Below are 229,572 nucleotides of genomic sequence, written 5' to 3'. Positions count from 1 at the left end.
CAATTCACATAAACTTAACCCTTTAGCTGTCACTCCCCTTTTTGAGAATGGACATTAAAATGCACTATTCAAGCTAAAATGGTTGTAATTCAAGAATGCTTTGGAGTATAGACCTAAGTTTGGTCTTGTTTTAAAGGGAAAAAATTACAGATTATTGCTGATGTGAAAGCACTTCAAAAAATTAAAGTATAAAAAAGTTATGGAAGTTTAAATTTACATTAAATCCAATATAATTTATTTAATATTTTTATTTTATATAAAATATATATTTTACAAAATAGTTTTTACTATAAAATTACTATAAAATCAAAGCCAAAAATCTAACCAAGGTGTGTTCCAAATTTGAAGTTGATATCATAAAAATTGAAGTTCCCATGAGATTTTGTTTAGGCGTATTACCAAAAGTAGCCTCCGGGTGTCATTAAATTCCATTGAATTTAACTGTATGCATTCTGCCATAATAAATGTATCAATTTCTGTCCAAATATCACTTCTGTCACAAAATATGGAACATTGAGACTCAGACCTTTCTGACAATATGTGTTTTGTCAAGATTAGAAAATATTTTGATCATAAATTATGAAACATAATGATGCCCAAAAGGGGAGGAGCCTGATACAATTATTTAGAGTAATGTTTCTATGGTAACACAATGTCCAATTTCAAAACAGTTTTCACAGGATGAATTCTGAGATCGTAAGCTTTCAAATGATACCTAATTTATGATAACTACTAAAATATGTAATGTAATAAAAAAAGGCGATAAAAAAGATAATATCATATTTTAGAGGATAATATATATATATTATAATTTTTAGAAGATAATATAATTTTATAATTTTTTTATTGACAAATACTAGATTATATGTTTTCTTATGAAATTTTAGCATGAAAACCAACATTTTAATGACTAAAAGTGTGTGCGTCGACTTTTTTGTGACAAAGGTCAGAACTCCTGTTATGATGTAGATTTTTTTGAGGTGCGCTCTTGTCATAAATTCATCTATTACTGTTCCTGCATAATGTGTAACAAAAAACAGTGCTGAAATATCTATTAAGGAGTCTTAGACTTTTCCAACAATATATAGTTTGTCATGATTAATTTAGGATTTAATTGTAATATAGTGAGGTAAACGTAGGTGTCCCGTATACGGGACAGTGACAGTTAAAGGGTTAAAAAATTTATGTATAAATGAAATGTACGTTTTAGATGTGAATTTCTATTATACCTCAACCATTTTAGTCACTTTAAGCAGATTTAAAATGATAATATGTAGGCTATGTTCCTGTAGCTCAAATGGTAAAAACAACAAAATAATAGATTTAATTTCCAAAGAACACACAGGCCTTCTGCGCTGTAACTCGCTTTAGGATTAGGACATACATAAATGTAAAACCCATGGCTTTCAATACTTCGCACACTGAAGAATATCAGGCTTGTTAATGTCCATCCATCAGGTTTTAAGATGAATGGGGATTCCGGAGTCCTCCTGGTGTGGGAGACGGGACAAGAGGAGGATTATGATTCAGCAAATCACATGAAGTTACATGGAGACAAAATGGAGAAATGTCTGCGCTGCCTTGCGTCGATCAACGCAGTGGGAGATCAACAAAGCTCATTGTGAAATAACACGGCATTCAGTATACATACAGACAACAGACTCCACTCCATCACACATTTTTTGGGTGAACAGAATTATCTCTATAATCTTATACATAATTAAAACTGGATTAATGCTTTTTATGCCACGGTTTGTTGAATGCTTGTTTCTGATTGGTTGTAGGCCTACTGACGTTAAAATATTTACACTGCGTCAAGTCCAAGACAAGTAAAATCAAAATGTGAGTGAAAGTAAAAAGTTAGCGTTTTAAATTTAAGTTTTAAACAAGAGATAGGAATAATGATTTTTTTTTACAGTGGTTTAACAGTTGAATATGATTTTTAGACTAATAATCTATCCATTATTATAAAAACGCATACAGTTCAAAATCAGTCTGAAAGGGATACTTCACTAAATAAAATGAACATTCTGTCGTCATTTACACACCTTCATCTTTCAAAACATGAATGACTTACTTCCATGGGACACAAAGGGAGTCTACAGCAGAATGTCCAAACTGCTTGAATGCTGTCAAGCTAGATTTAAAGTGAATAAACAACATAGTCTACAGGAGAAACTAGAACATTTATAATATCGTGCAAAAGTTCATTTCAGTAATTCAACTTAAAAGGTGAAACTAATATATTATATAGACTCATTACATGCAAAGTGAGATATTTGTTAGCCTTTATTTGTCATAATCTTGATGATTATGGCTTACAGCTTATGGAAACCCCAAATTCAAAATTAGAATATTGTAAAAAGGTCTTCATAGCTTTCAATTGACTGTTGATTTAAAGAATCACACCACCATAAATTATACCTGTCTCATTGTATGCATTAATGTTAATTAATGCATTGTGAACAATAAAAAAATATACAGATTAATACATGTTGTAAATATTGTTAATTGAAGTAACCTTACTAATGTAAAAGCTTACAATCTTATTAGTGCTACCAAAGTATGTTTTATTGATAAAAGTTTACCTGTACATTTCAACAACAGGTTATGTTTTGGCTTTTACATACTGTACAAAATTCTTCTTTCTTTGCAATTGCATTTCTCATAACAAATTCAAACAAATCACTGTATAATTACAAACATCCTGTTTGTAATACTATAGATATTCGATTCGTGAATCTTTCTGAAACTACAGCAGTTTTTCTTCTTTCTTAGTCTTTAAATGCCTCTGTCTGAGACAAGCAGCCATAACTTAGACCAAGTCTTTTATGAATATGCCGGCCGTCCTGCTGCTGGAAGTTCATTATTTGGTCCTGGTGCCTCCAGATGCTGTCACTGCTTCATTCGGGCCGTGAATATGTTCACTTGCGGAAGCGTTTAAACAGTGGATGGATATTCTTGATTCCCGAACCCTTGCTACCGCGGGACGCCTGGTATTCCATGTAGACTGCATCGTCTGCACCAGACATGGAGCTCATAGTTCCCATACGGCGAGAAAACTACAAAAAAAAAACCCAGTTCTTAATTAAAATAAACTTCACTGGCACGTTAAGCAGGTTAACATAAAGCATCTTAACGCATTTACAGATTAACACAATCCTTATGATGCTTAAATGTGCATCAGTGCTATAAACCTGTTCTCAGATGACCTAAACATTTAATTCACTCACTCTTAAGCCATTTTAAAGCTTAGGACAAAAAAAAAGGCACAGTTTGGAAGAAAGTTGTTTTCTATACCAAATATATAGAGCTGCACGATTAATCGTTAAAAGATCGCAATCTCGATTCAAACCATTAAGACCAGCGTGTGCCGTTTCTGTGGTTAATGATCAAGATCAGCAGTGTTTTTCCGGGCTCAGCGACAGCGACACACACTGAGCAAACAAATGAGGCAGCAGAAAGAAACAAAAACGAGTGGAGATACCTGCAGTTTCCCTCCCACTTCTCCTATCACCACTTCCTCTTCAGCGTCAAGATCAGATGCTGCCAGAACCTTGTGCAAGAGCTGCTGCTGTTCATCACGAGAGGAAAACATCAAGTCTTCCTCCTCCATCCCAGGCAACTTTGTGATCACCTAAAAAGAGACGAAAAGATTATGTGACAGACCGAGACCCAATTGAACTTCCTGTTTGGCTAGCATTCCCGATCAGAATAATCAAATTGAGGTGTTTGCAGTTCACGCATAGCCTTGAAACCTTGAAACTGTATCCCTGGTCCACCAGGAAGCGCTGTCTCTTGGTGGAATAAGCCATTTCCTGTGTGTCCTGAGAGACGAGCGAGTAGAAGAAAGCATTGTATTCCTCCGCAACCATACCTGTAAAAAAAAGGAGTTTTATATTCAGCTTTTGTTTGACTTTTTTTTTTTGATTGGTTACAGGAATAATTCATTCTAAAATATTTCAGTGCAATTCCTTCACTATAAATTCTAAAAGATCTCAGAAAACATGTACTAAAATATACAACATCTAACAATTTAGAACTAGACAGTCTAAATAGTCAATCCAGACATCCCATAATGATGATGGAGGTGTTGCTACCTTTCTTGGCTCGCAGGACTCTGCCCAGTCTCTGAGCTTCCTGACGACGGGAACCGCCGTGAGAGGAGATCTGGATGAGCACGTTTGCCTCCGGCAGGTCAAATGAAGTATCTCCTACCTGACAGAAGAAGAGAAGAAGAGACGACAGAATAAGGGTCCATTCACACAGAGTGCAATTTTCCATTCCACTACGCTTCTGTCCCGTTGTTTTTCAAACTAAATACGCTAGATGGACGTGTTTGACCGCTGCGCATCGCGTCTTTTAAGCTGTTCGTGTCCCTAGACCTTGGTTTTTGTTTTGTTTTTCGGTCCACTGACCAGCGTCACACGTTTTTAACCGCAAAATAGAAAGACAAACAATCAAACCTGCCAAAAAGATATGAAAAATCAAAATGGCTAAATCTTTAACGTGAAACCAGATAAAGGGAACAAATGAGAAAACATACTTGATCTAGCTACACAAGTTCAACTTGCTGTGTTGTTGCGTTTCAAAGCTTTTTAGTTAGTTCAGTAAATACACTAGTAAATCCATTTCCTGGAGCTAAAACTAAAAAGCATTTTTATCACTAAATGTCGTGATAAATGTTATTCTGTGATATGAACAAAGTCAACACAGTTTCTTGATCATTTTGTTGGTGTTGTCTACAAGATAGAATGCTTTACCATAATTAAACAAGCTTATACTTTATTGCAGAACAAGTCAACGGTATTTAATGGGGATAAAAAAATTTATAAACAAAATAAATAAATATGGTGTTCTTCATAATTGAGCTTTTGGTTAATCGTAGGCCAAGGACATCCATAAAAATGTACTTTTGTTTTTGCGGTAGCTCTTTATATTTCTATGGCATCATTGTCGAAGAGTAATTAGCTGGTGAAGTGGATTTACTTATTGTGGAGTCAACCAAAGTTATCATGAGCATTGTAATGTTTGAAGCAGATGTCATAAATATAAGTAGAATGGGAATATATCTAAATTAGTAGTTCATCCATAAATCTGTAAGATCTTACCTTCATGCGGTGGATATACAAACAAAAGTGCAACGCTGAAAAGAGGCGGGGCTATTATAACGTCTATTACATACCTTCTTTAAACGCCTTGCCTACAGCCCTTTCCCATGCAGATACTCTTATCTTATTTGAATAGCCTGACTTTTAAGGACAATCATATCAGCACATGAGCATCCCTTTTCCCACTAAATCATTTCCAATCATTTGCATTAAAGTAGAATGTAAAACAGCATCCCAGCATTCCCAAAATCAGTCTCTCAATTAACATACATGCATGTTTCTGACAATCCTTTTTTTTTATGCCCATCATTTTGTTGGATGTTTGATCTCTTGGTATTTGCTCAAAGTTGAAGTGTGTAATTTCTGCAACATTAGCATCCCCCTCCAAAATGACAGGTTATTTACTGCTTGATTTACTTTACCATGACTTGTGGACACAAGGGTTTAATCTTGACAACATTCAGCAATGAAATACAAGTTTAAAGACATTTAGATTCATGATGTTTTGGAAATCAGTTTATTGGCTGATTTAGATAGAAGTATGATTTTTTTTTTAAAAACAGCTTGTCCAGTACTGAGATTTGTCAGGTCATCGTGATTCGTGACAAATGATCTTAGACACAAGAATGTTATTAGCGTTTCTAAATCACCTAAACTGCAGAAATGTGCTTTTCTTGTAAATGGGTGGAACGTCAAGATCTGAAAGGAATTAAAGGGTCACAACACTGCCGGCCACCTCTGCTGAACTCTCCTTTACAGCAACATCTGACTGTGTAAAAGGGCTGTTGATATTTCATTAGATGCCATTTAAATTGAATAGCATTACTGATTGTCATCGGTTGCAGACTTTCTTACTTGCGTAAAAGAGGCTGAGAATAACACCTCAAAAATGAAAAGAAAAATACTTATCCACAGTTTCACAAGGAAATGGACAGAGAAAAGCAGTTTACCTTGGAGATGAAGATGGTATTGATTTTGGGATTGTGTTTAAAGTTTTGAAGGATCTGCATACGTTCTCCTTGAGATGTGGGTCCATAAATATACGGTCTGAAAAGAGAGTGTAAGAGAGAATGAACCGTATGTTTACACACAAATCAAAAAACCATACATACCATATTTTTCTGCTTTGAAGGACACTTTGACCCTTCATACACCATTATAAAATAAAGGTTATTTGGTGACGGTTCCATGAAGAACCTTTAATATTCAGGGAACCTTTCCATTGCGCAACAGATTCTTTATAGTGAAAAATGGTTCTTCAGATTTTTTAAAATGTTCTTCACACAAAGAAAAAAAAAAAGGTTATTCAATGGCATCACTTTTAAAAAATATTTTTTTTTTATCTTTATTTTTAAGAGTGTACAAAGGGGGTTCACATGCTAACAAATTTGTTTTAATTTGATTAGTGACCAATTCAATGGAATAGCACTCCACAGCATATTTCTAGCAGAATTACACTGTATATACATACACATGTATCATATACTATATAAACAATACAATTCTAAAATTTGCAAACAAAAGTTTGCATATTTCACCTCACAAACCCTCAGGCTCGTGCTGAGTCCCTGAACAACCTCTCGGTAGAGTAAGAGATTTAGAGTGTAGCCTTTCAATTTCTTTGAAAGATCATTCTTTGCACACTTTACAAGGAAAAGCCCATTCATTTGGCAAAGTTAAAGTGATTAACAGTAAAGTAAAGCTGATTACAAGTTGCGCCGGGGACAGTCTAATAGAACTTTCTCTGCTTTCTAGAGCACCCAGACACAAACACAAAGGATTGGTCTAACTCTTTTTGTCAGGTTTGCATCATGGCCTTACAACATACATTCAAAATCCTTTCGAAATGTGGTTAAGAGATTTTTTGGAACATTTGAGTTCATGCAGTGTGTGGATCTCTTTTGTAAAAGCTGTTCCTTTCCAGGCTTTTAGTAAGCTATGTCCTCTTTTACTAGTCCTCAAAAGACCCTAAAGAAGAGCCCAGAAAAAAAATCCCATTCATTTTCTACATAGAGATTTCATTTAGCAATATTGCCAAAATGGAAATAGCATGACCTCTGAGGTTGTTGGGTGATGGTAAATGCTTCTGTAGAAGAGTGATTCAAAATCATGTTGAATTCTCAAAGAAAAACTGCACCACCTAAAAGCTCCACCAATAAGAGAAACCACAACAACAAAAAAGCGGTTCCTTGGGTGAACAGCAGATTTTCAATCTGGCAATTTCACAGTCATTTACCAGTGAAAACCAATAACGAGTAGTTAATTCATGCATAAATTAATTGAAATACATGTAGTATTTTTGTCTTGATTTTCAATAAACTGTTGCATTGAATCTAGGTCTGGGTGATATTTCTACTTGTATCTATTTGGATAAAAAAAAATCTGTATTTATTTCTTTAAAGAAAATTATATTTCACATCCTGCCCAGTGATATCCTACAAACAATGTTCATATTGAAGCTATGAAAACAAATATAGTGAATGTAACCATGTAGGCTATACTATATATTATGTTTAAAAAAAAAGGGTTAAAATCACAATACATTCTAACATTGTAACAACTACATTACAATCCAAAAACAAAGAGAATATCGCACGATCACGCGAATTTGATCGTGGGAAGCCAAAATCGTAATCGTGGTTAAAATTCGATTAATTGTGCAGCCCTATTGGATTATGCACTTTCCCCGCAGCAGCCCTCAGCTAATTTTCAATGCGCTCGTAATATATCAAAACGGTACTGCCTCATCCTATATTGTTTATAAGATATACAAACTAGATATACAAACCCTAATTGAATCTAAGTTTTGTTATGTTATGATTCATAGAGCAGGTTGGTTTGGTTAATGGCTTATAATAAAAAGAAAATTCAAGCCTATAGAGCAAATAAATGGGGAAAATACATATTAATATAAGAGGCCATTAAAATAGTTGAGCTCTATTACAAACTTTGTAAAAAATAAAATAAAAAAAATGAATTGGCAAGCACAATGTTGGGGTAAACGCGCTGGTGTATGCACGAGTGTGCGACCGTGTACAACTAAAATAAGGCATTACTTGTTCAGACGGATGGCGTATTCTTTCAGAGCGAAGACGTTGTCGGCAAAGACGATGATCTTGTCGTTTCTCCGCTCGTGGTAGCGGATCAGGAACTGACATGCACGGAACTTGTTGGGATTCATGGTGTAGAACAGAATTCTCTTCTTCGTCTTTATGGCCACATATTCACGATAAAACTCAGGAGACATGGGACACCATACCTAGAGACACAGGGACTGTGAACACTCAAGGGAAATGTAGGTTTAAAGCACACACAGGAAAGCCCCATTCAAAAAACTAATACATACAACACCCAAAAAGTCTTCTGAAAGGACACACATTCACATAGCATAAAACTGCATAGTAATACTCAGGGATGGAAATTAACTTTTTTGTTCACCTGCCACTGTGGCTGGTGGATTCCAAAATCTACCAGCCACCCACTCAAAGTTTTTACCAGCCACTTTTTTGTTTTTAACCGACAATGTGTAACTGCATGTGAAAATTAATACTACAAGATCTACAATGCTTAAGCCATTTATTCCATAGGGTAAAATCTCAAGATGTGCCTCCTCTAAAAGTGTCAGGGTGAAACCGCATGCTACTTTTATTTACCCGCCACAGTGGCTGGTAGGTGAAGCGAGTTTACCAGCCACAACACAAAATCACCAGCATTTGGCTGGTGGCTGGTGCTAATTTCCATCCCTGGTAATACTTAACTTTACTAGAATAAAAAAAGAGTAACAAGGAAAATTTACAATGAATATAGATAGACATTTCCATGAAAATACAATTTTTGAAAGTCTGTAGGTACTTTGTATATTTTTAGGCTATACATCTAATTTATATATTTGCCTCACTGACTGACTTGACTGCTAAATGTATTCTTTTAGTTAAACAAAATACTAAAAGATTTACCAAAAATGTTATAAATAGTCTGATTTGCATTGGAAATTGTACCATTTAAAGAACCTCTTTGTGTTCAGATTCAGAACACAGCAAACAGTGAACAATGCATAGGTCAGTACAAGTGTTTTTCTGCTCATGTGGCTAAAGAGTGTGCTGGGCTTTGATTAGTAAGATCAAAAATTACAAAGCAATATTGAATAACAGTATTGTATTTTCTTTGTGCACCAGGCTCCAAAGCCTCTAAATGCAATGTTTCATAAGTTCATACACCCTGTTGACCCCCGGACACGATTCAGAGATCAATCTAACAATTCACATTGTGAAATATACACATGAAAAGATCATTTGTTGTATATTTTGTATTATGGGGAGAAATGTTCGATTCATTTACTGGATCACAATGGTTTTAGTAAGAAATGTATATTTTCGCCAGCTCACCTCAGCACACTGGACTTTAGCAATGTAACCATTGTTCTGTAGTTCCATCCAGTTTGCCTCAAAGAGCTTCGGCCCGATCAGGAAGTTAAGATCGACAATCTTATCGTCCTCTCTCACTAGTGTGGCAGTGAGACCCAGTTTACAATGAGCCTGGACAATCGTCAGAACACGACGGAACATCTTTGCTGCAAGACAAGCACAAAAAGGTCAAGAATCTGTATGCTTTTCATTTACATTCCATTTGTGTTTCAAATAATTTCTCTGTCCTCGTTGAAAGAATGCTGAGCAAAATACTTATCCACAGTTTCACAAGGAAATGGACAGAGAAAAGCAGTTTACCTTGGAGATGAAGATGGTATTGATTTTGGGATTGTGTTTAAAGTTTTGAAGGATCTGCATACGTTCTTGAAATTTAGCTTGAAGATACAGACATAAAAATTTTGTTTTGCTGTAAATTTGAAATTAGGTGGCTGCTTTTTTTCTATTTCAATTTGCATTGATCTTTTGACATATAAGAGGTATTTGTACCAAGTTTCATAGCTTAAAACATCCAACTCCTTATAAACAAAGCATTTATTTAATCAAGCTTGAAAAACAGCTTGTTTTGATTTTGGGTGACCTGTGACGTCACATTAATTTGCATATGCCTGCCTCCAGAGCAAGACATTGACAATAGTTATACATCATAGGCTCCACCCACTGGCATTCAGTCTTTTAACGGCAGACATTTGTCTTCACAGGACGCGAGCGTTGCGTCAAAGGCAATAGAATCCATTATAATCCCTGACGCTGTCTACACTGGATACGGTATACAGATGCCAGTTCAGTTTCTGACACACTCCATGTGCTTGAGTCGGTCGACAACAGGACAAATGGAAGAGTGAAAGAGCGATCGCTTTGACGCGTCCAGTTTAAACAGCTCATTAGCGTCTCTGTACAAACTTCAGAAGGATCCCAGCGTCGGAAACAAGTGGATGGTTTATTTTAATGGCATCCCGGATCACGTCTGAGGATTATATGTTTGTCTTCGGAGCATTTTGTTCTGTCAGCGAGGCACAGTGTAATGGAGAGTTTGCAAAGAAACTTTTGTAGAAAGATGAAGCAGTCAACTGTACTGGATCTGACAGCAGCTGCACCACAAACCTTATGTAAATGACGTGTCTATATGAATAATGTTTTTAAAACACTTACTGGCATGCAATTGCGAGTGGGCGTTAATACGGTTTGTATGCAGCGATGGTATAACAGTGGCCTTTTACTGACAAGCCTTAAAGGTCAAAACCCATTTAAAATTCATAATTTCAGACAGAGGGTCAGAACGAAGGTTAAAAAAAAACTTTTTTCTACATATCTTTTTTGCAAAGTTTATTAATATTATAAGTTAACCTCAAGGAACATGTTAAAATAATAAAAAATAATAATATCATGACCCCTTTAAATGGTTAGTTTACCCAAACATTAAAACTCTGTATTTGTTTATTCATTCGCAAAGTCTAAGTAATCAACTGCTTCAAAAAGTTCATAAAGACATCAGACACGCAATCAATTTGAATCAAGCAGTTTAATCTAAGTCTTCTAATTGACACGAATGTACATAGAACACATCAAATAACGGAAGCTCAAATTAAGGATAAGAACAAACCTTACTGGTCCACACATATTTCTGCTGTTTACTTTTGATGTGCTCTATATTTGAGAATAAAAGCAGAAATAAAACCCATTCATAATTACAGTAAAGCGATCACGTCTTTTCAGAACACTTAGAATAAACCGCTGGATTCATGCTTTTATTAATTTTTTGAAGTTTGAACATGTTGATTAATGTCTTCTTGTAGCTCAAACAGAAGATCTTTGATAATGCATGGCGCTAAAAACTTTTGATTCCCAGGGAAAGAAAGAACTGATAAAATGTGTATCCAAGTTTCTTTGGTTAAAACCATCTGCCAAATGCAGAAATGTAAATGGTTACCTAGACTCTCAATGGATGGACAGAAATAATTAGAACATTAGAAATATCTTAATTATTTGAATTTTTTTTTTTTTTTAAGCAACATGAGGATAAGTCAATGATGACAGATTTTTTGGGTAAACTAACCATTTTAGACTCCAAATTTCCCATTGACTTAAATTCTTAAAAATATTCGCCATTGAAAATCTAACCAACAGCAGTGATGACTGAATTACGGATTGTTTTTAGTCTTGAAATTTCACTGTGGGTGGAGCTAACTATTGCGAAGTGAGGAAAACAAAAACAAAAAAAGTGACCAAAAAAATGAGCAAGGAAGATGTGATTTATTGCATGACATTTTGTCAAGTTGCAATCCCAAACACAGCCTACCTGGGATTGTGTGCACCTCATCCAGAATAATGAGCCCCCACTCTTGACTTTTCATCCACTCCATGACCCTCTCAGCTTCCCATGAGCGTTTGGTGGTGTGGCCCAGCATAGAGTAGGTGCTGATGGCCACTGAGCAGCCGATGGGTTTATCTTTAGCATCTGAAGTGAAACGGCAGATCTGGGAGTCATCAATGGTGGACCACATCTTAAACTGAGCCTTCCACTGTTCCACTGACACAGAGGAGTTTCCCAACACCAGGCAGCGCTTGCGCACTGTGCAGGCAGCAGTGACGCCTACCAGTGACTTACCAGCACCTGTGGGAAAGAAGAGTAGAATAACAAAAGACCTCAATGTAGATTCAATTTATTTTAACTCAATAATACCATTCAAATAGCTTCTAACCCCGAGTTGCTCTAGTAACTTAATCGTAAATTCTTTGAGTTTTTCATTGCTACTTAAGTACACTGTAAAGTTTCTGTTACTGACAACAGTATATTATCGCGCTATTGAATTGGAAACTGATGTAGGGGTGGGCGAATCAGCGCGATATGACTAAAATCTTATTTCACGATATGGGTACTTTTAATATAACGATATATATCACAATATATATTTGCTTTAAATAAGGTTATGATATCAAACATTTTTATGCCAGTATCATTTACTAGCCTAAAAACAAATCTCTCAAGCTAACTGAAGACTCATTAAAAAAAGAGCAAAGAAAACAAACTACAATCAAACAAAGACACAAATTAAATAGACCTAACTGAAAAACTTCAAGCACTAGAAATGCTACATAGCCTAAAATGTATAAAGTAATCAAATGTATAAAAAAAACAATGCATAGTCTTTACTGTGTAAATGAAATATACAGGTGAAACTCGAAAAATTTGAATATCGTGCAAAAGTTCATTTCAGTCATTCAACTTAAAAGGTGAAACTAATATATTATATAGACTCATTACATGCAAAGTGAGATATTTCAAGACTTTATTTGTTATCATTTTGATGATTATGGCTTACAGCTATGAAAACATTTTCACAATATTCTAATTTTGAATTTGGGGTTTTCATAAGCTTTAAGTCATAATCATCAAAATTATATCATATTATATCAGACAGTGCTGAGAAACCGTCTCTCAGAGAGAGCGCACATATACTGAAATGAAAATCTTTCCCTGCTAATTGCTCTTCAACGGTTTAAAATCAAATGTTTTTAAACCGCAATGATTAAAAACGTATGCAAACAAGAAGCTTTCGTGACCATGCAGCACAGCAACGTCACATGAGCGCAACCGCGATAAGAGACGCGATAGTCCAAAATCTCTACCGGTTACTTGTGTGTACTGGTACATTGCCAACCCCTACTGTGATAACCAATGGAAGAGACCAAACGTGACGACAAGTACTTAATTCAACAGTTTTTATATGTATACTGTATACATGACATTGATGAAGGGTTGAACCCGAAAACGTTTTGCACTCTTGCCCTTTATTTGTGGCCTCTGGACAATAAAATCCCGTGGGCGGATCTCTTTTTTCCTTTTGGATCTACGCACCGCAAGAAGATCTCACTCATCAGTTTGGGACTAATGTTTGGCGCTACACCTTTCCATCCTCTAGCCTAGTTATTAATAAATATTACAAATCTCCATCCAGGCTGTGGCAGAACTCCTGAATATCCATGCATTTATCATAAGATACATAAGAGAAAATTATAGCAAATAGTCTGAAATTGATAATTTCATATTTATTTTGGCCAAATAATATCATTTAATTTTGTAATGACATATTCCAAAGCCTAGTCTGTTTAGTTAGCTGTGGGTGCAGAGCCCCACTCTGCTATAGTACAGGACTTGGCATCACCTGCTTCTGGGAAGAAATAATTCAAACACTGAGCAGATATTCAGAGATGGTTTACCGCAAGGCAGGACGATGACTCCAGATCGAGCTCTACCGTTCCCAAACATCTTCCTCAGACTCTTTTCCTGATATGGTCTCAGCACAGCGGTGGGCTTCAGGTCCATGTTAATGTCAGGGTTCACCGTGTCATTACGGAAGTCGTATTCCGCCAGGAGGGGATACTCCATCTGAATGCAGCGCTTCTGAATTTCCTCAATCATTTCCTACAAAGGTTCAGCAGAAACAGGAAGGAGGAATTAGATTATTGTGCGTGAAATTGAATGCTCTAATCTAACGATTGGACAGCTAATACACATTCTTTACAGTCAGGGGTGAAGGAGGGACTTATTTAGAAGGAGGGGCTTATTCCAACATATTGCGCATTGCACTTTCTCCCATTCATAGTGATATGAGTGCACTGTCTTTGTATATCTAAAGTCAATGGAGGAACTGTCAAGGTAAACAAACTATAAATTCACAATGAAGTAACATCTCATTCAAGCAGACACACACCTGACGGATCTCAAATGACACTGTTTGCGTCTCTTCCTCCTCCTCCTCCTCTTTATCCATCTGTTCGTAGTAACTGAAGATGTCCTCTGGTACCTGAGGTCCTGAGCGCTGCTCATCTGCAGGCTGGGAGGTGGATGGACCACCATTGTCCTGCTGAGACTTTAAGATCTGGACAGGGTGACACGACAGGTTTTGGTACTAAAAATTAGCTTTCTGCTTCGTTATAAGTGTCTTTATGTCAACATGTTTTTGTGCTGTACGCAAAATTGAGACTGTGTATGCATTCATACTCACTGCTGATTTGCTAGAGATGACCTCAGTGATGAGCTCAGTCTCCTCACCATCAGCAGACCGAAGACGACAGTCCCGAATCACAGGGTCCTGTAACAGCCTCTGAATGACATCAGGGAACGCACTCTCCACAAAGTACCTGTTCTCAACACACACACAGGTTCTCATTCACTAACTGTGTATACGCGGACATGATTTGTGTGTTTTATGCAAGTGAGTTAAATTGGGCACGCTGTTGTTCATTTAGAATACTCCAAATTCATTAACGTTAGAACGACATCAAGAACAAACTAGGTAAATTAGGCATTGGAAGTTGTTAGAAGTTCTACTGTGTGTATAAAATTAGTGAATGAGACCCAATGTCTTAACCTACTCGTCTGCACTATTAATGCCCTGTGGTTGTTGCACAGTCTAGTTTACTTATAGGTGGCAAGCAACTACGGTAAGTGCATACACTACCATTCAAAAGTTTTTTAATACTAGAAATTAATACTTTAATTCAGCAAAGATGCATTAAATTAATCGAAACTGAGAGTAACGAGATTTCTATTTTAAATAAATGCTGTTTTTTAACTTTCCATTCATCAAAGCATACTGAAAAAATTACGGTTTCCACAAAAATGTTAAAAAGAGAAACCGTTTTCAACATTGTAGTACAAAAGAAGCGTTTAATGAGCACAAAATCAGCATATTAGAATGATTTCTGAAGATCATGTGACACTGAAGACCTTGCCATTAGAGGAATACATTACATTTTAAAATATATTAAAATAGAAAATAGTTATTTCAAATTGTAATAATATTTTCGATCCTATGCTTTTGAGTAATAGTCGACAATAAAGTTATCTTTCACCATTAAAGGAACTATTAAGTTTCAGAATCAAGTACATCCAATCTCAAGATTCAAAACTAAAAATTTTCATTCAAGGTCAAGTAAATCCAAAGAGTTTATGGTCAAAAAAATGATTTACAATTCACTAACTTCCACTTAACTACTACCAGCTGCTCAAAATGCCACCCATTATCCAATGAAATGACAGCAAATCATTCAATAGGCTATATATTCAATAAACAGAGTTTTCAACGACATAACTTACTTTAGTGAGAATTAATGAACAATGTGTAAAAAACAAACTGACCTGTTGTGTTTCAGGACCATTTTGACTTTACCGTAGCTTACTGTGCACAGCTGCAGAAGAACAAAAAGAGAGAGAAAATGAGTGGCTTTGGTATATACCGGTATATAGAAATTGTAAAATTCAGACAGACTTGACTGCCAGCTCACACACACCTTAATAAACTGCACTATGCCATCTGGCACAGAGGTCTTGCTGAGTTTCTGCAGGTACTCAATGATGTCAGAGGTCTGCAGGCCGACGCTCACGGCGGCGTAGAGAGAATAGGCCGTCAGCTTGTACTCGTGCGCATGAATGGGTCTGCACACTGGCTCTGATATGGCCACCAGGAAGTCCTGAGCGTATTTATACACAGGAGAGAACGCCTCTAGGAAGATGTGACCATCAGGAGCCTAGAAGAGTCAGGCACACAGATAAAGGGATAGGGACCCTCTTAATGGCGGTGGCTTCTGTTGTGAATGGCTAATCGATCAAGGATCTTTAGTCTTACCACCCAAAGGGGTCGTGAAGTATGGTCGTTCTTGAGAAGCATCTGTAGTCTGTAGTCTTTGGCTCCATATTCATCCAGTCTAGTGCTGGATTCCTCCACCTGCTTCCCAGCAGCTGCTGGAATGGCCTCCTGAGACTCACTGCCTACCAGCTCTTCGTCCTCCTCTTCCTCATCATAATAACGCTTCTTGGACTTCTTATCTAAAGTGAATAAACAACTACTTCAGCAATTTAAACAGGTGATGATCAATCCTGCTATTGAAGATCTAATTTCGGTTCAAACCTTGCTGTTCAGGTGTCCTTGGTAATAGTTTAAAAGGATTGTTAAAGTTATTCCAAACCTGTATGAGGTTCTTTCTTTTGTTGAACACATTCTTCAAAATATCTTCTTTTGTGTACAACAGAGGAAAGAAATTCATGCAGGTTTGGAACAACTTGAAGGTAAGTAAATATTGACAGAATATACATTTGGGTGAACTATCCCTTTAATAGTGTTTAGAAGCAATATATACACTGTAACCTTTGTGAAAAAAGTAACGTTACACGGAAATAATATAACGCTACTTTGTCTTTGAAATACGGTTCAAGTGTAACGTTACTGCATATCGGCTAAATAAAATACACTCTGATGTAATTTCTATTGAACTTGAATGTCATGTATTTAAACATTTGTTTATACATTACTTATGAACAAAAATAAGTTCATGGTTATCTTTAAACAATCATGACACCGTAATGTTCTCAGCTAGATCCGTTAAAAACTGGTAGATATCAATAACAGCACACCTTGCATTGCTCCATTAAACTGTATTGATTAAATTCATGTGTTTATTTCTTAAGAATGGCGTCTATCTTACCTCGGTCACTCTTATCTTTCTTTCCCATGGTGTCAGCCCTAGAAAACACTAACCTATAGTGAATTGAGTGATGGTTTTAACACATTTTAATAGCAAAACTGCAAGAGGATTCATTAAGACGTCACTGCTTTAGCGGCCATGTCCAGGACGCTCTTTCTCTACGGAAAAAAAAGACCCATGTAAACCAACCACGAACACCTACCGCCACCTGCAGGCTGCACGTGTAAGTGCGCAAACTTTACAAAAGCTACAACTTAAATATAAATCATTCAAACTGCAGTGAAATAAAACACCGTTGGCGTTTTAACTTAGAATTTATTTCACTACAATACAGTCCAAAGTTCAACATTGTCTGGAAAGGTATAACATTTAATGACAGGACGTCATGTGTGGAAGAACTCACATTCAAAACATATAACTTCTGAAGTAAATAAAACTACAGAACACTTCACAATTTACCAATCTTAAACAACTTAACTAAAGTCATTTAATATTTGTTTTATATGAAAAGGCAACAGAGTAAAAACAGACAAATGACTAGTTTCAGACACTGTATTGAGCATCATAGGATTAAACAATGAATATCAAAGCAAACAAAAACATAAGACAATGCCTTACATATAAAACATGAGCAGCACATATGTGTAGATCATTGGTAAACCCACTCTTATGTAAATTGTTGCACTGAATTGAATTAGATAATTTACTCAAGAACCGAATGAGACAATAGGCCTTATTCGTGAAACAGAACAAATTTGTGCAATTCATTCTTAAAACTATTCATACATAAATCGACACATTGAATCAGATGCGACACCGTGCATAAGAATGGTTTTACACATAAATAACACAGATGTGTTTGTCTCTCTAAGGCTGTAAGGTCTTCTGGTCTGTTTGTAGCTGGTTTCCAGAATACAATTTCTGTTATACAGCAAAGGAGACGCTGCTTATGTTCCCATGGCGATCCTAAAGTAAAATGACGGATGCGCTGTGGTCTTGGCGAGAGAGAAGACAGTTCTATGCCCCGGCATCCGAGACGCAGGCGGAGTATCTGTATGTGTAGAGTTTGTTATCTGCTCCTCCACTCAAGATCAACTAGAGAGAAAAGCAGACAAATAAAAGAGATTGAGATCCACACATAGAAATATCCTCCAAGTTTAATCACTGTTAACCCTTTCCCTGCCAGCATTTTTGATACACAAAAATGTCATGGCCCTCATAATATTTTGTAGTACGATTATATGAACATGCACTATATCAAAAGAAAGAACAGAGCCTCTGCTTTCAAACAAAAAACATTTTATTCTAGCTTCATGCATTCTTTATTATCAACACTTGAATGTGGGTAAGTTTCATAAAATAAAGGAACATTTTAAACAAAAAGAGAAAATCACGTTTTTTTCCCCCCCTCAAAGACTACAATGTGCATAAGCAATGCCTTTATCGCTTGTTTTTGCTACTTTTTTGCCCGTAGGGGAATACTTAAATTGATCACCGATCAAAGTTAGCCATCTCAAAGCACATCTTAATTCTCTAAATGCTCCACGAGGAGGCGAGGAACGAGGAGTGAGGAAGCTTCCAGAGGAGCTATGAGCGGGGATGCACTGTCTGGTGTATCCTACGAGGAAGTCTTTCTTGTCGAGAAACCTGATGCACATATACATTCTCCACCCTGTTCACATCTGTCACAATAACGTTAATTTATGCTTTACCTTTGCAGTTTAAATAAACCATACATCTGACACATATTTCAACACGGCATCTTGCCTTATTATTATTATTGTGCATGAATTTCTTAAACAAACAAACTTTAACAACATACGGGCAGATCCTTTGAGCGCAGCTGATGACGCTTTGAAGACGCTCGAGTGATCAAGAATATTCTAATATACAAATAAGCTTTCCTTCGACTTCATTTCCTTGCATCCTACAGGGGGTGGAACTGAGACGCGAGGAAAGGAAGCGAGGATGCAAAAATAAGGAACCCTGTGTTTTGATCCAGAGATTCTGTACTCTTTCAGAAGATGCTTAAAGCTCCCTCTACCACATAACAATGAAAGGGTTTTGTCAATGCATTTAAACCATTTTCCATGTTCCCATCTTCTGCTATAAGCTGATGTACCTCTGGTGCTTTCGTTGTTACAAAAACACTCAAAAAATATGTCAGTTTAAAGTAGATCTTTATTTTTAGAGTTTCAAATATTTGAATGGTTTGACGTACCCCATTCTCTGTCCAATCAGCACACAGTACTTTGTCTTCATGGGCAGCAAGATCATACAGAGGAGCTTTACAGCTGTAAAGAAGAAACCAAGACTGTTAGGGACACACATAAAGGAGCAGGACGGTGATGTGGTACAAAGTATCTGAGTCACACACCTCCTGATATCCCACAGTTTGACCACATTATCTAGAGATCCTGACACCAGCTGATGCTCATGAGATGGAGACCACCTGACCACCGTCACCCAACCATTATGGGACGTCAGTGACAAGAGAACTATAGAGCCATCTGGAAAATGAAAATTGACATGAGTTATGAAAATAGCAGTCAGATTGAGAGGGCATCATTATACAGAAAATCTCTGATAGTCACCTTTAGACCTTGGGTCCCATAGACGCACATGTCTGTCGGTGCTGCCCGAGGCCAGACGGCGACACAGAGGAGAGTATGAGATACAGTTGAAAACCTTACTGCCCATCTGCAATGCAAGAACATCAGTCTCTAAATCCAGCAGCCCTTAAAGATTACACTAGTGGTGCAAAATCCAACTCTATCGATTACTACTCTTTTATGAAGTACTGATGTCACTCACTAGCGTACTCTTCTGCCCGCCAGTCTCGGCATCCCACAGACGGATGGTGTGATCCCATGATGCACTGCACAGTTCCTCTGCATCCATCCAGAGCACTGAGGACACTGCCTCATTATGGCCAGAAAGAGTCATGAGGGGAGTCTAGAGCAGAACAAGAATTTATGAAACCGCAAACCATGAACTGATAGCAAGAGCCTTTGAGTCAAGAACATGTACAGATACTCACCCGTGTGAGCCCCATCTGCTCCGTTTTCTGTTTTTTGCGTGGCCTGTTGGGTTCCTCCATTTCATCCTCTTCCTCTGTTGGCACTGAGGACAACAATACAAGTATTACTATACATCCTTTCATTGTTTTCCTTTTTTGATTGGTAGACGGTTTTCCTCGTGTAATTCAAAAGGATTTTCACAGAAAAAAGGTTTCTAAAAACGTACCTGCTGACCATATCTTTAGCATTTTGTCCCATGAGCCACTGCAAAACTGAAGAGGAAAAAACATGACATAAAATATTAATATACAGTATATATTTATATCTTTTTTATATATTGTTTTATACAAATTAAAAAAGCAGAAATATACATAAACTACTGTTCATATTTTGGGGATAGTAAGATTTTATTTTATTTTTTTATAAAAATGCAGATACAGTAAAAACAGTAATACTGTGAAAAGTCTTTAAAAATTACAATAACTTGTTTTTTATTTTAACATATTATAAAATGTAATTTATTCCTGTGATGGCAAAGCTGAATTTTCAGCATCATTATTCCAGTCTTCAGTGTCACATGATCCTTCAGGAAATTATTCTAATATGCTGATTTGCTGCTCAAGAAACAATTCTGATTATCAATGTTGAAAACAGTTGTGCTGCTTAATATTTTTTGTAGAAACCAATTTATTTGAAATTGAAATCTTTTGTAACATTATAAAATGTCTTTAATGTCACTTTTGATTAATTTAATGCATCCTTGGTGAATAAAAGTACTTATTTATAAATAAATAAAATGAGTACATCATACATTTAAGTCAAACAGACAGAAAGACTAACGAACACACACAAACCTTTGTCCTAGTAGGGTCAACGGCAACTGCGTCTACACTTCCTGCGTGTCCTCGGCAACAGTGTCGGGCCTTCACTTTATTCCGTTCAGAATTCCACTCCCACAACATGATTGTTTGATCAAGAGATGCCGTCAGGAGCAAAGAGCTCAGACCATCTAAAAGCCACAGGACCATCAAATGGGCAAATTCAGAAACCTCATGCATCATTAGTTCTCTTAAACGTCAATACATAAATACACTTAGATTCACACATAAACGCATATTAGGCATCTCATACTGGTTATCTATCAAATAAACACTTGTACGTTTCTTACCTCTCTTCACCCAGGCTACATCCTTCACAACATCAGTGTGTCCAGCCACAGTCATCACAGCCTTCCCTTCCATAGACCAAATCCGTGCAGTCTTATCATAAGAGCCTGTGAGGATCCTGGGCACAAAGCAGAGAAACGACTTGAATAGATCAGCCACAAAACATTTTTGACTTCTGTTTAGAATGTTTTGCATGAAGCGCACCATTCAGAATCTGCCTCCACCGAGCTGATCCAGTCATCATGCATGATACACTCCTCTGGCTGTGGGGCTGTGAACTTCTCCACATATTCTATTTCCACCACTTCTTCCTGTAAACACACACGAGCATGTAATCATATTTGTTTTTGCATGTTGAACAGATTAGCTGTTGCACTTTTATAGCAGTTTAACTGTTAAACACAGCTTGAAAAAGCTAAACGCCACACCAATTCATATGGATTACTTTTACAATGCATTTGTGCTTTTTAAAGCATGAATTTTTTAGTTGCATGGATAAAAATAATGAGAGAATATATATATATATATATATATATTAAAAAAAAGAAGCTTCATTTGAGTTTAAGACAAACAGAAGAGGTATGGGTTTGAATGGCATGAGGGCAAATAAATAAAATAAAGGGCAGAATTTAAATTTTTAGGTGAACTACTAAGCTTAGTCTCACATAGGCTGAGTCCGAAATCGCAGAGTAGGTAGTTCTTTTGAATAAGTAATTACTTCGTGACCATTAAAAAAAAAGTATGTTCTATATAGTATGAATGTCTATATTATGAAGGTACCCCAGATATATTTGTCATGTTGTCATTGGCCTACCATTGATCACTGGTGGCCTGTGGCCTCATGGGAGAGTAAAAGTGTCCATTGTATGCACACTTCAGAATCTTGCCGGAAGTAGCATGTCATTCGGGTATATTTTGTCTACCGTTTTATGTATACTATGAATTTGGACTCTTTTCTCAAAGGCTGCATCTGAAATCGCATACTTCCCAACTATATAGTAGGTGAAAAACAGTATGTGACAAAAGTAGTATGTCCAAATTCACAGTACTCATAAAAGAGTAGGCAAAAGTACAACTGTCATGTCAAAGTCAGATGTATTGGCAAAAAAACAGTCTGAACATAGTCAAAAGGTCAGTGAACAAACTGTAGGTGGTCTATAGATATGTGTTGGTGAGAGTACATTAAATGCAATGCCATACCGTTGAGATGTTCTCTGTCTCCATGTGATTGGCCAGCGAAGTGCGGAGAAACTGTCCCCGAACCAGAAAATCAAACTCAACATGTTTGTGTCCAGCTGGAAAAAGAGACATAAATGATGTGAATTTATATTATAAAATACAAGAAAAATATATCCAAGCGCTCCAGCTTCAAATGTTCCGACATTTGAGAATCAGTAACACTTTACAATAAGGTTAACATGGACTAAGAATGAACAATACTTCTACAGCATTTATTAATCTTAGTTAATGTTAATGTCAACATTTTCTAATACATTATTAAAATTAAATGGTGTATTTGTTAACATTGTGAACTAACATGAACAAGAATGGTGAAAAGAAATGGTGAACATGAAAAGATGAATAAATACTGTAACTAAGCTCATTGTTAGTTCATGTACTTACATTAGCTAATGTTAACAATCAACAAATGAGACACTATTGTAAAGTGTGACCAGATATTATAATTAGATTACGGTACACACAATTTTTGGGAAATTATTTTTAATAAGTCGTATAGTGGGCAAGTATGCTGCACCATAACAAGATAAAAACACGTGTAAATGAATGACTGGTAATAAACAAGCTCACCATTCTTCGCTTCCAGCAGTTTGTTGATGACACCACTGAGATCCGCCACCTCAGAGGCAGCAGGGATGGAGAACGGAACATCATCTATCAGATACCTACAGAGAAGAGCATTTTATATCTGATACATACACAGCCTACATCTACCATCATATGAACACTGTAAATACTACTAAGCAAATTCATCTGGATATCTCTTATCTAGCTAACGTTACAGCTAAACGTTTCAGCTATTTGTGTTAAGCATACTCACTTTTTGTTTTCGGTGAAGAACCGGGCCTGTACCTGCGACATTTTATCTTATTAGACGGCAAAACTATATCGAAAACACATCTGAATACAGGCGAACTTCACTCTGTGTGGAGACACTTTCCCACCATGTGGTTCCCAATGCGTGCGAGTGGAAGACATGACAGTCGTTCGCAGAGCAATCGATGACTGACAAATGTGCTCGCAACTAGTTACGTCTGAGTTGAGCTCCAGCCCAAATTGACTGAAGTTTCTTTCTTCGGATTTCCAGTGAGGAAAAGATGGTAAAAGGTTTTTTCAAAGTGAGTTTCTTACAGTCCAAACCCATTTAAACAACATTTTTTTGTAGATATTTTTAATATTTGAGTTGTTCCATCAACACATGAGATGCAGCACAATAACAAAAATTCCTGCTCTCTCAGATCTTTTTTTTCCTAAAAAGCACCAATAATCTCACATGTCTAGAGTTACAGAAGAGATCTCAACAATGTATCGCATTGTACCATCTGTGATCAAAAATCAGAATTTAAATTTGATTTCTCATCAAATTCTTCTTAAACCAAATTTTATGGCGAAACACTTTCACCTATAAAAACAACTATCTATTTTACTCATTTTTATCATAAGAGATAAGTAGTACAATCATACCCCGAATATAAACATTGCATTTATGTATATATATAATATGTATATATACATATATATTATGTATATATATTGTTGAAATATGACCTACTCATTGCCAAGTTGTGTGATTTCTCTCATGCTTTTACTAGGCATATGTTGACATTTTTTCTTATTTCATTCTATTGCTATTATTTACCCTAAAGAAAAATGAAAGTATAAAAATATGTGTTTATGTCGTGAGCTATGAACATTTCCTTTTGGGAAATAGCCTACTATTTCGAACATTAGATTAGATGGAACTAGTATTTTTTACTTCTGTGACTAGAAACACCAAATCCATAGTTCAAGAAATTGTGCAAGTACAAAAGAACTTTGTTTTCCTGCATTCTTTTCAAATACGTGATGTCTTGTCAGCCAGTAGCAGTTAGACAGCAGATGTGATAATATCCATGTCCTTATCACTGGTAACAGCAATATCTCATGTTTAAATGTATCATCACGTCTCTTTATCCAGATATCCTTGACATACTAGTCCCATGCAGTCTGATCAACACCCATCACGTTGACAGCCGACACAGTAACTTTTCATTGTTTTAGGTCACGTCGCCCCAGCAGGCCGAGGGGTCAAGGTTGCGTCTGCTGTGGGTCCGCAGCTGCAAAAGGTCTCTCTGTTTTTCCCAAGACCCTCCGCTGCTGCCGACCTGACTGGGGACACCATGCAACTCTCCTGAGTCTGCTCCCTTGGCAGTGAGCACCCGTGGGAGGCAGGGCGAGAGATAACGTACCGCTTGAAGATCCCCACATTACCTCACCAGATAAGACAGAGGGAGGGGATGGAGCCGAGCGCAGTGGACATTGGGCCTTTGGGTGGAAGAGAGGGCCGAGCCCCTTCACGCAGCTCGAGGGAGACACTAAAGTGCTGTCATTTAGAGACTGGTTCGGTGGCCTCGCCGTTGGTTCCTATGGCTGAGCGAGCGGTACGAGAGGATGTGGCACAGGAGCGGGGAGAGATGGGAGGAAAGAGTGTGAGGATGCACAGATGGACACAACCATGCGTAAAACAGGCAACACATCAAGAGCCAAAGAAGTGGGTGAGTGAACAAAGTAGCGGATGGTTTGCACTTAAAGGGATTTAAAATCATTTGGTTATAAAGAGTAATGAGAAATCATCAGTTTGTTTGTGTGTATGAGCATCAAAAGTGAATATCATGACTTTTCTCATAGTGTGACTTTTCAAAATTAGCCCCAAAATAATGCGTTAGATTTTTAAAAATGAAATGTATAAATAAACATTAATAATTAAATTAATATAAAAAACAATAATATTATAAATTATAAATAAAATGAACAAATAAATATTCACTTTAATATTATAAAAAAAATAAAAAAAATATTCATATTATTCTAGTTTTTAATGTGCTAACAATATAATCTGTGATGAAAAAATCTGAATAGACGCATTTTTGTTAGTGGTTTCTTTTTGGACCCTGTATAACATATTTCAGACCCACTTTATGTTATCTTCAACTACTAACATTTCATTTAATAATTAGAAACAATGCACTTATTGTGTATATATATATATATATATATATAGGTACAAAAAGCTTTTTGCAATACCACATGAAAACAATAAATACATTGTACCTAACAATTTTTTATTTATTTATTTATTTTTTAATGTAGATATAAGTTAAAGACACCTAATATAAAGTGAGACCTATACCTCTAAAGACTCCCCTCATTCCTTTGGATTGTCTTAGGCAAAGTCTGGGCCGACAACTCCATCCAGAGCATATAAGAGCCAGAACTCTCCTGAGAATGCAGCGAGAGAGAGGAGTCGTGTTCGAAACCTCAGGCAAGCCTTCCACAGCCTGCAGGCGGCTTTACCCTCCGTCCCTCCCGACACAAAACTCTCCAAGCTGGACGTGCTGGTCCTGGCCACCAACTACATCGCCCACTTGACCGAAACCCTGGACCAGGGTGGGATGTTGGGGGACCATCCAATCCTGCAGAGAGCAGAGTACCTGCATCCAGTGAAGGTGAAAGACTCTTCACTAAATTCTCTATCTATCTATCTATCTATCTATCTATCTATCTATCTATCTATCTATCTATCTATCTATCTATCTATCTATCTATCTATCTATCTATCTATCTATCTATCTATCTATCTATCTATCTATCTATCTATCTATCTATCTATCTATCTAGAGCAGGGCGCTGGGGTTTGAGGGGACGGCCTCAACAAACTTCTAAGGAGCCTCATGATGACCTAAAATCATTTAAATTAAGGCAAAACAAGCTTGAAATTATGAAAAATGCTAAAACCGCTAAATATTAAGGCATTTCTTTTTACAGTTTTTCTCAGTCGCTTTGGTACATTTCTTGAATCATCCTTAAGATTGGCAAACCAGTAAGCGCATTTCTCAAAACAATTAATTCAAGCAGCATCACACAATGGATTACCTGCAAAAGCCTGTAACTTGCTCAAAATCCTTAGTTCATCTCTCTACAGTAAGTATTTATGTCAATGTATCAGTGCCATTAGAATGACAAGTACTTGAGTCATTGTTTACAATCAAGGTAGTCAAAATGGTTAGTCATGTTGTCAATATAACAGTGCTTTCTGTCGGTATTTTCAGATGAAAACTATGGCTATGATTTTGATGACAATGATTTTAAAAAAAAGACTTTACAGCTGTATGGCATATATAAATTTCAACAATAGAAATGTACATATTACTCGTGGGATATTGACTGGACAGGACAGATATTATTTTGTGGTTGTGTGTTACATTATGTCTCTATAAAGTATATTTACTGTATAATGTAAAATGCAAGTGGACTACAGTAATATAGCATTACAGTAAGTATACAGTATTAGTGAACATTGTCTGATTACATAATGAATGATTGAGGACACGGTTGTTCTCCCAACATTTGGCTGTATACTTTTCGACCCACCTCGGACATAAGGTCGTGATTGAGAACATGGTTCACTAGCGGCCCTTATTTCATCAGAAACATCTCTATAATCTTGGCCTCTTCTACCTCTTCCACTGTTTTTCCTCCGTCCCACCACTCATCCGTACTCCTCTTCTTCTTCCCAGCTGTTGACCCTGTTTGTTTCCTTGTTGTTCTTACATTGTCAGAATTTGTAACACTGTGTTGTGCTCTGTCTACATATGCTTGCTTGCCAAATGAAGCTTCATGAGATGCACATCTAATGCGTTACATTCCCCTTCGTTAGTGAAATTCAAAACCCACCTTCGTAATTCATCAATTCAGGTTTCAAATGTATAGAAAATATGCTTGACAGTTTATGACAACTCAACCATTTTGCATTTAATGACTTATGCAAGGAACTAATGCCTAGATGTTTTGAGGAGTAAGACTCAACAGGAAAACATACAGACATACAACATTCTATTATTCATAAAAGTATAATATATTTTGATCAACAGGACATTAGCCATTGATAATAGGTAACAGCAGACATTTGTACATAATCAATTGCATGAATGTACCAAAGCATTTTCAATTTGTCCAAAAGAATGAGAAATTGCTTTTATGATGTCCACAATATGATGTGGAGGTTGAACAAGTCGTTTTGAGAATTTCCGTTTTGATCTGAGAAATGCACCTGAGAAAAGCGAATTAGAAAAACTGTATTTGGTTATTTTTATAATGAAAATACATCCTTCTAGTTATGCCAGGCTCCAAAATATCTGATTGGGTAGAAATTGTGAGTGAGGGGAGGCCTTCAAATATTGTTATGGACAATGGGTGGGCCTTGAAGACAAAAGGGGTTGAGATCCACTGATCTAGAGATTATTATTCTTTTTTAAGGATTTATTTGGATATTTTTATTATAACTAAGCCTATCTATAAGCATTCTGAAGGTATCCAAATATACTTGTATCCTCTTCAACAGAAATGGCCCATGCGTTCTCTTCTCTACTGTGGGAACATTGGAGAGCGGCTGGCAGGAGCACAGATCAACCAGGAGGCATCTTGTCCACCTAAGGTCAAAGCAGACTAATGGACTGAGAAAATGTCTGAGAACTGTTGGACAGTTCCATTTTTTTGTGAATGGAAAATATAGATTTGAGCACAATTTTTTATCTCTTTTATCAGTTGTTTCCACATTTTTTTTTACCTTTTATTTTGATAAATCACTATATAATTGTTTACACCACGTATATACTGTATAGTCAGTTGTTCACTTGTCCTAGTCTTAGTAAGTGCATAACTGTCAACTAATTTGTATTTGTTTGTACAAACTGAGAGAAATTATTATCTGTGGTAATATCACATCAGTTTTATTTTGTCATTTTTAGGAATTCCTCGATTAGGGTGTCTTTAATTATGTAGAATATTTTTAACTGTTTGTTGGCAATTAAAAAAAATATATATATATATAAAAAGGAAAATTAGAAGTATTAATAATAGGAATACAAAATATTATAACAAGTATTTTACAAGAATACAAAGAATTTGGAAACTCATATTTTGAAAAGTTAACATTATTAAAAATGTTAAGAGATAAAGTAAATCATTTAGGTCATCGGATAATATCCCATTATTTTGAACGACTTATATTGATTGTAGGGAAGAAAAGTTAGATAACTCAGAATACATTCCCATTCAAAGCTTAACTAAAAGTTAACAAATCGCTTTATCTCTGCTGGCTGTCCGTATCCTGAATGTTTGGGTTTAATACGCATGTTTTTGCACTTGATAGTAATAAAATGAATGTCTTGATTAGTGGGAAGGGAGGATTGTTATAGGGAACATTTGGTAACCACACATGAGTGGACAACCCCCATGTCCTCTTAATCATGGGTAGCTCAGCAGATCGTTTCAAATTATTACAGGCAGTAAAACCCATTCAAGAATATTTTTCCCCTTCAAAAGTTACAGTGTTCTCTTACGGTATTTGCTCGGAAAACAAAACATTTACTGAGCGCTTACTCTTAGGAATGAGGATGCACTGCCATGTTTGGTATTGTGAAATATAGCATTCTATAAAGCATGCATGTCTTTCAAGATAATATTCAGCCAGGTTTGGACCTCTACGCTCTGCAGGTATAGTCATCATTACGTCATCCTGTACCTTTATGTGGGACACTGATCTGTATGACAGTATTAGACTCTATGATTGTTAACTTTGAGAACCTTAAGTCCACTGCTTTACCCTCTTTTCTTGATGAACAAGAAAACTAGTGACATGGTCTAAATTCTTTATGAGGGAAATGAACACTTCCAGTCAAATGTTCGCAGTCCGCACACACTGAATTTATGTCTCTCGTTATCTTAAAAACATTTTGGTCTAAGCTAATTCTTAAATGCTTGAAGTTTATTTGGGACCTTCTTCAATACTGTTTAACCCATGCATGGATAAAAACATCTTCATGTTTCCTTTTATTTCAAAACATGAATAAAAATAATCAAAAAATGTTCTTCTTTTATCAAAATAATGTGTTTCGAGGAGTTTGTTGCAATAGGCCTATAGATTTTAGAAAATGTACTTCACTTTCATCCGTCACGTTGAATTTATGTTGTCATAAATAAAAAACACAATGACATAGAGAAGACAGACATGCAGAGTTATGGGTAGGGGTCAAAGGTCAGCACATGGTGGTTTGCATGTAACTTCAGAACCTGAATGGTTACAGTAAACATGCATCAGGATTTTTGTGGGTAACACATTACAAGTTACGTAATCAGATTACTTCTTTCAAGTAACTAAAGTAATGCTAACTGAGTTACTTTTTCAAATATTGAAATTTTACTGACTGACCCATTGACTGACTTTGCATTTCCCTTATTAATTTCACTTTTTGTGCCAAAAATTTAACTTTTGTTATTAAAAAACAAACAAGCAAGCCCAGCCCAGGTGAAAAAAGTAACACAAAAGTAACAGAACTTTCTATAAGAAGTAACTAAAAGTTAGTTACTTTTTTTGGGAGTAATGAAATATTGCAACACATTACTTTAAAACAACAACACTGCAATTTGTTTTTTATTGGTCAACATAATTCCAGTTGTGTTATTTAATAGTTTTGATGACTGTACTAAAATGTGGGGAAAAAATTGAATTGTAATGTGCAATATAATAATAATGTGGAAATTTAACAAACTAATTCTTTGTTATGAAATTCCCACATTATTATTACAGGTATTATTTTATGTAGTTAGTGTTTTAAAAAAAAGCCTGATTTAACAGTCACAGATGTAAAGTATCATGAAATGTATTCTATCTAATCTTGTATTTTATTTGTAATATCCTTTGCTACAAGCATTAGTTATTTTTACAAAATGAATGCCATTTCTGGGAAGACACTGGTTAAAACATGTCAACCATATACGTGGCTGAATGTGTGTTGTATTTTTGTGGTGTGGGACATACATGCCTATCCTCAATTATTCATATCCAGAGCTCCAGGTCTTTGGGCTCCCATCCATATGAAATGGTCAAGGCTAACTCTATAAATCTGTCCATGTTCCTGATAAAACCTTTTTCTCATGTTAATAGCCAAAATGGACCAGAGAGAACTGCGCTACTAAGGCAAGGGTTACGGAGTCAGAGAACGAGGGCAAACGTTTGCTGCGGTCGAATCTCTGCCACCGCAACTCGTTCTCACCATTTAAGGAGCGATCTCAGCAAGAAACATTGAGGACATTCTGGGATCTATGGGGAAAACATGTCAACACTTAAAATGAAAGGCTCCAATTAGAGCCAAACAGGTTTTACAGCCTGATATTAGCTCTTTTTTAAGTTACATTTAAACATTATTTTCTTGGATGTTCATACATCTTTAATATCCAAAGAAACATGTAAACTCAGCAAAAAAAAGAAATGTGCCTTTTTCAGGATACTGTGTTTTAAAGATAATTTTGTAAAACCCAAATAAGATTTACAGATCTTTATTAGAAAGGGCTTAAACAATGTTTTCATGCTTCTTCAATGAACCATGAACAATTATTGCACTTGCACCCGTGGAACAGTCCTTAAGACACTAAGGCCTGGTTTCACCGACAGGGTTTAGATTAAGCCACGATTAGGCCTTAGTTCAATAGGACATTTCAGTAACTTTTACAAACATGCTTTAGAAAAAAACATCTGGTGTGCATTTTGAGACAAAACAATGGCACTGACATGTTTTAAGATTGGTCTTATTTTAAGGTGTTGCTTAAACATGCATTTTAGTCTGGGACTAGGCTTAAGCCTGGTCTGTGAAACCGGGGGTAACAGTCTACAGGCGGTATACAATTAAAGTCATATAGAAGTGATTAGAGCCACGAGGACCGCACATGGTAACACAGCAATAAACTGCAATGTCTGTAATGCAAGACACCCAAGACAGTGCTACAGGGAGATGGGAAGGACAGCTGATCGTCCTTGCAGTGCCAAACCGTCTCCCAGACATATTCGAGAACTTGAAAAGTGCCTTGGTGGAAGAGTGGAGTACAATACATCTCACATGCAAGAACTGGTGAATCTGTGAGTTTATGAGGACGATACGCACTGCAATTTTTTTTTATCTTATATATATACACACATATATAATTTATTTAGCCAAGTTCCAATCAGCGGTTCTGTCAGGGGGCCTCAAAACGACTTAAACGTTGTTTTTGTTTTTTTAAACAAGACAAAACTATTAAAATACACCAAAACAAATTTCACTCCACACTCAAAAATATAGGGGCACAATGTACCGTTTTAATTTTAAGTAACTTTCCATATTTATTTTTGACAGGTGTTTTACCTGTATTTTGAGTTTTACTCTGCATTGTCCATAAAAAATAACAGATAATGTCCAGGTAATGAGCTGCCAGTAATTTTTCTGTTAATTTACAGATTTCCTACAGTGCATACATTTTCCATTGTTTATAATAATGTAGCAGTATAAAATTAGAGTAAAATATTTATACGCAGCTTTATCCTTATCCAGTAAATCATGAACTAGAAAAGTCATGGTGACTTTGGACAATGTGTGGCCCATGAATCAAAAGGTTGAGAACCACTGATCTAAATCTTGAGAGCCATAATGTTCTTTAGCTTTTTGCCTACGAATATAAAAAAATGCACTGCTTTCTCCTTAAGAACTGTGATTTACTGTATCTTGGCTCAGTGATATCCAGATTCTGTCACTTCCTCTCATGTTAGACAGATAATCAAAATAGCTGCTCTATCTCCTGCTCATTAGACCTAGTGTATGCTGATGGCTGGCTAAATTTATGCTGTATTTTGGCCAAGTTTCTTGACTTGGCCTGATCTTACTGGAACAAGGAAAGAGGAGGAACCACAGTGGAATGTAAAACACACACACAATAAAACATGAAATACTCCATCCTAAGATTTGGCTAAATGTCCTCATTGTCCAGTTTCATCTCCACTAAATTTGTAATCAACATCTTTTTTCCTCTTTGGGAAGGAGATCATTCTGGAATTAAATACAATCTAAATATTTTTACATAAAAAAAAGGTTAAGTGCAGCATTACAGATTTTTAAAAGCATTCCTCTGGGCAATGTTCAATGGCCAATATCTTTCTAAAACTTAAAATTTCAATTCAACAACAAAAAAATGAGTCCACATGCTAGAAACACAGTATTTAATAATCCTGAGACACAAATTACTCAGTTTTACATGACAAAACTGACTCCTCGCAGAAATTTCTTTTATGTGACCCCACTCACTTTAAACTAAAAACATTCACTTATAAAGAGAAACTGAATGATCCAGTACTATTCAAACAAGGAGCATTAAATCATAAATCTTATGAACTTTTCTCAATCAAGCTATATGGAGAGAAAATGTCCTATAATTAAAAAATAAAATAAAAAAATCAATTGCTTTAAAAAAAAAAAAAAAAGGAAAAAGACAACAGTCCGTTTGAACTGTTGAATGTGAGCTGGGCCAGGCACAAAAAAGGGACGCGACCATCATATGATGGCCAAAACTCTATAAAAGTAATTTTATATACAACAAAGTTCATGGAAAAGAAGTCCCATTCATCTATGCATCCTCTTCTTTAACCTTTTTCTTCTTTTTCTTCTTTTCTGTTGTCTGTAAATGGAAAAATTTGTTTTAAGACTCACAAAACTATCAAATATAACATGATTGTATTTGCCATCACGGCTCTTACCTCTTCTACCGGACTGACTGCTGCTTCTTCCAACTCTTCCTTCGGCTCCTCTTCCGCTGCTCGTTTCTTTTTCTTTTCTTTTTTTGTCATCTATAAAGTAAATGCTGCAATAAGAAACTGCAAGATCTACTTAACACACATCATAAGAAAAATTCAGTCCGTAGATAAGCTGAACTTGAATTAAAAAAAAATTCCATGTGGGAATATTAATGATTCAGAGAATTAAATGCACCATCAACCAGAGATGAATTTATCATTCCACCCCCTCACCTCTGCTGGGCCGGCTGCAGCCGTCTCCTCCGCTTTCTTCTCCTTTTTCTTCTTCTTCTTTGGTGTCTCTGTTTCTGCTTCTCCTGTGATTAATATTCATTTTATGTTTATCTGCATTTAACAAGTGTCTGCAACACCAGTTAACTCAGTGTTCTGCTGTATGGATGTTTACCTTCTGCGGGGGCTTCCCGCTTCACTTTCTTGGCTTTAGCCTCTATGGGCTTCTCCTCCTCATCACCCTCCTCTACCTCTTCAATCTTCCTCTTCTTCGAGGTGGTGGGGAGTGTTGAGTCACCAGATGGGTCGTATACCTTTACATCACTGGCAGGAAGTAAAAAGAAGAGACTTAAATCCAGGGCTGTCACAATTTAAGCTTGGCTGGTGATTAAATGTCATACAAAAAAAATAGCAATTATTTTGTCTTTGAGTATCAGTTACAGACGGTTAAAGCAGAATGATAATGAATAAACTATTTTATAATAATAGTATAAATATAAGTTTAAAAACTATAAAATATTAACTATCAAAAAAGTACTCTTAAATCTTTGTAAACAGATAAAATTGTTCGGTGAGTGAATATACAAAACCATGCCGGTGACTAAAAAGCAAACTATTTAGAGGTAACAGGGATTTAAAATAATGACAAGCCAAGCCTGTATAAATTCCTTGCAGAAATTTACAGAATTTATTTATAGCCATTCCAGTCTTCAGTCAATTGATCCTTGAGAAATCATTCTAATACGCTGATTTGGTGCTCAAGAAACATTTATTTTTCTTAATGTTAATTCTTAAGTGGAAACGGAGATCATTTTTTTAGGATTCTTTAATGAAAGGGGAAAAACAGCATCTATTTAATATATGCTAATTTTATTAGCAACGTAAACTCTTTAAAGCAACTCAATTTATTGCATTCATACTGAAAAAAATTTTTTTCTTACTGACCCAAAACAATGTGGATGAAGAAAAACTCACCTCTTGTGTTGATATTTATCAGCCCTTGCCAGAGCCTTGCCTGACCCGCTGATGCGTCTGATCTAGGTCAGAAAATAGACAACCATTTATCATTCTGACTACAAATATTCACTTTAGCAGAGTGCTATATAAAATATCTACATATAAAGAGCAAACAAAACCAAGCTCAGAAGAGATAGTGACTTAATGACCCACATGGTATTTTCAGGACTGTGACATAAAGTCATCCTCATCACTGCTTGTGACATAATCAAAGATAAATATATCCCATGTCAACTAACCCCTTTCTCCTCCAGGTAGCGTAATCGGACTTCCAGCTTGGCTCTGTTTTCGATTCCCATCTCTGAATTTGTGTCTTCACCCAGGGCGTCGTAACGGATGGCAAGGGACGTTTTAGCGGCCAGCATTCTGGAGATTTTACCCTTATTCTTGGCTGTGGTCTGCCCCACCAGAGAGGCGTGGTAGATGAGACCGTATTTGGGCGTATCCCGACGGGTTTTCAGAGCACGGAACAGAGCTTTCTCTGCCCCTAGAATCTGTACGGTGGACGCGGGGTGCTTGGCCAAGTTCAGCAGTGATCCTGATGAAATCAAGTTTAAAAAGAAACATGTAATATTAGACACTGTGTAGAGCTTTATTCACAAGTAACTTAACCTTTTAACTGTCAAGTTAAGAGTCAAAAGGTTTACTTCAGCATTTCATCTTGTGTGACCAGCGGCATCATGTTACAGACCAAATAGTGCTCACCTGCATGGGATATGAGACGGGCTCCCACTAATTCTCCCACCATGACTGTCAGGTTGGGTGCAATTGCCATCATACGATTCTTCAGATAATCATATAGCTGTGTGCGATACTCTGATATTTCTATCACCTAGAGGTTGAGGGGGGAAAGAGGTGACGAGTTTCCGTAAAGAATGAGAATTAATTTAAAGTTTACAACAGAACTAATCATGTAAAACATTTTAAGGCAACAAGGTGACAAACTATTTATTCTAAACTTGTTTTTTGTTCAACTAACCTGGTCGCACAGGTGCATGATGTTGGCAATGTCCTCCTCCGACACTTCCGTTCCCATGGAGATCTCTGCAGCTAGTTTGACCTCTGCCTCAATCTCCTCTGGAATAACCTCAGACAAGTCTGTTGTTGCCACATTTGTGCGATCACCTACACAGTGGAAATATGAATAATACATAGTATATCAAAATCGAAAATTCTTGTTGCTTTTTAGGGAATAGGGCAGTATTTATTATAAAGGACTTTCTCAGCCACATCATTTTTAAATTCATGTTTTTTTTAAATATATATATATTATTCAAAATAACTTCCGCTCCCTCTGCAGTGACATCTCTACATAATAGAGCGACATTTCTCTACTCGACATATGTATATATATATATATATTAGGGATGGCCCGATACCACTTTTTCCAGGCCGAGTCCGATACCGATACTTTCATTTTTGGTACTCGCCGATACCGATACCGTAACCGATACCTGTATTTTTATTTTCAATTAATTTAATTCATGCATTTGTCATTTTTAAATGTATTGGTAGAGAAACCAAAAGAATGTCAAATCATATTTGTTTATTAAATGTAAACTTAATTTATTCATCAAATATATTTAATGCACTGCATATTCATTACTGTATAAATTAAATATAGATGGATCTTTTTGTGAAGTTACAAAAAAAGGTAGCCTATTTAGTCAAGAGTTAATCCTTTGTCTGGTTAACATTAAAACACAGCAGCAGATTAATTCAACTGCTGCCCCTTTAAGACCGAACGCACGGACCCCATTTGAATTATACTGTCTACGTTCACTTGACATATAATATACTTTGTTTACTAGGATACTCGCCAAGACGGGCGTTTTTACATAGTTTTGTGTGAATTCATCCGTACAAGCGCAATAGTGACATAATTCCACTCAGTGTTCGCGCGCTGTCTGAGGCGATGGTTTTCGGGGCGCGCGCTTTGGATGTTTGAAGTTCATGTAACTTCTTGACCTGCAAATGTCCTGTAATAATGTCGTTAAACATAAATAAGGTAACAGTTCATGTTTTACTTACATATACGATTTAGTTTTAATCCAAATATACGTGCCGTGAACGATCAGCAATCCAGAGCATTCAACAGAAGTGCGCGCTCTCTCTCTCTCTCTCTCTCTGGTCAGTTAATGTTAATAATAAGCTACATGCCTCGTTTTACTTTCTTTGCCATTGACATCCGACTGAACTACAAACTTTCCACTGACGTCTGATGCGCTCGACCAGCTCGCGCTTCGGTGCCGCGGCGCGCTCAATCCACTGCGCGTTTTTCTCTTATCAGCTCGCGCACCACAGCTATATAGGCGTTACTATATTTTGTTTAATATTTCACTAATATGATACATTTATTTCATAGACAGCCTTCTTTTTTATCCCCATTATACTTTTCTGTTGTCAGTGCTTCTTTGTCTGGACACAAACACTGTACACACGCTGTCTGGTATCGGTTGTTGGTATCGGGGCGCTTTTACGAGTACGAGTACGAGTACATGAGCTCAGTATCGGGCCGATACCCGATACTGGTATCGGTATCGGGCCATCCCTAATATATATATATATATATATATATACAAGTGTCAAAATAGGGAAGAAAAGACTATCAAAAGACTCCGTTTCATGCCGACTTTAAACATTTAAAATATTTATTTTATTCATAAAATTGAATTATACCTCCCACAAAAAAGTGAAAAAAAATATATATCCTAAACCATTTCATTTGAATCTTAACTTATTCGTATTATAGGTTTATATAAGCCGTTTATTTCCAAGTTATTTTACATTTATTTTATGACTTTTAAACCTCAGTGTGCATCACTGTTCATAAGGAAAACTGAAATTACGTTTTTCTTTCCAACAAAAGAGAAAGATGTAATCTAGAAGTCTTCATCAAATGCTTTCGAGTGTGTACTAACCAATCGTGCGGACAGTCTTGCAGTACGCCAGGTTATCTGTGACGATCTTGCCAATCTCTGGGAAGTGCCAGCCGTACCATTCCCTGCAGCGCATGATGTAGTTATTGAGCTCCTTATCCAGATCATCCAGCAGAGCTGCAGAATATGGCAAGGTAAGAGTGAACCAGGGGTACAGCTGTTTAAAGCACTGCCAGCTATATATGCGCTTAAGTATGTGCAAATATATAAACAACTATTACTTACAAATGGCTTGAACAATCATGGTGTCCACCTTGTCTGGGCTGAACTTCAGCTTGTAACGTGAGAGGCTGAGGAAAGATCAAACAAAAAAGTTAATTGCTGTACAAAAGCATGCATGTTGAGTTTGATGTTAATATCTGCTCAGAAAGTCTCAGTGGTAGTGACGAATGCTGAATAATATCCTCACAGAAGTCGGTCAGCAAAAATAATCATTGACGTGAACAAAGAATGGTTTAAATTAAGATTTATCATTGATTTTCAAATGCAAACTAACCTGTGGGCCAAACCAAGAGACATGGCACTGATCTCTCTGGCAGGAAGACCTGTGATAAGCCCCTCCATCTGGTTTCTGATGCCCCTCATGAGCTCAGCCACAGCAGGGCTGTGCACACAGCTCAGGTTCAGCTTCTCCTGCAGGGGGCAGCAGAGAGTCTCAGCTATTTTGTTCTAATGAAGCTTTAAGTGCACCTCAATATTGAAATTCCTGGAATGAAACCTACAATCTTTGCATTACCAGACCTGATGCTTAACCATAAACCTAGCAAATTATTTTTCCAGGTATAAAACAAGCTCAGATGAGGTAGTGAAATGCCTCATGATTTTTCAGCAACATGACAATGGTCATCATCATCACAGCTTGTAGTGTTTCATAGGGCAAATATCAGTAACATGATTTCATTTGGAATGCATATAGCAGAGCCGATTTAAAATGGCACTGGAAATCTTTAGAAAATGTTGGAAAACCCGCCATTTACCTTAATGACTCCTCCTAGTTTAGCATCCGTGATTGCCAGCTGCTCGTGAGCCTCTTTGGCCACAACTTTCTTGAGAACTTTTTTCAGACTTTTCCCCAATTTCCCCTCCACCATCGCCGTGGCCGCTGATATTGACATGAGAAAATAATTTTGAATGAGTTTTTCCTATTTTTATGATGCCTTTAATTTTCATTCTTATATTTAGATTAAGATAAATAAAAGGAAATCTGTGGTCTCAGTGGTAGTGACGAAACTACTGTTTGACGACCTCATGCTTGAGTCAGATATACAGATACATCATAGACACACAGCTGATGGACATTTAAACTGCTTTGCATATATAAATAAAGCTTAAGGACGACTGGTGTCAATGATTCAATTTAGCAGTTACCTGCAAGAGCTTCTGTTGTATCCTGGAACTTCTCAAAGTGCTTCAGTTTTACACTGAAAAACAAAACAAAAACAAAAGTTGTTACTGAATACACACTCAAAGACTGGGATACAGTAAGATAACCGATTCCCCCCACCCCCCTTTCAACCAAGGAAATGCAGTGAGATTCAAAATTTGTGGTTAATAAGGATTTTTAATACATTTATAATTAACTGTCCAATAAAATATCTTAATCTAAACGCAACAAAAACATTCACTACAAAAATTTATTTGACTAACATTTCTATCAAGGAATAGTTCACCCAAAAATTAAAATTGTCATCATCCTATTGAACACAAAAGATGATATTTTGAAGAATGTTGGTAATCAGACAGTTAACGGCACCCATTGACTTCCATAGTATGGGGAAAACAAATTATGGAAGTCAAAGGGTGCCATCAAATGTCTAGTTCTTCAAAATATTTCAAAAACATTCTTCAAAATATCTTTTGTGTTCAACAGAAGAAATAAACTCATACAGGTTTGGAACAACTTGAGTCAGTAAATGATGACAATTTTCACTTTTGGGTGAACTATCCCTTTAATGCCCAATACTTTCCCAGTCCTTTTTACCATTTTAGAGATTCCTGATGACAGTGGGAATGGTTAAGACATGTAGTTCTGCCATAAATAAATACTTTATCATCACAGGCATTTCAATTACAAAACAACGTCGGAAAATTACATATTCTCAAAAATACTCACACTTTGTTAGCTTTTTCTGGTGTTTCAAACTCCTTCCACAGGCTGTCCACCTGCTGGAGTTTCTGTTCATCCAGGACCTGCACAACAAAAGAGTGTTTTTTTCTCACGATTGAAATGTACTTGCACAATCACTCAGTCACGATCGAGATGCTTAAATTTATTCAAACCCTAAAGGTCTCGACACGAGAGACCATGTGGACCCTTGCCCCAGTAATGGCATGCCGCACTTAAAGTCTAAATAGCTTCTTAAAGTCCTTTATGCATGTACAACAGTATTCTTCGGTTATTTATAATGTTGTGCAGCACGTTTTGCACTACTGGTTGATTTGAAAATCGTCTAAACGCGACGAACAGCCAGTGAGCGAGTCCTGAGGACACAACGTGGCTATTCAGCGGTGCAGGCCACATGACACACGCTGAACCGTAACTTACTGGCTTCGCTTTACAAATTGGTTATGTATATAGAGTTACAAAGAAAGATAGCACATGTATTCACGAAAATAGTTAGATATTTAACTTAAGACTTTCCGAAACTCTGATAGCATTGCTAAGTACGCCGTCTAGCTAACAGAAACCATAAAACCTATGACTACTAATGAAAAAAATCACGATATCAATTTTTTCAACATAATAAATATGCTTACCTTGAATATGGCAAAGCCAGCGGCAGTTTCAAATAACACTAACATTATGAAATATTTTTTCTTGCTCTAAATCAAGTTTATGGCTGCGCTCCCCAAATTGAGAGCCTTCCGCTACAAGGAGTCGCTCTCCAGTCTCCACCACGAGGTGCACATGGGGACAGTGTGAGCATGCGCAGTACCACCATAGAAATTTGCGCATGTGCATTACCGTCTGACCTGGAGGGATCTTTCTCATGTTCTTTTCATTGTAATTTACAGGACCACGTGTACATGTTATGCACTTAAAACTAACTCCTTAATGTTCATTTTTAAGATTTCGAGCTCCATGTGCTTATATTGTGTATTCATTATTTTTGGTTAATGTTGAATATCCACAGTCTAACATAAAATTGGTTGTCCAGTGGATTAACAGTGTTTATATGTTTTCTAATCTTTTTGTAAAAATGTAATGGATAAGATCTCTCTGCTTTGGCACAGTACATGCCTTCCCCACGTTTCCCCCACTCTATGGTTTCCCCGAAGTATCCAACAAGATTCTATTCGAGGGCGAATTGAACCAATCAGAAAGAGCGCGATGAGAAAAACAACACTGTTTGGGTCAACGATCCACAGGAAGTCCCGCCCCTTTCCAATGACGTAAACGGCGCTGTGTTGTGAGTCTGCTGGTAGCAAAACCTCACATTACTGCACATTTTACTTCATTATTTATATCAAGCCGTGTTGATCCAAAGAAGGGCTGCGCATTGCGGAATATCATGTCAGATACGGTGAGTTTAAACATATGTTGTTGAATCGAACTTGTTTGGGAGAGCAGAAGAGAAAGACGGACTTGTAGAAAATGAAAATAAGAGGGCCCATCTTTTAGCCTGTTTGTTTCCATAGCTAGCTAACTGACTGTGGATGGGAAAGTCTTGCTGAATAAACCGCTAAAGTGTTTTAACCCCTATATTGTCTTTGGTTCCGGAATTTTGTACATTAGTCACGTTTACTCTGTTTGTAAACTTGAAAAAGAGGCGAATTTCTTTCTCAAATCTTTCACTTAGCCTGGGTGCTATAGTTAGCTGCTCTGGGCCCTGAAAGCAAAGTTCATATAGACTTGAGCTGATGGACCATGCTGAACATATGAGTCATTGTTTATTCATTCATTTAATACATGTTAATTAGGAAAAGTTGTGAAACATTTGGACATGTTGTTTTTTGTTATGTGGGCGCATTATCAGTCCGTGATGCTTTACTGTAGTAGGGCTAGTTGTGTGTTTACTGTTAAAACACTGCTTATTACAGTTTCTTTGCTCCATATATTAATGAGATGCTGAGCAAACAAACTACATCAGACTGACAATGTTGTCCTGCACTAATACAACCTATTAAAATCACATCTATCTTGTAGTATAATATATCCAAGGAATGTTTTACTGAACTCACTCCATGAATAATTATTAAATTCATATGATACAAAACAACATGTCATGCAAAATCTAATGACTCTCATTTTGCTTAAATAGGAGACCAAGCCCTCAAGTGATGGAGGCGAGAAGAAGGATGGAGAATATATTAAACTGAAAGTGATTGGTCAGGTAAATAGAGGTGCTTTCTAGTTCAGTCAATTCAGGTTACCAGATCACTGTTTGGTAATATCAAGTCATCTAAACCCAGCACTGTCCAAGCTGACATGGGCTGCCAATACAGCTGCAAATTAGTAAGCCGATTTTATTTCATTTCGATTTGCAGGACAACAGTGAAATTCACTTCAAAGTGAAGATGACAACACATTTAAAGAAGCTGAAGGAATCCTATAGTCAGAGACAGGTGAGTGATCACTAGCACACATTTGCTAAAAAATAATTTTCCAAATCAGGGATTTATAAAGTCTATCTGCACCACTGTTCAAATGTTTGAGATTTTAAAATAAGTCCCTTTTGCTAACCAAGGCTACATTTATTTGATCAAAAAAATAGAGTGAAATAGCAATATTGTGAAATAACATTTTAAAGTAACTATTTTTTATTTGAATATATTTTATAATGTAATTCCTATGATGATAAAGCTGAATTTCAGTCTTCAGTGTCACATGATCCTTCTAATATTGTGCACAAAAAACATTTCATAATATTGTCAATCTTGAAAACAGGTGTGCTGTATTCTTTTAAAGATTCTTTGATGAATAGAACGTTTCAAACAACAGCATTTATTTGAAATAGAAATCTTTTGTAACATTGTAAAAGTCTTTACTGTTACTTTTGATAAATTTAATGCATCCTTGCTGGATTAAAGTATTAACTTATTTTTAAATAAATCTTACTGACTTCAACTTTTTAGCGCTAGTGTATGTCGATATCAGAGCTGCACTGCAGTAGACAGGAACATATGCTGCAGCTATACATGGCTAGTGTCTGTTTTTGCTGGTATATATTTAGATAAAAACGTGTAATGTCCTGTTTTGACATGGTTTGTTTTGCATTTTTTTGCAGGGTGTACCCATGAACTCTCTAAGGTTTCTTTTTGAGGGACAGAGAATTGCAGACAACCAGACCCCCAAAGAGGTACAATATATGAGTAAAACTGCAACAAGTTAAAGAGATCCAATCAAACATAAATCATCCAACACTTAGTCACTGTAGAAGCTAGCCAAATTATGCAGATGCCAACATGGACAGGGTTCATGATATATAAGGGGTTCAATAAATAAGGGTTTATTTTCAATGAGGATAAACTTGGTATGCTGTGTTGGGTCGCCACATGGTGTCCGATATAAAATCTGGGTTTTTCCCCACTGCGGTGTTTACATAAAGCCTTTCTGATCCTAGTTTTGTTTTGCAGGTTTCCTACAATAGGTTTACATGCATCCAAGGTCAATTTTTTTTTTACATTTTCTCATAATATACATTGCAGCATCCCCTCTTTTCACTTAGTGTCTGAACCGGTCTCTCTTAACCCCTCCTTTTTGAGAGTCTACTCTGCTCTGATTGGTCAGATGGCCCAGTCTATGGTGATTGGTTGACCGCTTAGAAGCATGTGTGAGAAACACAACAAAAAGTGCTTGCAAAATGGATTTGCTTTTGCAGCGCGGAAAACAGCGTCTTCTCGACATGTAATGAAGACCTTATGCTGGCATTATGTAAATTTGTTAGGTTTGAGAAGGAAGTTAGACTGGAAGTTAGACTGGAACTCGTTTGAGGCAGTTCAGAACCGGTTCTTTCTTTTGGGAGACAATAACTTTATTTGTTGTGCACTTTGATCTGTGAAACTTTGCAAAACTTTTACACTCACAAACAGCTCTATTACACACTGCATGAAAGGTTCTGAAAAAGCGTAATAGGGGACTTTAAAAGCAGCTAATTTCTATTCTGTGACTGTGACTGAATGAAAACACACAAAATAGTTTGACAGATGATGTATTACAACAGTATTGACCAGCTTGGTGGCCATAACCACAACTGCTGTAAGCTTCCTTTCAGCCACACACGAGGAATCAGTCATGATCCCGCTCACCATGTTTGTCTCTGTCTGTCTTTCAGCTGGGAATGGAAGATGAGGACGTGATCGAGGTGTATCAGGAACAGACCGGTGGCTGTCGGAATGACTAGACCTCTATTTTTCATGCTCTTTATTTTTATCATAATTTTGTATGTATGACATGTATTTCATCTGTTTCCTTTTGCTGTCACCTCAAAGGGAAGCAGAAAAAAACCATCTGGATCAAATAGATAAACTGGTAGGACTGCTGAGTTTGAAAGAGTCGGGGTGGAAAATGTTCTTCCCCTCTGTCTGTGTTTGCGCTAACCAATCCCTGCCTTCATGCGCCTCTTTTAAAGGATTCTGGTCACGGTTTGCATTGACACATGTTATCATGTTGTGTTGTGCCCTGAGTTGATTGAAAACAGTCTTGCTTATCCATAAAGCAATGCTAAAAACCTTTACATTATGCTGTTAAATCCAATCATCAAATCAAGACCAATTTTTGATGGCAGCTTTGGTGTTCCTGTTGCTCACTTCTGTTAGTGTATTTGGCCATCGTTAAGAGTTCTGTTCCATTGTTTTTGAATATTTCCAAAACTGACTCGTTTAATGCTAGTGAACATACATGCCATTAGGAAAAGAAAAAATCATTCTGAGATGTTCAGAGGTGGTTTGTTTGTGCAATTGTCGTCCGATGTTAGAAAAGTAAAATGTTTCTTCCCTTTTCTTGCATGTGTCTTACGGGATATTGCAAGAGGGAGGTCACTGTGTTGTTGTAAATGACAGGTAGGGCTTTGTTTTGCATGGTTTTGTCTATTGTATAAGAATGTGTGCTGCCCCTGTTTGAATCTGTGTTGTCACCTTCTATTCGGCTGTGTCTTGAATATTTGGCTCCCCTTTAACCTCAATAATGGATTTCAAATCCTGGAAATAATGGGTAAACATGTTGTTTGATTAGTACTCAGGGGCATCATTTACATGCACACAATAAATACGGCCACAGTGTCACTGTACTCGTTTCGTTTCCTACAATTTTATATTTTTTTTATGCTATGCGAGAGGCGAGGGAGTTTGATCCAGATGGTTTTGTGGATATAGAAGAATTATGACTTTGCTTTTGTCTTGTTTTTTTTTTTAAATAAATAAAATGTGTCATAAAACAGTTTGTGTTCACATGTAAATCTTATGGGGAATGTGCCATTTATGAACACTAGATGGCAGCAACACCTTTCAAGTCTTAGCTGGGTTACTTATTTTAAAATACATAAATACCAGTTGGGAAATACAGGAGATAACAACACACAGATAATATATAAAAAGGAATGTCATATTGAAATGAAAATGCACTTACAGCACCTTGGTATTTATATATCAGACCAGTCTGAGGATGGAATCCGAACAGAGTTAGTAATAAAAAAAAAATATTTTAAATGAATAAATATCTTCAATGATTTCTGAAGGATCATGTGACACTGAAGACTGGATTAAGGAGGCTGAAAATTCAGCTTGAATCACAGAAGTAAATTACATTTTATAATATATTTAAATAGAAAGTTATTTCAAAATGTAATAATATTTCACAATATTACTTTTATTTTTTTATCTGATTATTTTAGCCTTGGTGAACAGAAGAAACTTCTTTTTAAAAACATGAATCTTAATAACTAAAAACTTTTGAACACCAGTGTATAATGTAAATGTGTTTACCTTTATATACAACATAAAATATAATTTAATTACACTTCACCTTAGAAAAAGTGACGTTGTTTTGAATGTTCTTTTTGGTACTTTTTGTCAGTACAAAGAAAAAATAATAAAGTGGCCTTACAATGTAAAACTAAGCTTAACTTATTTTGATACACAACTTAAAATGCCAAAATCCAAATTTTTCTATTTATCAAAATATGACATGTTGCTCTTTGTTTGTGAATATGTCTATGAATATGTGAAATATTTTGAGATCCACACCCGTAGCACAATGTTATTATCTAAAGCAATTACTTTGAGGATCTCAGTGTTATTATGGGATTGATCCACTCTGACCGGACCTGGACACAGATGAACAACCGGAACAACTCAATAGTGTGTGTGATCATTCTAATGTTAATTCTATACATAATGTTTGAAATGTTCCTTAGACTGCAGCTCTAAAAAGATGAGTTTTCATGCAAAAGTAACATTATTCCCTATGATTCAGTGTGTTTCCAGTTACAGTGTTGATGATCCTGGTCTGCTGAATGTCAGTGTGGAGTGAGAGAGGGCCTTACTGTGCTGTACGGAGAGATTGTTTATTTTAAGTGTTTGATTCCAGGAAGGGCCAGATATTAAGGCAGGAGGAAAAGTGTGTGTGTGTGTGTGTGTGTGTGTGTGTGGTGGTGGTGGTGGGGGTCTGGTAGTGAAACATGGTGTTGGAAAAACAGCAAAGGGTGGATAAAGTTATGAGAATGAGAGAGAGAGATGAGATACAAAAAAAGAGGGATGGAATGAGGTTCTTGGAAAGAAAGGGAACACTCAGAAACGGTGTCCATTTGAAGCTACACGAGCCATACAAATGCCTAAGGGGTCTTTTTAAAACAAGGTTGTGTTTTACCCTTTAAGATTACGTTTTTTTTTTTTCAAAGTTCCAGCTTCAGATCAAAGACATTCAGAGTCATCATTGTTACCTTGAGGACTAGAGAAGGCCGCCTTGTTTGTGGTTTATGTGTCGGTGTATAAAAAAGTATCATAGCAAGGCGTTGTGTCCTACTACAGTGTTCTAACATAATGCGTATAATTAACATGAATAATGTGTATGCTGGTTGTTAGGCACAAAGTGTTGCTGTGGGGGCCTCTGCTATAGCCGAACCCCAACGGGATGATCCAATTTCTGTGCCTGGGATACAGCACCTCCGAAAGACTAAACACTACCAGATGAGCCCTCGCAAAAAAATGGGCTGGTGTGTGTTTATTCAGGGGGGAAGGGTGCAGATCATACATTTTCATTAAAGTTTAGCATGCATTAGAACAAAGCATATGTTACATAATATGAACATTTTGTTAAAATTATCATATCAAGAGTTGTACTAAAACATACTGTAACTTTTAGAGCTCCTCCCATGTCCATAAACATCATAAAGGCTAGGCTACATTTCAGCTAAACTGCAAAAACAAAACTTGTTTTGTATCTCCGCAATGACTGATGAGTAGTTTTTGTGAATGTTTACATAATGCCTATTTTAGTTAAGAAACTTGGTCCAATTAGTCATGAAAAGAATAATATTAAGAGAAATTAGGGTTATTTATGCTATAAAAAATATTGCTAATTGTAAAGCCTAAGGAATCTCGTGACTCAAGCTCAAGCAGGTTTGTTTTTCCTTTACGGTTTTCGCATACAGACGACAACGTTGTCAAAATGATCCCCATTCACATGGATCCGTGAAAACAACTAAAAACCCTGTGTTTTGCATGTCAGGCCAGTAGTTAGTGAAGTCACTTTGTAAAGAAACACAACACGTCTAGACTGAACACGTAATACGCATGTGCATGACGTCACCTTTTTCACAAATTAACGTTTTTGTAGTTTACACGCAGACAAAAGCTGTATCATTTTCAAAAACGTGCACTTTTAAACCCGTTTTCAAAACCTTGCGTTTTTAGGCCCCCAAAACACTGCTGTCGTGTAGATGATGGCCAAAACGCATAAAAAAGTTGTTAGTTTATAGTTGAAAACGGTGAGGGAAACTAAAATGAAAGCTGAGATAGTCTTTGACATACCAATATAACAAAGTAAAACGGCTTCTTGAATAAGAAAAAAAATAAGGCGGGATTTGATTTTGTCCAATGGGCATTGATTGGATTGTTGTGATGTGCTATGGACCCTTTTTTATTATTTTTATGTATAGCCTACATTTATAACACTATACTTTGTATTATATTACCTTAGCATCAAATTACAAGAAACTACTCAACGATGCATGGAGGGTGTTTCTAATACTGGGACTGACGGTAAAATTGACCTTTCTCTCAGTCTCTCCTGACTGCCGTACACACCTCTTGTGTGTTTTTTCCTCTTTTTAAAATGTATTTAGCTATTTGAGCAAATGGGAACACAAAAAAATAAATAATGTAGTCTCTCATTCACCGCTATAAAAGTTTACCCAACTATGACGACTTCCGCTTCTGAGTAACTGGAAATGTGAAAAAGGTCCATAGCTGTGATCTCTTGTGGGTGACAGGCCACGCCCTCGCGACGGTAACACGCAAGAGGGAGAGGAAGTTATTTTGAATAAAATTACAGCACAACTTGTATTTAAAAAGCGTATTTTATGTACAGCTAATAATGTGCTGTGCGTAGCAACATTAAATCTTCTTTGGGTTAACGCAGACAACGCGTAAAACCACTCATGAATGCCGGACGTGTTTTGCGCAATGCGCATGCGCACTATTATTGCAATTCTCCACCTGGCCTGCAGAGAGCAGCCCTGCGAAAATAATGAGTGAAAATAATCTGACTGTTTGGTGCAGCACCTTGACTAACAGTGTAATTGGACCTCAAGGAAGAAAATAAAATACTAAAAATACGAGATCTTTAAGGGTGAATATAATATACCTGATACACAGAAGAAGAAGAAAAGAAGTAGGAGAAAATGTAGCAACTCAATCCAATATTTTTTGGCACAAATACTCCCCGATCTGTTCTGTGGGAAACTTAACTGAACTGGGGGGAAATATAATGTATCAAGAAGGAATGTTTCCCTGGGCAACCCCACCGTCAATTTCCTTTTCATAGTTCTATCAAGGTGAGAGAACAGAATAGGCATCAGATACCTAAATAATCAGGGTGATCTGCTGAGACAGCTCTTTACACAGGTAAACATTGTTAACACCTTGAAAAACACAAGTTAAAGCTTTGTTTGTGTGCTGAGTATCGATACAAATTCAGGTAATTTTATCTCAAGGGGCTGAAAGTCTGTTCCTGTAATGGGTGTGCAGTTACCTGGGAAAACATGTTTCTTTCAGGGGGTTGAAGGCACCTGGGACACACAGTAGGTAACAGATTCCCACAAAAATGTGCTGAAAATGCTCAACACAGATACCTATTAACCAAAACAAATTGACTGGGTGACCATAAATTGTAAAGGTGTGGCCATATTTATTGAACCTGAGGGGTTCTTTTGTTAAAGTCACCATGAAATCAAAATGGACAATTATTATTTTTTATGGAACTTTGCAGTATTTATTATAAATTATTTATCTGTGCACATCTTTATATATTTAAATTCACGTGCCCTCATAATCTTTAATCAAAACAACTTCCCCTCTTTCTTGCAGCGATATCTCTTCTCTGATGACGTGTTTACTGGCGTGAGGGCGGGATATCCTGTCAATCACATGAGATCACAGCAATAGCAAACATGATCCTATCAATTCCCAAAATCCCGCCCTACATTTTTTCTTGTTCAAGACATCGTTTCATTCAGATATACGTCACAATAGGGAAGAAAAGACTATCACAACTTCCGTTTCATGCCGACTTTAAATGCTGTACAAACAGAGCTGTTTAACGTCTTGTTATTTCTGTACAATATATATTCTTGAGCCTAAAACAGGCATTCTTCTTGTATTGTATTGCAAAACATTCACAGACAACATGTAGTAATGACAAATACATCGGACTTTTGTCCTAAGCATGACTTTTCCACTAATATATGGGTAATTCTCAGGAGATTTGGCATTTGTGGCTTTGTTGTTACTTTGAAATTAAAAGAAACCATTTTTCCCATCTTGTGGCCCAAACTATCACTGCCCTAACTAGCAATAAACAATGCAATACGGATATTCATTCAATAAGGACATTCAAGTTTCATAACTTTTTTAAGTTTCATTGAAATGGAAGTAGAGACCGATCTTTTTTTCTGTATTGGGGTATGTATCTGAGTGAAACGACTTGGCTTTATACATCGGTTGTGGACTGAATTTTGAGATTGTGCAAGGCAGATCTGAATGCGAGTTTGCAGTCAATTGTAAGAAAAGGGCAGGGTTTAAGAGGACTGAAGGATTGGAGAAGTCTAATATGTCACAAGAGAGATGTCTGCCGTTTAACCGGAAAACCGAGTTACCATATTTTTTAATAAAAATTATGAGGTAAAAAAAAAGTCAACATATGCACTGATGAATAAATCACAGTAAAATTAAAGCAGCACTAGGTTACTTTTCTTTTTTTTGCTCTCGGGGTCCCCCTACAGTTGGGAAACAGTATTGTCCTCTACTACTGTCGTAAACTCTGTCATCCTACATGCACGTGCATTTGTTGACAACCATGATAGCCCTGAACACTGTAGGAGTTCACATGCAGGTGTTCTGCTTGCGTCGCGTGTGAAATGTCTTCATCCAGGTACAGTGGCATATATTTCAGCATGTCATGATATGAATATAATTTCATGGGTTTTATTTTTTTTTCAAACGACAAATGATCGCGATGCTCACGTTTACAAGCCAGCGTCATTATAGTAGCCTAGTCTATTGGTTACCGTTTTACTGAATCTATATGATACTTCAATGCAATGTTTGTAGATATAATAACCATATATCGTCAATATTATAATATCAAGCTACCATAGATGATTCTGCAAATTTTACAAATCGATTTGCAAATAAACAAATATCACAGACATGTTAGGTATCCTAAAATATTATTTTGTACATCTTATATATTTACTTGCAAGAATGTAGCCCCTATCAAACTTGTACACGCCGTTTAGACATAGGCTTTCATTTGATATTTGAAAGTCCGCATCGGCATCGGCCACCTTTGATTTGTGAAAAACCGGGACATTCAGATTATTATTATTTTTTGGGGTCTGTAGTATTTTCTTTGACACTGGTGGCTCATCCGACTTTGTTGTGTTATCCTCATAGACAGTGGTTATCCTCCTCGTCCGTCTCTCTCCCCATTTCACACAATAGATGTAAATAGACAGTTTTTAAAAAGCTAGCTAGCAACTAAACTCACACTGTATCATCTTGGATGTGTGTTGATGCGCGCGCGCGACCGACCGACAGCACAGGCAGTTGCTAGGCGATAAGTTGAGCTTCTAATCAAATAAAAGTAAACGCCTGGCATTGGCCAATCCACTGTTTTACCCGTTTTTACCATGGTTTTTACCCGTTTACGGACACAGGATTGGATGTACTGTACACAACTATGAAGAAAACACAGTAGCGGTAGACGGAAACAGTTTAATTTGAAACCAGGAAATTCTACTTTAGAAGTAACGTATATTTTCACAAAAAAACGGGACAATTCGTGTCCCGGCGAAAGAATATGAATTTTCTGGGACTGTCGCTCAAAAAAGAGAATAATCCCTGGAAAACATCGGGCACCCCTCCTCCTCCTCCTCCTCCAGCTCACGCCAGCGAGGAAACGCTAGCCCAATGTTGATCCTCGTTCTGCCTTTAATGCGACCACTTTCTCGTTTCCTCTTGTTGCTTTCCTCCGACAAAACCTTTGCTTTCTTGCTTTTCTGTGCTGCTTCGGCCATAACTATAACATTTGGCAAACAAACGCTAGTTTGGCTCGCACGTCCGATTTTAAGGAAGTGGGGGTGGTGGTGGAAGTGACGTATATGCCGTAAAGCAGTCGAATTTTGTAGTTCTCTTTGTTCGCCGGTTACTACCCGAAACCCGAAGTTTAAAAGTACGATTAAAAACGCTACAGACCCCGTCAGGCTATGGCAGACGTGTCATTCAACCTATTGTAAGTCGATGTACCATCACAAGAGACTTGGAAATATATTATTAAGGTTGAAAAGTTACCTGGTGCTGCTTTAATAACAAGCATTTCGAAAAAAGGGTGAATTTTCCTCGGGATTCGATCCGAGGCCTCCGGCGCACTAACAAGGGCGCTAAAGACCTCAGCCTCTTGCGTCAGTTGTTTGCGTGCCTATTAAGGCCAGAGGAGTGAGATTTACACACAGAGCTCTTACTGGCCTGACACTCCCCTAAACCTTACTCCTATCTGGGTCACGGCACCAAATGTAACCGGTCCTACTCGACCTGCTCCGAGCGGAATTTCGAACCGTAGTGAGGTTTACTATCACAGGCACAGCTCTTACTGGCCAACGTTTGTTACACCAGGGCAAAGTAAAAGGACAATTTTGACCTTTTCTTTTAATTAAATGTATTTAATAGTGTGACTTATGCTGCCATGTTATCAGAATTATCGTAAATACGAGTTTCCTAGTTGGAAATTGGACATGAATGCCTTGGAAACTTGGAGATCATTTTAATGCACACTAAGTCCGAAATTCTCATCCGAAATTTTCGCACATTAAAAAAATAAATACGACCTCATGTTGTGTCAATCACATTTACACACTGCCTCTGAAACATAAATAAACCTGGGGCCTATACCATGAAGCCGGTTTAGGTGGCTAGCCAGGTATGTGTCAGTTTAGTTTCCGCCAACCCTGGGTTTTAGGCACCATGAAAGTGGTTTGGCTTTTAGCAGTGTTCATCGCCATAGTAACTTACGCTCCACAGCTAACCTGCAGGTTATGTTCCAGGTAAGAGGTTGCAAAATGAACTTGGATCAATCAGCTGTGAGCAAAGTGACACATGTCTGATCCGATAAAGTCACTCCACCTGTTTCTACTCCAAATTAAAGTTCACTTCATAGCAAATGATTTTTAAAGACATAATTGTCTGGCTTTTAGTAATGCTTATTTAGAATAATACATTTGTATGATTTAGATATGTAATTATTATACCCTTAATCGATCAGATAAGTACAATTTAAGTTCATCAATTATAATTACGCAGAGTTTAAATGAATAAATATATAAAGGTAATAGAAATACACTTTAGAATCAATAGATAAAGCTATAAAATGACTACATGTGAGCTTAAATGTTCAATTCTATACCTTTATCAACTGTATTAACTAACTTCACAACTTTTACTTGCACTGATATATAGTAGCGAGACTTTTTCTTTTCGTTGTCCTCTTTCAGACAGCTATTTCCTTCTCACTGTGTAAACTTGTTTAATTCTTAATATTTTAATACTTTTATTTAATAAGTGAATTGTGCTGCGTCTCTCGCAAGAAATACATTTCAATGAGTTTTGAATGAGTTTCACTCTTTCTCAGCATGTGATTGCCTGTTCGCTACTGATGTCACCTAAACTCCTAAACTCAGGATCAAAGCCTGAGTTGACCGAGAAAGTTGATGATCAGCATGGTACCAACAAAGCCTGGTTGGATTGGTTTGGTTTTGTCAACTCAAAACTAATCCTGCAACCCTGAGTTTGCTCAACTACCATCATGGTATAGGCCCCTGGTGTCCTCCATGGTTCCTGTTTTTTGTGCTAACAAAGCACTTGAACGCAATGAGCTCGATATCAAGACTCTGAAGTGGGAAGTAAGAAACCTCCGATAGCATGTGAAGGCAACATAAGTTCAGCATTTTAGGGACACATATAACACATAAAAGGCAGTGTTGCCTGAAAATGCCTACCGTAATTTTTCACCTTATAAACATGTATGAGTGTTTATGTGTTGGCAACAAATCAGACGGTTACAGATTATGCTGTTGAAAAAATAATAATCATTAACCCAACCGTCAATCCAAGAGATGGACGTTTCTTGGCTGCACACGCTGTGAATTTTACACACTTCACGTCCCCAGAGGCAATGAGTGCCAACACCCAATCAGACACTGGGGTGCATGTACTCCACACAAATAATCATATTATACTGGAAAAACAACTGCAATCTAATGTTGGTGTGAAGTTTTTTGATTGTTTTATGAACATTATCATTTAAAACTGTTTTACAGAGGAAGTTTTGTAGCATTATGACTATTTGCCATTTTAATGTCATTAGTGCAGTATCTACTGTATTCTTACAGATACTGTAACCCACCCCCATCACCTTCCAAATGCCCTTACTGTAGAAACATCCCCCCAACCCCCTGGAAAAAAAAAACAGGAGAAGGGGATGTGGGCTGGGGCGTTTCCCCCACCCTAAAGAATGAAGCGGTATCTAGTTTCATCTAGAGAAGGGAGGAGATCTTATGTTTTGGTGCATCTCAGGGCTTCCTGTTGTCCCAGAGGCAAGGTGACAAACTTCACACCATCTGTGATTATATCCTGTTTTTGTAAGCCACTTTAGGTTTTTTCTTTCTTAAGAGAAATGTTTACTCTTTCCCCATCAAAGACCCCCTTGATTCTTTTCTTCACCCATTTTCCTTGATTCAAGGCAAGCTACACGCTGAAACCATTAATGGACTCGAGACACATGGAGGGCTACTCACTTGAGGCCTGTTATTGTAGTAAATTATGCTTCTATCAGTTTCAACTACTTGTTAACAACTGTTTTCAGAGAAAAATCAAAGTGTCATCAGGGCAACGACAAGTCACCATTTGTGCAAACAAATTCAAGCCAGTGAAGGCAGCTTTTAAAAATCTAATCACTTTATTAAGTGAAATTGAAAAAGGCCTTAAACAAAAGTAATCTGCTTAAATACACCATACATCTTTTGACAGAAATGTGATATTTACAAATAATGAAATATGGTAACATTTGCTCCTGTACATACCTCTTAGCTAAACATTTTGAATCCTGTCAGTCACTTTCACTCCGCTTGCTAAGGCCTTTAAAATGCCGGAATATTAAATTACTTCATGAGACCTGACTTAATATGGCAACATGGGTGAATAAGCAACTCATGACCATAGAACATTAAATTTAACTAGTTCTAAAATCTAAATAAATGGCCATGTGCAACCAGATACTAAAATATGTAATCTATGAGCAAATGAACAAAAATGTGGTAAAAACAAAACAAAAAACAAGAGAGACATTCATTCAACAACAACAGGAATTGATCAGTCTGCAAGGCACAAGACTAAACTGCAGACATTTCTGGCGGCCGTCGGGTGAAGAAATCACGGCGTAAACTGATAAGTCAGCATTTAAGTTCCCACATCAGTATACAAGATAAGAGTTATGCCATCTTTTCCATAAAAATCATTAGTAGGGTTTCCAAGGCTTAAGGTTTTAAAAACATTTAGAAATTTAGTCCATTGGAGAAATGCATGTTCTTTGGAGTTGTGCTTTAGCAAAGTCTGGGCACTTTATACATGTCGCTTTAAATGAGAAAAGAATCATGCTGGGCTCACACAACAGTGTCTTTTTACCATCAGCATGGTTCAACGTACTATGTGTGACCTGATCGCAGTTCACGTTTCCTTACAATATTGACCTGTATTTCTCACATGCAGTCCACAAAGTTCAGTTCACACTGTTGTCTCCCCTTGGTTGTTGCCCAGCCTTTTGTAAAACCTTCGCCACGACTGTAAAGTTTTTCCAGACCATATCCAGAATCCTGATGTGATTCCTACAATCATAGTCATGAGGTACTTGATCATGAACACAGTGAAATCGGGAGTCATGGGCGCAAAGTTGTTGACCGGGCACGGCACGGCAAAGCGCTTGCACGTCTGCATGTGCCAGGTTTTTTCCCACTGCTCACGGAACGCCTGTTCGTAGAAGTAACATGCAATGACGATGGTAGCCGGAACGGTGTAGAGGACGCTGAAAACGCCAATGCGTACCATCAGCTTCTCCAGTTTTTCAGTCTTGGTGCCGTCGTGCTTCATAATGGTACGGATGCGGAACAACGAGACAAATCCAGCTAGAAGGAAAGATGTTCCAATGAAGAGGTAAACAAAGAGGGGGGCGAGGACGAATCCACGTAGGGCGTCAACGTTGTAGATGCCCACGTAACATACGCCGGTCAGCAGGTCACCGTCCACTTGTCCCAAGGCGAGGATAGTGATGGTCTTCACAGCGGGGACGGCCCATGCTGCCAGGTGGAAATATTGAGAGTTGGCTTCGATAGCTTCATGGCCCCATTTCATTCCAGCAGAAAGGAACCAGGTGAGAGACAGGATCACCCACCAGATGGAACTGGCCATGCCAAAGAAATACAGGATCATGAAGAGAATGGTGCAGCCCTCCTTTTTAGTTCCTTGTGCCACAGTCCTATAAGCATCATCCTTGAACTTGTCAATGCAGACCACCTTGTCCTCCAGCAAAAACCCAGCTGCATAAGCCACTGCCACCATAAAGTAACACCCAGAGAGGAAGATGATGGGGCGTTCCGGGTAACGGAACCGGCGCATATCCACAAGGTAAGTGAGGACCGTGAACAGGGTACTCACACAGCACAGGATAGACCAGATTCCCACCCAGAGCCGACCGAATCGGACCTCTTCCTCCCTGAAGTACATCAGCCCATGGGGCTGTTTGTGCTCGCAAGGGGCGCCACAGTTTTTCGCCCCCAAAAACTGGTAATTGAGGTAGGTAGGGACTGTGAGTTGAAGAGGGCAAGAGAAAGCCTGACTTTGGCGTGGCGGATGCACACGTAGAGTGAAGGGTTCTGGTATATGTGGCGTGGGGTCTGTCGTCGGGATGTCTGGGTTTGATTTGTTCTGTCCCACACAGATCTCTCCGGCTCCATGCACAGGAAAGTTCTCACAGCGGAGTCGTTCGGGCCACTGGAAGCCGAATTTGTTCATGAGGGCCTCGCACCCTTGTCTTGCACGCTCACATAAGGAACGGCAGGGTGGAATCGCCTGTTCTAGAACTGTACACACTGGCGCGTACATGGAACAGAGGAAAAACTTCAAATCTTGAGAACATTGAACTTTGACAAGGGGGTAGAACTGGTGCACCTCCAGTCCTGCGTCCTCCTGGTTGGTGTGTCCCAGGAGATTTGGCATGATAGTTTGGTTATACTGAATGTCTGTGCACAGGGGGATAGATATGGGCTGGCAGAACCCGTGATCTGGGGTGGATATACCCTTCTCTCCGTGATACTGGGCTGAACACAGTCCAAGCAGAAGTGTTGTGATGAACATGTAGCATACCGCCATGGTTGTCGTCTGGAAAACACAGAAACATGGAAAACCATTTTAACATTTATTCCTCGCAAATAACTAGTACTTATTTGTAAGTTTCTAGTACATATTTTAACTACTATTAAGATATCCAATAGTGACTACTATCTTTAACAATTTCACTACTCACAAGTAACAAATCATTGAATATGCATACTTTTCTAAATTATCTATTCATTTCATCGTTATCCAAATAGCAGAAACTACTCTACATTGTTACTGGAAGCAAGTGGATTGGAAATTCTGAGAGGTTTACTTTACATTGCAACTATTCCCTTCTGACTACAATGCATTATATTTGTTGCTAGTACCCATTTTAACTTTACTATTAACCATTCATTAGGTTCTATTAGTACTTCATCTTTGATGCTCAACTATTTAAATTTACTAGTATCTAGTCTGTTTTCTCAGAGTACTAAGTTAACACCATAAATAACAACCATCTTACTACTAACATTTTTTATTGTAAATATAAAAAAGTAGCCATTCTGACTAGTCATTACATATTAAACAACTAACTACTGAGCTAGTGTAACTAATGAGAAAAGAAAGTTAGGCTACTAGTTACATTAAAGACCATCCCCTAGAATTCAGTAGCAAAATCTGCAATTTGTTACCAGTAACAATGGAAAAGTTACAACATCAGAATGGGGTTTGTGACTAGTAGCAAATTAAAAACTACTAGTATGCCGTGATTATTAGTGAATAATTAGATAAACACTATTCAATACTGGAATAAGTGTCTCTAACGAACTATTAATATTAACCATTTAAAAAGTCACTATTGGATTTCTTAGTAGCAATAAAATAATACCAAACATAAAACGTAGAGTAGTAATAAGTTTAATGAAAGAGTGTGAAAACAATTTTTTTGGGAAACTTTTAAACAAAGGAATGTTTCACTGACTAAGTCGTAAGATATATATCTACACAGATAAAGCCCTAAAAAGAGACTCAAACTTAATCTATTATCGCATGGAAACCGAAGACAAACAAATGTAAACTTACTGGAATTTAGGTGTTCCGCGAAACTTGTGCAACAATGTGATATTCCTCCAGACGTGACCGATCACTCGTACAAGGCGAGTCACAAACTATCCTCCAATCTTGCGTTCAGGTATTCATGACCCCTTTTTCGAGACTCGTCCACATATTTCATCATCAGAATTCCCAAATATCTGCCTCCTTTTACGCTCGGACCTCCTCTCCCTTAAAACAATGTAAGAAACTTTCTCCGCCACTCCTGTTGAATCTGCAGCTCTATCTCTGTAAAGTTGATACGCTGACTCCACATTGCTCCACACCGTAATGATAAAACGGTTTCAAGCGGCCCTTCATTCAAGGCCCCTAGCGCCTCTCCGCGGGGCGCCTTGAAACCTCATACCTTCCGACCAATGGGAAGATGTGTTTTTCTTGACGAAACGTTCCTTATTGGATCTCAGAAAAAAGGTTGGATACTGGGATTACAGTGTCTTCCTCACCTAAATTAATTTCCTTTCATTTATTTGCATTTATTTTTAAATGTATGAATATAGGCATGTCTCTGGAATATAAGAGACGAACTGAATGAGTGTTAATGCTTCGGTTCAAAGTCAAAACTTTTTTGCTGAGGTGATTTAAAATGTCTTCAAAAAGTGGTCACATTTAAATGGACAGTTTTTTTTTTTTAGCGATCTGTGATTCTGGTGCAAGAAATTTAGAAATAGATGCTTGTGTTGTTAAACTAATAGATTTATAGCAGTGACTCCTCAACTGAATGTGATTTCTGCCACATACATCATAAAGCCATTTGGTGATGAAGTGGGAGCCGGACTGAATTATTAATCTCAAACAAATATAAGAGGACATTCAACTTGTGAAAATGTTAAGTCTGGTGATTTGTAACCAGAAAATGGGCAGAAAGCCTGTGCATGTGTATTTATGATAAAAGAGAAATCTGTTATGAGAAAACGCAGGCCAAGGACGGGTTGAAAGCCATAGGCCAAAGCAATGACATGCTCCTGCTGTAATGGCCGTATTTATGGGGATGTTTATAGCTCAGAGTTGTTGATAAATCTCGGTGGTATGTGAGCTTTGGAGATTTATACAGCCAGAAACATGACGATGAAACCAGGACAAAACTCACAAAAGCATGGTGACACACTACAATATTCCCCTATATGTCTAGGCCAAAAGCAAGGCATATAGCAGATGCTATTGAGACAGTATTATTCAAAGCATTTTTCAGACATGCTTCAAATAGCTTTTCCATTTTTTCCATGAATATGTGCCTGACGAATCTGATAGCAATCATCCTTTATCAGAGTTTAAATAAACCTGATCAATGATTCTAAAGTTTATCATTATGTCCTTTTTTGCTAATCAACATTTCTGGCAGAAAGATGTTTGGAGTTAATGTCTATTACAAACATTTGTCTCCCTTTCACATTTACCGCCCGACAGTATTTTATCAATCTGTCAGCGTTCCTTATCTCTTTGCTTTCTCGTGAATTAATGACACAAACACACAGATATTCAATATCACTTAAAACTGATTCATTGATCTTTATATGAGCAGTTTGAACTCTGGACTCACATCTGAAAGAAAGTCCTTTAAAGAAAACTGATTATGTGAGAGAAGAGCAGTCTGTACAGTTTCAAATGCCTTTCTGCAGACCTTTTAACAAAATATGACTAGTCTTTAAGAATACATTGAAGTGAAGAAGAGTTTTTGATCTTACACCAGGCCATAAGAAAGACACATCAATATTCCACTCAGAAAATGCAACTAAATCTAACACCTAATTACTTCAATGTTTATCTCCTCTCTTCCTCCATTCTTTCCTCTCTCACACACACACACTCCTGACAACAATTTGTCGTTCCTAACACTGTATTGTGGCCTTCATGGTGCCAAAGGAGCATTTGGTTTTCTTTTGCTGTGTGAGAGAGGTGAGACACTTCACGCAATTCACATCTGTTTAGCCTAAAATAACAACTAATTCAATTTAATGAATGGCAAAATAAAAAATAGCTTTACCAAAGGGCAAATCTGACTTGACTTGGTTGGAATCCAATTGTTTCTCATGCCGAGAAGGAAAACTGCGGTGTAGAGTAGCCTAACTCCTGTTTCACAGTATAGAGATTTAGTGATTCAGAGCATCTTGTACACTAGAAATGCTGCCAGTGTGAACGCACAATAGACACGTTGCTTATGTATTTAGTGTGAAACGGCCCTTACATTAAAGGGATAGTTCTCCAAAACAAACATTTTGTCATCATTTACTCACCCTCAAATTGTTCCAAACCTGTTTGAGTTTCTTTCTTCTGTCGAACACAAAATATTTAGAAGAATATTGGTAACCAGACTATTGACGGCACCCATTGACTTCCATAAAAAAAATACTATGCCGTCAACTGTCTGATTAACAATATTGTTCAAAATGTCTTCTTTTGTGAAACTCATACAGATTTGGAACAACTTGGGGGTGAGTAAATGATGACAAAAAGTACACAGTCTACAGGCTTTCATTCATACAACTGAAGTCGAGAAAGGTCTTGTTTTTAAAGTCTCGTTAAAAGCAGTGCACATATTGGCAATAAAAAGCGATTAATACATGGGAATTCCTATAGCCCCTTTAATTATTCCATTATATTAGTGTCATGTGATGTTTTTTCTTCTTCTTCTATGACCCAGTGCATCTACTTGAATATTGGCCATGTTTTACCTTGAACTCTTTTGCCACCTATTATTTTTATGATGGTTATCAATACATTTTAAAGAAAAAAGCTAAATTTTGTTAGTCCAAGATTGGTATAGTATTAGTAACATTATATCAGTTAATGAAATAAAATGTTATATAAGTTGAATTATGCAGCCATTCTGAACGCACATAACACTGTCAGATTTTTGGTCTATTTTTTAGCATCTGTTAATTGGGTACAAAAGTCAGATTGTTTAGAAAAGAGGTCATGGAAAAGTCTCAAAGTCACTTAAAGATCAAATTATCACATGATTGCCATATAAGAATGTTATCTGAATTAAGCTGCTCATTAACTTAACTCACCTGATCCTCAATAATCCCAGCTTTCATTGCTGTACATACTTTTTAAAACCTGTGACTAAACTAACATAAGGAAAAATGTTCATTAGAATAATACTTCAGTGTGTGCCTGTGACGGTCTCTCTCTCGGATACTCACTTACTTAACAAAAGAATGCTTATAGGTGTTTCATAATGTGCAGCTGTTTCTGGGGTGCTTTTAAGTCATTGTTAAGTCCTTTCATTAATTTCCTTGCTTGTGGTGCATGAGTCCGAGTGAGAACAGACCAGGAAAGTCAAACACTAATACCCAAGCAGCTCCGCTTAGGAAAAACACCACATGCAACAACATTGTGTCTGTGTGTGTAGTGTACAGCACCGCTAATGGGTTGGTATACATTTGACTTGGTCTGGTCTCAAATGGGAATCTTCTCTGAAATGGAGGGAGAGTACATTTACACACCCCTGCTGCTGATACACCTCATCAACGGCTCTCTGCTGACCGAACGCAGGGAAGGTTCATTCTAAATGGGTGGTTGTGTTAAAAATCTGAATCAGGAGGGGTGAGTGCAAGAAGGAATGCAGGAAAGAGTAGCGCTCCAGTTGGCCTGAAACTGACCACAGATTACTTAGTGCTTAGATGCAGTCTAATGGATTCAGAGCAGTGTCAGAGTTTTTATTTTTGTTTTATTATTATTATTAAGAGGTAATATTTTCACCCTAATTTTCAGGTTAATTTTTTTTACCTTATGCATGCTGACACATTTTTTTTTAAAGCAAATAAAACATACTATGCGTAATTATTTTTATTTCAAAATATATCAAATGGCTCAATTAGTTTTGGAAATAAATTGTCTATAAAATTCTGAAAAATCAAATGAAAAAAAAATGAAAAAGAAAGAAGAATAGAAAAAACCTAAATTTCCCATTGGAGATGATTTTCAAGGCCAAACTAATAATATAATATATACAAAATGATTCATAATAGAAAAAAAAATCTTACATTTTATTTTTGACTTATGTCATTTTCAGCGGCATTTTTGCTCTGAGCCCTGTTTAATTCTTCTTCAGTTTTACTTCAAGTTACTTACGTTTCTTTCTTTCTTTCTTTCTTTCTTTCTTTCTTTCTTTCTTTCTTTCTTTCTTTCTTTCTTTCTTTCTTTCTTTCTTTCTTTCTTTCTTTCTTTTTCTTTCTTTCTTTCTTTCTTTCTTTCTAAAATACATATTTTGACGTTCCATCTGGGACAAAGTGCAGCTTACAAAAACCAGGCAACAGTCTCCTCAATGAGCATTTCTTTATCATTCTGTCAAAATCCCTCACATTTTCACATTCTCTAATTTTATTCATACTGTTTGCATGAATGGAGACACTAAAAGTGGCTTTTGGGCCTCTCTTGTGTCATTCCTCTGAGCCCTGTGTTCTTAATATAGCAGGAAAATTCTGCCTAATACCTCCAGTGCATTTGATGTACCTCGTGGTGGCCGTGGCTGGCCTGGTCCCCCATGTGCTGCCCTACTTCCATAATGTAAACTATACTATATCAAACTACACAGCCGAATTCTTGATGGGTCAGAGTAAAGGAGAACTGGAGGATGGGGCAGCGTTGCTTTGCTGATGTAACATGTGGAAAGACAGGAGACATCAGATGCTGATGGGTGTAACATGTTGGACTATAGTTCAACGTTTAAATTGTTTTTGAATGCACACACTTCGACAAAGAATATAATGTAGAGAATATTAAGTTTAATATTACATTAAACGTTACATGAATCTATAGTGTGATAAAACTGCAAATAAATACACTAAGTTATTATTTTTTAAACTTAAAAACTTATGGAAACCGTCATACTTTTTTTCCATGCAGGATTCTCTGATGAATAGAAAGTTAAAAAGAACATAATATTATATATTATATAATATTTAAATATCTTTACTGTCACTCTTCATCAATTTAATGCATCGTTGCTGAATAAAGTATTCATTTCCTGAAAAGAAATTAAAGCTCATAAATGTGAACTGAATAAGTGCATTGCACTTTAAAAGTTTGGTTTCAGTAAAGGTTCATTTAAGGTTCAGACTGAGGCAGTAATTTGTCTTTATTGGTATGTAAAGTGTCAATGTCACGTAAAATCTTTAGTCTTATGATGAATAAGATCCTAGAACAATCTTTACAGCTTAAAAAAAAAATTGTTCGAAAGAATTCTGAGCTGTTAATTTCCGCTTGAATGCCTTGATCAATAGATACAGCTTAGCTTGTTTTGAACCTGGAACATTCCTTTTAGCTTTCTTCCGAGTTCTGACTGTTAAAACGTGTCCGGTGTGCTCAACTAAACTGTTGTCAGAGGTGGTTTTGCAGTGTGAACAATTGTTTGAAAGTAGCATGTGCTCAAAGCATTTTGGAGACAAAAGTTGACAGTTTAACAGGTTTACCTTATCAACAAAACCAAAAAATTGAAGGGTTTCAATGAGCTGCCAAAAGACAATAGCCCCCTTCCCCCCTGTTGAAATCCCATTATGTTAAAGGAAACCCACACTCCTCCAGCAGACCCCCCACTGGGCCTCACTCTTTCTCTCTCTTTCTCCAAATAACTAGATAATTTGCATGCTAAGTATGGGTGGCTATTTTGTTGATAATGGTCAATGGAAGACTGATATGCAGATTAAATGAGCAGGGAGAGGGATTTATTGTTTGAAGACTCAATCTCACATGGAGCAGGGAGGAGAGGAAGACAGGAAATAAAGAGCAGAGGAGGAGGGTAAGAGGAAAATATTCTCAATAGGAAAAAAGCCAGTGTTTCATGAGATTCCAGATAGTTGCACAAGGTAATAAAGTAGTGAGTGTCTCTTAAAGTTCCTCCCTCCCACAAAAAAAGAGACTTTTGAATTGATTCAAGGCCATTTTAATCAAAGAAGGAAAAATGCAAGACTGTTTTGATGGAATATTCCAAACATAGCTGTACTTGTTTAATTCACTCCATGCTCCAAAAGCACAAATACATCTGTCTATCACCTTCCATACTGCAATTAACAGTAAAAAGTTATGTTGTGACAGCTCCCACAAATCCTCACACTCCACCCCTGATGCAGTGACACCTATCTGGCTGGTGTGTGTAAATCCAGCCCCAGGCTTGTGAGGCCTGCATGGAGGTTGGGCGTAACAGCTGTCTCTTGCATGTGTTTGAGGAGCCATGAATAAACAGAGAGAGCTACAAAAGCCGAGAGAGCCCGAGACCACACACGCACAGAACCCAAAACACTCTCTCACACTTCACAGTCGCCTTCCTAAGCTACACATGCTGCCAAACAAATGCTACTGCAACCTTGAAACGTTACCCAACTGGCCACATGCCTTTCTCATGTTTATCCTCAATGTAAAAGGCTAATGCAAAATCCTGTCACATCGCATTCATGATTTAGCGCATGTGTCATTTCATATAGCCTGTTGTGTGCATTTTATTTGTTTTTCCTCTCTTTACAATCACCACGTAAAATAGATGTTAGGAGATAGCAGACTTTTTTTTCAAAGCGATTTGTGATCAAGCTATACACTTTTTTTCAGTCCATGAATTGAACCCTTGACATTTCCATTAGCATCATGCTACATGAACGCCATTGACTGACAGTGAACCAAGTGCAACATGTTCCTGAATCAACATCTTTGTTGATCCTGGAACAACATTCCAATCAACCAATCAGATTTGAGGGACAAGTTTAAAGTTTATGTCAAGTTTAGACTTACAACTGGTTAGGTGGTTAGGTGGAGAGGAATGTTGTTCCAGGATCAACTAATTATGTTGAACCAGGAACCTGACTTACTTGGCAAAATCACAAAAAAAACAAATTTTAGTTGTTTCATATAGCTCTGCTTACAATTATGTTCTGAGGGGGTTACTATGTTACTAGTGTTTACTAGTTACTAGTTACTAGGTAGTTACTAGGGCATTGCCATGGTGTTCTTTTTTTGTTTGTTGCTAAGCTGTTGTTTGCGTGCTCTTACTGGTTGCTAAGTGTTGCAATTAGGTTTTTTAGTGGTTGCCAGGCAGTTTGATAGCAGAATAGCTTTGGAATAATTGTAAGTAATCGATCTGATGTTGGACTGATAAGATTTCCATTAAGGACTGGACTATGCACATCTACTGATAAGTATGACTCAAGTTTTCTTTCCCCTCGAACAAATCATTTTTAAGTGGAGAGAGTGTTTTAAGGAGCTCAGAGGAGAGCTCAGGGTGTTAGACTGGAGATAACAGTAGTTATTCAGTATCCTTCAGTGGGTGGAGTGGGTGATGACAGATGAATGGTTTAAATGGAATGTCCTCATGCATTCTCAAATCATCAGGATATCGGATGAGATGCCTGAACACCGGAGACAGACGGCAGATTCATTTTTGTTCTTTGTACTCAGGGATCCTGTGTTTCTGTAGGAATAAACTGGAACTGACTCTCCTCAAATTGCACCCTTAAACAGACTCACATGTGAAACGAGTATGTGCATGATCGCAGATCGCTTTAATTTAGCTGTGAGTAATGGATCTCCTCCACTGTATTGTGCACACTTTTTGAGTTAATGTTTGTTAGAGTACTTTTGTGTGACGTTTTTGGCTTGTACGTGTGTTTATACAGGCCTATACTATTTTATATCTGTCAGAGCTTTACTGACATCAGTAAGCACTTAATAGTTTCTACTTTACCTAACGGCGGTCTTATGACCTTGTGCTTTGACATTAATTAATATCATAAACCCATATAAAACCTTGCTGGCGCTGCAGTAACGTTAACAAGACCACATCAGAGTGAGTTAAGCCTTGGAAAATACATACTGAGAGAGACCATCTGAGCTCTCAGCTTTTCATTTCATGGCCTTGAATCACTCCGTCAAAACTCTCTCCACCCACTGACTCCCGTGATGGAAACCAACACATACATTCAACATACTTGCTGAATTCAGCTTAAGGGAGAAGGTGTAGGACACTAAAAAAGTCCAGAGCTGTTACAATTCTGTCTCAAGTGAAATTTTCTCATACCTTTAAAAAAAGTTGATTAAAGATTTCTCTATTGCCCAAGGAAACAGATACAGTAAACTGAAAACATATTGACCTGTTGTGACAACATGCCACGTTGTATAATGGCAGCTTACATTGTGACAACGTAAAGGACCAAAGAAACAAAAAATGTTTCTTCTTTGTGCAATGGAAAGGTTTTATGGATGTTAAAGGATATACTGTATCTTCATGGAACCACTGATGCAAAAAAAACACACACAAAAAAACCTTTTTAAGATTATAGGAAAGCAACATTTTAATAATAAATTATGAAATACAAATCAACAAATAAAAATATATTATATTATATTTTATTGTGGTCATTTGCCTGAATTTGTCCAATGTGGTGTTATTGTGTTAATTTGAGTTTTGTATTCATTATAATATTTTAGTTTAAAAGAATATTGTATTTATATTTGATGTTTGCAACCAACATACTAATCAGCGCTGGAGAAAAAACATGATGTTTGTTTAACTGAGCCCCTGTGACAACTTGCCCCGGCGTGGATAGTCGTGTTGCTGTTGGGTGATTTTGTGCGAAATAGGGCGCCCTGTCGTGGCTGGTGGAGGAACTGCATGAGTGCTGCATTTCAACAGAGCCAGGTGGAAAATGAGAGACGCAAGAAGGCTGGAGGAAAAGAAAAAGAAGAAAGACAGAGAGGTTTGATCTTCCTGTGTGTAGTCTGTGTGTGTGTGTGTGTGTGTGTGTGTGTGTGTGTGTGTGTGTGTGTGTGTGTGTGTGTGTGTGTGTGTGTGTGTGTAAAGCCCTTCAGGTTCAAATGAAATTCGATATCTTGAGAGCTTGTTGGAACATTGTGTTGCCCATTCACTGCTTTCATAACCAGAAAAAGTTTCTCCTCGTACCATCTTCATACAAAACTCCAGAAGTTACACAACACACCTAAAACAGCACAATGAAAAGACACTCCTCATTTGTACCAACGTTTTTTTGTATTAACTTGTCACGTGTTTTGCATCCCTTTTGTAGTCCCTCCATCTGGAGTGTTTGATGGATGGTTAGCATAGTGACTGAAGAACTGGAACATTCATTGTTTGTTGTATCATCGATTTCAGATTCAGCCATAAAACAAAACAAACTGTGGTCGGTCACTGTACATGTCGGTCAGGTCAGGGTGTAGGCTATCGTCATCTTGTGGAAACGGGTGGTTACTTACCAAAGCTGCTAAGTGGACCATATGCTAATAGTAAAATGGATAAAACTGTTCCAGTAATAATTGTATATTTATGAGCTAAATGTAAAAAAAAAAAAAAAATCATTGTAGAAGAAGAATATACTGTAAAAATGTATATTACAATTTTTAAAGACACTATATTTTTTCTACCCACCGTTTAAGCATTTATTAATTTTTGTTCACTATCTTTTTTTACAGGTTAAAACTACCTATCCTTCCCTCTGGTGGTCTCCTGGAGGAACATGGGTAAAGTGTTTTGTTCATGGGCAATAGATGAAGTAAACCACTTGGTTCCTGCGCCTTCTGGATTTTGAACAAGAACATTTAGGACATCAGTGAACTACCACAAACCCACTTAAAGGCAGGGTAGGTGATCTGTTCCAGAAACATTTTTTTTGTTATGCTGGTTGAAAGTCTCTTCACATCCTGATTGCAATCACTAAGTTAAGACAAAATCTATTTATGTATGTATCGTCTGTAGAATCATTGAATTCGATCTGAATGCAATGATACGCTGTCTTACCTACCTGTCAACATATGCATTTGCATACCTCCATGAAACCTTTTAGACAGTTAGACAGACGTTAGTCACCGAGCACTGCAACCGAAACAGCAGCCACCTTTTACAGTTCCTCCAGATCCAAAACAACGAGCTTATCCTGCGTTCACGCCATAACTACTGTCATTTGTAAGAGATGGAAACCTGTGAATCGAATTTATGCGTTTCAATGGCAACACTGAAACGCATTAAGGTAAAGGTAAACGCAAGGTTAAGGTAAAGGTAAGGTAAACCCTTACCGATGTTGTTTTTACAGTATTTATTCAGAAGTCAAGACACAGTGGGATTGTATACAATTTTATGAACACGTACACAATTTTCACAGTATTGCAGATTATGTTGAAGTGTGTGGATATGTATGACATCAGCATTGAGTGATTGTTTCTATTATTTGAAGCTGTTATTTGTTGGTGACCAATATTGCTGTGCATCTCTCACTTAGAACATTGACGTAGAAGCAGCGCATGTTTGACTCTGCATCTTATTCATACATACATACATACATAGCTAATATGTAAAATGTAAATATACCGAAACTATTAATTATGAACTTGATACAAACTTAGCTAAAAACAGTACTAAACGTGTTTTGACACGCTGGCCACAGAAATATGAGTATGCACTGTACAAAAACAGGTAATTTCAGGAGAGACTCTCCAGGTGTTTTATAAATGCATACAAGTCATTTTTTCACCTGCACACTATACAATAGAGCTTTGAAATATTAGTAGGTATATTATTCCACGCATTTTCATATCACATTCCCAATTCATCTCTCTCACACTCTCACTCTTTTCTGTGCAATATATACAAAAAATTATTACATATCAAAAATGAATAAGTGCATTTGAATTCAAACGCATTCACAATGAAAGTGTGCTGTAAACCTCACTTTGCGGAGAGGCAGGAAAGCAGACATATCTGATCCTCTCTCAGTGAATATGATCTCAAAATACAGTGTTTGAAATGTGGATCCAGGTGATAAATCAGCTTCGTCAGGGATCGTCATGATCTACCATTACACTTTCTCTTAGGTATTACTGGTCCAAAATGTAAAAACATGAAATTTAATCTGATATTCCTTAAGAAATATATTTGATAAAGCTGATTTAGATCTGCATATACAAACTGACCGTCATGCTGCAACAGTGTCACGTTTACTCATGCTGGCGTGTTTTGGGTTTTCACAAGCACACCAACTATTTACAAAGACAAGTCTTTCACCAGCACTTGGCCAGCGGAGCAAGAGGCGATTTCATTCGTCTGCTGGGGCTGAAGATATCCCTCGCTTCCGCCTCTAACCTCACGCCCGGCACCTTAAAGATGGACACGGCTGAAGGAGAAAGAGAGAAGGTTAGGGAAAGAGAAATGGCCGAGTGACGGGAGGAAAAAGACGTTTTAAGATTGCATAATCTCTTTTCATCTTGAGTCGGCGTTGAAAAAGGTTGCCAGTTTTGACAGAAACTATAGAGGGATTTAACTTTGATCTTGTCTGAAACGGGACCGGATTAGCCTTTGAAGCTGGAGTTGCGTGCATTCCGCTCATATAGTGAAATTCTCCAGCACTTACTGTCCCTTAGATGCATTAGCGGAGGTGGAAGGGTGTTGAAATATGGGTGCAGCAATGTATCCTGGGCTGAAATCCTGTCCTTTGGAATCATCATCAGCATCTGCTGGGCCAGGTCCTCCGTCTTATAAGGTAACTGAGCGAGTCTGGGCCAATGTACACACAGAGAGAGAGAGAGAGAGAGAGAGCTATGGGTCAGACATCCATTAGAGGGGGTTGGTGGAGGGGAGATGAGGACCGCTATACAAAAACCCTTCTGTTCCCACTCGGAGCCAACACACACACACACACACACATACGCGGACGAGCATGAATGCATGAACTGGTCTTACCTTTTCCAGACATCTCGAAATTGCCGGGGCTTGCAGGGCAGGAACCACTCTACAGGAACACAAAGAGTCCTCTTTTAGCTTAATAGACCACTAAAACATCCAACTATGATCAGGTATCTTCACTCAGAGCATGTTGAGACAATCTTTGAAATCCTTCATCATTTACTGTTCCAAACCTATATGACTTCTTTTCTTCTGTGGAGCACAAAAATAGATGTTTGGCAGAATGTTCACGCTGCTCCTTTCCACACAATGATAGTGAATGGTGACTTGGGCTGCCAAGCTCCAAAAAGGATCATTATTTAAGCCAGAATGAGATGAAAATTCAATATCAGTATGTCATTTTGTAAATACATGTTATAGATCTTAAGGTGAGTAAGTTATCCATGTATTTATTTTATGATAATTAATTACACGTTCATTTAAAGTACCATAAAATATAGTGTAACTCTAAAGTTCATTAAACAAGTTCATTTCTTTCAGTAAGTCAACTTAAAAATTTAAACTAATATATTATATAGACACATTACATGCAAAGTGAGATATTTCAAGCCTTTATTTGTTATAACTTTGATGATTATGGCTTACAGATATGAAAACCTTTTCACAATATTCTAATTTCGATTTTGGGGTTTTCATAAGCTGTAAGCCATAATCATCAAAATGATAACAAATAAAGGCTTGAAAAATCTAACTTTGCATGTAATGAGTCTATATATTAGTTTCACATTTTAAGTTGAATTACTGAAATAAATTAACTTGTGCACGATATTAAATTTTTTCGAGTTTCATCTGTATATTCAACTGTTTATGAGCTGCACCAGAACCAATGGCAATTGCTAATATCAGACCTTTGCACAACATGTCTCGATTTACTCTTGGCAAATGCTAAGTTATGAAGTTAAAGAAATGATATGCCTTTGTTTTGTTTTACAGTTTTTAATAACGCAGGAAACGGCCTTTGCTGTAAAATCCTGAGCTCCTGAAATAACTTTATAAAAACATTTTTGCAATATATTGCAATTTAATATATATATATATATATATATATATATATATATATATATATATATATATATATATATATATATATATATATATATTGCAATTTAGTTATTCATTGTCTGTGTTTTAATGTGTTGTTTTAGAACAGGTTTATTTGCAATGTGACACATTTTGACTAACATGTAACTTAGTTCAAGTTCACTCCTGATTAATCTCATGTGTTAATTAACCCGTAGACAAAACGTTTCAGTTTACCGATGTTCATTCATAACACCAGTAAAATAGACTTCAATACCGCAAGAGCTGTGAAGGCCACTTTATGACAGCCCATGATCACTGTATGCTTTTGTTACATGGAAAAGAGCAGCATGAACATTCTTCTGAATTTCTCCTTATGTGCAATTTTGTCATTATTAACTAAAACTATTAAAAATAGTATACGTTCATTAATTTAAATAAATCTTAAATAATATAAATTATAACTATTATAAAGAAAAACTTTATTTTGAAACAAAAGTAAAAAATGTTGTCTTGGCAACTGATTTAACTAAAAGTACTAAAGTTACTAAAACTGAAATAAAAATGAAGCAAAGCTAAATAGAAATATAAAAAAACTAATAAAATGCACATATCAAAGTTGCTAAAACTTGAAATGAAAAAAAAAAGAAAGCTAATTCAAAATATGAAATAGTATAATGGAGCTAAGGTCAAGCAGTATGATGATAAATATCATTGTGAAGATATAAAGTGTCTATCAATAGAGATTTTGCTTTGTACATCACAGTATGCAAATATAGCTGCGCAGAACAGAACTGCTTAAAGTCTTAGAGCAATAAATAAATATGCATGAATGAGAAAATAAAGCGCGGTTTGACGTTAAAAATATTTATCAAGCACATTTTTTAAAAATTCAATGCAGTACTGATGCTGAGTAACATACCTGAAGTACTAATTTGCATCTTTGTTCTGTTTATTAATAACAAAGATAAAATCAAATAAAAATAACTATATTGTGATAAATATTCAGTCATGAAACTCGAGGGCGCAGGCTGATAGGTCTTTTACATGCCAACTGCAAGCAATCACATTACCACATAGCACAAGATGATTGGCCTCTGCTGATCCTGCAGCCAATGAGATTGCTTGCTCAACATTTAAATAGTCTGGTTCATTGTTTGGTGTAAAATTGTCCTTGTCCTGCAGCATGCTATCAGATTTCCTCTGAAACCATCTACCTCCCCCAGCTCCACCTGCCTAGATCTGCTACAGGATTTGTATATGTCTATATATCTTACATGCTCACATACTTGCAGTCTATGCTTGCTCTGCAGCAGCAAACATGGCAGATAGTCCGCCAATACCAAATACACTAACATTGCCATATTTAATAAAATGCTAAAACTATTCCAAACGTTTTCATGACTGAAATAAAATGTCTTGTATCGTGAAATAAGATGTTCATCATTTTGCACACCCCTATATAAGAGTATATAAATAACACTGCTTTTTTAAATACCATTTTTGGGTAAACTATTAATTTAAGAACTTTAATTAACATTCAAATGAAACATTCGACCACTCAGAAATGTTTTTTGCTATAAAGAACTTTTGAGGAGCCTTCATTATGAGTGTCTCTGTCAGTGGCTGTGGTCTCGGGCCACCCGGTCATTCTTGGCTGAAACCTGAAGCCACACTTTGCTTCAGCACACCTGGATATACCTGAGAGACCACAGCGGGTTCATGTAGCTTCTCTCTAACACATGGCACACACACACACACACACACACACACACACACACACACACACACACACACACACACACACACACACACACACACACACACACACACACACACACACACACACACAGAGCAGCCTGGGGCTTGGGTAAACCCAGATTCATGGAGAAACACAGCAGGGAAGGCCTGCCAGCAGTTTACCTACCACACACACCATCTCCATCAGTACCCACACACTCTAAATGAGGCATATTTCCCAAAGCCACCTCACATTGCTCATTTGTGCACCTGTGTAATGAGTTTGCACTTTATTTCCAGGACTGCAGTGGAAAGACATCAATCCCTTTCCTGCATGAGTGTGTGAAGGTGTGTGTTTGTGTCTGACTCGAAGGTGTCAAGTCAACTCATGGCCAACAAAACCGCTAGCAGAACACCTATACACACAAAATGATTTATGTTGGAAACAGCTTCAGCACGACTTTGTGAATTTGCTCTAGCGAATTTCTGTTTGTATTACTGCATGTTATTAAAACGACAGACCCTTGGCAACAAGTTTACACCCACACACACACACACACACGTTGGGTTTCTATGTTTTATGGGGAATTTCTATAGACATAATGATTTTTATACTGTACAAACTGTATATTCTGCACCCTTAAACTCCCTACCCCTAAACACAACCCTCACAGAAAACTTTCTGCATTTTTACATAAAAAAAAAAAAAAAAAAACACAATTTAGTATGATTTATAAGCTGTTTTCCTCATGGGGACCAAAAACATGGTTTAGTATGTTTTTTAAGCCATTTGGTTCACGAGGACAGAGGAAGTGTCCTCATAAACCATATTTACGTTGTATTACCCATGTCATTATACACATTTATGACCTCAAAGCCATATAAGAACACGCACACAGTGCATATAGATGACAGTGTCTATGTGTAGCTCTAATTCTAAATTAATGGGTACATTTGTATTTACTTGATGTTTAAAATTAACAAATCAAATCTGTAAAAAGTGAGGATTTGCAGGAAAAGTTCACTAAAAATAAAAAATCTGACATCATTTACATATGACTTTCTTCTCTGGAACACAAAAGTAGAAAAATTCAAAACGTTTCTGTGGTGCACAAAAGTACAAATTATCAACCTTATTTTTTACAATGCAAAAGTAAGTAATTCTCCTGTGAATGTGCCTGACTTTAGATTTACTAGCTGCTGTAAGGTCAATAACTGGAAGAATATAAAAGTGCAGTAACCAATTAAACTATTTTGCGCTACAACCATTTGTTTATTATTACAATAAATGAAAATTACATAATAATAAATACCAGTTTGCAATGTCAAGCAGCATAACAGACATTAATTATACAGCTAAAATAACTGGAAGCGCTTGACACGGAAGTCTTGCACAAGTTACTAATGGCCTTTTACGTTAAAAATAATGCGTAGCGTATATTGTATTGTATGTTACAGCTAATTATAAATAGGCAATATTAAAATTCTACAAAGTAAGACCAATCGTTTTAAATGCTACAGGTGAGTTTAGACATCACAACATTGCAATTTTCAATATGGAAAATGGATATTCATCTAGTGATCAACTAAAGATTACATATATATGTAATTTTTTAAGTGTATTTTCTAGGCCTGCAAATTAATACAAATTGTATAATGAATTTACATTTTTCTAGTTATGCCAAGCTCTAAACTATATTTTATCAGGTTTTATCAGTTTTAAGTAAAATAGTCATGGCCTTTAAATATTGTTGTGGACAATGATTGTCAAAAAGTTGAGAACCACTGATGTAAAAGGAACCATAAAAGTAGCCCATATGATTTGTGGGTTAAATGTCACACTTTAGAGGCCATGAGATGACACAAGAATCAATGGTTTTGACTCTACCGAAGTCAAAACTAGTGTGATGCACCTGCATTTACAAACTCTGAATATATGCATCATGTGTGAATGAGATTTGAGAGCTATTCAGGGAAGATTATCAATGAATATCAACTTAATTTGAACATAATGCAAATCATTATTTTGTGTTCCATGAAAGAAAGAAGCTGCACATGCTTAGAATGACATGAGGGTGAGTAAATGATGACAAAAGTTCCTATAGACTCAATGGACCTATTTCTTCCTGATCTAAAAAGTCCAAAAATTACTTTCATTTCTGTAACATAATATAATCGAGCTTATTCAATAATATTTAAACATTTCTTTGACTTAAATAAAACCAGTTTATTTAGATGTTACCACATGAAGTACATTTTATGCAACTAACACATACCCTGACATAAGCATTTAATGAATGAGACAAATCTGTTGAGACAGGAAATCACCTCTCATAGCAGACACATCTGTGAGATTACAGTAGAGCCAGATGAAAGAAGGATTTTGCACACACCTGGTTTGTAGTTCGGCAGATCACTGACACCTGGCCAGCTCTCCTCGGTCGGGACCCCGAGGACCTCAGAAGGAAAGAAGAGGAGAGATGAATAATGGGAGGAGAGGAGGATAAATAAAATAAATGGATAGAAGAGAAATTTCACACAATTATGGTACATTCTCAAAAACAGACTCACTGTCCAAATCTTCAGCAGCTGCTCAAAGACATCAGCAACTCCAGGAAACGCTGGTGACCCCTGTAGCATCTCAATAAAAATGCAGCCGGCTCCCCTAAAGACACATTTTGAGTCAGACATTACTGTTGCTCTCACTATTAAGAACCTTTCTAAGAAGAATGAGTGTGTGTGTGTGTGTGTGTGTGCAGGGACTCACCAGATGTCCAGGGCTGTGGAGTAATCAGTGGAGCCCATGAGAACATCTGGCGGGCGGTACCATAATGTCACGACCTCGGCAGAGTACGTTTGGCACGGTATGGACTTCGATCGGGCCAGACCTGAAGCGTCAAGAGGCCCACAATAGTTTAGAATGCGTGATTAGTTATCGTGCAAGTGTTTGCATGTGTGTAGATTAAATGAAACCCACCAAAATCGGCTAATTTGAGTTCTCCCAGATAGCTGATCAGCAAATTCTGAGGTTTGAGGTCTCGATGCAGAATTCTTCTGCTGTGAATGTAAGACAATCCTCGCAGCAACTGAAACATGAAGAGCTGAACAAACAGACAGAGTGTGAGAGAGACAGCTCATTATTTCTGCCCCCGTTGCGTTTGCGTGCGTTTACGGGTTCGTTTACCCTGGTGTTGTACGAGTGAAGTCCTCCAGGATGCTGGATCATATATTGAGCCAAATCTGTTTGCTGAAAGAGAGAAAGGGAAAGATGTGAAATACGTCAGACAGACAAAGATAAACAAAAAACAAAATAGTCTTGGAAGGCGACTGCTAACGTCTTAGACTCACCATGTACTCAAAGACAAAGGTGAGAGACTCTCGCGTGTGGATGATGTCGTGGAGCAAGACTATGTTGGCATGTTTGAGGCCTTTTAACAAGGAGGCTGGGAATGATCACAAATGACATGGGCATACGGTATCAACAAGTGCAGTACAATCACATATTTAGAGGAGACTGGGGTGAGATGAGCCACTTTTCACTCAGGTCGCCCTCTAGGCAAGGGGAAGTTATTATATACACCAGCGTTCAAAACTTTGGGGTCGGTGAGATATTTTAATGTTTTGGATAGAAGTTTCTTATGCATTTATTTGGTCAACAATACAGTAAAAAGTGATATTATGAAATAGTCTTACAATTTAAAATAACTATTTTCTATCTGAATATATTATTCATTAAATATTGTATTAATATTAATTTATGTAATTTAATCCTGTGAATTTTTAGCTGCCATTATTACTCCAGTCTTCAGCATCACATGATCCTTCAGAAATCATTATAATATGCTGATTTGCTGTTTAAGACACATTTCTTCTTATATCAATATTGAAAATAGTTGTACTGCTTAATATTTTGTGGAATACGTGTTTTTTTTTCAGGTTCCAAAAGAACAGCATTTGTTTAAAACAGAAATCTATTATTATAAATATCTTTATCTGAATTATAAATGTCTCTACTGTTATTTCTGATTAATTTAATGTGTCCTTGCTGAATGAAAGTATTAATTTAGTTTTAAAAAAACTTAGTGACTTCAAACTTTTGAATGGTAGTATGCCAAAATATAGAAATATAACATCTAAAAAATAAAAATATGAACATAAATATGTTATTTCTATAAAAACAGTTTATTAATGCACTATTCCATCATATTTCAGTCACAGACATCTATATATAATGCTTCCCATATATATACCCTATATAATTTTTATTATTATTCGTAATTACATGGACAACACAATTTATACACACACTGGCGCATTTTACCCCACTGCCCTACATGTGTATAAGCACTTTTGTTTCTTGTGTGTGTGTGTTATGCACTTGCAGTACCTTCTCTAATAGCTGTGAATGGAATTCCTTCTTCAGTTTTCATGTGAATCACCTTTAAAGCCACAAGATGACCATTTATCCTGGCAGAAACACAGAAAACCTCAGCATAATCCACAAACATGCATCTGCTGGTAAAAGTTTACCTAAGAAAGTAGAATAAACACCATCACAAGCTCTTCCTTTTGAAGACCTTATGAAATCTGAATTGGAGTTTTGTCCATTAGCCGTGAAGTTATTTATTAGCTAGTGTACTACTTAAATATGATGACAAATGTAAGTTGTAGGAAACACACATTTAAAATTTCAGCAAAGTCTTTATCTTCTATTTTTTTGTCTGATTAAATGTGAAGAGAATGTGCCATTGGTCTAATAACACTGTAGTATGCAGCAAGTCATGGTTCATGGCTGTGAGGTAAATTAAAGCCCATTGGCTATCAATAGAAAGCCTAATAAATTTCAATGGAGGGACAGAAATCTCTTAATTTGTATTTCGGAGAAGTCTTATGGGTTTCGAACGATATCGTTTAATGTACAATTCATGAAAAAAAAATTTCACCTGCTGGGAGGTTTAATCATCTGTAAGTGAGGTAACATTGTTCCTTTAACCACATAAGCAAAAATGTTGCTAAATGTAAAGCTTTCTATCCTAAAACCGCTGCACAGATATGAATGGGAGCTGTTTCTCATTAAAACGCATTTGTTGTTGTACAACAACATCAAACCGCCTATCAGTTGAGGCCTCAGGCGGGTATCCATATGTTGCAGGATGACCTTATAAAATGAATCCATGTAAAACAAGCTGTTACAGAGGAACTCAAGGAATGCCCACAGGGAGGCAGTGAAAAGAATCATTTGCTGTGTATTATACAGAGGAACAAAGCCACAGGGTGGTGTATCTGAATAATGTGCTTGCCAACTAAATGCTGCCATAAAGGTAAAACATTAATCTCGCCTCAGTGAATAAATGTCCTACGGGCAACATGTAACCGAGCTCTATCAATTACACTATTGATTTGTGTGTCTGTGTGAGTGTTTACATATGACTACTAACCTGCTAATTCCTTTGTAAACTGTGGCATATGTGCCCTCTCCAAGTTTTTCAAGATTAAGATAAGATGTTGCATTCCCAAACTGCAGGCCAGTTTTCTGTGAATAAAACACACACACAAAAAAGTCTATATAATAATAAAAAATAATAGTTTTATTATTATATTATTTAATAATACTTTTTTTAATGGAAAAGTTTGCTGTACCGTTAGACAAAATATAAAAGTAAAAAAATGCAATGGAGATGAATGGGAAACATGTCCCAGTTATCCTGAATTAACCCTATGTGTTTCATTAGGCTTTTATGGCCCAATTAAGTATGATATTGTGAGAATATGGAGCTCATACTCAAGGAGAAAAAAACGAAATAATGCAATTTTCTGCAGATGTTGTTATTTATATTGCCAAAAAGTAAGATGAAATTGTGAGACTACTTACATAAAATGCATATGCATATAAATATCAGTTGTCGATCTATATCTCCCAATAACATGTCTTAGTAATATATTTAAATTCTTAGTTTTATGATCAAAGCTCTGTAGTTTTTACTGTGGGGCGCAAAACATATAATGCAATGAAGTACAATTATGATTGAAGCGTTCCTCAAAAAGACTGATGCATCACTTTTGATAATCACTTTATAACATAATTTAAGTATAGGGACACTCGATTAAATCTAAGTGGCTTCAGCCCATGTTCATCTTGAAATTTTAGTAACAATATAAAAGTTATTCTAACGTTTACTTCATAAACATCATTAAATATTTCAGAGCAAATAGACGTGTGATAGGTCTGAAGGGGGACGTTTTTACAATTATAGTAAAAGCCATTTTATTTGCTAAAAAGTGTAAACCATCAATCAAATGCCAGAAGGCATGTAGTAGTTTTTTCAGCAAAGTTTTGATCATGTTGATAATTCAGAGGTCTTATAAATAAATGTATCTAATATAATGCATGAGGATTTATATAGGGTTTATTACTTTATAGGGTTAACATTACTTTCAAAGTGACATTAAAGTTTGTAATAAGTAATGCAACATTGTAGTGTGTTACTGATAACATTTGTCAACATTAGTGTATTAGTGTGTCCCTCACCCACTGGAACTCTTGCTGGAAGCTCTTTCCTCCCATCGGATCGCTGTTACTGCGGCCCCTCTGAACTCTGAGCCGTCGCACCTGCAGCGTGTGAAACCAGTGCGGCTGTGGTTTCTCCACCCCGTCCAGCTCACCCAGCTGAAATAGGAGACAAAGATAGAGAGAGAGACAGTTTGATCTATATTAGATACAGTGGGAGATGTTATAACACCTTGTTTTGCTGATACAGCCATCTTACTGTATCCATATCTGTGTGTGTGTGAAGCGTGTCCTCATATTCAGGTCTATACGTGGCTTCAGGATTTTTATTTATTCCAGCTCAGTACTGTACTGTACATGCAGATTATATGATTGCAGATCTCACAGATTTTTTTTTCATGTTTTTAAAAGATGTCTCTTCTGCTCACCAAGGCTGATTTTATTTGATTAAAAGTACAGTACATGATCCTTCAGAAATCATTCTAATATGCAGATTTATTGATGCTCAATTATTAATAATGGTTCTTATTATCACTGCTGAAAACAGTTTGCTGCATAATATTTTTGTGGAAACTGTAATTTTTGTTTTCAGAATTCTTTGATTAATAGAAAGTTTAAAAGCATTTATTTAAAATAGAAATCTTTTGTAACATTATAAAGGCCTTAAAGGCATACAATTTAATGTGTCCTTGTTGAATGAAAGTATTAATTTCTAATAAAATAAAAAAGATCTTACTTGCCAACATTTTTATATGGCAGTATATCGTGGTTTCCACAAAAAATATTAAGGAACACAACTGTTTTCAACATTATAATAATACGAAATGTTACTTGAGCAGCAAATCAGCATATTCAAATTATTTCTGAAGGATCATGTGACACTGAAGGCTGCAGTTGTGATGCTGAAAATTCAGCTTTGAATCAAATAAATAAATAACATTTTGAAATATATTCAAATAGAAAAAGGTTCTTTTAAATTGTAATATGCTAATATTTCACAATATTACTGTTTTCACTGTATTTTTTCATCAAATAAATGCAGCCTTGGTGAACATAAAAGACTTCTTTAAAAAACATTAAAAAACATTAATTATTCCAAATTTTTGACCATAAAGAACACAACAACTATCATTTTTAATGCAAACACTGAACAGAAGAAACAGGACAAGTTGAAAGCGTGTCTCTAGCAGAGGAAGAAGGGAGGGGGGATCTGGAGGAGGACGAGGAGTGGGCAGAGGGAGACCAGGAGAAGAAGTGGGAGGAGCCTGAGCAGAGATGGGAGGAGCCATAGGAAGAGGAGCTGCAGGTGGGTGTGACCAAGTTGGAGACGTGTGCTTGGCAGACCGGGCCGGAGACAGGAGTGAGGACAATGGAGGAACCGGAGAGAAGGAGGAGCCTGGCAAAGCCAGAGCGATGATGGACCAAGGTGGAGCCATAGGGACCAGGGAGCCCAGCGAAGCCTGAGGGAGCATTGAGGCATGGTGGAGCCGATGGTTTGGAGGGCTGGGCAGAGCCAATGACGATGAAGGAGACTTGGAACTGGGCTTAATCAGCGATGACTGAAACGACCTGAAGCTGGGCTTATCCAGTGATGACAAAGAAGACTTGGAACTGGTCTTTTCCAGTGAGGACTGATACCCCTTTTCCACCAAGGCAGAGCTGGTGCTGGTTCGGAGGCAGAGCCTAGTTTCAAATCGGTTCTTTGTTTTTTCGACCACCAAAGCACCAGCTCTGAACCAGTAAAAGTTGTTCTTAAGTAGCACCAAAACATTGCTGGGCTAGAAGTAAGAACCGCTTGCGTCAGGGGCTGGGGGCGGGGTTACTGTGACCAACAAGACGAACAGAAACTTGTGACCGCCATTTTTTAAATAGCAGCTAATCGAGCTAATAGCAGCTCGATTGTAATCTCCGTCTATGCAAGTTACGGCGAGCTGCACGAATGCGTTTGATTCGCCGTGTTTGGATGCCGATGTAGGTTCGCAAAGCCATGAGCATCAATAGTAACGCAACGACCGCCATTGTTGATGTAAGACTTGTTCGAGATGCATCGGAGCGGCGCGGACTGATCAGAGCTCTGGGAGTATTTGGAGAGCATACGACTCCTTGTGCTTTTGGATCACTTTCACAGTGCTTTGATGTCATGCGGCGATCGGCCTGTGAGAAGCCGAACCATCTCGAACAAGCCTGGTGTGTTTTTGTTTGGCGCTGCCGCGCTAGCGTTGCTGGGCAACATGAGATGTATACACAGTGACGTAAGATCTGGCTCTGTTTTGGCTCTCTAGCCTGTGGAAAGGCAAACCGGTTCCTAGAAGACCCGTCAGAAGAACCAACTCCGAACTGGCTCTAGCTCTAGCTCTAGCTCTGAACCAGCACCTGGTTCTTGCTGGTGGAAAAAGGGTATGACGACTAGGAACTGGGCTTATCCAGCGATGATGAAGACGGCTTGGAACTGGGCTTGACTGAGACGACTTGGAACTGGGCTTGACTGAGACGACTTGGAACTGGGCTTGACTGAGACGACTTGGAACTGGGCTTGACTGAGACGACTTGGAACTGGGCTTGACTGAGACGACTTGGAACTGGAGTTATCCAGCGATGACGAAAAGGACTTGGAACTGGCCTTTTCCAGCGATGACGAAGAGGACTTGGAACTGGACTTATCCAGTGATGACAAAGAGGACTTGGAACTGGACTTATCCAGTGATGACAAAGAGGACTTGGAACTGGTCTTATCCAGCGATGACGAAGACGGCTTAGAACTGGTCTTAACGAATAATGACTGAGGCGGCTTGGAACTGGATGGAACCAGTGCTGACTGTAAACTAACAAATATTTCCTCATTCAGCTCATGCAACACAAATTACTGTAGTTCAAGCTCCAGCTTTGTTTACGCAGATTTTTTGCTGTGGTGCTGTCATTTCAGCAATTTCATGCTATTGGAACAAGCTGTACAGCAGATGCTGTCAAAATGTCCTGACATAGAAGTCTCTTTTAGTGCTCATGTTCCCTATTTCTGTCTCTTTGCCTAAATTCTATTAATCTGAGTGATTTCATTGCACACGGGGACAACTGACACTCTCAGAACGGACTTCAGGTTTAGCTGTGCAGAATGTGCTGTAACCACCAGACAATAATATCTTCAGGTAATTTGGAACCAAATGGCTTTACATTGTATCTTAAAACTCTTCAATCAAATACATTACTTTTGACTCAATAGTAGCTTGGCAACGGCACAAGAACAATTTAAAATGTAAAAAATCAGACACGGTAAAATAGTTTAACCCTTTGACATTACAGTAAATAAGAGATGCTTATGATACAGTTTTCAACATATTCAGACCGATTTTTCAATGACATTACAAAGTTACGGACATTTTTATGAGACATTCTTCTATGATGTTACAAATGTCAATGTTATTGTAATTCAAAGGACAAGACATTATAATGTATCCCTGTTTGATGTTACACACACTCTCTGTCCATTTCTCTCTCTCTCTCTCTCTCTCTCTCACACACACACACACACACACACACACACACACACACACACACACACACACACACACACACACAACCCATCTGACCTCAGCGACTGGGAGGGAGGATACACTCCATGTTTTTGATGGTTTTTCTTCCGTATTCATTGTTTCTTTTATCTCTTCTACTTTCATCTCAAACATTTCCTCTTTTTCTTCCCTTCTGACTGTTTTATCTCCACAACACCAACAACATTTCCTCACGCACACGGACGCCCAGACCCGCATTCTCCACAGGAAATCCTCCATCTCCAATTCTCCTCCGCTCTCACTTACTCTCTCTCTCTATCTCTGATTAAGCCCTAAAACTCATATGACTTGCATGGGAAAGTGTGTGTGCGTGTGTGTGTGTGTGTCTGCAGGCCTGGTCTTATGACTCCATCTCCCATCCATGAAAGCCAAACACAAACAGCCATGTTATACTTTCTAAGGGGAACAAATGCATCCATTCAAGCGCAGGAGAGAAAAGCATGATGGGACGGAGAGTGAGAAATGGTGATTGTGAGAGAGAAATAAGAGTATAAAAGAATGTAAGTGTGAGAAAGAACCCATACCATACAGTCACCACATCTATACAGTGGTTTTCAGACTTTCTAAAGACGTTTCTCATCAGACTGAGGTGAACTGCAATGTTGGTCGTGATGGAAGTCAGCTGATGTCTTTACTCCGTTCATCGCTCTCGAAGAGGGGCTTTTCTAACTGTGGCTAAAATCTTATGTTTCACCCACATTCAAATTATATTATATCATATTATATTATATATTCACTGTAAAAAAAAAAAAAAAACTCAACTCATTATTTTGTTTCTTTTTGGACTTTTTTGAGTTTGATCTACTCCCAAAAGTTGAAATAACTTTTTTTATTTTGTCAATTCAATTCGTCAATTCAATTTTTTTATACATTGGACAAATGAATCGGATAAACACAGTAAATTAAGTTTAGTTCAATTAAATAAATAAAAATATATATTTTTACAATGTTAAATTATTAGTTTATATATATATATACTACCCTTCAAAAGTTTACGTTTAGTAATATTTTTTTATGTTTGTGAAAGAAGTCTCTTATGCTCAGCAATGCTGCATGTATGTATTTATCAATAATACACAAAATGTTTTAATATTGCATTAAGATGAATTTTCAGCAGCCATTCACATCTTCAGTGTCACATGATCCTTCACTCAAAAAATTTCTATTAAATTACATGACATTCATTATGTAAGTGTCAAAATATTTTTGTATATATTTTGTGTATATATTATATTATATTAATTATATTAGATTCACTGTAAAAAAAAAACTCATTATATTTTGTTAATTTTTTGGACTGTTTTGAGTTTTACCTACTCCCAAAAGTTGAGATAACTTTTTTTATTTTGTCAATTTAAATACATTGGACAAATGAATTGGATAAACGTGACATGATCCTTTACTCAAAAAATAATTTGATATTTTTTTTTTAATTACATGACAATCATTTGTAAGTGTCCAAATATTTTTTTTGGAGTCATTGTGTGCGTTTGAGTGTGTGTTTTTCTATGCTCTGGTGAGGCTGGTCAATACTTGTAGGCAACTATGGTTGCTGGAGTGTAATCATAGAAAGAGAGAGAGAGCATGATGGATGTTTTTTCTCTTCTTTATTGACTCTGGCTATCTGGACTCTGTGCAGTTGGGACATACTCGATTGAGCCAGGAATGAGACGCCAATTACTGACAGAAGAAAAGTGTATGCTGTGCGCAGCTATGCAGCCTCTCTCTATATAATAACATAGCTTACTATGTACTGAATTCTGTGCAGTATATACTGTATACTGACTTCTGTAAATAATGTAACATGTTTTGCATTAATAAAACATGCTGCTGTTGTCACATGTTGATCAAAATAAAATGGTTATTAAGCACCAGTTGGGACAGGGTATATTGGCTCTACTGTATACTGAATATTTTAGCAAATTTAGTAGATAGCATGCATACAGAAAATGTGCATAACTGTGTGTACTACTGCAGAACTAAGAGTAGAACAGTAGTGTGTCTTTGCAAACATAGCCTCTCTATCCTTCCCCCAGTAGAGGGCAGTGCTGTATTTCTTTTCCTCAACTCTCTTGTTCTTTTGCCTTTTCTCCTCTCTCTCTCTCTCTTCCTCCCCCTGTAGGGGGTAGTGCTGTATTTCATCTGTCCTGCGTCTGTTTGTTTGTGCTCATGTAATGTCATGTCAAAGGTTCTTACCTCCTCATAGCCCAGATGTCTTTGCTTTAACCCTGTAAAATAAAAAAGAGCAGTTTAGTTGGACAACAACACTTTAAATGTCCAAATACACAGTTTCCGCTGTGGTACACTTCATGTGTGATAAATGGCTTGACTGTTTGTAATGGCTTTATGATATTTTAAGAGCTTTTCATTGAAACTATTATGTCAGAGGAGTGTGTGTGTGTGTGTGTGTGTATATAATATATAATATGTATATAATAATATATAATATGGTCCCATGATGTAATTACAGTAATCAATTGCAAATGTAATTACATGCAGGTTTTAAAAAAATATATAAATAAGCGATAATGTTAATATATGTAAATACAAAACATGTACACATTGCATTGTATCAAATCATTAATTTAAATGTTAGTACATAGTAGTTAAAGATATAAACTGGGTCCTATAATGTAAATATATAAATTAAATACAAATTAGGTATAATTATAATAGTATTATGTTTTTAATTATATTGAATACATTCGCATACATTACTTCCATTTAACACATTTTTAAAAAGACAACTTTCATTTTATAGACAATGGTGGAAGAACACATAATTCTCAGTATATATAGTGTGTGTGTGTGTACATTTGAAAATGTAAAAATACAGAATGGGTTAGGGGATAGAATATAAAGTTTGTATAGTATAAAAATCATTATGTCCATGGAAAGTCCCCATAAAACGTGTATGTGTGCGTGTGTGCGTGCGTGTGTGTGTGTCTGGGATGATAAAGCAGGTAGAAGGTGAGTCACGCTCAGTGTTTAAGCTCCTGACGGGAGAGGCGAACAGGAGCAGCTGGTTGTGTACAGGGGGTCTGAGATTTACCCTTCACCTTCATTTAAATTTAAACAGCAAATACAACACTAAATGAGATCAGTGAACAGAGAGAGAGAGAGATAGAGAGAGAAATGGACAAAGACAGGAAGAGAAAGACCCCATGATCACAGTTCAGTGGATGGGTGCCCACAGCTATTAAAACGTCCATTTGGGTGATGTACATTTGAAAGGTGTCTCTAAGAGGTGGAGAGCATCTGCTATGTAATGTGTGATTAGATATGTTCTGACAGCCAGTCACAATGACATGAACTCCGTTTAGGCAAAAGATACAGGGAATATAAAAATAAGCCCATCTTTGTAAGTTTTAAGGATCAATGTGACTGCAGGAGGACAGTCCTGCCCTAAAAATGTCAGACAACTTTTACCATGTCAAACAACATCTCTGTTCAGAAGAATGTTTTTAAGGTTACTTTTCTTTAACGCTATATGATTTAAAGCCCATAGCTGATATTAATACCAAAATTATGATTTTGATATATAGGAAGGATTTTATTCAAGGCTCCCGTAAGTGTTGATTGCATTAATGTTGATATAACAACATCACAAGATGAATGAATTACAATGCCCTGCATGTTGACCCAGAAGACTGTACGTCTCTGTTGGATTGTTCCAGATCTAATTAGCTAAAAACCCCTTTTTGGCACTTCTGCAGGTGTCACCCTGAGGAGCGACTGATGCCATCAGATTAGCATCGTCCTTGACAGGAAAGAAAGGTCATCATAAAGGGCCTTTCAGCTGTGACCAGTCTCCATTAACCATAACCTGCCATGAAACTGATTCAAGGAGGATGTAGGGAGTCCATTTCACATCAAGCATCTCATCAAAAATGTATTTATGAAAAATGCATGCACAGGGAAGCATTATTTCTCATACTTGATGACAACGCTAATATGGATTAACACATGTATTTAAGACAAGGGGGTTGGAATGCACTGAAAAAAAAACATTTTTAAGCCAATAGTTATTTTAATGCTAGTGTTGATAACCGATAAATGGCAAATATAAGAACTGTATACTGTTTGGTCTAAAATAAAACAATAAAATAAAAATAGTTTTAAATTCTACAAGTGAATTTAGACAACACAACATTATAATGTACAAAATTAAAAATGGATAACAATTTGAGATTTGCTAAAGATTATATTTAATTTACAATGATTCAATTATTAATGTTTTTAACGATTAACTTTAAGTGATGCCAAAGGTAATCTAAACGTAAATATAGAATAAATGAACATGCACAATTAAATATCAAGTATCAGACGATAATGATATGTATATTAAAAAATATATATGATGTTTTTTTTATTATCAGCTGATAAACAATATTGTACTGATATATTGTGCACCCCTATATTTCCAGTAAGAAACCACGCAAGCAACTACCTAGCAACCACCTAGCAACACCCTAACAACCATTTCTGGCTATTTCTCCACCTAGTTTTTAACATAAGAACGGGTACGGCCATTTGTGATTGTATTGCAAACTGGTATTTGTTATCATATTATTTTCATTTATTTTTGTAATCATAAACACTAGTTTGTAGCGGCAATAGTTTTACGTCTACTGCATAAATGTCACTAACACAGGTTACTCAGTGGAGATTTCTTATAGAGTATATTTTTGCGTGTCAACCTATGATCTGTGCCGTCTCGGTGTGTTTCTGCTTCCCCCGGAGAATTTATCTCACAGATATTTATGAGTCAGGGTAAGGGAGGGCTCAGAGAGCTCATAACTCATGCTCAGATGCATCTGGGCTTCCCGTTCTCTCTTCTCATCCTCTCATCCATCTCTACACTCCACTCTTTCTGTCTCAGCACAAGTATGTTTCCTTATTCCATCAAGATCGCTCTCTCCTTCATCACCACTTGACATCCTTTTCTTACTGTTGCCAACTCACGTTTTCCCTCCTTCCCCCCTCTCTCTCTCTCCCTCGCTGATCTGTATTCTGTGAGCAATGTGTACAGCCACCCATCACTCACGTAGCCTACCAGACAAGTGCAGATAAACAAGCTAAACAAGTCAAGTTAAAGACCCCAGCAAATGTCTGTTAGCTTTGATACCATCTATAAGCTAGCGTATATCAATTAAAATATGTTGATTTAAGGTCAGTCACCATGAAATCTAAATTGACAATTCAATTTTCTTTTTTTTTAAAGGATTATTTAAGTATTTATTATACTGTCACGGGTATGGTGCGGATGAAGACAAAGGCAAAGGCACAAAGCTCCAATTCAAACTTTTACTATAATAAAGCTTACACAAAACGGAAACACTCACGATACACTGTAACATAATCAAACAAGCATTAGCATAAGCATTAGCATTGACCGACCACTGAAGGGTGAAAGACAGGAACTTAAATACACAGATGACAACGAGTGACGACAGGTGATGATGATGATGATTAACAATGACTAATTAACTAAACAGGTGACGAAAATGAACTAATGAAAATGACGACAGAGAAGAGGAAAAACACTGAATGAGAAAAACAACCTAAAAGTCCAAGGACACAACAGAAAACACATTAACAATGTGACAGAACCCCCCCCTCCCCCCAGGCGCGTCCTCGCGCCGTAAAACATCCAAAGGGGTGGGAGGGTGGGCGCCCTGGAGGCTGATGAACAGGTGGCCGATCTGGAGCAGGAAGCCTCCAGGGCGGAGCAGGACGTGCAGGTGGGCAGGGCGGAGCAGGATGAGGGCGTGGCCATGGCGGAGCAGACGGACCCTCAGCCGTCCATGGTGGTGAGGACCCTTCGGGCGGCCACGGCGGAGACGACCCTTCGGGCGGCCATGGCGGTGAGGACCCTTCGGGCGGCCACGGCGGTGAGGACCCTTCGAGTGGCCACGGCGGAGGCGACCCTTCGGGCGGCCACGGTGGTGAGGACACTTCGGGCGGCCACGGCGGTGAGGACCCTTCGGGCGGCCATGGCGGTGAGGACCCTTCGGGCGGCCATGGCGGTGAGGACCCTTCGGGCGGCCATGGCGGTGAGGACCCTTCGGGCGGCCATGGCGGTGAGGACCCTTCGGGCGGCCATGGCGGTGAGGACCCTTCGGGCGGCCATGGCGGTGAGGACCCTTCGGGCGTCCATGGCGGTGAGGACCCTTCGGGCGGCCATGGCGGTGAGGACCCTTCGGGCGGCCATGGCGACCGCGTCGGCAGGGCCTCCACGATCCCCTCAGAGGACTTATTGCCCCCCCCCAAAATTTTCTTGGGGAGGTCAGCACTGGACTGGACCCGCGGCGAAGAGGACTCTGAGCTGACCGGGGCCAGCGGCGAAGGCGGTCCTGGGCTGGACGGGACCAGCGGTGCAGGAAGCTCTGGGCTGGACGGGACCAGCGGTGCAGGAAGCTCAGGGCTGGACGGGACCAGCGGTGCAGGAAGCTCTGGGCTGGACGGGACCAGCGGTGCAGGAAGCTCTGGGCTGGACGGGACCAGCGGTACAGGAAGCTCTGGACTGGACGGAACCAGCGGTGCAGGAAGCTCTGGGCTGGACGGGACCAGCGGTGCAGGAAGCTCTGGGCTGGACGGGACCAGCGGTGCAGGAAGCTCTGGACTGGACGGGACCAGCGGTGCAGGAAGCTCTGGGCTGGACGGGACCAGCGGTGCAGGAAGCTCAGGGCTGGACGGGACCAGCGGTGCAGGAAGCTCTGGGCTGGACGGGACCAGCGGTGCAGGAAGCTCTGGGCTGGACGGAACCAGCGGTGCAGGAAGCTCTGGGCTGGACGGGACCAGCGGTGCAGGAAGCTCTGGGCTGGACGGGACCAGCGGTGCAGGAAGCTCTGTGCCGGGCAGCGATGAGGGCTCTGTGCCGGGCAGCGATGAGGGCTCTGTGCCGGGCAGCGATGAGGGCTCTGTGCCGGGCAGCGATGAGGGCTCTGTGCCGGGCAGCGATGAGGGCTCTGTGCCGGGCAGCGATGAGGGCTCTGTGCCGGGCAGCGATGAGGGCTCTGTGCCGGGCAGCGATGAGGGCTCTGTGCCGGGCAGCGATGAGGGCTCTGTGCCGGGCAGCGATGAGGGCTCTGTGCTGGGCAGCGATGAGGGCTCTGTGCTGGGCAGCGATGAGGGCTCTGTGCTGGGCAGCGATGAGGGCTCTGTGCTGGGCAGCGATGAGGGCTCTGTGCTGGGCAGCGATGAGGGCTCTGTGCTGGGCAGCGATGAGGGCTCTGTGCTGGGCAGCGATGAGGGCTCTGTGCTGGGCAGCGACGAGGGCTCTGGGCTGGACGGGACCAGCGGCGAAGGCTCTGGGCTGGACGGGACCAGCGGTGCAGGAAGCTCGGAGCTGGACGTCAACCGTCCAGGGTCGAAGAGGGACCAAAGCGGATGATGGTGTCGGGGTCCATCTCGACCACCGCCTCTACTGCGGCCTCCACGGGTCCCGCGAAATCTGGCCAGACGGGTTCCCTCAAACGACCCTCCATGGGCAAAGGCTGGGAGATCTTGGCTCTCCTTGGCCAGGACGAAAATTTTTATCCAATCGTCCATTTTAGGTTGGTCGGTCAATCTGTCACGGGTATGGTGCGGATGAAGACAAAGGCAAAGGCACAAAGCTCCAATTCAAACTTTTACTATAATAAAGCTTACACAAAACGGAAACACTCACGATACACTGTAACATAATCAAACAAGCATAAGCATTAGCATTGACCGACCACTGAAGGGTGAAAGACAGGAACTTAAATACACAGATGACAACGAGTGACGACAGGTGATGATGATGATGATTAACAATGACTAATTAACTAAACAGGTGACGAAAATGAACTAATGAAAATGACGACAGAGAAGAGGAAAAACACTGAATGAGAAAAACAACCTAAAAGTCCAAGGACACAACAGAAAACACATTAACAATGTGACATATACATGATTTATCCATGCACATCATTAAAATATATTTTTAATGCACCCTCGTAATCTTTAATCAAAATAGCTTCTTCTCCTCTTGGAGTGACATCTCAAGGTCAATGTGTCTTTATTAGTAGCTGAGGGTAAATTTGTAAATTTTGACAGGAGATTCAGCCATCTATAATTAAGACAAAATCATAAAACATCAGAACATGCATTAAAACATATACCATTATAATATAATATCAAAAAGGTAAAATAAAAATATTAAAAACTCCTAAGAAAAAGGTCATGACAATTGTCACACACACACACACACACACACACACACACACACACACACACACACACACACACACACACACACACACACACACACACACACACACACACACACACACACACACACACACACACACACACACACACACACACACACACACACACACACACAAAATGAACGGAGGAGCTGAAATTCAACATGTAAAATAAGGGAATTCTCTGATGATGTGTTTACTGGCGTGAGGGCGGGACAACCTATGACTCACATGACATCACAGCAATAGCGAACCAAAACCATCCAATCAATTCCCAGACAAAATCAAGTTCCGCCCAACATTTCTTCTTGTTCAAGAAGCAGTTTTACTCGGATATACGCCACAATAGGGAGAAAAGACTATCACAACTTCTGTCTGCCGACTTTAAATAGACTTTCTCTTCTTGAAAAACAGACCAAAGTATTGATAATCTTGGAATATACTTTTTTTTTCTTCAATAAAATGTTCTCTAGACTGAAATTTGAGAATATCTCTCCTGCCTCTGACTAGCAATAAGCATCAAATGATAGTTCATGATTGTGACATACACAGAAGGCTATTGGCTATTAAAAGACAACCTCTTCATTATGTTCCACCCTAACCCTAACCCTCATATTGTTCCAGACCTGAGTTTCTTTCTTCTGTTGAACACAAAAGATAGGGAAAAAATACCATGGAAGTAAATGGCTCCATCAAATGTCTGATTTCCAACATTCTTCAAAATGTCTTCTTTTGTGTTCAGCAGAAAGAAACTCATACAGGATTGGAACAACTTGAGGGTGAGTAAATGATGACTTCAGATAAACCAACTTAGAAAAAAAGAACAAAATTCAGGAAAATAATCGCAAGGAAAGTGATTTCAGGACAGGTTGGTCAGCCCAAGAACAGACAAGCTGGCAGTTCTGAGAAAAATGCAGTTTTGCTGGCTGTTCACAGGAGAGTAATAGGCTACTTTCTTACATGGTGAGGAAGTGTGCTTAAATTCATGTCCAGAAATAGCCAGCGACAGATTTACCACTAGTGCGATTTATTTAAAGTCAATGCCTTTCACTCATGCCTGCTTTTTTCACATATAACACACACAGTTTTCTTAACTCGCAGCCCTCCTGCCTCTCAGGAGATGGACACAGATGCTGTTACAGGCTGTTTTTCTCTCAGGAACCTTCCCTTCCCTCCTCCATCACAGCAAAATCACACTTCTGCCATACAGCTAAGCACGGATAATATCTCTACTGTGTAGGTCATTCTGTCCTGTATCCACAGGTCAAGCAGAATCCTCTCTGTTCTGCTACACACACGCTTGGGCTATTTGTCTTCCAGTGCACATCCACAATGACACGCGCTTAGCCACAACTATTGGCTTCCTCTGTTATGGTTGAGAGTTACAGATATACCCATCTGAAAAAACATCATAGATTATTATTTAATTTTATTTATATACTATTATAGTTTTTATTAATATTTTGAATTAGATTTTTTTCCATTCAATTATTATTTTTTTTCAATATTTTTTTTCAATATATTTTAGTTTTTTTGTTACATTCTTTTGACTTTTTGTTTTTAAACATTACTATTTAGGTTTCAATTAAATCAAAATTGACAATTCTTATTTTTTTTATATATAGAATATTGCAGTATTTATTATAAATGATTTATCCATGCAAATAATTTGCACATATTTTTTTTTTCTTTTGTTCTCTTAATCCTTAATCGAAAACTTGATGACACTGTGGCGATTTTTCTTGAAACCCTCCCAAACAACATGTGGTGATGTAGGGGTTGTTTGATTTTTTTTTTATAGGCTTTCTGACCCCAAGACTCAACTAATCTCTGCAATTCTCCATCTGTGATCCTTGAAGAGTCTTTGGCCACTCAAACTCTCATCCTCACTGTGCATTAAGGCAATATAGACACACGTTCTCTTCCTGGCAGATTCGTAACATCTTTAGTTGATTGGAACTTCTTAATTATTGCCCTGATGGTCAAAATGGGGATTTTCAATTCTTTAGCTATTTTCTTACAGCCACTTTCTATTTTGTGATGCTCAACAATCTTTTGCTGCACATCAGAACTATATTCTTTGGTTTTACTCATTGTGATGGATGATTAAGGGAATTTAGCCTTTGTGTTTCCTCATATTTAAACTCCTTTGAAACAAGAAGTCATGGCTGGACAATTTCATGTTCCTATCACCCTGCTGTGTTAAAAAAGGTAAATATGAATGGGATTATACTTCAGAGATATTTTACTCGTAAAAAATTCTAGTGGTACCAATAACCAACGTGTTTTTGGAGAAAAACATTTATTTCATAATGTGATTTCCCCCCACTTTTAATTATTTTACTTCAATGAAAGGTTAGATTTTTGGCAATTTTTTTGAAATGAAAGATCTAAAGGATAAACAATGCAGATTTATTTTTTACAGACAGTTTTGATCATATTTACCAGGGGTGCCATTAATTCTGACCATGACTGTATGTGACAGCATAACCCGTGAGGGGCTGCTGTATTTTACTTTCGTTTTGTCGTTGTTTATTTTATTATTAAATTGTTTGTTGAATGTTCGCCGGTTCCCGCCTCCTTCTTCCCGTAACAACAAACTTTGTTACAGACACGTTTAATGACCCAAGGGCGGGACAACCAGTTACTCACATTAGATCCACCAATAGCAAACAACAATGATCCAAAGATCCAATCAACTCCCGCTGGACAAAAGTTCCCACTACATTTTTTCTTGTTCGAGAAGCCGTTTCACTCAGATACGCCACAATAGGGAAGAAAAGACTATCGCAACTACTGTTTCAAGCTGACTTTAAATTTATTTCACTTAGTTGCCTAGGCAACATTTTCTATTTTTATTTAGTTTAAGATTTTCATCTAATATTTCTATTTTATTTTATTTGCAACTTTATTTCAATAACCAATAATCTTTTTCATAGTTTTAGTTTTAATTAACAATAATAATTCTGGGTTCTACAGGACATTTTGTCAACTGGCCAAACTGGGAGACCAACTAAACCAGCTCACACCACCTTAGACTGGTTTAAACATTTTTGTTCAGGAGGGTATAGTTTCTTTGGAAATGTAAATAGATCTTTGTATCTTAGTATCTTCTCACATTAAATGTACTGTAAGCAACAGCGTGTGTTCAATTACATACAACTGATACATATGTATATCCTTTATAATCAAGGTATTAATCAATAATCAATATTTTCCTTCTACATATTAAATTGGTCAAGGATGCATCAGGAATGACTCTGAGAAAAATAAAGTTGTGACCCTAATGGGAATTGCATAAACGAGAATGTGAATGTAACCATTATACGCAGATCGTGAATTAAGTTATTTACAGTTTTAATGTGTAGCTGAGATGCTAGGGATGAAGAAGATGTATTGCACTATTCCTCTTTCCAACATGTGATGAGACATCATCAACACACCTTATCAGGGACAGATTTCGATACTGTTTGTATATTATAGATGGATAGAGCTGAAATGCACTTACCGAGACGCTGGAAAGCCTCAGAAGCTGCATGCCGGATGTTCTGCATGCTGTCTGCTTCTTCTGCTGGACCTCGATGGAACTGCTGATACGACGGGAGGCTCTCACTGTGACCCATACATTTTGAGTGTGGTACTGGACCTCATCACTGTTCCTTTATCCAGCATGTCATCCTCTTGCTTCAGGCAGCTTGTGGCAGACAGCACCCACGCTGACACAAGTTCCCTTCTCTGTCCTCCTACGTTTACTCTGAGAGCTCTCTTCCTGTCTCCTTGTACCTCTCTCTCTCTCTCTCTCTCTCTCTCTCTCTCTCTCTCTCTCTCTCTCTCTCTCTCTCTCTGTTGCTCTCCTGCCTCCTGCAGCTGCCACTGCTGCTTGTGTGGCATCCAATTGGCTGAAAATTAAAGAGAGGCAAGGGATTGCTGGTTTGTTTTGAAAGGCTGGTGCATCTAAAAAAAAACCAGAGGGTGTAAGTGTGTGTGTGTGTGTCTTAGAATGAGTGTGTGAGAAAAAGAGAGTCTGGAGGATCAATAGAGAGAGAAAAACAAATGTTTGTTTGAAATTCCACTCATCTCAAGAAAAATAAACCGAGCAAATAAGCTAAATAAATATAAAATAGCAAAACAAATATACAAAAAAATACTATACATATATAGCAAATCTCAGCTGCTTTATTTGTTGACATAGTGGCAAAATGTAAAATATTGTCGCCCAGTGATATGTTTAATTTACAGTTGACACTCACGTAAAGTGTCGAGTAACGTTAGCTCTCAACGGATCTTAAAACTCATCAAAAAGATCTTCATTTGTGTTTCGAAGATCAAGAAGGAACAACATGAGGGTAAAAAAATAATGACAGAAATTTCATTTTTGGTTGAACTAACTTATCCCTTTAAGAAAAATAGTCTAACGTTACGTCAAAAGAAATTATAGCGCAAGTGACACGAAGACAACTGCATGAGCAACATTAATCCATATATTATTATTAATCTACAGTTTCTATAGACTAATAAATTCATATTTTTAGCTTACCAGCTGAGCATTCAAGCAACCATCTCATCTCTCATCCTCGTCTAAGTTACCTGCCCGAGTAGAAAAAGCGAAAGCGTAAATTCCATCTGGTTTGTCCCTCCTGCTTCTCCGTGCATTGAAGCGCTCTCAACAACCACAACAACACACCCGATTAATATCATCATCATGAGCTTCGCTCTGCTATCTATCTGCTACTTTCATTATCGGTTATACTAGGCTACATCTTCTCTGATCAAGAGTTTTAAAAAGCTGACAAGATATATTTTAAAACAAGAATCATTCGCTTCGGACATATTGGGGTAAGAATGAACGAAGCATAATGTATATCAGATTGATATTAAAGCAGCGATTAAAATGAAGATGAGGAATGTTTCTGTCTTCAAGGGACTGCATTGTATTTGTATGACTTTACAGTGGTGTAACGATCTTCCACTCATCAGTTATTTAACATGATCCCCACCTGTCGACGCTGTTTCTCTAAATTTGTTGAGCTTTGGTGTCATCATCAGACATGTCTAGTTTCATATTAGACATTATTATATGGATCATTGTTATCAATTAGAATATTGTATCTGATGATAAGCGAATCTTAATGAGTTTTCTTATTGCTATATTTAATGTATTTTTTTTTTCAAGCTTGACAGCTTGTGATTTAATGAAGAACTCATTAGGAGTTGTTAATATTCATTATAAGAAAATGTAAATTTATTAGACAGTAACTTAGTACCCCAGATCTGTTGTTGTGTTTTTGTCAATTCAGCTGATGATTTCATCACAGCTCTACGTCACCTTTGTCCCTGATCGGTGTGTGTACACATGTGTTTACACAGTTAGTCTAGAGTCAAGAGTCTTTGCTTTACACATAATCTAGACTTATTATATTATTATTCTTATATAGGCTACTCAGAATCATCTCACTCTCGTTACTGTAGTTCAATGAAGCATTAAAAAATGTCACAGGAAAATTAGTTTAGTATGTATTACTTTAGTATCATTACTTATTTTAGTAATAATCACAAATTATCATTCATTAAAAATTCACTTACACACTCAAAATTCATCCTGTGAAACCCGTTTTGAAATTGGACTTTGCATTATGAAAATGGTACATTCAAATATTTTAGCGAGCTCCAAATTCAAATTTGGAACACAACTTAGACACATGGATTTGGTTTTTAGAGTCTGAATTAATTGTTTACATTTTTACCTTTCACTTTTTTACACTTTTCATTTTTTAAGCTGCTTTCACTTCTGTAATAATCTTTAAAAGGTCTGTATTTCAAAGCATTCATGAATTAGGCTACAACTTATGTGTAAGGGGTTGTGGGGTGACAGTTGTAAACAAACAAGTTGTTGTCAAACCTTTTGTTGCCATTCAGCATCTGAAATCATTTGTCACCCTTTCTCTCACAGGACAATCATCTACGGTGACAAACGCAACAGCTGTGACATGGGGAACGTTTAGAGATGGAGATGCAGATAAGGTGAGTGCGTTCAAACTAAGACAGACTGCCAGCAGGGTTAAACAAAACAGCGTTTGTATACTTCTTAGTGTTTGTTTCATGTCTCATGACTTCTCTAAGAGTGTGTGCATCACTGTGTTTGTAGTTCTGGTGAGGAGGACGGTTCTGGGGAGAGGGGTTTGCTCCACACGTGGAGGGGATATTCCTACAGCACCACACCAGAGAGGGTGCTGCTCTCCCGGCCCGTGCTCCAGGCTGCCCTGGGAGCTAGACATGGTGTTCTGCTAGTAGAGGGTAATACATTTATAATTCACACACGAACGAGGCATGGATACACATGCAAATTTGGCTGGGAAACACTGTAGATCCAAAGAACTAGTATTTGATTAGCTTAGTCAGTGTTAAATTGACACTATTTATTGTTGCTATTAATGTTATGCTGCTAAATGTGTGCAAGTCATCTCTTTCATCAAAATAAAATAATGAGAGGTCTTTGTTATGTTTGCACTTGGTTATGTTTTGTCCAAAAATTTAAATACTATCATTATTTACTCACCCTTATGTCAGTCCCAAACCTTTGTTTCTTCTATGGAACACAAAAGATATTATGAAAAAGTCTGTGTTTGTCCATGCAATGAAAGTTGTTGGTGTCCAGTATTGGTTTAGACTAGAGCTGCATAACGATTAATCGCAACTAATCGTTTGCAGAATAAAAGTTTTTGTTTACATCATATATGTGTGTGTACTGTGTATAATAATTATGTATATATAAATACACAAACATGCATGTATAATTTTAAGAAAGAAATCTATTTATATATTAAGTATTTATAATTATATATAATATTAATTATATTTAAATATAAAAATGTATATAAACATGTAAATATTTGTTAAATATATACATGCATGTGTGTATTTCTATATACATAATTATTATACACAGTACACACACATATATGATGTAAACAAAAACTTTTATTCTGCAAACGATTAGTTGCGATTAATCGTTATGCAGCCCTAGTTTAGACCCCACAGACTTTTGTCGTATGGGTTCCACAAAAGAAAGTCATACAGGTTTGCATCTTACATTTGGGTGAACTATCCTAAAATGGAAAAATAGTCTTATGAATAATTTGAAAAGAGATCATTACCATTTGGATACATTGAGGTATTCTCGAGGGTGAATGTGAGCCTCCACGACATGATTAAAAGTCTTTCTTTTGTCTTTTTGAATATTTTTTTTTTCACTTTTTTTTATGTTCACTTTAAAACAGTGGTTGTCAACCTTTTTGATATGTATCAATATTAAATAAATTCAGAAGGATTCACTTTCTGATCCCATAAGTTTTACAAATTGTTCATTCTTGAATAAAAACTATCGTTATTGAGAGGGAAAGTATTTTAAGTCAAACATTTTCAATTAATTATTTTAAAATAATCCTGTGGCTCCCTTGGAAGTTTAATGAGGTCCCCTAGTTGGGACCAGCCCCTTGGTTGAGAATCACTGTTTGTGAAAATATTAAACTATTGCTTCTCAAACATTTTGCAATGCTATTGCAACCCAGATATGTATTGATTTCTATACTTTATTTAGGGGGACAAGTCTACAGTTTTGGTGAGTTGCCTTGGAAACAGAACCAAACATCATCAGTAGTGACTGAGCCTGTTTTGGAGGCAGTGCTTAGCGAACAACATGTTGTTTTTGTGGCTGCTGGCTCCGCCCACAGTGGTGTAGTAACGGAGGATGGAGGCGTGCACATGTGGGGAGAAAACGCTCATGGCCAGTGTGGCCTTTTGGGACTCTCAGTTATCCCTAACCCCACCCCTGTTGGCGTGCTTGACTCTGAGTCCACGCCCCCTCAGACGGTGAAGATCCTGGAGGTGGCATGTGGGGACCAGCACACTCTCGCTCTTTCAGCCAAGCATGAAGTCTGGGCTTGGGGCAGCGGGTGCCAGCTGGGCCTGAACACTTCCACGTTTCCTGTCTGGAAGCCCCAGAAGGTAGAGCCCCTGGCGGGAAGGCACGTGTTGCAGGTGGCCTGTGGAGCCGCTCACAGCCTGGCTGTGGTGCGAAGTTCTGAGGCTCTGGTGCCTCGGAAACCCCCTCAAGACAAGTGCGGTCAGTGCCATCAGCTGCTGTACACTATGACTGACAAAGAGGACCACGTCATCATCTCTGATGGCCATCACTGTCCACTAGGTGTTGAGCTCGACTGCAGCGAGACCAAGTCTGCATTAGAGGGCAGCCCAGAACAGGTTAAACAAGGCAAGAGCTCTCCTTCAGAACCGGTTCCATCCGTGTCCACCCAGATCCCAAGATCACCCACCTCCATCACAATCCCTGAATCTACACTTCTTTCTGACAGCACACCTGCCTCTGAACCCCAAATTCAGGTTCCTGCATCTAGCCAAGAACCAACCATAGAAGTCTCGACTGAACATGAGACTTCTCCGGTCGCAAATGGAGAGGTTTGTGTGGAAGCCTCAGAGTCCTGCACCCTTGAGCCGGACGGCTGTCGAGCCACAGGGGGGAAGTATTCCCCGTTCCCCGATGAGCAGGCCGTGAAGGCCTATCTAAAGAGACTCTCTGATCATGCCCTGGCAGAGCATGTCGCCAAGGCCCCAAGCACACTTCATTCTGCTCAGGTTAGTCTCTGGCACAACAGTAGCATTGTTTACATGCATCCAAATAATACATTAGTTTAGTTGGCTCAATCGGATTGAAAAGCCTTCATATAAACTACCTAATTGGTCTGATAAAGTTTGATCAAGGGATGGTGTAGACCTGATATCATTTGATTACTAGGAAAAGCTAATCATATAAAACCCTTGAATAGGACTCTTCTCAATCAGATTTAAAAATATCTTGCAGTTTGCACACATAGGCAGTGCTATGATGCGTGTTGACCAGTCCTTTTATTTAAACGAAATTGCATATGTTTATTAACATGTTATGAACTGGTCAGTGGAACTGAATATTTGCTATTTTTTTTGCTAAAAAAAAAGCTCTTCTGTCATATTTTCAGCTTTCCTTTTAGGGATGTAATCAAGGCATTAAATCATGACATTATATCTGTGGCTTTTTCCAGTTCTGTGAATCAGATTGCAAAGTTTAGGGTTTATATAAGCAGAGCATTCAGAATATGAAATCGGAGTGGACTAGTACATGTAAACATACCTAATGCCCAGTAAACATTAAGTTGATAAATAAACACTCTTAGAGGGATTTCTCTACATACATTTATTAACTTTTTCACATAAAATGGTGCGATCATTTTGAAAATAGCAGTCAGCTCGCTGTACAGAATGCATAGGGTAAATGCACCAGTATTCAAATTCTAGCTGATACTGATAGCTGATAACTGATACCTGCCATCGTAATTCAAACTGTTCAATTTCTTCTAAATATGCAATTCAGAACTCTCATGTCCAGCTCGTATCTGTCCTATCACAGCTCTCCAGTGACCCCGCTGATCCTTTCACCTCTGACCCCTTGATCCCGGTCGCCCAGTCTGTGACTCCAATGGGCTCTGCGTTGAACAACTTGGTGGTATCCTGTGCCTCTGCAGTGGGGGAACGTGTAGTGTCCACATATGAAGCTCTCTCCCTGAGAAAAGTCATTGGTTACTGGGTAAGTGTATTTTCCAATATGTATGTTAAATGTTCGTTACATTGACATGCCAGAATCACTATTAAACATTAAACCAATCATTTTTCTGTGTAAGTATGTCATTTTCATAATTTACATACTTGAAAGAAACTAAAGGATGATGATTAGGAGTGTAACGGTACATGTATTCGGTTCGGTTCATACAGTCAGACGACGAATACAGTCAATCACAGGCAATCCACACTCCAATCCAGAAGAGGTGAGCGCGGTAATGCAACGCTGTTTGCTAACCAACACATCAGGAAAAAGCACAGAAGAAGAACAACAGAGGATCTCAGCATAGATATGTTTGCTAAATTGTAATCTCTCAACTATTGTTTCAAAGGCAGAATATCTCAGCATTAAATTACCTCAGGCAAGTCATCTCCCCTCTGGAGTTCATTTCTCTAGTGAACTAACATGCTATAGAGTCTATAGCATGTTAGTTCACTAGAGAAATGAACTCTAGGGGAGAATTTCACTAAATATATGCACTATATTAGCTTATATATTCATTATATTTACTTTACCCATTAGTAATGTTTTAATATGTTTACATACATTTGTTATGAAAACAAGTTATGACAGTAACTGTGTAAATTATTATATTTCAATAATGAATTTGAAGTTAATAATGAAGTAATGAAGTTAATACACATCCTGCCTCATGTGAAATTTACTTTTTTTTTTCATTTGAGTGTTGTACCGAATACCCCTGCTGTACCGAATATCGAATACTTCAATACCGAAGTTCTTACCGAACCACCATGTTTGTGTACCGTTACACCCCTGATGATGATCCAGCTATGATGTGTTTAACCAGAGTTGTTGTGCTCCAGGCTCCAGGAGAGGGCCGTGAGCGAGTGGAGGAGAGACTCCGTCTGGAGGAGCCCATGCAGGGCAAGAAAAGCTCCAGCCTGGGGGACATCCGAGAGGAGGAGGCGGAGCTTAGCCGTCGCCTGTCCCTGCCTGGCCTGCTCTCTCAGGGTACACACGCTCTCCTTCTCTTACACCCAGTGTACCGTCTCTGTAAGTCTGCGCGGGGAAGCGCGTCTACGCATGAGCACTAGTTGTCGAGCATCTTACAGAATTTTGCTATTCCGTCAACACGCTTGGTTTTTCTGCTGCAGAGGCTATGAATAACTAACAACTCCATTCCTTTTTGTGACAAATTTCATAAATATTTAAAGAAAATGGTCTGGTTTTATAATCATCTGAGTGTAGAGGGCGTAACAAGACTGTACCACTCTTTAGACCCATGTGAACCAGAGGGAGGATTGCTATGAATGTATTCTTTTATTAGTTGAATGTGTTTAATCTTAATCCTGTGCAGTATGTTAAGGCTTAGTTCATTCAGTTCAAAGTAAAACCCTCCAAATCACAGATTGGGTAACTTATGCGTGCTGTAAGATGTTTGTTAGTGGCATGGCTTTTATTGCCATGGCTCTTCAAATTTCTACCAATGGCACTTGTGGGCAGGTTTTCCATATATTGCTGTTGCCATCGTTACAGACAATGCAGCATTTGAGGTGACGGTGTGGGCATCCTACACAACATCTGAAGGTATTTATGTGTAGTTATGCAAAGCGTAATGTTTAGAATAGAAGTAGTTTTATTAGTGAATCTCACTGACTGTTATTAGATCAAAATTAACAGATTTTTTTTTTACATAAAAAAATATTTGCATTATAATTATGATAATTTTATCATGACATTTAATCAATCACATTTTACACCCAAATTCTTATTACTGTAATGCGTCTAGACATTTGACATCACTTTAGTTTTTTTTTTAGTTTTTTTTTTACAGTTTTTGTAATTCTCATTTTCTTTAGTGATTCTCATTAGATTCTATAGCAATTACAATTATAGAAATAAAAAAATACTTCAATACAAAGTTTATTTTTATTGAAATCAGACTACAGAGTAAATTAAAGGGCAGTATGATAATTTATAAATATATAAATAATAAATATCATTTTAAAGAGATTAAAACTCCAAAACATTAAGAAATGCAACTGTTTTCACCAAAATGTTTCACCAAATCAGCATTTTAGAATGATTTTTAAAGGGTCATGTGACACTGAAGACTGGAGTAATGATGCTGAAAATTCAGCTTTATCATCACAGGAATAAATTACATTTCAAAACATATTAAATAGAAAGCAGTTATTGTAATTTGTTATACTTTTTAACAATATACTGTTTTTATTGTAATTTTAAGCAAATAAATGCAGGTTCGGTGAGCATAAAGACTTCTTTTAAAAAGAATAAATTATCTTACAGAACCCACACCTTTGAATGTTAGTGAATATGTTTAAAGACCTTTTTTTTTTTTTTATTAGATTTTTTTTTTTTTTTTTTTTTTTTACATTAGAGTAATCGAAGTTGGGTGACGATTTTCATAATTTTCATAAAAATGTCATAATGCAGAAAATTCTTGCTTCATTGTTTTAATTAAAATATATATATATATTTTTATACTTATGTTTAGGGAGAAATTTGACCAATTCATGTTGTTGACTTTGTGCGATTCAATTTAGTGAGAAGTAGACCTTCTGATTTTTAGCAACAGGCATGTTGTAGATGCATGAATACATCCCCCTTTTAATTTATGTAATCAAAACTTTCCAGAGATGTCAGAAACTTTCTGCTCTAGTGCTTTGCATGTTTTTAAAGCGATTTACGTTTAATTTGCTGAGTTAGAGATTGTGATATGAGAATTTTTTTTGGACCTCTCTGCTCTTGAGGCTCCAGGACACACTCTTAAAAATAAAGTTTCTAAAAGAGGGAAGAACCATTTTTGTTTCGCCAAAGAACCTTTCAGTGAACAGTTCCATTTTCCAGAATCATTTTCTTCTTAGAATCTAAATAACCTTTTTCCTCTAAAGAACCTTTTATACAATGAAAATTAATGTTCATGGTTCTTCAGCGAACCATCGATGCCAGTAAAGAGCCTTTATTATTAATATTGTACCTCAGCCTGGTTGTGTGTTTGTCTGAGTTACCGGTAATAAATCCACTGAAGCGTGATACACAGGCTAAGACAATGGCGTCCAGCTACCTGCTACATACACACCTTTTCTCGTCTCCTCCTCGCCCCCTCCTGCGTGACAGATGGACCCCAGTGGGGCTGGAACATAACTCAGCATGACAGCAGTCTGTGTGTGTTTATTTGTGTGTGCACCTGGCCATACTGTGCATATACGAGTGTGTTTTACAGAGAGTTAAACTGAAGTTGGCCGAGTCTGTGGGTCTTCGTCTGTCATGTTAAATGATTCATGGGAATTTTCCCTATGCTCTTTGTTTGTGTTCATACAACAGAATCAAACTAATGAGGAACAATCTGACATGAGTTGCATTTTCTTATTATCTGTCTTTGTTTGGATGTGGAGTTGTGGACTGTGTTCTGCCTCTAAGGGCCCTATTTATTTGCTAGTTTAACGACGGGAAAAATGGTCGGTGCGCCCGGCGCATGGTCCAAACTGGTTGTCCCTATTCTCTTTACGAGTAATGGGTGTGTTTTGGGCGTAGCGTACAAAAAAATAATCAGAGTGTAATTTCCCATTCCCTATAAAAGCCAGTTGTGCTCACGCCATGGCGGATTCGCTATTTACATGGTGGAATTTACATGGCGGAAAGACTGAATGCGTCTCCAGAGGTTAAAGCGCACAAGCAGTCCATCTATGGGACAAGCCGGATTCCACCATATCATTATGTACATAATAATAATCTTTTACATTGTAATCCTTTTATTTTTAATATTTAGCATGTTTGTGTGCTGCTGCATGTCCCTGGAAGTGTAATAAGCAGAGTGTATGTGCGTGTTGGACCCTTTAAATAACCAAAAATATTGCGCCATTGACTTTAGAACAGGTTTTGTTGGTCAATGGTGCAGTCTATTTCAGTTGCCTCGAAATAGCAACGCGCTAACAATGCACTCGAACGCTTCTCGTTTTCAGACCAGCATGGGCGCAAATGCATTTGCTATTTAAACAATGTGGAGCAGGACGTGAAAATGATAACTGCGTCAGGCTGAAACTATCAAAAAACACTTGCACTGGCGCCGGGTGTTTGATAGGGCCCTGTATATTGATGTTCCGAATTTCTTTAAATATGTTTTGTTGTTTATTCTCTGTCTTGTTCCTACTCTCTCAGTGTCTCCTCGTCTTTTGCGGCGAACGAGCCGCCCCCGGGCACGGGCCATCCCGCTCACTCCAGGAGGCATACCTGAGGCCGATGCCCACCTGCCTTCTTTGCAGACAGAAGTGTGGAGCTGGGGCCGAGGCCAGGAAGGGCAGCTTGGACATGGTGACCTCCTTCCCAGGTCAGAGTCTTCCCATCATCAGGGTTGGCACGAGGAGCTCCAGTCCTCCCTAACAACTCATGAATTACATAAGAGTCCAGGGCTTTAAATTTAATGTGCTCTGCCAAAACGAGGACAGCCTCATTAGATGCATCACGGAGGAACCTAGTGTAGTGATTTCTCTCCCTCTTTCTTTCCAGACTGCAGCCCGTCTGTGTAAAGAGTCTGAATGGTAAAGAGGTGTTGAGAGTGGCTGCAGGTGCTCATCACTCTCTCGCCCTGACCGCCCAATCACAGGTGACACACTTCACCTGCATAACTGTGGCTTTTCTCTTGAGCGGGATGTGTATTAGTGTAATCCTCCTGTAATGTGTGTGTATGGCAGGTGTTCTCCTGGGGATGCAACACTTCTGGGCAGCTGGGACACATGGAATTACCCACCAGCTTCCCTCACTTAGCCAAGGTATATGCGCACATGCATAAAACACTGAAACATATCACAACAGGGAGAATAACATTTTGAAATGGATCAACAAATGTTTTTTAAAAAGCTAATGTTTGTCAATTTATAATCTATATTTTCTTCACTAACATTCAAAAGTGTTTGAAAGGCAGTAATACTTTAATTCATCAAGGAGGCATAAAATAAAGATATTTATAAAATTAATTTTCAGCTAAATGCTGTTCTTTTGATCTTTCTATTCATCAAAGAATCCTGAAAAAAAAAATCACGTCTCCACAAAAATATTAAACAGCACAACTGTTTTCAACTGTGGTAATAATGAAATGTTTCTTGATCAGCAAATCAGCATATTAGAATAATTTCTGAAAGATCATGTGCCACTGAATACTGGAGAAATTGCTGCTGAAAATTCAGCTTTACCATCACAGAAAGAAATTACATTTTACAATCAATTAGTTAACATTTTTAATATATTTTATATTTTTACAGTTTTTACTGTATTTTGGAGCATAATAAAGACAGCCTTGGATGAGCATAGGAAAATCTTACCGACCCCAAACTTTTGAACGGTAGTGTAGTTAGTAATAATAATTTTAATATTATTATTATATTTATAATATATTGATATTATATTTCATTTTATTTCTATAACCATTTGTAAATTTTATTAATAAAAATGTTACATACATGTTATTTCTCATATAATTTCTATAACATTGTATCGATATAACAACACACATTTACTTAAATGAGGGTATACCATTCAGTTATGAAATTGTTTTTAAATTAAGCCCTTTTTAATTATATAACAATAACTAAATAACACTACCAAAAAAGAAAACTTCTGCATTTTTAGAACATTTTTTTCCCCTGGTCTAGTTGTGTGTGGGAATATTGCCCTGAAAGTATGGCAAGGTTAGAAACTTTTGACACTCGCGCACACCTTTCAGCAATGTGAGTCTTTAGACATCTAGTGTACACATGTATCCGGTTTGTTTGAATGAGTCTTGGTCAGCTCCCTAATTCAGTAGTGAGAACACTGCCAAGGGTGCACTTAAACATTAAATACCTAACAATTCCCACAATGCACTGTAAAAACCAGTGAGCATCAGCTGTTCACTTAAACCGTTAAAAATGAAGGACGAGTACATATTTCATGAGGCCACTGTATTATATAACATCTACAAGGAAGATGCATGATAAACAAAACCATTCAGACCAATAGGATATTGTTCCTGATGTTATTGAATTACCAATGATGGTTTAATGCACAATTACACAATTGTAACAGTGAATCAAGTCATCAGTGTTCCAATGTGTAGTGGATTAAGGCCCTTGCTAGTGCCCAAATTTGTGTTGACATTGACAACATACTGATTCACGACTTGTTTGCTTTGTTTGTCCTCTTTTGCTTTGTTTGCCCTCTTTTGTCTTTGCACAGCTGTCAGATGGGATTCGGGTGTGGGATATCGGGGCGGGGCAGCAACACACTCTCTTATTGGCTGATGGAGACTGTATGCAGCCAATCCTGTACTACAGCGGGCAGCAGGTGAAAGAAGTGGCGGAGCAAACGGAGGAGGAGGAGCAGACCGGAGAGTACACACAGCAACCAGTGCTGCTGCCCTTTTGTATGAATGTGAGCAAGCCTTTGTCATCATTATCATCATCATCACTTCAAATTGCTATTGTATATAATAAACTATATTCTCAGATTACTGTGCTTTGAATTCTGTACTTTAATGCTGTGTTATGTCTCTTTTTATTGTGTTTGTGTGTGTGTGTGGTAGTTGGGCTATGTAAGCAGTGTGTGTGCAGGTGGACAGACATGTGCGGCGCTGACGGATCGTAATGTAATGGGTTTTATTGCCAGTCTGCATGAGCTGGCGGCTGCAGAGAGGAAGTATTACTGCAAACTCAGCAATATCAAGAGTCTTCTGCTCCAGCCATTGCTCAAACTGGGTATGACAGTGTGTGGTTTTTTAAAAATCTCTGATTTAGACTTTCATTAGCATATCTTCATATATAATATATGTATATAATATCTTTATCCCTGCACAAGCTGTACAATTATGGTATAATTTACAATCCCTTGATGTATGCAACAAGGTTATTATTTTAACTAAATTTAAAACCTTACAAAATGTGTTACTTGAAATGAAACAAATGTTAAATGAAGAGAGAAAAAAAAGAAAACTTTATTTCAGATAGTTACCAAGGCAAAATTTCTTATTTTCATTTAAAGTTGAAGTACTAAAATAACTGAAACTAATAAATACAAATAAAATACTCTAATACTCTATAGACAATATAATACAAATTACAAATATTCAACAAAATTACTATTATTTTGAACTCAAATTAAAGTGAAAATATAAAAATATAATCTAATTTGAAATATTAACAAAAACTATAATAGTATATCAATGATGCTAAACTAACACCTGTATATCTGATAATATAATATAGTATAATATGATGTAATGTAATGTAATACTAGTAATAATGTAAGTATGTTGCCAAATTTTTAGAAATAAATCTCAAATCAAGAAATCGTGAGCTTAGAATTATAAGGTTCTATCTCCACTTTTGGTCGAAATTGAGTTTTGATCCATTAGGTGTTTATTAATGCCTGTGTGGTGTTATTTTTGAAAAAAAAAAAAAAATTGTTAGTAGTTATTAATAAAATAAAAATGTTCCATCTCAGTTTTGACAGATGGAATGTAAAAACTTTGATGCTCAATATCTCAGAACTACCCTAAACGGAGATAGAACCTTATAATTCTAAGCTCACGAAATGTGTGTGTGATTAATCATTTGAGATTTGAGTTTCTTTCTTTTTTTCTTTTTTTTTAAGATTCGCTAAGCTCCGGCCTCGGTCAGTCCACTGCAGGGCTGCTGCAAAATATGATTGGACGGCTGAGTCGGCTGTCTCAGCTCACGGGTCAAAACTCGGCCTCTCTAACCTCTTTCCTGCGGCGTTCACGTGATATCCGAGGTCTTGTTATTCTTGACGACGCACATCTGTTCCTGGACACATATTCAGAGCAAGTATACAGCACACACACACACACACACACACACACACACACACACACACACACACACACACACACACACACACACACACACACACACACACATGATTAAAGAATCTGAAGTCATGAAGTGGTTACCTCAGCGGATGGAATAAGAGGTTGAATGTTGTTCATTACCCCATGCTCATTAATAATGACATAACATGAAGTACAGGATTTAAATAGCTATTTAAAGTGTACTGTGTAGATGTGTCACAGCCATGATCATATTTAACATAATATCAGACATGTTTAAATAGCATTGCCTGCTCAATGTTCCTGAATTTGTTTCGCCACCGGAAAGAGCCAGAGCACAAGACACCTGTTGAGTGCAGTCAGACCAGATACACACAGCATCTTGAAATCAGATTACTGTAAATCTGCTGTGTTTCTGAATTTCAGGATGTTTTCAGCAAGTTATTTTCTCTACAGAGCTTTACTGAATTAACTTCTAATTCAAAAGAAATATATTTCAGCTTTACATATTTAATACTTCTAATATGATGTACCGATTCTGAACTGCCTGAAACGAGTCATCAGTAATTCCAGTCTTACTTGTGCGAACCTATGCAGGTTTTTAACAAATTTGCATAATGCCAATGGTCTTCATTAGCTGCCCGCGAACAACTTTGACCGTCAAATGTTGTAGTTGTAGCTGAGACTGGGAGAGTTTGGTTCATACTGTCGACCTTAAAAATAGCATAATAGGGGCACTTTAAATAAAACTCATGGGAATCTCTTTTTTTAAATACCTTTATTCTATTAACTATAAAGTATTCTTTCTGGCTGCAGTCTCTCTATACAGTTATTAAAAAAATATTATTCTGTATTAACAAATGATTGTAAAAGTCATGGGAGTTTATTGCTCAAAAATGTTGTACCCTTCTTCTCAAGTCAGCTGGTTTTCCTAGCTGTAATAATGCCTTATAATCTTTCTTATTGTGTCATGCAGGTACTGTTCTGCTGTGGGGGATCTCTTAGTCATGGGAGGGTTTCAAGCCCTTGTCAAACCTTGCCAGTAAGTGGTATATGTGTGTGTAATGCCCTGTCCCATATACTTTCCTAAGCACTTGCTGCAAAACTCTTGATATGTGAAAATATCTCAAGTTAACATGATTATAGATTGATTTAGATTAACATTGTATGGTAATATAATCTTTGACTCTTGTTTTGAAGTGATGTGTTTGGCAAAGGGGCAGAGGTTGTTCAAAGGTTGTCTGAATGTTCTGAAGAGGGTTTGCCCTTAGCGGATGTTCTGCCGCATCTCTTTTACCTGCCCATAAAGCACCTGCATGAATATGGACGACTGCTGCTAAAACTGGCTACCTGCTATGAGGTGGTGGGTACTTACTGGAAACACTGTAGCACTTTCATTTCACATCCATTTTGTCCAGTTTTATTGTTACAGCATGAAACCATAATGTGGTATTGTATTAGTAATGTTTTGCTGGCTCTGATTCGTCTCCATAAACAACTAACACAACAGTGGTCTGAGAAAATACTTGTTAGAACCACTTTTGACTGGAATTAACCACAAATAAAATAAAAATATCACCGAATATATAACTTTACATAAAACGCATACAAAATGATAAACCCATCAAACCTGAATAAGAAAAATAAATATATATATGATATATATATTAGTGCTGTCAACAAAAAAGTTTTTTGTTTACATAACACATTATGTCTGTGTATATATACATATACTCATAAATATGTGTATGCGTGTGTATATACAGTATATACACACACACACACACACACACAGACAAATATAATAATATATACACACACGTTATGTAAACAAACGTTTAAGTTAGATGCGATTAACCGATTTTCTGAGCACTAAGATATATATATATAGTGTATATAAATATAATATTTATATAAATATGTTTTTTTTTTTTATATAATTACATTTATATATATATATTTCTTTCTTTTTTTCTTCTTTTTTCTTTATTTATTCAGATTGGTCGGGTTACTCATTTTGTAATCAAATGATAAACTAACCCAACCTGAAAAAGCAAAAAATAATAATAATAATAAATTACGGTATACATATATATATATAATATATATGTGTGTGTGTAATGAACATTTTAATTCTATTGAAAAATAACAATACTGGCAGAGCTGCAGTGTCCACTGATTTTCAATCGAAACGCTATCATTACATACATCTCATTTCTGTCTCTGTGTGGCAGAGTTCTGTGGATTATCAGAAGCTGCAGGATGCCTGCTCAAAGTATGAATCCATGGCTCTTCATCTGAAGAAGAGGAGGAAGGAAGCCGAGTGCACGCTCCACTTCTGGAAGAGCTTTCCTGGGAAGATGACGGTGAGTCACCTTGCTGTTGTCTCAGGCCCTCAGAAGCACTTTACCTGTCAGTTTAATGCACACCAGACAGCCAGGTGCTCTTCCTGCTGAGCAGATCGTTGTATTTCAGTGCACTTGTGGAGGAGAGAGAGAACGTGAGCCGAGCTGGGCTGTTAATTAAGAGTGCTCCTCTTTTCTCAGGACTCCCTTCGTAAACCATCCCGTCGGCTGATCTGTGAGAGCAGTAATAAGGCTATGACTCTTCAGAACGCGGGACGTTTTTCCGTCAACTGGTTCATGCTGTTCAACGATGCGCTTGTTCACGCACAGGTTTGCCTCTTTATATATACGTTTCACCACCATTTCAGAATCGTTTCTGCTTTATCTCTTGCCTTTTCTGTTGGTTTCATCCTTCTTTCCTTACTCAATGCTTTCACTTCTTTTTTATATTCGCTTATAGGGCCAGACTAACAATCTGTTTCCAATGACTGATGTTTTAGTGATGTTTATCTTTGTTTTGGTAGGGCATGGTCCCCTATAAGAGTCTTGTAAGTATGGGCTGTACGAATGAAGAGTTTCCTCCATAGCATACTGTCCCCTAGTGCCCAAGGATGCACCCTACAGCTGTAGTGTTTAGTCAATGCTTCTGTTAAAGGAATATTACCAGTTAAATAAAGCTTTTGTTTAATGCTTGAGGCATCCAATTAATCAGAAAATACATTTGACTCGTCCTAAAATAAAAAAAAGAAATAAATGTGTGTATGCTAATCAGTGTTATTTTAGTATCATTAAGATTCTAGTTAATGTATATTTTAGTTCAAGTAATTATGGTTTTACTTTTAAATTTAGTTATAACTAATGCACTTACAATAGAAGTCTATGGGGCTAGTCAGTTTGAAGTGAGACATAATTTCAAGATGGTTGAATTTCTTATTATGCGTTACATACATAATTCCTGTGGTTGGAGGTTTGCTCCGCAAAGAAGTACTTTATTGATAGTTAGTTACGTCAGTTATGTCATATTATTATCCTTTTGGGTGTTTCATGTTTTAAACTTGTTGTACAGTCTCTCCATAGGCTTCCATTTAAAGCATTTAGTTTAGTTTATTTGCACAATATTAAATGTATACAATAATAACTAGAAAATAGAATCCATATACTGTGCAGGGAGAGACATAAACCCCAAAAGGGCTTATTTAAAGCCTCCACCTAAATGACAAAGAAAAAAAAGAAAGAAATTAAAGAAAGAGCTAAACTACAATAACAAATATATAAATGTATATGACTGCATCAAGTTATTTACAACATATATATAAAAAAAATAATAATGCACATCAAAAACAAACCCTATAGGCTACATCAAATACATAAAAAAAAACATATTACTCAACAAACTGATGGACGAATCAAAATGATTTTCTGTGGACACAGATGCTGTCAGGTAACCTTAAGTTGTATTTAACTCTAAATATTCCTTTAAAGAAAATGTAATCAATTATTATAAATGACGTATATTTGTAATAGTTTGAGTTCATTTGAACCTGTAGTTTTGACAGAAATTCCTGTAGTGCTTATACTCTACCTTGTCCAAAATGTCTTGTTCCTGTGTGGTATAAAACTCTAGTAAGATGACAGTACATCTGGTTGGGTACATTCCAAGGCTTCCTGCTTGCAAACCCTGTGTTAAAGATATGTTATAACACTTATGCATAAATGTACCTGTATCTGGTTGTAATTTAAGGGGCATGTTGTGCTGGATGGTTTTATGTTATACAGTAGTGGTTCTGTATAATGCTGATTCTTGTCTTAGTGTATGTATCAGTGAGTATTTGAGATGATAAGCCATTATTTTTATCCCTGTTTATTTCCCCTTGACACCTCTTACAGTGTCTATATGTGTCTGTTTATCTTTCATCTGCATTTTCCCTTTCCATCCCAAAAGAACAAAAATGTGCTCTTAGGAAAAATAATTCAATATTTTAACTAGTTATGTAAGTCAACAACTGTAAATCGATTCACAGTTGGTTTACCAGATCAGTTTACCAGATATAATTTAGCTTGACACTTGTAAACAAACCATATGACATCCGAAATCTAAATTCCAGATATTCAGATTCTATACTTTTTTGTCTAAATAAATTAAATATAAATCACCATCTAAATTAAGAATTGTAATTTTTTTAAAAGAAATTAATCATTTTATTTAGCAATGATGCATTAAATTGATCAGTAAAGACATTCACGTTGTTCAAAAGAAATGTATTTCAAATCCCGTTTTATTCGTCAAAGAATCTTTCGACAAAAATATTAAGCATAATAATAAGAAATGTTTCTTGAGCACCAAATCAGCATATTAAAACATATCTTAAGGATCATGTGACAGTGAAGACTGGAGCAATGCTGAAAATTCAGCTTTGTCATTACAGGAGTAAATTACATTTTAAAATATATTCAAATAGAAAACAGTTATTTTAAATTGAAATAATATTACGTTTTTTCTCTTTATTTTTGATCAAATAAATGCAGCCTTGGTGAGAACTAAAAAAATCTGATAAACTTTTGAACAGGAGTGTAAGAGTAAGACAAATGTTGAAATTTGCCATAGATTACATTTTTATGAAGTTAAGAAGTTATTAGTGTTTTTAAATAACTTTGAGTGAGGCAAAGGATGGTAAAAAAACAAAAACAGGGGAAATGCATGCACAATTAAATATTCCATAACTATATAGATCTCCTAATATCTGCTGATAACTGATATGGTACTGATATATTGTGCATCACTGATCAGGAATGGGCAGCAGAATTGTGTACATTCATAATTTACAGGATATTGTTCTTGCTTTAGTTATTTCTTTTTTAATCCCTCCCAGTTTTCCACTCATCACATCTTCCCATTGGCTACTCTGTGGGTGGAGCCGATTTCTGAGGAGAACACGGGCCTGTGAGTGTGCCAGTCATTTATATTAGCATTATTTAGTAGTAAAGTGGATATAAAACAACATAGTGTTGATTTTGTTTTGTGCAGATATTGTTTAAAAGTGACTTCACCAGAAGAGACATTCACTCTGCTGGCCTCGTCTCCAGCTGAAAAGGTAGACCCAGCTTGACTCAAAATGATAATGAGTTTTACAGAAACAAACATGCATGGATGGTTAAACAGTGATGTCCTGCTTCCCAGGCGAAGTGGTTTCGTTCTATAAACCAGGCGGTGGAGCAGGCGCTTAGCGGACTGGGGCATGATGGGATACCGCCTTCTACAGGGGTGGCACAGAGAGCAGACCCGCCCATTTCACGGACGGCATCGTACACGTTCTACAAAGACAGTCGGCTCAAGGAGGCCACGTATGAGGGCCGTTGGGTCTCAGGGAAACCCCATGGGCGGTAGGTCATTGGACAGGGAACTGTGGGTGTGAAAGTCTTCTTAAAAGAGAGATGATGATTGGCTATGTGTGTATTCTAGGGGCGTGGTCAAATGGCTCGATGGCCGAATGTACACCGGGGCATTCAAGAATGGCCTTGAAGATGGGTTAGTTTTTTCCGATTATTATGCTGACTTCTCTTATTTTCCATTTTTGGAAATATTTCAATTATTGTATTCTTTGCAGATTTGGAGATTATGTTGTGCCGAACAAAAACCTGAACAGCTGTGATCATTACCAAGGACAATGGAAGGATGGCAAGATGCACGGCTTTGGAACATTCAGGTTGGTGGTTGTGTGTTTGTATTATTTTTCTGTAATGTAAATGTATTTTGAAAGGTTTGGGTCTGTACGATTTTTTCATGTTTTTGAAAGAAGTCTCTTATGGTCACAAAGTCTGCATTGCTTTGATAAAAAATAAATAAAATAAAAATATATAAATTAAAATATAATTTCTGTGAGTCTTTTGAGATTTGATAAGTCAAATAAATAGAAACAATAAAAGTAAATAAAAAAACAAATATAAACTGTAAATCAAATTGTAATTTGATTTCATGGAACTGACAGAGAGAGTGTGTGTGTTTGTGTTCAGGTATACTTCTGGTGAAGTGTACGAGGGCTCGTTTCAAGATAACATGCGTCATGGTCATGGGATGTTGCGTAGTGGGAAGCTGAATTCCACCTCTCCCAGTGTCTTCATCGGCCAGTGGCAGTACGACAAAAAATCTGGCTATGGCGTTTTTGATGACATCACCAGGTATGCAAATAGACAAGAAGGGTTGGGGTCACATAATGGTTGTGGCATTTATATGACTTGAATTGAAATGTATTAAGTCCCCCTGTAGTCAATAATTGTATTCCTTAAAACTCATCTTTGATCACCAAAATTACACATTTAAAAAAAAAATTCCTTTTTTTTTTAATGCCTTAACCCTCTGGAGTCTAAGGTGTTTTTGGGGTCCTTGAGATGTTTTGACATGACCTGATATTTGTATTTTTTTCAGTTGCTTATAAACATATTAATGGCAAAGGTGTAATTACACTCTATTTAGCACGAACATGACTATCATAATATGTGAGCAACATGTATGTACATGTTTGCATTTTTGAGAGAATATTATTTATGCGTGGTTATTCAAAAAACTCAAACTTAAATGTTCTGATATAAGACCACAAACGACCAACTTCACATATTCCCACAATACTTTTGACTAATGGATCTTGTCGGCTAGAGTATTTACTTCAAAATGATCTGAAAATCATCCGGGCTAATCGTTCACATTAAACAATAGATTGATTTAAATTTTGTAAGACACTTTTTGTTTGGAAAGGCAATATGCAGGTGGGCGTGAATGATCCAACAAGGTCATGAATAATGTCCTCATTCACACCTGGAGACAAAGAAGACCTGCTAATGCTGCATACTAATGAGCCTTTCACTGAGTGTGTCACTGAGCCACACAGAATGCAAAGACAACACACACACACATATATATATATATATATATATATACATACATACATACATACATACATACATACATACATACATACATACATACATACATACATACATACATACATACACACACACACATCTACAGAATTGGTTCAGAGTTGGAAACATCTTGAAAAAAAAGTGTATTTTTCCACAAACTGTGTAGGCCTATGCTTGCAAATTGTATAATATCCAAGGTAAACATTTCTAGTAATTGTGCAGTTAATTCTCATTCGTATTTTCAGAAAGTTTTGGATTATGTAGGCTATCCTCTCCCCAAATTTGTCACTAATAAAACACAAAAATAATTTAAAGAGAAGGCTTATATTGACCTTTTAAGATTTTGTGTGCACCTTGGAAATTAGGTTTTGATGTGGCAGTACAAACTTTATAATCTATCCAAAACGAAATGTTGTCTTTCATATTTCGTCTGTAACATATCGTCTTTTATAATATAGCCTATATTAGGGCATAAATGTTAATTTGCAGTTTAAAATGTTGCTTATACAAAGACATTTTATTTCAACGTATTCAGTCGATTTTTACTCATCTCAGTAGGCAATAGATATTTCATTCACACACACAGACACGCGCGAGCTGTAACGTTAGTAAACAAACGCATGCACATGTGCTGTTCATTCATTCAAACACAGAAACGCGATTCAAATTTAAACAGTCTTTTGCGGATTACAGACACCAGTTCATATCGCGATTAGAACAAAGCACTTACTGATGATCTGCAGCTGGATCCGTTGTTCGGCTACTCCAGCACGTTTGAGGTAAAATTTCCAGGATAATCACGATATTATTAGCAGAGCTATTCCTCACAGCGAGTGTGTTGTCCAGCTGTTGTGGGCGTTGACTGGTTTGCATGTGTTGCTCCAGATTATCTGTGTTTGAATAGCGCGCGCTCTCGATGGGCGTGTCACATTAGCGGAGTAATGAGGTGCCAGAACGATAATGAGCACAGCTGATCTCTCGCTCTTTTTATATAGATTACATAAACAGAGAATATTTGTTTTAGATTTGAATTAGATAATTTAAAACTACACACTTAAATGATTATAGAGATATATAGCTCATGTCTGAGTGAATAGTATTCGCTGAGTTTTGTTTGAGTTTAGAGAAGTGCTTCAGAAAAAAAGTTCACGGAGACGGAGAGGCATAAAGCACTCCCTGTTTACTTTCTTTATTTTACAAAAGCACAATGTTTTATTTCGATTGTAAGTGGACACATAAAAAAGTAGACATTTAACAGCTTATTTTTTCATATTTCTTAAGTCTGTATGACCAAAACCGACGGAGTATTTTAGGTCTATTTTGTTGCTATGTAAAAAAAAACGAGCAAAACGCGCCCACGCGTTTGCCGACCTCAGGGGGTTAAAATAGCTTGAATGTAAATCTACACCCTTGCCTCATTTAGTACACACGGTTCTATGAATATGTAAATTAGCCCAAAAAATGTGGCCCAATCCACACTCTAGCTCAGTGATCCACTCGTTGACGTGAATGGTTAGTAGTAGTAAAGTAGTTTGTGACGTCAGAAACACCAACCAGTGATTTCAATCCGCGTTTTTGACACTGTCTTTGGTTCACTGCAGTTTTAAGGAGAAAATACTCAGCAATGGTGTTGTTTTATGAATTTGCATATGGTTTGTTTTAAAGCATATTAAAAACACCACATAGACATATAAACAACATTAAAAATTAGTTTTTCACCACAGGGGGACTTTAAACATATTACACACATTAAGACAAGAGTAAGTAAACGTACTAACTGTTGTTTGTGTCAGAGGGGAGAAGTACATGGGCATGTGGCTGGATGATCAGCGGCAGGGGAACGGAGTTGTTGTTACACAATTCGGCCTGTACTATGAAGGTGCTTTTAGCAACAACAAAATGATGGTGAGGTTCACATACACACTTTTGTTTTTATTTAAGCAAAGTAGGCACTGTATGATGACTATAATCACAATATATAATGGCCTCTAGGGCATTGTTGCTTTTATTTAACAATGAATTTTAATAAACATTTTATTTGAATAAGTGCCATCTTTTCACTACAAAATATAGCTCCGTTTTTTTCCCCACACATTAAGTTGTACTGTTTTTGAATCTACAAAAATAACAAAACCCGACATACGCACAATTACAGTCTTTTTTGCTAGTGAAGTATGAAAAAATTACTTTTTTATCTTTTATTTTCTCTTCAAGGGGACTGGGGTGCTACTGTCTGAAGATGACACAACATTTGAAGGGGAATTTTCAGAAGACTGGACTCTAAATGGAAAGGTGATTTGTAATTATCACAAATACTTAGCATACACATGCTTCTACTCTACCGTTCAAAAGTTTGTGATCATTAAGATTTTTTTTTTAAATAAATTATATTTTTAAATAAATAAAACTATATAAAAATGTAATATTTTTATTGAGCTGTAATACAATGAATTGATCAAAAGTGAAAGAAAAGACTTTAACATTGTTACAGAAGATTTCTGTTAAAAAAATAAAAAAAGCTTTTTTTAAATTTGAACTTTGTTCATCAAAGAATCCTGAAAAAATGTATCATGGTTTCCACAAAAATGTTACAGCACGGCTGTTTTTACCATTGATGATATCTTGATTTCTTGAGCAGCAAATCAGCATATCAGCATCAGCATGTGACACTAAAGACTGGATTAATGATGCTGAATATTCAGTTTACCAACATGGGAATAAATTGCATTTAAAAATATATTAAAACAGAGAGCTGTTTTTTTATTTTTTATTATTGTAACAGCCTTGCATTTAATATATTAAAATAGAAAGGTTTTTTATTGTAATAAATGTCACAATATTACTGATTTTACTGTGTTTTTACCAAATAAATGCAACCCTATGTGAGCAGAAGAGACTTCTTTCAAAACAAATCTTACCGATTCCCAAACTTTTAAAGGCGCAGTTAGCAATTTCTAAAAAGGGCTCTTGAAAATTTGAATGCATACCTAAACAAACATTTTTGTGAATATTTGCTAGATTTCTGTTCTGTGTGTGCTGAAAAAAATAATTGTTTTTACATGGAGAAACAAGATCAGACCAATCCACTGAGCACCAAAACATTCTTGTAACCAATCATCAATAGGGGGGTGTATCCGCTCAGGATGGGGGAGGAGAGAGAGTGAGCAAGAGGAAGATTTGTATATTACCAAAGAGGAAAAGGTCAGAAGAATATAATTGGAAGAAGAAGGCTTACAATCAGGCAAACGCTTTAGGACCCGCATTAATACTGGAGAAGCTTTCCAGCATTGGAGAGACATAGAGAGAAAGAAGGCTTGAAAACAAGCCTTTCATTATTTTGGAGGCGGAGCAATGAAGGGAGTGGTGTGTTTGTTTGGGTGTCGATTTCAAATATCAACAGTGTTTCTCAGAAATCGCTTACTGCACTTTTAAATGGTGGTGTATGTTCACACAAACAAGTCTGTTATCTTCTCTTTCTGCAGGGCATGTTGACCATGCCGAATGGAGACTATATCGAAGGTTCTTTTAGTGGGGTTTGGGGAACCGGACTAAAGATGTCAGGTTCCTACTACAAACCCAGCCTCTACGACTCAGACAAGGAGAAGGCTCATGCACTGTAAGAGCATGTGTTGAACTGTGAAGCATTGTTAAGTGACATTGTCATTTTTGGTGGAGAGCCTATATGTGTGTGTGATTGTGTTTGTCTGCAGTAAACTGGGCAGGTTAGCAGTTCACTCCGAAGAGAAGTGGAAGGCCGTGTTCGTCGAGTGTTGGAACAGGCTAGGTTGTGATTGTCCCGGACAAGGGCAAACCACTACAGCGTGGGACAACATTGCTGTAGAGCTCACTGCTAACCTGAGACAGCAAAGAGACAGGTACACTTAAACACACATGCACTCACAGTTGATTTCAGTAGAGCCTGACATAAGCATGTTGCTAAGCTGACAACCAAGTCCTCTAAGCAGGATAATGGTAACACTTTATTTTACAGTGTCCTTGTTTCATATGTTACATGTACTTACCATAGTAATAGTAGTAAATTTTGTATAATTACATGCAAGTACCTATAGGAAGTACATGTAGTTGCTTAATATACTCTGTACTTAAATACAGAATATCGTGCAAAAGTACATTTATTTCAGTAATTCAACTTAAAAGGTGAACTAATATATTTTATAGACTCATTACATGCAAAGTGAGATATTTCAAGCCTTTATTTGTTATAATTTTAATGATTATGGCTTACAGATATGAAAACCTTTTCACAATATTCTAATTTTGAATTTGGTGTTTTCATAAGCTGTAAGTCATAATCATCAAAATTATGACAAATAAAGGCTTGAAATATCTCACTTTGCATGTAATGAGTCTATATAATATATTAGTTTCACCTTTTAAGTTAAATTACTTAAATAAATGAACTATTGCACGATATTGTAAAAGATATTCACATTTTTCGAGTTTCACCTGTATATAATTACACTGTATATAATAACACCTTAAAATAAAGATAAATATATGGATTTGGGGTAGGCAGTATGATACTCATATGAAGGTAACACTTTATTGAACAGTGTTCTTGTCACATGTACTTACTGTAGTAATACCAGTAAATGATGCATAATTGCCTGCTACTAACCCTTAACCAAACCCTAATCCTATTTTAAGTAGTAAGAAAAAATGAAGGGTGGGACTTGATTGTTGCAAATTAAATGGATGATTGCTGCTGTGACTGGTATTCTTTATTAGGTTTTTTCCCACAATAGCTACATCACCTTGTCCTGTCGTTAAAGTAGTGCATATTTGCATATATGAATAATCATTTAAAGCGTATTGCATGTTTTATACACAGCGAAATTCCAGAATTGTCAGCAAGCAGACTATCAAGATAGCATGGTGAATGTTTATATGGTTGTCAATGAATAGGATGCTAAGTATCATTTTGGCTTTAATAAGATTTTTCCAATAAATAGGCAATAATAAACTTGATTCCTGATCGTTCCGACAACAAATCGCTTGAATGCGACGATCGTGTAATCACGACTGTGGGAAGTTGGACATTTCAAATAGCACGTGAAGGCAGCATAAAAGCTGAACATGTGTGTTTGTTTTTTAGTCCAGAACTGCTGAGTCGCTCTCATCACAAAACGCTGGAGAGTCTTGAGTGTATCCCTCATCATGTGGGTCCTGTGACTTTAGAGGTGTATCACACAATCCGCCGGTACCTCGTCAAGGTAAGCATTGACACTTGTCATCAATTAACTGATAATAACCACATTTTCTTAACATAATAATGTCTTTCCAGTGTATTTTGTCCCTCTTTGCTCCTCTGATGATTTTGCACTATATGTCACTGACCCCTGATGTTTGACCCTAGGCATGTGATACCCCACTGCATCCTCTGGGGCGACTGGTGGAGACATTGGTTTCGGTGTACCGTATGACATACGTTGGTGTTGGGGCCAACCGCAGATTACTGCCCCAGGCCGTCAATGAGATCAAGTCCTATCTCAGCCGCATCTTCCAGCTCGTCAGGTAAGTGCGTGAGTCAAACTGACAGCAAAGTCTGTTTTAAATGTCTTTCCCATGAATATTTATGTGTGTGTGTTTGTGTTTAGATTCCTCTTCCCTGATCTGCCTGAGGAAGGAGGTTCATTGGCTGACCCTCCAAAAGAGACGGGCATCTCAGACCCTGCTGGGAAGCAGCTTGAGTCTCCTAAACCCGGGTATGTACGATATCACGATCTCATCAGATATAATATTATCAGAAAAATAATAGCTTGACCAAACTCTGATATTACAGTGTCATTTTATTTTATACAGCTTTAATTGTTTGTCACTGTTAGCTTTTTTACGGGAAGTGAAAAAAAATGCTTGCATATTAAATCACCAGTAGGTAATATTTATATCTGATAAACTACTGAATTTAGAAATGAAAAGTACTTAATCTGATTTGATTAATTTCTCTTTTTATTTGGAACTTGATAGGCGTAAACTCTGTAAGCCCATTTCCACCGCATAAGAAAAAATATCATGCTTTGATAAAAGTACGCCATCAAATTATGACTCATACTGAGTCATAATTATGAGATAAAAGGTTAAATTGACACACAGGTGAGAAAAAAAGCTATAATTTCAACCTTTTACCTCATACTTTTTTAAATTCAGATGATTTTCCTGTGCTTTTATGAGCTGTTGTCTTTAACACATAATTTTTTTTAGTAGTCATATGATGTATGTGTGTGTGTGGCAGGTGTGTGGTCAGCAGCTCTGCTCTTCTCCTGCCGGTGCTGTTGCCACGTCTCTATCCTCCTCTCTTCACTCTCTACGCTTTAGAGAAAGAGAAGGAAGATGATGTGTACTGGGAGTGTGTGCTCCGACTCAACAAACAACCAGACCTGGCGCTGCTCGCCTTCCTCGGGGTGCAACAGTGAGTCACACACACAACTACAATGAGACATACTTGCATTTGATTATCCTGTAGTGATCCATCTCACTGCCACTAACAACTGTTTTCATAGGAAGTTCTGGCCTGTGACTGTTACAGTACATGGAGAAAAACAACAGGTATTTAAAAATGTCCTTTTATTAGAGAGACTCAAAACTTTTTTTTTTTAAAGTGCCCCATCATGCTTTTTGAGATATTTATTTTCGTGTAGTGTGTGATATTGCTGTTTGTGAAGGTAAGGTCTGCAAAGTTTCAAAATGCACAATAAATGAAGTGATTATCTTCCAAACGATTTTGAACTTCCTGAAACTAGTTGTCAGAAATTCCAGTCTGTCTTTGTGCATGAGCGTACATAGGTTTTGCATAACAAATTTGCATAGTGTTAGGAAAAGTTACTTTTAAAAGTAATTGCAATATTACTTTTTATAGAAAGTTATGTGTTACTTTACTTATGCGTTGTTTTTTCTTACCTGGGCTGGGCTTGCTTGTTTGTTTGTTTTTTTTGCTCTTTTTTTTTTTTAAATAATAAAAGTTCTATTTTTGGCAAACGTAAAGGCCCTTTCACATCAAAAGTGAAATGAATAAGGCTCAGGCTGAAGGAAATACAGATTCGCGCCTGTACACTAGAGGGCGCAGCTCAGGCAAACCTTTCAGCTGTACTGCCATTCTGGATTGCAGAAGAATAGGACAGGACAAGTTCAACACTCTTAATTGGTTAAATTGGATCATCAAAGGTCAGCACCATAGACACTAGTTAATAAAGTGAGATTAAATACATAAAGTATATTTTTGTTATTTAATAATTGCAGGTTTGCGTAATATTCTGAGTTTGTGTTTCATTTTGTTTATTCATTTCGAGGAATACTAAATCTGTTTTTGTGCAAGTGAGATAAATAAATGCGTGTTCACATTTAGTCTAGAACTACAATAAGCATCATGTTCACACAGCACACACAACGTCTCTGCACTTACTCACAATTTCTCTCAACATGGGGATAGAAGAGGTGTCAGTCAATACATGGGAAAATAACTTATTTGAAAAAGTAACTCAGATATTTTGTTGTAAATTTAAAAGTAATGTGTTACTTTACTAGTAATTTGAAAAAGTAATCTGATTACATAACTCAGATTACTTGTAATACGCACCCCCAACACTGGTCTTCATTGGCTGCGAACAACATCTAATTTTACATACCCTTGTGACGTTACATGATGACGACTCGGGCTTGAATTGATACGGTAAAAATGATTCCATCGCTACGGTTCGTATCACTGTATATAAGTGCTGTGGAAGCCTCCGGAGCCGAGACCGAATCTTTTATTGAACCGTTTCAGACACTGTGAGAAAAGAGGTCATGCTGCAATGTATGAGTACACGAAAGTGTTTTTGACCTTGGATGCATGTAAATCTGTTTGTTTTAGACCTCCAAAACAAAATTAGGACCTTTTTAAAATAGCATAATAGGGGCACTTTAAAACGTTTAAAACGATTTTACCTGAAATAAGACCCTGGAACATGAAGCAATATTCATGGAAATATTTTGGGTGTTGGTGTGTAGGTTCTCTCAAGCACAAAAGACGCCTGCTTTGCCTCAGCGGTTGAGACTTTACAGCAAATAAGGTTGGAGGTTTTTTTTTTGTCTGATAACTTTTGTTGTATTTTTTCTCTCTGGTATGTTGTTTTCAAGTTTTTTTTCTCTTTTTATTTCGACAGCACAACTTTTACCCCCTCAGATAAGCTTCAGGTCATCCAGCTGACCTTTGAGGAGATAACCCAGCAAGTACTTACTCTCCTGAAACAGGATTTCTTGTGGTCTATGGATGACCTGTTTCCTGTCTTCCTCTTTGTTGTTCTGCGTGCACGGTAAGGATGAGATCACAGGGTTTCTAATGCACCCTTTATTTGGAATATGTATGTATTGTACACTACTTTTCAAAATCTGGGGGATGGTAAAACTTTCTCGTATGCTTACCAAGTCTACATTTATCAAAAATACAGTAAAAAGAATAGGTATTGTGTAATATTGTTACAATTTAAAATAACAGCTTTTTGTTTTATATATATTTTAAAATGTAATTTATTCCTGTGATGCAAAGCGGAATTTACTCAGTTTTCAGTGTCACATGATCCTTCAGAAATCATTATAAACGATTATGTGTTCCTTTTAGACAGTCTATTTTCTCAGCATATGCTTTAGCACAGAAAATTATATTTTTTTAAAACAAGGCATGTTTTAGTTGACCGCTGTTGTTTTCTTCAGGATAAGGAATCTGGGGTCAGAGGTCAGTCTCATTGAGGACCTAATGGATCCATGTGTACAACATGGAGAGCATGGCATCATGTTCACCACACTCAAGGTATAGTGTATATAAGGGTTTTTACACTATATTTAACTTTTGCTATAATTAAAGCAACATTTCCTTATAATTTTATCAGAGTGTTAAAACTGTATTGAGTTAAGAAAAATTTAATCAGAAAGATTATACAGTGTGAAACCATGCAGTGTTAACATGTGGTCACATCTGTAAAATTTCAGCCAAATATCTAATTTTTTTGGATTCACTATAGCAGACATTAGCTTAAACTTTGTCTTTCAAGTTGTCAGAATGGCCAAATTTTGTGAGCAAAAAAAGAAATCTGCGTATAGAAATCTTTTGCCCTCGCATGATATTCCTAATCACGTGGATTCTCGTTCAAATAACTGGATTTCATCCGTTAAGATTTGTTGAACATCGCTCCTATAGAATGTAAAAGTTGTTTAGTAACAGACAACTGATCATAAACTGCCTCAGTGGTCTTTAAATATGACATTTTTTAAACATGATTTATCTGATTTTCTTTGTACAGGCATGCTACTATCAAATCCAGCACGAGAAGGTCACGTAATGAACGTAATGATCTCTCCAAACCCATCTGGTAAGGCAGTGCAATGACTGACAAACGGACCACCCAATAGTGTTCAAGAAACAGACTTGATGTGTGAGGAGCCAATCATGTTCCGAGCCTGGATCACATGGCCGGTGAAGGGTGATTCCATTAGAAAACGACATTCTCACATTCAAACAGTCCCGTTTATGTGCAAGTCAGACTTTGGTTTGGCGTTTATTAACATTTATTCGTTACTTTTTTGTGTCTTCCTCGCTCAAAAAGTCATCATTGAGGCGTTTTAACTGCTGCCATTCCATCATGCTACAGATATACATGTAGTCATTGTTCTTTTATTAAAGAGCCTGTACTTCATTGGCTCAGAATGTATTACGTTTAACAGCATGTCACCTCTCCCTTCAAGCACACACTGGCCGATCCAGTGTCAGTTGTCGATTAATGATGTATCAAGTTCATTAGTGTACTGTAAGCCATCCGAAATAATGGTTGCAATCTACCTCCATCTTTGAAGTAAACTACTACATTTTCCTGATCGTATTACATCATTCATGGCAAACAGCACACTGCCCTAAATCATGAATCTGTTCACATAAATGAAAAATGATGTGCTTGAATGTCCGTGAAAAGAAACACAAAACGTGGGCTGTAACTTTTATTGCTGACGTCTGATCCATTTTGAGCTTTCTTAACCAACTGTGCAGGGATGCTGACCTGCGTTATTATGTACAAGTCTTCGTTTACCAGCTTCTTTGTTCAGCCAAATTGAACTTGGTATTTTAAACGGTTGACACTAAGAAATAGAAAGTGTTTGTGGGTCAACACAAATAGTTTTGTTCTTTCTATATGCACTTGCACAACAGTTTTTTTTGATGCACTCTTAAGTATTCTTGTAGTCAGTTTTCTGATGCCTTTATTTCAGAAAACACTTGAAATGGTTTCAACTTTTGCTGCATCTCTGAGTAACCGTCGGCAGTGTTTACGTTTTTTAGTGGATGTCACTGGCACACTGGAAAAAAGCAACGAGCCACAATTTGCATGCTAAACTAATTTGGTTATGAGATTTATTTTCTGCGTTTTACTGCAGAAAGGTCACAGCACTGTAGTATTCACTGCTAAAATCAGTTCTTTCTCATGAAATGTTCTTAAAAGTGCCTCTGACAGTGTTATGGATGTGTGTCAATACATCTCTTTACCCAGCAATAGCTTTGAGTTGAGTCACACGTTTTAAAGCTCAACAGCCTAATGCGTTATTTCCTTTTATTGACATTGTTTTATTTATTTGATGGTTAGATCTGGCTGCAGCACAGATAATCTGAGCGACATAGATAATCTGCATGGTATATCACGTACAGAGCACCAGAAGGACAGTGAGTTCTAATTAATGGCCAGAAAACCCATTTCCGAGGATCAGAGATCAGGATTTGGATGCTAGTTACTAAATGTAATCGTGCAAACTGTTACGGCAAAGGACTGTTGATGTTTGCAACCATTGACACTTGAGATGTTGCATGAATATAACGATTCATGTTGTACTTTGCGTACAGGAAGTTACGGTTTGTATTTCCACACCAGTTTTTTCTAGGCTGAGCCAAGATGTGCATATTAACCTGTGTTTGAATGTGCGTATGTGTGCAAGTATGTGTAAAGTTTCGTTTTCTGAAGAATATTGTATGTTCAAATTGTTTACTGACATAATTCAGATAGATGGCAATAAAACAATGATTGGGAATTAAAATGGTTGTTTTGACTCTCCTACTTGGCCTTTTATTACAGCTGTTTACAAAACTTTTTTGGGGGGGGGGGGGGTGAATAATAAAAAAAAGGTTACCCTTTATTTTGATGGCTCATTTTTAGACATTTTACTTGCTATAAGTAATTTTGCAACTACATGTCAACAAACCATTAGAGTATTAGTATAGTAGACGGTTAAGTCCGGATTAGTAGAATAAGTCGACATGTTGTAAAGTTAGTCACTTTGTAGTACTTCATAGTAGAATGTCTAAAGTGGACCATCATAAACTGTTACCATAAAAATAGCTGGTTCTTAATAAACAAAACAAATTTTTTTTAGTTGTCTGTCACTGAAGTGACAGCATTAAGCTGTTAAAACTTCGTCAGCGACTGTTGAAACCATCCATTGAACTTTGTTTTTGAGGGGGGAAATGAAATTAAATGAAAATTAGAATATTTACTGGCAAAAATAATTTCAAAGTGATATTGTTTCTGTATAATCTCCAAAATAGCTTCCAATTAGCACATAATTTATTTGGATGCTTGACCATTGGGTTAGGTAAGTGTTCTACTCTCTATGAAAGTTGATAAGCTTATTTATTTGTTATCCTATATCTGATTAAATGGTTTGTTGTATTTTAATATTTGTGTTTTCAGCCTTGTCAGAATGGAGGAATGTTGACACATCTTTGGAACGACTGCTTTAGACTGTTAGTATCAGCTTCTGTTTAGCCTTTTTACTTTAAACTGATTTTATAGGGTGGTAGAGAGAGGGACGAGATGAAGTAACATATCATGAAAATGGATACAGTTTCCCCCAATCAGCTTATGCCTGTATACAACATTTTTAAGCATGGGAAACTTTAATATATTAAAAAGTCTGCTTTTACCCAGAGATGAGTTGATGGGCATCTGCTAAACAGAATAACAATGCTCTGGGTCATGTTGTGTTAAAAAGACTTTACTTTTTAAACAGTTTGAAGTCCCAATTGTTTCAAATCGAAACAATTAATAAAAGGAAGTAAAAGAAATAGGCCATATCAATGATTTAGTGCCACTTAAAGTGAAAGTTCAGCCAAAATGTATTTACTTACCCTCACGTCGTTCCAAACCTCTATCATTTTCTTTCTTCTGCAGAGCACAAAATAAAGATTGACAAAAAACATTTGACCCGAATTACCTTCATTGGGGTTATTTTCTGTCATACTCATAACACAGGTGAGTAAATAATGACAGAATTTCATTGTTTGGTTAACTACTTTTAGTTACTTTAAAATACTTTTTTTTCAAATCAACAAAAATATAAAATAAGAAAATAATTTTATATTAAAGGATAATTCCGGTATTTAACACCTTGAGTCTATATTGTAGTTAGTTTTGGATGAACAAGAGTGGTGGACAACATTTTTTTGACAATGGTTCCTCTCTCGAGTTTTTGACTATAAAAGAATTGGCCATGGACCCATTTAACATTGGAGTCAATGTGCATGTCCGAAAATGTCATTAAAACAACCTTTAACATTATTTTTCAAAACTGTGCAACTCACCGAGTGATTAGTGATGTTAGTTGATGTTCCAGAAACAAAAAGTGTTGCGAAATACAGTTTCTGTCGTGTTTTATTCGTCATTTTGTAAAATCCCATTGTTGAAAAAATAGTTCCACTATAGCAAAATAAACGGATTGGAATCATATATTGCGACGATATATTGTTTATAATCATCAACGAACACCACTAACCACTCGGTGAGTTTAACAGTTTTGTAAACGAACATTATTGGCTGTTTTAATGACATTTTCGGACATGCCCATTGACTCCAATGTTAAATGGGTCCATGGCCAATTCTTTTATAGTCAAAAACTCGAGAGAGGAACCATTGTCAAAAAAAATGTGTCCACCACTCTTGTTCATCCAAAACAAACTACAATATAGACTCAAGGTCTTAAATACCGGAATTATCCTTTAAATTATATTTTTGGAAAATTATTATTTTTTTTTGCTAAGTATTTATGCAACTGAAATTTTGGCTTAAAACGTTTCCGAGATAAACCCCTTGTGACAACTAGCCCTGATCTGTCATGTACAGTTTTATTTTAAAAGGTATAATGCGAAAAAAGTGTGACGAGAATCAAAAAACAAGTCAGAGGGTGTCATTCACTCCACTGTTTTAATCAAGAGGATTACATGTACGTGTGTGTACGTGACGCAGAATGTATTCAGTATCCCACACTGGTATCAGCTGGTAAATATGTGTGAGTGGGTCAGCGGAAGAGAGAAAGAGAGAGAGGTATTCTGTATCTCAGGCAGTGGGTGAGGAATGATTAAATCTTAATAATAATGTGGCACTGATTGTGTGTTACGATGAATTAACAGCTGAAAGACTGGAGTTTTGTGATAGAATGATGTTTGAAATGAGACACATTCACTCTTAGACACCCTGGCTGTCCAATCCCTCCCTTCCTAATTTCCTCTCTCACATTCCTACACACACTCTCTCTCCCCAGCTGACTCATTTGCTTGTGAGGGATTAAGCAGGATAGAGACGGATTACGCTTCTTTTTTCCAAGAGGACTTTTCTGTGCTCTGTTATGGAATGCCATCCACGTTATTCCTCTGTTTATACCATCATATTTGAGCAAGTTAAAACTGACCGTCATCATGCAAACTAAATCCTCTTCAGAAGCTCGTCAGTGTGTTAAATCCTAAACTCAGAAGACGAACTGAACGTGAGGGAAGAGGGAGGTAAGTGAACAGGATTTGCTACTAAGTCTCTGCCTGGATGTGAGTTTGTGGTTCTTGCCTTCCAGGCTTATCAGTGAGGAAGTTCCCTGCGGGACAAAATGTAGTAGGCTTTTTATTCACTGTAATCGTTAAACCCTTCCTTGTGTGTATTCCTGGGATGCTCTAGTTGGAATACAGCAATGTTATGTGTACATTCTATACATATCCTTAAGTTAAGAATCATATTTGGCTATATGCAAAATGCCAGTAACTCTCAAAAAGAAGAATGTTTGAAAATACAGTTTTATGTCAAACCCTTTTTAAGTTGTAAAGTCTGAAAATTATGTGAACCTGTTTTGCTCTAAAGATCTGCAAACTAATATCCAGTGTCTTCACCTACATAACCTTCATAACGAATCCTGTTGAGATATTTATATTGCACTCTTTCATATGATCTTTTGGTTATTGTTTATGTAGCAGATGTGTTTTTATCCAAAACCACTAAGGGTGTACTTATAACCAGGAAAGGTCCTTTGGAGTAACCTGTACTTAAGTGCTTTGCTCAAGGTCAAAACCGTGACAAGGGCATTCATGGACCCCCTCCATTCTTGAATTTCTGGATTTTCATTTTGAAATCTAAGACCTCTGGGTTATCAGCCCCAACGCAACTCATACCGTTGACACTTTTATCCAAAGTAGAGGACACCAATAACAAGGACAGTCCAAATGGACCAAACTATGGTTAACTGCCTTGCACAAGAGCACAATGATGATCCTTGTTGAGTTTGAACCTACAAACTTTTGGATACCAGGCCTGATCTTTAAGCCACACCACCCAAAACAACCACCATTATTTTTCAGTAAAGGTTTAAAAGTGCATATCTTACTCATTATGAAGTATGCGTGAGGTTAGCCAGGAAACAGGAATTGTATTACAAATACAAAAAGTTATATATGCATTTCCCAAAAGCATTGTAAGCATAGAGCATAGAGACCATCTGTGAGCCAATGGTTCTGGTTACAGCGCTTTTGTAAACATGACATTTCTACTGAATTTACAATTCACTTGGAAATAACAGGCAATAACTGATCATCAGTTGTACTTGAGTTTATGTGTGTTTTCTTGCAGCTGTATATGAGGAGGATCAGTGCATCGTTCGGTTATTCCCTGAACCGCAAAACCCTCCTGGATTGACAATGAGACCAAATGCGGAGACTGATCAAGGGTCGGCTCCACTGGAGATGGGAGACAAAGGTAAGAAACTGCAATACAATTAACTACTTATATATGGAAGCTGCCAACTTAAATTTTAGTTTTGTCTAGCTGATTTGCAACATGCTAATATTAACGTTACTATAACTGCTAAAGAAGCCATCCAGCATTACTGGCATATAACTGACATGTACCCAACAAGCTTAAAGTTCTAGAGGTGTTTGCTTTGTATGTTACAGGCCTGACACATATCTTAGCACTTGTGATTGATGAGGTGAGAGGTTCTATCAATAAAGATATAAATGGAGCTGAACTATTGCACAGTCTCCTCAATGCCCCCTGGTTGCAGTCACTACTAAAGGTAGAGTCCATCCTACATAAACTTATAGTATCAACAGTGAGTTAGGTTAGGGTTCATTGTTATTTATAAATGTTTTCTCTGAAGGTGTATGAATGTCTACAGAGGCACATAAAGGGTCCACCTAGGCCGTATCTCTCATATTCGTCTGGACTCTCACTACAGGTCAGCTCTACTCTCACTGTCCTTAATTTTCACCATTTTCACCATAGTTTGGTCTGCTCGTACCATGTACTTTCTGTTTATACTGCCTTGATGGCTTGATCTCTTCGTGTGACTGGGGACTTGCAGATTGTACCAATCAGGAGTCTTGATCTTGTGGTCTTGGTCTTAAGACCTCTTGACACCAGTTTGTGACTTTGGGGTTAGGTTTTGGGCTGAATCTGGGGCTTGTGATGTCTAGTGCTGGTCTGGGCCTTTGGGGGTCTGGTATAGGTTTGGATCTAGGTCTTAGAGCTGGGGTGGCAACTCTGGCCCTCAAGGTCCACTGTCAATCTAATATAAACAAATAAATTAGAATTACTTAAAAATTAGAGGCAGGAGTGTTTGATTTTGATTGGAGCTAAACTCTGCAGGACAATGAATCTTGACGGCTGGAGTTGCCATCTCTGTCTAAAGGGTCTGTTAGAGGTCTTGGTTTAAGGGAGTCTGGTCTTGACTTTTTGCTAATATATTTTGATTTCCTAATAAGTCACGACTCTTGTTTTGGAACTCTAGGTTCTGTCTGACCTGCTTGCAGTCCCAAACCCCTCAAATGAAGCTCGAGAACTGTATGCCCTCCTCAGTCAACCCCACCTTCAGGTGAGCATTATTTCTATAGTTACAATTATGTTTTTTAAACAGTAAGCGTTTTAGAGGGGCAAAGTCATTTGTTTTTTGGCCATCACTCTCTACATAACAGAAACTTTTCGAATTCTCAGGCCAGACTTTAATGACCGATAGGTGTTGGGAGACATTGTTGTTACCTTTCTTTTAAGTTTTTAAAGATATACACTTTCAGTATTCAATTAGTTGTGTGGAATGTTTTGTGAACCACAAAAATAATTTAAAAACGCATAAATTTTTCAGGCTCTCCTCTCGGCTCATGATACAGTAAGTCTGAGGGACTATGAGCCAGATCTGCCAGATCTGCCCAAAGACCTGCCTGAAGATGAGGAAGCCATGAGGATTGTTTGCCTAGTCAAAAACAATCAGCCTCTGGTGAGCATGACCCGAAAAAGGAGTGGCAGGCAAATCTAAGACTTGCTTTTACTGACCTGTCCTGTCATTTATTTTGGCTTTCAATGTACATTGCTGGAGCCTTTCTTTCAGATAAGCATGGCAAAAAAGGAACAATGGTAAAGACTGCTAGTGGTTTAAAAACTTCTTTCTTCTTGTGTTTATTATATATTAGTTTGTTTGTTGCTTTTTTATCTTTTTTTTTTTTTATCTCACTAATAGCTGATCTTGTAAGGTGTTCTGTTTGGTAACTATGAGCTGTGTGTTGTCATGGATAGACCAGAACTGGAAGAAGGTTTCAAAGCCACTGGGAAACTTTAAGGCAAGCAACCAACCGTGGACTCTTCTCAGCTGGGGAACGGCTGGATGGAGGCTTAGATGCCAAGTTGGAAGGTCCCCGGGTGGGTGGTTCCATATCCACCAAGACTGTGTCCCCAAGTGTTGTTGCTCCCACCGCTGCACACCTCTGCAACACTTTTGGCAGTTGCCGACAGAGCAATGCAATACGGAAACAGAGCCTCAGTTGCTCCACCCCGTGTGTCTCTAGCACAGTTGTGATTGGTAAGGACCAAAACTGGGGATTTGGAGATTCCCATTATTACATTCATCAAGATTTGCGACATGTATGCCTCTGCTGAAAGCATCATCTAATTAGTGTTCTTGTTTTCTTGTCTTCATCCATTTCACCATTCAATTCTCATTCTTTCTCTGAAGACAATTTGATTGAGGATTTAGACTGTGAGGAGGAGTGTGATGTTGCTAATTCTGTGCCACATACATTCTCCCAACCTTCCCCATGGATTTCCTCATCATCTTGCTGCTATCATCCTCCTTCGGAACCTTCTAGAACAATCCCTCATGCCCGAACTGCTCCCCCAAGCCCAATGCACTGTCACCGGGTAAGGGAGACCATCACCTGCTCCCATACAAGGCTGGCAAAGGAGGATGGTTTGGATGAATTGCGGAGTACGTTGCAGCAGGCCACCAGCTGCATGGAGCGCAGTTCGGAAAACGTCCACCTGCTTGGTGAGCGGATGACCGCTGCTACTGAACGCATATCTGAGAGTGTGCATGAGAATTCTCAGGCTTTGACAATGCTAACACATGTAGTAGAGAAGCTTCAGGAGCTAGTATCCACAAGCAACACAAATTCAGTGTCTCCACATTGTGCTGAGACTGCAAGTATAAGGGTTAATCGGATGGGTAGCAGATCGCTCAGTGTTCCCACTAGTCCAGCTATTGGTTCTTCCTCTCGCTTTTCTCATTGTCCTTCTTGTTCCTCCTCCTCCTCGTCTTCTTCCTCATCTGCCGTCACTCTGCTGGAGCAGCCAGTGCTATCAAAGGGGATATCATTTAATCCCAAAACAAAGCCATCACTATCTTCTCAAAGGAGACAGGTTGATGTACAGGACTGGATGACCAATGGATCCTTGATGTCCAGCCCTGCTCAAAACCACAAAGTGAACAGCAGCACATTTGGATGTTTCTTTAACCAGAAGAAGAAGAAAAACAAGAAAAAAGAATGAGGCTACTTCCACTTTTCCACGTGATGAACATCCTTTCAGATTCTTGCTGTCTCAAGCTTGCAGGTCTTTCAAATTTTTAATATGTGTGTTTTTATATGTCACCACTAACCAACAGGCCTTGACGTTACCATTGTCACATTAGTGCTTGTCCTACTTTTGGAAGTGATGTATTGTTTTCTCATTGGTCATTCTCATTGGATTAACATCTTCATCATCTCCATGACTCTATCCCTTATCAGATCATATTTTCTCTTTTTTTATTATTTGATTATTCTTTTTACTTTTTTCTCTTTCTCTTCATGTAACATTGCAGTTCAGTTTGTCATTGAACAATGTTCCTGGCATGCCACTTCCATCAGATGTAGCTATGATGTTTGATGAATGCATGTTTTGTGCTTGATGCATTACGAATTAAGCCTTGTAGATATTTGCATTGATATCTGCTTTTTTAGGGAGCAACAATCAGGAGAGATGATGTGACAGGAGAAATATACATTGCTCGGATTATACACGGAGGACTGGCTGACCGCAGTGGTGAGAATTCCCTGACTGCACTGTTTTTTTCTGAACCTCTCTTCTCTGTTTGTGTCTCTGATATGCCATACTCAACTATCACATACTCTCTATGTCTATATTACATGTCTCATGGAGTCTCCATTCTTGTCTATGTGCTTCCTTTTGAAGGTCTTTTGCATGCTGGTGATAGGCTGGTGGAAGTAAACGGTAATCCTGTGTTTGGACTGGAACCAGAACAGATCATACAAATTCTGGTTAGTACACACACTCACTCATATGAGTGTATATTATATGTTGTGTGTCCTCTTGCTGTTTAGATAACAGGTTCTGTAATAGCTCGTAGCAGCTGACCTTTGTGACACTCAACCTCTTAAACCTCCCTTCCCTCCGGGTCACGGCACCAATTTGGCTGGTTCTGCTCAGCCCACTTGGGCTCGAACTGGCAACTGATGGCATGGGAGGCAAGCAAGCAGTCAGTTGCTAGTGTGCCTCTTGAGGTCAGGATAGTGATGTTTACCAGCACAGCTCTTGCCAGCTGGCATCCGTTACACTAGCTTAACCAGCAAGACCATCTTGACTAGCTTTACCAACTTTTTCATTGAACATCATAGCTATTTGAGTGTACTGGCAAACCACTTTGGACCAGCAAGACACATGCATAATATATATCCAAAATGACTACAGATAACCAATATATATCCATAACCAATGCAAAGTGTTACCTAGAATAACACTTTTTTTAAATAAAATAAATAACTCTCTTTATCTCAAAGTCAAACCAATGGTTTTACTGTACCAAACAACAAAGCTATTCTCATTTGATTTAAATGAAAAGAAAAGAAAACTTTGATAAATCAAAATACATGAATTTGTGTGTCTTTATTTCCTGCCACAGGCTCACTCCCATGGAACCATGATGTTTAAGGTGGTTCCCATCACTGACAGGCCAGTCAACAACCAAACCATGGTAAGCTATCAAATGTCAACACTTGATTAGTCTATAACAGAAATAGCATGAAATACCCGATGATAAGGCAGGAATCAAGCATCCAGTTCTTTGGATTAAGTAGTATAGTTGGATAGCCAGAAGTTTCCAAAAAAGCAGGAGGAAGTGCGAGACGAAACAGGGCTGTCCTTGTTGTCACTATTATATGTGTATTTAAAAAAAAAAAAGAGGCAGGAATCAAGCAGCAGCAGCTCATTACTGTTTTTTTTTTTTTTTGTATCACAGCAAAACAGCGACACATAGAGTATAATTGATAATACCACACAACTTAATTTCCTCAAAAAGTACAGAATAGTTTATCCCAAAATGCAATGCACTAGTCTTGAGCTTTCATTTTCTGTATGACGAATGTTCCGGAAGTGAATATGAATTTTATAACAACTTAGAATGAATAATTATACATGATTATTTGCATGCTACGTGTCAAGGTTTATTGTATAGATTTATGTCTGTAAACTGATTATGACTTTTGCTCTCTTTTCACAAGCTGTATGTGCGAGCCATGGTGGACTACAATCCCCACGTGGACCCTTCCATCCCCTGCGCAGATGCCGGCATGGCGTTCCAGAAGGGAGAAATCCTAGAGATTGTGGATCAGTCGGACACCCTTTGGTGGCAGGCTGTAAAACTACCCAGCGTCTCTGCCTGCGCTGGCCTCATTCCTTCCACAAGCTTGCTGAAAAGGTCAGTTCTAAGTAGTCAGGGGTTAAAGGTCGGTGCCTGAATAATTACACATCTGCATAGGCTATGATGTGATGAGATTTGGCAGCTGACTTGAATGTGATTTGAGATTATGCTGATAATCACTGATGTCCCCAATTTTGAAAGCCAAATACGATTGTGTGTGTGTTTGTAGGAAGCAGAAAGAGTTCTGGTGGTCTCAGCCTTATCATCCTCACACTTGTGGCAAAACCTGTGAGTAAACTGTGTAAATGTTGTTATTGTTTATGTGCATTTATTCAGTATGTGTTTAATTCAGCTGTTATGTATTGGTTATCTTTTGTTTCCATGCTAACCTGCAGTGAGTACTGTGGATGAAGGTGAGCATTTAGTCTAGAAATACACAGGTCTGTTCTTGAATTTGACTTTGTTTCAGAGTTCATATTAAAGGGACAGTTCACCCAAAATGTTTAATTCTGTCATTAATTACTCAATCTCATTTCATTCGAAACCCGTAAGACTTCTGTTCATCTTCGGAACACAAATGAAGAATTTTGAACATGTGAATAAGACTAATTAAATCTGTTCATCTTATAAAGCAATCGAGTCTCTTCAGAAAATTCGGACTAAACAGCTCCATTAATGTGGATTAGTTTTACAATCTCTTTATGAACTTTTTGAAGCGTAAAAGTGGTAGTTGCGTAGCTTGCAGTGGAGGGACTCTCAGATTTAATCAAAAATATCTTTATTTGTTTTCTAAAGATGAACGAAAATCTTATGGGTTTGCAACGACATGAGGGTGAGTAATTAATGACAGAATTTTCATTTTTGGGTGAACTATCCCTTTAACAGGTTACAGTATTCATACTTCCCACCCAAATAGAGTGGACATACAATACGAGTTTAGAAGAAGTGTGGGTGCAGAAAATATGGTGAAAAATTCACGATTTCTATTAGAATTTTAAGAATTTCTACAGTTGTGCTGCTTAATATTTTTGTGAAAACCATGACACATTTTTGCAGGATTCTATGATGAATACAAAGTTTAAAAAACAGCATTTGAAATTTTGAGACTTTATTTCCGTGTAGATTAATTACTCCTGAATGTAAATGTTGTCCTCCTCATGTGAATTAGAAAACCATTTTATAATTGATGTCCATTTTTTTATAAAAACAACAACAACAATCACTGTATATTCCGTATAGGGCCACAGTTCAGTTGTGTATCAGAAAATGATAGCAGACCTGCTGTTGTAGTTACACTAAAACTTACACACTGCATGTGTAACAGACCTTAGACTCATCACTTTATTTTTTCCTTCCTCCAAGAGGATGACATGATTGCCATAGATGATAAATGTGTAGAAGCAGGTACGTTCTCTTGTCTGATTTAAATTAGTATTAAAACCGTATCTATATTATGCTTGTTATACTTACACCTGTGTGTTTTTGTTCCCTGTGCACAGATGAAGAGGCGTTTGAATCTGGTGGGTAAGTCCTGAACATATCAGGAGAAAAATGTTCTGAATTCAGGTTTAGGGTCAATGTTTAACGGTGCTAACCCCCAAACAAAAATATATCTGTGACTATAGCAAAAGATGTGTGTACAAATGATTATATTATGGTGTTAAAGATGAAGTGTGCCACAACATCGAGTGCATCTTTAAATATTTTAAAATGTTTCCTTTGATAACTTATGTTGCTGCTTCCTTCATGATGATTCATCAGAAGAGCTAAAGGATGGTGAGTGTGTGTATAACACATTATAGAAATCCTAAAGTTTAATATTAATTTCCATTGCTTGTGCTGATTTACTCTCTTTTTCTTTTTCTTTTTCTTTTATTAAGTCACTGATAATTATTCTGTATTTGTCTAAATATAAACTGTTTTGTGATGTGTTTCAGAGGAGAGTGAATTCAGCACGAACGTTGAGGGGATTTATCTGAGTGAGTGTCTCTCAGATATTACAAGATTTACTGGTTTATATTTAATACAGCAGATTAGATGGTTCACAGCATCACAAACACTGACCTGATGATGGCAACTTTGGTTGGTTAATCTACGACTCAGTTGTAGATACATACATTTTGATACACATACTGATTTAAATGTATAAAGTTTTTTTCATATTGACCAATCAGGTGGCTGGGGATGACAAAACTAATTTTTGGGTGTTATTTTAGTTGTAAAATCACAATTAGATCACATGAATTGAGTAAATTATATTAATAACAAAATACAACAGATACCACATACAGGTATTAAAGGGATAGTTCACCCAAAAATGAAAATCCCTTTAAGCACCTATTCCTGATTCTGTACCATCATATAACTGTTTGCATTTTTTTATGTGCTTTTATTCTTTGTACATCTTATGTATGTCAGCTGGTTTTCGACGGAGTCTGCGTCTTTGTCGTCGGCGGAGAAGTCAGGCTTTTGGAACGTCCCAGTTCTGCACCATGCGCTGCCCCACAAGCTGTTACAGTTCCCTGGTCAACCCTTATGAGGAGGTGGTGCGGTACCAGCACCATCCAGAGCACACACACCGCCTCATAGCACTGATGGGTGAGTGAGCTACAATCAGCAGTAAAATACACATATACAGGTGAAACTCGAAAAATTCGAATATCGTGCGAAAGTTCATTTATTTCAGTAATTCAACTTAAAAGGTGAAACTAATATATTATATAGACTCATTACATGCAAAGTGAGATATGTCAAGCCTTTATTTGTTATAATTTTGATGATTATGGCTTACAGCTTATGAAAACCCCAAATTCAAAATTAGAATATTGTGAAAAGGTTTTCATATCTGCAAGCCATCATCAAAATTTTAACAAATAAAGATTTGAAATATCTCACTTTGCATGTAATGAATCTATATAATATATTAGCTTCACCTTTTAAGTTGAATTACTGAAATAAATTAACTTAACGATATTCAAATTTTTCGAGTTTCACCTGTATACTACAGGTGAAAATTTTGGAATAATTAAGATATTTCTGTAGCCTGGGTTTCCCCAGACTGCCTTTGCGCAGCGCGATTTTATTCACGCTGAAAGGCAGTCTGGATACCATGGACCAGATTTTCGCCTCATCTAGGGAACCAATTACAGAACGGGGAGGGAGCAGCAAGACGATGACGACACAACTAAGCAGTTTGTTTATATCCATATATACCTTCGACCCTCATGTTTATCTTTCACAAACAGCAATAGTCGCTGAACGTCATTGTTTACACAAAAATATCTTACCCATCGTCTTCTTCCTTGTCTAATTTCTGTCACTCTACATACGTCGTCTGGTATAATGGAAACGATTGGCTATGAGCTACGTACAGGCGCTTTTGATAGACATTCTTAGCACCCAATAAACGGCGCCGGGCATTCGTAAACCACGCCTCACATACGAGAAAATGCACATGTGGTTCCCAGACCCAAGTCTCAACGAGAATTGGGTCTGGCGTTAGCCAGGCTAATATTTCTGTGTAATAACAGTAATATTGTGAAATATTACATTCCTGTGATGCAAAGCTGAATTTTCAGCATCATTACTCCAGTCTTCAGTGTCACGTGATCCTTCAGAAATCAATAATATGCTGATTTGGTGCTCAAGAAACATTTCTGTTAATTAATGTTGAGAACAGTTTTCGCTGCTTACAATATTTTTGTGGAAAACATGAAACACTACCATTCAAAAGATTAACTTATTCAGCAAGGATGTATTAAATTGATCAAAAATTACAGTAAAGACATTTTGTAAGTATAAAAAAAAACATGTTTCACAACAATGGTGTTCTTTTGAACATTCTATTTATCAAAGAATCCTGAAAAAAAAGAATGAATCACAGTTTCCACATACATTTAATATATATTATTTTAAATTGTAATAATATTTCACAATATTACCTTTTTTACTGTATAGTTGATTAAATAAATGCAGACTTGGTGAGCATTAGAGACTTCTTTCAAAAACATTAAAAGATCTTACCGACCCAAAACTTCTGACCGGTAGTGTTGATCTTGTACAACTTTGTGTAGCTCCATTCCGGCTTGCACGTGATCATGTATGAATATGATATGCCATCAGGTCCGTCCGGTGTCGGCGTGAACGAATTGCGCAGGAGGCTAATTGAGATCAATCCAAAGGTCTACCAAGGAGCCATTCCTCGTGAGTTTCATACTACAAACATGACTTTGTGTGAGACAACTCTACTGATTTTTGAAGATATCTAACTTTTATTCCCATCCAGATACCACACGGCCACCCAAATGCCACGAGGAATCTGGCAGAGAATATCACTTTATCAGCCGAAAGCAGTTTGACACCATGGTCTGCAATCACAGGTTGGTCTAAAATGTACTAGTGTGTGCATAAACTCATGCGATTTTTTTAATAGGTCAGTGACACTTTTTTTCTTCTATGTTCCTCAGGTTTATTGAGTTTGGGGAGTTGAGAGGTCATCTCTATGGCACTAGTGTGGATGCGATTAAAGATGTTTTGGCTAGTGAGAAGATCTGCGTGATTGACATTGAGCCATATGTGAGTTTTTCTTGGGAATATATATAAATTCATCTCATCTGCTGTTATTAGTGGTGTTTGCTAAGGTGTATTGCTAATATTTAATGTTAGGAATGTGAAGTTTTTTTGATTACAGATAATAAGCGCACATGAATAAAAAAAATATGCATATGCACGGATAAATCATTTATAATAAATACTGCAAAATTCTGTTAAAAAAAACAATCAACAATTGTCAATTTTGGTTTGATAGAGACTTTAATCATAAATATTTAACATAGATGTGTAACTCATGCTCAAATCTTTCCGCACGCTGAAGAGAACTGTTATTTTAGTGGTATTGAAATACTATTTTATTCATATTTTGAATTGCCTGTTATTTTTATATTTTAAATTTTTAATTTTAATGTTAAATTTTTTGTAATTTTGTTATGAACTTATCTTTTTTTTTTTTCAGTAGTAGTTTTAGTTCAATTAGTCACGTTTTAATTGATTTATATTTAGTCATTTTAGTGTTTCAACTTAACTTATTTTAGTTAGTTGCCCAGGCAACATTTCAAAGTTTTTCATCGAATATTTATATTCTATTTAATTTCAGCTTTATTTTAAGTAACAAACGTTTTTTTTAAATAGTTTTACCGGTAGTTTATTTAACAGTAATATCCTTGGAAGAGAAGTGTGCTATAGCTAACCTTTCTAAACAATCAGATTTATGATTTTCACCTAGTAGATGATAAAACGGGTTAAAAAAAAATATCATTGCCATATCTAATGCGAACTTTGGGATCGACATACAAAACTTTCATATAGCCTATGTGACCCTGGATCACAAAACCAGTCACAAGTTGCATGCGTATATTTGTGGCAATAGCCAACGTTATAGGTCAAAATTATCGTTAATTATTTATGCCAAAAATCATTAGGATATAGGTAAAGATCATGTTCCATGAAGATATTTTGTAAATTTCCTACTGTAAATATATAAAACATTTATTTTTGTGAGTGAATGCAGCACAATCACGAACATAAATGGACAACTTTAAAGGAGATTTTCTCAATGTTTCGATTTTTTTGCACCCTCAGATTCCGGATTTTCAATAGTTGTATCTCGGCCAAATATTGTCCTATCCTAAAAAAACATACATCAATGGAAATCTTATTTATTCAACGTTCATATGATGTAAAAAAATGTACCCATGTAACTGCTTTTGTGATCCAGGGTCACATATTATCCTTAAGTTGTAATCGCTGCCTAACACATTCATTGTTTCTGCCAAACTGAATACATGTTGTTAACTATCTGAAAGTTATAGCTGTATATTACTGCCATATGGACATTACATTGACACACTCATCTCTGGCTGATAACAGAATACTTCCTAATTGTAATGCTGCTTTGAAACAATATGTATTGGGAAAATGCTATAGAATTAATCTTGAGTTGAATTGAAATTGAATCAGGCAAAACCATTAACAATTCTCCAAAGAACAATTCATAAAAAGCAATAAATGTTGTATATTCTGAATTACGCCTGAAATTCTTCTTGACCTTCAGGCGTTAGAGTCAGTGAGGACCCCAGAGCTGAGGGCGTATGTCATCTTTATAAAGCCTCCTACTGTTGAGCAGATGAAACGCACACGAATGAACTCGCACATCATCACAAATTACTACATCAGCCGACCCTTTAAGGTGAGCTTGCATCTTTATCTGTGTCGGACCCTTTTCAGTTTATATTTACTGTCTTTAAAAGTACCATATCTCCATTGCTCTCTACATTCACTCTCTGTTGAAACAGGATGAAGATTTTCAGGAGATAGAGGATGCAGGACGCAAGATGGAGCAGCATTACTGTCAGTTCTTCGATCACGTGATCGTGAACGACGGCCTGCAGGCTGCGTGTGTGCAGCTGCTGACCACAGTGAGAAGAGCTCAGGATGAACCCCAGTGGGTACCGACCGCATGGATCAGGCCAACAGACCAGTCTTAATACGAGAAGAGCTCAGGGATCATATTATAGGAGTGCAGATGGGTGTGGATATATAAAGAAACTTTCTTTTTCACCTTTCATGGTGAAAATAATGTGTGTTTTGTCTGTAAAAATGTTAGTCTTTATAAAAAATATGTTCTGTTCGCATTTTTTCAGGTGTCAATACTTTGTTGACATTTTGTTTGACCTTGTGAAGACATTAATAAAACCTAAACTTGTATTAATGTCAATGTCACTTTATTTGTATTGATCAATGTGCTTTTACATCATTTGTAAAATAACATACACCACAATTAAGACACATACTGTAAAACACTCAGTAAATGGTTAAAAGCTACAGAAAACAAGTCTTTTAAGCTGTTATTAAGTATTTTTGAGTATTTTTTTCGTCTTAATCCACCTTAAACTGTCTACTTGATTTTGAGGATATCCAGGTCTGGAGTGATGAGGAGAAATAAGAATAGCAGAACTAACATCACTTAAAGGGACAGTATATGTATGTAGCCTACCTCTGAAGAAATACAGTCATACAGTTTTGGAATGACATGAGGGTGTATCACAGAATTTTAGCTAATTATTTTTTTATTAATTGATGGTTTTACTGATTTAATTTAGTTCTAAATTCTGTATTTTGCAAACTTTTTATTTATTTAAAAAATAAAAAATATATAGTGATCTGCTTTACACCGAAGTTACACATGATTATTTGCATGCGCTAAGGGAATTTCACTAAAATAATTGTAAATATAATTAACACGAGAAAAACCTTAAAAGTGTCCTATGTTTTCTGTTTCTATTGTGTACATTGCAGTGTGACTATCAATCTGAGAGTGAGTAACAGTTCTGCCCTTATATACATATAATTACGGTCTGAACTGTTGCGCGCCTCTAGTACAGACAGTACGTCAGGGAAGTGAGACACGCCCACTCGTCTCCAACATCAACAATAGTCAGCGTGCACAACAAAATCTCAGATCACAAACATGTACATTCAAAGATAATTTTTACTCATTGATTAAATCGATAAAGCTTATATTATTCAACTCCAAAGGATGGATACGGAAGCAAAGGTTTGTTGCTTGCTTAAGTGTAAAGCCTCGTGTTCTGTACAGTAGTTTGTTGGCTCACAGACGTGAATTAAATATATGATTGTACGTAGGTTCCTAGCACAAGGAGAAAAGATCTTCCTCCAATTCCTCAAGGATACCGGGTAGGTCTGGGATATTCATGACATTTCAAATGTGTTTATGTTTCTTTGAGCTGTGTTTATCAGACTCTCTGACAGTCAGAGGCTTTTGCTCTCCCTGTAGGGTTGTGAATGTAAGACATAGTCTGGACTGAAGTAATACCAAATAAATAAATCCAACCAGTACTGAGGTAATTTAGATCATTTAGATTCACAGAATGCCTGTATCATATTTGACCCCTAAAGTCAAAATTAATTTTTTTTCATCATTTAGGGGTCACATTTACTCCTCTTGGTCAAAAAGTGGCCGGACACTATTTAGGACTATTTAACCTTTTCAATTTATGTCTACAATTCTTGTGTGTGTGTGTGTGTGTGTGTGTGTGTGTGTGTGTGTGTGTGTTCACTTAGCAAGGCCTGGTTTCACAGACAAGGTTTAGATTATGCCAGGATTAGCCTATGACTTAGTTCAATTGTGACATTCAAGGAGCTTTTATAAACGTGTCATAAAAAACACATTACTGGTGTGCATCTTGAGACAAAACAATGGCAGTGACATAATTTAAGATATGTCAGTCCAAGTTGTTTTCAGTTAAAACGCCTCAAACATCCATTTTAGTCTGGGCCTTGTGTGTGAAATTGGGGGCAAGTGTCTCAATATTCCGATGATGTAAAACATTTTTAAAAATCAAAACATATTTTTGGCCAAAAGTGCACCAGAGGTTAAAGTACTGTTATGTATATTAATATATTTTAAATGTAATTTGTTCCTGTGATTTAAAGCTGAATTTTCAGCATCATTACTGCAGTCTTCAGTGTCACATGATCCTTCAGGAATCCTTATGCTGATTTGGTGTTTAAGAAACATTTATTATTATTGTCAGTGTTGATAATGAAGTAAGTAACGAAAATGTTTTAGTTAACTACAGTAACCCTGGTGTGTGTTTGTGTCAGAAGGTTGAGTAACACCGTTTGATCCTTCCTTACATAATCCTGCTGCTTGGCAGATGCTCGTGTCAGATTTAGACTTGCATTAATCCTTGCTTTAAGTGCGCCGAGATGTTTGTTTGTACGTGCGCAAATGTCCATTTCTTCCCTTATGTTCCCCCTGTGCTCTTGAGTGGAATGGCGAAAAAGACGATGGTAAGCTTCATTAGACACAATACACAAATGTAGAGCCCTCAACAACAGGTTTAGCGTCTGATGCTCGAGTTTGACTGGAACTGTTTTTTGCTAACCTAATATTACCTTTTATCATTTCAGCGGGGACCACGAGCACTGCCATCTATGCCAAGGTAAGATCTCCTCTCAGATTAGATGTTTACATTGTAATTTATAAAGGAAAATCACACGCTGAGTCTCTTTTTTTCCTTCCTCTTCCTATATAATGCCTTCAAACACAGTCAAGACACAGCAGGTGAGAGTTTTTCTTTGAACTTAATCTTAAAATGTAACATTATATTTCATTATATAATGAAGCTCTTCTGTTGATCTACACAGAGGATATGCCTGCGCCAAAGAGTAGGAAAAAGAAGGTCAAGAGAGACGTGGAGAGTGTGGACGAACCTGACGGTGAGTTTAGTTGATATGAACAACACATGATGGGAGAGAGTGGGGCTAGTTGTCACACAGTAAAGTTGTCACAAGGGCTTTGTCTCAGTAACTACCGGTATAAGGTTTTGAGTCAAAAGACCAATTACAAAATTTCTTGTTTTTTCTAGCAGTGGTTTTGTATATTGGTTTTAAACACAGGTAAATTAGGATACTTACTGTGTCATATCCTCCAAACCACATTTTTGTTATAACTGTTGGGTAACAAATGAAGACAGTAAATGTGTTTATAAATAATATGTTTATTATATACAATTGTTTATTTTGAAGGGTTAGTTCACCCAAAATAATTTTTTTGCCATCAATTACTTGTTTGGAACACAAATGAAGATATTTTTTGATGAAATCTGAGAGCTTTCTATCCCTCCATTGACATCTACGCAACTACCACTTTCAAGCCACAGAAAGGTAGAAAAGACATCATAAAAGTAAACTATGTGACTCCAGTGGTTTAACCGCAATATAATGTGGTGATATGAGTGCTTTGTTTGCACACAAAAAAAAGTACCTCTTTATTTACAAAACATTAATCTCCATCGTGCGATCACCAGAGCACCACAACGCATGCGTGTTGACGCGAGAGCAGACATTGTTTTGAGACACGTTTGAGATTAATATTTTGAAGAAAAAAAATGTGTAACTAAACAAATTACTTTACTTTAATGATGTCTTTACTACCTTTCTGGTTCTTTAAAGTGGTATTTGCGTAGCAGGCTATGGAGGGACAGAAAGCTCTCAGATTTCATTTAAATTATCTTTATTTGTGTTCTGAAGATGAACGAAAGTCTTGAAAGTTTGGAACGACATGAGGGTGAGTAATTACTGACAGAATTGTCATTTTTGGGTAAACGAACTGTTTAATTACAATTTATTTTGCCAACATAAAATGTTTTTTGTACGTTATCTTTTAGATTTTTGTTGTTTCATAAATTGTTTTGTGCTTCATAATTATTTATATTTTATTTAATTTTAGTCTTTAAAATGCTATTTAATGGCAGGGTCCCATTTGGGGCACGTTGTCACAAAAGTGGATGCTCTAAAATTTTAAGTCACCATGAAATCAAAATAGACAATTTAAAATAAAAAAAAATTTATGGAATATTGCAGTATTTATTATCACTATCCGAGCACATATTTTTTTAGAAATCCATGTGCCAACAACTTCCCCTCCCACTTGCAGCAAAATCTCTACTCTGACGATGTGTTTACTGGCGTGAGGGCGGGGCAACCTGTCACTCACATGAGATGGACCAATAGCAAACCACAACCATCCAACGAGCCAATCAATTCCCAATAGACAAAATCGAGTCCTGTCTTAAATTTATTTCTTGTTCGGGAAGCCACTCAGATATACATCTCAATAGGGAAGAAAACACTATTAAAACTTCTGTAAATCAGCAAATTAGACTTGTGTTGCCCACTTTATTTATACACATTTTACAAAAGTATAATACATATTTACTTTTGAATGGATGTCATTGGAGAAAGATGCATTTTTGGAAGATGCTGCAACATCTTCCACCAGAGGCTACTAGACATTGCAAACCAACCAAACCTGACTGTTTGTTTTACCCTTGACCTTTGTAGATGTTGGAATGGAAATGGGAGGACTTACCAGTCGCAGACAATCTGAATGTCAGGAACCTATGACCCCAGAGCCTCTGGACAATCCACCACAAAGGAGGAAAAAGAAGAAGAAAGCACATGCCATTGGTAAAAACACTGTTCATTTGCATTTTGCATGTCCTGTTCAAATCAGCTGATCTGATATCTGTAGTGATCTGGCGTGATTTTTATTAACATAGACATCCACACAATAATGCTGATTTGCTCTGATTGATCAGATGTGGAGGGAGATCAGGCAGACCTGGTGTCAAATGGAGATATGGTGGATCAGAACACTGACGAAGAAGTGACACGCAGACCAAAAAAGAGGAAGTAAGTCATTTTCTTACCTTAAAATTTTTAAGAAGGATCCAGGTATGCACCACTGATATGTTTGATTTTTTTTTAATGAAAGCTCTCTGGATTTATCTGGATTTAATTTGCCATTGAATTAACAATTATATTTCTTTCTTTCTTCAGAGTGAAACCTAAAGTAACAGAAACGCAGTCCAACAATGAACTGGACATAGAGGATGATGATATCATCACAGACCCCCAGGCGCCAGTTTCCCAGCATTCCTTGTTCTCCGCTCCCCAAGGGCAGAGTCAGCCTGTGGGGAAGGTGTTTGTGGAGAAGAGCCGTAAGTCTCAAGCAAGATTGTGTAATTGATGCAGGGTTTTAAAGGATTCATTCACCCAACAATGAAAATTCTATCATGAAATACTCACCTCCATGTCGTTCCAAAGCTGTAAGACTTTTTACGTTTATCTTCAGGACACAAATTAAGACACATATTTTTTATGAAATCCGAGAGCTTTCTGTCCCTCCATTGACAGCTACGCAACAGAAAAAAGTTCATAAAGAGATCGTAAAACTCCATATGAATTGACACGCGAGAACAAACCTCATTGGTTCTTGTAGAAGCTCAAACGTGCGGCGTAACACGAGAATGAACCTCATTGGTTCTCTCACAGCAAGCAAACTTGCTTGAGCTTCCGTTTACTAACAGCTGATGTGTGAGTTGATGAATGTGAAGAAAAGCCTAAATTCAATCTGTTTATCATATAAAGCGATCGAGTCCGTTCAGAAAATTTGGACTAAACTGCTAAATCAATACGGATCAGTTTTCAATCTCTTTATGAACTTTTTGAAACGTCAAAGTGGTAGTTGCGTATTTGTCAATGGAGGGACAGAAAGCTCTCAGATTTCATAAAAAAGATCTTCATTTGTGTTCCAAAGATGAACAATAGTCTTAAAAATTTTGGAATGACATGGGGTCGAGTAATTAATGACAGAATTCTTATTTTTGGGTGAACTACCCCTTTAAGACTGTTTCCAAGTTCATAAGTTGCAACTTTTCACATCTAAACTTTAAATTTTTTGTAAGTTGAAATTGTTTGCATGCAAGAAATGAAGTGAAATGAAGGTTAAGTGTAAGTAGTGACCATATTTCTTTGGGGGCAGGTCGTTTTCAAGCAGCTGAGAGAGTGGAGCAGTGGAAGGCCAGTGTCCCGATGGAGCAGAGCTTTATGGACATCCATTCAATGTGGACCACTAGAGATGTCTCCTTGAGAGTACACAGTGGCTTCAGGTGTCCTTTCCACATTTGGTTTTAAATTACACGTTATTTTCCAATTCTTTCAGATCTGCGCAATTGATTTTGAATGTATTTGATTAGATTCTATGCCTGAAGTGCCTTTTTGAGTAAAAACAAGTTTTTAGTTTTTATAAGGGCCCCTATTATGCTTTTTCGGATACTACATTCATGTCATATGTAATATAGCTGTTTGTTAATGTAAAAGGACTGCAAAGTTTCAAAGATCAAAGTGCACGATAAATGGAGTTGCACCCCCCCCCACCTCCCAAAAAAAAACAATTCTAACAAATTGCATTATGCCAGACTATGGTCTTTATTGGTTGCCCGTGATCAATGTTTAGTTTGCCCCTCAAACACTGTAGTTGAGGCCTGGAAGAGTTTGGTTCTTGTTATCGACATGTCGAGAAGACGCTGTTTTCTGCACTGCGAAAGCAAATCCATTTTGCATGCACTTCCAAAGGATGAGGACTCGGGCTTGAATTGATACTGTAAAATCGACGCTATCGTTACTGTTCGTATCACTGTGTAAACAAGTGCTGAGGAAGGCTCTGGAGCTGAAATTCAGATATGGTAATGATCGTTTAGTTTCCAACACGCACTGTAAGCGGTAGAACAATCACAACAGACTGAGCCATCTGACCAATCACAACAGACTAGGCCATCTGACCAATCACAACAGACTGGGCCATCTGACCAATCACAACAGACTGGGCCATCTGACCAACCACAACAGACTGAGCCATCTGACCAATCCCAACAGACTTAGCCATCTGACCAATCACAACAGACTGAGCCATCTGACCAATCACAACAGACTGGGCCATCTGACCAATCACAACAGACTGGGCCATCTGACCAATCACAACAGACTGGGCCATCTGACCAACCACAACAGACTGAGCCATCTGACCAATCCCAACAGACTGAGCCATCTGACCAATCACAACAGACTGGGCCATCTGACCAATCGCAACAGACTGGGCCATCTGACCAATCACAACAGACTGGGCCATCTGACCAACCACAACAGACTGAGCCATCTGACCAATCACAACAGACTGAGCCATCTGACCAATCCCAACAGACTGGGCCATCTGACCAATCGCAACAGATTGAGCCATCTGACCAATCACAACAGACTGAGCCATCTGACCAATCACAACAGACTGAGCCATCTGACCAAACACAACAGACTGAGCCATCTGATCAATCACAACACTAAAGAAAACTAAAGTGTTTTTTTTACTTTGGATGCATGTAAACCTGTTGTAGGAGTCCTGCAAAACAAAATTAGGAACCTTTAAAAAAGCATAATATGGGCACTTTAATCACTCAAAAATGGAATATGGCATTAGAGGGTGGAAGCAATATCAAAGTTTCCTTAAAAATTAAAAATGTTATTTCGTTAAAATATACAGGTGAAACTCGAAAAATTTGAATATCTAAATAATACTAAATAATATAATTTTGATGATTATGGCTTACAGCTATGAAAACCTTTTCGCAATATTAAAATTTAGAATTTGGGGTTTAAATATTGCTTGAAATATCTCACTTTGCATGTAATGAGTCTACATAATATATTAGTTTCACCTTTTAAGTTGAATTACTGAAATAAATGAACTTTTGCATGATATTCAAAGTTTTCGAGTTTCACCTGTATGGTCTGGTTGGAAAAGAATGACTAATATGCAAAATTATGCATTTATTTTAAGCCTGCTGAAATCATTCTAATATGCTGATTTGGTGCTCAAGAAACATTTCTTATTATCACAAAAATAAATGGGATAAAAGTTGTTGTTTTTGGAAACCTTGATACTTTTTTTTCAGGATTCTATTTGAAATATAATTATGTTTTGTAACTTTATAAATGTCTTTACTATCACTTTTGATCAATTGAATGCATCCTTGCTGAAAAAAAAAACAAAGAATTTCACTGACCCCAAACTTTTGGATGGTAGTGTACATCTATGGAAAGACTATTTTCTAAACCGTGACTGTTCCTGCTACACAGAGTGATTGGCCTGTTTTCTCATGGCTTTCTGGCTGGCTATGCTGTGTGGAATATCATTGTGGTCTACGTGTTGGCCGGGGAACAGTTGAGCACTCTTTCCAACCTCCTGCAGCAGTATCATACCCTGGCCTACCCCGCACAGTCGCTGCTCTACCTGCTGCTGGCTCTCAGCACCGTCTCTGCCTTCGACAGGTGAATCACCAAACCTAAACATGGACCAACAAAAGTACAGTAAACACTGTACTCACAAGTGTCAGAGCCCTTGACATTAAACGAGTGTTTGTTCTCTCTCCTAATAGGTTAAATCTGGCCAAAGCCTCTGCGGCCATGCGAAGTTTGCTAACCCTGAGTCCTGTGGCGCTTGCCTCCTTCTGTGAGTTCCTTCTGTATTTTTCCTTATGTACTCATGCAATGCACGTTAGTCAGGGTAGCGCCATGTTTATTTATTTTTTATAGGAATGAAAACGAGGCTGTGAGGGATAGAATACAGTGAGTTCGATGTATTGTTTAACAACATAATTGTTCAGGTGACAAAATGTCTTTATCGGTTACACTTTATTTTAAGGTTACAGTGTAGTTATACATTTGAGTACTGAGTGATATTAAGCAGCTACATGTACTTCCTATAGGGTTAGGATTTGGTTGAGGGTTAGTTGCATGTAATTATGCACAATTTACTGCTATTACTATGGTAAGTACATGTAACAAGGACACTGTAAAATAGTGTTACCAAAAATTCTATATAAAGTATTGAAAGTTACATCCCTTACAGCCTTGTTTTCATCCGTGTTTCAATATGGCATCTACCCTGACTAAGGTCTGTACCCATACATGTGATCAATGTTTTAATGTATCCCTTTTCTTTTTTCAGTTTACTTTTCTGCGCTTGTTTTATCGTTAAGCCAGCAGATGACGAGTGACCGTATCAATCTCTATAATCAGTACTCCAGCGATAATGTAACACTCTGGTAAGATCCATCGCATTAGAGCATGCTGGGTAAATACCCTACAGTATTAAAAGCGAATCGGTTGTTGTGTGTCCTTTCAGGCAGCCGGGCTCAGAGCACAGCTTTCTTTATCCCTGGATCGTAGTGAATCTGGTGGTCACTTTGCTGGTCGGGCTGGCCTGGGTTCTGATGTCAACAAGTCCAGATATCGACCACACAGAAGGTAAATGCTACAGGATGTTGAAGTTCAGAGAGCTGTCTTCTGCTCACCTGTGGCCATGTTTGGAATTGAATACTAGTGTACTGCATATGGTTTAAGAAAAATGCATGTAAAACAGAGCACATTATGCAACGATTAACATTTCTATGCTACCGTGTCATCACGTAACCATATTAGGTTACACGTTTAATTCCGTGGCAGTTATTTCTGAATAAAAAATAAATATTTAAAAAAGGCTAAATAATCTGATCAAATAATGAATTTCCATTCAAACATTTGGTATTAGTATGATTTTTTTGGTAACATTTCATTTGAAGATGACAGTGACAGTACTTGTAATTATGCATGACTGTTTTTACTGTTGCTATTATAGTAAGTACAAGTAATTAACCCTTAACCAAACTTTAAGTATAATATAACCTTTAAATAAAGTGTAACCAATTATTTTTTTAAAGAAATTTTTTTCATCAAAGAAGCATTAAATTTATCAAATGTAACAAAGTCTTTACTATGTTACATAAGATTTATTTTTAAATCTTTTGAAAAGAAGTCTATTCAATCTTAAGTGAAAAAAAGGATCATGACCAAGTATCAAGCCGCACAACGCTTTGAACATTCATGCTAATAATAAATGTTTCTTGACCACCAAATCAGCATATTAGGATGATTTCTGAAGGATCATGTGACACTGAAGACTGTAGTAATGATGCATTACAGGAATAAATTACGTTTTATAATAAAATATATTCATTTTAATATTTTTTTACTGTTTCTTCAAATAAATACTGCATTGGTGAGCATAAAAAAAACAGCAAAAAATTATAGAATTTAAGTGTTTTTTTCTTTTCTTTATGCCTACCAATGCTGCATTTAGCTAAAGAAACTTGCATATTCAAAGTAAAAATAGTAATATTATTAAAATGTTAAATTAATGCATTCCATTATATTATTTTAAAATGTTATTTATTCCTTTTATTGCAAAGCCTATTTTTCAGCACCAAACTCCTAACCTCTTACCAACTGCAAACGTTTGAACGATATAGAACATTGGAGAAAAGAAAAGAAAATTTTTGTAGGAACATTAGCACACATAACTGTAATAGAATGCATTCTGAATATAACCATGTGTGTTCTAAAATTTCATTCATAAATAAACATGAATGTTGTCTTCCCCTCGTAGATTTTTTAATGTTGATGGAAATGGAATATCCAAAAGCAGAAGAGAAGGACATCACTGCATAAGGCACCTGGAGTCGCTTTTTTCCCTACTTTTTTGATACATGGTCATTGTATATATTATAAATGATTGCCCATTGCAAGGTCTCAGCAATAAAACATTTAGATGAACCACTCTCTGTCTGATCGATATAAGCGATTACAAGAAAAGAGGCCAGATTATTTTGTCGTTTTATTAACATCACACTGGAGCAGGCTGAGGACGAGGTCTGGTCCGCTGTATTATAACAGCCATCACAAGCCCACCGACACCAAACACTGTGAGAGCTCCTGCCGCCCATAATCCATAATCCAATATCTGCGGGACTAGAAGAGGTAAACACTTCCAGGTAAAAGCTAGTTTGGATTAGTTTACTGTATCAATGTTAACAGATATCACAGTGCTTTCATACCTTCCTTTGACACAAGATTGTCAGAAACCGGCAAATGGGATACAATTATGACTTCCCCACTCGAAACAACCTTTTCCTTAGAATCCTTTAAGTCTTCTGAAACGGCCCTTCCTAAAGGACAGAAAGAAAAAAAAAAAACCTGTAAATAATAAATGCGCACACACGCACACACTCTAGAATCCATGTAGCTGTTCTCACTTGTCTTGCTGTGACATTATTATACAAGCTTACATGCATTTATTATTACTACTATACACCACAACATCTAGAATCTTCCATGTAGCTGTACTCACTGTCCTGCTGTAACATTACATAATATTATTTGTACATAAAAAAAAAAAATAAGATGTAGCTGTACCCACTTGTCTTGCTGTTACATTATATAATAATTTGATATATATTAATTATATAATTGCTATTATTACCTAATTATAACATTTTATTATTATACCACAGCATCTAGAATCTTTCATATAGCTGTACTCACTGCCCTGCTTTAACATTTCATAATTAAATAAATGTATATAATATAATAATAATAGATCACAATATCTAGAATCTCCCATGTAGCTATACCCAGTTGTCTTGCTGTTACATTACATAATAATTGTATATATACACATTTAATTAATATTATTATACACCACAACATTAAGAATCTTCCATATAGATGTACTATACATTTATTTTTCAATCATGACAACTCCCGGAATAGTTTTAGTATGTTATTGAATATATATGGCGATGTTAATGCATTTTGTCTTGGCGGACTATATCGGCTACACTGCTGCTGCAGAGCAAGTACCGAGACTTGCTACTCCTAACAGATACACTGTGAGCATGCAAGATATGCTGCTGCATAAATAGACATTCATAAATCCCATAGCAGATCTAGGCAGGTGGAGCTGGAGGGTTTCAGAGGAACTGCACCCTCTATATACAGACACACACACACTCACTTGTCCTGCTGCCACAGCTGGGCTCACATGGCTCAGTGGCGGAAGGGTGGCAAACAGACGTAGTGCAGTGAATGAAAATCTGTTGAAGAGAGGGCAGAGGACAAGAACATAAGGAGTTAAGAGAAAACCATGTGATGGGCAATAGTATACATACCCTTTCCTGTGAAGGCACAAAAGAGGACTGATCTACAAAGGTGAACATCTTCACCACAAAGAATTTGTGGTGTGACGGGTACTGCAGCCCTGAGGGTCCAACTGGGAGCTGAGTGGTCAGATAACGGTCATCCTTATATGGACAGCTATGAAGAGTAATTAGACAAATTTATGAATGAAAAATGGAACACTTAAAATAGTGATTAAGTTCCTTAGCATTGAGGTATGTGGCAAGCTTTGACGTTAACATTATTTCCTAAACTTCTTTAGATGATGAAGTGGAGAAGCTATGAAAGCACTCAGGCTTACCCATTAAGCACGAGGTCCCACTGAGGCAGGCTCAGGGGTTCAGGAGTAGAAGTGGCCCAGCAGTGGTCCAGGACCAGGATAACATTTGGATCAGTCCTCTCTAGAATCCGCACCTCCACATATATAGGTTCTCTCAACACTTTTGTAACAGGATAGTCCTCCTCGGAGTAGTATGAAGTGTACATATCCTCTTAAATGCAGAAGGAGATTACCGAATTAATGGTACTTACTCTTCTACGATGATAGTAATTTGATTTAGACCTGGTATTAATGATTGCCAGTAAGTTCAAAACAGCCTTTTTTATTTACTATTAAATTGAAAAATACTGGGGGAAAAGCATCACTGTTTCCACAAAAATAATCAAGCTGATGATTATCAAAAATGATTCTTGAGCAGCATATTTGAATGATTTCTGAAGGATCATGTGACACTGAAGACTGGAGTAATGATGCTGAAAATTCAGCGGTGTCATCACAGGAATAAATTACATTTTAATATTCAGTAGTCAACATTTGAAGTGGATCAAAAAAGTTCAAAGTTGTCCTAAGACAAGAACGGGTATTGTTCAAAATTCATGTACAACATTGATGAAAGCTTGATCCATTTAAAATGTTGACTACTGTATATTAAAATAGAAATGTTATTTTAAATTATAATAATATTTCACAATTATAGATTTACTGTATTTATCAAATGAATGCAGCCTTGGTGAGCATAAGATCCCTCTTTCAAAAACAAATCTTACAAACCCATACTTTTGAACGATATAGAAATTGCAGTTACTTTAGTATCATGTCTTTATGCTTTAATTTCTATAACTTTGGAGAAATAATTCCAGATTTTTGTGACCTTCCTTGTTTGACAAGGAACATTTCAGGATGATTTGGTAAACTGGATGAGTTTCATGATTTTATTTCAGTACATATAATTTGCCAAGATTCCGATTCCAATTATTTAATTTAATTCCATGTCAGCATTCAAAGCTATTTTCATGGCAAAAATTAAATTACAAAAATATCATATAAATACAATAAAAACAAAAACAGCAAGTCATATTATACAAGATTTGATGATAAAAATAAAATCAAAACCTTTTCAGGCATAATCTCATTAAATATGTCCTTAAGTGAAGTGACTTCATAAAAGAGCATTCTGCTTGTATTAAGTCCAGGACAATCCAATAAAATATGTTTGACAGATAAGGGAATCTTACAAAAAATGCATAAAGTTGGGTCTTCAACCTGACTCGTATTGGTTATGATGTTAAATGGTTAGTTTTAGGATTCTGCTTACCATCAGAGCATCCTTTAGCGGTGCACTGTCCCTTGGCGAGCCGGAGCTCCACTCGGAGTGGCCCAAGCTGAGAGACAGGGGGAGGAGGAGGAATCGAATTCACTTCTGCCACCAGAGCCTCAACTGATGTTCCCGAATACCTGCACTGGAACTCCAGCCTTCATGACACAGACAAGAAATACTGAGGACGCTTTCCACTGATTTTCTTACCAAACCGTTGAACGAAACCGACAACCAAGGGGAATTTCAAAAGTGCATATGACGAGACGAGCCCCTCCTCACTCATAAGAACTGTCTCTCGTAATTGATCCACGAGGTCCAATGCCCACTTCATACGCAGATGACATTATGTTCTCATAAATAACAAAACCGCTTTCCTCCTGAAGGAAATAAAATAGGACAGATAGCAGAAAATAATGTCGCAAAAATGTTATGCTCTTTCTCCCCCATGACTAATAACATACTCAAAGGCTCTCCCTCCGTTCACACACACACCTTCATTCTGGTGCCACAGGAGCTAACAGCAAACTGATAGATGGCAAAGGTGGCAGTACTGCCGACAGATGCGCAATGGCCACTGGGGTCGTTCTCCAGCATGTGGATGGAGTCTAAACTGATGTGTGGCAGGGTGGCATCTCGAGCTACGACCAATACAAACTGCCCATCCCTCGTGCACTGCAGGGTAACTGGAACAAACAGGGAAAAAATAAAAACACTTAAATGTAATCAGACTTTTTGCACAGAATAACTGACATCATATAGTTACAGTGGTAACTATATGATATAGGTTGTATATATACACACACATACACTGCCCAGCAAATAAAAAAAGTCTTCGCTGTATGCAAGAGTCAAGCACTCTTGAAAGTATACTCTAGCACATCCCAAAGAGTTAATGAATTTAATGTCATGCTCCCTACAAACCATTCTTTCACAATTTGAGCCTGATGACTCTAGACATCGTTATCTTGGAATATGGCCATGCACGATGTGTGTGTCTTCATGGTTGTTTATGAAATTAAAAGCTACACACTCCATCTAGGGTTAGAAGAAATGTTGCCAAACATAACATGCCAGAAACATTTATATATAAATAAATATAAATAATTGTATTGCCTGCATACAAACCAGTTTAACTGTGGTATTTGGAGTAAACCTACAGTAAATCACTGGGAAATCCATGGATGATCACTCATAATCATGATTTAATCAATTTAGGAGGTTTATATCAGATCAAATATGCTATTATGAAGAAAAAAAATATCTGCATAAACAATTTTAGAAAAATTAACTACCATAGCGGTCAAGTTCATTTTCACTATATAAAATAGTATGACTATACAAATTGACTTTATTTACTTGTTTTGAACATTGATAAGAAGAAATGCTTCTTTCTTGCATCAAATCAGCATATTAATGGTTTCTGAAAGATCATTTGACACTGAAGACTGGAGTAATGGGGAAAAAAATAATCAGCTTTGCTCCACAGGAACAAATTACATTTTAGAGTATTATTCAAATAGAAAATTGTTATTTTAAAACAGCAATAACTAAATGTATTGTATGATGAAACAAATGCAGCCTTGGTAAACATTAGAGACAAAATACCAGTTAGGGTCACTCTACTACCACTATTACTATTGCAAAATTGTGGTAATCCTCATAAATACTAGCAAACAAAGTACTACCAATTAACTTAAGACTTGATGTCCTATCGAGTAGCTACCATAAGCTGATCACAATATAATCATCCATTTTCACGGTGTCGTGCAGTTACTCACCTGCCTTGGCATAATAACAGCCCTGAGCATCATAACAGCAGCTGATGTCGACACATTCTTGTGGAGTGAGGTCAGGTTCTCCACACTCAATGCGCTCGTGCTGCTCCACCACGCAGCGCTGAGACCCGGAGGAGGAGCTCATCTGGGGATTCAACACCTCCTTCAGACCCGGTGAGAATGGTGAACCAACGGCCTGATGTTGAGGCATTTGCCAGGTAAACTGTGGATCCTGAGCATTGCTCAAACATACACTAAGCGTAAACGCAATTGATGCTGCAATTACCAACATTTTTTTTTTGCGGCTTAACGTTACTTTCGCTAAGTACGTAATTTTTCCTGCGTGTCACATTTAAAGAGCTCATAACGACCCTAATTAACATTAGCTCCGCCTGTTTAATTAATAACAAACCCACGTGGTAAAGGTAAACGAGTTAAATAGCAGCGTCTATTTAAAATAAAAAATACAATTCTCATATGACAACCAAAAACGTATATTTAATAAGAGCCAAACAATAATGTTTTATTTGAACCTGTTTGGGCACGTGATAATACATGGATTTAATCATAGAGTATCGATTGAAAACAATCCAAATATTCCCCAAGACAACCCATCCTCTCTGCGATTGATTGTTTTAGCCTTGTTTACAGGATGTGTAGTTGAGTGCCGATCTGCAGGGGCGCAGGTTTCTGTTGGTCACTGCAGACGTGGATTGTTAGCTAGTTCACTGAACAGATTAATTACATTTATGACGATCCTTAGACATTTCTGAATAGCAAATATGCTGGATTTTGCTATATTTGCAGTGACATTTGTCATTATCCTCATCGGTGCCGTCCTGTATTTGTATCCGGTGAACAATTTTATAATATTATCTGATCAGTCTTGCAAATTGTTGTGTAACTTAACGTTAGTTTGTTTTGGTCCTGTCTTATATTAAATATATGTTTGAATCGCTATTAAGCATGTTTGGTTTCAATTCTGACCTTCACCTTCTGCCTTTAGAAGGTCAATGGACTACTCTTAATTTTTTGGGGGAGTCATCCCTCAAAACTAGGGTTAACTGTATTAACCCTACGTGTTCTTGTTTTATTGCCAGTCATCTAGACGAGCCTCAGGTGTTCCTGGACTAAACCCCACTGAAGAGAAGTAAATTAAGATGCTCTACTTCTCTTTCCTTTCAATCTTTAGTCAATTTCTCCAACAAACATCTTTCTTCACTTTTTTCAGAGATGGGAATCTGCAAGATATAGTGAACAAAGGAAGCCTGCATGAGTTCCTGGTGGGTCTTCATGATAAGTTTGGGTCTGTGGCATCTTTCTGGTTCGGCAGGAGACCAGTGGTCAGCCTGGGCTCTGTGGACCAACTGCGACAACACATCAACCCCAACTGGACCAGTGAGTAGCCTTTTATGTTATATATAAATGAAGCTCTGAATTTCAAGGAATAGTTTTAAAAAATGAACATTTTATCACCATTTACTGACCCTCAAGTTGTTCCAAACCTGTATAATTTTCTTTCTTCTGTCAAACACAAAATAAGATATTTTGATAACCAGATAGTTGACGGTTGCCATTGACTTCCAGAGTAGGAAAAAAAATACTATGTAAATCAATGGCTACCGTCACCTTTTTGGTTACCCATATTCTTCAAAATATCTCGTTTTGTGTTCAACAGAAGAAAGAAAATTATACAGGTTTGGAACAACATGAGGGTGAGTATGTGTGATGACAAAATTAGCATATTTGTGTGAACTATCCCTTGAAATTTACATATTTTATCATAAAGTCATATATGATTTACAGGTGAAACTCGAAAAATTAGAATATCGTGCAAAAGTTCATTTATTTCGCTGCATTGAGGCAGTAATTCATGCAAAAAGGGGCCAAACCAAGTACTGAGTACATATGCATGATTATACTTTTCAGAGCCCAGACATTTCTGTATTTAAAATATATATTTTTAATTGATTTCTTGTAATATTCTCATTTTCTGAGATTTTGAATTTGGGGTTTTCATAAGCCGTAAGCCATAATCATAAAAATTTAAACTTATGCACGATATTAAAATTTTTAGAGTTTCACCTGTACTTGTTTGATCCATAATATACACTACTGTTTAAACGTTTTTTTTTTATATGTTTCACCAAGGCTGCATTTGATTGATCAAGTACATATTGTGAATAATATTGAGTTGATATTGAATATATTAAAATTGAAATAATATTGTTTTCTATTATAATATATATTAAAATGTAATTTATTCCTGTGATTGCAAAACTGAATAATCAGTATCATTACTGCAGTCTTCAGTGTCACATGATCCTTCTGAAATAATTCTTAGATTTGCTGCTCAAGAAACATTTCATATTATTATTAATGCTTGATAATAATATGAATATGATAATATGCAGTTGTGCTGCTTATTATTTATGAGGAAACTGTGACACAGTTGTTTTTCAGGATTCTTAGAATAGAAAGTTATTTGAAATATAAGTATTTTGTAACAGAAATGTGTTTTTACTGTCATTTTTGATTAGTTAAAAAAATTCTTGCTGGATTAAAGGGCTAATTTCTTTTTTAAAAAAACATTACTTTTTGACAGTAGTGTATAAAGTAGCATAAAGTCATTTTTTAGGCATATTATTATGGATGCTTTATCTAACAGATATGTTTGTACCCTTACCTCAGCGGATTCCTTTGAGACAATGCTCAAGTCGCTGCTTGGTTACCAGTCAGGTTCAGGAGTGGGAGCGACTGAGTCGATGATACGAAAAAAAGTGTATGAGGGAGCTATCAATAAAACCTTGGAGAACAACTTCCCTCTATTGCTTCAGGTCTGTGAAGGGGTTTATGTTTCACTTGTTTCACATTTTTTCACTATTAGGACCAACAGCAACAAAGTTCTTATCATTGCATTAATCTGACCCAATGATATTTGCCTTACACTAAGCTTCTTGAATTATTTCTGATATTAAACTGTTGCGGATTATGAACAATACTGAATATAAGGATTATATAAGAAAGTGCCCTTTTATTTGTTTATGGACATGTAATTCCTCTCTTTTTTTTTAGCTGGTGGAGGAGCTGGTTGATAAGTGGGCATCTTATCCTAAATCACAGCACACACCACTTTGTGCTCATCTGCTTGGATTGGCAATGAAGGCTGTCACTCAGCTTGCCATGGGGAGTCGCTTTCAGGACGATGCTGAGGTCATTCGGTTTCGTAAGAACCATGAAGCGGTGAGCGTTCATCAGTAGCTATATTTAGCCCCATGCGTATCAAAATTATATTTTAAACGGATAGAAATGTGATATTTTACACGTAAATGTATACAATTGTGGATTTGAATAGATCTGGTCAGAGATCGGTAAAGGCTATCTGGATGGAGAGAAGAGTTCCAGCAGAAAGGCCCATTATGAGAGCGGTAAGAAAGAAGGCAGCTCAACAGCTTTTTTTCTAGTGCTGACTTTATTTTTGATAGTTCAATGTCAATTGATCATGTGGGTTTGTTATTTGCAGCTCTGGCTGAGATGGAGTCAGTGTTGAAGTCTGTGGCAATGCAAAGAGCTGGGCAAGAATCCAGTCACTCATCTTTCGTTAACTATTTACTACAGGCCAATCTGACCGAGCGGCAGGTGAAATCTCAACACATTTTTAAATCGGGATACTGAATTATTATTATTAACACATTTATCTAGGGATGCATGGTATATCGGCCACCATATCGGGTATCAGCCAATATATGACAATTTTTATAATGTTATCGTTATCGGCCTGATAAGAAAATTGGGCCGATATATTAAAGACGATAAATAATGGATTATTTCCTTCAGCTGAGACAATTCAGATGCGCACTGTGAATTGCTTGAAATATGATTGAAATCACTTCAAAAAAGGAAGATACAGTTAAGTGCAACATGTGCAGTGCAAGTCTGTCATTTAGGCTACATAAAATTAAAATGAGAACTTGGGTCATGGCTTTTAATGGTGAGACTTTTGTTTTTGTAATCAGGGTCTCAAAAATGTTATAAAAATTTGGATTTAGTTTTATCATATATTGGTTATCGGCTTTCAAATATAAAGAATTATCGGTATCGGCTAAAATTTTCGTGTTGGTGCATCCTTACATTTATCCATACATTTTAAACAAACAATTATTAAATGTGTTTTGCTGTGTTCAGGTGATGGAGGATGGTATGGTTTTTACTCTAGCTGGCTGTGTCATCACTGCTAACTGTGAGTTTCAATTTCTCTTTTTCTTTCGTAGCTCCAGTGTTATTTTAGTATTACTTGTAAATAGTTTTTTTATATTTTGAATCAGCTTTTATTTTTATTAGTGCTGTCAAATCGATTAATCGCATCTAACCTAAAAGTTTGTGTGTATATATATATATATATACACACGCACACGCATATATATATATATATTTTTTTACAAACTTATGTTAGATGTGGTTAATCACTATTAATGATTAAAATTAGCACAAATTATTATTATTTTTATTTTTTTTACATTGTATTTCAGTTAACAAAAAAGTTTTAGTTTTACTTAGCGATAATAATCCAGTGTATCTCTTCTGTTTCACTTTCATGTTTGCATTTCTGTTATTCTCATCTGTATCATTTCCCAGTGTGCATCTGGGCAGTTCACTTCCTATCAGTCTCAGAAGCAGTGCAGGATCGGCTCTATGATGAACTTGTTGAAGTCCTCGGAGATGAGCCTGTTTCCTTAGAGAAGATTCCACAGCTTAGGTGAGTCTTAGGTGAATTTATTCATTCAGATGATAAATCATGATGACTGTAAGGGATTAATCTTCATCTCATTAACTGGTTTCACAGACAGGGCTTAGATTAAGCCAGGATTAGACCTTAGTTCAATTAGGACATTTAAGTAGCTTTTATAAACGTGCCTTAGAAAAAAAAAAAAACATTACTGATGTGCATCTTGAGACAAAACAATGGCACTGACATATTTTAAAGGTCCCATGGCATGGATTATTTTATTATTGTATAATGTTTCCTGGGGTGCCCTTATAATGTTAGTATGTTTTTTTTAGTTAAAACATTGTCATAATTTAGAAATAAGTGTCATTTTTCCTAGCCTGATTTTAGCCTCTGATTTGAACGCTCTGTTTCACCAATGCAAACATGATGTAAATACAGTAAGAGCTTCGTTGTGCAGTGTAACAGCGTCATTGATTTCATAACGATTTTTGGCAAGTGTCCAGATAAACTCGCGCTGTGTGATTGACAGCTTGGGCGATTGGAAAGGGATTGTTCTGTGATCTATTCTGTATATATTTTAATCACAGTTTAAATACGTTTTTTTTCATCCTACTAAGAGAAACGATGTGAAATTGATATTTTAGTCACTGGCTTGATTTCTGATGCATAAACAGTATTGAACGATTTTGAGAGAAAGATTATCTGTCTGAACTTCAACAATTACACATCAGAAATTCACATTACCCACTGGTTCTAGCCACTGGGGGACCATAGGCAGGCTAGGGGAACTCATTAATGCTAAAAAAAACTCATAAAGTGAAATTTTCATGCCATGGGACCTTTAAGATATGTAAGTGCAAGTTGTTTTTAGTTAAGACGGTTAAGTTAACATCTTACATTTTATGGCTTACATTTTAGTCTGGGACTAAGATTGTCTGTGAAACCTGGGGATAGTGTTTTTTTTCTAAGTCACGTTTATAAAAGCTACCTAAATGTCCTAATTGAACTCAGGCCTAATCCTGGCTTAATCTAAGCCCTGTCTGTGAAACCGGGCATATTACGTGGACAAAAAAGAGATGGTATTTATAATTTCTTTCTTTTCTCTGTACATATTCCACCAAGGGGTATGTGCGGCAATTTTGTGATTTCAATAAAACACCTCGCAGGGTGAACTGGAAATCATCAACATTCTTTTTTAAGTGAAAAGCAAAAGACACAACATTTGTATATTTACTCAAAAATATATTTACCACCTGCTTTTGTGGTAAACAAGGATCATTTAGAACTTAAAGAAATAGAACAGTGTCTGGTCTGCGTATAAAAGAACAGGTCGGACATTGGCAAATTCATAAGACAGCTCAGCATAAAAGCAATATTACTTTATAGTTAGGCAGGCCACCAACTTTACTTTTTTTTTTTTTTTTTTTTTTTTTTTACTTCTTCATGTCTTCCCCACCAGATACTGCCAGCAGGTGCTGAATGAAACTGTCCGCACAGCCAAACTGACACCCATGGCTGCCAGATTACAGGAGGTGGAGGGGAAGGTGGACCAACACGTCATTCCCAAAGAAGTAAGAACCTTCTTATTACCAGGCCAACACAAAAACAACAACAAAAATCTGCAGGATTTAAGTGCCAATCAAACACAAAATTCTACACACCCATTGTCCCTTGCATGTTCATTTTATTTTGCTTTTAGATACTGCTAATTATATCTAGTCTAGTCAATATAGTGCTGTGACTTGCCTATAATGTTATTATTAATCCAGCTTGACTTTGATAGAGGAGAGGCATGCTAACAGCTAAATTACTTATTTTCTAAATAATCAAATCTTCAACAAGGAGAGGCATGCTAACAAGACTTGTTGTGCTGTGATGTTTGTAGACATTGGTTATCTATGCCCTGGGTGTTGTCCTTCAAGATGCAGATACTTGGTCACTTCCATACAGGTAGGGGTGTGTTTGTGTATGTTCATCCCATAAAAGGTTGTGTAAGGTTCATGGTTTGCTGGTATTCTTATCGGTTTGTCTTCATTGGCAGGTTTAATCCTGACAGATTTGCTGATGAGTCAGTGATGAAGAGCTTCTCGCTGCTTGGGTTTTCAGGGAGTCAGGCCTGCCCTGAACTAAGGTACAAAGAAATACAGATATTATCTTAAAGGGATAGTTCATCCAAAAATTTAAAATGATGTCATCATTTACTCACCCTCAAGTTGTTCCAATCCTGTAAGAATTTATGTCTTCTTCTGAACACACAAAAATATATTTGGAAGAAAGCTGGTTACCAAACAGTTGATGGGCACCCATTGACTTCCATAGTACTTTTCTTTTCCATACTATGGAAGTCAATGGGGTCCATCAACTGTTTGATTACACATATTCTTCAAAAAAAAAAATTCTGTTCAGCAGAAGAAAGAAATGTGTGTAGGTTTGGAACAACTTGAGGGTGAGTAAATGATTCCAGAACGTTCATTTTGGGGTGAACTATGCCTTTAAGTAAATAACTATCAAGGAGATCACAAGAATAATCAAAGTTTATTATTTACTCACCCTTGTGTCTTTCCAAACCTGTATGACTTTCTTAATTTCTGTGGAACACAAAATAAGACATTTGGCAGAATGTTCAGGCTGCTATATTTCATATAGCAAAAGTGAATGGCAACTGGGTCCGTCAAGCTACAAAAATGACAAACAAGCCCCATAAAGTATTATTGAGTGCCATATTAAGTCCTATTGTGCTGTGTTTCTCATTTTTGTTACTCTAAGCCCCTCCATTGTCCAATTTTCAATTAGACAGTGGAGACAATATTTAAAAGCTGTTATGACAAATTAGTTTGTTTTCATAATGTTATATTTGCACAAACTAGGAGTGTCACTTCATTAAAATAATTAAAATTTTGTCATTCTAGAAGTTTCAAGAACTGAATGTTTTACACTCATTATGAGCAAATAATTTGCATGACTTTTCCAGTCGTTTGCGATTATGAGACAAGTTTTCTTTATATTTTTATCACAAAGGTTTTACTCGAATTTCTTAGCAGTTAAATATTTTAGAGCTTGAGATAACTAAAATAACTATATATATATATATATATTAGTTAGTTTAGTTATCTCAAGCTCTAAAATATTTAACTGCTAAGAAATTCAATATATATATATATATTCACTATAGAAATTTCCATGACTTTTCCAGGTCTTCCAAAACAATCATAACCCTGGTTTTTAAATGGCCCCTATTATGCTATTCTAAAGGTTCTTCATTTTGTTTCGTTCCCGTACAATTGGTATACTTTCATCCAAGGCCAAAAAACACTTTGATTTCGTATACATTGCAGCATCACCTCTTTTCTCATAGTGTTTGAAACGGTTTCTGAGGCCCAATCTGTTGTGATTGGTCACGATCATTACCATATCTGAATTTCAGCTGCAGAGGCTTCCTCAGCACTTGTTTATACAGTGATATGAACAGTAACGATAGTGTCGGTTTTCATATAAATTCGAGCCCGAGTCCTCATTCTTTGGAAGTGCATGTAAAGTGGATTTGCTTTTGCAGTGCAGAGAACAGGGTCTTCTAGAACTGTGGACAACACGAACCAAACTCTTTTAGGCCTCTACTACAATATGTTTGAGGGTGGGTCAAAGTAGACATTGAAAACCATTGACTGGCATTATGCAAATTTGTTGCAAACCTACATAGTTTTTTTTCCAGGAAGTAAGACTGGAATTACTGATGACTTTTTTCAGGCAGTTCAGAATCTGTTCTTTTTTTTTTTTTCTCCATTTTATCAAGCAGGCCGTTTACATTCACTAACAGACACATTACACACTACGTAGCCTACATGAAAGGCAATATCCGAAAAAGCATAGTTTATATCTTAATTTTCAGTAACTGATTTTAAAGCTGGTTTTGTCTTATCAGTTTATGACATCCCTTTGAAGTGTGGTGAGGCCCTTTAGTGGTCCCTGGCACCCTGGTTGAGAACTACTAAAATAAATGTGTAGGACATTCTGCTAAATATCTGTTTTTTTATTGTTCTGTCAAAGAAAGAAAACAGAGGTTTTAATCAACATTAGGGTGAGTAAATAATTACCAGATTTTCATCATTGGGTGATCTATTCCTTTAGGAAACATTCAAATGTCATCTAGTTCATAAATCTTCTCTCCCTGTCTCTTCTCTTCCTCTTTTTAGATTTGCATATACTGTGGCCGCAATTCTGCTCAGCACGCTGGTGCGCAGGTTGAGACTGCACAGTGTTAAAGGGCAGGTGGTCGAAGCCAGGTATGAGCTGGTGACCACACCTAAAGATGACACCTGGATCACAGTCAGCAAGAGAAACTGAAGGACTCATAGCTCACGTCCCTGACAGCCTTTTCTGGGAAATGTGAATTAAACATGGACAATGGCATGTGCTCCACATTGTGTCGGGCAGCAATTGATGAGATCAAATGCGATGTCATTTAAAAACTGTCCAGGTTATTAAAACTATTTTCCACAGTTTTTAGAGCTTCATTCCGTCAAAATTCCACGGACAACAACATTTCATAAACAATGAATTCAATCTTTTAACTGAAATCTTTCAATACTAATACAAATAAAAAGTATGTCTATATCTCTGTATGTCTATCTTTGTCTGTCTGGATATCATAAAAATACACCAAAAAAATAGAAAAGAGTGACGACTAGAAAGAAACGTACAGGGGAGGAGGAACGAGAATGTGTGAAAGAGAGAGAGAGAGAGAGAGAGAGAGAGAGAGAGAGAGAGAGGGATAATGTGATGGTGTTTTCCTCCTGCATGTATCAGCGAGGGAGAGGGAGTGTGATGGTGGTGTTTTCCTCCTGCATGCATCAGTAAGATGTGAAGATGGCGGAGCTGCAGATGCTGTTGGAAGAGGAGATTCCTGCTGGTCGAGGAGCTCTGCTGGACAGCTACGCCAACCTAGAGAGAGTCGCCGAGTACTGCGAGAGCAACTACATACAGGTGACATTACAAAACCCTGAAAAATATTGAAAACACCGGAGAAATGACACGAGAGATGAATGATCCGACTGCTTGTGTTGTCGAGTGACAATGCAGTCGAGTAGACTGAAGTCACCACATTACAACTGCTTTGTTATTCGTAATGGTTTAGAATACACTAATTCAACACATAACACACTTTATAGGCGTTTTATTGCCCATTTCAGTGTTTTAGTACAGATATGGGGCCTCAAACGCTGAGCTAACGTTAGGCTAACGCGCTAGCCGAAGCGAAACCAATGTGTAACGTTAAACCTCAAATTTATCACATCCAAAGACAGTTTGTTTCCCCTCTTTTTACGTGTGCTATGAGTTTATCAGGTTTAAATGCTTAATTTAATCAGCTTGTTATGAATTAGAGTGGTGTATTAACGAGTTATACTTTTTGTAGAAACCTTAATCAAAGCAGCGCAGTGTTTTTGAAGTTAGCTCGGCTGCTAAATGCCGAGGGCTTTTGGGCAGTGTTTTTATTTGACAAATGTACAATTTAGTGTAGTTATCTATTCATATTAAGGGTTTTTACTATATTTGTTATTAATATTAGGGTGTTGTTTAAGTTAGATTGTAGTCCAAAGGGGGGGATGTGTTTGTGACAAATACTAGTTTTCGAAATCGCGAAAATGTACTATGGTCCAATTGACTAAAACTGGTTTCTAAGTTATTTAATTTATGTGAGTTTTTAAAGCTGTTGAGCCTGCTCCTTGACAACAAATGCCGTTTGTTTGTTGGTTATGTTGGGTTAACCATGGTAATGCAGGGCTTGCTTACTCTTGTTACACAAATACTATAGTTAAACTATATAGTTTATACAGTTTTTCCTCTCCTCGCATGAGTTTGATGATTCACTCTGGAAACTGTGAAGGGCTTCTGGAACAAAAATGAATGACTAAATTCATGTTATTTTCAGCATTCCTGGGGGATCCACAGAAGTGGGTGTGTAAGGATATGCACTTCTCTGTTTAGAGAGCATCAGAAATCAAACTCTTGACATTTATTGCTCCAAAAATACAGTCCATGTCACATGGACCCTGGCAGACCAGTGACTGAATGTCACTGGATATGAGTTTGTTCTCTGAGGATGCTGATTCGAGTACTTTTGAGTCATGATGCATTCTTTATAAATATTGCATACTTGCTGGCCTGTCAATGCGCAAAACCATATGGTTATAGTTTAAGTGTGTGAGCTGATAGTTGTAATGATGTTAAATCGTTTTTTCTTTGTGATTTGACCCAGGGGGATCTCGGTTCATATTGTACCTGATTCAGACCCATTGGAATCGTGCAGAGCACATAGTGTTGATGCTCTCTGAGCCTGAATGCATTTTGTAAAGAAATTCTGCTGGTTGTGATAAATCATTGTATTCCTCTCACTTCATAGCGTTGTCACAGCAGGCTCAGAAATACCATAAATAGCTTAAAGTGACCGAGCTTAGATTTCTTTCCATAACAGCGTGAAGCTCGGGTTGATATGAGTCTTGCTTGCATGTGGTCTGTGGTCTGGTTTCAGTTTAGTTTAGTAAGTAACCCAATATTTCCCTCATCCTCAATTCATGCATATTGCATAAAGATATGTTAGCGAGGTTATTCAGAGAGGTTCTTATTATTGTCATGATGGGGGTTTTTTTTGCCACAAATAATGAGCATGTTTGTTGTTTGCTTTGGAAAAGCCAAATTAATTGTTGCATTATTTGCACAGGTGTCATAGAAGAACCTTTTTTTTTTTGCATCTGATAGTAAAGTCAGCGAGTTCTCTGGATTTCTGGTGTTTTATTGAACAAAACTGAGGTCTGATGTTTTCTTCAAAGCGTAGATGACCAAAGAAGGTTTTTATCTTGAGCTGACAGTGCAACAATGACTGTTCTCCCATAGTTTATCTCCTTATTATCTTCTCATTCAAACCCTCTATGATTGTCATTCTTTCCAAATGTCCATACAAAGAAAATGGAGAGCATAAATGCAAGATAAAAGTAGTCCAAACAATTCCTGCACAATTCTTCAGAAGTGTGAAATACAAACCAAAATTTGAATTCTCTGAAAATCTGAGCTGGAGCTCAGAAATTTTACATTTGTTTTCAGTTGTACCATTCATGCCAGATATGACATTATTATTGACGCCAAAGCAACATTGGTTCTTTCATTTGTCGCGTTGTAATAAAGCTGTTGTTTGGCTTTCGAAGAGGCGCACAAGTCTTATAGAATACATTTATGATGTTCCTTTCATCCTCAGTTGCTGTATAGAAAAGAGTCACTCAGACATTCTGCTTAACATCTGCTTTTGTTTTTCACAGAAGACAGAAAATAATACAGGGTGAACTATTCCTGAAATGGCTTCTAGTCTGTTCAAGCACAGCAGTTTGTTAACTCCGCCAGCTGATCTTTTGTTGAATTACTGTTACTTGGTTTTGAAGTGATCATTGAAGCAGTTTCATTTGCTGTAAATGCTATCGAGCGCGTTTCTCACACACTACCCTCCCCCCCCCCCCCACTATCCTCACTCACCGTACCGTTCATCAGTGGGCTTTCCCATATATTTGACAGCATCACCATGGTTACGCCGGAAGGGAATGAATGATGGCTGTGTGGGCAGCCAATGAGGCAGTGATCCGAGACGGGTTTTTTTCATGGTAGTGCTTTGCTCTGATTGGTTGCTTCAGTGTCTGTTTAAATGAGTTTGTTCGTATGTGGTAAAATTAATCATGAAGGGGAGTAGGGTTGTGCCATATTAACAAATGTTATCTCAATATTTTGGGGGATTTTGTTTACAAATGTAATTTGACAATATTTTGCGTGACAGTATTATAAGTGTTTTTGTGTTGATACCATGACTGAACCCAAAGCTTTTCATATTCTGCGTGGTGGTTGGTTCACCGCATTAACAGAAATTGTTTACATTTTTTACACTAAATTGAATTCTATTTTTACCTTTTGTAAGTGTGTTTCTAACCTAATTGTATGATTCATCATTCATATCAAATTCTTACATTTCATAAATAAATATTTTCTATGTTTATTAAAATACGAAATGATAAAAAAGTTAATTGATACTTTAAATATAATATTTTTGCAATGTGCAGTTTTTCTGTTGTTTCTGTGTAAACATGTCGCGTAGACGGTCATGTTTGACCGTTCCGCTCACGTCTTGCGTCTTTTGCAGTGCCACTCATATGGCATAATGTACAACATAAACGTAACATTACAACTTGTACCTGTACAACAGGATGCAAATGCAAGTGAACTTGAAGTAGGCTACATGTTAACCAGAAAGTGTTATTCCCATTGTGAATGTCCTCTTCAACTCGCTGAAACACGGGCAACTAGGCTAAAGCACAAAGATTTAATTTTAAAGTGTTCTCATTATAATGTTAAGTGCTTTACAGGCTAATTAATTGTTAACTCTCATTAAATGTGTCATATGTGAAATTAGTCATATGCATACAACATAAAAGTAATATTACAATTTAAATATGCACAAAAGGATGTAAATGCACACGTCGTGAACTTGACTTTGCTTGTCTCAGTCTTGCGTAGCTAGACCTTTAGACTGACTGCAGAAGGTCTGGACTCCATCGCAGCTTTCATTGTCCAACAACCGCCTAAGAGGACGTCTGAGTGACATTTAAAGTAACCAATCACAGTTCGTTTTGTTCTGCACCATGTTTAGGTGTGAAAACGGAAAGTTGATGTCCATATGATAACAGACCGGCATGCATCTAATAAAGTATCCATTCAATAATGTTGTGCAAGTTTACTGCAAAAATGGAGTCGTCAACTTCACATATTTTTGAAAATCCAGCATTTAGTTGATGCTGATAAGCGTTTATTGTCTCAGTTTGTAAACACAATGGCTTTCTTCTTCCATGAGGGGGTTTGGCATTACGACAGATTTATTCAACCAATCAGATGATGCCTTCAAAACTCCTGAAGTGTTTCCCATTTTGTGTGCCATATGCATCAGACGTTCACCCCTAAAGCGGAGTGAAAACGAGGGAGTAGAAATTAGGCCATGTGGCAATATCATGTTCTCTTTCACCTCTATCCGTCCTTCTGTGCTCAGATTAACTCCCTCTCTCCTTCTTTTCTCTCCATCTAGTCTCCAGATAAGCACAGAGCTTTAGAAGAAACCAAAAGCTACACCACTCAGTCTTTGGCCAGTGTGGCGTATCTGATCAACACTCTTGCCAACAATGTGCTCCAGATGCTGGATATACAGGCGTCCCAGCTACGCCGCATGGAGTCGTCCATCAACCACATCTCACAGGTAATTCTTTCTGCTATAGAAACATCTAGGATTGTGGGTATATTGCACTTTGTGAGTTGAACAGGGTTGTACGTTGGAGTTTTGTTTCTACATTCAGTTCATTTTCTAAGGGAAGCATCACTCTTACTATTGCTCATACTTAAAGTAAGTAGTTTATTAAAATCAAAAAGCCTAAATATTAAACTTTGGCAGATAGCAGTACTTTTATATTAATCAAATTATATTTTATGGTCTGTTGACTTCGGAAATCTCTTCTACAGACTGCTTGTCATTCATGTTTTACTTTTTTGTGGCTCTTTTTGATTTAAACATGATTTTGATTTCATACAAAAACCTGTCATTTGTTTTGTTACTATGTACATTTCTGTATACGTCAAATCACACAACAACGTTCCTCCACAGACGGTGGACATCCATAAAGAGAAGGTGGCCAGGCGAGAGATTGGCATCCTCACCACCAATAAGAACACTTCCCGCACGCACAAGATCATCGCACCAGCCAATCCTGAGAGGCCTGTACGCTACATCCGCAAACCCATTGACTACAGTTTGCTGGATGACGTAGGCCACGGTGTAAAGGTAGGGATGAAGCCAAACTCTGTATGTCTGCATTTATAAAAGCGCTGACGAGGGTGAAATTTGTATTAAATTAAATATGATTAAACTTGAATTTATTTTTGGGGTGGTGGGTATAGAAATATGATATATAGACATTTTTGGGCACATAAAATGAGTAATCTGTTGAAAATGAAATAAAAAAGTCCTGATATTATCTGCTTCAAATATGGGGAAATTCAGAGTCGTAATTTTAAAGGTATAATTTTATGTTTTATATTTAAAGTAATTAAGTTTAATTAAGTAAAAGTTAGTAAAATATGTAAGTTCATATGTGATAAATATGTGTTTTCTTTTACATCCCTCTGTTATTGGATACTTTGGCTTGTGGTATAAATTAATCATGGCTGACTGCAAAAAGCTTGATCTTCATGCTGTTAGGTGGCAGTATACATTCAAAACAACTGCTGCATCAGCCTGGACTGCATAAACAAAAATGCATTTAAAAGGAAAATCTGGGAAAATGCTAGCTTTAGCCTGATAGCAGTAAAAGCGTACGTCCCACCCTCCCTGCAAATCGCCGTCCAAAGCCACGCCTCCTGAAAGCATGAACGCGCACAGCCAAGACCAGAGACAACGTTACTGCGATACCAATATCATGTCATTCACCGGTGAGAGAACTTTATAGTACAGTTAGTAACACTACAATTCCACACGTAAACAAATTCTTAAAAACAGAAATAGATGCAGCAAGTTAGCTAGCAAAACTTGTCAGTGTGTAATAATTTTTCTAGCATGACAGGATTTCCACGATGAGAGTCTGCTTGGCTCCGATGAAGATAGATATATAGATTGTAGATCCTTTGCCAGTGCCACTTGTTGTCGGGTCAGAAGGAGAGTTAGGTTGTTGCTGCTTGCCTGCCATTCTCGCTCTGTCTGCACTGTGTACGTGAACCCGCTGATGACTTATGTCTGCGTGAACAGCTTGCGCAGTGGCATGCAAACACACATTGACCGACAGGGAACACATGCTATAGGACCACTCGGACCGAACGCAATGATTGAACGATCATTTTATGGTCCTACGCCTTCCACAGACGACATATAGTTATAAAAAAAAACATCTAGACCGCTTAACAGAGTGATTGCCATCAGGATATGAGGAGACTTTCAACCAGCATAACAAAAAAAATGTCTGCAGAAAATCACCTACCGTTGAACGTTTCAACCTTTGTACCATTTAAAAATGGTAATATTGGCATATTGTGCATCCTTATTAATATTAATGTATTTTCTATCTGCGGTGCTTAACTACCGTAGCTGCTCTGTGTGTTTGCATGTGTGCTAGTTTTTCTTTACTCTTTACACTAACGGTTTGTATCTTTTTTTTCTCCTCACCTCTCTTAATGCCTTCATTTCTGAATGTAGTGGTTACTAAGGTTTAAGGTAAGGAGGATTCAGCCGGGTTTTGGTTGATGTGTGTTTTGTGTATGTGGCATAATGTCCGTGTCTATATATTTGTTCCCACTCAGATTAATAATATTTGACACTTGCCCCACAGGTCAACGCTCAGAATATGAAAGCAGGTACAACTCCACGCACAGCTGCCCCGACTCAGAAACCACCCAGCCCTCCTGGCCCAGGCAAAGGAACACTGGGGTAAGCTAGATACTAGAGGACCTGCATTTTTCATGACGTATATCAAATTAAAGTAATAATTTGTATTGTTGTGAAACACCAGTAACATAAGATATTTATGAGATATTTACCCAGACATACATTTCATAGTTGTTTACAGATTGAATGGGAGAACAGAAATATTCTGTCAAATAGCCTTTTGGACTGGAGATGAAACTCGATGTGGTTCATTAATATAAAAAAGGAGCTACTGTTTTTCTGTAAAAGTTTGTGGGGTCTTGATTTTTATAGAAAGAACAGAGGCAGTCCTTAAAGGGGGATCAAATTTTAAAAGAGCTCATTGTACTATGAAAACAGTCTGAAACTTTCAGAACTGGAAACAGAAACTTGGGCTCCGGTCCACAAAAATAATTTGTTGAAAATAACATTGTGTCCTAACCAGGCTCAATGCAGTGTGACTCCAGTCACAATTTATCTATCAGTACTGAACATTTAGATGTCAATAATGCCAATTTGGTAAGGTAATACAAGTACAATAGGCACTATTATTTCAAAATGAATAATTAGAGTAAATTGTGGGAAGGTCCTACATATTTCGGGCTGTTATATTAAAGGTGCCACTCAGTAAAATTTTTTCCTCATTCAAGTTTTAAACACAAAAATGAAACCAAAATAAATAGCCCTATCAGTGGCTAAATACAATAATTTGTGTCAGTAATAACTGGACCAGTTGAAATGCTTTTTTCTTTATCTTGCTAACTCCCCTTTCTCTCACAGAATAATTTATTTGTGAATAGCTGAATAGCACATATAACTGAAAATGTTTCTTGTGCGTAATTCTGCATCTGTGCTGCTGAAAGTTGATTGAAAGACATTGGAACAATCTGAGTAAAATTACATCTGAGTGCATCTTTAATAAGGTTTCTGAGCGTTTTAAGTCTAATCTGAATTGTTTTTGCATCGTATTTTAGTGAATTGTTTTTTAGCATTATATGTGGACATCTAGGAGAAAAATAATATGATAAAATGTATATGATATGACCCCTTTAAATGATGAGATTCTATTGTGCACATGTGTTTGGTGTTTGGAAAGGAAATTCTCTTTCTCTCCATCTCTTATCTAATCTTGATCCCTGACAGCAAGGCTCACACACATCTACGACTCTGTGTGTTGTAGTTAACAGTTTTGGCTTGTTCTCTGTTCAGGGACTGACACACTAATTTGTTCTGGATCTGTGTGTTTTAGTCTTTGTGCCTTTTTCTGCCACTGCAGGTCACTGTGGAGAACAAAATGTCATGTTGTGTTTGTGATCTGTTATTATTTCATGTCATTGAGTTTTTACAGCTGATGTTTGTTACTGTTAAACCTCAACTGTGTTCTTCCCGCTCATGCCCATGTCCACGGCCCCTAACCCCTCACTGTCACCATGGCAACACAGCGACCAACCACAAGCAATTCAGACAATCTTAATACACCACAACAGGCTCCTTTACATATCTACCCGGCCGTTACATAATAGTTTCCTGCTAGGGATGGGCAGTATGACGATATATAATATGCAACTGTATGAATATATCACCGTAAGAGTTTCCTCACTCCGTGAAAGAAACCGTGAAGAAACCTACATTATTGTGAACATGTAGAGTGGGACGTATCCTGAACAAGATGAGGAAAAATGTTGCCTCCTTTACTGCTATGCACATCTGCGCATGACAGCGTCATCCCTGTACGTCACAAGCATGTGCACACTTTAGTCAGAGTGGAATAGATGTGATTAAAGTGTTTACATGCCTGTTTATCGTGACCCAGAAATTGGCATACATCACGTTTTACTATGATTATGGTTAACCGTTAATACGATTATAAGCTTAATTGCATCAGTTTGATTGAAATATTGTGTTTACATGGTTTGAATCGCAGTATTGCCTGAATCTCATTATAATCGCATTATGAGGGTACATGTAAACATTGTCATTAGTAGAATTTTAAAGAACCGATAACCTAAAAGTGTAAAAAGTATTGTTCAAACCACTTTTCAGTCTACTTCTAATAAAGTATCTTTCATTTGTAAATTGTTTAATTCACTAAATTGTCTATAGGCAAGGCATTTTCAGGTGACTAAAGTTATTTTTGCTTGAATTCATAAATAGTGTCTTATATTCCATCAAAATATTCATGTTATTTGTAGATTTAGAAATAAAATTACTCATACCTTGATCTATTTTGGTCATTCTGCCTACTAGAGTTGTCAGTTCTGAAATTTTCTAATTGTGACTCTTTGAGCGCTGTTGAGCAGGAACGTAAACACCTCTGATTGGCCATTGTGTTCACACCCTCATTGGATATGTCTGTGATTGGCTACAATGATTAACGCACGGGAGCGTTTGAGAGCAAACGAAAGTGTTTGGAAAAACGTGAGCGTTTGAAAGCACAAGCCGCCGTCTATCAGCCGACCGGTCTGCTGATAGACGCCTGCTTTCAAACACTCACGTCTGTATCTGTGAAGAGCGTCATTGATGTATATTTACAACATATTTTTGAAGCGCTGATCATTGTAGCCAATACACAGACATATCCGATGAGAGCGTGAGCACAATGGGCAATCAGAGATGTTTAAGATTCCACTCAGCATCGTTCAAAGCGTCACATTTTTTAAATTTCAGTACCGACTTGGTACCGAATTCTACTGCCCACCCTAGTTACTCCTGAGATCTACAAATAACTATAAATTAGACATGACTCTTGAGGTTTGCTCTACGCTACTGTTGTAATATTCTAAATGGATTTTTACTCTACAAGATGTGATACAATATCTCCCAGTTTGTAATTATTGGGGTCTGTCATCAATGATGTTTGACTCAACCCCTTAGAGGATATTAAAATATTTTAACCCCGCCCCCCTGGCAGGCGGCACTCCCCTTACCGGACGCTCGAGCCTGTGCGTCCACCCGTCGTCCCTAACGACTATGTGCAGAGTCCAACACGCAACACCGCACCACCCCTGCAGAGCCCGGCTAGAACTGCATCCGTTAATCAGAGGACCCGCACGTACAGGTACTCGCACACACTCACACACACAGCATTATCCCCTAGACAGGCTTAAAAATCAAACTTTGAAAAGGAAAAAAAGGTCCCTCACACTTCCTCACCCTTTTCTTCCGCATCCTCTTCCTTTCTTGTCTGTCTTTCCTGTCGCTGTTGTTCTGTTTTTAAGCTGTCTTTGTTTGGTGTCTGTCGTCTGGCAGTGTGACTCTCGGCCAAAGTAACAGTCACTCACTAACTTTCTCTTTTCTTCTCCTTTGCTTTCTCTCTCTCTCATACTTGGATCTTTTTTTGGGTTCAAACAGTCATGGCCTACTTAGAGAAGAGCTCTTTCCTGCTCTTTCACTCACCGTCTTTTTCTATTTCAGTCTTTCTTACCCGTATCGCTTCATCTCTGCTGTTTGCATCCTCAGCGCTCTGATTTTGAGAATCTCAGGGGACAAACAGAGAGCACATAATCACATTCTTACAGAACGCTTCCTCCTCTTCCTCTTCTCAGATTTTCACCCACAATTCCTCAGTTCATGACCATGACAGATGTGTATGGAGAAATCTTTCTTTGTAGATTGTACATATTACACTACCGTTCAAGATTTTTTTGTGTGTGAAAGAAATGAACGCTTTTATTCAGCAAGAATGCATCAAATTGATCAAAAGTAACAGTAAAGACTAGCCTGGGAAAACCCTGACGAACTTCCGGCAAATTTGAGATTTGCTCTGCAAGTCAGTCTGGCCAAGAGCCCATCCAAGCCCATTTCCAATTTTTCCAAATCGAGGCACCAATCACAAACGTTGAGGCGATGATTGGTTATAGGTCTATCCAATTGTGCTCAGAGGCATTTGAGCGACGTCCATTGGTGACGCCCCTTTGGAAATGGGCTGTGAATGAACCTTCCCCAGACCCACTCTCAGTTACAACTGAGAAGGGTCTGGTGTCAACCAGGCTAAGTAAAGACTTTTAAAACGTTTTCTATTTCAAATAAATGCTGTTCTTTTGAACTTTCTATTCAGCAAATAATCCTGAAAAAACTATCACTGTTTCCACAAAATATATTAAGCAGCACAACTTGATTTCAATGTTGATGATAATAAGAAATGTTTGTTGAGCATCAAATCAGCATATTAGAATGAGAAATGATTTTGAATATTCAGCTTCAAATACTAAAACTTAAAATATATTACAACAGAAAAGTTATTTTCAATTGTAGTAATATTTCACAATATTACTGTTTAACTGTATTTTTGATCAAATAAAAAAGCATTAAAAGAAACTAAACTACCCTAATCTTTTGAACGGTAGTATATACAGTCATGTGAAAAAGAAAATACACACTATTGAATTCTATGGTTTTATTTATAAGGACATAATAAAAAGTAATCTGGTTCTTGGTAGGTCTTAAAATTAGGTAAATACAATCTCACTCAGATTAACAACAACACATGCCATATTACACCGTGTCATTAACTAAATACATGCTTACAGCTTCCATATGAATTAAGAGGGTAAGTAGCAGTCAGACACTGCTAATCAAATGTCTTTGATTAATTGATCATCAGCAAGTGTGATCACCTCTATAAAAGCAGAGGTTTTGGCTGTTCTGGAGCATTCAGGTGTGTGTTACACAGTGCCAAGGAAAAAAGACAATGATCTTAGAGGAGCAATTGTTGCTGCCATCAATCTGAGAAAGGTTATACAGCCATTTCCAAACAATTTGAAGTCCATGTACAGTGAGGAAAATTATTCAAAAGTGGAAAACAATCAAGACAGTTGCCAATCTTCCCAGGAGTGGATGTCCCAGCAAATTCACCCCAAGGTCAGATCATGCACTGCTCATAGAAACTGCAGAAAACCCAAGAGCTACACCTCAGACTCTACAGGCATTGGTTAACATGTTAAATGTTAAAGTTCATGGCAGTGCAATTAGAAAAAGACGGGACAAAATGGCATGTTTGGAAGGGTTGCCAGGAGAAAACATCTCTTTAATAAAAAGAACATTGTAACATGGCTTTGGTTTGCAAAGTTGCTTCTGAACAAACCTCAAGACTTCTGGAACAATGTCCTTTGGACAGACAAGACCAAAATGGAGATGTTTGGCCATAATGCACAGCACAAAATTAGGCGAAAACTCACAAAAACCTCATACCAACTGTCCATCACACTGATGGAGTATTGATGATTTTTGTCTTGTTTCGCACCTTATAGCCATTTGGCGCTTTTCCATTACCAGTACCAGCTCGACTCGGCTCGCTTTTCGCTCCGTTTTCCATTGCAGATAGTAACTCCACAATAGTACCTGGTCGTCATAGCGACGCGAGTCACGCGACACCCACCCACACACACACACACACACACACACACACACACACACACACACACACACACACACACACACACACACACACACGCAGGACAACGGAGGAAATCGAGTGAATGCTGTTTTACATAATATTAGTAATGGGTATATCACGCAATCTCTGGCCAAACTATTTAAAAATGTCGGGGTTATTCAGGATACTCCGTCTGGCGCGTGCAATGATGACGCAGTGAATAGTGACGATTCTCTCTGACCAATCAGCAGTCTGCCGTGTTTCACGTCACATTTTAGTATCGCCTCAGCTCGCTCAGAATCTCGCCGGAGGTGATGCGAAAAAAAGTATCTGGAAGCAGGTACTGGTACAACTTTTACACAGTGGAAAACCAAACAAAGGCGAGGCGGGGCGAGCTGGTACTGTGTAGTGGAAAAGCGCCAATTGAGTCAATCATGACCTCCTCTGTATACCAAAGTATTCATGTCAAATCTGTGAGGTCATCTGTCTGACAGCTAAAGCTTGGCTGATATTGGGTAATTCAACAGGACAATGATCCCAAGCACACCAGCAAATCTACAACAGAATGGTCGAAAAAGAAAAGAATCAAGGTGTTGCAATGGCCCAGTCCAAGTCCAGACCTCAACCCGACTGAAATGTTGCGGCGAGACCTTAAGAGAGCTGTGCATAAACAAATAACCACAAACCTCGTGGTTATAAAGGCAACGTTATAAAGAAGAGCAGGTCAAAATTCCTCCAGAACGATGTTAGAGATTGATGCTGTCATACAGAAAACGATTCCTCCATCGTATTACTGCTAAAAGTGGCTCTACGTGCAATTGAATCATAAGGTGTACTTAGTTTGTCACCCATAGCTTTTCAATTTTGGCTCTATCTTTGTTAAATAGATAATGACACGTGTAATATGTCTGAGGTTGTATTTACCCGTGAACGACCAGATGATTTTTATGTTCTGATACATAGGACCATAAAATTCTAAAGGGTGTCCTTTCTTTTTCACACGACTGTATATAAATGACATTAATAAAAATTGGACTGAAATTGTTCATCAAGGGAGAGTGATTTAAAAACACAGTAGTTTCTATTTTGACTAATGGTTAACAGAGCAAAATCGTTTAAACTAAATCCCTCAAAAATATTTAAAAACAGGGAATGCACAATATTACAAGGCTGTTGGTAAATTTAAACTTGATATATGTTATGTGGACATGAATGTCAGTTGATGCTGATTATCTGAATGGCCAAATATAAGGATTTTAATCTGCCTGGTCGATAAATCAGTCTACCACTTGCTATTACCTGATCATTTGACAATGTTCTGCCGATATTTTGAACAGTCTGCCACTAGCAATAATCAGCCGATAATATGAAAATTGCCAAATATGGGACTGTTGTTCTTCCTGGCCATTTCGTAATCCTAAAAAATGCCAAATATCGACCAGGCTGATTCAATTATTTTACTTCTAGTTATCAGGCGATAATCTGAAAATAGCCTAAATATTGATTGATTGATTGATTAATTGGTCTGGTCAATGACATTTTTATGATTTTGTGAAATGTACTGAAATTATGATATTTCATGTGGATTTTTTGGTAAGGGCAGAATGAAATATGCAAGACTGAGTGTGAGGCTGTTTGTTTGTGTGTGCTGTTTAAAATCAAGCTGAAATTGACCCTAATTACTTTCTTGCTCACTCCTTGTTGTGAATGATTCATCAGTGCAAATTATTGTGTTTGTACAGTTATTTAGCATTGTGTAAGCTAACTCTCATTCAGTCTGGCTCCATTCTGGTGTGAAACGGACACTTTTGAAGATCTAATCAGTTCTTAATTAACAAATATTAAGACAAAAACGTCAAGTTTCGGGAACTAAAACAGTCAAATGGCAATTGACATTAACTAGCATGATGTGTGTTTTGTGTGTGGCAGCAGCGGCAGCAGCGGTGGCAGTCATCCCAGCAGTCGCAGCAGCAGCAGAGAGAACAGTGGCAGCGGAAGTGTGGGCGTGCCCATCGCCGTGCCAACTCCTGCCCCGCCCACGGCCTTTCCCGGTGAGATTTCCACTCTTGGTGTAAAAGCCCCGATATACCTCTAGTGAAATCGAAGAACGAACTGGTGTGATGTCATTCCGAACAAAATCAGGCCAAAACGAAGTTTGTGTCGGGAGTACTAGAACACACTAGTATACATTGAAGCTGTAATTCTAATCGAAAGAAACACTGGCATTGTTTTTCATGTTTAACATTGTAAAGCTACTTGCTTTAAAGCAGTCTCTTGTATAAAGTGCTATAAAAATAAATGTGATGTGACTTGATTGGAGTGCCGACACGTGCAAACTAGGGGTTGAACGACGTTGGATCGTTACATTTCTCACACATTTCTGCTCGTTCTAAATCTGATACTGATAAAGTAGCACAGTAAAGATTACATTTATATGAATGCATTAGTGAGACTACTAATAGGCTCTCTACTAATAGTTACCAAGAAACTTTTCAGTTTCTAAGCTATTTTATTGATAAATCACTGAACCGTGTTGACTACATTTCTGCCCTATTGAATGTTTCTGTGTGCACATGATCGGCACGATGTGCAAGCTTCTGTGTGTGTGTGTGTGTGTGTGTGCGCGCATTACAATGCAGCAGCACATTAATTTAGAACGGCGAATTTTGAGCATCTAGAAGATGGTATAACCAAACGTATATTGTGGAGCACTCTCGGAGTATGCACTTATTTGTCATTTTACGGACCGTGAAGGTGGCCTTCAAAGATTGTGCCCTCTATCATGATGCTTTAAGCTTGATCATGGCCTATAGAGTAATTGACTGGTCGTTGAATCCCCTATTCAAACATATTCACATCCCTGTGATCTTTCTTAACTGCTTTTTTCTCACAACTGTCATTTTTGTTGTTTATTGTGTTATTGAGAGGAAAGTTGAACAAAAAAACTTTGCCGTGAGTATATCAAGGCCATAAAGTATTAGTAAACGAATCTGAGGACTGTCCAAGGTTCTGAAGGAAGTATCTTTGCTGCATTGAAAGTGCTTTTTCCTGTCCCACTATTAGCGATGATAACTTCTCTTTCTGTTCACTACTTACCTCTTTTTTTCACTCGCTGTTCCTATCCCTCCTCCCTGTGGCCTTGTTTCTCCTTTCGACCTTTCTTCCCTCTGTTCTGTCACTCTTGTTCTCTTCTCCCCTGGGCTTCCTGTCTCTGTGTGGCGTGCGGAGCTGCAGGTACAGCACCCGCCCCTCCCAACCCTCCGAAACCCCCTCCAAGCGTTACTATCCCTGCCCCTCCCGTACCTCCGCCACCTCCCACCCCAGAGCCAGTGCCAGTGCCCCCCGCCCCTGCCCCTGCCCCCGCTCTGCCAGCAGAGGGCCCTCCTGAGATACCACCACCCCCACAGCTGCCCCCCAACCTTCCTGTTAGCACCAACACCAACCCTGCTGCTGCAACTAGCACCCCCGCTCAAGGTGAGTCCCCTCACCCCCCTCCTCAAGTCCATCGTTCATCTTTGAGTGACAACCTGCACGTGACCATACGTGATGCGTGATTCACCCAGCACTCATCCCTCCTCCACCTCACCCAGGTTTCACCTGCATGGGCTTGGTTTGTCTTGGCTCACTGTGTATTTGTGCTCCACTTCTTGGCAGGATTACATTCCCAGTGACGTCTCCATCACATCATTTGGTCCATCTCTGCTTCCTGTTCATGCTTCTTAGGGACTGTTTTGGGACTATTTATTTTTAACGATGAGATGTTTCATACCAAATCAAAATGAGGAATTTATCATGTGCCAACTTTTTTACATGGACAGATAGGCTGGAGGTTATATTGTTTTCTATAGGCAATTACACAAGGCTGCATCATGGAAAAGAGAATCCCAGAATCCATTGTGACAAGCTCAGTAAAAATAAATCCAAGACGCTGGTCAAGCAAGAGTGTAGTTGTTTATAAATAGGGATGCATCATATATAAGATGTTATTAGCCAATATTGGATTTTTTTTATTTTTTTTATTTGAGCTTATCTCCCTTGTTTTTCTAATTTATATTACCTTTAGTGTCATCTAGTAGTCATTTGAAGCAGGATTATTATTGTTAACTAAAGCTTAAACCATAAAAAATGTAACTACTTGAAATAAAACAAATATTAACTGAAATAAATTAAATGAATTCCGCTAGTTTAATAAAATCATGCATAAATGCATCTTTTTAAAGATAAAAAACACAACTAAATTACTATATCCCTCAAATTAAAATCAAAACGGAAAATAAAATAATGAAATTCAGAAACTAATACTAAATACTAAAATGACACTAACTTGAAGTGTTAGTCTATAAATCTAAATCTTTAACAAAAACCCTAATAATTTAATATTATTATGTAAGGTTCAAATCAAAATTAATATCCATTTGTTACATTATAATGTTGTGATGCCTAAATTAACTTGTATTGTTTATAACAAATAATTTTTTTCTTTTATTTTTTTACCTATTTATTTATTTTTATTTGGACAAAATTCTACAGCATATTAATACCGGCCATAAGTATCATATCGGCCAGATTTGTAATATTTGTGCATCCTTAATTATAAATAAACAAACATAAGTTATTGCTAAAAAGTGTTCAATCTGATTAAAAAACACTGTTTCACTCAGTATTGGTGTGTGTAATGTAAGGAATTTACAGTCAGCTTTAAAACCGTTCATTATTTTGTGATTAATGAAGGCTGACTCTGTGCTATCACGCTTATTACACGACTACTTGCCAATTAAATCAATAAAGAGAGTGAGGCAGCTAACTATGGTTTGATTAGAGCATGTCTTCAGTTCATTCCATACACCGTTGAATGTACCATGGCCTACTTATTGTGTATTCCATACTGATTCAGAGATGTACCAACAGAATTAGTTTGATTATTTCTTATCTCTCTATCTCCCAGGCAACGGTCCTCACTTTTACAGTATGAACCGGCCAATGACGCGGCACCCCACGCCTTCTGTGGGAGGTTCCCTGCCCTATCGCCGGCCGTCATCAGTTACTGGACAACCCAACAACATGCCTCAAAACACTAATCCAAACATGATCCAAAACCAGCTCAATGGAGGGCCACACTACAACCTAAACCAAGGTAGAGACCAGACATGTTCAAGTGTCCTCGTATAATGGTAGAAAATAATTACAATAATTAGAATGCATGTCATTTAGAGCAGTGGACTCTGTCTTACTGACTTGATCTGATTGTTCTCTCTCTTCCATTTGTCATCTTATTTTCTTCTTTTTTCTTTTCAACCTCCTCTCTTGTCGTTCCCTTTGTTTCACCCACACTTTTTCACACTTCCCTTTCTTGCCTTTTCCCCCTTCTGTACCAAATTGTCCCTGTTGTTGGGGTGGGCAGCCCCTATGGCCCCTCCACCCCCCTCTATTCTCCAGATCACCCCCCAGCTACCACTCATGGGCTTTGTGGCTCGGGTTCAGGAGACCAGTAAGTTATCGGTTTGGGAAAAAATGTGTCTGTGGTATATTCATGAATGTTTTTTGTGTTTGACTGGTTGTGCATGCTCTTTAGACCTTTACATGCTCATTTTAGACATTAGTGTTATAAACTCTCCTCATGTCCTCACCAGCTGCGATGCAATAAGATTCCAGTGGCAAGCGACAAGGCTACAAAACTCAACAAAATCAATCACCAATCAGAAGAGTGTGTGGGCAATCTCGCATTGTACATTATATTAATAAAAATGTATACATTTTAACATTTATTTAATATACATACTATATGACTTTGTCATGGAAGTTTTAACTAGTGTTGTCACGATACTGGAGTTTCTAAATTCGATACCTTGAAAAATATCGATATTGTATACCACTGGGAAAACTGCCATATATATACTGCCATATAGATATTTTTAACATCTCATAATTTTTTGATAATTTGGGTACATTGCGCCGGTGTTGTGCCGAATTATGTGACCCTAGAAGGCGCTGTATTGAGCTAATCCGACTACCTCCTTATCCCAATCCTAACCCTAACCCGACCCTCACTACAGCACCTACTATGGCTCACAGAATTCGGTGGGTCGCTGAATTTGTCACTACACCGGAACTCTTAACACTATTCAATCGAAACGAATGCGACGAGTGAGTGAGAGGAGGCGGGTGCATGGTTGCCCAATTGCTATTTAAAACCCACCCAATCATGGCCAAAACTAGCCCAATCGCGTACTGCGGAAAACTTGGCAACACTGGAGAAAAGAGAGCACGAGAAAGCTCAGCTGGTATCGGTGTATACCTTCTTCTTGATTCTTTTTTTAGGTAAATTATCTATTGTCTCTTTCATTATGGCTATTAAAGTCACACATAGAGGTATTCAAAATGAAATGAAACCCTTTTATATTCAGTACATGAGGCTATCATTGTCTTTGGACATATCATTTGTATGTTCTTGTTCCCAGCCTTGATGTTGCAGAAATAGAAATGTTTAAATAGTCCCCTGTTGCTGGTCGCTTATCACTGTCGCGGCTGGTCAGGACAAAAACTCTTGATTAATATGGAAAATATACTTTTTTCACATGTTGCATTGTCACATCTGGTTAGGACACAGTTAGGCCATGTACACACTGAAAAAAGTGACAAGACACTTGTTGACTGAAAGTAGTAACTCTCTTTTTGAGTGATTCTATAAAACTAGCATATAAGAGTCAGGCTGATCATTTGATCTCATAACACTTAATTCAGACTGAAAGGGTTAAAATATATCATTTCTGAGAGTTAGTGGTGTGGGAAAAACCTTATTTGCCTACCATTATTTAGCTGCAGTGTGTACATGGCCTTAGTTTTGAGGTCTGTGTTATTCTTCCCTCCCTAAATGTAGTACTCCCTAATTTCCTTACTAACACATTTTCCTCCTTAACTTCCCCATCCAGCATGAGTCATTTCTCACACCAGCAAACAGAAGTTACGGAGTTTCTTCAGAAATTGCTTTAAAAAACAGATTGTTTGTTCCATCTCTTCAGTCTCAGACGCACCTCCACCACCGCCCCCTGCAGAAGAGGTGGAGTTTGAGGAGGCAACCCCACCCCCGCCTCCTCCAGAGGACTATGAGGATGAGGAGGGTGATGATGAGGAAGAGTCGGCAGTGGTGGAGTACAGTGACCCTTACGCTGAAGAAGACCCGCCATGGGCCCCTCGCAGTTACCTGGAGAAAGGCATGTTACTGTTTTTCTCACAGCGCACTTTATACACTCATATGGCCATTTAGGAAATCTTTTTCTACGCAGGTAATAGGTTTATAAGTACAGCTCCTATTGATTTGAATGGAGAATGATGGAAATCCTCCATCACATGACTGCATTTAATCGGCATTGAAATCTGACAAACATCATGTATGTTGCTTGTTTAGAAAAACTTGCGGTAAAACTAAATTTTTCATGCTTAATTTTCAGAATTTATACGTTTTAATGAAAATGTATTGAAATCCATTTCTGCTACATAAGAAAACATGCTTTGGTAAATCATAATTATGACCTTTTTTATCATATGACATGCCATTTTACGGAAAAAAAAAAAGTAAAACTGTCAAGATAAAGTCACAATTTTGAAATAATGAATTTAATAAATTGACTTTTTAATCTGGAAATGTGTACTTTTTGTCATAATTGACACTTAATCTGATTATATTGCCTTGTTCCATAATTTCAGCTTTTTATATTATAATTAACATGGTATCTTATGATTTAGACTTTTTTTTTGTCATAATAATTCATTTTTATTGAGGCAGAAATGGGTTTCCATTAAAGCATTAGTTAGTTCACTTTAAAAAAAAAAAATTTGCTGATAATTTACTCACCCCGATGTCATCCAAGATATCCATGTCTTTCTTTCTTCAGTTGAAAAGAAATCAAGGTTTTTGAGGAAAACATTCCAGGATTTTTCTACACAGAATGGACTTCAATGGCAACCATCTCTCCCAATGTTCAAAGAAGGTTCAAATGTCCATCTAATGTCGACACAATCCCAGTCGAGAAATAAGGGTCTTATACTGCGAAACGATCGGTAATTTTCTAAAAACAAAATGTATATATATATATATATAATATATATACTTTTTAACCACAAATGCCCGTCTTGCACATCTCTGAGATGTGCCACGCATTACGTCATCACGTTAGAAAGGTCACGGGTCACGTCATTTGTCTGTGTACTCCAGTTCAAAAACGTAGGGAAGTGCGAAAAACTCCATCTCATTTTCTCCTCCAACTTCAAAATCGTCCGACATCTTTGTTTTAATTTATTATTATTATAAATTTTTGTATTTTTCGTGAGCTTTCCAACGTGATGACGTAATACGTGGCGCATCTCTGAAATGTACAAGACGGGCATTTGTGGTTAAAAAGTGTATATACATAAAAAATTTTTTAGAAAAAGACAGATCGTTTTGCTAGATAAGACCCTTATTTCTCGACTGGGATCGTGTCGAGACTTTGAAGCTGCATTGAGACAGACATTTGAACCTTCTTTGAACATTGGGAGAGATGGTTGCCATTGAAGTCCATTCTATGTAGAAAAATCCTGGAATGTTTTCCTCAAAAACCTTGATTTCTTTTCGACTGAAGAAAGAAAGACATCGATATACTGGATGACATCGGGGTGAGTAAATTATCAGCAAAACATTTTTTTTTGAAAGTGAACTAATCCTTTAAAACTAATATTTGCACTGTTATTAAAACTCTGGCCAATACAGATAAGCCGATAATTATTTATTATATTATGGAAAATAACTGATAAATGATACATACATGTAATAATATATAATTGAAATAATATAATAAAAACTATATAAATTAAAAATAAACTAAAATCAATAATTTTAAATACTACAAGTAAATAAGAAATATAATCAATATCAATGAAACTACATAAATTAAAAATAAAACACCAAATTATTCATTTTAGTTTTAAAGTAAAAAATAATTGAAATGTAATAAATTACAGAAATTAAAAACAAAACCTAATGCCAGTACAAGTAAATCTAGGCGTCATAACATTATAATGTGCAGTATTATTAACAGTGGATACAATGTTATTACATTATTACTGTTTTTATACCTCAAGTTTAAAAATTGGCTATGATATTTAAGGCAGATGAACATGCACAATTAAATGTCCAGTATAGAGCATTAACAATAAATAAAACATTTCTAATATCTGCCTTTAAAATAAAATACCTTTTCTTTCTGTATAAACCATTTCTAAATGTCAGTTTAGAAATAAGATGGGAGAGGTTGTGCTGTATTGTGAACATAATCACAGCTGATCAAGTGTTATGAACAACATCCTCTTACTTATCCAATTTACAGTATCTACAGCGTAGCAGTCTGCCGTACAGTAAAACGTTGAATAAAAAGATAACCATTCTGTTTTCCTTCTTTTTATCACGCTATTGCCATCAGTGGTGGCGATTTACGACTACGCGCGCGACAAAGAAGACGAGCTCTCCTTCCAGGAGGGGGCGATCATTTACGTCATCAAGAAGAACGACGACGGCTGGTACGAGGGCGTGATGTGCGGCACCACGGGCCTCTTCCCGGGGAACTACGTGGAGTCCATCATGCATTACGCTGACTGAGCCACTGCTCCTCTGCCCGTCATCTTCCTCATTCAGACACACGGAGTCCACTACACTACGTCACGCACGGGCTCGTTCAAAACAAACCAACCGAGAGCTGCGGGAACAACCAGCGGCGAGGAAAAACTGTTGAAATGTGTAAGATAAACGCGTTAGGAACTTTTCTTCATCTCTTAATTTCAATCTCTTAGAAACATGTATCAGAAAAGTGTTGGTTTGCTTGACTTGTGTTGATGGTGATTGCTTTGCTTTCGCTCCTGTCCGTCTGTATTCTGGAGGAACGGTTCTGACTTGTAGAAGGACAGTTATCTTCTTTCATGTCATCACCGAATTGGAAGACGGCCACCTTGGACGTGCATGTTCCTTTTACATCACCTCTTCACCGTGTGCTGTCTCTGACCAGCAAATGAGAGAGAAGCTTTTGCCAAGAATGACAGAAATGGGATTTTATGCATAATTGTTGTTGCCAGGTCATATAGAAACACTTCGATACAGGTGGGCTTTTTTTTCTTTAGTTTGTCATTGTGTTGGAAGTTGAATTTCTTTTTTTGCTTTTTTCTTACTGTTACGTTTTGAGTGCAGTTCATTTTTGAAGTCTTCAGCAGGAGGACATACCAAAGGATTTCAGTGGCGTTTGGGTTCACGAACGGGACCGACTACAACCTTAAAATACTTTTCTCACCATTCCTTTACATTCATTACTTTCCAACGAGATTTTATTGCTTGAAATATTTGCAAGTATGTGTATTCTTTGTATGTATGATATAAAAAAAAAAGAGAAAACAAAAACACTATAAAATCGTTCAGGAAGTTTGTGCCATAAAGACATGTTCGTAGATGGTCATATTTTTGGATGTGAGAGGTTGTTTCTTGAATCTCAGCACCGGATGTGGTGTTCTTCAGGAAGAAAATGTTTATTGTGATCTTTAACCTCCGATTCATCCCTCTTGACCAACTGTGGACTTAAAGATACAAGACTATTCTATATGTATGTTATATATTGATTTATATTATAGAAATACTATTGTGTTGGTGTATGACTGGTGTAGAGACAAGAGAACCCCATTTATCTGCAATAACAAAGGCACAGTTAGAAAGTCCTCAGTCGACGAGCTAGAGATTTTTAAAGCACAAGAGATAAACATGATCTTAGGGAGACCTTACAAAATGTGAAGAACAGACTTTTTTTTTTTGGATAAAGAGATATTAAACCGAAACCAGCCCAAGTTTTAAAGCATCCTCATACCCACATGCAGATAATGTGGAACAAACTGTACCAATGCACAGAGACTTTTTCTATAAAGTACTTTGATGTCTATATGTAAGTGTATGTGTGTGAGTGTGTATGTGAGCGTGAAATGGATCGATTTCACCGTTTATGGATCATTGGTGACTGACTTGCTTGTCTGTGTGCAAATCTTTATTTGAAATGAAAGGTCTGTGGTGAGGGTGTGTGAATTGAGTCTTGCATGTTGATCATTTCTGTGATTTTCCTGCTGATGGAGAATAAACTGGATATATCTGGTCTTCTTGCTCACGTTTTCCTCGCTCAGGTGTGGGAACCCCTTGAGGGACTTTGATATTGTGATCTCTGGCCCTCGAGATCCCCTTTCCGTCAGCGTTAAGCTCCAACCTTGATCAAAATCAAGACCCTGATTTAGTTGTTCAGGTGTCGATCAGGGCCAGAGTTCAGAAGCACTGATCCACAGCGGTCCCTACACTACCAAAGTCTCTAGTTAAGGAGACATTTGATGGATTTATTCTAACAATGTTTTAAGTGAAACTAGAAGGAAATGTCTATATAGTAAATGATTCATATAGTAAAATATGAACAAATAATTTACATTTAAAATGATCAATTATGAAAATGTTTTTCAGAATATCTTAATGTAATAAAATAATGAATATGAAGGAAACACAATAACTAGTATCACTGACACAGTTTACCCCAACGTATTTCTTACAACTTGCTCTGCAATTTTAATTCCACATTTAATAATTTATGGTTCATATTTAGCCAAATAATGAACTTAGTTTTATACACTGATATATATTTCTAGACCTGGATAAGTTTTCGTTGCTATTTGAGTACTAAAAATGCTTATATAGATGTATTTGATAGACCCTTTTTTTAAATAAATGGTCACATGATTAATGCAAGTGCTCAAAAAAAAAGATACCTTAAAAATAACACCTTTACCAGATAAGAAAGAAATGATCCAAAGTGTCATTGTTCCTCATATATGTTAGAAACAGTCTTGTTTTAAAATATGTACAATTTAAAAATGGTAAGAGTTTCCCTTCCACCTCTGAGTTTATAATACCAAGATTTGTTTCCTTTTGAAAAAGTAGAAATGAAGACAAGCAAAATGAGGTGTCAAATTTTTATTAGTATTAAGTTTAACATTAAAACCTGTTTGGGTTATGTGCAACGTATAAATCATCCCAACTCATGTTGAACTGGTAGACATTTTAGTAAATTTAAACGATCTTTACATAATTCTTCCATCAGTCTAATACACCCAATACCTCAGCAATCCCCAAATGACATAAAAGCTACACATTTTATTAGTCTGCATTTTGTTTCGGATAATTGTTTAGGAAAACTGATGTTTAACATCCTCTAGATTTGTATTTCTTGACTATAGGACGCGTTTAAGCAGTGTATTAACTTACAGCAGAACAAAACATTTCATTTAAAATAAAAATCTAGACAAAAGTGTAACTAGTACAAAAATCAATTCTATGTGTATTCTTACATGTAATTATTGGCCATATATCACAAATCTCTAGTCAAATATATTTTCCAGTACTTAATCTGGTATCTGTGACAGTTCACAGTTTATATGCACACTAAACATTTAGTGCATCTTTTAATGATTTCATCGTACACATATCCTCTGTGATTCCTTCCCTCTCCCATGGTCAATTTGGTACTAGTTATTCTGTCATACATGATCCCACACACCCTGTTGGAGACTTGAAACTCCCCGCTTAACAAAAACCCAGACACAGAAAAAACATTTACTAAGAGAGAGAGAGAAAGAGAAACTGGTCCAAATGTTTGCCTAAACAAATAATTCTACGCATAATATTGCTCTTTGCGTTCATTCACATTCTCTCTCTCTGTAATAGTGATTGTTGCTATACAGAGAAACAAATCTGAGAGCACCACACACTCCCGCCGCGCACACATGCACACACACACAAACGGGGGGAAACAGGAAGAGGCTTAATGGAAGGAGAGGAAGGGTCAGAGTGGAATTTGTCAAAAGTGGTTTATCTTGTTACCCAGCTCTCTTTTCCACACTACGGCTCACAGATCAGCGTCTCCACAACAAACTTGCTCTCAAAGTGGAGGATCTTGTGGCAGTTGAGAGCCTCTCGCTTCTGGATACCTGGAAAAAAGAAAAAATGGCATGTGAACATGTGTCTGGTTTCAGAGCTAAATAATTAAAAAATCTGTCAACACATTGTAATGTGTGTGTGTGTGTGTATATATAAGTTTGGAGATGGTACGATTTTTCATGTTTTTAAAGGAAGTCTCTTCTCACCAAGGCTGCATTTATTTGATAAAAATACAAGTAAACAGTAATATTCTGAAATATTACAATTTGAACATTTTAAATTTATTTCAAATTTATTCCTGTAAAGGCAAAGCTGTATTTTCAGCATCATTACTCCAGTCTTCAGTGTCACATGATCCATCAGAAATCATAATATATATTTCAGGATTCTTTGATGAACTGAAACTTTAAATAAAACAGCATAGAAATCAGAGAAATCTTTTGTAACATTACAAATGTGCATCTTTGCTGAATAGATAATTTCTTATATAAAAATAAATTGCTGCCCCACACACGCAGTAGTAGCAACATTTTTACATATTCACCCTTTATTTTAATACTATAAAAAAAAAGTGTTATATTAGCATATTACATAGTTGTGCTTGGAGTAAAATGTTTTATTTTGTGAAAACGGCATGCAGGCTGTCGTACAAAGAAATTAACAACACAATGCAAAAATGAGAGAACCAATGAAATATTAACTACTCCTTGTTGTAGCTTTTTGTAATTTTTTGCACAGTAAAAAACCATGCAGCTGTAGTTTACCTTTTTTTTGCCAAATCATTTTGTCAGACAAATACAAAGTTTAGTGTTTCCCTTTTATTTAAAAAAATATATAAAATATATTCCACATATATTGAAGGTTTAATAAAACATGTAGGGTCAAACAAATCACTTTTAGCCACTACTGTATTAAAGCCTGAATTGTAAAAAGGTTAATTTAGCCTAAAAACAATGGGACTCGCCCATAATATAGGTGGAAAGTTAGTGTGTTTACCAAAAACGGTCTCTCTGCGCTCCAGTTTGTACGTGTCTCTTCCTCTGCAGAGTCCGTAGATGAAGTAACCCAGCTGATCCACATGCTCTACCTTCCCAGTCACTATCATCTGTTCACGGACCAGGTAAGACTGCGGCAGGTATGTTCCAGCCTGCAAACACACATGCACAGTTACACCTTTTTGTAGAAAACACCTTTTTTACAACAACAATGAACCATCACTGAACTTACTTAAGCTGGACTATGACGCTATTTTCTTCTGGAAACAAACTTTGTTGCATTATTTTCCTGCTATCACTGTAAAGCTGCTTTGAAACAATCTGTATTGTAAAAAGCGCTATATAAATAAAGGTGACTTGACAGTCACATGCTTGCTTAGCATTACCAGTAAACCACACAGACAGGATTTCTGCTCATTGTTCAAATGTCTACGCAAGTTAAGGCCGACTTTACCGAAGCTCTGTTTTTGTTGTTACCTTGATGTTGACCAGGAGCTCCAGGAAGTCTTTGGGCGGCATCACAACAGAAGTGTTGAGAGGAATGACGTAGCATTTGTTCAGGCGCAGATCCAGATAGGCTGTAAGTCTCTAAGAGCAAAGAAGGAACACCAGTGTGTTACTATTTTGGAACGAGTAGTTTATTTTGGGGAATCTGATGGGAAACAGGCAACGTGTCTCTCCTAGAACTGTGTGTGCACATATGGCTTGGTGAAGGAAACATTGGCTCTCACCCTGTTGAAGTCATGAACGATGTCAGCAGGGTCACTGTCACTGAAATGGGGCACTGGGATATTAATGAACTCCACCCCCTCGTCCTCCAGAACCCTCACTCTCTCCTCGATCCTCTTGGATGCGGCTGGCAAATCCATCTCGGTTTCCTCTTGGCTGTCCTGCATCTTGTAATTTTCCTCACGGTAGTTCACCCCACAGAAGTACATCCTCTCCTCCTGAACACCATCATTATGAATAGACACATTCTGTACCATGATCAACGAGACACATCATTCTCTGATTGCATCAGCATGCTTAAGAAAACTCATTTTAAGACATTAAAGGCTTTTTAAAGGTTGCACCAATTTAGTAACCAAAGATTATTTTTTTTTAAATTATGATATAGTTAATTGAATAGTAAGGTTTTAACATCACATCAATGCACTCAGTTGAACTGAATGAATGACCTCGTTGACATGGCTGGGTGACACAGCTACAATAAAAAAAATTGTATTTAATTTTTTTGTCTCAGAGGAACCATAATTTGGACTAAACAGCTATTGTTACAATGTAGATTAGAAACAAAATGGGCTTTTAATACAAATCTGTGCCACAAAAACAGTGAAAAGGGCCTGTGGCACATTGTTCATTACAGACTAATGGCACAGTAACAATCGTCAAACTTATCCTTTGATGCAAAAACTAAAATACAGTAAAAGTCTAATTAACACAATCAAGACATGTTTTTAACCATTTTTTTTATGTAATAGCAGAAATCAAATCACTGAAACTGTTTACTGCATTCAATTCTGGAATAAATTTAAGGATTCAACAGATTTACATTTTAATTCTGATGGAACTTGTTTTCTCACCTCTATGAAGTAATACCTGTACAGGTAAGCTCCGCCCACAACCACACCTGAAAGAATCAGGGCCAGACCCAGACACATGCACCAGCACCAGGCCCTGGACTGCTGCCTGACACGCAGAATATCTTCCACATCCTGCACACACACACACAAAGAAAAATAGTTATTATTTGCCCCATTAAAAATCATGCTTCTTTAAGCAGTTGATAACTTCAACAATACATGATGCTACATTTACATTTAATTTTTAGTTAGCCTTGGTGTAAAACATTACATATAAATTATTTTTGATTATATAAGGGCTATATGCATGGGGTACATGCACTATTGAAAGTGGAAAGTGACATGACGTGAAGGACAAGTATGGCAATCCATTTTGTCCTCTGCATTTAACCCATCCAAGTTAGTGAACACACACACTTCAAACCATGGACACACACACACACCGGGCACCCGAGTCGTGGGCAGCTATTTTTACTGTGGCACTTGGGGGTAAGGTGCCTTGATCAAGGTCATCTCAGTCATTTTCTGCCGGTATTGGGAATCAAACCCGCAGCCTTTGGGTTACCAGTCTGACTCTCCAACCATTAGGCTAGGTCACGACTGCCCCCAATGTGTTCAGGAACAAGTACAGGTGAAACTCAAAATCTGAATATCGTGCATAAGTTCAATTCAACTTAAAAGGTGAGACTAATATATTATATAGACTCATTACATACAAAGTGAGATATTTCAAGCCTTTATTGGTTATAATTTTGATGATTGTGGCTTACAGCTTATAAAAACCTTTTCACAATATTCTAATTTTGAATTTGGGGTTTTCATAAGCTGTAAGCCATAATCATCAACATAACAACAAATAAAGGCTTGAAATATCTCACTTTGCATGTAATGAGTCTATATAATATATTAGCCTCACCTTTTAAGTTGAATCACTGAAATAAATATACTTTTGCACGATATTCAGATTTTTCGAGTTTCACCTGTATGTTTTAGTTTTTGTTTCCAAAAGTTCACAATTTTCCCACAGACCCGTCAGTACTGTACCTGCATGTGTTTATTTGTCTTAAACGAGAGTTTTCTTCGATTTTACGTGAGTGTGTTTAGCCTGGGTGTGGCTTTGTTCAAAACAATTGCATTGTGCGCAACAGATACTGGGAAATTTCCAACCTCCCTCCAGAGACCAACAGGAACAAACATACTGCATGATGCAAATGAACAAAACATTAGCTGACACAGTGACTGATGAACAAGGATGAAAGTGAAAACAAATCAGACTAAATATATCTCGACAATTTGGCACCAAATCTTCTTGGTGAGACTCATTTGTTGTTGTTTTTTGTTGTCAAATTTTTCACATAAAACATAATGAGAGCAAAACAAGATAAACGAGCTAAGCTTTCCCGTGTTTACAACAGCCATCATATTGTAGACTCCAGGGAAATTATGAGCAACAAAAGTGGGTAAATTTCAGCTGGAAACGTCTATAATATACATGCAGGTTTGTTTACAAGTGATACTTTTCCCACGACAGTGCTGCAATTTAAAGGAGTCTAGTCATCATTCTCTCTCTTGTTCAGTACACCAAACTCATGATCTTGCACATATATTTTATATTTGAGATTGGGTCTAGACTGTTTGAAAATGATTAGGGTTGAAAAAAACACTAATCAATTATCTAATAAACTAGTATTAATGTTATGATTGTTAAAATTTTATGAAAAGGAAAAACTTTTGCGTTATGAGAAACAATATTTGCACTAGGATGTCACAGGTATTATGGATAACACCAGTTTCCCTTTAGCTTTTAAATTCACTATCGGCCTACTCTGTGTATAGGGAGCATATTTCACAAGATATGTTGCTCAGGATCTGTTGCGCACCGAATCCTTCGTCATCATTCTGTCAATCATCTCTCCCTACTCTCGTTACGTGATAAGTGAAATCTGACTCCTGCTGTGAATTTGCTGCTTGTGCTGTAGCCTACATGGAGTGGAGCAGACGCTTTCAGTTTATATTTGTAGCGTCTGTTGTCCAACTGAACTAAATAGGCTAGTTTTATTGATATAAAAAAGCTAAATAAGCCTAATTATGAATGCTGATTAAGCAAACATTTGAAGCTATATTCAAATGATTTTCTACTGAAAATAGTTTGACTTTGAAGTTAGGCATAATCTAGGACACCAACCCAAGCTTTAATTATCTGTGAAGCAGAAACATGTGCAGTGCACAACATGAAATGCAGACAAAATCATACGGCTGGGTATTGATACAGATGTCCCGATTCCATTCTCAATTCGATTCAATGAATCCAATAATTCAATTTTCACTGGCCCCACAAAAAAAAAGTAATAAATTCATTTTTTTTTTTTTTTTACTGTTTATTCAGTGAAGAGAAGGGAGAGATTTCTTTGTCTTTTGTAGTTTGTAGTAAAAACAGAGCAGGAATATTAGGCTGCTGTCACAATGCACAGATCCAATATACTGATACATATGCGTTCTTTCTCTAAGGTTTGTTCACTTAAGCCATAACCAATTAGGTTTACGACTAGATACAATTCTCTGAATTTGTCCGTTTAAGCGAAGGGCGACATGAAAGATAATTAATTGTATTATTTGCACGCGCACAGCCATGTGCGTTTTGAATGTGTGCACAGACATAACTTCTCACACAGTGCACGCGAGTTCTCTTGTGCTTAAATTATCAAGGCTTAAAAACACATGCACGCAAATTATAAAACTTCTTCTGTGGAAGTATCAGGACCAAAAAACGTTCATCCAATTATTGCATTCGAACCGAATGCAATTATACGATGTCCTACCTGCCTGTCAACATGTATTTTCATACCACAATTCATTATTATTGTAATGTAATGTGCTTTGAGACATGAAGAAATGTAACACCATCTCTCGTGACGCTTTGCAGACTCTGCTCTGGCTGTGTGTGTGTGTTCATGTGTTTTGAAGGAGGGTGGGATCTTATGCTTTCAAAGCTAGCTTTCTTTTGCTAGCCTCTCTGAAATTGCCTTCCCTGCCTTCAAATCCAGTCTCAATCTTTTATCCATTCAACTACATGCACAGAATAATATCTTATAGTCAGGTGACGTTCTGTTTGCATGAATGCACTTCCTGAAACAAAAAACTTCAAAGATTCACTCTTTCACTTTTACACAAACACACCTGTTTCACGCCTCACCCTCCCTCGCACACACAGACACACACTGCAGATTACGGCTTAGCCCTAACAGAGACTGTCTTTGTTTAAATAACCAGAGCCTTCAGGAGTTTTTCCGAGGGACAAAAGATGGCTGTTTCTGGTAGTCTGCTCCAGCCACAAGTTCAGCGAGGCTTTGATCACCTGTGTGACAGAGGATTTCAGACCACACAGCACGATCTTAACAGATTACTTCACGATGAAATGATACCTTTAACCGCTTTAGATAAGTATCAGTGTCTCTGATTACCAGAAAAGTTTAAAGGAAGGAGCATTGCCCAATGCATGAAGCCTTTACTTCTACCCTTATGCCTGCTAAAACACTCCTTCACAGCACCAGTGCCACTGAGACAAGCCTGCACCATTGGTCTGATCGCAGCAGACACAACAGTGTCTTATGAATGATTCACGACCTCTTCTTCTTCTTCTTCATTATCAACCCAATTCGCACACTAGGCGCTGACTCATCCTCAGTGGCAGATGATGATCGTATTTGACGAACACAACCAGCCAGACGGTTCACGCATATGAGTGGGAGCTGGTCTCACACTTACGAAAAGTCTCCCACGATAATCTGGCTAAACATGCCATTTCCTCTTCCTGACTTTACTATCTTTACGGCTGCAACAGGAAGTGCAAGGGACAAAACTAGACATGTTTACACATTAAAAATACACTTATTTAAATGCAAATCTAATCTTAAATGTTTTTTTGGTTGATTTACAACAACGCAATGACTGCACAGACACGCACCAGGCTACTAGAAGCATGTAAAAGTGCAGTGCACGATCAATGCAAGCTTTGTGCGTATATATCCTGGTGTTTGTGTTGGACTGTCGGCCATTTTCCTGTAAGCTCAAAGCTGTCTGATTCTCACTCACACACACACAGAAACAAGGCAGGAGATGGCTTCCCTCTACATACACAAAAAAACTAAACTATCAGACAAAAATAATCTTATAATCCTCAAAAAGCCCAGACAAACTAGGCGTTTCAGTCACATAATTTAAATAACGTCTTGTATCGATTTGAACTGTTTTTGTCACTTTGTTGTTTTTTTCGCAACAAAAAAAAAATCTTTTCTTTTTGTCTTTATGTTGATATATGTTTATCGATACACGGATCGCTAATAAGCCAAATAATGACGTTATAAAGAATTGCATGACTAAAAACAACATTGTTTTTAATCACTTTAGCCGGTTAGCGTTTGTGCTAACAAAACTCACCACATCTTGAGGGATCAAAGCTTCATCCTTCTCCTCCTTTTTTAAATCCTTCTGTCCGAGAGCGGAGTTGAAAGCGAGTTTTACCATGTTGTGTAGCTGTTGTTATTTGTGAATTTTTTTGTTTATGCCTTTTTCACCTAACTATGGAGAGCTCGACGACCTCTCTGTACACTGTGCTTCCTCACAACTTGCTGTGGCGCATTTAGCCCCGGATTCAGACTGTATATACACCAGTGAACGGGGAGGGGGCGCTGTTTCCACCAACCTTTTAATAAAGTAGAAAATATACCTGCAATTAATGTAATGCCTACATGAAAAGCAGGAGAAATATAATATATAATATAATATAATATAATATAATATAATATAATATAATATAATATAATATAATATAATATAATATAATATAATATAATAATTACATACTAATATAATCAGTTTGGGGGCATGGTTAAAAAAAAAAAAGACTGTCCAACCCAACATAATAAAACAAGCAGGTAATGTTTATTTGAGTGCAGGTAATGTTTATGTGGAAAATAAAATGTTACGAAATCCTTGCAGTAAGATTACATATGAAAAGGTTGTTGTCTGATAGGAAGTTCTAGGAACGGTTATGATTACATAATGAATCTTACTTACAGTAAGTTATGATGACACATTGGTAACACTTTACAGTAAGATTACATTCATTACTAATATAGGTTAATTTATAAATATGAATTGTTCATTGTTAATTCTTATTTTCTTATGAAAAAAACAATTTTAATATACATCCTGAAATGTTAAAATGTATATGTAGAAATTAATTTTCAACCAAAATTATTAAATGCTGTAAAAGTATTGCTCTTGTTAGTTCATGATACCTAAGGCACTCACTAATGTTAACAAATTACACCTTATTGTACACTGTTACCTAAATATTTTAGAGTAATTTTACCCATGACAAATGCTCTATAAACACTTAATAAATAAAAGACTGATAAGCCTTAAAGGGGTCATGACATGAGAAACCAAATTTGCCTTGATCTTTTGGTATATAAGAGGTCTTTGTACCATTAAAACGTCCTGCAAGTTTCATAGCTTAAGACGTCCTCCCCATTATAAACGAATCATTTATTTAATCAAGCTCTAAATACAGCTCGTTCTGGATCCATGGTAAGAAGTGACGTCACGGTACGAAGTGACGTACCAGCGTTTGCATATGACCGCCTCCAGCACAAGACAACTACGCTTTCAGCGCAAGGCAGCTACGCTCATTTCGTATCATCGTCGCGCCCGCGCGCCGCGCGCCTCACAAGTGTTCAGTCGACGGACAGCGAGTGGGTCTGTGTACAGGGAAATTACGATGCCGCAGATGTGCTGTTCCTGGCTGTGGACAAACAACATCTTTGAATACGCTGCGAAGGATCCAGTCGTCAGGGGAAAATGGATGCACTTTATTTTTTGCGGACGTCTCAGTCACGGCAGTGTTAGTTTAAGCGTGTGTTCTATACATTTGAAGGATGACTGTTTTGAGACTGTTTTGAGCTTTGCCAGAAAACTGTTGCTCAAAGATAAGTCCGTGCCGACTATTCTTGGCTCAACATCGACGACGCAAACTGTAAGTAATGTATTTAAAACTTTAAACTACTTTTTGAATACGCTGCGAAGGATCCAGTCGTCAGGGAAAAATGGATGCACTTTATTTTTTGCGGACGTCCCAGTCACGGCAGTGTTAGTTTAAGCGTTTGTTCTATACATTTGAAGGATGACTGTTTTGAGGGAAAAATCCCAATATGATGCTTGGCTTTGCCAGAAAACTGTTGCTCAAAGATAAGTCCGTGCCGAATATTCTGGGCTCAACAACGACGACGCAAACTTACTTTTTACCATGGCTAATATAAACACATTTGTATAAGAAAATCTTGAAAATATGTCGCCTTTCTAGTATGCCTACATGTGATAGAAAATTAAAAATGTTGCCTTTATCAATGCTGCATCTTCAAAGATGGCCTGTCTGTGCATGCATTTTTGTCCGTGGTACACCCTATCATTTCATTGGAATTAGTTAAATAATGTTAAACTGTTAGCAAATTAAGCTATAGGAAAATTATGTAACAATAATCCGTTTTCAAGTGTCTCGGGTTAATTTTTTTTTATTAATTCAAAATAGTTTCACTTTCCATGTGGACACGGGCTGATCCAGTCTTCGTTGTTGTGGTGATGGTTCATTTTCCTCTGATTCCGGCTCAAACATAATAAGGTTTTATCATTGCAAGAGCCATCGTTTCGCATGCATCACCCGCTATTAAACAGTTGCGCCGAATCCGCACAGGTTCTGGCTGGGGGCGTTAATAATTGATGCATTGGCACTGACGTTAGCCAATCATAGCAGTGGGCGTTAACACTGAACTCTTAAAGGGGAAACACCCCCAAAACAGACTGTTTGAATCAGAGGATGAGAAACAGGGTGGGAAAAGGTCATAAATCACTACATTTTAAAAGTTTTTTGTAAAAAAAACTATAGTAATACTATATTTGCACCTAAGGGAACATAATAATAAAATAAAAAAAACCATGTCATGACCCCTTTAATAGCCTTGATATAATTTTGTACACGTGTGTTCAATAAAATCATTACTTGAAAGAGGCTATTGACAAACTGGAATGATATTCAGTAATAAATTATCCATAACAGTGAATCTGGAAGTACAGCATGTCCATCTTACTACTTAAGGTCAGGGCACAAGCTCAAAATGAGCAAGAAAAGGCCTAGAGTGAGTTCAGTTCACCTGGTCCTGAATCAGATAAAGCCAGGGAGTGATCAGATTGATTTCTTAATGACAGAAAATCCCTTTTAACTCTCTCTGAATGGCTGGAAGTCCTGCTGTCTCAGGTTGGCCAATGGCAAGAACAGCTGCTCTTCTGGGGGGAAATCCTCCCATCGCCTCCATGTCCAACCTGAAAAAGAAATAACTAATGAATCTGAATCTTTTAGTGTACTACTGCAGCAATATTCAGATGTGTTTGCTTGGCATTTAGGAACTTTAAGATATAGTCTTATAATTAAAAATGACTCACTAATTCTTCAGTATTATCTACAATGATATAACAGCACATTAAATGATGTGTAATACTTATGAACTCATTTCTATTCAAAAGGTCACTACTTACTCATAGCATAAAAATTCAAGCATTGTTTTATACAATGCGTGGCTATATTGCGTAAATCTACTGTTAGGTTTGCTGCCAGTTATATGTAGCTATTCTGGCCAAAAAAACAAACATTTAAGATTTTTTCAGATTGTAGATTTAGTTACATTTAGAGCCTATAACCAACATGTAAAGTGACCAATCATTGTTTTTAATTGCCCCTATTATGCGATTAAAGGTTCCCAATTTCGTTTTGAAGGTCTCCTACAACAGGTTAACATGCATCATACTCTGCTCTGATTGGTCAGATGGATCAGTCTGTTGTGATTGGTCTACCGCTTTTACAGCATGTGTCGGAAACGAAACGGCCATTACCATATCTGAATTTCCGGTCCGGAGCTTCATACAAACAGTAACAATGGCGTCGGTTTTACCCAGGGGGGCAGTGTTCCGGAAGACACTGAAGCTTCCCCGGGCGCCGCCATTGGCTAGCGGACCCCCACCTGCTGTTAGCATTCCATTGACTCCCATTCATTTTGGCGTCACTTTGACAGCGAATAACTTTACATCTGAGGCGTTTAAAGACACCGTTTGTCCATTGTTTATTTCTAAAGAAACACGAAAATGTATAAAAGGCTCCATTACCTTGTATCTTACGTTATGGCCCCGTAGAAGCAGTTTTTGTAAAAAATAGGCTAACGATTGCGTCATAACCGCGCGACTCTGTCGCACAAGTCGAGAAATTACCGTATGGACAGGCAGAGAAGCTCGCAAGCAATCGGGAGGACGTGGAGGCATAAAGTCAAGGGAGAAGCCCATAGAGAGTGATAAAGTTGCTCCCGCTGCTAGCTCATGGACAGCTAATGCTCACGCTCTCCGTCTCTGCGAGATTCGGAAGGGAATGATTCAGATTTCTCTCGGCACAGCTACTAGAAGACCTACAGGATGCTCACGTCACATCTACGTCGTCAAGCTCAGTTTGAGCCTGCGCAGTTCGCCTGGCGATCAGGAAGTGAGTGCTTCTAATTGACTTCACTTCTCTCCGTTGAAACCTATGGGGTCGCTGTGTCCAGTTTATATACTGTCTATGGTTTCACCAGAGAATGTCTAATATGGGGAGAACTGCCACTCTCAGTTAACTTCCGGCTTCTGGACTGGTTGCAGTTCCACTCTGGTTCCATATGAGGGCGCTCACAGGACGAGTGCAGAGTGAATGGAGGTCTATGGAGCTACCCCTCAAAAGCCACTTTTCTCAGGATATGATTTTTTGTCTAATAATTTGAATGTTGTATTCGAAAGGACATGCAAAAAAAATACACATTGATGGGTGATAGATTTTTTAGAGTCACTTATTTGCTTTAAAAAGTCTTTTAAAATGTAAATGACGTCATACAGAGACCAGAGATACTGCTTTACGGCAATCCTTCAGTCACTTTGGTGCTTTCGCGCTCTGCACTTTCTTTTCAAGAGAACACAACTGACACAGGTAAATACACGTGCTAGAAGACATTCTGGTCCCGCTTCGTATGCCACGATGCCATCAAGCGGTATCTCTGGTCGTAATCAGTCCTTCACTGACCAATCAGCGTTCATTAGATAAATAGCATGCTCTCGACATGTCGATAACACTTACCAAACTGCAGTGTTTGAGGGTGGGTCAAAGTAGACATTGTTCATGGGCAGCCAATAAAGACCATAAGCTGGCATTATGCAAATTTGTTACAAACCTACGTACGCTTGTGCAGGAAGTAAGGCTGGAATTACTGACGACTCGTTTCAGCAGTTCAGAATCGGTTCTTTCTTTTGAGAGACAATGGCTGTGTCTGAATACTCTTAAATAGGGCACTATATGAGGGGACAGCCATTTATAGTGGGGTCCGAAACCATAGTGGACGTTATCGAGTGCACTCATTTTATCCCATAATACACTGCAATAACGAGTACAACTGATGTACACTGCAGGGTTTCTCAACTCTGGCCCTCGAGGTCCACTTTCCTGCTGAGTTTGGCTCCAACCATAATCACACACACACCTGAACAAGCTAATCAAGGTCTTCAGGATTACTAGACAGATATATGCAGTTGAGGTTGACAGGGTGGAGCTAAATTCTCCAAGACAGGGGACCTCGAGGGCCAGAGTTGAGAACCCCTGGGGCAGAGAATACCCATAATGCACACCAGAAGATGGCGCCCGCATCATCCTTACATACATTTTCCAAACCGCAGGGTACAGCGTAATATCATTAGAGTATAAATTGATTGTTTTATTGATTATGAAATTGTTTAATTAAGGTTTAGTTTCCATGACAGAGTTCAGGATAAACATTTTCATTATTATTGGAGCTGCCACTTTGTTTAGTTTCAAATGAGTATTAAACGGCAAGCACAAACTTAGCAAAAGCGGCAGCCCTTCCGACGCACTCAGTGACCGAATTCACTCTCTCGTTTTTATTCCCTACTTCAAGTGGACTTGCATTTAACATTCAAAACATGCATTTAAGCCTTTAATTGTAGCTATATTAAATTCTTGCTCAAAACTACTAAAACATGTTGTAATGGTGACTGCCAAGTTGGCGTGAGACAGACAATAGTCTCTCACATGACAGGTTTTTATCACGATCATTATAAATGATCTGTGGGTGGGCCATCTGGGGCTGAGACTACACAGGCTATAACACATTCAAAGAAACAATTTACCTTCATTTTTCTCTGGCTCCAAATTAACTGGTTCGGCTGAGAAAGACCTGTCCAGTTCTCCCTGCATGAAGATTGTGATATAATGGTAGTTTTCTTCCAGTCTGATGGAGTTAACGACGGATACAAAGCGAATGTTCTTCAGACGGACACCAGCTTCCTCCATCACCTCTCTTTCGGCACACTGCTCCCAAGTTTCTCTGATCAGTGAAATTCATTTGCAAGCAACCCATGTGTATAAATATATTAGCACACAAGAAAACATAAAGTTCACATGAATAAGCAGGAATTATAAAGGAATATAAATATCTTTCTAATTTGATACTGTGATGTGTTTGCTTAACATTAGTCCAGCCCAGTAAACTCACCCGAATTCAATGTGACCTCCTGGTAATTGGTAGGTGCCTTTCCCAACTATAGTTTTTCTTTTTCCTAACAGGACACATCCTGGTTTGGCGGAGTCTGTCACAAGAACCCCAAGTCCCACTCCAGGACGTTTGAGGAAGGGTTTTTCATTTTGAACAGCCTCAGACATTGAATTTAAACTGTAATGAAACACACTAACTGTTATATAGCTGTAGTCCAAACATTTTGTCAGTTGAATCTCTACAATTTATTCTGATTTCTGAAGGATCATGTGACCATGAAGACTGCAGTAATGGCTGCTAAAAAAAAATCAGCTTTGCTGTCACACAGACACATGGATAGCATTAAAAACATTACAAAAAGAAGGAATTATTCCACACATTTGAACTTATTAGTGTAAACATAATCAGTATTGTTTTGTATTTTACAGAGTAAAATTGTGCTTTTTAAAATTTAGACATCAAGATATCTTGAGAAAAGGATGGAAGATCCATTAAAGGTAGGGTAGGTAGGATTTATATAAAAACTTTTTACCAAATTTGATTAAACTTTCTATATATATCAATGCATAATTAAAATGTAAGTACTCTGATAAAAAGAGTATAAAAATCGAGTGACTCTAGACCGTTTAATCTTCATTAAACACAGCTCATTATTTCCATTCGGGACGAATCACAGGATTGGCTTGCGCGACTGTCACTCGACGTCGCCATGACTACCGCCGTTATAGAGAGCCTAAGTCCCTCCCCTTCCGGTCGACCACCATGGGACCTTATTTCGGAAAAATATTGTATGGTAGTCAATGGCGAGAGACAACAAATATTTTGATCTCGTTTGAATTGTGCCCTGAATTACACATATGATGTTTGTCAATTTAAAAGATACATTTTAAAGTCAAGAAAGTCGCAGTTTGATGTAAAACTGTTGAGGTATAAGACTGTGAAAATACGTAATTACAAAGACTACAAACCCAGAAGGCGCACATGCGACGTCATACCTTTTCTCTCAATGAATGAAGCTAACTTTACTGAAGCTAACGTCTGTCATTTTTTCTATAGTCTTACATTATAATCCTAACGTTACGCCGTCATGCCTGACTCGTGTTTTGAGCCAGAATACACACATCCCAGATAGCAGACCGATGTCGATTCAACATTGATTTTTAGTTGTAAAGGTTAGTATCAATCATCAATCAAATTTCAACGTTGAATCAACGTTCAATATTTATTACACCGAAAATAAAACATTGATTCAACATTGAAATGCGGTTGAATGGCGTGTCTGACGTTGATTCAACGTTAATTCGATGAGCAAAACGATGTTGTTTCAATGTCGCGAGAAACGTCGTTTCCACATTGATTCGATGTCAGTTTGCTATCTGGGATACGAGCAACGGATCTTGTGACGTAGGCTACATAGTGCGAGACGAGAGATGTAGTTCATCGAGCGATTTTCACATACAACTAAACGTTACTCTTCTGTTTTATGACAAACTGCGACTTTCTTGACTTTCATATTTACCTTTTAAATTGACAAACATCATATGTGTAGTTCAGGGGACAGTTCAGACGGAATAAAAAGATAAGTTATCTCTCGCCATTGACTTCCATACATATTTTTTCCGAAATAAGGTCCCATGAGCCGGAAGCGGAGGGGCGGGACTTAGGCTCTCTATTACTGGCTCTGCCCACGTGCGCGCAGTCGCGCACCCGTTTTTAGGTGGGAGTGAATGGAATTAATGAGCTGTGTTTAATGAAGATTAAACGGTCTAGAGTCACTCGATTTTTATACTCTTTTTATCAGAGTACTTACATTTTAATTATGCATTGGTATATAAAGACAGTTTAAACAAATTTGAATAAAAGTTTGTTTTAGACAATTCTGACCTACCCTACCTTTAATGTGTACAAATGACTGATAATCATGCACAATTAAAATGATGGATATTATAGAAACTCATATTCAGACAATTATTGTTGTCTTTCTGTTATATTTTGATAAAAGCCATACCTAGACTTAAGTAGATGAAGGTGGATGAAAAATCAATAGATCTGCTTAACTAAACTTGTTGTCACAACAACACACAAAAAGACACTCACGCGCTGCCATCTACTGGCGTAAGAATGTAAACTACAGACAGAGTCGCTGAAAGAATTTTTATAAATAAAATGACTCAAAACTAGTGAGAGAATGAAGAACACGTGCAATGCTGGGTGTCGGCATGAGCATAAAGCAACACTGCTTTAGTGGAAAACACCAGTCTAAACTTACCTATCTTACTAGTAGAGGAATCTCGTATAGCATGTATTTCACGACCTGGCTCGTGGCGTTCGTGGTCTATGAGATGTACAAATGGTATCAAAATCAAATCATCTTTATTCCCAAAAGAAATCAGATCTTTGTCACAATCAATCAACACACATCATATCATAAACTGATTTGAAAAGCATTGGTTCATGAGGAAGGAAATAACCAGGCGCGATTCTCGGAGCGCAGTTGCGCAGTTGACGTACGTTCTAACGCAGGCTCGTCCAGTCATTTGTTTTCTGCTGCGCTGCTTGTACACAGAGCAACATGGCGACGTCCCTGATCTGCGGCCGGTTGTCCGCTGGACTGAGGAATTCCGGCTCCAGGACGACTTTAAACTCGGCAGCTAAGGTCAGTTTTACGTACACACATCAGATAACTATATCCGATTGTCGTTTGTGAAGTGGCTTGCTGTTTTGGTCACTTTCAATGACACCAAATGGGCGATTCTCCTTTGACATTAGCCTTCAGGCTAGCTGCCTGTCATTATTAGGAATGCTTAGGTTAGCAAGTCTATTCATTCTCCTTTAAATGTGGATGTTCTTTTGTAGTCTGACCAGATTCACGTTAAAATATCTGGAATTTTAGTGTTTATATGGCTATCATACACACTGTAACGTTTCATGTCATCTGGGTTTACTAGTTAACTTTGACCTACATGGACAGAGGGACAGTCTGATTTGTTTCACTTCAGTGTATCTGTTCAACTGTAGTGCTATCTGGTTAATAAAGTTAACTCCTGAACAACTGAGAACTGCAATTGTGTCTGTTGTATTGAACACAATTCTAAATGTAAACCTGGCTGAATCATACATTTGTTGAGATTAAGAATATCATGTCTTCTGTTTGGTCATTGGAAGGTTGTACCCTTGAGTAAGACACCCAGGTAAATTCCCTATTTTTATTGTGCTGTGGAGTACAGCAAATTATGAATTAATAATTAATTAGCCCATTAATGATCTCTACATTGCTGGTGCATACAGTCTTTTAAAAGGTATTATGATTTTTTCATAATACCCACATTTCCCAATGTCTCTCTTGTTGAAAGACTTTACTCTGTTCCTTTTAAAATCCTTTACGGTACATAAAAACATTGATAATAAAGATAATCACAAATTTGAGCATTTTACAGATTCAAATGGTATGATTCAGATTCAGATTCATAATGGTTTTTATTGTTTTAAATGTAGGCATCAATATGTATTAGGAAGAGGGTGTGAGAATTCTTAATGTGTAAAAATGACTGGTGATGTCCATGCACAATTAAAATTTTGGATATTGTTAAATATTGTAGGCTACCTAGAAATTGACAAAGTTGAGGAAAATTAATAGATCTACTTAATTGGCAGTAATAATAATTTTGATTTTTACTGCGGCCTTTCCAAAAATAAATGAGTTAGGCAAATTATTCAATAATGATTCAATTGAATAAAAGCCACTCACTTGCTGGCGTCTACTGCCGTATGGATGTAAACTGCAACGAGTCACTGTAAGAACCTTTTGTCTTGTAAATCAGAGATTTTCCCTAGTCTTGCTTCTGTTTGTAAATATCGTTTGAGCAATAAGCAAAAGTACGTGTTTGCAGTGTAAATACGACCATGGCTTTGTAGCAATAATATTCCTTGTGTTGCAGTGTAACCAGGATTTCTATGTGGAGTTGGAATTAATTTGTATCTTTACATCCAATTACCAGGTGCTTGGTGGGACATCAGGTCTATTTGGTAACCATGGGAACCAGCCGTCCCCAATGCTGTCATTGCAGCAGCAGAGAAACCTCTCCCTGCATGAGTACATGAGCATCGGGCTGCTGAAGGAGGCGGGCATCTCTGTGCCCGCGGGTATGGTTGCCAACACACCTGACGAGGCTTTTACTGCTGCCAAGCAGATCGGTAAGAACATGTGGACATATGCTGCTGGGCACTAATTAAGGAAAATTAATATATATTCTTCTTAAAGGGATTGCATAACTGTAGTTATGGAATATGCAGATTTATTTAATGTATTTTACACATTGGAATTGACTATTTTAGCACAGCATACTTAAATGCAGATGACGTGCACAGCTTACTTTTCCGATCCACTGTGCTTTTGCGTAGGCCAGATTATGGTGTTTTGAACAGGACAGCCAGATTAGCCTATTTTAAGGTCTTGAATGTGCTGTGTGTTTGTGTTTCAGCTGTTGTGATGTTCTCAAATCATTATGCAGTCTAAACATAGATTTGTGCCACCTCTGGAGAATGTGGCTGCCCTAACCTTTAATCTGACTGTCAGCATATAGGCAGCGCCGGCACAGACCCGTGATGGACAAGCAGTGCTGTTCGCTTGAATAAAGGAGGGTAGTGTGTCACATGCATGGAGGAACTAGCTTTGGACTGAGAGACGTGCACAATAGAGAGCAGGTTTATATGACCGTACAGTCCAGATCTTGGTGTAATCTGTCTCAGAGCAGCATAAGCCGGGATTTTCTGGTACCGAATAAATATATTTCTGGTAAACGCAACAAACTGAGCATTCAGGGTTGCAGAGAGAGGGAGCTTTTTATTTGCAAAATTGCAGCATGGACAAATTTGGAAATATCCAAAATTTCACAATGTCCGACATGGTACAACTTATAGTGTTAGTTCACCCAGAGCTGACATTTTTTCTGCCATTATTTACTCTCCCTGATGTTTTCTGAAACCCCTATAATAACAGATGTTCTCATGTGGAAGTCAAAAGAATCTTCATGCCACTATTTTCCATACATTAGAAGCAAGTGCCAAAAAGGACTAAACTGCTCAAGAAAAAAAATAATAATAAAAACAGTAATATTGTGAAAAAATATTACAATAAAAAATAACTGTTTTCTACAATATTTTAAATTTTAAATTGTATTTTGTATTTGTCATTTATTCCTGTAATGACAAAACAGAATTTTCAGCATTATTAGTCCAGTCTTCAGTCACATGATCCTTCAGAAATCATTCTAATATGCTGATTTGCTGCTCAAGAAACATTTCTGTGGACACTTTTTTTTGGTCAGAATTCTTTGCTTCGAAAGTTTATTTGAAATTAAATCTTTTGTAATCTTTTTTATAGGTGTGCTTGCTGTCACTTTTATCATTTAATGCATCATTCCTGAATAAAAGTATTCATATCTTTAAAGAAATCTTACTGAAACCAAACTTTTGAATGGTGGTTAGTATATGATACCATGTAAAAAAACTGTACTGAAATTCAAGCCATTGTGCAGGAAAAGATCAGCGTAACATCTCCTTGTTAGGAACAAATTTTTTTTTTTTTTCATATCTTTGTGTTAATAGAATATATAATTCTGTCTGTTTATTGAAAAGAGAGCTTGTAAAGTTACAAATCCCAGTAGATATTGTATAAAACTCCACCTTATTGTTCCAAGCAGATTAATCATTCTCATTGGCGTCGTAAGTCTGTTGTTTTCACCCTGTATATGCAGTTTAAATCCTTGTAAATCAAAACTTTTACAAGGATGTTTTTTGCGGCATTACATTGATCGAACAATCAGGTCCAGCAGCCTTGCATAAGCCTGTCCTGTGTGTGTACAGCGGCTCAGGTTTAGAGACTGTAGGTAATTACAGAGTGACTCATTGGCTGAGGATGCAGCAGTTGTGTACTGGATCTTTCATCTGTCAATTAAACTGATCTTTGTTTGTTTGCTAATTTCCTTTGAGCATGGCCATATGTTTTTGTCAAGGTTTTTTTCTTCTCATTATTGTTTACTCTTTCTCTTTTCTCAGGCTCTAAAGACCTGGTGGTAAAAGCCCAAGTGTTGGCGGGTGGTCGAGGCAAAGGCACTTTTGAGGGAGGATTTAAGGGCGGAGTCAGAATAGTTTACTCGTGAGTGTTGGTGCCGACACAATTGTTCAATGCTTTTGCTTTATTACATTTCCAAATTCATCTCTTTGTCTTCTCACCATCAATGTGTCTGCAGGCCCGAGGAAGCGAGGGATATCTCCTCTAAGATGATTGGCAAGAAGCTGTTCACTAAGCAGACAGGAGAGGCAGGGCGCATCTGTAACCAAGTGTTTATCTGCGAGCGCAGATACCCACGCAGAGAGTATTATTTTGCCATCACCATGGAGAGGTCTTTCCAGGTGAGAGGTCACACTTTGTCAATAATACTGTGTGGTTTATCTATAATGAAATTGCTTCGCATATGATTACATTCAAGTGCAAAATGACATCACCACTTCACATGCTGCAGTAAGCAGAGTGGCCAGTAGAGGTCAACTTTTACTCATGTCGTGAGTTGTGACCTTAAATGGCAGCACTTTACTTCACCTGCCCTTAAAATCATCACTTCTACTCAACCTTTTACAGGGCCCCGTGCTGATTGGCAGTTCTCAGGGGGGCGTGAACATTGAGGATGTGGCTGCTGAGAATCCCGATGCCATTGTGAAAGAGCCTATTGATATCGTACAGGGAATAAAGATGGATCAGGCAATTAAGGTGAGATGCCGAGTATGATATAGCTCTGCGAGACAGTGCCCAGACTGACTTCTGCATGAAAAATGTTTGTGTTCTCTTTTTCTCTCTCTCAGGTGGCAGAGAAGATGGGTTTCCCCGCTGCATTGATCAATGAAGCTGCAGAAAACATGTTGAAACTCTATGATGTGTTCATCAAGTATGATGCATCTATGTTGGAGATCAACCCAATGGTGGAGGATGCATCTGGCATTGGTACCTTAAAGTAGACAACCTGCACTTTAGACCATTATGCATACATTAAACCCCATCCTAGGGTTGCACAATATATCAGGAGGAGAAAAAAAACTATATCTCATAATAACTTAGGTAACACTTTATTTGACAGTGTCCTTGTTACACATTACATGTAGCATAACAATAAATTATGCATAATTACAAGCAACTAACCCTAAACCACTGGCTAACCCTAAACCACACCCTGATCCTAACCATAACCCTGTAGTAAGTACATTTAGTTCATTAATATTACACAGACCTTAAATGTATAAAACACTAAAACAAGGACACCTTAAAATAGTGTATCCAAAATTTTTGGTTACACTTTATTTTAAGGTGACATAGTTACATTGTAATTACTCAAATAAGTACTAAGTAATATTAATTAACTACATGTACGAGTTAAAGGACAAGTTCGGTATTTTACACTTAAAGCCCTGTTTACAGACCGTATCTGATGAAATAGAACGGTTAAGATTAAAATTTGGACACATGCTGCTGTCGCGAGAATTTTAGGTTTATTTCGCTTTTGTGGACCTATTTTGCCAATCGTGTCACACCCGTTATTCTTCCGTTGAGAGCTTGAATAATAGACACTCCAGCGGCGGAGTAATACCGTACCTCACACAGCACATTCAATACAAGTCATGGAGTTGGACAAAAACTACGATAAAACCTGTTGGAATGCATCTTTTTCAGCGATTTTTTTTGGAACCGTATCAGTGAACACCCCTGACCACTCGGTGAGTTTCACGTCTTTGTAAACGAAAATTTAATGTGTTTTAGGAAGGAATCTTCCAGTGCACATATACAACCATTGTGGGGGTGAGGGGGGAAAGCGATATAAACCTAAAATTCTCGCGACAGCAGCATCTGTCCAAAGTTTAATCTTAACCGTTCTATTTCATCAGATACGATCTGTAAACAGGGCTTTAAGTGTAAAATACCGAACTTGTCCTTTAATTTACTGTATTCACTGTTACTATAGTAAGTAACGTGTAACTACGTCACCTTTAAATAAAGTGTTACCAAATTATATTTTATTAAATACTTATTTTCTTTTATTTTACAGTACAGTAGTATTAAAATATATTTCTTACTGTTTCATAATTGTATATAGGCCTAACAATCACAATAAAAATCAATATTATTGTTTTATAGACATATTGAATGGGTCAAAAACAGTGAAATGTGGCCTATGAAAACTAAGGTGGAAGGAGATTTAAAAAAAAGAAAACCTCACTTTATGGTTTCTGAAAGAGGATTGAGTTAGTTCTTGTAAAGAGTATACCTAAGTATGAAAGATTGTACCTAAGCACACCTAACTTTTTTGTTGTGGAATTATTTTCTATACAAATGCAGTCTGTATCATGATGAATAACTCTGTTTAAAGCTATAAGTCAAGTCATCTGGTGGAAATTCCTCTATATACATATATATATATTGTAATCACAGAAAACCAATCATTGTAATGCTCCATAACCATGCCCACAGAGTTATCCATTCATCGAAATCTTCTTCTATGCTTTGCAGTGATGTGTATGGATGCCAAGATCAACTTTGACACAAATGCTGCCTATAGACAGAAGAAAGTGTTTGAAATGCGAGACTGGAGCCAGGAGGACATCAGAGACAGACAGGCAGCCAAAGCAGACCTCAACTACATCGGCCTGGATGGCACTATTGGCTGCCTGGGTCAGTACAAAAACCCTCGACCCTTCATTATAGGAACAATATTCTATTATATGTGTGTGTGCGTGTAATATGTAATAGGTTTAAATAGGGGTGGGTGATATACCGGTAGAGATTTTGGACTATCATCTCTATCGCAGTTATGCTCACGTGACGTTGCTGTGCTACGCAGTCATGAAAGCTTATTGTTTGCATGCGTTTATGAGCATTGCGGATTAAAAACAGGTTATTTTATTTTTTAAACCATTGAAGCGCAATAAGCAGCGAAAGAGGATGTATTTGTTTTTTAAATTATATTGAAAATAATGATAAGAGTGATTAAATCTAAATATATCATTATCGTGAAATAAAATGACTGATATCGTGGTATAAGATTGGTCATATCGCCCACCCCTAGGTTGATATTAAATTCTGCACTTTTAGTCAATTATTCTGTTTAGATTTGATTTGTACCAATTTGACTAGTTTATTAGACTGAATATGTGTATGTATAATTTTTTTTTACATGTGATGTCACCTGTGTTTAGTCAATGGGGCTGGACTCGCTATGGCAACCATGGACATTATTAAACTGCATGGTGGAACACCCGCTAACTTCCTGGATGTTGGAGGCGGAGCCACTGCACAGCAGGTGACGGAGGCCTTCAAGCTCATCACTTCTGATAAAAAGGTAATGTCATGGTCAAGGGAGGCAGTGCTGTGTTGCATTAGCTTCTTTTTTTTGCCCACTCTCTTATTAATGGTGCAGGTCTTTCTGTTATTGTCACTGAATGATATATATATTTTGTGGAGCAAGACACTCGGGCTATAAAACAGAGAAAACAATTTAATACTTATTAGGTATTAATAAGGTACAAATTAGGTACAAATATTAGATATTTGGGGGTTGGGGCGACGACCTTATTAGATATTTGCACCTTGCAACAGTCTATCAGCCACATAGGAACGCCCTAAAAACTACTTGCCACCACACCTTAGAAACCACACATCATAAGCACCTCTCATGTTTTCTTCAGGAAAAAGTCTAAATCTAGTTTGGCTATGTTGTTTTCTTTCTAACAGGTCCAAGCTATTTTGGTGAACATCTTTGGCGGCATCATGCGGTGTGATGTCATCGCACAGGGCATTATCATGGCCGTCACTGACTTAGACCTGACAATCCCCATCGTAGTGCGGTTACAAGGTGAGCGAGAATGAACTTCACACTATGATTATTATTGATGGTGCGGATGACTTTGATCAATGGAGAGGTGGAGGGAAGGTTTGAAACCCATTAAAAATATTTTTCAGCGCCCATACTTTATTTAAAAGGGTGCTGATCTGAAAAATTGAATCATGTTATCAATTAAACTCATAAGAACAAGCACTTCCAGTAGGTTTGATTCACATGAACATGAAACAAAGGCTTATCAGAGCTGTGGCCAAGCGGTTTGCAAGAGCAGGATTGGACACCCGTGATCTATATCAATAAAAAGCTGCGAAAAAACCTGGAACATCTGAGAGAGGAAACATTGACAGAAGGGTGACAGAAAGAAAAAAGGTGTCTGGAAAGGGTTATTGTGCAGGTGGCTCATGTTTTCTGTCCTTCATCTCACTCTCATCACGCTTGTCTGATCTCCAGGAACAAGAGTGGACGATGCCAAGGCTCTGATCGCTGCCAGCCCTCTGAAGATCCTGGCCTGTGATGATCTGGACGAGGCGGCCAAAATGGTTCGTTACTCTTATTTATGCATGTATATGGGCAAATCGAAACTGACAAGGAATGGAAAATTGAGAATAATCTGCATGTCATGGTTCAGGAATCATTGACAGTCTAAGTCGTTCACCCAAAAATTACAAATCTGTCATAATTTAGGCTACGTTCACACTGCGAGCCTTAGTGTTCAATTCTGATTTAGATCCGCAGATCTGATTTATTTGTATAGCTGTTCACATTGTTGAACCGATCATGGTCCTGGACTGACCCGCATGCTCAAAAAAAGACGTCACGCAACATACTGTCATACGGAAGTAAACGGAGAACATTAAAGTACACATTTATTTATTGTCTTATCTGCTGCGGAAGCCAGCGCATTTATGCGCAGGCAATATAAAAAACAAAGACGAGGATGCTAAAAAAAAGCGCAGTTTTTAAACATTTATGATACGAGCCCTCATGTTTTGCTTGCAGAGCTGTAACTGATACTTATGAGTTCTGACACATCACTGTCCTTCACTGAATACTTTCACAACTGTCTTGATAACTTCAAGTGTGTTAAATCTGACTCCCATTAGTGCAGAATTGTAATGAATCTAGTGACGTAAAAGTCGCATTAATTCCGACTTGACAGTTCAGACTGAGGTCTCATTGTAAAACATCTGACCTGTATCGAATTTAGTTCCACATATGGAAGTGGCTCAGATCTGAATTGAAATGATCAGATTCCATGTTGTTTGTGCTGTTCACGTTGTCATGAGAAAAACAAATATGAGTCACATATGAACAAAATATGAAAAAAATTGTATTTGGGCCACATTTGTCTGCAGTTTGAACGTAGCCTTAGTCAACCTTCTTCAGGCATTTCAAAGTCACTTATTCTTGAGTGATGTGACAAACTTCCCATAATTTTACATGCCATTAAAGGGGTGGTTGAGTATGATTTCACTTTTCTGACTTTAGTTAGTGTGTAATGTTGCTGTTTGAGCATAAACAACATCTGCAAAGTTGCAACGCTCAAAGTTCAAAGCAAAGGAAGATGTTTGCTTTTAAAGAAAAGGACTACAACAAACGGCTGGTAGGGACTACACGACATTCCTCCCGGGTTAGTGACATCACCCACCACCCTAAAATGTACATAAACCCCGTCCCCGGGAACACACAGTCCACGTTGAGAAGAGGAAAAGTTGTTGTATAAGAGTACATTTGTGAGTCAGCTCAAACTTTAGCATCCATCTTTTCACATGCAATAGAAAGTCACTCTGTGTGCATCTCACAACAGTTCCTATACGAGCGATTTATAGATAACCATGACAGAATATGCTAATTGAAGATAGTAAACTCCACATCAGCAACATAAATTCATCGACTAACCATTCAGTGACATCCTGTTGCATTCTACGTCCTGTTGTCACTTCTTCTTGAGTCTCTCCGTCTTTGTCTGACTCCGTTTTAACATTAAAGGCAGAACAGTTTCTGTCATTTTAGTGTGTCTGCGTGAGGTAATCACGGCTGCTAACACACACCAGCTCTTGAAACCCCGCCCTCTGCAGCAGCTCATTTGCATTTAAAGGGCCAGGCACAAAAAGGTGCGTTTTTGCAAACCCTCAAAAAGTGACAACTTTAACATGCTTTATAAAAATATCTGTGGGGTATTTTGTGCTAAAACTTCACACACACACTCTGGGGACATCAGAGATTTATTTTACATCTTGTGAAAAGGGCATTTTACCACCCCTTTAATGTAAAAATGGCAACACGTGCAATAAAAAATAACACCTTACAATAAGGTTCAAATCGTTGATTGTAGTTATAATGCATTAGGTTTCATGAACTAACATTGACTACATTTACATGTGCACCAATAAGGTCTTAATCGCAGTAGGATGTTTATGTGGCACAAGCACAACCTTTTCACAATTTCATTATTTCATCATTTCATCAAAATGTCTCCATTTCAATGTTTTGGACCATCAAAATACCACATTATATTCATGTCGCGCAACATTGTCAACATGATCTCGGTTTCTTCAGCATCCCAAAAATGCACATGCACACTTTGGCCAAAGTGGAATAGATACGAATAAATTGTTTTTATGCAATTAAAATCGGCATATGCCACATTTTACTACAATTACGGTTGCTACGATTATTGGCTTAATCGCATCAATTTGATCAAAGTATTGTGTTTACATGAGGTCGATTTTAATCGCAATATTGCCCAAATCTCATGATCACATTATGTGGGTGCATGGAAATGTAGCCAATGAAAAATACCTTTACAGCTTTTTCAACTCTTGGGTAATATTAATTTCCACGAATACATTTCAAGTATGATAATAAGAATTTATAAATGATTAATTATTGATTAACAAATAATCAGAGAATTAATAAATCTAGAGATTAATAAATGCTGTAAAATTAGCTGTTTGTTAATTCACGCTACCTAATGCATTAACTAATTGTAACAAATTGCACGTTATTGTGTTATCAAAAAAAGGTGAAAGTGTACAAAAAGGAAAATGAAAGCAAATGTTGCAGTCCACACAAGTACATAGAACTAACACACGTCATTACAAATAATGACTACACAAACCAGGTTTCCAGCTACAAGCAATTTGCCGTTCCACTGCGGAACCGCAGCATGACCTGACATTGACAGCCAAGCAGAACGTATTTGATATTTATAACGTACCATTACATAGAGCTTTTTTTTATGCCACAGCAGAATCCTCAAAATGAGAAAAAGCTTGAAATGTGTTTTGCTCTATGGTAGGACACTGTGTTATATTTTAGCTGATCATAATTACCATATCTTTCTCTTTTCCTCTAGGTTGTGAAGCTTTCTGAAATTGTATCATTGGCTAAAGAGGCCCAGGTTGATGTCAAGTTCCAGCTGCCCATCTAACAGAACCGACCCACAAGCCACCTCACTATTCAAACCATCGTATATGAACTGAATCTAAGCCCACCACCTGAGCTTGTCTCGTCTCCACAATCCAGTGTCCTGCTCAAGCTTCTGTCAGCTCTCATTTCTGTCTCTGTGCTTTCCGTTCCATCAGTGCTTTCAGATTGTAAAAGCACACGTGTTTCTGCATGGCGCCACTTTCATTTCATCCGATCAACCTCATCCAGTGCAGAGCCCATCAAATCAGTCCACTAGTTAAGGGTTTTTATGGTTCCATTGGTTTAGATCGGCTCATTGTTACTGCCTACCGCTTTTTGTTTGGTCGATGTTATTGTTTGCTTGATTTCATAAGTGGAGGATGTATTTATACTGTTGAAATGTACATGGAGAGGTGATTCTGTTGATATAGAATGTCTCTGACACACTGGTACGAGTGCCACATATATCCACACACGCACACACAAAGTATCATTAAAAGAAAATCCCACCCCCTATTTTTTTCTTTCCTCTCTCCCTCGCCTTGTATTTTCCGGCGGGAGTGTGTGTGTCGATGTAGGATGTCATCCCTGTTCTCCTGAAGAGAAATGCACCATTTCCCTTTTTAAGCAAACGCACAAGCACTCACAGGGAATATGTGTGTTATTGGTGTTCTGTCAGTCTGACATGGAGCCACCGGTGCAGCGGAAGCAGAAAACAATAAAAATACTCAAGCGTCTTCAGAGGATTATGTTTACTTCTACTCAAAGGCTCTGTCACTGTCTAAATTTGAAATGTAGAACATGTACTTCCTTGGCAAAGTATGTCCCTTGAATCATCGTTCATGCTAGAGTGGGTCCTGTGGTGAGAATACAACTTTCTAAGAAGGAAGTGTCTGGATGTGGCAGCTCACAGTCTGAGGTCTGTAATACCTCAACTATCCATTGGCAGTTGCTAAGCTGGTGCACAGCAGGACCCTCTTGTAAATATGAAATATTGAATATGAAAAATCTTTGCTTAAGGGCAAATAGTATTTATGCCATATTTGATTGTTTTTAGTCAGTCACCTTTAGCTTGAACTATTCCTTCAATCGTCACTTGCAAAACATTTACTATACACTCAAATAATTAGGCCTGAAATTATGTATTTGAATTGCATATTACAGTGATAATAGCATTTCGGCTGTTTTTCAGTTGAAGTCAGTTCAGTGTTGATTCAGTTCCATTGTAAAGATCATTAATTATTAAATCAGTTCATTTAATCTATAAAGCAGTTCTGCAAAAAGTTGTCATTGTTCAGTTCAGTTCTCATGCAGCAGCGTCAGTACAGCCAGATCAATAATATTGTTGAATATTCAGTGTTTGTCAGTTTTTTTCAGTCATAAATAAAAGAAACTGTTAAGAAACGGGTAAGATTTCTGTATTAGTATTATTACAGTAAACTGACTGGGTTTTAAATACACAATAACGTTTATATATTTATCAATAAATCCAATTTGTTTGTTTTTAATCTCATACATTTGAGATAATTCAATATCGCTTGAACAGCTAGCCATATTCTAACCATGTTCATATTTTTTTTTACTAAATTTAATTTTCACAATGAACAGATTTATGTTGATTCTAAATGATTTGAAAGTTGCATGCATGTAATAAATATGATTATTTAAATAAAACCAAATAGATGCAAATAGTTAATCTTTAAAATAAATCTTACCCATTTAATTTATGTATGATTGACAAAATCATAACATTAAGTTTATAGTTTGTTAAAACTGTAATGCAAATGGGTGGAAATGTTATGTGTGTTTTAAATACATAAATCCTAAATTTCGGCCCAAAACTTATTTTTAAATTTAAAATGTAAATTGCAATTTATTTGTTGCTTGCCAAACAATTTTTTTTCAGCAATGCAGTTACTTTTGAAAGGCCTTCAATGGAGAAAGATGTTTTTTTTTTTAATTTGTAGCCAGTTGATAGTTATGACAGCATGCAGGGGATAACTTTGGCATATTAACCACCAGCCAAACCTCTGGTGTGCTAGGTAAATTTTGATATGACACAAATATTGATTGATGAATCCACTTCTTAGATGATGTTTGTTGATGTGTTGATGTGAGTTGATATGAAATGAGTTGAAATGTTTTTGACACACACTGTTCAGACAAGTGCTTGTGTGGGGATGAATCTGTCTTTAGGCTGCCTGTTGCAAATGCATCATGCTTTAATTCAATTAAAACAATATATTTCTTTGCCAAGGGTGATTTGATGTACACCAACCTATTAAAAAATTAACCAGTTTTAATGCAGTCTTAGATATGTGTTTTCATAATCCCTACAGGCCCGGAATACATGCATCATTGCAAGAACTTGATTTGCAGAAGACTTGTGGTTGTTTTGTTGGTCTCCCTTTACCAAACCATTTCCATCACCATAGTTTAGTCATTACATGCATTTCAGTTGAAATGTAATACAGTTCTCATGCTGTTTAGAGGTAAGCCTATATATCTCTGTTGAAGCCAGTCGCTATATTGTGGTATATTTAGCCTACTTCCTCAATCGGTATAGCTCAAGTCAAGATTCACAATTCTCAGTGGAAATGAAATTTACATAATTCCCCACCATGCCGCAGGCTTGTTCACATTTACCTGTTTATTTTCGGTGGAGTGGGACCTCTGAATGTTTTCTTGCAGTGCTGAGGCTGATGCGCCCCTGAGGCTGAAATTATCCTCAGCTTTAGGTGGAGAACCTCTTCATGGATTTGCATGTGAACTCACTGGAAATAAGTTGAAATGACAATCTGGAAAAAAAATTCTGGGAGATTTGCATTTGTCTGTGGGAACTTTTCAGAAGGCAATTTGTGGATTTAAACAATTCTTATAACATCAGAATGTATCATTCACCCCATTGCCCTATGAATTTCAATGACAAATAGGGCCCTGTGATTTCCTCTATGTGGAAAACAAACAGAATCGCGGAATCCATTCGTTAAAATTTAATTTATTTTGCGGTATAACACGGAATGCCACAGAATTGTGCAAAATGTGGATAAATTAAAAGTAGGGCTGTAAATTTAAGCAAAATGAATTATTATGGACTAGAGTCTGTGAATATTACTTTTGTGTGTTCCTGCCCTGTATCCTGAGTTCCCTGGCCAGTGACTCTTAACTGCCTGACTGGTGCAGCTATCTAAGGCCTCATCCACACTACAGAGAAACGGAGAATTAAAACGAATATGATCTCCGTTCACACCAGCGTTTTAGCTGCGTATTAGAATTGATCTCCGTCCACATTAAAACGACTGAAAACGCTGATCACGTGACCATTCACCAATACTGGGCATGCGTGTGCCGGTGTAAACGTAGGCAGTTATAGCATTGTAAAATACAGAATTTACTTGCACAACAGCTGCTAGCAAAGACATCAAAGTCAGTAACGCTTGTAATTCGTTATCCATGTGCAGTCACTAACGTTACGTAGTCCAGGCTGTTTTTGTATGTTGTCTTCCCGGGGACGGGTCATGTGATGGGTGGCTGACGAATCAGGGAAGGATACGCCATGACTGATGACACCCAATCATAGAGCCGAGCGTGAGCCTCATTGTTTCTAAAGTCCTCAGTTTTGACCCGTCTTCACTAAAACGCCCGCCTCCGGAGATTCAAAACGGGTTTTTAGGTCTTCGTTTTTGCCGTTTTAGTCTGGATGGGAGGTGCAAACGTAGCAAAAGGTCTCCGTTTCTAAACGAAAACACAGTAGTGGGGATTGGGCCTTACTCCAGTTACAAGCCTCTGGTTCTGTCAGCCTCTACCTGGTGGCAAGACTGGTATATCTGAGATCTACATCAAGCTACGTGTTCCTGCCTGGTCTTTCCTTTGGAGCTGCCTCTATTGCACTCTCGTCATCGTCAACTTACTGACAGTCTCAGTGTTATCTGTGTCATCTCAAATCTTCAGCCTTGTTAAAGGGGCTATATGGAACTTTTTCCCCCAAAATAAACAAAACAATAGCCTTTTTATTTTACCATTTATGACTCAAACATCTCCTGATGAGCAAGCATCCTGACACCTTGTCTGCTCACAGTGGGTGCACCTATAAGCCTGTATCCTATTTTTCCTATTTTCTGTCGGGTCGTATTTTTCCCGCGCTGTCTGCGGATGTGACGTCAAGCGCGTTCATGTTAAACGTTTCAGATCACTCAGAACACTTATCTCAAACAATATATGTATTTGACTGTTCTTACCTCTGTAAACATAATGTTGACCTGTCACCTGACCTCCTTGCAGCAGATGACTTGTGAAGTGTGCACGTACGAGCGAGCAGAAAGGAAGAGCAGTTCTGTTTTTTGGCCACAGGTGTCAGTCGCGAGTTTAAATTTCAGAAAAACGCATATAGCCTCTTTAATTAAAACCTCTTGTCTGCTCATTTGCATCTGGGTCCTATCTCTTGCAGAGTTTTTATACAGACTTTCATGAGACCGTAGGGTGTCATGCATTTATAATTTTAGGTTTCAGAAGCGTGCTCACAAGCGCCCTCGATGCACACTTTTGGCGAGCCCGCACTGAAGCGAGCTCTGCAGCAGACTTTCCAGAGCGCTTCGAAAGCACAGTGCACAGTACACAGCACTTCTATATTTGAATCTCTAGTGTACCGGCACTTCTCACATGAATTTCTGAAGAAGTAAAGATCCTAAATCATGTACTTTTTATAACTCCCATAACTTCATAACTTGTCTAAAGTATAATCGGCTGGACAATCATTGTTAAAAAAAACGTACAATCCATTGAACACATTTCTATCCCTCACAGCCTTTTTTCCATTCCTGTCTAAAAATAAATATGGCGCTACACTGGCTAAGGTGCGTTCAAGTCCTCCTAAGAAGTTTGTATATTTACGAGACAGTGAAGTCGTAATCAGAGTGTCAGGTGCATTCATCACTCTGGTCAGAGCAAGATGAATGTAGTTTTACTACAAAAAATGTAGAAAGATTTTTTTATGATAATAATAATAATACGTTACATTTATATAGCGCCTTTCTGGGTACTCTAAGCGCTTTACATGGAAGGAGGAATCTCCTCAAACCCCACCAACGGCAGCCATATTGCGCCAGAACGCCCACCACACAAGAGGAGACAATGATGAAGCCAATCAGTATATGGGGATGAGACCAAGGGGCAAATTTGGCCAGGATTTACAACCCTACTCTTTTTCGAACGACATCCTGGAATTTTTAATGACCACAGAGAGTCTCATTCGAAGGACGGTGCTCTTTGACAGTATAGTGTCCCCGTCACTATACTGGGGCGTTAGGACCCACACAGACCACAGGCCTCACTAACACCTCTTCCAGCAGCAACCTGGTTTTCTCAAGAGTCTCCCATCCAGGTACTAACCAGGTTCAGCCTTGCTTAGCTTCAGTGGGGAACCAGTCTTGGGCTGCAGGGTGATATGACTGCTGAATATGAATAAAGAATGCGCATCAGGGGTGTTTTTGCTTTGTTTTTATTCAACACATAAAAGTGCTGTAAATTGAATTGTTACTGTTGTATTTTGTACATGCAACTTAGCTAGTTTTATTGTAAATGAAAAAAAAAAATAACTGTCAATATTTTCACTGACATGCAACCTAACTCGTAAACGAAAGACTCCGATATACTCACAGTGAAGTTAAGGGGTAAACGAAGGGGTGCAAACTTTTCTGTAAAGTTTGCTTTGGCAAGCTGTTTCGAACTACGTATTTTGTTCAGTTCATTCTTCGATTTCGCTTGAAGTATATCGGGGCCTTAAGGGCTTAAAGAAAGTTCAGAGTTGCCCACTTTTAATTATGACTTTAATGTTCGTTCAACTCTTATACCGTTCAATTTTCGACATGACTTGACTTCACCCGATCCTTTAAAATTGCCCTAACCAAAGGCCTCAAATTGACCCTTTAGAGTCGATCTCTCTCCAAAACCGTATCCCTTTATTAGCTATTCTCATTATATTCCCTAAAGCATTTTTAAGTCCATTCATCGCCCTCTCTCTCCCGATCATCTTCTCTCTCATTAGTTGTGCGGCTCTGACAGCGGTTCATAAATCTTTTGCTGAGAGAGGTGAAAGAGGTGAAGCTGAGGATGTCTCGGCACCCCTCCCACCTCACAAGCTGTTATGGAGCGAAGTGTCAGGTGGTCCCAGGAGACGCACATGTTTTTATCTCTGTGCTCAGTTGCTGAGTGAGATGTGCTGCATCAGTCAAGCTGCCGTCATGCTATTAAAGATACGATGTGTAACTATTAACATGGAGCCGCTGTTGCCTGAGGGAATTCATGCAAAAAAAACGTCTCGTGAAAGTCTCGCCTCTAAAAGCAAAAGGGGTGGAGCCGTTTGAAGGGAATGTTGTTGTTTGAAAGTGTCTGCTTTTGTTATAAACGCTCAGTCAACAGCTGGATGTAGATTATGCCTTAAAGGTGGTGCTCATTTATTTGTTGAGATAGAGAGATGCTTCTGATATAGATACAGACAGGGTGATGTGAGTCTTCAACAAACTCGTTCGTCAGTTTGTGGAAAAAGAACTGACACTCAGTTGCCTTGGAAACCGTAGATTTCAACCCCCTTTCCAACATAACACTCTCACACACTTTTCTACCAGGGGTGTCAATTATTTTTATCTGTATAGAGTGCAACAGTCGGCTTCCAGAAGTAAAAACTCCATTCATTTTCTCCATAGGGAAATCGATTTTTAACGATAACGTAGAAACATTAAAAGACATTATTTCAACATTATTTCAACTTAATTTTAAAATAATAGTGTTTAACAGGTTGGTGGAGAGTTCCTGACTCAAGTGGAGGAGTTCAAGTATCTTGGGGTTTTGTTCACGAGTGAGGGAAGGATGGAACGGGAGATGGACAGACGGATCGGTGCAGCTTTCGCAGTAACGCGGTCGATGTACCGGTCTGTCGTGGTGAAGAAGGAGCTGAGCTGCAAGGCGAAGCTCTCAATTTACCGGTCAATCTACATTCCTACTCTCACCTATGGTCATGAGCATGACTGAAAGGACAAGATCCCGGAGAAAGGCAGCCGAAATTAGCTTTCTCCGCAGGGTGGCTCCCTTAGAGATTGGGTGAGGAGCTCGGTCACTCGGGAGGAGCTCAGAGTAGAGCCGCTGCTCCTCCACATCGAGAGGGGTCAGCTGAGGCGGCTCGGGCATCTGTTCCGGATGTCTCCTGGACACCTTCCCGGGGTGGTGTTCCAGGCATGTCCCACCGGGAGGAGACCCCGGGGAAGACCTAGAAACGGGGAACGCCTCGGTATCCCCCCGTAAGAGCTGGAGGAATTGTCTAGGGAGAGGGAAGTCTGGGCGTCTCTGCTTAGACTTCTGCCCCCGCGACCCGGCCCCGGATAAGCGGAAGAAGATGGTATGGTATGGTATGGTATGGTATGGTATGGTATGGTATGGTATGGTATGGTGTTTAATAGGGGAATTCGTGGTGAAAACTACATTACCTGTACAGAAAATTCCACCAATCTTTAGATCTCTTAAGCTCCGTTCACTCCTATGAACCGTAAATGACGGTCTTCCTACGCTCTCAAAATGCTTAAAAATTCTTAATATGCATTTCATGATTTCACACGTACATGAAATCAGATGTAGTATTTTATGCGTATTTGGAGTGCTGTCCAGGAGAGGGCTCCGAGCTCGGAATTTGGCCCGAACCCAGAGTACTCCCCCCCTTTTAACTGGGATAGAAACCAGCCAAGAGTGAGGTGATGGGGTGGTGGAGGGATGCTGTGAAACTGTCATGGGACAGAGCTTCAGAGGTGAGAAAAGGCTTTATTTATACCGGCTTCCTCTTGTGCTGATTGGTTGATTACCGGTTGTAGATTGTAGTTCTTTCCCTCAAGCAAACAATTTTGCGTTTAAAAAAGACGTCTAATAGCCGTCCAAACACAGCCCAGACGTCTAAAACAAGGCAAAATTAAGGCTGTCAGTGAAAATTTATGGCGCTTTTCCATTACCAGTACCAGCTCGACTCGACTCAGCTCGTCTCAGCTCAGCTCGGCTCGGCTCGCGTTTCGCTCCGTTTTCCATTGCATAGTACTTCCACAATAGTACCTGGTAGTCGTCATAGCGACGCGACACACACCCGCTACCCACACACACAGGACAATGGAGGAAATCGAGTGTATGCTGTTTTACATAATATTAGTAATGGGTATATCACGCAATCTCTGGCAAAACTATTTAAAAATGCCGGGGTTATTCAGGATACTCCGTCTGGCGCGTGCAATGATGGCGCAGTGAATAGTGACGATTCTCGCTGACCAATCAGCAGTCTCCCGTGTGTCACGTCACGTTTTAGTATCGCCTCAGCTCGCCTCGGCGCGCTTAGAACCTCGCCGGAGGTGATACGAAAAAAAGTACCTGGAAGCAGGTACTGGTACAACTTTTACACAGTGGAAAACCAAACAGAGGCGAGTCGAGTTGAGGTGAGGCGAGCCAAGGCGAGCTGGTACTGTGCAGTGGAAAAGCGCCATTAGTAGACGTCTAAACTATAGCCCAATAATAGACTAGTTATCAATTAGATAACAAATAAATTAAATGAAACGACTAGTCTATTCTTGGGATATGGTTTAGACGGCTACTACATTTTCACTGACAGCCCAAATGTTGCTTTGCTTTAGACGTCTGGGCTGTGTTTGGATGGCTATTAGACGTCTTTTAAACGCAAAATTGCTTGCTGGGATGTTTGCTGTTTTTTGTTTTGTTTCAAATCAAAATTTGTAATGTTATAAATCACCTCGTGACTCAGCTGACTGGTCGTAGTTAGTTAGTTAGTTAGTTAGTTAGTTAGTTAGTTAGTAACCGAGTACGTTCCCTATCGATACGGTTCACTTAGACACGATGGGGAACGCAGTCCAATCGATGATTTCAGAACGACAATCGTTCTAAGGCCCTAGCCTAAGATACTCAATATAAGGACCTAGAGGGCTTTAGGGCTAATCATCAAGGGCAAGGTATTTGCCGACTATAAAAAAGGGGCTCAGACCCTGAGTCGGATCCTCCAGGGGAATACTAATGGGTTGAGCTCACTCTGAGGTCAAACCCAGCTAAACAGAGAGGACTCGTGCTTGAGGTGCAGGAACGTCCGAGTTGTAAAACCTGGCAAAGGTGGACAGCAAGACCAGCTGGCCACCGCACAGATGTCGCCAATGTATACGCCACTGACCATGCCCAGGAAGAGGCCATGCCTCTTGTGGAGTGAGCTTGTACAGGCCATTGCAATGGCGTCTACTAGGGGTGGGAAAAAAAATCGATATTGATATATTTTGTTATGCTCTCTGTCGCAATAAATAATCGATACACTAACGCCCAATATCGATATTTTATTACAACACAAAATGATTAATTTACCCGTTGTCTGTGTCACTGTCACTACCCAATATCTACCATTCTGTTTGCGGGGGGCGCTGTTCGAGTAAATAGGGGTAAAGTGGCGCAAACAGCGGCCGGTGAAGAACAAAAGTAAAGGCGGTCGTACCTATAGAGCTGGTAAGTCCCGCCCCCTCCGTAAAACCCCGCTGGACCTCAAAGTTGAAAAACCGTCAATGCAAGTGAATGGGAGAAAATTATTATTTTCTGGTCCCGTTCGAATTGTGCCATGAATGTGAACATATGTTGTCTGTGAGTTTTTTAATCTTTCATGTTACAAGTTTGACAGTATATGGTATGATTCGTCGGCTAGCAGTTGTGGAAAAGACATAACGAGAAAGACTACATGTCGCCTATGTGACGTCACCGCATAAAGTTGACTTACCCGTGGTTTTCGCCAACCTCAACGATTTTGTCCTCTCCCCGAAAGAAGGCGGCGAAGTGCACCAAAGACACAGCCATGTCTAGCGGGATCCGTGAGCTAGAGCCGTGAGCTAGTGGTGTTGACGTTTCAAACGCGTCGAAGAGTTGTAGTCCACAAAGTGCTCTTACACGAAGTCTACCCGTATCAAACTTCTACCCGCTAAATTGTAGCATTCTTCACACGAAAGATTATATAAAAAATTCACAGACAACATATGTTCACATTCATGGCACAATTCGAACGGGACCAGAAAATAATTATTTTCTCCCATTCACTTGCATTGACGGTTTTTCAACTTTGAGGTCCAGCGGGGTTTTATGGAGGGGGCGGGACTTACCAGCTCTATGGGTCGTACACGGTGCGAGTTCGGACACTCGGGAGGTCGTGAGATATTGCACACATTACGAGTCAGTTAAACTGATAATCGCGTCAAAGCAGCTGGTTCACGGCACGACTGCCCTGCACAAATTTTATCCCGAGCCGGCGGCAATCACGTGAGCATTCGCGCTAAATGGCTAAACACAGAGACCGGAGCTTTCAATGTTGCAGGCAATAGCTTCAGATAGAAAAATGACAGAATGTGTGTGCAAATGATTTGTTGACAAGCAGAGAACAGTAGCTATTCCGTTCAACATAAAAAAAACAAGAGAGAGAGAGAGAGAGAGAGAGAGAGAGAGAGAGAGAGAGAGAGAGAGAGAGTGTGTGCGTGTGTCTGTGTGTGTGTGTGACAGTGTATGCGCACGCTGTATGGTTGCTACCACTGAGGTATAGCCCCATATGGATATCGTCAAGGCAGTGAGTTATTATGAAAATGCATATTTCTTTGTACAATGTTGGAAATGTTGGCATTAATAAATGCATAAAATTTCCTTATTTCCTTATTGCTTTTTTTTCTTTTCAGTCACATATATCGTGTTATATCGTTGATGAAATTTCTTCCAATATATTGAATATCGTAGATATCGCGAATCGTGATAGGCTACTATCATATCGTGGACCACATATCGCCATAGAATTGAATCGTGAGGTACCTGTATCGTCCCACCCCGTCTACTATCCAGCGGGGATAATCTTTGCTTCGTGACAGGAGGCCCTTTGTGCGGCCTCCGAAACACACAAAGAGCTGCTCTGAACTGGGCAGAGCGCTCTATATATACTCTATAGGGCCGAACGGGGCAGAGTAAGTAGAATTCTTGCTCGTGTGTTGAATAGGTTCGGATGATATGCAGTGACTGATGCCCATAGTATTGGGAAGAGGATATATTAGGGAAGATTATATATATATATATATATAAAATAATTAAACCCTTTTATGCCAAAATGTCATGTAGGCTAATAAAAAGGTATTACAGACAGTCTTCAAGTTATCCTTTTTTGATGATATTTTTTCATACATACTGTTTAAGCCTACAATAAGGATTTCCTTAGTAAGTCGGATTTTGAAATGTTAATTTTAGTTGAATATGTGAAATTTAAATAATTTCAGCTCACTTTAAAAGGTTGATAGGAGTCTGCAGATTTTGAAGCTACAGGCAATGTGTTCTGACATGATTGTTATGATTGTTTTGTGTGTGTGTGTGAGTCTGTTACTCCCTAGGCTCACTGTCACCACATAACATCTACTTTATAGTTGCACAAGCCGCTAATA

The 229,572-nt window shown here is 37.6% G+C and overlaps 16 protein-coding genes across 34 annotated transcripts; 8 read left to right on the top strand and 8 right to left on the bottom strand.

The window, feature by feature from the left end:
- Nucleotides 1-2,274: 2,274 nt before the first annotated feature.
- Nucleotides 2,275-17,254, bottom strand: ercc3 (excision repair cross-complementation group 3). The gene is made up of 15 exons (XM_079629377.1): nucleotides 17,024-17,254; nucleotides 16,168-16,367; nucleotides 15,833-16,069; nucleotides 15,681-15,730; nucleotides 14,545-14,680; nucleotides 14,251-14,418; nucleotides 13,757-13,961; nucleotides 11,835-12,149; nucleotides 9,497-9,681; nucleotides 8,168-8,370; nucleotides 6,062-6,158; nucleotides 4,101-4,218; nucleotides 3,759-3,877; nucleotides 3,488-3,637; nucleotides 2,275-3,062 (listed from the first exon to the last, which is right to left on the bottom strand). The coding sequence occupies exons 1-15, from the start codon at nucleotides 17,049-17,051 to the stop codon at nucleotides 2,925-2,927; spliced, it is 2,349 nt and encodes a 782-aa protein (XP_079485503.1). The 5' UTR covers nucleotides 17,052-17,254; the 3' UTR covers nucleotides 2,275-2,924.
- Nucleotides 17,247-23,406, bottom strand: wdr12 (WD repeat domain 12). Its single transcript, XM_079629380.1, has 13 exons — nucleotides 23,269-23,406; nucleotides 23,019-23,113; nucleotides 22,410-22,504; nucleotides 21,414-21,520; nucleotides 21,212-21,327; nucleotides 20,898-21,052; nucleotides 20,270-20,315; nucleotides 20,064-20,146; nucleotides 19,838-19,978; nucleotides 19,618-19,723; nucleotides 19,401-19,533; nucleotides 19,245-19,317; nucleotides 17,247-18,118 (listed from the first exon to the last, which is right to left on the bottom strand). Exons 1-13 carry the CDS (start codon nucleotides 23,307-23,309, stop codon nucleotides 18,041-18,043), a joined length of 1,269 nt encoding a protein of 422 aa, XP_079485506.1. The 5' UTR covers nucleotides 23,310-23,406; the 3' UTR covers nucleotides 17,247-18,040.
- On the top strand, nucleotides 23,071-28,207 carry tcf23 (transcription factor 23). The gene is made up of 4 exons (XM_079629381.1): nucleotides 23,071-23,566; nucleotides 24,489-24,982; nucleotides 25,655-25,933; nucleotides 27,829-28,207. Exons 2-4 carry the CDS (start codon nucleotides 24,725-24,727, stop codon nucleotides 27,934-27,936), a joined length of 645 nt encoding a protein of 214 aa, XP_079485507.1. The 5' UTR covers nucleotides 23,071-23,566; nucleotides 24,489-24,724; the 3' UTR covers nucleotides 27,937-28,207.
- A 4,290-nt stretch (nucleotides 28,208-32,497) lies between these two features.
- On the bottom strand, nucleotides 32,498-40,250 carry nop58 (NOP58 ribonucleoprotein homolog (yeast)). The gene is made up of 15 exons (XM_079628242.1): nucleotides 40,029-40,250; nucleotides 39,385-39,461; nucleotides 38,640-38,692; nucleotides 38,249-38,373; nucleotides 37,768-37,904; nucleotides 37,497-37,561; nucleotides 37,254-37,388; nucleotides 35,312-35,457; nucleotides 35,038-35,164; nucleotides 34,572-34,870; nucleotides 34,291-34,352; nucleotides 33,491-33,639; nucleotides 33,319-33,401; nucleotides 33,049-33,138; nucleotides 32,498-32,969 (listed from the first exon to the last, which is right to left on the bottom strand). The coding sequence occupies exons 1-15, from the start codon at nucleotides 40,071-40,073 to the stop codon at nucleotides 32,919-32,921; spliced, it is 1,644 nt and encodes a 547-aa protein (XP_079484368.1). The 5' UTR covers nucleotides 40,074-40,250; the 3' UTR covers nucleotides 32,498-32,918.
- A 248-nt stretch (nucleotides 40,251-40,498) lies between these two features.
- sumo1 (small ubiquitin like modifier 1) lies at nucleotides 40,499-44,896 on the top strand. Its single transcript, XM_079628243.1, has 5 exons — nucleotides 40,499-40,795; nucleotides 41,534-41,605; nucleotides 41,760-41,837; nucleotides 42,500-42,571; nucleotides 43,547-44,896. The coding sequence occupies exons 1-5, from the start codon at nucleotides 40,784-40,786 to the stop codon at nucleotides 43,613-43,615; spliced, it is 303 nt and encodes a 100-aa protein (XP_079484369.1). The 5' UTR covers nucleotides 40,499-40,783; the 3' UTR covers nucleotides 43,616-44,896.
- Nucleotides 44,897-53,752: 8,856 nt separating this feature from the next.
- Nucleotides 53,753-57,833, bottom strand: fzd7b (frizzled class receptor 7b). Its single transcript, XM_079627343.1, has 2 exons — nucleotides 57,438-57,833; nucleotides 53,753-56,414 (listed from the first exon to the last, which is right to left on the bottom strand). The coding sequence occupies exon 2, from the start codon at nucleotides 56,403-56,405 to the stop codon at nucleotides 54,765-54,767; it is 1,641 nt and encodes a 546-aa protein (XP_079483469.1). The 5' UTR covers nucleotides 56,406-56,414; nucleotides 57,438-57,833; the 3' UTR covers nucleotides 53,753-54,764.
- Nucleotides 57,834-67,455: 9,622 nt separating this feature from the next.
- On the bottom strand, nucleotides 67,456-94,797 carry cdk15 (cyclin-dependent kinase 15). Of its 2 annotated transcripts, XM_079627546.1 has the most exons (15): nucleotides 94,750-94,797; nucleotides 93,721-94,111; nucleotides 84,175-84,206; nucleotides 78,434-78,571; nucleotides 77,343-77,437; nucleotides 76,292-76,371; nucleotides 75,253-75,347; nucleotides 75,089-75,151; nucleotides 74,882-75,005; nucleotides 74,672-74,792; nucleotides 74,476-74,569; nucleotides 74,298-74,361; nucleotides 69,142-69,190; nucleotides 68,813-68,955; nucleotides 67,456-68,575 (listed from the first exon to the last, which is right to left on the bottom strand). In XM_079627546.1, the coding sequence occupies exons 2-15, from the start codon at nucleotides 93,833-93,835 to the stop codon at nucleotides 68,463-68,465; spliced, it is 1,326 nt and encodes a 441-aa protein (XP_079483672.1). In that variant the 5' UTR covers nucleotides 93,836-94,111; nucleotides 94,750-94,797; the 3' UTR covers nucleotides 67,456-68,462. The 2 variants fall into 2 exon arrangements, with proteins under 2 accessions (XP_079483672.1, XP_079483671.1); XM_079627545.1 differs by lacking the exons at nucleotides 84,175-84,206; nucleotides 93,721-94,111; nucleotides 94,750-94,797 and adding an exon at nucleotides 81,997-82,241.
- Nucleotides 94,798-94,861: 64 nt separating this feature from the next.
- als2b (alsin Rho guanine nucleotide exchange factor ALS2 b) lies at nucleotides 94,862-126,032 on the top strand. 8 transcript variants are annotated; one of them, XM_079627747.1, is made up of 37 exons: nucleotides 94,862-95,048; nucleotides 96,163-96,233; nucleotides 96,358-96,506; nucleotides 97,810-98,861; nucleotides 99,670-99,846; nucleotides 100,704-100,851; nucleotides 101,377-101,427; nucleotides 104,023-104,191; nucleotides 104,371-104,467; nucleotides 104,556-104,633; nucleotides 106,075-106,269; nucleotides 106,421-106,592; nucleotides 107,488-107,677; nucleotides 108,660-108,725; nucleotides 108,884-109,046; nucleotides 109,918-110,049; nucleotides 110,230-110,358; nucleotides 110,553-110,576; nucleotides 112,899-112,969; nucleotides 113,054-113,120; nucleotides 113,207-113,409; nucleotides 113,489-113,554; nucleotides 113,634-113,732; nucleotides 114,040-114,204; nucleotides 116,739-116,850; nucleotides 117,160-117,237; nucleotides 118,428-118,561; nucleotides 118,656-118,820; nucleotides 120,062-120,179; nucleotides 120,323-120,480; nucleotides 120,564-120,671; nucleotides 121,199-121,375; nucleotides 121,467-121,512; nucleotides 122,953-123,014; nucleotides 123,108-123,257; nucleotides 123,655-123,751; nucleotides 124,242-126,032. In XM_079627747.1, exons 2-37 carry the CDS (start codon nucleotides 96,217-96,219, stop codon nucleotides 124,278-124,280), a joined length of 5,124 nt encoding a protein of 1,707 aa, XP_079483873.1. In that variant the 5' UTR covers nucleotides 94,862-95,048; nucleotides 96,163-96,216; the 3' UTR covers nucleotides 124,281-126,032. The 8 variants fall into 8 exon arrangements, with proteins under 8 accessions (XP_079483873.1, XP_079483875.1, XP_079483876.1 ...); XM_079627745.1 differs by having other exon boundaries at nucleotides 94,910-95,048; nucleotides 100,704-100,893; nucleotides 109,936-110,049; XM_079627744.1 differs by having other exon boundaries at nucleotides 94,910-95,048; nucleotides 100,704-100,893.
- Nucleotides 126,033-128,543: 2,511 nt separating this feature from the next.
- Nucleotides 128,544-141,957, top strand: mpp4b (MAGUK p55 scaffold protein 4b). Of its 2 annotated transcripts, XM_079629496.1 has the most exons (22): nucleotides 128,544-128,752; nucleotides 129,861-129,986; nucleotides 130,184-130,305; nucleotides 130,390-130,467; nucleotides 131,020-131,103; nucleotides 131,371-131,502; nucleotides 133,499-133,580; nucleotides 133,731-133,816; nucleotides 134,458-134,529; nucleotides 135,056-135,252; nucleotides 135,425-135,483; nucleotides 135,591-135,608; nucleotides 136,558-136,599; nucleotides 136,695-136,715; nucleotides 136,957-136,971; nucleotides 137,133-137,174; nucleotides 137,614-137,793; nucleotides 139,318-139,398; nucleotides 139,481-139,574; nucleotides 139,662-139,770; nucleotides 141,305-141,439; nucleotides 141,546-141,957. In XM_079629496.1, exons 2-22 carry the CDS (start codon nucleotides 129,929-129,931, stop codon nucleotides 141,735-141,737), a joined length of 1,899 nt encoding a protein of 632 aa, XP_079485622.1. In that variant the 5' UTR covers nucleotides 128,544-128,752; nucleotides 129,861-129,928; the 3' UTR covers nucleotides 141,738-141,957. The 2 variants fall into 2 exon arrangements, 1 of the variants encoding a protein (XP_079485622.1); XR_013799623.1 differs by lacking the exons at nucleotides 135,591-135,608; nucleotides 136,695-136,715; nucleotides 136,957-136,971 and adding exons at nucleotides 131,799-132,081; nucleotides 132,235-133,109 and having other exon boundaries at nucleotides 135,425-135,502; nucleotides 136,558-136,626.
- Nucleotides 141,958-142,664: 707 nt separating this feature from the next.
- tmem237b (transmembrane protein 237b) lies at nucleotides 142,665-152,265 on the top strand. 2 transcript variants are annotated; one of them, XM_079629225.1, is made up of 14 exons: nucleotides 142,665-142,807; nucleotides 142,897-142,947; nucleotides 144,187-144,218; nucleotides 144,327-144,340; nucleotides 144,424-144,495; nucleotides 146,122-146,247; nucleotides 146,379-146,472; nucleotides 146,620-146,780; nucleotides 147,605-147,731; nucleotides 149,752-149,943; nucleotides 150,051-150,124; nucleotides 150,623-150,719; nucleotides 150,800-150,921; nucleotides 152,099-152,265. In XM_079629225.1, exons 1-14 carry the CDS (start codon nucleotides 142,790-142,792, stop codon nucleotides 152,158-152,160), a joined length of 1,242 nt encoding a protein of 413 aa, XP_079485351.1. In that variant the 5' UTR covers nucleotides 142,665-142,789; the 3' UTR covers nucleotides 152,161-152,265. The 2 variants fall into 2 exon arrangements, with proteins under 2 accessions (XP_079485351.1, XP_079485350.1); XM_079629224.1 differs by lacking the exons at nucleotides 142,665-142,807; nucleotides 142,897-142,947 and adding an exon at nucleotides 143,842-144,066.
- On the bottom strand, nucleotides 152,113-157,708 carry zp2l2 (zona pellucida glycoprotein 2, like 2). Of its 4 annotated transcripts, none has more exons than XM_079629218.1 (9): nucleotides 157,043-157,708; nucleotides 155,757-155,947; nucleotides 155,544-155,641; nucleotides 155,262-155,419; nucleotides 153,968-154,157; nucleotides 153,660-153,804; nucleotides 153,506-153,584; nucleotides 152,547-152,657; nucleotides 152,113-152,460 (listed from the first exon to the last, which is right to left on the bottom strand). In XM_079629218.1, the coding sequence occupies exons 1-9, from the start codon at nucleotides 157,329-157,331 to the stop codon at nucleotides 152,336-152,338; spliced, it is 1,386 nt and encodes a 461-aa protein (XP_079485344.1). In that variant the 5' UTR covers nucleotides 157,332-157,708; the 3' UTR covers nucleotides 152,113-152,335. The 4 variants fall into 4 exon arrangements, with proteins under 4 accessions (XP_079485344.1, XP_079485341.1, XP_079485343.1 ...); XM_079629215.1 differs by having other exon boundaries at nucleotides 152,144-152,452; nucleotides 157,043-157,458; XM_079629217.1 differs by having other exon boundaries at nucleotides 152,233-152,460; nucleotides 153,714-153,804; nucleotides 157,043-157,458.
- Nucleotides 157,696-166,490, top strand: cyp20a1 (cytochrome P450, family 20, subfamily A, polypeptide 1). The gene is made up of 13 exons (XM_079629223.1): nucleotides 157,696-157,893; nucleotides 158,140-158,189; nucleotides 158,271-158,437; nucleotides 159,731-159,876; nucleotides 160,115-160,282; nucleotides 160,395-160,467; nucleotides 160,563-160,678; nucleotides 161,225-161,279; nucleotides 161,675-161,795; nucleotides 163,228-163,339; nucleotides 163,654-163,718; nucleotides 163,810-163,899; nucleotides 165,959-166,490. Exons 1-13 carry the CDS (start codon nucleotides 157,822-157,824, stop codon nucleotides 166,107-166,109), a joined length of 1,386 nt encoding a protein of 461 aa, XP_079485349.1. The 5' UTR covers nucleotides 157,696-157,821; the 3' UTR covers nucleotides 166,110-166,490.
- On the top strand, nucleotides 166,441-189,767 carry abi2b (abl-interactor 2b). Of its 4 annotated transcripts, XM_079629222.1 has the most exons (11): nucleotides 166,464-166,748; nucleotides 170,878-171,045; nucleotides 171,448-171,624; nucleotides 173,162-173,259; nucleotides 176,147-176,293; nucleotides 180,539-180,660; nucleotides 181,844-182,083; nucleotides 183,555-183,743; nucleotides 184,011-184,097; nucleotides 185,629-185,820; nucleotides 188,065-189,767. In XM_079629222.1, exons 1-11 carry the CDS (start codon nucleotides 166,632-166,634, stop codon nucleotides 188,238-188,240), a joined length of 1,713 nt encoding a protein of 570 aa, XP_079485348.1. In that variant the 5' UTR covers nucleotides 166,464-166,631; the 3' UTR covers nucleotides 188,241-189,767. The 4 variants fall into 4 exon arrangements, with proteins under 4 accessions (XP_079485346.1, XP_079485345.1, XP_079485348.1 ...); XM_079629219.1 differs by lacking the exon at nucleotides 181,844-182,083 and having other exon boundaries at nucleotides 166,442-166,748; nucleotides 188,065-189,765; XM_079629220.1 differs by lacking the exons at nucleotides 181,844-182,083; nucleotides 184,011-184,097 and having other exon boundaries at nucleotides 166,441-166,748; nucleotides 188,065-189,765.
- Nucleotides 189,768-190,610: 843 nt separating this feature from the next.
- Nucleotides 190,611-198,845, bottom strand: itm2ba (integral membrane protein 2Ba). 2 transcript variants are annotated; one of them, XM_079629227.1, is made up of 6 exons: nucleotides 198,604-198,845; nucleotides 194,167-194,298; nucleotides 193,315-193,530; nucleotides 193,061-193,171; nucleotides 192,585-192,735; nucleotides 190,611-191,638 (listed from the first exon to the last, which is right to left on the bottom strand). In XM_079629227.1, the coding sequence occupies exons 1-6, from the start codon at nucleotides 198,688-198,690 to the stop codon at nucleotides 191,550-191,552; spliced, it is 786 nt and encodes a 261-aa protein (XP_079485353.1). In that variant the 5' UTR covers nucleotides 198,691-198,845; the 3' UTR covers nucleotides 190,611-191,549. The 2 variants fall into 2 exon arrangements, with proteins under 2 accessions (XP_079485353.1, XP_079485352.1); XM_079629226.1 differs by having other exon boundaries at nucleotides 193,315-193,560; nucleotides 198,604-198,824.
- A 211-nt stretch (nucleotides 198,846-199,056) lies between these two features.
- On the bottom strand, nucleotides 199,057-207,328 carry nudt15 (nudix (nucleoside diphosphate linked moiety X)-type motif 15). 2 transcript variants are annotated; one of them, XM_079628882.1, is made up of 5 exons: nucleotides 207,067-207,328; nucleotides 204,798-204,974; nucleotides 204,433-204,629; nucleotides 201,170-201,543; nucleotides 199,057-199,588 (listed from the first exon to the last, which is right to left on the bottom strand). In XM_079628882.1, exons 2-4 carry the CDS (start codon nucleotides 204,962-204,964, stop codon nucleotides 201,440-201,442), a joined length of 468 nt encoding a protein of 155 aa, XP_079485008.1. In that variant the 5' UTR covers nucleotides 204,965-204,974; nucleotides 207,067-207,328; the 3' UTR covers nucleotides 199,057-199,588; nucleotides 201,170-201,439. The 2 variants fall into 2 exon arrangements, with proteins under 2 accessions (XP_079485008.1, XP_079485009.1); XM_079628883.1 differs by lacking the exon at nucleotides 207,067-207,328 and adding an exon at nucleotides 206,806-206,954 and having other exon boundaries at nucleotides 199,085-199,588.
- Nucleotides 207,305-218,832, top strand: sucla2 (succinate-CoA ligase ADP-forming subunit beta). The gene is made up of 11 exons (XM_079628881.1): nucleotides 207,305-207,453; nucleotides 208,796-208,991; nucleotides 210,855-210,954; nucleotides 211,049-211,211; nucleotides 211,438-211,566; nucleotides 211,659-211,797; nucleotides 213,355-213,516; nucleotides 214,041-214,183; nucleotides 214,576-214,696; nucleotides 215,135-215,223; nucleotides 218,043-218,832. The coding sequence occupies exons 1-11, from the start codon at nucleotides 207,370-207,372 to the stop codon at nucleotides 218,115-218,117; spliced, it is 1,401 nt and encodes a 466-aa protein (XP_079485007.1). The 5' UTR covers nucleotides 207,305-207,369; the 3' UTR covers nucleotides 218,118-218,832.
- Nucleotides 218,833-229,572: the final 10,740 nt, after the last annotated feature.

Source organism: Phoxinus phoxinus, assembly GCF_949152265.1.
Source record: "Phoxinus phoxinus genome assembly, chromosome: 11".
Classification (NCBI taxonomy): Eukaryota; Metazoa; Chordata; class Actinopteri; order Cypriniformes; family Leuciscidae; genus Phoxinus; species Phoxinus phoxinus.
The sequence above is the reverse complement of the archived record's forward strand: the minus strand, read 5'-3'. Positions and strand labels throughout refer to the sequence as shown.

Bases quoted from the DNA above. Each gene is read 5' to 3' on its own strand.
- als2b (XM_079627744.1), top strand. The intron at 116,851-117,159 runs GTGAGGTTCACA...TTTCTCTTCAAG, and splicing joins TTAGCAACAACAAAATGATG to GGGACTGGGGTGCTACTGTC. The intron at 117,238-118,427 runs GTGATTTGTAAT...CTCTTTCTGCAG, and splicing joins ACTGGACTCTAAATGGAAAG to GGCATGTTGACCATGCCGAA.
- mpp4b (XM_079629496.1), top strand. From the start codon at position 129,929: ATGAGACCAAATGCGGAGACTGATCAAGGGTCGGCTCCACTGGAGATG. The intron at 129,987-130,183 runs GTAAGAAACTGC...TGTATGTTACAG, and splicing joins ACTGGAGATGGGAGACAAAG to GCCTGACACATATCTTAGCA. The intron at 133,817-134,457 runs GTTAGTACACAC...TTCCTGCCACAG, and splicing joins AACAGATCATACAAATTCTG to GCTCACTCCCATGGAACCAT.
- tcf23 (XM_079629381.1), top strand. From the start codon at position 24,725: ATGGAGCCGAGCGCAGTGGACATTGGGCCTTTGGGTGGAAGAGAGGGC. The intron at 24,983-25,654 runs GTGAGTGAACAA...GGATTGTCTTAG, and splicing joins ATCAAGAGCCAAAGAAGTGG to GCAAAGTCTGGGCCGACAAC. The intron at 25,934-27,828 runs GTGAAAGACTCT...CCTCTTCAACAG, and splicing joins AGTACCTGCATCCAGTGAAG to AAATGGCCCATGCGTTCTCT.
- nudt15 (XM_079628882.1), bottom strand. From the start codon at position 204,964: ATGTCTGAGGCTGTTCAAAATGAAAAACCCTTCCTCAAACGTCCTGGA. The intron at 204,630-204,797 runs GTGAGTTTACTG...TTCACTGATCAG, and splicing joins GGAGGTCACATTGAATTCGG to AGAAACTTGGGAGCAGTGTG. The intron at 201,544-204,432 runs GTAAATTGTTTC...TTTCTTTTTCAG, and splicing joins GGAGCCAGAGAAAAATGAAG to GTTGGACATGGAGGCGATGG.
- ercc3 (XM_079629377.1), bottom strand. From the start codon at position 17,051: ATGGGAAAGAAAGATAAGAGTGACCGAG. The intron at 8,371-9,496 runs GTGAGCTGGCGA...CTGTGTCTCTAG, and splicing joins CTAAAGTCCAGTGTGCTGAG to GTATGGTGTCCCATGTCTCC. The intron at 6,159-8,167 runs GTAATGCCTTAT...CTCTCTTTTCAG, and splicing joins TACGCCATCCGTCTGAACAA to ACCGTATATTTATGGACCCA.
- sucla2 (XM_079628881.1), top strand. From the start codon at position 207,370: ATGGCGACGTCCCTGATCTGCGGCCGGTTGTCCGCTGGACTGAGGAAT. The intron at 211,567-211,658 runs GTGAGATGCCGA...TCTCTCTCTCAG, and splicing joins AGATGGATCAGGCAATTAAG to GTGGCAGAGAAGATGGGTTT. The intron at 214,184-214,575 runs GTAATGTCATGG...TCTTTCTAACAG, and splicing joins TCATCACTTCTGATAAAAAG to GTCCAAGCTATTTTGGTGAA.
- cdk15 (XM_079627545.1), bottom strand. From the start codon at position 82,197: ATGGAGGATTTCCTGTGGAGAATGCGGGTCTGGGCGTCCGTGTGCGTG. The intron at 78,572-81,996 runs GTCAGATGGGTT...CTCCTATTTCAG, and splicing joins CCTCCCTCCCAGTCGCTGAG to CTGGGTGAGCTGGACGGGGT. The intron at 68,956-69,141 runs GTAAGACCAGTT...ACATTGGCCCAG, and splicing joins TTTCGAGATGTCTGGAAAAG to ACTCGCTCAGTTACCTTATA.
- cyp20a1 (XM_079629223.1), top strand. From the start codon at position 157,822: ATGCTGGATTTTGCTATATTTGCAGTGACATTTGTCATTATCCTCATC. The intron at 161,280-161,674 runs GTGAGTTTCAAT...ATCATTTCCCAG, and splicing joins CTGTGTCATCACTGCTAACT to TGTGCATCTGGGCAGTTCAC. The intron at 163,900-165,958 runs GTACAAAGAAAT...TCCTCTTTTTAG, and splicing joins CAGGCCTGCCCTGAACTAAG to ATTTGCATATACTGTGGCCG.
- abi2b (XM_079629222.1), top strand. From the start codon at position 166,632: ATGGCGGAGCTGCAGATGCTGTTGGAAGAGGAGATTCCTGCTGGTCGA. The intron at 171,046-171,447 runs GTAATTCTTTCT...GTTCCTCCACAG, and splicing joins CCATCAACCACATCTCACAG to ACGGTGGACATCCATAAAGA. The intron at 184,098-185,628 runs GTAAGTTATCGG...CCATCTCTTCAG, and splicing joins GGCTCGGGTTCAGGAGACCA to TCTCAGACGCACCTCCACCA.
- sumo1 (XM_079628243.1), top strand. The intron at 41,838-42,499 runs GTGAGTGATCAC...ATTTTTTTGCAG, and splicing joins AATCCTATAGTCAGAGACAG to GGTGTACCCATGAACTCTCT. The intron at 42,572-43,546 runs GTACAATATATG...TCTGTCTTTCAG, and splicing joins ACAACCAGACCCCCAAAGAG to CTGGGAATGGAAGATGAGGA.
- wdr12 (XM_079629380.1), bottom strand. From the start codon at position 23,309: ATGTCGCAGGTACAGGCCCGGTTCTTCACCGAAAACAAAAA. The intron at 19,318-19,400 runs GTGTGTGACTCA...TCTTCTTTACAG, and splicing joins AAACTGTGGGATATCAGGAG to CTGTAAAGCTCCTCTGTATG. The intron at 18,119-19,244 runs GTACGTCAAACC...TTTTCTCTCTAG, and splicing joins CTGATTGGACAGAGAATGGG to TTGATCTTGAGTGGAGGAGC.
- nop58 (XM_079628242.1), bottom strand. From the start codon at position 40,073: ATGTTAGTGTTATTTGAAACTGCCGCTGGCTTTGCCATATTCAAG. The intron at 35,165-35,311 runs GTTAGTTGAACA...CTCAACCTCTAG, and splicing joins TCATGCACCTGTGCGACCAG to GTGATAGAAATATCAGAGTA. The intron at 33,139-33,318 runs GTGAGGGGGTGG...TTTACTTTATAG, and splicing joins CTGCAGCCGGCCCAGCAGAG to ATGACAAAAAAAGAAAAGAA.
- itm2ba (XM_079629226.1), bottom strand. From the start codon at position 198,690: ATGGTAAAACTCGCTTTCAACTCCGCTCTCGGACAGAAGGATTTAAAA. The intron at 193,561-194,166 runs GTGAGAAAACAA...ATCATGGTACAG, and splicing joins ACAGGTATTACTTCATAGAG to AATGTGTCTATTCATAATGA. The intron at 192,736-193,060 runs GTAACAACAAAA...GTGTGTTTGCAG, and splicing joins AGCTCCTGGTCAACATCAAG to GCTGGAACATACCTGCCGCA.
- fzd7b (XM_079627343.1), bottom strand. From the start codon at position 56,405: ATGGCGGTATGCTACATGTTCATCACAACACTTCTGCTTGGACTGTGT.
- zp2l2 (XM_079629215.1), bottom strand. From the start codon at position 157,331: ATGTTGGTAATTGCAGCATCAATTGCGTTTACGCTTAGTGTATGTTTG. The intron at 154,158-155,261 runs GTAAGCAGAATC...TCTGCATTTAAG, and splicing joins CGCTAAAGGATGCTCTGATG to AGGATATGTACACTTCATAC. The intron at 153,805-153,967 runs GTAAGCCTGAGT...TACTCTTCATAG, and splicing joins TGGGACCTCGTGCTTAATGG to CTGTCCATATAAGGATGACC.
- tmem237b (XM_079629224.1), top strand. From the start codon at position 143,983: ATGTTTGTTTGTACGTGCGCAAATGTCCATTTCTTCCCTTATGTTCCC. The intron at 146,473-146,619 runs GTAAGTCATTTT...TTCTTTCTTCAG, and splicing joins CGCAGACCAAAAAAGAGGAA to AGTGAAACCTAAAGTAACAG. The intron at 150,125-150,622 runs GTGAGTTCCTTC...TTCTTTTTTCAG, and splicing joins TGTGGCGCTTGCCTCCTTCT to TTTACTTTTCTGCGCTTGTT.